Below are 251,345 nucleotides of genomic sequence, written 5' to 3'. Positions count from 1 at the left end.
TTCAATAGACTTAATTAATTTATGAACGTCACATCTCGAGGTGTGTTCCTCAAAGTTTCAGCTGAGATCCTCTCTCTTTTTTCAGCAGATTTCTAAAAACATCAGAGTGTTGTGTTAGAGATGATCTTCGACTAGCTTTATTGCAAATGGACCTTAATAAACAGTGATGGGCAAGCTACTTGGAAAATGTAGTAAGCTAAGCTACAACTTACTCTCGATTAAATGTAGCTAAGTTACAGGGGAAGCTATCACTGGAGAATTGTAGCTTCGAAGACTTCTATGGAAATACAACAACTGAGACTCAGTTTTCCCTCGCCCGGAGCCAGGCCCGGAGTTGGGGCACGATGGCGAGCGCCTGGTGGCCGGGCCTGTCCCCATGGGACTCGGCCGGGCACAGCCCGAAGAAGAAATGTGAGTCCCCCCTCCATTGGGCTCACCACTCATGGGAGGGGGCCATAGAGGTCGGGTGCAATGTGAGCTGGGCGGCAGGAGGAGTTTGAGGAAGCCATGGAAAACGACTTCTGGACTGCTTCGAAGCGATTCTGGACCACCATCCGCCGCCTCAGGAAGGGGAAGCAGTGCACTATCAACGCCGTGTATGGTGAGGATGGTGTTCTGCTGACCTCGACTGCGGATGTTGTGGGTCGGTGGAGGGAATACTTTGAATACCTCTTTAATCCCACCAACACGTCTTCCTATGAAGAAGCAGTTCCTGGGGAATCTGTGGTGGGCTTTCCTATTTCTGGGGCTGAGGTTGCAGAGGTAGTTAAAAAGCTCCTCAGTGGCAAGGCCCCGGGGGTGGATGAGATCCGGAGTTCCTTAAGGCTCTGGATGCTGTGGGGCTGTCTTGGTTGACAAGACTCTGCAACATCGCGTGGACATAGGGGTCGGTACCTCTGGATTGGCAGACCGGGGTGGTGGTTCCTCTCTTTAAGAAGGGGAACCGGAGGGTGTGTTCCAACTATCGTGGGATCACACTCCTCAGCCTTCCCGGTAAGGTCTATTCAGGTGTATTGGAGAGGAGGCTACTCCGGATAGTCGAATCTCGGATTCAGGAGGAACAGTGCGGTTTTTGTCCTGGTTGTGGAACTGTGCACCAGCTCTATACTCTCGGCAGGGTCCTTGAGGGTGCATGGGAGTTTGCCCAACCAGTCTACATGTGCTTTGTGGACTTGGAGAAAGCATTCGACCGTGTCCCTCTGGAAGTCCTCAGTGCTCAGAGAGTATGGGGTATCGGACTGTCTGATTGTGGCGGTCCGCTTCCTGTACGATCAGTGTCAGAGCTTGGTCCGCATTGCCGGCAGTAAGTCAGACGCGTTTCCAGTGAGGGTTGGATTCCGCCAAGGCTGCCCTTTGTCACCGATTCTGTTCATAACTTTTATGGACAGAATTTCTAGGCGCAGTCAGGGCGTTGAGGGGATCCGGTTTGGTGGCTGCAGGATTAGGTCTCTGCTTTTTGCAGATGATGTGGTCCTGATGGCTTCATCTGGCCAGGATCTTCAGCTCTCACTGGATCGGTTCGCAGCCGAGTGTGAAGCGACTAGGATGAGCACCTCCAAGTCTGAGTCCATGGTTCTCGCCCGGAAAAGGGTGGAGTGCCATCTCCAGGTTGGGGAGGAGACCCTACCCCAAGTGGAGGAGTTCAAGTACATCGGAGTCTTGTTCACGAGTGAGGGAAGAGTGGATCGTGAGATCGACAGGCGGCTCGGTGCGGCGTCTTCAGTAATGTGGACGCTGTATCGATCCGTTGTGGTGAAGAAGGAGCTGAGCCGGAAGGCAAAGCTCTCAATTTACCGGTCGTTCCCATCCTCACCTATGGTCATGAGCTTTGGGTTATGACCGAAAGGACAAGATCGCGGATACAAGCGGACGAAATTAGTTTCCACCGCCGGGTGGTGGGGCTCTCCCTTGGAAATAGGGTGAGAAGCTCTGCCATCCGGTAGGAGCTCAAAGTAAAGCCGTTGCTCCTCCACATCGAGAGGAGCCAGATGAGGTGTTTCGGGCATCTGGTCAGGATGCCAAGCCAACGCCTCCCTAGGGAGGTGTTTAAGGCACGTCCGACCGGTAGGAAGCCACGGGGAAGACACAGGACACCTTGGGAAGACTATGTTTCCCGGCTGGCCTGGGAACGCCTCGGGATCCCCCCGGGAAGAGCTGGACGAAGTAGCTGGGGAGAGGGAAGTCTGGGCTTCCCTGCTTAGGCTGCTTCCCCCTTGACCCGACCTCGGATAAGCGGAAGAAGATGGATGGATGGATGGATGGATACATCAAAGCTACATTTAACAGCATTTATATCTATGGGCCCCACATGTATAATGTCAATGTTAATGTAACTGACAGTGTACAAATGGACCCAATAAGGGTTCATTACTATTAACTATCAGTCATTTAGCAGGGGACACCCTACTACTACCTTTAGGGGTCCCCACACTCTATTGTATGTATCTAATTAGTTTGCCTTTTCTTTGGCCCACCCCTATAAGGTTATTCATTTTCTCTACCTACAGTAAAAAAAAACAGTTTTTTGGGAACCGTTGGTAATGGTTATGTGCTGTAAAACTGTTCATGAACTCTACTCAACTTAATGTGTGTTCCTAAAATTGTGTTGGGCATCTTAGATGAGAGAGCAGTTTAGTTTCATGTTGTGGTTTGGTTCAAACCATTACAAATTAAGGTTTTGGTCATTGTTTTTTCTGAACACATACATTTGTCTAAATATGACCGAAGACACGCAATATTGTGGGTTTTGTTCTTCTTCATTACTAAAGGAAAAATCTAATCTGCGGAACAGAATCCCTCTGCTATTTTCAAATATTATTTTTTAAATGGACCGCTGTCTCCGACTCCCTCGTCGTCATGTGACATGAGTGCGTGTCTGTTATGATTTTGCTTCCTGGTTTCGATGAGCCGTCTTAACTTGCCTCTAATTGGCCAGTCTGTAATGTTTCTCCCTAATTCCCGGGCGCTGCCACCGCTGCTGCTCACTGATCCCCTCACCCCTTGGGGGGTGAGGGGATCAGGGTCAAATGCAGAGAATAATTTCACCACACCTAGTGTGTGTGTGACAATAATTGGTACTTTAAAAAACATTTTTTTACCTTAGCCAATTGTGACTCATCGTACAAACACCAACCAATCGTCATGGATTTTCTCCGTATGTATTGATGTTCTTATTTATCCACGTCATTGTATTTTGTTCATATTTTTAGGGGGCCTGGATTCGCAGTCCGTTTTCTCTCTTTGTAGCTTTGATGTAAGCTTCTTAGCTACATGGGTCTAAAAATAGCTAAGTTAAAGGAAAAGCTACTTGTTCAAAAAGTAGCTAAGATACCGCAATGATACTGGAAAATGTAGTTAAAGGCCTACTGAAATGCGATTTTCTTATTTAAACGGGGATAGCAGGTCCATTCTATGTGTCATACTTGATCATTTCGCGATATTGCCATATTTTTGCTGAAAGGATTTAGTAGAGAACATCGACGATAAAGTTCGCAACGTGACGTCACAGGTTGTGGAGCTCCTCACATCCACACATTGTTTACAATCATGGCCACCAGCAGCGAGAGCGATTCGGACCGAGAAAGCGACGATTTCCCCATTAATTTGAGCGAGGATGAAAGATTTGTGGATGAGGAAAGTGAGAGTGAAGGACTAGAGGGCAGTGGGAGCGATTCAGATAGGGAAGATGCTGTGAGAGGCGGCTGGGACCTGATATTCAGCTGGGAATGACTAAAAAAGTAAATAAACACAAGACATATATATACTCTATTAGCCACAACACAAGCAGGCTTATATTTAACATGCCACAAATTAATCCCGCATAACAAACACCTCCCCCCTCCCGTCCATATAACCCGCCAATACAACTCAAACACCTGCACAACACACTCAATCCCACAGCCCAAAGTACCGTTCACCTCCCCAAAGTTCATACAGCACATATATTTCCTCAAAGTCCCCAAAGTTACGTACGTGACATGCACATAGCGGCACGCACGTACGGGCAAGCGACCAAATGTTTGGAAGCCGCAGCTGCATGCGTACTCACGGTACCGTGTCTGCGTATCCAACTCAAAGTCCTCCTGGTAAGAGTCTCTGTTGTCCCAGTTCTCCACAGGCCAATGGTAAAGCTTGACTGTCATCTTCCGGGAATGTAAACAATGAAACACCGGCTGTGTTTGTGTTTCTGCAGTCGGCCGCAATACACCGCTTCCCACCTACAGCTTTCTTCTTTGCTGTCTCCATTGTTCATTGAACAAATTGCAAAAGATTCACCAACACAGACGTCCAGAATACTGTGGAATTTTGCGATGAAAACAGACGACTTAATAGCTGGCCACCATGCTGGCCCAAAATGTCCTCTACAATCCGTGACGTCACGCGCTGACGTCATCATACCGAGATGTTTTCAGCAGGATATTTCGCGCAAAATTTAAAATTGCACTTTAGTAAGCTAACCCGGCCGTATTGGCATGTGTTGCAATGTTAAGATTTCATCATTGATATATAAACTATCAGACTGTGTGGTCGGTAGTAGTGGGTTTCAGTAGGCCTTTAAGCTACGTAGCTTAGCTACATGTAGCTTGTTACTGCCCATCACTGTTAAAAACACTGTCTCTTAAGTCTGTCACATATAATAAATATACAGTACATATACAAAAAATAATCTAGAATTAATATTTTTATAAAATTAAATGATTGAAAAATTAGATACTTTTATCTAATCTTTGTGAATCTTGCAACAATTCCCGATTCAATTCGGTTGAAATTATATTCTCAATTCAACATGTATTTATTAATTCAAACCAATTCTCACAATATGTTATTTACACCTGAATTTCAATCAATCAATCAAAGTTTATTTATATAACCCTTAATCACAAGTGTCTCAAAGGGCTGCACAAGCCATAACGACATCCTCTGCTCAAATCCCACATCAAGGCAAGACAAAACTCAACCTAATGGGATACAATGAGAAACCTTGGAGGGGACCGCAAACTTTCTTGTTCTTGTCAAAAGTCTTCTTCTATGGGGAATCCATAAAGTTTTTTCTCTCTAAAAATTATAGTAAAGCATTTTCAAAACAGGTTATAAACTGACTCGATTTATTTCTGACACGCCCACAAATATATTACAATTTAACGCTTTTACAGCATTTGTTAATGAAAGTACACACTTCACTATTTCTATATTACAAGTTTTGATTGTATATTATATGCGTAGGCCCCTGCGATTAGTTTTGCGAGAAGACGCGCATGTGCAATGTAAATTTATGAATGACTGTGCAATATATGGCATTTTTACCACTAATCTACACCCTGCTATATCAGCCCACTGGCATCTGTGGTGCACTGCATCAGTACTTGCCTTGAAAATCAGTGATAATGGGTTTAAATTCCGCTCAATGGAGTTGAGTTAGCCGGGTTAAACATTGGTTATACATTTTGAATATATTACATTTAATTAATTTGCTCTAAAAAGTTTATTTCCCATGAAATCGTTTTAGTACCAAACATGCATCAAATTAAATACAAGTTTAGTTATAATAGTAAAAATTTAAATAAATAATCGTTTCCCATGAATAAAACTAAAAAAAAAAATTGTTATAATTGTTTTCCATGAATAAAACTGAAGTTTTTTTTTATTATGGTAAAAATGAAAATAAATAATCGTTTCCCATGAATAAAACTGAAAAAAATGGTTATAATGGTAAAAATTTAAATAAATAATCGTTTCCCATGAATACAACTCAAAAAAAGGGTTATAATGGTAAAAATAAAAATTAATAATCGTTTCCCATGAATAAAACTGAAAAAATAAAAATAAAATAGTTGTAATGGTAAAAATGAAAATAAATAATTGTTTCCCATGAATAAAAATGAAAAAAAAGGTTATAATGGTAAAAAATTAAAATAAATAATCGTTTACCATGAATAAAACTGAAAAAAGATTATAATGGTAAAAATTAAAATAAATAGTCGTGTCCCATGAATACAACTGAAAGAAATGGCTATAATGGTAAAAATTAAAATAAATAATCGTTTCCCATGAATAAAACTCAAAAAAAGGGTTATAATGGTAAAAATGAAAATTAATAATCGTTTCCCATGAATAAAACTGAAAAAAAAGGTTATAATGGTAAAAAATTTAAATAAATAATCGTTTACCATGAATAAAACTGAAAAAAAGGTTACAATGGTAAAAATGAAAATAAATAATCGTTTCCCCTGAATAAAACTGAAAAAAAATGGTTATAATGGTAAAGATTTAAATAAATAATCGTTTCCCATGAATAAAACTCGAAAAAAAGGGTTATAATGGTAAAAAAATAAAATAAATAATTGTTTCCCATGAATAAAACTGAAAAAAATGGCTATAATGGTAAAAATGAAAATAAATAATCGTTTCCCATGAATAAAACTCGAAAAAAAGGGTTAAGGTAAAAATGAAAATAAATAATCGTTTCCCATGAATAAAACTGAAAAAAAGGTTATAATGGTAAAAATGAAAATAAATAGTCGTGTCCCATGAATACAACTGAAAAAAAGGTTATAATGGTAAAAAATTTAAATAAATAATCGTTTACCATGAATAAAACTGAAAAAAAGGTTATAATGGTAAAAATGAAAATAAATAATCGTTTCCCATGAATAAAACTGAAAAAAATGGTTAAAGTGGTAAAAATGTAAATAAATAATCGTTTCCCATGAATAAAACTCGAAAAAAAGGGTTATAATGGTAAAAATTAAAAATAAATAATTGTTTCCCATGAATAAAACTGAAAAAAATGGCTATAATGGTAAAAATGAAAATAAATAATCGTTTCCCATGAATAAAACTCGAAAAAAAGGGTTAAGGTAAAAATGAAAATAAATAATCGTTTCCCATGAATAAAACTGAAAAAAATGTCTATAATGGTAAAAATGAAAATAAATAATCGCTTCCCATGAATAAAAATGAAAAAAAAAAAGAAGCTTATAATGGTAAAATGAAAATAAATAATCGTTTCCCATGAATAAAACTGAAAAAAAAATGGTTATAATGGTAAAAATAAAAATAAATTATCGTTTCCCATGAATGAAAAAAAAAAAAAAAAAAAGGTTATAATGGTAGAAATGAAAATAAATAATCGTTTACCATGAATAAAACTGGAAAAAAAATCTATGTCGGGCCACAATTTAGCACGAGGCGGCGCTGTATATCCATGTATTCGTCATTTAAAAAAAAACTAATTGAAAATGGACTGATTTGTTTAAAAATAATCATGGAAATACAACTTTATTATAATGATTAATTCTATGTGTATGCATTAATTAGTGCATACAACTATTTTACAAATGCTTTAATAAAAACAAAATAAAATAAAATAGGTTGATTGGCAACACTAAAATTGGCCCTAGAGTGTGAACGTGAGTGTGGATGTTGTCTGTCTCTCTGTGTTGGCCCTGTGATGAGGTGGCGACTTGTCCAGGGTGTACCCCGCCTTCCGCCCGAATGCAGCTGAGATAGGCTCCAGCACCCCCCGCGACCCCAAAAGGGACAAGCGGTAGAAAATGGATGGATAGAATTTTTGTTTAATTGTATAGTTTTTTTTTCTGCAAGTGGCCTGCATGGTCATTAAAAATGGAACACTTTCCCAAATTTATCGACTAATACTGTTGTGTTCGAGACATAAGTACCAAGATAGGCATGAAGGGACTTTTTAATAAATATCTAACTAAGTCCTCAGAGTCGAAGGTGAGAAATGATGGTAAAGTTAGAAAGGTATTTTATTTGTGAAACATTATTCTGGATTTCCGCAAACCGGATATTGTGTTTTTGCTTCCTGCTTCAGGACCTCCCTTTTTATGGAAAAACATGAAAGTAGCAACAAGGACTAAAACCGCTGAAAAGACCAATTGTTCGCTAAAAACACAATCCCATCCCAAGTCTGGCGGTTGACGACTGATATTTTGATGTTTTGTTGAATTATGTTAAGTTTTTCATGTTTGGTTCAGCGTTGAGTTGAGTAGCGGGAACGAAGAAGATCTGAGGAACATGTTTCCACTGAAGGCGTGTTGAAGAAGCTGCAAGGTAAAAAAAAAAGAAGTTTTTTCTCTTTTTGTGTGCTGTTTTCTCACCCCTTTTTTTTAACTCCAATTTTCTCTAAAACACGGCGCTGATACTATAATGACAGTTAAAAAAGTTGTTTCGGAAGACCGAGTACTAATGCTTGGAAAGTGTCAAATTACAATAATTGTGTGAACATTAACTTCATCTTTGGCAGTGAAACTTAGCCAACATTTTTTCTGTCATCTTGGTAGATTTTATATTCCAAATTAAGTTTGTAATATTGGAGTACACTTTTCTCAAGCATCATCATCCTCTCCTTTTATTTCATTTAAAAACATTCTCCATCCAACACTTTCATTTGTGTTTTGTGGATAATTAATATAAATGTATTTTATCTATAAATGTTAATTTGAACCATCATTTTTGCAGGGCAGAATCGATACACAGTTAGCTCTTATAGGGGCCCTGTTATGCAGAACTAACTTTTTTTTTACCTCTTGGTTCAAGTTTTTGTGTATTTAGGATCTGCATAAGAGCCGAAAATTTGAAACCAAAACCATGGAGGCATGGCGGCGATATTTATAAAACAGTCTTGACTTTTTTCATACAATAATTTTGCCCAATCGTGACAGTATTCCCAGTTGCGACTCAGGCCCCGTTTACCGGTACACTAAGAACTAACTAAGGCAGTGGTTCTTAACCTGGGTTCGATGGAACCCTAGGGGTTCGGTGAGTCGGGGTCAGTGGTTCGGCGGAGGTCAAGACACGCCCGACTCATCGTGTAAATAAAAACTTTTTGCTATCGGCGTATTACGGATACGGCAACAGCAGAAGTCACACTGAATTGCAGGTGTGTAATTTGTTGTGAGTTATGCACTGTGTTGGTTTTGTTCTTTGAACAAGGTGATGTTCATGCACGGTTCATTTTGTGCACCAGTAAAAAAACATGGTAACACTTTAGTATGGGGAACATATTCACCATTAATTAGTTGCTTATTAACATGCAAATTAGTAACATATTGGCTCTTAACTAGTCATTATTAAGTACTTATTAATACCTTATTCGGCATGGCCTTATTATAACCCTAACCCTCTAACCCTAACCCTAACCAAATAACTCTAAATTAAGTATTTGTTACTTAGAATATGTTCCCCATACTAAAGTGTTACCAAAAACATCTAACTTTGTCTTGAATTTGAAAAAAATTTTTTTTTTTTTTTTCACTAAAGAAGGGTTCGGTGAATGCGCATATGAAACTGGTGGGGTTCGGTACCTCCAACAAGGTTAAGAACCACTGAACTAAGGTTATCCAGGGTAAATCCCACCTTGCCTTATCCTTTTCCACACACACACAATGATTGTTTAAGACCCCCTCTCCCCGTCCGTCCGCCGGCGCAACGTGACCTAGTACGCATGCGCGGAAAATGCGCACGTCATAGTCACCTCCAGTGTTGCTTTGTGTGCAAGTTCTTAAATTTAACTTATCTGAACAATATCTAGTGTTGTGGTATTTCAATTAACCGGAATCCAGTGTGCTGTTGGGCCCTATTGTAGTGAATCACACCTGAGCCATGATAAATTAATCAAATCTTTATTAGACACGTAAACAATGTGATAAAGAATCAATCTTGGGATCGAGATATCTGGTCAGGACACTCCTCACTCTTTTGCTTCCACCTTCATTGTCCATTCGTTTTTGGTGACTTTATATACTCTGGACCTAGACGTTGAGTCCGCGACATACATGGCGGACAATAACTGATACAGTCTGCTTTGCCAGTCCAAATGCATTCAATGTTTTCCGTAGTCTTCTCTCGACGGCCAGGTAATACAAAGCACACGCTACCTTTTTTATCACATCCACGGGAGCCCACATCTTCGTTGTCTCTCCTTCGACAAATGGACAAAGTTTTTCGGTAAGTAGAATCACAGCTGACCCAGACATTCGAAAGTTCTCTTTCCGTCTGAGATGTGTTGTATCCGAAATAGCTGCAATCGCGCGTTTTCTTCTCTTAAGGTATTCATGTGTGATTTCCACAAGTACATGTAGAAGAATGAGAAACAAGGGCATGTCTGGATGACTCGCCTCCATCTTTCCAGTGGTTAGCTGTGGTTGTTATGAAGCTGGCTGTGGCGCGTTTTTTCTGACGTCACTTCCTGTGTGGGGCGCGGTCTTTCTGACGTCACTTCCTCTCCCAACTCAGTTTGTAAACGATCAATGAGTCCATACAAAGCTAAGAGCCGGAGATTCAAGAAATACACGGCGCACTTACCCGTGTAAAAAATTATCCAAGGAGGGTTACCTTAAACGATGGTTTAGTGTGGCTGAAACGGGGCTTAGGCTAAATAGTTATTTGTTTAAGGGGTTATCCGGCTTAGTGTAGACATATCCTCAGTGGATTGTCCTTATATGGTAGAAATTTACCCAAAGTGTCTTGTGCGCGTAGGGCTGGGCGATATGGCCTTTTATTAATATCTCAATATTTTTAGGCCATGTCACGATACACGATATATATCTCGATATTTTGCCTTAGCCTTGAATGAACACTTGATGCAAATAATCACAGCAGTATGATGATTCTATGTGTCTACATTAAAACATTCTTGTTTGTACTGCATTAATATATGCTCATTTTAAACTTTCATGCAGAGAGGGAAATCACAAGTAAGTCAATTTACCAAAACTGTATTTATTAAACAGTTATTAAGCAGTGGCACAGACATTCATGTCATTTCCAAAACAGAAAGTGCAAGATTGTCAGAGACATTTTATAACAACCTATTAGTGCACTTTTGTGAATGATGTCACCAAGATGACATATCAAAACAACACTAAATTAAAGTGCACTTTTTGTACAGAAAGCCACTACAATAGTTAAAAACAAATAAAGTGCACTTTTGTGCATGATGTCACACAAGATATTTCAATAACTGTCAAATAAAAATGAGCTGCATAATAGGAAATCAAACAGTGTATGTCCTTCGCTAAGTGGTAGGTTCCTGCGGACGTTATCTCCTTCTGTTGTTGACTTTTTTTTTCATACGGTGTTGATCTGGAAATAGTTGCTTTGGCATTTTGTTGGTGTGGCACCGGCCGGAGATGTTGACATGTAGAGTTTCAAGCACTCCTCATTCTCTAGCGGGTGACTTTTCAAATGATGCTACATTAGCAGTGCTGCTACTTTTTGTAGCAACGCTTTTGCCGCATAAATGTTGAACATATTCCCGCTTGAAGCCAAACCACCGTCGGACGATGGACCCCGTGCTGTTTTTCTTAGTACCGTATTTTTCGGAGTATAAGTCGCACCTGCCGAAAATGCATAATAAAGAAGGAAAAAAACGTATATAAGTCGCAATGGAGCCCGGCCAAACTATGAAAAAAACTGCGACTTATAGTCCGAAAAATACGGTAATTAATTCTTCCTCCATTTGTTACCAGATTCGCACCTTCTCTCTCTCGTATTACCACCCGCACCTCACCGTTAGCATCACAGCTAACGTTAGCATGTCGCTACCTCTCCGCTCCGCGGGAGCGTGTGACGTTGCACACGTGTCGTGTGTAAGAAGGTGCGCTTGATTTACGTTTATGTGAGAAGGAGAGACAAGAAAGAGTGGGAAACACATGCAGTGTAATGCCCGCAGCTAAAAGCTACTGCGTGAGAATGTATACTCAAATATCACGATATACTCATTTTCTATATCGCACAGAGACAAACCCGCGGTATATCGAGTATATCGATATATCGAGTATATCGATATATCGCCCAGCCCTATGTGCGAGTCTGCCATTGTAGTCCGACGATGTAGTCGATAAGCGCCTTCTTTTTCCCCATCCTCTTGTTGTGGGGCAGAATGTCTCATACATGCACATGTATCCTCCAATGTTGCAATATTTATTGCAAAGTAGCGTATCGTTCAAACTTATATCTGTCAGTAGACTCCGTATGGAAGCGCTAAAAGCTACAACATTGCTGATGGGGAAAAGACACAGTCGAAGTGGAGGCACGTAAACAAGACCGCTCACAAAACGGTGCATCCTGAAGAGACGGTCAGAATGCAGAAGCGTATTAGAAAGTATTCAGGCACAAACGTGTAAACTCACTGTGTCGTGGCTTTAACTTATTGAGTTATTGTGACCACTAGGTGTTGCAAAAAAACAATTTCCACTCCACTACAACTTGAAGACAACATGAGTCCATTCCAGATGGTTATTAATAAATACGTTAGTATTTTTCATAATTGGCATTACTCTGTATTTGGCTAATTTAATTCGATTGAACCTTTTCTGACATACCACACTACAAAATATTACAAGTATAAATGATTCCTGCTGATATCGTATTGGATCAAAATCGGCCAATTCTCAAAGCTCCATTATCGGTATGGTTTAGAAAGTGAAAATCTTGTTTTTAGACAAACAATAACATCACTTAATAGTTACCGGTATCCTTCTTGAAGACTCTTGTTGGCCAAGACAGAGATGAGCAAAGAGGGTGAGGGGCGGCTTTGTACTTGGCTTCAAGTTCTTTCTTGAATTCAATCGTGTTTCTTATCTCTATCAATTCTCTATTCAAGTCTCAGACGCGTGGGATTCTCTGTTTAAGCACTCGATTCTGCTTAATGATAAGCGGGCAAAAAATACTACGGTAGTTTGTCAGTTTATAGTTAGTGCCATCAAGCCACTACAGTTAGTTAAATCTGCAAATATGTGGTGACGCAAATGCGGAACTGGGAATAGGCAGAGCTCTTGTTATAAGTGATACAATGATACAAGTTGTTGTTGTTATTTTATATTATGAGTGGTTATCTTCCATCCACACTGAGACTTTTCCTCATACCTCTGGTGACTTCTATGACCTCGTAGCTCTAAGCTTTACCTTGTACAAAAAGTAGCAAAATCAGTGTCCTTGTTTTTTTGTGTGTGTCTGCTATGTCCTTTTTTATGTCTGGGGCAGTCCAAGAGAACAACTACCGTATTTTCCGGACCATAGGGCGCACCGGATTATAAGCCGTACTGCCAATGAATGGTCTATTTTTGATCTTTTTTCATATATTAGGCGCATTATAGGGCACATTAAAGGAGTCATATTATTATACTTTTATTCTAAATGGAAAACACTTCCTTGTGGTGTACATAACATGTAATGGTGGTTCTTTGGTCAAAATGTTGCATAGATTATATTTTACAGATCATCTTCAAGCCGCTTTCTGACAGTCTCTTCCGGATGCGTCGTTTTGTGAGCGGTCTTATTTACGTGGTTCACCTTCGGCAGCGTCTTCTCCCCGTCATGTTTGTTGTAGCGGTGTAGCGTGCAAGGACGGGAGTGGAAGAAGTGTCAAAAGATGGAGCTAACTGTTTTAATGACATTCAGACTTTACTTAAATCAATAACAGAGCAGCATCTCCACAGGAAATGTGTCCCGGGAAAACCGTCCGACCGGAGCTCTAATAACTAAAGTTCCTTGGGTGAATAATGGTAACCCACTACACCGGTATGTTTTAGCACTTTCATGATGAGTTTACTGACAGATATAATAAAGAACTTTACACTACTTTATATTAGAAATGGCAACAACGGAGGATTAATGTCACATAACAAGAAGATAGAGGAAAAATAAGAAGCTTATAGACTTGCGCGCAATTTTTCAGGACTTCTACAGATCCTAAATACAGATCAGCAGGTACCAGAAGGTAAGAAAATTAGCTTTTCATAATATTGCGAAACAAAACGCCAGATAATATGTCTTACCTTATACACACACCATAATAATACTCGTATGTTTAATGCGCCGACAATCTTTCAAGCGGTGCGGCTTCATAGCTTACCAAAGTCGTAGTAAACATTTTGATACATTTTTGAGCGCCGTGTGTGTAATGTTATATATTTTCAATGGAACATTTAAAATGTTGGTGTTGTTTACTTGAGACATATTGCAATCATAGTGCTGTCTACACTTATTTCTTATGTTTGACTGCCATTTACTGGTCACACTTATCGTTACACCATGTACCAAATAAAATAGCTTCAAGGTGAGTAAGCTCAACCAAACGTATTCCTTACATTAGGCGCACTGGGTTATAAGGCGCACTGTCCAGTTTTGAGGAAAAAAAGGATTTTAAATGCGCCTTATAGTCCGGAAAATATGGTAACAATTTCCAGTCATGATAGAATATATGTTCAATGATGGCTAGCGTTAGCTATCCAAATCACTTTTCTTAGCTAACAACACACAAAGCCAATGTGCGTGCATGTGTTAAGTATGTTCGTAGTGTACATCATTATGCCAACTCCTCAATGCTGTCCAGTAGGCAGCATAGGATGGAGTCAGCTCTCATTATCAGTTTATTAAGTCTGTTCCTGTCTCTGACCGTGCTTCCTCCACCCCAGCAAACGACAGCATAGAACACTGCAGAAGCCACCACAGTGTTGTAGAAGGTGACCCGCACACCCCAAAGGACCTTACCTGCTTAGTGGCCTTGGGGTTAGAGTGTCCACCCTGAGATTGGTAGGTCGTGAGTTCAAACCCCGGCCGAGTCATACCAAAGACTATAAAAATGGGACCCATTACCTCCCTGCTTGGCATCAAGGGTTGGAATTGGGGGTTAAATCACCAAAATGATTCCCGGGCGCAGCTCACTGCTCCCCTCACCTCCCAGGGGGTGAACAAGGGGATGGGTCAAATGCAGATGTTAATTTCACCACACCTAGTGTGTGTGTGACAATCATTGGTACTTTAAGTACTTTACTTTTAGTCTCATCAAGAAGTGTAGGCGACTTTGTACTCTGTACTGTTGTACACAGCGTTTAAATTGTGAGTCCCGTCCAGTTTGTTGTTGAAGCGAACACCCAGGTATTTAAATGAGTCCACTATTTCTATATGCATATGTGCATAAAAGACATAACCAACAAAAATGCAGTTCAGGTATGTCTATATTAAGTTATTATAAATGTATGTGTTATTAATATTTTAAAAATAATCTAAAGGTTTGTATGATTACATTTGACCAATAAACAAAAAGCTGCGATAAGGGGGCGACTTGTCCAGGGTGTACCCCGCCTTTCGCCCGAATGCAGCTGAGACAGGCTCCAGCACCCCCGCGACCCCGAGAGGGACTAGCGGTAGAAATTGGATGCCATCCATCCATCCATCCATCTTCTTCCGCTTATCCGAGGTCGGGTCGCGGGGGCAGCAGCCTAAGCAGGGAAGCCCAGACTTCCCTCTCCCCAGCCACTTCGTCCAGCTCCTCCCGGGGATCCCGAGGCGCTCCCAGGCCAGCCGGGATATATAGTCTTCCCAACGTGTCCGGGTCTTCCCCGCGGCCTCCTACCGGTCGGACGTGCCCTAAACACCTCCCTAGGGAGGCGTTTGGGTGGCATCCTGACCAGATGCCCGAACCACCTCATCTGGCTCCTCTCGATGTGGAGAAATTGGATGGATAAACAAAAATACTTCATTGACAACTACAATTCAATTTACTCTAATATTTTCAATAGGGGCCCTGTGATGAGGTGGCGACTTTTCCAGGGTGTACCCCGCCTTCCGCCCGAATGCAGCTGAGATTGGCTCCAGCGACCCCGAGAGGGACAATGTCCAAAATGTATATGAAAAGGTAAAAAAATAGGTTGATATTCAAAATGGAACGACAAGTTTTTAAACCCCTACCGCAGAGAAGCACATTCAAAATTGCTATATGACATTTTGACATTAATTAAAAATTAAACGAAACACACTAAATGAGCAAAAACTACAAAAAAGGAAAATGCTCTTTAACCATATCTTTACAGTTAAGGTTCAGCTACAAAATAAACTTGAATAATAAAGTCGTTTTAGAAATAGTCGTAAATATATCACAAGGACGGTGTTCGAAGCGATGCTAAATTAGTAATCTGTATTGGCTTTTGTGAGGACGCGGCCACGATGCTGCTAGACCAAACTAAAACTATGACAAAGAACATTTTTACTCGCCGCTGAAAAAAATGTTTTTCAGAAACAAATTATAATTGTATCCATGAAGCGATTTAGCCTATCAAGATAGAACCAGCAAATATTTGCAGAGCATGACTACCACGTTGATGATCAGCTACTGAAGTGACTGGTCGCCATAATCATGTGGCCCCCTTAAATGTTGCGGCCCTAAACAACCACATAGTGTTTATGCCAGCGGCCGACCCTGATCACAGGGTTACTGTGGTTTAATTTTGAAAAAAGGCAATATATGTGCATTTAACGTGGTTATTAACCACACAAGAAACAATGTTAATGTGATTAAGCTAAGGACTTGGGTTTAGGGATGCAACGAATATAGATTTTGACTTGGAATATAGTCTGAGTAGGGCTGGGCGATATGGCTAAAAACTGTATCACAATATAAGGTTTTTGTATCGGTCAATATCGATAATCATTGATATTTTTTATGACCTATCAAAAATAAGGACCAGGAGAAAAATATATTACATGTATACATTTTTATTTTAAAGTTTGCATGTTCTCCCCGTGCCCTCCGGGTACTCCGGCTTCCTCCCACCTCCAAAAACATGCACCTGGGGATAGGTTGATTGCCAACACTAAATTTGCCCTAGTGTGTGAATGTGAGTGTGAATGTTGTCTGTCTATCTGTGTTGGGCTGCGATGAGGTGGCGACTTGTCCAGGGTGTACCCCGCCTTCCGCTCGAATGCAGCTGAGTTAGGCTCCAGCACCCCCCCAGCCAAAAAGGGACAAGCGGTAGAAAATGGATGGATGGATTTGACCTTCCTCTGATTATAATCCATTTAACTGTCAAGGCAGAAAGGAAAGAAAATGTCAACACAATTGTCAAGTGTCTGCAGGCTATGTAGCTTCCCACAAAAAAGAAAGACTTCAACTTGAGTGAATTCCACTCAATATTTTATTTGTTGCAACCCCGAAAGGGACAAGCGGTAGAAAATGGATGGATTGATGGATAATGGAGATTCAGATTCACCTTTATTGTCTTTGTACTTTGTACTTTGTACAATATTTAGGGGGGAGTTACTCCTTCAGCTACTGTGCACAGCACAAACAAAGACAAAATAAACACTAAAAACAGATACACAGTCCATAAAAAGTACTATGAACAAACGAATACAGAAAGTGTGATGAATATGAAAACTGGAAGGTAATGCAATAAATACAAAATGTAAATATTGAAGGTGCAATGGTCGAAGACCTTTTATGAAGAAGAAGAAACGAAGACTAAGATTTCCCTCGCCTGGACACAAGTCACCGGGGCCACTCTCTGGAGCCAGACCCGGAGGTGGGGCTCGATGGCGAGTGCCGGGTGGCACAGCCCGAAGAGGCAACATGGGTCCCCCCTCCAATGGGCTCACGACTCATTGGAGGGGGCATAGAGGTCGGGTGCAGTGTGAGCTGAAGGCAGGACCCTTGGCGTCCGATACTCTCATACATAAGCTAGCTCTTGGGACGTGGAATGTCACCTCGCTGAGGGGAAAGCAGCATGAACTGGTGCACGTGGAGAAGTTCTGACTAGATATAGTCAAAATCACTTTGACGCACAGCAAGGGCTCTGGAACCAATTCTCTCGATAGAGGCTCAATTGTCTCTTCCACTCTGTCGTTGCAAGCAGTGAGAGGAGACGGGCTGGGGTGGCAATTTTTGTTTCCCCCTGGGTCAAAGCCTGTACGTTGGAGTTCAACCCGTTAGACGAGAGGGGAGATTCCCTCCGCCTTCGGGTGGAGGGACGGGTCCTGACTGTTGTTTGTGCTTACGCACCAAACAGCAGCTCAGATTACTCACCCTTTTTGGATTCCCTAGAGGGAGTACTGGAGAGTGCTCCCTCAGGTGATTCCCTTGTTCTGCTGTGTGACTTTAACGCTCATATTGGCAATGACAGTGAAACCTGGAGAGGCGTGATTTGGAGGAACGGCCTCCCGGATCTGAACCCGAGTGGTGTTTTGTTATTGGACTTTAGTGCTCATCACAGATTGTCCATAACAAACACAATGTTCAAAAATAAGGGTGTCCATATGTGCACTTGGCACCAGGACACCCAAGGCCGCAGTGCCATGATGGACTTTGTAGTTGTGTCATCTGATTTGCGGTCTCATGTTTTGGACACTCGGGTGAAGAGAGAGGCAAAGCTTTCTACCGATTACCACCTGGTGGTGAGTTGGCTCCGATGGTGGAGGAGGATGCTGGACAGACCTGGCAGGCCCAAACGCATTGTGAGGGTCAATTCCCACCTCCGGAAAAACTTTGAACATGTCACAAGCTTGGAGATTGAGTCCGAGGTGAACTATATTCCGTACCTCTATTGAAGAGGCGGTCGATCGGAGCTGTGGCCGCAAGGTGGTTGGTGCCTGTCATGGCGGTTATCCCAGAACCCTTGAGGGATGCCGTCAAGCTGAAGAAAGAGTCCTATCGGGTCCTTTTGGCTCATGGGACTCCGGAGATAGCAGGCAGGTACCAACAGGCCAAGCGGTGTGCGGCTTTGGCGGTCAAAAAGGCAAAAACTCGGACATGGGAAGCGTTCAAGGAAGTCATGGAAAACGACTTCCAAACGGCTTTGAAGCGATTCTGGACAACCATCCGCCGCCTCAGGATGGAGAAGCAGTGCACTGTCAAAACCGTTTATGGTGAGGATGGTGTGCTGCTGACCTCGACTCAGGATGTTGTAGATCAGCGGAGGGAACACTTCGAAGACCTCCTCAATCCCACCTACACGTCTTCCTATGAGGAAGCAGTGCCTGGGGAATCTGTGGTGGGCTCTTCGATTTGTGGGGCTTAGTTTGCCGAGGTTGTTAAAATGCTCCTTGGTGGCAAGGCCCCAGGGGGTGATGAAATCCTCCTGGAGTTCCTTAAGGCTCTGGATGCTGTGAGGCTGTCTTGGTTGACAAGGCTCTGCAACATTACGTGGACATCGGGGACGGTACCTCTGGATTTGGCAGACCGGGGGTGGTGGTTCTTCTCTTTAAGAAGGGGAACCGGTCAGGAACTTGCATAGCACTAGAGAGTTGACCTGAAAAGAGAGGTTCTGGTGGAAATTAACATTCTTGCCTGGAGAACAGGATCTGGATGTTCACCCAAAGTTTGTTGTCTGTGCACAACCTATTTTTTTCAGAATGTTTGCACTTGCAAGATTTTTTGGCTTACAACGTGTTGTTACTGTATTAGAATTACACAGAAATACTGAATAAATCAAAATGGTTGAAAAGCAATATAGTTAGTTTCCTGTTATTACACTAAATTCAAGGCTCTCAGGCCACACCTGACCAGTAGGGATGGGTGATATGAACTATCACAATAACCTGCTATTTATGGTGAAAACGATAAAAGTGAAGATAAAATACACCCACAAAACTATCTTTTTGACTATGAGTCTGTTAGTGCATCCAGTCTTCAAGAGCCCCCAAAATACTACTCTAAAATAACACTAAGGCTGTTAAACAACATCAATTAAGTTTAAGTAGAACACCTATGCTGCAAAGCTGTACTAGTGTGCTTTGTTTATCATACGGTATGGAATTTATTTTTCTGTCAGAAATATTATATACATTATTTTTATGAGTGTTATATTACAATTCAATCAGAGAGTGTTATAATGCGACTCCATTGGGAACTCTCCCACACTCCGGTTGCATAATGGCGAATAATGATGACACTTATCATAAGCGTCATCATTATACACCAAAATAGACGGATACAAAATAAATAGTTGACAAATGATCAGAAACAGGTGAAAACAATGTTTTAGGAACTCACTTCAATCAATGTTCCACCACTGATCGCCAACACGCTCTTCAGAGCAGACATCGAGGCAAATGTCCCCAAAACTGCGGGAGACATCTTCTTTCATAATCTTCTCCGCGGTTCAGAAAATGTTGACTTTGATTGCACAGAATCCCTAAAATTGCTGCAAATGTGCCAGTAGTAAGACGACTACAATTGAAGCATGTTTACTTCCGTAAACACTGCAGGACGTGTGACCTTAGGTCTGTATTCGGTTCACTTTGCATTCATATTGGAGTCTGGACACATTTTTTTGTAATGTGAACAACTACATAAAAAGATCAGATTTGCAACTTTGGTAAGGCTGTGGCCTTGAACTTTATGGCTGCGACTTGAGCTGGGATTTTGGGCTGTGACAGGCCTTTGTTCAGTCAAACTTGTTCTGATGAGGGAGCCCTGATTAGCCACCAGTTAAGGAAGGCTGATCTGAAGTTCCTTTAGCAGATAATCACATTTTTTTTCAGCAGGCAGGGCACAGCGTTTCAAGTCTTGGTGTACTTTTTGGCTTTTTGTACCAACTTTTCCAAGTGGGTCAGCTTAAAATCATATGCCCCTTTTGGTGGGAAACACATTTCTGGAATCTGCTTCTGCCATTTGTAGAGCCAGGGACAGCTATTTTTCCCCATATAAGCCCAGAGTGTCTCTCGAACTGGGAGTTTCATTTCTTTCAACTCTGTTTTTATTATGCAGGCTTTCTGTTGTGCGCTCAGCTCTGGTGCGCTTTCTGCAACTGCTACCTCACACTCTTCCATGTAAGCGACCTCCAATTATTCATTTGCCTCCATAACTTTGGAGCATCCTACTGTGAGCTGTTTGTAGTTCTCTTGTAACTCCCTTGCAGACATCTTCATGTGGGTCCTCATAATGTTGTTAGTGAGACGTTAAAAAAGTATTTTAACTACCGTCCGCTCTTGCTTCACTTCTTCAAGAGGCTTGAGTTCATCCATCTTGGTGCAAGCTTCCTTAAATGACAGACTTTCTTCTACAGGCCTCCAGATGAAGTCTCCTTCAGTCTTTGCTAATAGGCAACGCTTCACTGGGTTTTTCCAAATCCGTATCCTTCTCGCCACGGTTTTTGATTGTCAAGTGTCTTCAGGCTGTGATTCCACTCAATATTTTATTTGTTGACAATAGGGGTAAGGATGGCAGGGTATGGGCATAGGGATGATAAGAGTATACAGTATATACAAAACCCAAAACCAGTGAAGTTGGCATGTTGTGTAAATAAAAACAGAATACAATTTTTTGCTAATCCTTTTCAACCTATATTCAATTGAATACACTGCAAAGACAAGATAATTAACGTTCGAACTGGTAAACTTTGTTATTTTTTTGCAAATATTAGCTCATTTGGAATTTGATGCCTGCAACATGTTTCAAAAAAGCTGGCACAAGTGGCAAGAAAGACTGAGAAAGTTGAGGAATGCTCATCAAATGCTTATTTGGAACATCCCACAGGTGAACAGGCTAATTGGGAACATGTGGGTGCAATGGTTAGGTATAAAAGCAGCTTCCGTTAAATGCTCAGTCATTCACAAACAAGGATGGCGCGAGGGTCACTACTTTGTAAACAAATGCGTGAGCAAATTGTCGAACAGTTTAAGAACAATTTCTCAACGAGCTATTGCAAGGAATTTAGGGATTCTACGGTCCGTAATATCATAAAAAATTTCAAAGAATCTGGAGAAATCACTGCACGTAAGCGGGAATGCCGTGACCTTTAATCCCTCAGGCGGTACTGCATCAAAAAAACGACATCAGTGTGTAGAGGATATCACCACATGGGCTCAGGAACACTTCAGAAAAACACTGTCAGTAACTACAGTTTGTCGCTACATCTGTAAGTGGAAGTTAAAAACTCTACTATGCAAAGCGAAAGCCATTTGTCAACAAAACCCAGAAACGCCGCCGGCTTTGCTGAGCCCGAGCTCATCTAAGATGGACTGATGTAAAGTGGAAAAGTGTTCTGTGGTCTGACGAGTCCACATTTCAAATTGTTTTTGGAAACTGTGGATCTTGTGTCCTCCGGACCGCTAAGGAAAAGAATCATCCGGACAGTTATAGGCGCAAAGTTCAAAAGCCAGCATCTGAGATGGTATGGGGGTGTATTAGTGCCCAAGGCATGGGTAACTTACACATCTGTGAAGGCGCCATTAATGCTGAAAGGTACATACAGGTTTTGGAGCAACATATGTTGCCATCCAAGCAACTTCTTTTTAATTTTTCATTTCAGCAAGACAATGCCAAGCCACATTCTGCACATGTTACAACAGCGTGACTTCGTAGTAAAAGAGTGCGGGTACTAGACTGGCCTGCCTGTAGTCCAGACCTGTTTCCCATTGAAATTGTGTGACGCATTAAGAAGCGTAAAATACGACAACGGAGACCCCGGACTGTTGAACAACTTAAGCTGTTCATCAAGCAAGAATGGGAAAGAATTCCACCTGAAAAGTTTCAAAAGTTGGTCTCCTTGGTTCCCAAACATTTACTGAGTGTTGTTAAAGGGAAAGGCAATGTAACACAGTGGTAAAAATGCCCCTGTGCCAACTTTTTTGCTATGTGTTGCTGCCATTAAATTCTAAGTTAATGATTATTTGCAAAAAAAAAATAAAGTTTCTCAGTTCAAACATTAAGTATATTGTCTTTGCAGTGTATTCAATTGAATATAAGTTGGAAATGATTTGCAAATCATAGTATTCTGTTTTTATTTACGATTTACACAACATGCCAACTTCACTGGTTTAGGGTTTTGTAGTATGCAGACCTAAAATGTTTTTTCAATGTTGGATACTCATGTTAAACAATGCCAAAACATTAAACGCAGCACACCTCTGTTCGTCGGGTTTTGCAGATGGCTACGTTGTGACGTCACTGTGAGGTGGAAGCACTTACTTAGACTCAATCTTTCTTAGATGTGGTCTGCACACAAAAAGGTTGGACAAAGTCCAATCATCTAATCGTGGCATGACCATAAAAACACCAACATGCAACATAAAAGAAGCTTTTTTTTTTAAATGCAAAGTCTGAATCGATCAGAGAGTAAGCCGGTGTACCTAATGTTGTGACCATGTGAATCTATATAATGTTTATGAAGTTTATTTTCGACCATTTCTGGAAAAAAAAGTGGTGACAACTTCAAGATATACATTCAAACAGTGCACATTTCCAATACATGGTTTAGTCGGTGTTTGATTTGTGTGTGTGTGTGTGTGTGTGTGTGTGTGTGTGTGTGTGTGTGTGTGTGTGTGTGTGTGTGTGCGTGTGTGTGTGTGTGTGTGTGTGTGTGTGTGTGTGTGTGTGTGTGTGTGTGTGTGTGTGTGTGTGTGTGTGTGTGTGTGTGTGAGTGTGTGAGAGAATTATATTTATATAGCGCTTTTTTCTAGTGACTCAACGTGCTTTACATTGTGAAACCCAATATCTATCTGGCAAAGCCTCCAGAAAACACCTCTCTGTCTTATCCCCCTCTTGTCCACGCAATTTACCACTCTTTCTTTTTTTCTTTTTTTCGATCCCCTCCTCCTCCGGTTCGGCTCCGCCAAACAATAAATAAATCCATTTAATAAAGTCAAATACAAATAAGGCAGCAAGTGAAGTGAAATATATTTATATAGCGCTTTTCCTATAGTGACTCAAAGTGCTTTACATAGTGAAACCCATTATCTAAGTTACATTTAAACCAGTGTGGGTGGCACTGAGAGTAGGTGGGTAAAATATCTTACCCAAGGACACAACAGCTGTGACTAGGATGGCGGAAGTGGGGATCGAACCTGGAACCCTCAAGTTGCTGGCACAGCCACTCTACAAGAGAAGTATTCCACACCTCTCTTTTGTAAAGTAAATTTGTACAGCAGATATGGGCATCTACATCAACAATATGATTTGCCTGAGTGGCTGGATAGGACAAAAAAAAGAGTTTACAGCAAAGCATGTCAAACACGTATTGTCTAGACCAGGGGTCGGGAACCCGCGGCTCTTTAGCGCCGCCCTAGTGGCTCTCTGGAGCTTTTTCAAAAATGTGTGAAAAATGGAAAAAGATGAGGGGAAAAAAATATATATATTTTTTTGTTTTAATATGGTTTCTGTAGGAGGACAAACATGACACAAACCTCCCTAATTGTTATAAAGCACACTGTTTATATTAAACATGCTTCACTGATTCGAGTATTTGGCGAGCACCGTTTTGTCCTACTAATTTTGGCGGTCCTTGAACTCACCGTAGTTTGTTTACATGTATAACTTTCTCCGACTTTCTAGGACGTGTTTTATGCCACTTCTTTTTCTGTCTCATTTTGTCCACCAGACTTTTAACGTTGTGCATGAATGCACAAAGGTGAGTTTTGTTGATGTTATTGACTTGTGTGGAGTGCTAATCAGGCATATTTGGTCACCGCATGACTGCAAGCTAATCGATGCTAACATGCTATTTAGGCTAGCTATATGTACATATTGCATCATTATGCCTCATTTGTAGCTATATTTGAGGTCATTTAGTTTCCTTTAAGTCATCTTAATTCAATTTATATCCCATGACACACTATCTGTATGTAATATGGCTTTTAATTTTTTGCAGCTCTAGACAGATTTGTTTTTGTATTTTTGGTCCAATATGGCTCTTTCAACATTTTGGGTTGCCGACCCCTGGTCTAGACCATGTGCTCTTAACCTTTTTGACCTCGGAACGCAACTTTTCCACTGCAGAGGGGCCGAGGGCCCACTTTGATTGATTGATTGAAACTTTTATTAGTAGATTGCACAGTACAGTACATATTCCGTACAATTGACCACTAAATGGTAACACCCGAATACGTTTTTCAACTTGTTTAACATACTCAAATAGTAACACTGAATTAGTGATCTTACCCTTGATTCTAATCGTATTCAATAATTAATACATATAATAACCTACTTATGGTTTAACAGGTTAACAACCTTGTCAAATGATATAAAACCATAGGTTAATCACAAATGTTATTATCAATTTACACAAACCTTAGGCTTAGGTCAGACTAATTAGGGGGGAAAAAAGTAATCACGAAATATACTGCATGGAAAAAGGGACTTATAAATAACTGATGAAAAATACATTTATATTGGCCCTAGTGTGTGAATGTGAGTGTGAATGTTGTCTGTCTATCTGTGTTGGCTCTGCGATGAGGTGGCTACTTGTCCAGGGTGTACCCTGCCTCCCGCCCGATTGTAGCTGAGATAGGCTCCAGCGCCCCCCGCAGCCCCGAAGGGAATAAGCGGTAGGAAATGGATGGATGGATGGAATTATGTAGTGCTAATATAAATACACTACATTATTAATGAATATTTTTCTTAATACAACTGTCATGAAATTTAAGTGCAAATTAAAATATAGCTTCATCACTTAAATCATAATTTTTGCGCTTAAGAAACTTCTCTATGACTTAAGCTGAAGACTTCTTCTATTTGTTTGAGATTGTCATTACTGCCATAAGTGGTGGAAAAGTGTATTATAACTGAGTATGGGGACCATGCGGACCACAGCAGAGAAACAGATATTTTTTGACGCCCTCGAGGGGCCTCTCACGGCCCAACAATGTGCCCTGGCCCTATAGTTATAAACACTGATTTAACCCACAAATAAGTGTTTTCGATGTGGATAAAAATCATCATAGGTCCCCTTTAATGTTATCTGCTCTGTACAATATTTACAGTGCACACCTGAAAATGACAGATGTCCTCCATACTTCACACTGTGTTCTTATGTTTCTCAATATTGTTCACCCTTTGTTTTTAGGAAGTAAAGGCACTGGGAGGAGCTTGGATTCCTTTTTAATCAGGTAGTCCGTGCAAAGGGTCGATGAGGACCGCAGCAGAAGAATCACCGAACAGCAGCAGCGCAGGAGGCGGCAATAGTACCGTCCTGCAACGTCTCCTGCAGGAGCAGATGAATCGGAGTTTTGTGATGCAGCAACAGCAGGTAGGAGCAGGACCTGGATGTGGAGGGCACGGGCAGGGTGGTCCATCCGAAGACCATTCCATGACCCCCCACATTGCCCGGCAGGAGCCCCAGGGACAAGAGCTACAGACAGACAGCTTGGAGAAGTTGGGGTCCAGAGTAGTAGGAGGTTGTGGAAGCAACGGAGGGGGAGTTGGTTCAATAACTGGTGCAGGTGGAAGCAGTGGATGTGGTTCAACTACCCAGGGTCTGTGCCTAAATTTGGAGGAACTGCCTACTTACGAGGAAGCAAAGGTTCAGTCACAATATTTCCGTGGTCATGGCCCACCTCCTCAGCTTCAGCAACAGAGCAACCAGTCCCAGCAGGCCTCACTCCCAACCTCAGGGGGAGCTGCCTTCTATGTCACTGGGGTAACGGATGCCAAAATGCGCACAGAAGGTCGGCCCACCGTGCAGCGTGTTAACGGGGCAGTTAAGGTTCTCCAAGATGATGGACTGAAGGACCTAAAACAAGGTCACGTTCGATCTCTAAGCGAACGACTAATGCAGCTTTCCTTGGCCACGAGTGGTGTTAAGGCACATGCTCCTGTCATCAGCTCTTCACTGTCCACCCAGCTGTCCCCTGCAGGGCAGCCAGGTGATTACTACAAGCCCCAGCATCGGGGCCCACCTCCAGACTACCCCTTTAAAGGAATGAACTTACCGACTATGCAGCAAGAGACTGGAGGTCCTTTTTATCAGGAACAGTCCAGGGAAGTGCCCCATGTCCGATATCAGCCCCCACCAGAGTATGGCTCATTTAGGTAAGAGAAATACTATAGATGAGATATATTAAGCAAAGAAACAAATGCTGTTTAGTCATTATGGATTTGAAAGATGCTCATTTGCAGTTGAAATCCTTTTTAAAATCACAGAAATGAATATCCTGTGTGTGTTTAACTTCTTAAATCAGGGATATTCAACTGAATTGTTTTGGAGGCCACATTTCCATGAAGCTGAGGCCCTGCACTATTCGTCTTATTTTGTATACTCGAAAAACTAGTGTCCTCTACAGGAGGCATTTGATTTTTGTCTATTTATTTTGTTAGAGTTACAGGGGCGCTCTGACCTTCTGCAAAAATGTTAGTCTCTCACAAGCTTTTTTTAACTGAACTCAAGGGCCACCAGTTGAATAGCCCAAATGATAATAAATAGAGGGCCCTAAAATGGGACCTTGAGGAACACCACTCGTTTGACTTAAATAGTTGCATATGAAGTAAACAAGGTACAACAACACCTTAGTTAGATAACTGCCAAAAAGGAGAGGACATAAAGGGGTGCTTTAAGGAACACCTGAGTGTAAATTACAAGTTAATAATCAGTCTAACCACTTCAGTATCAACCTGATACCTGACTTGATACTATACTTGGTATCTTTACTTCGCTATTTGTATAGATCTGCCCACCGCTGTTTACAATCAAGAGCTCCTGCTTAGCGTTTACCAGTTGGCATATCCTCCTAACATATTTAGCTGTTCATCGTACTGCAGTGATCATTCTTGTAAAACACATAGATTATTTTCTGCCATAGAGGCGAGGATTAGTATTTTAGGAGTATTTAGAACACTGCGTAGGGATGTTAGCGACGTTCGAGAGGACTCGACAGTGTATTAAGGACACGTTTGTTCGCTTGTTGCTGTCAAATTTGCAGGACACAGCAAGAAGGCTTAACCAACATACATTATGATATGATTATAGTATTAAAAACTATATCATTGGACAAATTCTTATCATTTATATCATATATTGTCTATATCGCCGAACCCTACTAGCAAGGTTAAAATGTAAACGCAAAAATCTGCCAATGTGTTTACAGTGGTCTAAGTACCCCCATTCAACACAAGCACTCTAGGGTTTTTTGGAATTTGCTGCAAAAATGTTTATCTCCTACGTTTTGAACTGAACTCAGCGCCCAGAATAGTGTCATTCCAGGGTAAGATTTGGTCCCCAGGCTGTCTGTTGAATAGCCCTGTGTTGAATCCTGGGCCGATTTGCCTTAGACAAGAACTCTTTAACAGTTGGTGAAAAGTTTTTTTTTTGTGAAGAGCAAGAAAATGAAAGACAGTGATACCACAGTTTTCGTACGATTCGGTTTTCAATTACCATTTTTGTAAACAAATTTAACAATTATATTAATAAGAGTGTAGGCGTGCCCAAAGTGGGCCAACATGGAATGTGACAATCTCCTCAACCTTATATATGGTGGTATCATTTCCTTTTTTGTTTTAGTTTTAGTAACTCATTATTAAATACAAATAATTTATACAGTATTGAAATAAATTGAGAAGGAAAAGGAGCAGAAATAGTTATAAATGCTATTGACCCAAATACAACATTAGCTATTAACCTCAGATGACTATTAAGGCCATATTTCTGCTCCAGCTGGACTTTCTATCCTTGAAAGAACGCCACTGTCCTCTTAATATTTGCACATTGCACATTTTGTAGACCGCTATCAACGACTTTATTTCTATTACAGTACGTCCACATCGCAGACATGCTTCGTCCGTTCTAGACTGTATGGCTTCTTGTATCCTCTTATGGTGTGAAGTGTAGCATGTTTAGCTAATCCTCATCCTCCAGTGATACTTGTAATAAACTTACCTTATTGGTTGCCATGGAGTGGAGGTTTAGTAAGCCGCTAGCTTGCTAGCGAGAATGCTACAATGTCGCTGTGAAATTTGCAGGAAACATCTAGACTGTGTCAACATGCATTATCACGTTATGACAATAGTAATACAATTTATCGTCGGCCAAATATATATCATTTGTATTGTATATATGAGAATATCCCCCTATGACTATCTGTTAGCTTCCCGATGGACTGGGCTCCCAGAATTATCTAATAATTTAACAATTAAATAATTATTCCATTGCAGCCAATCACCCTGGAAGGAGGGTCCCTACATCTGTGATCCCTTTTCAAAATGTATTATTTTTACCAAGCTGTGGTCTTTTGTGTTGTTTCTCACTTGGATGTGAGCTTAGATCAGGTGGTGTTATTGAGAGTATGTAAAGCCCATTGAGACACTTGCGATTAAGGGCTAATTGTTGCAGCTCTAGAATTAACCACAATGAGCCAACAACAGTGTGACTTGTAGTGCCGTAAAGTGTTGTGGTAAACAAAATTGTGTGACCACGTAGGCGTCCGTACATTTTTGGAGATAACGCGAGCGCCAGAACTTTTATTTGCAAGTGTTTTGAAGAAGAATTCTGAAGATTGACCAACTGTTTGGGAAAGCTGTGTTAATAAAACATTTGTGTTCTACTCTCCTCAGATCCAGTAAGGATGGTTCAGGCACGTTCCAGAAATCCCTTCACCAGCACAGCCCCACCTCTTCTGTCACTTCTGTTGGCTCTTTGTCCCGCGCCCAGTCTTCTACTTTCTGTAGCGTTCCCAGTGTTTCTCACTCCTCTCACCCTTCTTTCCTGCACCAACATCCACACAGTCAGGGTCAGACCTTGCCCCGAATGGGGCTTCGCAATCTACAGGGTTTTGTTTCCCATCAGGTAGGGGAGCCTTTCACCCCCCTGTCTATGAACCCAACACCACAAAGATGTCATGGTTTCCCCAACAGCCCCTACAGCTCCACACCACGGAGTTACAACAAACAGCAACAAAATCATCCATATCAACTGCAGCATTTCCAAGGGCCTCTCCCTCCCCAGGGTCAGCCCTTTGTTCCCCCTGGACATTTCCCCCATCTGCATTCTTACTCAAACCTGCAGGGAGAGTCATTTGCGATGATGACACAAGCTCAACAGAGGGTGGATGTGCTCACCGAAGAGAACAGAACTCTGAGGCAGGAAATGGAGGCCTGCCGTGAGAAAGTCATCAAGCTGCACAAGGTAACATTAAAACACTTTTTGTTGTGAAATATGGAGGGAATTTTTGGCTTCCAAACTCGATAGACACTTTTGGCCTCCAGTTCAATTTTGAGTTCAGTTCCGATACTTTGACAATAGATTCTAGAACTAAAAATGTTGTATAGCAAGTACACTTAGACTTAGACTTAGACAAACTTTATTGATCCACAAGGGAAATTGTTCCACACAGCAGCTCAGTTACAAAGCATGTAGAATGTTCTAGTATTGTTGTAAGTCAGATGATGTATGGTATTGAATGCCAATACATAATTTTTAAACAAAATAAACTAGCTCATGCACAATAACCAAACACAAGCAAAAACTACTATTGGTGTCATGATCCGTTGCCCGCATCATGTTTTGTTTAAGTTTAGTATTTCCTTAGTTGTTGATTTAGTTCTGTGTCTGCACCCGGGTTTGTTGTCATTGTTGCCATGGGTGCTGATTATTGTCAGCTGCCTCTGATTTGTGGTCGGGACGCTCACCTGCTCCCGGTCACTAATCAGAGAGCTATTTATTCCTGCCTGGCTGTTTTGTTTGCTACACACAATAGTTATGTTGGTTATCCTTACTTCTTTCTCCTGTTTTTTGCTAGTCTTTGGTTAAGCCTTTACCATAGCATCCTGTGCAATTGGCACTCTTTTCTGTTTTTGTATTCTTGCTTGGTTTTTGGAAATAGATAATCTCTCTCACCTGCACACTGCTTCCGGACGTCTATCCGCATCTTGGGGAAACGACCATCGCATAAATATGCGACCCAGACGTGACAATTGGCTCCATTTGAATAATTTGGGTTTTGCCCTCAAAGCCTTCCTGTATCCTACTTACTCATTGAACAATAACATACCTTACCAAAAAAGGAGTATTTTGTAAGAAGAAGAAAAATATAAATATTGATATAATCACTTTAGTATCGTTCATATATTTATACTACACTAGGTATCGATAGTATCAACATCTACTTTACATTGAAACAAGGGTTATGGAAAATTAATCGTGTCTCCCTGTGCGTCCATCCTTTTTGAAGGAATCTTTCATGTGAGTACAATCTTTAGCCTGTAAACCCAGGGACTGAGCTGCGATAAAGATCGATTGGGCCAATCATTTAAAATAGGCAAAAATAGTCCCTGATATCTCTAGAAAAATGATTACCAACTAGGAGTAAGGATGTGCCAATCGATCTACCACCGATCAGTATCAACAGATTTCCATGAAAAAGTATGTGATCGCCATTGCTGATTAATGCCTTTTAATGCTGTTCACAAACGCAGATGTCCTCTGTCTGAAACTTTATTTATTTTTAGGGCCCGGCTGATAACTGACTAGCAGCTAATGATGTGTCTCTATATACAGTGTGGAGATGCTCCCCTAAGTTAATAATAATCACCTCAACGGCGGCAAATAAACTGCCTTTCTTAGTATATTAAGTACTCTCATCACTGGAGGACGAGGCTAGACATTTTACACTTCGAGAGCAAGCCAGGAGCAGGCATGCTAATACCTAAGCGGAACTAGCTTGAAACAACACCAAGAATTGGTGTTGTTTGCAAATTGCAGCCACGCTTCCGTCAGTCTACCCCAGGGCAGCTGTGGCTATGAAAGTAGCTTACCACCACCAGGTGTGAACGAATGATGGGTTCTACATGTAAAGCGACTTTGGGTACTTAGAAAAGCGCTATATAAATCCAAGTTATTATTATTATTATTAAGAATCAAGTGCTTAGTAAAGTTTAAGAAGTGTTGATGGGAGCGTGTTACAGCAAAAAGTAAGCAATTGTTAACAGGAAATTAACAAGTAGATTAATTAGAGTTATAGAGAGAATGATATAATTTGAATTCAATTTATTTGGGGTATCCCCTTTAGATGTAGCACTTTAGTTTTTTTAAGGGTGTCTCCATAACAACAACTCTTGGTGTGTCAGCATTGTCAGAGTCAGTACACAACACGTAAGAGGAGGGCAGAACAATCCATAAATTGCTGGTGTCAATACCAAGTGTATTGTTGGTATATGATCGATTACATCGATATTTTTATTCTCTCAAAATATCTTTTTTGATAATGTTTACAAACTCTAGTAATAATTCCCTGGACACACAAGGACCTGACTGAAATTAGCAGTCGTTTGAAGATTTGATTTTGTTTAGTTATTGTGTAATATTGACTTTGTTTTGCCCAAACAACTGTATGTAAAACAATTAGAGTAACAAAGTAGTTTAAAAATGGTGTTGATATTGTTACACTGTCAATAGCATTCACCTTTGAATAAATGTAAGCATTTACAGGTAATACATGCTGATGTCGGGCAGTTACACACCTAATAATCTGACATTTAAACCTAAATAAATCTGAGCTAATCAGGTATCCGCGGGTCATTAAAAAACACTGAAAATTATTACATTGATTCTGCAAAAATAAGGCTTCAAATGGCGTTAAAAAGCATTAAATACAATGTCTGTGTTAGGTTCTGGTAGAAGTGCGTCTTTACAAAGTATTTTCATAGTCTCCAAGCAACAGTATGATAACAACTAAGGTAGCAAACGAACGAAGATAGATGGTACATAAAAACAAGTACCATAAAAACAAGACACAAAAAATACTTAATAAACCATGAGAGTCAAGGTAAAGAGGCACCTTACGCAGGGGACGTGCCGGAAGGATAACAGAAGTCCAAATGAGTGCCAGAAAAGTTGATCTCTAAAGATAGCAACGGGAACGCTGTGATGTCTGCGAGTGGCATGGAAGACACGAGTCAAAAAGCTGGTGTCTTCTATTAGCAAGCACTCTGCTTAAGCGGCTGATGAGGCAATCAGCCTCAGGTGCGTCCCGATGCCACGCCCACAGCCAGCTTGAGAACATCTAGAGCAGGGGTGTCCCAACTACAGCTTGCGGGCCAAGTGCGGGCTGTCGACATCTTCAATTTGGCCCGCGAAACGTCATGAGTTTATTAAGGCATCTTGCTTATATGACCCAGTGCAAACAACCTTCCTCAGTCTTGGTGCAAAAAAAAAATACAACCAACCCAAAATAGAGAGTGTGAGAGTGAATTGAGGTGATGATTAAAATTTTGAGAGAGTGCATACTATTTTTTTTTTGCATATCTTCCTATTAACATTGCTGTATGTATTTATACATTTAAAAATGTATCTATTTTGAGCCCAACATTCTCATAGTTACCACTTCAATGCATGTGATTAATCACAAAGAATATTGCATTAATCATGTATTAACACTTATTAATCACGCAATTTATTAAGTCTGCACATGCTCATTTACAGTGCATCCGGAAAGTATTTACAGCGTTTAATTCTTTCCACATTTTGTTATATTATAACCTTATTCCAAAATGCTATAATTTAATTTTTGTCACCTGAACCTCGACAGTCGAAACATGTCAGGTAAAAATTTTATTTAATACTGAAAATATTGTCTGATTACAAGAACATTTGAAAAGTATATGAATAAGAAGTCATAATGAACCTTTTTGATCAAATTATTTTTTTCCTCAAAAATCTAAGAATGTGAAAAGTTATTTTATTTTATTTTTTTTGCAAATTTATTAAAAACAAAAAAATCACACGCACACTGGTATTCACAGAATGTACTCAATACTTTGTTGATGCACCTTTGACAGCAATTACAGCCTCAGGTCTTTTTGAATACGATGCCACAAGCTTGGCACACCTATCTTTGGGCAGTTTCACCCATTCTTCTTTGCAGCACTTCTCAAGCTCCATCAAGTTGAAGGGAAAGTGTTGGTTTTCATCCAGGATGTCTGGCATTTACGCCAAAGAGTTCAATCTTTTGTGTCATCAGACCATAGAATTTTGTTTCTCATGGTCTGAGAGTCTTTTAGGGGAATTTTGGCAAACTTTTATGAAGGAATAGCTTTTGTCTGGCCACTCTACCATACAGGCCTGATTGGTAGATTGCTGCAGAGATGGATGTCCTTCTGGCTTGTGCAGCCCTTTGAGACGTTTGTGATTAAGGGCTATCTAAGTAAACTTTGATTGATTGATGGTCCTCTCTCCACAAAGGAATGCTGTACCTCTGACAGAGTGACCATAGGGTTCTTGGTCAACTCCCTGAATAGACTAAGATGTATGCAGAAAGGTACAGAGACATTCTGGAAGAAAACCAATTCATCCCATTCCAACCTGATGGAGCTTGAGAAGTGCTGCAAAGAAGAATTGGCGAAACTGCCCAAAGATAGGTGTGCCAAGCTAATGGCATCATATTAAAAAATACTTGAGGCTGTAATTGCTGCCAAAGGTGTAGCAACAAAAGCTGTGAATATTTATGTACACGTGAATTTTTTAGTTTGAATACATTTGCAAAATTTTAAAGACAAAAATTAATTATTCAATTTTGGAATAAGGTTGTAACATAACAAAATATGAAAAATGTGAAGCGCTGTGAACTCTTTCCGGATGCTCTGTACTTTAACCGCAGATGTTACCTTGGGTGTGTTGTTCAGGTCAAGCTGCGTGGGGAGGCTTCGACTGGTGTGCTCACTTGCAAATTAGGCTTCATCCGCACCATATTTGCAATATAATTGATCACCAGCTACAATATATAATCTGATTAAACAAAAATTGTTTGACTGCAGGGCCGCACGGTGGTACAGGGGTTAGTGCATGTGCCTCACAATACAAAGGTCCTGAGTAGTCCTGAGTTCAATCCCGGGCTTGGGATCTTTCTGTGTGGAGTTTGCATGTTCTCCCTGCGACTGCGTGGGTTCCCTCCGGGTACTCCGGCTTACTCCCACCTCCAAAAACATGCACCTGGGGATAGGTTGATTGACAACACTAAATTGGCCCTAGTGTGTGAATGTGAGTGTGAATGTTGTCTGTCTATGATTGATTGATTGAAACTTTTTAATAGTAGATTGCACAGTACAGTACATATTCCGTACAATTGACCACTAAATGGTAACACCCGAATAAGTTTTTCAACTTGTTTAAGTTGGCCCTGTGATGAGGTGGCGACTTGTCCAGGGTATACCCCGCCTTCCGCCCGAATGCAGCTGAGATAGGCTCCAGCACCCCCCGCGACCCCAAAAGGGACAAGCGGTAGAAAATGGATGGATGTTTGACTGAAAGCAAAGTAATTTGACATATTTTAGCTTTTTTATACATTAAAGTAACATAGTAGTTACTTAAGTTGATAATGACAACATTTTTGGAGCAGTAACTTTACTGGTACTATACGTTTTGTATTTGTTTCTTTGTTACTATTAGGAGTGTCCCGATCCAATGTTGATAACAAATTATATCAACTTGCATGTAAAAGCTCCGATACAAACAGTCCTGTAGCGTGTTTACTTACGCAAAAAAAAGCAATTTTTTTGTATTTTAGTCGTCATTTACAAAAGGTGAACATGGTAGACTTTAGGCTACTAGGAGCTAGCAGCTAAGCACACAAGCTAAACATACGTAACATGTGTCCTTAATGGAACAATATTTCAGTCTAAAACAAAACATCTGTCAATATAAGCAAGAATCAAATGAGTATAGTTGCTGATTACTTACACATACAAAGTCTCCAAGGCAGAAAGAAGCATATTAGAAAGTATCCAGGTACAAATGTGTCCCCATCATTCAACTTACCTCATCATGGTGAGCTTAATCTAATGGATTCTTGTGGCTACTAGGTGTTGCCCAAAACAAATTAAAGACAGCATACGTCCATTTCAGACGGTTAATAATAAATAGGTTAGTGTTGTTCATACCTACCACTGTTCTCTGAGTAATTTTACTGGAACAAACCTTTTCTAACATTCCACACTACAAAATCATAAAAACATGCAGTATGATTTCGCACTGATATGGTATCGGGTCAATATCTGTATTGACCTATATTGGTATTTTATTTGAATTGAAAAAGTTGTATTGGAGCACTCCATTAACTATTATTTCTATTTTCATATCATTTAATGATTGGTACCATTTCTGACTTGTCAGATTGTTGTCAGTTATGTATTTTTGTCTTAGATGATAAGTTTGAAATCTGTTGGCATTTGTGTTGTTTCACTTCATTCCACCCATTTCTTTTGGTAGTTGGAAACAGAAATACAGCTGGTGTCAGAGGCTTACGAAACCCTCGCAAAGTCTTCTTCCAAGAGGGAGGCCCTGGAGAAAACAATGAGGAACAAGCTAGAATTGGAGGTCCGGCGGCTGCACGACTTTAACAGGGATCTTCGAGGTAAGACAGCAGAACACACACAGTTGTGGTCAGAAGTTGACTTACACAGCATGAGCGTGAATCAATGAACTGTTCAACGTTTTTCTCAATCCTCATAAAACTTACATCTTCCTTTACTTTGGAAAACTATGGCTGTTCAAATTAAAGCGTTAATGAGGATAATCCATCATCAACATTATGATTGGAAATTTTAATGTAATGAATTCCTCGGCAGCGCGGAATGACTGAAATTCCTGAAATGTATCTGGTAACACGTTGTAGGCACTTTGTGTAAGCTGTGCACAAAGCAGATCAACTGCCCAAAGTTGATCCGTCAGTGACAGGCTGCAAAGGTAAGAATTTATTCAAGGTGTTTAATAAATACGTAAAGTGTATATAATTTATATTCCTTTCTTTTTTCAGTCTCATTGCTCATATAAAATTAAATACAAATAACATCCATCCATCCATTTTCTACCGCTTGTCCCTTTTGGGGTTGCGGGGGGTGCTGGAGCTTATCTCAGCTGCATTTGGGCGGAAGGCGGCGTACACCCTGGACAAGTCGCCACCTCATCGCAGGGCCAACACAGATAGACAGACAACATTCACACTCACATTCACACACTAGGGCCAATTTAGTGTTGCCAATCAACCTATCCCCAGGTGCATGTTTTTGGAGGTGGGATGAAGCCGGAATACCCGGAGAAATATTAATGATATTTAATAGTTAATTGAAGTTCCAACCCACATTAACAATTTGTTGGGGTGGCGTGATAGGGTGGCTTTTAAAACTATCATTACATCGTGACAATGCATGTTAAAGACACATTCTAACTGCGTCCTGAAAATTTGACAGCGACAAGCGAACAACCTCCTCCTCAACTCAACGCAATGTAGCGTCCTTACTGGCGGCTAATCTCTGTCTACAGTGCAAATGCAAAGCCACTTTAAAGTCAACAATTTTTGCCTCCATGGAGGCAAATAAACTGTGTCTTACAAGTGCCATCCTCATTGGAGGACAAGGTACAGTTAAACATGCTATACTATACACCGTATGAAGATATGCCAAAAAATATTTTGTTCTATTTGTTATTGAAATACGGTAAGTCCCCGGACACAGGGGGACTTGAAAGACAAAAACTAAAGGATTTATATCTTAGTTAAGAGTAGGACGTAATTTAAAAATATAATTATGGACCTGCTGCAATGCAAAGCACCCATGGGCGTTTGCAATCCATCCATCCATTTTCTACCGCTTATCCCTTTCGGGGTCGCGGGGGACGCTGGAGCCTATCTCAGCTGCATTCGGGCGGTAGGCGGGCTACACCCTGGACAAGTCGCCACCCCATTGCGCCCATAGTAATATTGCTTGGACTTAATCTTTATTATGGGCCTGTTGAAATGCAAAGCTGTGCAGCATGTGAAAGGGCGTTTACCTTAACGTGCATTAACGTTAACATAATGCATGTTACGTGTTTTGCTACTTCCCTTGTTTACACCAAAAAATACTGCATTTTGGTATTTCTTCTTACCCAATCATGTACTAGCATTATAATGTTAGCATGTTAGCATTATAATGTTAGCATGCTAACACTAGCAATCTAACATTTTCAGCAAAGTTATACTTTTTTCTGTAATTCCGCAGCCATACACCTTAAAGTCATATAACTTGGTATACAACACATGCTAACTGTTAGCATTTTAAACTTAGCATTCTAACGTTAGCATGCTAAATTTTCCAGCTAATTTTACACTTTTTTCTGTAATTCCACTGCCATGCACCTTACAGTCATATAACTTGGTATGTGACACATTCTAACTTTTCTAATTTCCCTGCCATACACCTTACAGTCATAAACCTTGGTGACACATGCTAACTGTTAGCATCCTAACATTAGCAAGCTAACGATTTCAGCTAATTTTACACTTTTTTCTTTAATTCAACTGCTACACACCTTAACGTCATAAAACTTGGTTTGTGACACATGTTAACTGTTAGCATGCTAGCATGCTAACGTTAACATGCTAACTTTTTCAGCTGATTTTGCCCTTATTTTTCTAACTGTTAGCATGCTAACGGTTGCATGTCTACTCTTTTCCCTAAATCTACAACTGTATACTTAAGAGTCACATAACGTGGTATGTTAAGTGTTAGCATGCTTATATTTGCATGCTAACTTTTTTTAGGCTAGTTCTTTAGATCATTTTGCACAGGTACACTTTAAAAATCACGGATTCGGACACTCTGCGCCATCTTAAAAGTAAGCCGGCTCCCACCGGCCCCCGGCCATAGGTTCAGGGCAGGCCCATCAAAATCTCAGCTGGAATTTTCTTGTTCTTCTTCATATATTATTCTGCCGTGATAAATGTAAGACGAACCGGCCAACGAACCTCTACATATCTTATACCATAGGAAAGGTCTCGCTCGCACCGACAGTGCTATTTATAGTTGGGAACATTTCGTGTTACGATGATGACGCTATATAGGAATAAAAAAATGGGACAATTTAATTGGCACATACCCTTTTAATGGATGATTTGTTTGAGACAAATGCAAAAAAGGACAAAATTACCTCCTCTTGTAGCTCAGCCATACTTTCACATAGCTCGGTGCTTAATATCCAGTTTTGTTCACACACTTGTCTACTTTAACCCTGGCTTAAAAAGTATTTACGTCCAATGTTTGGTTTTGGCTGGATGGCCATCGGAAGGAGGCGAGCGCCATCGGGGTTCCCCCATTAAAGCAGATGGCGTACACTCTTTATTTAATAGAGGGTGGAAGCCGGGAAAATACGCTCTTATTTGGAACAACCTGTCCTCAGGGCCACATCTTTCATTCCAATGTCATGTGTTTCGGTGAAAACGTACACACTAATGTCCTCTCTCTAAAAATGTCACTTTTATGGAAGTCATGTTTCCCATTTCCCTTCTGTTGGCCCTCATAGCCAAAAAGTCAGCAAAATCTCGCATTGATCCAATGTTAAATGTCGGCTCTAAAAAACCCCAAAACACCAAAATTAAAATGTTCTAAATCGCTAAAACTCTGCCATTTTTCCACTTATAGAAACTCTAATGTAACGTTCCCCAAAGCCTTTAGGCGCTCTCGGTGTGTTCGAAAAGTCGATATCTTGAAGCGTTTGGCCACAATCAGATTTCGTTCGGCAGGAAATTTTTCAGAAAATGCTGTGTCATAGTTAAAATGGTGGCAGGTTCATCCATTACATGAAGTCCTTTGAAGTCACATGACAGCCACTCCCTTCAGATAGTCTGATATCTGTACAGTGGCGTAACTAAACGTTCAATGGGCACACGACATTGACAACAGGGCCACACTCAGCAGAAAAATCTTATTTTTTTCCCAATATGGGGTGGTGTTGAGCGTGTTGTTAGCATGTTAATGATTTTTGATACTTGGCACTACGTTGGTGGTATTCTAACCTATCTTATATTAGCATAACGATTATAGCAGGCTAATGTTTTTGGCTATCTTTTTCACTAATTTTGTGTGTTTAAACTCAAAAATCATGATTTTCGATACTTGGTGCTGTCACGCCAAATTTATTCCCCCTACAAACCCCCCCATTTTCTTCCGGGGTCATTTCCTCTTATGTCATTTCCTCTTACTTACGTCATTTCCTTTTACGTCATTGACAGCGATCGATAACACTTCGGCTTTGACTGCCCGTTGCTGGAAGGATACTTGTTTTTTTTATTTATAATATAGCGTTAACAAAACGTCTGTATTAATCGGACAAATTAACTTGAGGATATTCCTGACTGCACATTTGACAGAGAATTAAACAATTTTTGATATGTTTTCCACGGGTCAACACTACTTCAGGGTTAATTTTTCTTTCAGACGGATGGGTTTTAGGTTGATATTGTTGGCAAACACGATTTACTGAGATTCACTCTAACTTCGAGTAAGAACATACCTTTACTGTATGCGGCTGGTCCGTGGTAGCGCAGAAGTTCCCAGCAGAGGCCCTAACACTCCGCCTGAAATTTTCCCTAACACTCCGCCTGGAAGTTTTCGAAGCCTGCTGGTGTTTGACATACTGTAAGTCCCCTGGGAAAGATAAAGACAAATGCCATTCAGTGACACCACCATTTTCAGGAGATTTGGATTCTATCGATCGCTGTCAATGACGTAAGAGGAAATGACGTAAGAGGAAATGACCCCGGAAGTAAATGGGGGGTGGGGGGGTTTTGTAGGGGGAAGAAATTTGGTGTGACAGTGCCATCTTAGAGGTATGCTAACGTCTCTTATATTAGTATGCTAACATTGTTGGTAGCTTTTTAGCTAATTTTGCATGTTTAAACCTAAAAATTTGAATTTTTGATACTTGGCGCCATCTTGGAAGTATGCCAACCATCCATATTAGCATGCTAACTTTTCAGGCTAGCTTTTTTTTGTACAGTTACACCTAAAACTCACGGATTCGGACACGTGGCGCCATCTTATAAATACGCCGGCTTCACCGACCCCAAGTCAGTGGTTCAGTGCATCAAAACTTCTGGGGGAATTGTATAGTTGATATTGTTACACCACCATTCAGTGTTTTTGTGTGGTTATAATGTTCACCAAATATTTAATCATTCAATCATTTTGAACATTTGAAGTATCAGTATCAGCTTTGTATGACCAATACTGCCCCTGTAACTCTGTAACTACTTACTACCCAAATTTGTATTATCACCTAAAAATAATGAAAAGTATCCAAATATTAAAAGAATAAGTGATTAATACATTTTAACAGAAGTGTTGATAGAACTGTGTTACCAAAGAAAATAACCAGATATTAACAGTAAATTAACAAGTTCTTTAATCATAGTTTTGAGAAAATAATACAACTTGAAATTACGTAATATGTTACCGCACATGTCAGCTGCCAAATTAAGAGCCTTTGTAAACTGTTTTGAAATAGTTGCATTATCATTTACATACCAATTAATATAATGTGCATATCGTTATCGCAAGTGACTACAATATATACAGTATCGCAATATAGATTTTAAGCCATATTGCCCATCCCTACCTGTGATCAGTTTAAATTAAACCTTTAAAACTGGAATGCAACAAAAACATCACGCTACTATCGATCTGATACTGATACTGTCCTTAGTATCATATGATATTACTTATTATTTTGGTAAGCACTTTTGAAATTAAATAAACTATGTCTTGTGATTGGTACAGAATTTGTACTTTCAAAGGTACTGACTGAATCAGGGCCACGCAACATGCACGATATAAATGATATAAATTTGGCCGACTATAGAGTTTTAAATACTATCATTATATCGTGATAATGTATGTTGATGACACATTTTAGCTGTGTCCCGCAAATTTGAGAGCGACAAGCAAACGACTGCGTCCACAATACAATGCTCTTCTCCGAATAAATTGTTTCCAACAAGTATTATTATCACTGAATTATTCATCATTATCATCATCACAAATGTCAAAGGGTACCATAGTTCAATACCTTTGTTGCACGTGACATCATGTCCGATTGCCAGGCTCAAGCACTTGGCTAGCAAACAGGTATTCGTAGCGGACTGCCTCTCTGTAATGTTGCAATTTGCCTGATAGAAAGCGCTCAAAATTAAGTTTCCGCTTATCAAAATGCGCTAGCTTGATGGTTATTTCCTTTGGATATGCCATATACATGTTAGTGATTAGCATTAGTAATTTTACATGGCAATATTAATGCATCCAACTTTGGAAAATCAAAAGTACAACTAAGCTACACATTACAATCAAACAGCTGTTGTGTAATCAGTACAATACTTACAGTATAAACACTTTGTAGGATTCAACAAAAGAAAAGACTGGCACATTCAACCTAATGGCAAATAATACTTCCTGACTAAGGCAACACATTGTAGTCTATACACCAGTGCCATCTAACGTCTTGCAATTGCAACGCCATGCAAACTCTACTATGTAATTGGCGCTGTCAAGTGATTACAACATTTAATTTAATATTTTACTTGGATCTGTAATCAATATAATTAATCTCTCATTTAATCTTACCTGACATGCTCAGAAAAATCCTCCACTTGAGGTATTTTCATTTGAATTCATTACATTATTATAAAGATAGAGGGTTACCTGACTGTCAGTCACATATGTCTTATACACATACATTATTATGCAACATTATCTGATTTTTAAACCTTATTTAACAACATAACATGAATTTATTTACTTAGGAGTGATGGTTTAATTTTATCCACTGGCAGTCATGCTATTGCGCTCCTTAGGACAAGCACAGTCAATTAAAAGATTCTCCTCCATGTAAGTGTACTCTGATTTTAAACATAATATGCACATCTCACCATATTGATGCACAGCTGTGTTATGAATAATAGTATCAAGTCAGTTTAATGGGTCAAAACCCACCCGGAAGACCGACATTTCTTTATAGCTCGTGTAATAGATAGATGAAAAAATGTGTTGTCTACGCTAAAAACATGACAACGTTCAAACATACACAAACAATAAACACACTTCTGAAACGTCTTTAAGTTAAATTTCAATATTTTACACATTTTGTTAGATAGAATTCATTATATCTCCAATTTAAAGCCGCTAGCAACAGTCTCGTAACTGTTGCTTGTCACGAGACTTATCTTTGTGCCGTATGGCAGTAGTGTTGTTGTTCTTAGTCAAGCACAAGAAGAGAGCGAGACAACTCGCAGACATACAAAAGCAATAATGTTAGAGATTGAAAATTAGATTAACATCATTAAAAAGTATAACATGCTAAATATGACTGTAATTATTCGCAATTAATGCGATCATTTGACACCCCTACATGTGATACTTATAAATGAGACTCAGAAGTTTACGAAAACAAGATATACCAACTGGACAGCAGTTATCATTATGAGCTCAGGGTTAAATCTTAAATAAAATCAAATCAATATTTCTTTACAAAACAATTACATTTATTACCACATTAACACAGACAAAAGTAAAAAAAAAATGGTACTGTTGAGTACTGATATCGATTCCCAGATACTGGGAATTGGTCTCGTATCGGTTCAAATGTGAAAGTTACAAATCCCTAACTATGACAGCTATTCTTTTTCTTATTTTCTTAACCGGTCATCTGGGATACAAACAGAACTATTCTGTTGTCTTATGTTTTATTTTTATCTGCAGGTCAGATGTTAATGATGTGTATTCTTTCTAAAAGAGCGCATGGAGACAGCCAATAAGCAGATGACTGCTAAAGAGTGTGATGACTCCGAAGAAAACCTGAAGACCATATCCCAGCTGCTTGCACAAAGTAAGAACAAACACAAACATTCTCACACACACACACATCATTATTTGACAGCAAATGTGTAAATGTGTATGTTGTCTTTCCCTGACAAAATAAACAAGTGGTATCATATGGGGTAACAGTCTCTAATTGCTTTGAAACTGGAGTGTATTGGTTTTATTCGGACAAAAAAATCAGTCAACTTTGGATTACAGTAGGTGCCTTTCCTTCATGCATGTGTGGTATACAACAAAACATTTTAAATATAGATATAGTGTGAAGTTATTATCCCTTTTATTTTGTGTCTGTACAAAATGTGACATATCCAATGTTTCATTCCCTCTCAGATTATATTTAAAACATTTTATTTGTCTATTTTATGAGGATAAAATTGTGCATGCGCCATACATCTATCTATTCTATCTCTCTTTAGTAGGGGTAATTACCACAATCACGGTTTGGTACGTACCTCAGTTTTAAGGTCACAGTTCTGTAAATTTTGGGCACAGTAAGGAAACAAAATGCGGAATAAAATGCCTAGCTTTTGTATAAACAATTACAATTAAACTTAAAAATGTAAAACTGCTAGCAGGTTTTTTTTCTCTAATACATACAGTTTTCAAATAAATATACATATAACATACAGTAGTAGAAGCGACGGAATGCGTGGGGAACATTTGATATATTTTTTATTGTAAATGTAGATCAATATACAGTATAACACAACATACACATCTTAAAGGTGAACTGCACTTTTTTGGGGGAATTTTGCCTATCGTTCACAATCATTATAAAAAGCATGACGACAGATGGATTTTTTGAATGCATTCTAAATATTAAATACATTTGATAAAAAGTCTGCTTACAATGAAGCCTATGGGAGCCGTTCAGTTCTGCCTATAGAGCCCCTAAAACAACATCCAAACACCTCCATTTGGGTTGTATATTCATGGTGTAAATATATATGTAATGTAGTAACAAGCACAATTATAATAACATTTAATATTTACGTATTTTGATAATTTTAGGCATAAATCAATCAATCAATCAATCAATGAATGTTTATTTATATAGCCCTAAATCACAAGTGTCTCAAAGGGCTGCACAAGCCACAACGACATCCTCGGTACAGAGCCCACATAAAGGCAAGGAAAAACTCCCCCTAGTGGGACGTCGATGTGAATGACTATGAGAAACCTTGGAGAGGACCGCATATGTGGGTAACCCCCCCCTCTAGGGGAGACCGAATGCAATGGATGTCGAGTGGGTCTGACATAATATTGTGAGAGTCCAGTCCATAGTGGATCCAACATTATAGTAAGATTAGCATACACGGCGCATTCACACACTTGCTTTTTTTCTTTTCTTCATCACTGTTTTCTGTTTACTGCAGACTTTATGAATGCCAACAAATATAATAAAACATCACTTACTGTAGAAGGTCTGCTATCATTAGGATGCTGACTGCTAGGATGTTCATATATTCCCATTTAGATGAAAAATGTCTCATAATCCTCGTGAAGAAACAGGGTGAGGGGGCGGGGGAGAACAAGCGCTTTTCATGTCGTCCTCGGCAGTTCCAGGTCCTAAATGGCTGTCAAAGTGTTTCAACTTGTCAGATTATATCCTTAACCATTTACTTTTCAGGTGAGAGGCATGAATTATGATCTAAAATAAACTTTCTCGGAGCAGGGAAATGAGGAAGCAGCAGACCACTCGATGATATATACATAGGGACACAAGAAGTGATCACGGAGCAGCTATAAATAGTTAATTCTGCATTCGCGCTAATAATAACAATATCACTAATACTTAGCAAATGTTAAAGTCACCAAATGTAAATGTAATATTATTGGCGCCTTTTAAATGGTTATTTATTGGATTTTATGGGCGGAATAGTGGAGGTCCCATTGGCGGATTTTATTTACGTTTATTTAATATTTAGAACGCATAAAAAAAAAATCCATCAGTCATCTTTCATAATGATTGTGAACGACAGGCAAAATTCCCAAAAAAGTGCAGTTTCCCTTTACGTTTGTGAAATGGATGACACAACAAATTAGACTGTAATATTTAGTAATAATATATGTCATTAATAATTAATTTTTAAAAACATTTTTATTAGGGATGACCCGATACAACTTTTTCCCTTCCACTGTGATACCGATATTGGAGCCTTGAGTATTTGCCAATACCAATAATAATCAGATACAATATCAAATCATAGAACATACTTTTTTAAATATTTTGTAGTGTGGAACGTTAGAAAAAGCTCGATCAAGTGAAATTACACAGAGAACAATGGCAGCAATGGAAAATACTGACCTAATGACAGACTTACGCTGTTGTTGAATTTGAAGTAGAGCGTTTTTTTGGCGACACCTCGTGGTCACAATAATTTATTAGGTTAAGCCTATAAGTCGTGACGCAGTAAATTGAACGATCCAGCCACGTTTGTTAGGGGATCCTACACTTTGGTAACCCTTGATTTTACCTGAAGGTTTCTGTTCGGTTAAGAACAACAGTAGGAATTTAAACACTGTAAATAATTATTTAGTTTTTAGTCAAGGAAAGTTTTTCATTTGGTTGAAGTGCAACATTAATAGTTCTTGCTACTAGTCCCGTTCCACATGTCTACTGACCAATGGCGGCAAAGTGCTTTCGTCTTAACCACTTGTCTTTATCCGTTTACATACCGTATTTTCCGGACCATAGGGCGCACTGGATTATAAGGCGCATTGCCGATGAGCGGGTCTATTCAGCTCTATTTTCATACAAAAGGCGCGCCTGACTATAAGGCGCATTAAATGGGTCATATTATGATTTTTTTTCTAAATTTAGAACACTTCCTTGTGGTCTACATAGCATGTAATGGTGGTTCTTTGGTCAAAATGTTGCATATATGATGTTTTACAGACTCTTCAAGTCGCTTCAGAATGCGTCGTTTTGTGGGCGTTCTTATTTACGTAACTCACCTTCGACAGCATCTTCCCCCATCATCTTTGTGTATTGGTGTAGCGTGCAAGGGCGGGATTGGAAGAAGTGTCAAAAGATGGAGCTAACTGTTTTCATGACATTCAGACTTTACTTAAATCAATAATGGAGCAGCATCTCCTCATCCGTGGCTCACTAGTGCAACAACAACGCCAGAAATGTGTCCCGTGAAAAAACATTCGACCAGAACTCTCTAATAACTAAAGTTGGTTTTGCATAATATTGCGAAACAAAAGGCGAGATTATATGTCTGGTAATGGGTGCCATTTTGCAGTCCTTATACACACACCATAATAATACTCGTATGTTGAAGCACAGCACGTCGGACTACGGTAGCCGTAATGTGGCAAAAATCCATCAAGCGGTGCAGCTTCATTACTTACCAAAGTCGTACTAAAACATTTTGACAGCTTTTTGAGCACCGTTTAAAGTTCTATATTCTCAATGGAACATTTAAAGTTTTGGTGTGGTTTACTGGCGTCATATTGCAGTCTACACGTATCTCTTATGTGCGACTGCCATCTACTGGTCACACTTATCATTACACTATGCACAAAAATAAAATAGCTTCAAGGTCGGTAAGCACAACCAAAATGATTCTTTACATTAGGCGCAACGTGTTGTAAGGCGCACTGTCGATTTTTGAGAAAAGTGAAAGGATTTTAAGTAGCAATTAATTTGCTTACAAACTTTACGTGTGACGCTGTGAACACATCCTTTCCCTCACTTATTGAGTATCATGTAGGAAATAATTATGCACCTGTACCAATCTGAATAAATCTGATTATGAACAGTATGTATTGTATGGTTGCGCCACTAACCTTTACACATGTAAAAATAGGTCATGAATAACATGAATGTGTGTGTTGCTTTGTTTGTGACAGATAAAGAGACGATATGTGAGAAGGAAAAAGTAGAAATGGAACTGAATGCACTGCGCTCCATCACAGAGGACCAGAGGAGGCACATTGAAATCAGGGACCAGGCTCTTAACAACGCCCAAGCCAAAGTGGTCAAGTTAGAGGAGGAGGTAAGAGTGGGCAGGGGTTGTCAAATGGCAGAAATACATTTTCCATCCAGCACCCAGAATAAAATAATTGAATAAATAAATAAATATATATATATATATATATATATATATATATATATATATATATATATATATATATATATATATATACAATATAATAAAAAAATAAATTAAAAAAACATTTTGTTGTATGGTCTTTCTGAACAGTACAATGACAATAAAGGCTGTCTTTTGTGAAATCAAAGGTCCTGGCACGGGTGATACGATGGCGATACAATGCGGGTGGGATTGATGATACCGTTGTTTACATTTCACAGTGTGCTAATGCTATTGCTAGCAAGGGGCTATGGGAGCTACATGACACCATTAGCTCTCTGCAAACCAAGGACTCGGAGGCATTTTATGAGGTTGCAGGTGAGTTTAACCACGTAAAATTGACGGGACCACCAGCATGAATATACGTATCTACATGGGAAAATAACTCCTTGGACTGTGTTTATACGAACGCACTCTGAGCATACAATACCCCTCTCTTGCCCACCACCAGAATTGCTCGGCTTCTCCGAGCCAATCTGCATTTTGTTGGCTCCCGCTAGGGATGTCACGGTATGAAAATTTCTTATCACGGTTATTGTGACAAAAATGATCACGGTTATCATTATTATCACGGCATATTAAAATGTGCTCAACATTTTCTAAAACTATTTATACTGAAATCTTTTAACCAAGTTTTATTTAAAAAAACACTACACATTCAAAATGTATCTATGTACCTCAAGTAGAAAATGTTATGTGCATTTGAAAGCAACACAAGCATTATAAACAAAGTAATAACATAAATAAATACATTCATTAAAAAATAAACGTGTAAATTGTGAAGATGGCACTTAATGGCCATAAGACATAACTGCACTTTTTGTTCATATAGATGAAAATAGTGTTCATGTATGATATCTTGTCTTACATATAGCTGCACGATTATGGACAAAATAATAAAGATTATTTTTATCAATATTGAAATCACAATTATTAATCAAGATTATCCTTAATGTTAGGTAAAACAGTGTTGGAGTGTGAATGCAATGCAATCATTTAATTTGTAATGTGTAATAAAAAGGCTTTAGATAAATGTTATCCATATATTTAAAGACAAATATTTGTGTTTTGGTTCATTAATAATATCAACGTGTCATCTTTTTCTCATTACATGATGCCTTTATCTCTATTTTTACATTTTGATAGAGAGAGGTATTCTTTAAGTTATGTACATTGACAAGTACTCGTAAAGTATGTACATTTACATGCTGTATCAGGAAAGATTTATTAAGAGTTTGATCAAAAATATTTTGTAAAGGAATTAACTATACACCATAAAATATTACTAAAATGCTACGTCACATAAATCGTTTTTAAAGTAATAACAATGTAAAATGAAAAAGAAAGCACAAGTAATGTAAAAAAAACTCCACAATGTTTACTTTTTGATATCAATATAAAACACAAAAGTCTAATAAACACAATCTGAGTTTCTCACTGACATCACAGCCTGCGTTCATCTCGATGAGATGACAAAACATTTTAGCTAGTATTGATGTTATGGGAACACTGACAAAGTAAGCAGTTGAATAAACGACGAGTGAGCATTCCATTAAACAAACAAAATCATTTATTAACAAGTTGTGGCAACTTTACCGACACTTCGCCTGCATGATGCATTCCATTTGTACTGGGAAGTCAGAATTTCCGAGTTCCTGTTTGACTTCATATTTGCAACTTTAAACATTTATTTTAGCAGTGCTAAATTGGACTTTCATTTGGTTTGGTTTGTTGTTATGAAGTACCTAGCTTGCAATGCGTTATATTTCCCTGTTTTTGTTTTATTTAAATTTGCACTATAGCATCACAATGTAATTCTATTCAATACTGTTTTACATTCAGTTTAATCTGTATAATTTATTGAAAATGTAAGCTCAATGGTATGTCTGGGGAAAAATTGTCACAGAGAATTGCAATCTTAATTCAAAGCAAGAAAACTGTGTGTGTATTGCACAGCTGAAGAAGAAGCAAGTCTATGTGGAGAAGGTGGAGAGAATGCAGCAGGCTCTTGCTCAGCTGCAGGCGGCCTGTGAGAAGAGAGAACAACTTGAACATCGACTTCGTACAAGACTCGAGCGAGAGCTGGAATCACTACGCATGCAGCAGGTAACCAAGCACATGTTTATTTTTAATACATTCAACCAATTAGATCAAACTCGTCGTTTTCCCCTTTGGCCACATTGTAGGTGGAGTTACCCTCTAAGGGCGTGTTATAACGGTGAAGCATTTTACAGTTACACTATTCAACCATCAAAACACTGGGCCTCACTGAGGCATAGTGGACTGACTGTCTTTCGCTATACAGTGGTACCTTGGTCAGAATCACACTTACATTCCTCGAGAAACTCACAACGCAACCTTTATTTTCAGTCATTTAAAGCCTTGGTCTTAATTTTTACATCCAGCCAGATGCAAACAAATGTACCGTTTGTTATTGTGTACTTACTTGTCATTGCGTAAAGCTCCTAAGACCCTTACCCTAAGTCACAAGTGTCAAATGATGCATTCCATTTGTACTGGGAAGTCAGAATTTCCGAGTTCCTGTTTGAAATTTCAACTGGAACACCCCCCGAGTTCAGATTTCCTACTTGGAAAGTGGAAGTGTCCTCACCACCCTGAGTTGGCTTTAAAGATGGCTGCTCTTAGTTTAAACAATAATATATGCTTCTGTAATAGCCGTTTTTAGCACTTCTATTTTTTGTCGCACTAAATCAGCCATATATGATGTATTGTTAGGCCAGTGCTTCTCAATCATTTTCTGTTATCGAGCTCATAGCAGAAAGAAAACATGTGGCACCCCCACCCTCTCTCCACTGCGACGATAAATTGTATCATAAGTACATCTGTGGTTAACATCGTATCTTTATTAACATTACAGAAAACAACACAGGTCTTTTTTTGGTCTCCCACCGTAGTCACAGTGAAGCCAAGCCCTGCATATGCTTCGTCATATACATACTAGTACCGGAAAAAAGCATGTTACCTGAGGTCACAAGCGCCATCCCTGTCTTCGCATCATCACCTCCCACCCCCCAGTATTTCAGAAGGACTATGTTAGATGTTACAATTTGGTAATGTTACTGTCGTGTAAATTAAATTTTTTCATGTGTTTTATACGTTCTACATTGCGAGCAATACTGTCTGCGTTTCCTCTTTCATACACTGTGTTTGAAGGTTGCAGAAGGACTGCATATTTTTCCGTAAATTGCTCTATATTAAGATAAGGAAAGCACAAAAATAGCCCTTTCCTTACCTGAATATATAACAACTTATGGAACATTTTCAAAATTTCCTTGGTAAGATTTCTTGAAACAAGACATATTTACCATGAACCTTTAAAGACTTAAATTGTATCTTGAAATGAGCAGTTAAAACGTATTATTAATTATACTCCCTATTATATCAAGCAAACTTGAAGGTTGACATTTGTTATATTGCAATGGTTTTGTTCAACTGAGTTGTTAAAGGGTGTAACCCGCTTTCCGCCCGAGTGCAGCTAGGGCTGGGCTCCAGCACCCCCCGCGACTCCGAAAGGGACAAGCTGTACAAAAGTTGATCGATGGAAGGACTGAAAATGACAATACTTCAACTATTCATATATGTATATATATATATAAATATATAAATATATATATATATATATATATATATATATATATATATATATATATATATATATATATATATACATATATATATGTATGTATGTATATAAATATATGTATGTGTATATATATATATGTATATATATATGTATATGGCAGCACGGTGGAAGAGGGGTTAGTACATCTGCCTCACAATATGAAGGTCCTGAGTAGTCTTGGGTTCAATCCCGGGCTCGGGATCTTTCTGTGTGGAGTTTGCATGTCCTCCCCGTGACTGCGTGGGTTCCCTCCGGGTACTCCAGCTTCCTCCCACTTCCAAAGACATGCACCTGGGGATAGGTTGATTTGCAACACTAAATTGGCCCTAGTGTGTGGATGTGAGTGTGAATGTTGTCTGTCTATCTGTGTTGGCCCTGCGATGAGGTGGCGACTTGTCCCCGCCTTCCGCCTGATTGTAGCTGAGATAGGCTCCACCGCCCCCCGCGACCCCAAAGGGATTAAGTGGTAGAAAATGGATGGATATATATATATATATATATACAGCTGTATGAACAATATACGACAAATTATCTCAAACCACAACAAGACAATTGCAAATGAGCCGTCGGCCCCCGAACAGAGCGACTCCAAAACCAACAAAGGCTGCAACTGCCGCAAGAAACCTGATTGCCCTCTCAACGGGGGGTGCTTACAAACATCAGTTGTTTACCAATCTAAGGTAACACGCAAGGACATTAACACATCCGACACATATGTAGGATTAACCGAGGGAGAGTTTAAAACCAGATGGAACAATCACAAGGCTTCTTTCAGGAACCAAAACCTGCGAAATACCACAGAACTCAGCAAACACATTTGGGACCTCAAAGACAATAATGTTGAATATTCAATAACATGGCAAATTCTTGCATCCAGCACACCTTACAATAGTGGTAATAAAATATGTAACCTATGCTTGAAAGAGAAACTGTTTATTATATACCGTCCAGACCTGTCATCCCTCAACAAGCGCAGCGAAATTGTATCAGCATGCCGCCACAGACGGAAACACCTCCTAGGTAACACATGAGCCAATCACCATGCCCCTACGCCAGCCTGTACCCACCCACTCTGTGCCTTATATAAACCATGGTATGTGAATGCTTCCATTAAAATCTCCTGATGATTGAGGGAACCCCTCATGAAACAGGCCTGTAGAGATGAAGTAGTCTTGTGATTTTTTTCCCACACATACATATATTGCGCTCTACCACGGTATCGAGCACTATTTTTTGGATAACCTTATTAAGACATATATATATATATATATATATGTATGTATGAATAGTTGAAGTATTGTCATTTTCAGTCCTTCTATCGATCAACTTTTGTACAGTTTGTCCCTTTCAGAGTCGTGGGGGGTGCTGGAGCCCAGATATACTGTATATATATATATATATATATATATATATATGTGTATATTTAAAGTGTGCTTTGAGTTTTGGCACCCTGTGCGGGTAAGTTTGACATCTCTGCAACAGTTTTTAACTGTCCCTTTTCCTTCCAGCGCCATGGAGGCACTCAAAACAATGGTGTGGTCCCGTCAGAGTACAGTGCCACTGCACTAATGGAGCGCTTAAGGGAGAAGGAAGAGCGCATCTTGGCTCTGGAGGCTGACATGACCAAGTGGGAGCAAAAGTACTTGGAGGAGAGCGTCATGAGGCAGTTCGCCCTGGAGGCGGCGGCTTCTGTCGCTACTCAAAGGTAGAAAGGCATATCTAGCATAGAAGAAATGCATTTGAAAAAAAACACTGAATAAAAATATGATCTGGGGCCTCATTTATAAATGTTTCTGCACACAAAAAAGTTGTGTCAAACAGGGTGAAATGTGCAGCAATAACTATCACCGCTAACGTTGATTTTATAGAAAAAATCATCCATCCATCCATACAAAATGTCTATGGGTGTTCTCATTCATCCAGGTCATTGTCATCTCAGGGCATTCAATCGATCGCAACTGGACTATTTGGTTTGTCTTCAAAGACGTGACGCCTCTCATCCAATTAAGCTTCATCGGTCAATGCCAAAATCCCAAATATTTAAACCCTAAAAACCAGGAGGGTGTCCCTGGGCAAGAATGGTTTGACCCTATCGTAGTGAGAAAAACAATTGTTTTGATGCAAACGAGCAATCCTACTGTCAAAGCCAGCAACAATTGTTGAAGTGTAATTTCCCCTCGTTAGCATTAACGTATCGTGTGGCAGAACAATTGCTGTGGATCGACTACTACCAGTCCAAAATAGTTGGAATCACCCACGTTAGAGTTCCATTCGGTTGTAAACAGATGGCACAAATGGCATTCTGGTTACATTCTGTGACCACAATGTTTCTCACTCCTGTTATTTGTTGAAGGCTAAATTACAGAGTCTTTGAGGAATGGTTGAAAGGACAGAAGGGCATTTGGTGCCATTTGTTTACAACTGAATAGAATGCTAACGTGGGGGTTTCCGAATATTTTGGACTGGTAGTAGTCGATCCACAGCGATCGTTCTGCCACACAATACCTCAATGCTAACGAGAGGAAATTACACTTCAGCAACTGTCTTTGGCTTTGACAGTAGGATTGCTTGTTTGCAATCTTTACTAAAACTTTTACTGAAATCATTAAAAAAATTAATTTCTTATGTGGAGACTTCAACATTGACATCTTGAACCCTAACAAACAAAAGTCCATACATGACTTTATTGACACAATGTATAGCCTGAGTTTATATCCTTAAATCACAAGGCCAAGCAGAGTCTCAGGACATAGCGCCACACCTATAGATATTATTTCTACTAATGATTTTGATAATAAAACCACAAGTGGTGTTCTAATATCCGACATCAGTGATCATCTGCCAGTTTTCGTAATTAATGACGAAAACTACAAGAAGAGGAACATTGATGACAAAATACATTTTGAAGAAAATGCACAGGACTAAGTATGACAGCTTTCAAGAATGATCGGAGAGATCAATGTTGGGACAATGTATACAGTGAAAATGATCTAGATGATTCATGTAGTATTTTTTTTATACCTTCGAGATGCTTTTTGACAAACACTGTCCATTGAAGCAACTTAGTAAGAAGCAAAATAAAAACAATCAACCGTGGATGACAAAAGAACCGAAAAATGCTTGTAACAAGAAGAATACATTATCCAGAACATTTATAAAACTAAGATCTACAGAGACAGAAAACAAGTACAAAACGTAATAGAACAAGCTAAGTGGCATACTACGAATACGGAGGAAAGAATATTACAGTCAATTATTGGACCGGAAAAAAAACAATACGGTACAGTATGAGAGCAACATGGGACATCCTAAATAGCATTATTTAAAATGGTGCTAAAAAGGACTATCCTAAATACTTCTCAGATGGAAATGTCAAAAATTACAATATAAAGAAGTAGTTGAAACCTTCAATAAGTACTTTGTGAACATTGGACCAAATCTGGAGGAAAAGATTCCAGATCCCGAGTCATATATATGTATATGTGTGCGTGTGTGCGTGTGAGCGCGTGTGTGTGTGTGTATATATATATATGTGTCTGTATAAGTGTGTGTGTGTGTATATACGTATATATGTGTATGTATAAGTATATATATATGTGTGTGTGTGTGTGTGTGTGTATATATTTGTATTTATGTATGTGTATTTATGTATCTACAGTATATAGACAGAAATATAAATGTATTTATTTATTTATACATGTATGTATGTGTATATATAGCAAAGAAAAGTTTAAGTTTTCTTTTTTTTTCCCTTACTGTACCCAAAATGAACCAAACGGAGTTCTTAAAACTAGACATCGACCGATATGGATTTTTTTTTCAGGGCCGATACCGATTATTAGTAGTCATGAAGGCCAATAATCGATATTTGGAGCCGGTATCCATTTGCAGTAAAAGTTATCTAACCATGAATAATAAATGTCAGTAAACAACTGGACAAGGTTTTAAGTTGGGTTCCTTTAACATTATTTTTGAGGAAACATCAGACCAGTAGCTACATTTTTAATGTGGCGCTAATTTAGCACAAAAAAACCTCAGGGGACACACTTTTATTTACGTGTGTCTAATGCTGCGTGTCAGAGGAGCATCAATATTTGCATTTGAAAATATGGGAAATCTCTTGGGAAAATTGGGAAAAATATGGGATTTCACAATAACTCACCATCTACTCAATTTTATAATATGGATTTAATAAGGTTTTTTTGTGAATATTGCAAACATTTAAATAAAAACAATTTGGAGCTCTTTCACGTAGCTTATAGGCGAGACAGTTTTCAAACTGGCTGACATCATTGCTGTTGGATGTTACAGAAAGTAACAGATTGCTGCCTATTCTTTTTTACTTATACAATAAGTCTCCTATTTGTCAATATATTTAAACAAAGTTTGGATTTTTGGCAGATATATCAACGCGTTGTTATTTGATTGAATCACGGAATATGAAACTTGCCACACTCCTTTAATGAGCCCACGCTCCGGAAGGAGGCAGATCTTGCAGTAGCAGAAAACAAACAAAACAGAACTGGTAAGATGACGGGAAATAAGGAAGAGAACTGGATTTCCTGGCAAATATCTAAGTTTTGAAAGCTAAGCAGAAGTGCTATATTGTGTACAAACGACCAACACTGCACAAGGAAGGGGGGCGGGGTATGTTGCTGCATTGAAAAAAAAAAAGGCAGCTTTTCTCTTGCAGGGCAAACGGGCTGGTGCTTTAGCAGGGTTTATGTCTATTTTCACTAATTATTTATTGTTTAATTATAAATACTGGTATAATATGTGCAAATATCCTATCTGCTGATGTAGTTCAGTTGTAGTAGAAAAAAAGGTTGATACTGATAAAAAGAGGCTGATACCGATATACGTCAAATGCCAAATATCGGTGCCATAATTTACCCGGCCGATAATCGGTCGATCCGTACTTAAAACTGATTAAAACTGATGCTTGATTCACGATACAATACAGTATTGCTGTATTTTGATATTGCAATATATTGCAATATTCTGCATAGTGCTTACAGTACTGGGAAAAAAATTAAATGCAGCTTAAATTTGGTGGTCAAACTATATATTTAAAAAAAAATTAATCATACTTGCTAATTTTAAATAAACACAATAAATTACATTAAATTACTTTTAATTAACTTTCAAAAAAGACACCCACATTTTGACCAAATATAATTTTATTGTCAGAATGTCATAAAGGAAATTAAAAAAAAAACTTGAATGCACTTGCTAACAGTATTGTCTAAAGTCATGTCAGGGTTTATTTTTAAGCCTAATAAGCCAGCAAGCACAACAGTCGGAGTCTCCTCACTCATCTTTGCACTGACGTATGGATTGACCTGATCACTGACCGTTTAACACCCTTTTAGGTAACCATAGGTAAAAGAGCAATTGTGGACAAAATTAATTATGTGATTAATCTGTATTTATGCGTGACTTCTGTGATAACTTTTGTGATTAATTGCATGAGTGTTAACAGTCCTACTTAAAATACAAGTTGTATGTACCTGTATGTACACTGAATGACTGTAATAATTCAAAACTGAGTCAAAAACAATGTTATTCTAATGATCAATTTCTAGTAATTACAACTGTAAAGAAGGTGGATCGAGTTTTTTGACATTTCAATGTCAAAATATTTCCTCTATTTATTACATTTTATCAGGAGTTTTTGTAATTTGATAAAAAACAATTGTTGGAAAAGGTATCGCTATATATTGCCGTATCAATATTTTTTCACAACTTTATACCAGACTGATGATGGCGTACCCATGTTTAATGCATGTAGTGTTATACACCTATCAGCAACGCTCACTGATGTGTTTAGCTGCTCCTAACATAGTCGTCACTGTAGCTTAAAGCAATATATTGTTTGTATTGCAGGGATACATCCGTAGCAATGTTGAGCCACTCTCCCAGCAGCAGCTACGACACGTCAGTGGAGGCTCGCATTCAAAAAGAAGAAGAAGAGATTCTAATGGCGAATCGGCGCTGTTTGGACATGGAAAGCAGGTAACATATCCTAAAATACTTGTATCTTAAAATAAATTAGCTCCTATGGTGCATAAGGCATTGACTCCAAGCATCAAGACCACACATTTGCTTTCATCACTCTACTATAAGGCAAAAGGGTTTCCTTCGTGCAATAATAAGATTTGTAAAAAAATATGTTAGTGTGTTGCCAATGCCAGCAAACATTCCATCACCCCATGGACTGGTTATGTGTGCATTAACCGCACAAATTATTCCTGTCCTTTTAAAAGGACCTTTCCAATGCTGACAACATTAGCAATTTATAGTTATGGACCTAAAAATTATGTCCACAGGTAAAATCTCCCCTAAATAGACAGTAGTGATTTTATGCTTTTTTTCTAATGAGTTTCAGCACATTTTGGAACACCCACTTTTAGCTCCAAAATGTGTGCGGGCCTGCATCAGCCTGCTGACGTCACCAGGCAATTTGATATTGCTTAGTATGTGTTTTGTTAGCATCTGCATCCCGAATCATGATATTTTTTAAAGCAGAATTTGAAGAAATGATGGCTGCCCGATGCATTGTGGCAGGTTGTAGCAATATTACTGAAGAAGGGGTCAGCCTCCATACCTTTGAAAATGATGGGAATATCTGGAAGGTATGAACCTCTCGAGTGACTCGTGCAATATCGAACGGACCAAGTGACAGTAGTGTAATTTGCAGCAATCATTTTAATGATTTTGACTTTGAAAAAGGGTTGTGGTCGGAGAAAATTTAAAACAATCAAACCAAATGCAATCATAAAAATCTGGAGCACCCTCAATGGAAGACAGACCTGCGGAAAAATTGAGGAAAAAAAGCAGAGTCGGCGCTCAAAAACAAGAGAAAAGGAAGGTAAGCTGCGAGTATTCTATTTTTTGTCCTTTTGTGCTGTTTTCCTCAAGCTGCTTGAGAAAACACCGGCTGTGTTGTTTATGGAAGAGCAGTGAAGTCCGGAAATGGCGATCCTTTTATATTTCTTTTTTGCCCATATCTGAGATGGACAATCGGTAGAAAATGGACGGATGGATGTTAACCATATCTGTTTTGAAGTAATCAAGGACCAGGCTGACAAAAACATGGAATTAAATGATCAAAATAATTATTTTACATACCTTTATCCACACTGTCCATACGGGGAAATGGGCTACAGTTCTGTAGATGGCGTCACAACAAGAGGGTCTAACATATTGAGTCTGGCAAATGAAAGGATGCATTTCAAGAACAGTTATCTACTCATTACTCAAACAATTGCTACAATGGGAAACAAGTACAGTGTCATTTTCAAAAGGAAAAACTACAAAAAGAGACTCGTTCGTGAAATTCCGATCATCTGGATGCTATGGGTCTTTTGCTATGGGACGGCATGGCGCAGTGGAAGAATGGCCGTGCTAGGTGGGTTCAATCCCCACCTAGTACCAACCTCGTCATGTCCGTTGTGTCCTGAGCAAGACACTTCACCCTTGCTCCTGATGGGTGCTGGTTAGCGCCTTGCATGGCAGCTCCCTCCATCAGTGTGTGAATGTGTGTGTGAATGGGTAAATGTGGAAGTAGTGTCAAAGCGCTTTGAGTACCTTGAAGGTAGAAAAGCGCTATACAAGTACAACCCATTTTAAGAAAGTATTCCTAATCTCAACTCATTGCGTAGATAAAATACACCTGTCACACAAACACTATTCCACAAACCTCGCAAACATTGTGGGCAAGGAACCTCAGAAACAAGAGTGTAGACCTACACAAGACTGGACTGGACTAGAAGAACATCAACAAGAAGCTTGATTAAAAAAAGACCGATATTGGTGTAGAAATGTATGAATTGAAGAAAGTCAGAGGTCTGAAATTCAACACATATGAAACCAAAACGAAGTCTTTGGCATCAAGTGGACTTTCACTTAATCACACTCAACTAATTAATAGTAATACAGTAGTACTTCAGTTTTTGCTAATAATCTGTTCCAAAAGGTCCAACAAAGACCAAATCATACGAAACCCAAACAATTTTTTCCAAAATAAATAATGTAAATCCAATTAATCTATTAGACACCCAAAAAACATTATGTAGAGAATCAGTTTCACATGCAGAAAGAAACGTGAAATACATTTAAATGACAAATGAAATGGATGAATCAACATTTAGAAGGGGGCCTATTATGCAAAAACAACTTTTTCTACTATTGATACCTGTTTTTGTGGATTTGGGATCTGCATAAGTCCCAAAACCTTGAAATCAAACCGTGGAGGTATTGTGGAGATATTTATAAAATAATCTTGCCTTCCTTCCTACTACCGATAAAGAGCAAGAGCTGTTTGGAATTTGCTCCTTTTGTGGCGTTAATGACGTCAGCAGATTATCCATATGTGGTAAAAATGTACCCAGAGTGCCTTGCACGCATCCGCCATTGTAGTCAATGGCTGAATCCAATAAGCTCCTTCTTTTTTGCTATTCTCTTTTTGTGAGCCAGAGTGGGTCGTGCATGGACATGTATCCTCTGCTGTTGCCTTTTCTAATATAAAGTAGGGTATAGTTAAAATGTATATCTGTCAGTAGAATCGCTATGGAAGCGCTAAAAACTACAACAAAGTGGGCGTGGTGAAGACACGGTTGAAGTAGAGGCAGGTAAATAGGACACGCCTACAAAACGGCGTATTCTGAAGAGACGGTCAGAAAGCAGCTTTAAAACCGTCTGTAAATCATAATCTATGCCAAATTCTGACCAAAGAACCATCAATACATATTATGTAGACCACAAGGAAGTGTTTTAAATGTAGAAAAAACGCCCTTTAAGGCACCTATTATTAAGGGCTATATAAATACATTGTGATTGATTGATTGAAAACGTTCATGGAAACACAAATCATACAAAAAGTGGGGTGTACAAAAACCAAAGTACCACTTCCTCACAGGCATGAACAGAAATCCCAAACTAAGCTTCTCCATTCTCTACTCTAACATCTAACCATCCTTTGTTTTGTCTTATTAAGGATAAAGAACCTCCATGCCCAGATAATAGAGAAGGATGCTATGATCAAGGTGCTGCACCAACGATCCAAGAAAGAACTAATCAAGTTGGATGTGCCTCCAACAATGAGGCCCTCTAAGTCTCTGATGTCCATTTCTAATACTGGATCCGGTAGCTCAGGACTGCTCTATCATAGCCTTGGACTTAGTAGCTCACCCATCACTGAAGAACGCAAAGATAGCAACTGGAAAGGCAGCTTGGGTAAGAGTGTGCACATTCTTCACTTTTGAGGCTTCATACTTTTGCAAACAGTGGGCCGATGTGTTATGGCCCTAACAGTACGAGGAGTACAGGTTTAATTTGTTCTTCTGACACAGGGGTTCTGCTGAGTCCTGAATTTCGCACAGACTCTCACAGAACCGAGTCGATATCATCATCTCCTTCCCCGGTGTTTTCTTCCACGCAAATGGCAGCAGTCCACTCAAAGACAGGCAGCAGAGATAGCTGCACGCAGACCGACAAGAATCCCAGCCAGGACACCAGCAAGCCCGGCACCCCAGCCCTTCAGAGCATGACGCTACCAAGCAGATTGTCCAGCCCGAGCCCCAACTACATTCCTGACCGTGGACTTGGTAAGATCACACACTGAGACACGTCCTTTGATATCATTAGTCAGTCCAACCAGAATTTTGCAGGCTTTTTTTTTTTGACATTGTTGCAGCCTTCGTAACCTTCACTTCAAAATGCACAAAATTTCAACAACAAAAAAATACTCTATTGATGTTATAATAGTTTTATGTCACACAGACTTAAAAGTAGACACATACTCAGAGCTCATTATCAAATTACTGTACTGTTATAATTAATTTAATTAATAATAGTTATTGTCCAGGGTGTACCCCGCCTTCCGCCTGTGCAGCTCGGATAGGCTCCAGCACCCCTGCAACCTCGAAAGGTACAAGCGGTAGTAAATGGATGGATGGATAGATAATTAATTTTAATTACAGAAAGAAACACTACCGAAGGCTTCCTTATTATTCACTCTCTGCTCTGTTGTCTATAAGTTGCAGACATAGGTTTTACGCTTGAAAAGTGTTTGTCCATCTTAAACATTCCTTTATGTTCCAACACATTTACCCCCACACCTTAAGAGCATTTAAGAGCGATCTATAGCGCACATTTTTGCCGGTAAATGAGAGAAGGTGAGAGATTATCATCACACTTCAACTACGGTACTCTGAATGCTTCTTCTTTGCTCGGTCAGCATTGCAAATGAAAACATGTTCTTAACTGTCTTACCCTGAAGAAGTTAATGTTAAATAAATGTATAAATATATGTAAACTAGGATGTAAATATTTATATTGTACATTACCCGGAAGGCTGAGCACTGTAGACAGGAACCGGTAGTAGCTCTGAGCGGACGCGGGTGATTGATAATTGTGCCGTTTGAGCAATAAAGCATTGTTATATTGTTACACGTTGTTGTTCCTGCTTCGTCTACACAAGAAACAAACGTAAGTTAGACAGTTGACCTGCACATTTGAGTGACTCTCCAAAAAAATTGATTGGTGAAAAGGCTGCTGATCCGCTGAAAGTATAGGGAAATTGAAAGCATTAGACAAAATTGCGAGGCTGTGCATAATCTGTGGGGATTAGTTGAATTTGCGTGAATCGGTGCGATTGCGCCATCACAAATTCCTGAGCGACTGAATAGTATACTGGTTTTGGTAAATTATGTGCTTATTACTTTTTAATTATCACAGTTCAGTAAATTGTAAAACATTAAACTTTTGTGTGAGCAGCTTTAATTATTATTTTTATTAATTAAAAAAAAACTACAAAAAGCTGGTTGTTAATAAACAACATTCAAATTGAAAATTTAAATAGAAATTGAAATATCGCACATTGCTTTCATCTTATCCACTAAATAGCAGTGTCTAAAATATTTGCACTAAGGGCCGCAGACTGAAAAATTGAAGAATGTGGGGGGCATTTAGATTTTGATTTTACTTTCAAAACCAGCAAATTATAGAGACTTTTTTTCAAAGAAAAAAAATGCCCACGTGTCAGCTTTGTGTTATTATTAAATACAGATATTAATTACAATTTAAATGATGCAACAACCATATCGGTGCCAGTGCCTAAAAGGGAACTCCACTTTTTTTTTTTTAATTATTGCTTATCTTTCACTTTCCCTATGTAAGACAAGAACACATATGCATTCTAATTTGTAATACACGACAAGTACGAGGTGGCTAACAATGGAGCTAATGTAAGTCATCTATAGCGCTCATAAAGCCATCTGAAAAACATCTAAAAATCTTTACTAATACTCCATTTACATGTTGTAACCTGAATATTAACCAAATATTAGAGATATTGTTATCATAAGCGTTAAGGCTAAGGAAATTATTTTAGCAGCACCATGATCCCTGGACAGTAACTAACTTGTAATTCACTCGGAAAGTAGTTACAGCGCTTCACTTTTTCTACATTTTGCTATGTTATAGCCTTATTCCAAAATGGAATAAATATATTGTTGTTGTCAAAATTACATTACAATTACAACAATGTGAAACTATTTTTTTTAGAAATGTTTGCAAATTTTTTTTAAAGTAAACACTAAGAAATTAAATGTACATAAGTATTCACAGCCTTTGCCATGAAGCTCCAAAGTGAGCTCAGGTGCATCTTGTTTCAATTCATCATCCTTGAGATGTTCCTACAGCTTAATTGGAGTCCCCCTGTGGTAAATTCATTTGGTTGGACATGATTTGGAAAAGCACAAACCAAGTATGAAATCGTAGGAACTGTCTGTAGACCTCAGAGACAGGATGGTTTTAAGGCACAAATCTGGGGAAGGGTACAGAAAAAATCTGCTGCCTTGAAGGTCCCAATTCCATCATCCGTAAATGGAAGAAGTTTGGAACCACTAGTACTCATTCTAGGGCTGGCCGACTGCCTAAACTGAGCGATTGGGGAAGAAGGGCCCTTGTCAGGGAGGTGACCAAAAACCCACTGGTCGCTCTGTCAGAACTACACCATCTCTGCAGCGATTCACCAATCAGTCCTGTATGGTAGAGTGGCCAGACGTAAACCATTCCTTTGTAAATGTTTGCCAAAATGCACCTGAAAGAATTTCTCCGACCATGAGAAACAAAACTCTAGTCTGATGAGGCAAAGATTGAACTGTTTGGCGTGAATGCCAGGCATCATGTTTAGAAGAAACTAGGCTGTTAGGATAGAGTTCAAGGGTGGACCCCGGGATGCGGAGAATGGAGGCAAGGGAAGCGATAACAAATGAAAATATTTAATAAGTCCAAAAATGGTAACTAAGGATGATGGGGCAAAAAGTGCACACCATGGAAAATCTAACAAAAGGAGTCTCTTTCAGAGGTTGGCGGAACCAAGGTCAGGAACGCACACAGCGTGGCAAAAAACTAGTCCTCTAAAACAAGGTGGCTAGAAAAACAAAAACACAACAAGGTCAATATAACAGAAATATGTGAAGGCAACATACCAGGGAAGCTGAGTCAAGGTAACACATGTCAGAGTAGAGTTCAGGAAGAATAACCGGCGGGGACCAGCTGGTGGAGACGCGCTTAAATACTACCCGGAGATGATTAGCAGCAGGTGTGCCTCGTTGGGGACAAAAGACTGTGGATGAAACTGACAAAACCAATAGAGAAGGCAGGGAGAAGACAACATACATAACAGTACTCCCCCCTTAAAGGACGCCACCTGGCGGCTTACCTGGCTTCTCGGGGAAACGTTCATAAAAAACAGTAAGGAGAGAAGGGTCAAGGATAAGCGATCGCGGAACCCAAGATCGGTCCTCGGGGCTGTAACCTTCCCAGTCGACCAGATACTGGAAACCCCTGCCCCTTCTTCTCACGTCAAGAATGGCCTTGACCGTGAACGCCTGGTGTCCATCGATCAGCCTGGGAGGAGGAGGAGGCACCTCTGGAGGACTCAAGGGACTGGAGGACACAGGCTTGAGTAGGGAGACGTGGAAGGACGGATGGATCTTGAGAGAGTCCGGAAGATGTAGGCGAACCGCTGAAGGGTTGATAACTCGCTCGATGGTGTAAGGTCCAATAAAACGTGGCTGCAGTTTCTTGGAGGAAACTTGGAGAGGTAAGTCACGAGATGACAGCCATACCTTCTGACCAGGCTTGTAATCCGGAGCTGTGCTGCGGTGGCGGTTGGCAAGACGCTGGTTGCGCTCCGAGGTGCGTGCCAGTACGGACCGTGTGTTCTGCCAGGCTAGACGTGCACGGCGTAGGTGGACAGCAACCGATGGAACGGCGACCTCAGATTCCAGGGAAGGAAAGGCAGGAGGTTGGTACCCGTAGGCAGAGTGGAAAGGAGACATACCTGTAGCCGAGCTGATGAGAGTATTGTGGGCGTACTCAATCCAAGATAGACTGAGCGCCCAGGAGGCCGGCTGCTGGTGGCAAACGCAGCGGATGGCAGCCTCCAGATCCTGATTGGTGCGCTCCGTCTGACCGTTAGTCTGTGGGTGGTATCCAGAAGAGAGGCTCGGTGATGCTCCCAACGAATTGCAGAAAGCCTTCCAAACTGCCGAAGAAAATTGTGGTCCCCTGTCCGAGACTACATCCACCGGGATACCATGCAGCCGGAAAACGTGGCGTGTAAGTAATTCTGCAGTCTCGAGTGCCGAGGGCAACTTGGGAAGGGGAATGAAATGTGCCATCTTGGAAAAGCGGTCCACCACTGTCAATATTACGGTGTTACCATTAGATGGGGGAAGTCCTGTGGTGAAGTCCAACGCCACGTGGGACCACGGGCGGGAGGGTATGGGAAGTGGCCGTAGAAGGCCAGCTGGTGCCCGATGAGAAGCCTTATTGCGGGCACAGGTGGAACAGGCAGCTACGTACTCCGTCACGTCAGTTCTGAGAGTAGGCCACCAGAAGCGTTGGGCTAGGAGGTAAGTCGTACGAGTAATGCCTGGGTGGCAGGCGATCTTGGAGTTGTGGGCCCAGTTCAAGACCTCCGGACGGAGTTCTGGAATGACAAATAAACGACCCTGAGGACAGTTCTGAGGAGAAGGAACCTTCTTGAGTGTCTCTGTCACGCGACTCTCGATGTCCCACTGTATAGCTCCCAGCACTTGTGATGGAGGGATGATGGTCTCGGTCTTGGCCTCCTCCTCGGGGCAGGCGTACATTCTGGATAAGGCGTCAGGCTTACCGTTCTGAGAGCCGGGTCGGAAGGTTATAGTAAAATTGAACCTGGTGAAGAATAATGTCCATCTGGCTTGCCTTGGGTTTAGCCGTTGAGCAGTGCGGATGTATGCCAGATTCTTGTGGTCCGTGAACACAACAAACGGAGTCTCTGAGCTCTCCAGCCAGTGCCTCCATTCCTGCAGTGCTAAGACAACAGCGAGTAGTTCTCTGTTACCTATGTCGTAGTTGCGTTCAGCAGGAGTCAGGCGACGTGAGAAGAAGGCACAGGGGTGCAGCCTCTGGTCGGAGGTAGAGCGCTGGGAAAGAACAGCTCCCACGCCGGAGTCGGAAGCATCAACCTCGACAAAAAATTGAGTGGACACGTTAGGGTGGATAAGAACAGGTGCTGAAGTAAATAACAACTTAAGTTTCTCAAAGGACCTCTGTGTCTCAGAGGTCCACAAAAAGGGGATCTTGGTAGATGTAAGCTTAGTAAGAGGTTCAGCTACCTGACTAAAATTGCGGATAAAACGGCGGTAAAAATTAGCAAAACCTAAAAATCTTTGGAGGTGCTTTCTAGTGGTGGGTGTGGGCCAATCGACCACAGACTTGATCTTAGCGGGATCTGCTCGGAGTTGACCCTTCTCTACAATAAACCCCAAGAACGGAACGGATTCAGTGTGAAACACGCATTTCTCAGCCTTGACAAAAAGTCTATTCTCTAGAAGACGTTGAAGAACTAAGCGAACATGCTGGACGTGAAGTTCGGAGTTAGGAGAAAAAATGAGGATATCGTCCAAGTAAACGACCACAAATCGATCGAGCATGTTGCGAAGAACATCATTAATGAGGTTTTGAAAAACACCCGGCGCATTGGTGAGGCCAAAAGGCATGACCAGATATTCAAAATGACCTAGTGGTGTGTTAAAGGCGGTCTTCCATTCGTCCCCTTGCTTTATTCTGACCAGGTGATAAGCATTGCGGAGGTCTAATTTGGTAAAATATCTGGCGTTGTGTAAGGGATTAAAAGCAGAGTTGAGAAGCGGAAGGGGGTACTTATTTTTAATCGTAATAACATTTAGGGTCCGATAATCAATACAAGGGCGGAGTGTCTTATCTTTCTTTTGCACAAAAAAAAAACCGGCGGCTAGAGGAGAGTTGGAGGGGCGGATGAGACCTGAAGCGAGTGACGTGGTGATATAGTCCTCTAGTGACTCTCGTTCTTGTTTAGAAATATTATAAAGACGGGACGAAGGAAGTGTAGCACCCGGGAGTAGATTAATAGAGCAGTCATAGGGACGGTGTGGTGGTAGTGACAATGCGCGGTCCTTACTGAAGACCTCCTTAAGATCATGGTAATTTGTGGGGACAACCGACAAATCTATGATCTCTGGGGTAACGACACGTGCGGGTCCGATGCGAGGGCATGCGGATTGGAGACAATGTGTGTGACAAAAATTTCCCCAATTAATGATCTTTGTCTTGACCCAGTCAATATGGGGATTATGCAGAGCTAGCCAGGTAAGACCAAGCACAACAGGAGCCGAGCGAGAGGGAATGACGAGAAAACAAATAGACTCAAAATGGTTACCAGATAATTTTAGCGTTAATGGTTCAGTCTGATGAGTAACGCTCGCTAGGTGGCCCCCGTCGAGGGATCGGACCACCCTAGGTCTGTGTAACTTGGAAATGGGAATGGCCAAACGCTTAACAAGTGCTTCATCAATAAAATTGTCATCAGAACCAGAGTCAATAAGAGCACAAATGTCAAAATGCTTATCCTTATCCCAGGTGAGTATGCCAGTGAGTTGAAGTCGTGATAGAGTCTGACCTGTAGAGGGCGGTAGAGGAGCAGGAGCGGTCGCTGGCGCATGTGTTGCTTGGGTGTGGCGAGTGGGTGGAGCTCGGGTGTGAGGAGTTGATGCTTGAGAACGATGGCGAGCTGGACGATGAGGGCAGCGGTTCAGGCGATGATCGGCCTCTCCACAATACAGACAAAGATGGAGGCGAAAGCGACGATCCCTCTCCGCTTGAGTCAGGCGAGATCCTCCTAATTGCATTGGTTCGTCCTCTCGTGATATCGATACTGCATCGATAATGGGTATCGGTGCGGCAGTAATTTGATGCCTTCCATGGCCACTCCCATTATATGCAGATGAGCGCCATCCTTGCTGTCGGAGTCTATCTGTCTCCCAGTCAACGAGGCGAGTCTCCACCTCCACTGCCGTAGCGACCAGCTCGTCGAGGCTATCGGGAGTTTTGAGCGGAATCATAAGTCTCCGGACCTTATCTGCAAGGCCTAGGGAGAAAACGTCCACCAATGCGGAAGTGGGCCATTCACTTTCCGCCGCCAGTCTACGAAATTCAATGGCGAAGTCCGTGACGCTGCGCTGCCCTTGTTGCAGACGCAACAACGATCGCGCCGCCTCACGCCCTGGCCTCCCGCGTTGGAAAATGCTCTTTAAAGCCTTGGAGAAGGCGGCGTATGAGGCGCACACGGGTGACTGACGCACCCACTCTGCGGTGGCCCAAGCAGACGCTCGGCCACTCATGTGGGTCAAGATAAACGCCACGCGCGCTCTTTCTGACGGAAAGGACGCGGGCAAAAGTTCGAAATAGATCTCACATTGGGTGAGAAAAGTTTGTACATCACCTGACTCGCCGGAGAAACGCTCAGGCTTCGAGAGTGGTGGACAGGCGGCAGGAGGAGTGTCTCTAGGGAAAGGAGTATCTTCAGGACGTGGCGGTAACTGCGGGGTTGCTGGAACGGCCGTGGGAGGAGACATGGCGTGCAGAGCGGTGAGTACGCTACTTAGCTGTCGCTCCAATGTGTCAAGGCGGGCATCTTGGCGTTCCGTCATGGCGTTGACGCACGCACCAAGTAAGCCAAATTGTTCCTCTTGTTTCCCCAGGCGAATAGCCTGTTGTTGCAGTTCCCGCTTTACTGGGTCCGTCTCTGCGAGGTCCATTTTGAAATGGCCGGTTATTATGTTAGGATAGAGTTCAAGGGGGGACCCCGGGATGCGGAGAATGGAGGCAAGGGAAGCGATAACAAATGAAAATATTTAATAAGTCCAAAAATGGTAACTAAGGATGATGGGGCAAAAAGTGCACACCATGGAAAATCTAACAAAAGGAGTCTCTTTCAGAGGTTGGCGGAACCAAGGTCAGGAACGCACACAGCGTGGCAAAAAACTAGTCCTCTAAAACAAGGTGGCTAGAAAAACAAAAACACAACAAGGTCAATATAACAGAAATATGTGAAGGCAACATACCAGGGAAGCTGAGTCAAGGTAACACATGTCAGAGTAGAGTTCAGGAAGAATAACCGGCGGGGACCAGCTGGTGGAGACGCGCTTAAATACTACCCGGAGATGATTAGCAGCAGGTGTGCCTCGTTGGGGACAAAAGACTGTGGATGAAACTGAAAAAACCAATAGAGAAGGCAGGGAGAAGACAACATACATAACTTAGGCATCGCTAATCACCAGGCCAATACCATCCTTACAGTGAAGCATGGTGGTGGCAGCATCATGCTGTGGGGATGTTTTTCAGCGGCAGGAACTGGGTGACTAGTCCGAATAGAGGGAAAGATGAATGCAGCAATGTACAGACATCCTGGGTGAAAACCTGCTAGTGAGGGCGCTTGAACTCAATGCTTAAAATACGCCGCCGTATTCTTAAAATGACCAAAACACATAAATGTTAGGACTGGATTCATTTGGACTTTTATTTATCCCACAAAGGGGAAATTACGTGGTTGCAGTACAGATACAAAAAGACCACAAACATAAGGTAAAAACACATGTTGTTATGAAATTAACCTGTTACTAAATTACATTTATACTTACAGCGTGTATACAGTATAAAACAGTATTGGAGGTTTTTTAGAGCGTTTTATAGGCAGATGAGAGCAAATCCCACTACTTCTATTGTTAGCTGACTTTTGATAGCGTTTATTTACCAAGAAGAATGCATAAAAAAATTAAAACAAATGTGGTTTTCCAAAAAAAGTGCAGATTGTCTTTAAAAAACGGAAAACACGACATTGTTGTGGAAAAAAACCCAAATGCCTTCTTATTTTTATGGTGTTTTTTGTTATTGAAGTTTAACATACTATTTAAATCCAGTAGTACCTAAACTTACAAGCTTAATTGGTTCTGTAACAGAGCTTTAAACTCAAAACACTCAACGTCGCGCATTGAAATTGATTAAAATAAATTTAATCTGTGTTTGGTCCCTCAAAAACAGCCACATTTTAAAAATACAACAACTTTCAGATAAGAAATATTGTATGAAAAACAATACAATATGTCGTAAAAAAAGAAACTACAGTAGTTTTATGAAGTAATGTAATAATAATGTACAGTATTTACGTACCTTGGAGAGTTGAATTCTTGGCTATATCCTTCAAACTGCTTCTCCGTCAAACACACCATCAGCAGCTTCTCCATATTTTCACAAATAATAATTTTAATGTCCTTGGTTGCTGTTAAGACTTATTCTGTTTTAGTATGGTGCTAGCAGTGCTACCCTGTAACTGCTTCACCAAGTTAGCTAGCTATACACTCGGGCATGTTTTTGATGATTTATTTCTTTAATTCAATAAATATCATCCACGGTTTCTTCCCACTAACATTTTTCCTTCCCATGCTTGGAAAAACAAAGCTTTGTCTATCTCTAGCTATGAGCTAATGCTAACGGGTAAAACCAGATGTTTTGGGCGGATCACATGGGGATCACACTGTGATATTTGCTATGCCAACTAATGGCGGGGGTTCTTGTACATCAATTTTTGTCTTGCAACCTAAAACATAACAATTAGTCGAGAGACTGCTCTTATCTCAAAACACTCTAAAGTTGAGGTCGTACTTTGGACACCCCTGCTAAAAAGTATAATAGTTAGCGGGCAAAGGCATGGCATAAAAATCAATACGTAAGTGTTTTGTATAGTAGCACAGCATATCAATAAGTAGTTGATGATATATTCCTTCTACAGACATTGGAACTTTAACAAGGGGTGTGGATACTGCTCTTGCTTTTTTGTTCATACATGCACACCCAGTGATGGGCAGTAACAATCAATCAATCAATCAATGTTTATTTATATAGCCCTAAATCACAAGTGTCTCAAAGGGCTGCACAAGCCACAACGACATCCTCGGTACAGAGCCCACATAAGGGCAAGGAAAAACTCACCCCAGTGGGACGTCGATGTGAATGACTATGAGAAACCTTGGAGAAGACCGCATATGTGGGTAACCCCCCCTCTAGGGGACAAGCTACATGTAGCTAAGCTACGTAGATTAACTACATTTTAGTAGCTTGGCGGTATTTTAGCTACTTTTTTAACGAGTACCGGTAGCTTTTCCGATAGCTTAGCTACTTTTACACCCATGTAGCTAGGTAGCTTACATCAAAGCTACAAAGAAAATAGACAGCAACTCAGCCCCCCAAAAATATGGAGAAAATACCTTTACTGTTCCTAATATACGTAAACGACATGTCATCAGCATGTGACTGTGAATTGTTCCTGTTTGCGGATGACTCGGCCCTGCTGGTATCCGGCAAGGACAAGTCACAGGTGGAAAAAATCCTCAGTGCCGAACTCTGTAGTATTTGCACCTGGCTCGCTGACAATAAGCTATCCATACACTTAGGTAAAACGGAATCCATCCTATTTGGGTCCCAAATCAACCTTAAGAAAGTCAGTGACTTCACTATTAAAGTGGGTGACATTGTTATCACCAGGAAAGATGAGGTCACCTACCTAGGTTGCATTCTAGAGGCTAATCTTTCCTGTGATAAAATGGCAACCAAGGTAATCAAAAAAGTCAACCAACGAACAAGATTTCTCTACAGAAACATCCCAGAACAAGCTAGTCAGGTTACTTCTAGACCTCCACCCCAGATCACACCTCACTCCTACCCACTTCTCCAAAGTCGGCTGGCTCAGGGTGAAGGACAGAGTAAAACAACTTGCACTGAGCCTAGTCTATAAAATTCGCTACACCTCCCTGATACCGAAGTACTTGTCAAACTACTTCCATAACGTAATTTACCGTCATAACCACAACACCAGATGGAGCTCCACAAACCACGTTAAACCCAGATTCCGATCTAACGAAGGTCTTAACTCATTCTCCTTCTATGCCACATCAATATGGAATGCACTCCCAACAGGTGTAAAAGAAAGTGCATCTCTACCCTCCTTCAAAACCACACTAAAAGAACACCTCCAGGCAACTACAACCCTAGACTATCACCCTCCCCCACCACATCCCACCTCCCCGGATTGTAAATAATCAAATGTATATACTGTTCTTATGCTTTCTGAGCTCACTATGTTCACTGCTTGCTGTACATATCCTATGAAGTCAGACCTACACTGTTACAATGTCCATTTCTAAGATGATACAATTGTTGATGACTGAAGTGCTGATATCAACCAAACCTAACCCCCTCGCCCCAACCCTCTCCACATCCCACCCCCCGGATTGTAAATAATTTAATGTATATAGTCTGATGATGATTAACTTGTGTGATGACTGTATTATGCTGATAGTATATATTTATACCATGAATTGATTAACGTGGACCCCGACTTAAACAAGTTGAAAAACGTATTCGGGTGTTACCATTTCGTGGTCAATTGTACGGCATATGTACTGTACTGTGCAATCTACTAATAAAAGTCTCAATCAATCAATCAAACCTGGATAAATGAGAAAATCAATACAAACGGAGAAAATCCATGATTGGTTGGTGTACGTATGATGAGTCACAATTGGCTAAGGATAGGGCGAAACATTGCAGACTGGCCAATCAGAGGCAGGATAAGGGCCATCAAAACCAGAAAGCTAAATCATAACAAACACACACTCATGTCACATGACGACGAGGGAGTCGGAGACAGAGGGAGGCTTAAAGCTCACCACTCAAAAGAGAAAATAAAACGTAATTGAAAATGGCAGAGGAATTCTTTCCCGCAGATTAAATTTTTCCTTTAGTAATGAAGATAAGATGTTGTCCAGGAAAGCCAAAATAGTGCATATCCTTGGCCATATTCAGACAAATGTATGTGTTTGGAGAAAACAATGCCCCAAACATTAGTTTTTAGTTGTTTACTCTGTAAATCAAAATCACAACTGCTCTCTTCATCTAAGACGTCCAACACAAATTTAGGAACACACATTAAGGTGAGTAGAGTTCATGAAAAGTTTTACTGCACATAACCATTACTAACTGTTCCCAACTAACACACAAGTCATTGGTAGTTGTAGGGTGTCCCCTGCTAAATGACAGATTGTTAATATTAAGGGACCCTTATTGGTCCATTTGTACACTCTCAGTTACAATAACATTGACATTATACATGTGGGCCCATAAATAAAAATAAAAATGTTAAATGTAGCTTTAATGTAGCAAACTAATTTTGCCGTGTAGCTTGTAGTGTTGCTTGCTACAATTCTCTGGGGATAGCTTCCCCTGTAACTTAGCTACATTTAATCAAGAATAACTTGTAGCTTATCTCACTACATTTTCCAAGTACCGGTAGCTTGCCCATCACTGTGCGCACCTTATAATATCAACAGTATTCCATGGATGCTTCATATTTGTAGATACTATTTATACTGTTTTTTTGTCATTCTCAGACGGTCCAGTATTTCACTGCAGCACTCTGGAGCGAAGGGTCCCTGCCCCGTCCCACTCACAGCAACACCTCCCAACCACGCCCCCCCAACAGGAAGTGGACAAAGAAATGATGGAAATTCTCATCTAAACCAATGAATTTTATCCAAATGAATGAATATGTGGCAGCTTGATATGAACACAATATATACAGTAAAGTTCATGCATATGCTGTCAGTTTGCACACGTTCCCTTCATTCTTCAGTTCGTTATTGTTGATAAGAGAATGCGTTTAAACGCAGCGTTGTGTCAATCAAAAACATAAAAAAAACAACTAAGAAAACATTTGAACTTAAATGTCCTCTTATTAGCAAGCACTGAGCTACAATCTTCTTTTCTCGCAAAGATTGAATGACTGCAATCAAACAAGCTCTTTAATAAGCGTCTTAAATCATTATCTGGTTAAACCATGAATAATAATTGTTTACATTTACATGATGTTATATAGTATTTACATATTCAGTGTTACAACCCAGTGTAACAGTGTTACAACAGTGTTATAAATGTAACAAAAGTTGAGAATACAATTGCTCCTTTTTGAAAGGATTAATTTTGAATTTCCATCCATAGTATATTTTGTGGGTGGTAGAAAATGCTTTCTTTGCTCTTTTAACACACGGCCAATGTACGCATCACGCATGCTGTGAACACATTGACCCACCGCAAGGTAATGTTTTTTCTTGGCGTTATTGTACATCACATATACGGGGTAACACCAAAATGTATAAAACACTTGTTTTAATGTTGGCCCAACACAATATACAGTATGTAACAATCAATACAACATCAACTCTACATAGACAAGAACGCTTGATCATGTTTATGCTGTTTTAACAGGAACATTTTCAAAAAAATATTTTATTTAACGAACTTGAATACCTTGTCACCAACCAGAAGAAATGTTGACCCCCACAAACTGTTTGTGTCCATGAAGCAAACAAAGTAGTCATGTTCCTTTAAGAAAGTACTCCAAAAACATTCCTATGAGGTCAATTAGAGCTATAACTCTTATAAATGGTAATCCTTTGCTAAAACTATACTTTATTGTCGCACTTGACCATCCTACATGTTAAACTGCATGAAAGTACATGTAACAACTACTGTATACAGGGCATAGAATACTTGTATAATGAATATGTACAGAGACTTAATATTTTGTATGCATTCATATTCAGTCTATGAAGAAATGTTGAAGTAAAAGATCAATCTTGCAACAACTTTGTCTTCTTTGGCTACGTTTTAATTTGTTTAAGTCTGCGATTTCTACACTGTTTTGAAGACTAACATATTGAAAAAAAAAAAAAAAATTCAGTCGAAGAGCAAATTGTGTTGCAAATTTTCCCCATAAGAAATAATGCAAATCCAATTAATCCATTCCAGACACCTATGAATATACACAACAAAACACATTTTAGAATAAATATAGCTTTACATTCAGAAAACAATGCAAATGACAGATGAAATTAAATTTTTTTTTTTAACATCAAAGACTTTCGTACTTTTGCTACAAGCACTTTCTTGAATTCAATATTGTTTCTCACCTTCTAACTGATACCACTCGAAACTTTTCTTAGCCGAATGGTGGCTTATTTTGTAGTTGCACTGGAAAAAAAGCAGAGACCAAGGCACTCAATTCCGTTGAATGATACGCAGGCAATTGGATTAGTTTGTTATGCACAATATTTGACTGTATGATAACAGTAATTGTATATGAAAACCGGGTCAAAATTTTGGTAGAAATTTTTGTCAAAAACTGAATGTTACGAAAACATTTTTTTGTAGAAAAAACAAACACCAAAGTCTTGTCATTTTTATGGAATTTTGTGACGTTCAGGTTGAACAGAATAGTATTATTAATAATAATATATAATGTTAATATACATATAATAAGGCCGTACGGTGGTGGTTCACAGCGAGAAGGTCCTGGCGTGTGTGGAGTTTGCATTTTCTCCCCGCTTCCTCCCACCTCCAAATACATGCACCTGGGGATAGGCTGATTAGCAACACCAAATGTGTGAATGTGACTGTGAATGTTGTCTGCCTATCTGTGTTGGCCCTGCGATGAGGTGGTAACTTGTCCAGGGTGTACCCCGCCTTCTGCCTAGTGCAGCTGGGATAGGCTCCAGCCTCCTTGCGATCCTGAAAGGGACAAGCGGTAGAAAATGGATAGACTGATAAATATAATACTTATATACATTAAACGATAACCAAGTAATACATTCAAAAATAAGAATTAAATCTACAACACATTGTCATAATTACTGCAGCAAAACAAAACATAGAAAATGTGCAAAAAACTACTTACTTCAGTTGTTATATTTGATGCTTATAATTCAGGGTGTTCCTGAATGTGAGCTTAAACGCCTGTCATTGGTGCATGGTGAAGAAGTTCCTTTGTTGTTGTGGTTACTGGCTAGCCTAGTGCTGCGACGCTACAGTGTGATTACGGATGCTGTTTCGGCATTAAATAAAAATAAAAAAAAGAATCATTACGGATTACATATATTATTAGATATTAGACCAGGGGTCCCCAAACTTTTTGACTCGGGGGGGCCGCATTGGGTTAAAAAAAATTGGCCGGGGGCAGGGATATATATATATATATATATATATATACACACACACACACACACACATTGCACGATGATGTCACGTTATCGATGGCAAAATGCATTTTTAGACAATATGATTTGCCTGATCGGCTAGAAGACACCAAGAGTAACAAGCGGTAGAAAATGGATTAGAAAGGACAGATTTAAAATAATAATAATAATAGCTGGATCCGGGGGCCGCATTGGGTTAAAAAAAATTTGGCCGGGGGCCGGGCTGTATATATATATTTTTTTAAATTATTATTATATTTTTTTAACTTGGGACTTCCCGCGGGCCGTAGTTTGGGGACCCCCATATTAGACCATTGTTTTGTCAGTTATACAGTGCCTCAAAATTAAGTGCACCCCTTATATTTTTGCAAATATCTTGTGATATATTTACATGGGACAACACTGAAGAAATTGAATTTGAATACAATGTAGAGTAGTCAGTGTACAGCTTGTTTAACTGTACTTGTTTAACTGTACTTGTTTTTCCGTCCCCGTCAACATACCTCAACACAAAGTCTCGTCTAAACCTCTGGCAACAAAAATGAGTACACCCCTGGGTTAAAATGTCCAAATTGGGCCCAATTATCATGTTGCTACTGTTACGATCCGCTGCCCGGATCAGAGTTTGTTTATGTTTGTGTCACGTGTTTTCAGCACCTTGAGTTTAGTTTGTTTCTGTTGCCATGACGGCAGATTGTGCGCACCTGCCTCTTGTTAGTGTTCGGGACGCGCACCTGTTGCCCGGGCGCTAATCAGAGGGCTATTTAGTCTTTGCTCTGGCCTCACTCTGTCTGGCTTCGTAGTTTGTTCTCACACAACTGATGACGACGATTATTTACTGTTTCTTAGCTACTAGTTCTCACGCTAGGCTCTTTTGGTTTGCTAGCTCCCATGCTAGCCCTTTTGTTTGTTCATCATATTATTTATATTTAAAATAAATCATTTTTCCTACCTGCAAGCTGTGTCCGAAGCCGTCTGCATCCTTGGGAGAACCACACCCGCATCACTATGCGACCACGTCGTCACAGCTACTATAGTCATAAATCATAAGTCCATCCATCCATCCAGTTTCTAAATCAAATTAAAACAGAAATGTTTACGGCTTTGCGCTAGTCAAAGATCCTGTATATGTCAGGAGCGCTTTGCATTTTTAAAGGATGTGCTGCAAAAATACTGGTCAAGATCCTTTATAGGCAAGCGTGCTGTGGGAGTTTTAGGAATACCAATTCAATACTGATTCTATATCAAGTAACTACAGGGCTGTCATTGCCAAAATTGATACTTACTACTTAAAATGTTTCAAAATAATTGAATGATTTTGTGGCTTTAGGTGGATTGATCATAATTTTACATTAGAATTAAACACAGGGAATATATTTTAGACCATTGCATTGTATTTTTAATATATATATTTAATTCTGAAATGATAACATTTTTATTTAACTATGTTCTTACTTAAATCCTCTGCTGTATTTTGGCCATAATTTTTGCTGTGTAACTCCATTATACATGTGTTTAAAAAAAAAAAAATTTAGGAAAACATTTCAATGGTCAATTCGTTCAAAGAGGTTTGATACGCTGGCAGTTATTCAACAATGCCCCAGAGCCAAACATGATATAAAAATCCTTTATTTTTCAAAGGGCATAAAAAACTTTTTTTTATCTCAAAGCAACATCAGCCCTAAACAAAAATACCAAACATGTAATGTTTATAATTGTTTTTGACCCTTCAAAGGCCTTTTGGTCAAATGATGTCACACGTTCTAATTAGTATGCTGTGACATTAACTGATCAAAATAAAATAAAAACAAAAAAACAAACAGTAAATGTTTTATATATTTGTTTAGGACTGAAAATGTAGGTTTTTCTGCAATAAAGTAATTAAAAAGAATACACCATTTTTTTTATGCCACTCAAAAACTGATGGACTTTTGTGCCCTTATTGTTTTTGAAGATACATACATAAGAATAGAATCTGGTTAAATGGGTTTATCAACATACATATCTGTGAACAATTTTTAAATACAGTACTTAAGAAAAATTTAACTACATCAAAACATTTATTTTATATACATTCTGTATATAAAGCAAAAACTACACTTGGCTCTCATTCAAATGCTTTAAAGCTCCTCACGGCTGTGTCCAACGACCTACTCCCTGACTTTGAAAGCAATATCAACAATGTAACGGTATTAACACAACAAAAGCGCACATATTTTGTGGTCAAAACACTTCAAAGCCAACCAGAAAATGTCGATCCCATCCCGCTCGCTATCGCAGCAGTATTGATATCACCCTTCGTATCGTTCATGTGTATGTCGGTATTGACCTCCTAGCTTGAAGGTGAAGTATCTTTAAACGTGACTTCACTCCTCTCGGCAGGTTCAAAATGTCACCCAGTAGACTTTTAACCAGCCGCGTACAAACATGCAAGCGCCTGGTAAGTATCGGAGTGTTCATTTGTCTAGCTTATGTGGTTTGTTTTGCTGCTATGTAGCATTAACTTGATGTCAACAATGGTGGTTAGCTAGCTAACTTAGCAACAGCGCCCTTGACTTGTGCTAAGCTTACACTAATGTCACATATTTATAAGAGACGAGAGTCACGACTTGCAGCCATGCCGTAATTTGTCATGACTTGATACAAATGTTTTCGCTACGGCCACGTCAACTTTTCTGCCCACTTCAATTTAGATAACGTTAGCTTTTCCAAATGCATTTATTGTAGCTAGTTTACGTGCATATGAAAGTGTCATCATGTATTATTTATCATGCATCACCTCTACCTCCCTTTCTCAGATCCAGAAGTACCTGCCAAGAACTTACACCTCTCGTCCTTCTCTCAATGTAAGTGCAGGACTTGTGGTGTCTCTGTGAACATGCATTGCAATTCTAGCCTTAACACTTGATGCATATAATCACACCAGTATGATGATTTTATGTGTCTACATTAAAACATTCTTCTTCATACTGCATTAATATATGCTACTTTTAAACTTGCCTTGCAGAGAGGGAAATCACAACTAAGTCAAAACTGTATTTATTAAACAGTTATTAAGCAGTGGCACAAACATTCATGTCATTTCAAAACATAAAGTGCAAGATTGTCGGAGACATTTTAAAACAAGCTATTAGTGCACTTTTGTGCGTGATGTCACTAAGATGACATCAAAACGACACTAAATTAAAGTGCACTTTTTGCACAGAATGCCACTACAATATTTTTAAACTAATAAAGTGCACTTTTGTGCATGATGTCACACAAGATATATCAAAAAGTGCATAATAGGAAATCAAATAGTGTATGCCCTTTGCTTTGTGGTAGGTTACTGCGGACGTTATCTCCTTCTGTTGTTGACTATTTTTTTCATACGGTGTTGATCTGGAAATGGAAGACGCCAGGCTCAATTGGGTTAGTGCTTGTTGCTTGGGCATTTTGTTGGGTGTGGCACCGGCCGAGATGTTGACATGCAGAGTTTCAAGCACTCTTTATTCTCTAGTGACATTTCAAATGATGCTACAAATTAGTAGTGCTGCTACTTTTTGTAGCTACGCTTTTTCCGCATACTTTACATATTACGGTTGTGTGTTCGACATCTTCCCGCTTGAAGCCAAACCACCGCCAGACGATGAACCCCGTGCTGTTTTTCTTGGGAATCAATTCTTCTTCCTCCATTTGTTACCAGATTTGCACCTTCTCTCTTTCGTATTACCACTCGCACCGCTCCGATAGCACCACCTGCCACAGCTCCGCGAGAACGTTGAACGCGCGACAGTATGTGACGTATGTAAGAAGGTGTGCTTGTTTTATCTCTCTCAGAAGGAGAGACAAGACAGAGTGAGAAACGCCTGCAGTCTAATGCCCGCAGCTAAAAGCAACTGTGTGAGAACGTTTACTCGAATACTCACGATTTAGTCATTTTCTATACCGCACAGAGACAAACCCTATAATATAGTATATTAACTTTTAATGTTACATTTATTTGCATTTCTAGCCCTGTGTGCTGTGGGAGATTATGTAATTTTACCTATTTGGGTTAAAAATATTTTATGCAAACCAGAAATTATAATCTGCAAATTGAGTGTCGGTGCTGTCTAGAGCTCTGCAGAGTAACCGTGTAATACTCTTCCATATCAGTAGGTGTCAGCAGGTAGCTAAATGCTTTGTAAACGTCGTATCTAATGCTTAAAGCAAAAATAAACAAAAAGCGAGTGCCCCTAAAAAAGGCATTGAAGCTTAGGGATGGCTACGGAAAACGAAACTAAAACTGAACTGGCTACAAAATAAACAAACACAGAATGCTGGACGACAGCAAAGACTTACAGCGTGTGGAGCAGAGACGGCGTCCACAAAGTACATCCGTACATGACATGACAATCAACAATTTCCACACAAAGAAAGATAGCGTCCGCACAACTGAAATAGCCTTGATTGCTAAAACAAAGTTGGTGCGGGGAATAGCGCTCAAAGGAAGACATGAGACTGCCACAGGGAAGTGCCAATAAAACACGAAAAGCCACCAAAATAGGAGCGCAAGACATTATTACACACAGGAAAACACCAACAAACTCCAAATAAGTCAAGGCGTGATGTGACAGGTCGTGACACTTACTTTGAGACAAGAGCTATAGTGATGCATGGTTGGTTATGGTTTGAATTCATGTCCAACAATTGCAACAATTACTTTTTACTGTCAATATCAACTACCGGTACTGAGTTTACATTTTTAACGTTTTTTGCTGGTGGTGTGCCTCCGCATTTTTCAATGAACAAAAATGTGCAATTCCGCTAAATTTGTTGTTTTTTTTGACACGGACTTGTTTCTTCAGCATTGTTTACACGTTTAAGTCAGAACATTGGGAAGGCCATTCTAAAACCTTCATTCTAGCCTGATTTAGCCATTCCTTTAACACTTTTGACGTGTGTTTGGGGTCATTGTCCTGTTGGAACACCCAACTGCGCCCAAGACCCAACCTCCGAGCTGATGATTTTAGGTTGTCCTGAAGAATTTGGAGGTAATCCTCCTTTTTCATTGTCCCATTTACTCTCTGTAAAGCACCAGTTCCATTGGCAGCAAAACAGGCCCAGAGAATAATACTACCACCACCAAATTTGATGGTAGGAGTGGTGTTCCTGGGATTAAAGGCCTCACCTTTTCTCCTCCAAACATATTGCTGGGTATTGTGGCCAAACAGTTCAATTTTTGTTTCATCTGACCACAGAACTTTCCTCCAGAAGGTCTTATCTGTGTCCATGTGATGTCAGATGAAACAAAAATTGAGCTGTATGGCCACAATACCCAGCAATATGTTAGAAGGAGAAAAGTTAGCTAGTTTGCCTTTTCTTTGGCTCACCCCTAGATATTAATTTTCTCTACCTACAATAAAGAACACAGCATTTGAAAAAAACAATGACTTGTGTGTTTCTTGGGAACAGTTAGTAATGGTTATGTGCAGTAAAACTTTAATGATCTCAACTCAACATATTGTGTGTTCCTAATGATCTCAACTCAATGTAATGTGTGTTCCTAAATTTGTGTTGGACATCTTAGATGAAGAGCGCAGTTATGATTTTGATTTACAGAGTAAATGACTAAAAACTAAGGTTTTGGGCACTGTTTGCGATAAACACATTTGTCTAAATATGGCCAAGGACACACACTATTGTGAGTCTACAGGACGTTGTCTTCATTACTCAAGGTAAAATGTAATCTGCGGCACAAAATTCCTCTGCTTTTTTAAAGTATGATTATTTATTTATATTTTTTGAGTCGTCAACTTGAAACGTCCCTCTGTCTCCTACTCCCTCGTTGTCATGTGACATGTCCTGTTACATGATCATAATGATTTCATGTGACATGTAATGATTTCATGTAGCATGTAACAATTACATGTGCTGTTGTATTAATATGATTTCCTGTTCCATGTAATGATTTCATGTAACATAGAATGTGATGATCTTATGTAACATAGAATACGATGATTTAATGTAATGTGACGATATCCCGTACTGTTGCATGAAATGATCATATTCCATGTAACATGTAACAATTTCATGTAACAGAACGAGAACGTAAAATGCAATGGTCTTATATAATCAACTATTTTATGTAACATATAGCAATTTCATGTAGCATGTGACGATTCCATATACTTTTACATGAATATGATGATTTCATGTAGCATATAATGATTTAGTGTAACGTGTTCATGTACTGCTCCATGGAATATGGTGAGTTGATGTTACATGTAATGAGCTCATGTAGCATGTAATGATCCATACAACATGTTGTAATAATTTAATGTACTGTGTTACGTTGAATATGATGATTTCAGGAAGTGGTCATTGGCAGCGCAGTGCGCACCCCAATGGGGTCCTTCAAGGGCACCCTGGCAGCTGTTCCGGCGACCAAACTGGGCTCAATTGCCATAAAAGGAGCGATCGATAAAGCAGGTACGGTACATCATTTTACAGTAGATCCCTTTTATTTGTTTGTTTAGTTTAGTTTATGTTCTGAAATAACAAGCAAATACTAAATAAAACAGCAATAATTGAGACACTTAAAAAATTAATTTTTTGACAGTCTAATCAGCCTGGATTATGTTGCTGCATTGAGGCATCACTTTACACTATGCTGACTTTTATGTCTATATCAAATTAATACATCATTTAGCAGTAAGGGTGTGAACGGTACGCCATAATCACGGTTTGGTACGTATCGCTTTTAAGGGCTTGGTTCATTTTAGTTACTGTAAGGGTGTCACGACTTGGTCCGGGGTGTTTGCTTTTCCAGGATGCAACGGAAAGTTGGCTCGTGCGAGACGGGAATGGAGGTACATGATTTATTTAATATATCAAAAAAGGAATAAATGAAAGCGCGCACAGTGGCGGAGAATAAACTATGAAAAAAACAAAAAGACTATAAACATGGAACCAAAACTTACTGTGACAAGGGACATGAAGCAGGATCATACAGGAATGGACAGAGCATAAATGTGATGCGGTATGGGGTGCGAGGTCGTCAGCAAAACAAACTGAAAAACACTGAACTTAAATACTACGGACATGATTAACGAAAACAGGTGCGTGACTCAAGACGTGAAACAGGTGCGTGACGTGACAGGTGAAAACTAATGGTTGCTATGGTGACCAGACAAGGGAGTGAAAAAGACAGAAACTAAACAAAACATGACTTAAAACAAAACATGATAATACAGACATGACAGAGCCCCTCCCTTAAGGACAGATACCAGATGTCCAAGAAAAAACTTAACAAAAGTCATGGGAGGGCGGGAGGGGGACATGGCGGTGGGTCGCCAGCCCAAGTGGCCCCGAATCCACCGAGGCAAAGTCAAGTGGCGGCGGCGAGTGGAACGCCGCTGCAGCAGGCGAGGCGGGCGCCCAGGGATTGGCCACATTCGTGGCCGACTGGGAGGTGGGCGCACTTGGCGTGGCGGGCGACCAGGTAGCGGCCATATCCGTAGCCGACGAGGAGGCAGGCGCGTCGTCAACTTGGCAGGCGTGGCAGCTCGGCGTGGCAAGTCAGGCGGTGAAGCTCGGCGTGACGCGTCCAGCGGCGAAGCTCGGCGTGACGCGTCCAGCGGCGAAGCTCGGCGTGGGTCTTGGTCTTGGTGTGGGTCTTGGCATGGCGGGTCTTGGTCTTGGTGTGGGTCTTGGTCTTGGTCTTGGTGTGGGTCTTGGTCTTGGTCTTGGCATGGCGGGTCTTGGTCTTGGCATGGCGAGTCTTGGTCTTGGCATGGCGAGTCTAGGTCTTGGCATGGCGAGTCTTGGTCTTGGCATGGCGAGTCTTGGTCTTGGCATGGCGAGTCTTGGTCTTGGCATGGCGAGTCTTGGTCTTGGCATGGCGAGTCTTGGTCTTGGCATGGCGAGTCTTGGTCTTGGCATGGCGAGTCTTGGTCTTGGCATGGCGAGTCTTGGTCTTGGCATGGCGTGTCTTGGTCTTGGCATGGCGGGTCTTGGTCTTGGCATGGCGGGTCTTGGTCTTGGCATGGCGGGTCTTGGTCTTGGTCTTGGCATGGCGGGTCTTGGTCTTGGTCTTGGTCTTGGTCTTGGCGTCGTGAAGCTGCGACTGGCGGCACTTGGCGTCGTGGAGCTGCGACTGGCGGCACTTGGCGTCGTGGAGCTGAGACTGGCGGCACTTGGCGTCGTGGAGCTGGTACCGGAGCTTGGCGTCGTGGAGCTGGTACCGGAGCTTGGCGTCGTGGAGCTGGTACCGGAGCTTGGCGTCGTGGAGCTGGTAGCGGAGCTTGGCGAGGAACTTGGCATGGTGGAGCTGGTGCGGCAACAGGTGCTAGCCTTGGTGCAGGTGGAGGTGGCCTAGCTGGGGGTTGCGGCTTGGCAGGTCGGAAGACTGGTGAGGGCGGTCGTGCTGGAGGCTGTGGCTTGACAGGTCGGTAGACTGGTGGTGGCGGCCGTGAGGGAGGCTGTGGCTTGGCATGGTGATGCCGAGCCACCCCACCAACACAGCTCCCGACCCCAGCCCCCCCTCAAGGGGCGGATACAAGACGCGCTCCCTGCGGTCTGGAACTCTCTGTAGGGGTGTGTGGGGGAGGGCAGAAATGTCCCCTTTATTTTGGCCAAATTGTTTTGTTTTTTTATCCCCCACCTGGGGTTGTGTGGGCTGTAAAAAAGAAAAAAATTGTGACGGGGGCGGGACTTGAGTCTTGGGGGGCGGGGCATGAGTCTTGGGGGGCGGGGCATGAAATTGGGATGGCTGTGACTGACTAGACCTGATTTCTAAAAACATGTTTTGATAATGCTTTATCAAAGACATGGCAGAGTTTTTAGCTGGAGGCGGGTGATTTAAAGAAAAAGTATTGAAACAAAAATCCTGGTCTGTGATGTCATCTTGGGGAAGCCGGGCAGACTGCTGCTTGCTTCCGCCCGGAGGGGGCGGGGCTTGTGGGAGCGGCGTGTCCTGCTGGCTCGCGGAAGTCTTTCCTGGCGTCCCTCGCCTTTGGCGGCGCTTCCGTGGCTGAGGTGACGTACCGATCGGCACCAACTTGCCTCCATTCCCCCACATCATCCCCCTGCGCTCCCTGGGGGAAAAGCGCAGCGTCTCTGCCTCCATGGCACGCAGCACCTCCCAAGAAGCCTCATCCAAATTGTCCAAATCGGCCAACTTACGTGCGGAAAAGCGGGTTTTCTGACGACCTACTGTCACGACTTGGTCCGGTGTGTGTGCTTTTCCGGGATGCAGCGGAAAGTTGGCTCGTGCGAGACGGGAATGGAGGTACATGATTTATTTAATATATCAAAAAAGGAATAAACAAAAAGCGCGCACAGTGGCGGAGAATAAAACTAGACTTTAAACACAAAACTTGTACATTGGCAGAAACTATGAACAATTAAACAAAACACTAACTGTGGCTTAACGAACAAAAACTTACTTGGCATGGAGCCGGCATGAAAAAAAGAGTAGCAAGGGTCATCAGGGTGTGGAGAGTGTGCAGGAGCATAAATGTGGTGCGGTATGGGGTGCGAGGTCGTCAGCCAAACAAACTGAAAAACACTGAACTTAAATACTACGGACATGATTAACGAAAACAGGTGCGTGACTCAAGACGTGAAACAGGTGCGTGACGTGACAGGTGAAAACTAATGGTTGCTATGGTGACCAGACAAGGGAGTGAAAAAGACAGAAACTAAACAAAACATGACTTAAAACAAAACATGATAATACAGACATGACAAAGGGAACACAATGCAACACCTAAAACTGCTTAGCTTTTCTGTAAAAAGCTTTAGTGATTTATGCAAATGGCTGACAATTAATTTACCAATAAATACAATTCTAAAAATATAAATATCTTTACAAAAAGATTGTCTTTTTCCACCAAGGGTAGATAAGGAAAAATTAAAAGATGCGGGGCCACATTAACACATTTTGTACATAAAGATCTCCGTGACTTTGTGGGTTCCCTCCGGGTACCTCGGCTTCCTCTCACCTCCAAAGACATGCACCTGCGGATAGGTTGATTGGCAACACTAAATTGGCCCTAGTGTGTGAATGTGAGTGTGAATATTGTCTGTCTATCTGTGTTGGCCCTGCGATGAGGTGGAGACTTGTCCAGGCCTACCGCCCGATTGCAGCTGAGATAGGCTCCAGCACCCCCCGCGACCCCATAAGGGACAAGCGGTAGAAAATGGATGGATGGATGGATGGATACTAACACCAATCCAAGCAAGTCAATAGGCTTAGCTAACTGAACAAAACTTCACTGTGTTTGTGTTAAAGCAGTGGTTCTTAACCTGGGTTCGATCCAACCCTAGGGGTTCGGTGAGTCGGCCTCACGGGTTCGGCAGAGCCTCCGCCACGGAGGTAAAGACACATCCGACTTATCGTGTAAATAAAAACTTCTCCCTATCAGCGTATTATGGATACCCCCAAACAATGTTCTCTCCAAATTTCCATCTGATTTGCAGGTTTTTTGATTGATGGATTGAAACTTTTACTATCAGATTGCAAAGGAAGAGAATACATTATATGAAACAGTACAGTTTACACAGTTTACACAGTACAGTACATATTCCGTACAATTGACCACTAAATGGTAACACCCGAATAAGTTTTTCAATTTGTTTAAGTCGGGGTCCACGTTAATCCATTCATGGTAATGTGTGTAAGGTGTAAAATTTGTTGCGAGTTCATGCACTGTTAGTTTTGTTCTTTGAACAAGGTGATGTTCATGCACGGTTCATTTTGTGCACCAATAAAAAAAATATGACTTTTTCTTGAATTTGAAAAAAAAAAACATTTTATTTTTCTTTAAAGAAGGGTTCGGTGAATGCGCATATGAAACTGGTGGGGTTCGGTGCCTCCAACAAGGTTAAGAACCACTGTGTTAAAGGCAACGATCAGGAAGTGCATTTGTATAAAAAGTGTAATATACAACATTACATCTCATTAACTATGAAATGTTTTTATTTTTATAATATGCCGAGGGCCAGATAAAAATAACCTGTGGCCCAAAAATGTGTGCTGTGGAGCCATTTTATACACGCCAGTTTGGAAGGTTTCTTTTTGGTGTAATACAATGATGCAAAGAAGTGCACCAGACTGTATGTTTTGTTTTGAATACATAATATGTGTATTAATGTAGGAATAAAGCCTGAAGATGTGAAGGAGGTCTACATGGGAAATGTGCTCCAAGCAGGAGAAGGACAGGCCCCCACTAGACAAGCATTGCTTGGAGCAGGTATGACTATACAGTATTTGCATGTTTATACACAATTCAAATACATAGAAAATAATAGGCCCCAGGACCCCCGCGACTCCAAAAGGGAGGAGCGGTAGAAAATGGATGGAATAGCTTTATTACAATTCACTTAAATGTGATTTTATTTATAACATGAAAAAGACAGATAAATAATTTAACAAAGGTACATAACAGTATGCAAATACATACACAATACAGAACATTTCTTTACCATCCGGTAATGCAGAAATGTGCTAAATGTGGCAATAATGTATCTGGCTTCATAAACACGTTTTGTGCAAATGGAATAACACAAAAAAAAAAACTTTTTTTTTATTATTACTACTGCGTTTTCTTTTTTTTTTTTTTTTCAAATATTTTTATTGAATTTTGCAGACAGTACAGTATAATGGATCATGGCAACAGCAAGTTGAGGCATCTGCACATTTTACAATATGTAACATAGTAAACCCCACCCCTTACAGTACCCACCCACTTTAATTCCCAAGGTAATTGTCACCTAGTGCCCACAACAAATATAGACACACATGAATATATGCAAACTTAGATTCAATCTAACAAATATATTAAAGATAAACAAAAAATAAATAAGGTAAATAAATAAATAAATACTACATAAGATGTGCAAAAAAAAAAATTAAAAAAAAATAAATAAAAATAAAACGTAAAAGTAAATAAACACAGGGAGTGAGGGTCGGGGGGGCTTCAGCGGTCAGCTCTGTTTAAGTTGTGTTACTCGAATCGCTTGGGGTGATGTCAAGCTTGTCTCCAATAAGGTCTAGGAGGGGCCCCCAAGTTTTATGGAAAGATGACACAGATCCTTTCTGGGAGAACCGAAGCTTCTCTAACTGGAGACACCGCAAGACATCTTGTATCCAACTGTTATGGCTCGGCGGAGACGCAAGCTTCCATTTAAAAATAATTGTACGCCTAGCCAGCAGAGTCGTTAATGCAATGACATGACGAGCGGTTGCAGGTAAACCGTCCACCTGGGGAACGCCAAAAAGGGCAGTCAGCGGGCTGGGTGTTATTGTCCTATCGAGGGCCTGCCCAACAGTGTCGAAAATAGCCGACCAAAAACTTGAGAGTTTTGGGCACGTCCAGAACATATGCAAATGGTCAGCTGGGGATTGTCTACAGCGGTTACAAGTGTCGCTATGGTTGGGGTATATTTTAGCCAGTCTAGCATTGGTGAAATGTGCTTTATGTAATACCTTACATTGTATTAGGCCATGCCTAGCGCATATGGACGATGAATGTACCAGCCTCAAAGCCTCCCTCCACCTCCCGTCAGGTATAGGTGCTCCAAGGTCATGCTCCCATGATTCTCTGACAGGTGAAGTATTAAGTGGATTCAGAAGGCCGATTTCATTATATATGACAGATATTAAACGTCGTTGGTCAGAGTCAAAGGAGAGAAACCGATCGATTTCTGCTTCTGGGGGGCGGTTGGGAAAATGAGGAAATTGTTTTTTAATAAAATGCCTTGTTTGGAGGTATCGAAAGAAATTAGTATTAGGCAGATTGTATCTTGTTGACAGAGAAGCGAAGGAAGAGAACACTCCATCGTGGTACAGGTCATTGAGAATTTTAAGTCCGTTAGTCGACCAAGTTCGAAACGCAGAATCAGAGCAGGCAGGGAAGAGGCGGGATTGTTCAAAATCGGAGCACCGCTGGAAGCCTTGTGCAAGCCGTGATGTTTCCTAAATTGAGTCCAAATTTTAATGGTATTTTTAACAACTGGGTTTAGGGAGGTCCCCAATGAACATAATGGTAGCTGTGAGCAAATCACCGCGTGCAGGGAACCATTAGACGATGCCACCTCTATGTGAGCCCAAAGTGGACAGGCGGCTGGGGAGTCGCAATGGGCCCAGTACAGAAGTTTATTAATATTGCAGGCCCAGAAATAGTTTCTAAAGTTTGGAAGTGCTAGACCACCCTCCGCCTTAGGGAGCTGTAGAGTGGCTTTCCCAAGGCGGGCTGGCCTGTTTTGCCAAATGAAACTGCGTTTTCTTTTAACCAAAATTATGTTTTATGAATTTATTATGAATGCATCATGTGGTATTTACTAAATGTATGTTTTAAAGTCCCATCACAAAATATTCAACCCCTATAAAACAATGTTGTATTTAAGGGGAACTGCCCTTTTTTTGAATTTTTCCTATAATTTCAATCAATCAATCAATCAATCTTTATTTATATAGCCCTAAATCACAAGTGTCTCAAAGGGCTGCACAAGCCTCGGTACAAAGCCCACATACGGGCAAGGAAAAACTCACCCCAGTGGGACGTCGATGTGAATGACTATGAGAAACCTTGGAGAGGACCGCATATGTGGGTAACCCCCCCCCTATAGGGGGGGGGGTTACCCACAAATTATAATTTCTATAATATGTATGACAAAAACACATATATCTTGCTTTTTTATGAACTCTAAATTGTAATATACAGGAAGTATAAGTTGGCTAACAATGTAGCTTATGGGAGTAATCTATTGCGCCCATCAAACCCTCAAAAAAACATCCAAAACCCGCCAACAATATTCCAGTTACATGTCGTTACATGAAAATAACCAAAGCGATATTATTTAACACAGAGGAATTACTTTTAGCAAAGCTGTTATCCCAGAGAGGTTACTAGCTTGTGTAGCTATTGACAGACTGAGCTGTTGAGCTGCTGCATTGCCTTTGAGCTGGTAAAAGTTAATTGTGTCATGATCCGTGGTCCGGATCATGTTTTGTTTAGTTATGCTGTTAGTTTTGGACTTCCTTAGTTCCTGGTTTCACTTCCTTGTTTGAGTTTGTTTTGTTTCCATGGTTACCCATTAGTTTCACCTGTTCCACGTTTGGACTCACACACACCTGTCACCAATCATGTCACTGTTATTTAAGCTTACCTTTGTTCATCACTCGTGCTGCCTGCATTGTCTTTGTGTCACACCGGTTCATGTCTCGTTCTGACCTAGTAAGTTTCCTAATCCATGCCATAGCTTCTGCTAATTAGCAGCTTCTTGTGTTTTAGGCACATTTGCCTTTTTTGGTTGTATTTTTGTGTTTTGTGGTAGTGAGTGATTTATGTCAATAAATCCAAGCCTTCCTTCACGCTGTCGTCCGGAGCCGTCTCTTTTGCGTTGGAAGAACAACCCCGCTGCGACCCCCACGTGACAAATTGTAGATTTTAAATAATGCTTCTCACTTTTAAAAGGTTGTTGCCATAAACTGAAAAGTTGGCCAACTCTGACATTCAACTTAGACCCGGAAATGGCGAGAAAGTCATGAAAATACGCTCTTTTTAGCCTTTAAAAAATCATTCTACCTGCCTGAGGATTATGATTAATTCTTCATCTGAACTGGAAGATATAAACATCCCAGTCATTGTTGGCTCTCATAAAGTCTGCCATGATCAGTAGTAGTTGTTGAAGGAAATTGCGAACGTTGTGATGGTTCTGTGAAAAAAATTTGCCGCCGTATGCTTAAAAAGATCAAAATACGTAAATATTATATATTATTATTATTAATGTGCCTGTTACTTAATTACATACTTGCAGTGTGCAGGGATCCGAGATGCCAGAAGGTATTTGGGCTTCAAAACTAACGATAAAGGTGACGCTTTAAACACAGAAATGCCGCGCTGCTACAAAACATGCCTCGCCAAATGTGTCAATACAGCATTACTACCGTTGCTTCAAATTTAGGTTTAAATAACACATTCAGACCTGCATAAGGAGTTTAATGCATGGCAGGTAATATAGTTAACAGCTTCCCCCATGCACATATACAGTAGATACAAGACACGCGTACAGCTTGTTGGCTTGTTGAAAATTATCAACATCCAAACCGCCCACCAAACATAAAATAATGCAAGTGAATTAACTGAATTGTGTAACAAATTCCCACTATTTAATTTGTTTTTTATCTTTAACAATGTCTTTTACCTGCTACATGTCTTATATGTTTACTTTTAGTTTTATTGTTTTCAGTATTTTCTAATGTGTTTGTGTTTAATGCACAGATCAAAATTGGCATCCATAAATCATGAAGCATTTAATACAATGTCAATAAATCTTTCTATTCTATTCTAACCTAATTCTAGATTATGGAAGGCTACATCTAATATGTAAAATATTTGTAAACTGTTATTTGAGTGCAATCAGAAAAGCCCATGTGTTTAATGCGCCTTTTAATTTTAATTCAATCTTTTTAAAATTGTTCTTTGGGTGAAATAAAAAACATATGTTTAATCGTAAGTTTTATCATAAATGTTCTGTTAAAATGAAGCCAATATTGACATTTGTTTGTGTTCCTTTTTATTTTGAAAAGTATCAAAAAGCAATGAAATACATAATGATGTACATTTTGGTACCAAAATATTGGTGTCGGGACAATTCGAGGTGGGACGTATGTACAAACATAACTGCATCGTCACTTACGTGCCCGAACGTAAGCTATGCAGTGACGTAGCAAGTGGTGTCCCAATTCCTAGGGAAGATTACAAAGCTCTACACCTTGTTGCTTCATTTTGAGGGTGTAGTAGTAGTGAATAAGGGCTAGTGGTAGTGAGTGATGGGGTGTATAGGGATTGGGCCTAAGTGTCTTTAACTTTTTGTGCAGTGACACGGTCACATGGGGCTGCTGGCCGGCAAGCATCACACAGTGCAACTAGTTAGCATGTAGCAGCTGACATGGATAAAATGAACACAAAACCAAATGCCATCGCTCCAATGTGGGAATATTTCAGTTTAAACCTTTGGAACGAGATGAACCTATCAAGACCAAAAGGCCAGTTTGCCGAATGTGTGCGACTACCACAACGGCCACTTGAAATACAACCACTCGACGGTCCACACTCACTTCGCGTTTGGTGAAAAAGCCAGGTGACATGTCAGCGTAAACGATACAGTGCAAAGTAGTGTGCGCTCACAGACATGCATCGCCAAAGACATGCTGCCATTTAATACTGTTATAAAATTAGCAGTTTTTAAAAGTGCTGTCATGTTGTGATGTCGGTGTTCCTCACTCGGAATCTGCCTAACTTAATTTTGTTTTGCATATGACCTGTTAATACATCGGTTTGAACTGTAGGTTTACTTTGTTACTTAGGACATTTTTAGATAAAAGTTCAAACTTGATTGTCAGTTAAGTAATTTACAACTCTATCTCTGCCTACATGTTCAATATTGAAGTACAACTTTGTTTGTCAGTACTTTATTTTTTATTTATTGTTATGATTGTGTATATTTGAGTCACCTATCCCTCCTTAAGATATTGTATTAATTAATTATTAATTAATGTATTATATAAGTGCATAATTTGGCTATCAGACAAAGTATATTGTATTATTATTTGTTTGTTTTATTTAACTTGGAGATTTAAATGTTTTCATTTCAACCACATTGTTGAAATACACGAGAAATACAAGATTAGGGCATTTGAAAGAATATACATACATTAATTATGTATTATCATTAAATCAATGGTTAATTTGGTCTCATAAAAATAATGGTGCTAAAGTTAAAGTACCAATGATTGTCACACACACACACACACTAGGTGTGGTGAAACGTGTCCTCTGCATTTTACCCATCCCCTTGTTCACCCCCTGGAAGGTGAGGGGAGCAGTGGGATTAAGTTAAAACTATATACTCATTTGTATTACAAATGGCAATAGCAGAGGATGAATGTCCCACACAGGATAGAGAAAGGAGCTTATTGACTATTTTTGGAACTTATGCAGATCTCAAACACACAACAGCAGGTACCAAAAATTAAGAAAAGTTGGTTTTGCGTAATTGGGCCAAAGAAAACCCCAGATAGTGTTTCCTAATAGGTGCCATTTGGGGTCCTTACACACACAACATGATAATACCAGTATGTTGAAACACAGTACGTCTGACTACGGTAGCCATAATGCTCCGTCAATTCATCAAGCAAAGCGGGTTCGTAGCAAAGTCGTAGTAAAAAATGTTAACAGATTTTTGAGCACCCTGTGTAATGTTCTATATTGTCAATAAAAAATCAAAGTTTTGTGCTTGCTTGCTAGCATCATTTATTGAACAACAGGTGTCAACTCGCAGTCCACACGTATCTCTTATGTGTGACTGACATCTACTAGTGACTTATCATTACACCATGTACCACATAAAATTAGTTTGAGGTCAATAACCGCAATAACAACCAGAATTATTTCATACATACCGTATTTTTCGGACGATAAGTCGCAGTTTTTTACATAGTTTGGCCGGGCTCCAGTGCGACTTATAAATGTTTTTTTCCTTCTTTATTATGCATTTTCGGCAGGTGCGACTTACTCCGGTGCGACTTAAACTCCGAAAAATAAAGTACATAAGCCGCACCGGGTTATAAGATGTACTGTCAAGTTTTGAGAAAATTAAAGGGTTTTAAGTGCGCATTATGGGCCGAAAAATATGGTATGTGTTCTTGTCTCACATAAGGATTGTTAATTATGGACAAAATTCCCAAAAAACTGCAGTTCCCCTTTAAAGTAGAGGTGCACGATAACTATCATAACATTAAATACATCTGATAACATAGAAAAATAGCGCCGCTAAAAATGGAAGAAAAAAACCCACCGCTGGTGGTTTCCCAGTATTTGTTAACAGGGACCTGCAGTGTCATCAAACATGTTTTTAGATCTGCAGCGGAAATTTGACGCTAATGATTGAAACGCGGCGTGGGACGGCGTGGGACGGCGTGGCGCAGTGGAAGAATGGCCGTGCGCGACCCAAGGGTCCCTGGTTCAATCCCCACCTAGTACCAACCTCGTCATGTCCGTTGTGTCCTGAGCAAGACACTTCACCCTTGCTCCTGATGGGTGCTGGTTAGCGCCTTGCATGGCAGCTCCCTCCATCAGTGTGTGAATGTGTGTGTGAATGGGTAAATGTGGAAGTAGTGTCAAAGCGCTTTGAGTACCTTGAAGGTAGAAAAGCGCTGATGACTACTTTACTACTACTACTACTACTACTACTACTTTACTTGTTCACGAGTGAGGGAAGAGTGGATCGTGAGATCGACAGGTGGATCGGTGCGGCGTCTTCAGTAATGCGGACGCTGTATCGATCCGTTGTGGTGAAGAAGGAGCTGAGCCGGAAGGCAAAGCTCTCAAGTTACCGGTCGATCTACGTTCCCATCCTCACCTATGGTCATGAGCTTTGGGTTATGACCGAAAGGACAAGATCACGGGTACAAGCGGCCGAAATGAGTTTCCTCCGCCGGGTGGCGGGGCTCTCCCTTAGAGATAGGGTGAGAAGCTCTGCCATCCGGGGGGAGCTCAAAGTAAAGCCGCTGCTCCTCCACATTGAGAGGAGCCAGATGAGGTGGTTCGGGCATCTGGTCAGGATGCCACCCAAACGCCTCCCTAGGGAGGTGTTTAGGGCACGTCCGACCGGTAGGAGGCCGCGGGGAAGACCCAGGACACGTTGGGAAGACTATGTCTCCCGGCTGGCCTGGGAACGCCTCGGGGTCCCACAGGAAGAGCTAGACGAAGTGGCTGGGGAGAGGGAAGTCTGGGCTTCCCTGCTTAGGCTGCTGCCCCCGCGACCCGACCTCGGATAAGCGGAAGAAGATGGATGGATGGATGGATGGACTACTTTACTAGATATGACATTCAATTTTCTACCCAGCTCTTCCTCAGTTCTTGTATCTTCCCTGCATTTCAGCTTTGATAAGAAAACAATATATCTGATATTGCAGCAAGACAGCTTCCAGTCCACTCTACAACCCACCCTATCCCCTTCAATAAAGTCATACCTTCAAAATAAAGCACACCAGTAGAAAAATAATTTGCACCACAGTAGGAAGTCTGGTCAATGCACCAGCACACCTCCCTTGTCGAGTTAAGTGCTCTCATTACGAGTTTTAAGCCATACTGTACTGTATTGTTACTATACTATTTGTTTGTTTGTATTGTTTTTTTGCACATACACTATGGTCCTATTGTGAAATGACTTCATGTGCAACGGTTTCTATTTTTTGACAAACACTGTACCTATGGAAATGATATGCTACTGACATGAAAATAAACACTGTTGAAGGAGTAAAACAATGTGTGATCCTTCTACAACATGTTTGATATTTAATTTGTGTTCATTCATACTTTCAGGCTTGACACTTGGCACTCCAGCAACAACCATCAACAAAGTGTGTGCCTCCGGGATGAAAGCTATCATGATGGCAGCACAGAGTTTAATGTGCGGACACCAGGTAGCTGTCCTCACATCCACTAGAGTTGGTCCATGGTCTATAATTCATGCTTTGTATAGAAGTTTCCATGAAAGTGCAGCGTTTCTTTACACAGATGATCAGATTTCAGAGTTTGCAATATATTTTATTGAAAGCCTCCTTTTTAATCAATGTCCAGGAACTTATTGATAATTGTTCCTGAGGTCTGTTGTGTTTTACATCTGCACAACAGCAGAGTCCCAGGAATGTGTCCGAAAATCTGTCTGATGACTACTTTACTAGATATGACATTCAATTGGACTTGCCTTATACAAATAAGAGTTGCGAATTAGTAATACTACACTGTGTATAGATTATTGGTAGGGATATTCCGATTCACATTTTATGCTTGCTTCCGGTTCCAATCATCTATAAGTGAGATTAGCTGATACGATTACCGGTACATCCATTAACTGTCATTTTTTAATTTATGTATGCTGAATGCTATTGACAGTGTAACAATATCAACACAATATTTTAACATTTTTTTTATTGTTTTACTATGTACAATTGTTTGAGATGAACAAAGTCAAAAGTACACAATAACTAAACATAGGCAAAAACTACAATATACTACTCATTGAAATACTTTTTTTGCCCTCAAACTACGGTACTCTTGTATTCAGGTATCATATTATTGTGGTCTTAAACTTAAACAATATTGCTCCTATACTGTAATCAACATCCCAGATTTATGGATCGATCTGCTCTCTCATTACTTGTACTCCTGGCACACGACAAACACAACAACAGAGCACGATTGTTGCTGTGATATTATCTTTTGGAGACTAATACATCTACTTGTTAATGTATTGTTAATAGCTGCTTTAATAGTTAAGTGTGAATGAGTGTATGGCATACTCACTAGCTGTTGTTTCCTAAAGGGCACCTGCCATCTACTGGATTAAAAAAAGTTGCTACATTTTACCGGCAAATGAAATCAATAGTTAGCTAATATAATTGCCAAAAAGGAATATGAAACAAGCTATTCTGCCAAGCCAAACAATATACAGGAAAAAAAAAAGTTTGTCAGTGCGCGTTCGTGCATATATGTGTGTATACCAGGGGTGTCCAAAGTGCGGTCATTTGCAGACCGCAGCTCCATCTGTATTGGCCTGCGACACATTCTAAACAGCTCCCAAATTAGAACAAAAAACTCAATAAATCCAATTAGAACAAAAAACTATGAAAAATTCAACTGGACCAAATCCCCCAAATATGGGACCTGGAAACCAAAATGGCCGACAACTTGAGGCTCTTCCTGCACAAGGTTTTTGATGATTTCCGTGTGTCCTGTCATGATGAAAAAATATGCAAATTTCTTGTGAGACATGATATGTTTCTGAGTGTACTAAAGCCCTCAAAAGTGTTTTAGTTGACGGTATAATAGCAATATTAGTAAATACCAGCTTACTTTAGAGCACAGTTAACATAAATACAAATAAAATCATTATTAAAATAATCATGAATGATTTTATTGCTTTATCTGTAACACAAAGCTAAGATGTAGATGTGTTTTTCAAATTTTAGCATATGTTCACCTACTTTGTTTTGGTTTGAGTATTTTTCATATACAAAATGTATAAATGTGGCCCTCGCATCCTTCAATTTTTCTCTATGTGGCCCTCGCTGGAAAATGTTTGGACACCTCTGGTGTATATGTACAGTTGTGGTCAAAAGTTTACATACACTTGTAAAGAACATAATGTCATGGCTGTCTTGAGTTTCCAATAATTTCTACAACTCTTTTCTTTTTGTGATACAGTGATTGGAGCACATACTTGTTGGTCACAAAAAACTTTCATGAAATTTGGTTCTTTTATTAATTTATTATGAGTCTACTGTAAATGTGACCAAATCTGCTGGGTCAAAATTATACAAAGAGCAATGTTAATATTAGGTTACATGTCCCTTGGCAAGTTTCACTGCAATAAGGCGCTTTTGGTAGCCATCCACAAGCTTCTGGCAAGCTTCTGGTTGAATTTGTGACGGCTCCTCTTGACAAAATTGGTGCAGTTCAGCTAAATGTGTTGGTTTTCTGACATGGACTTGTTTCTTCAGCATTGTCCACACGTTTAAGTCAGGACTTTGGGAAGGCCATTCTAAAACATTTATTTTGGTCTAATTTAGCCATTCCTTTACCACTTTTGACATGTGTTTGGGGTCATTGTCCTGTTGGAACACCCAACTGCGCCCAAGACCCAACCTCCGGGCTGATGATTTTAGGTTGTCCTGAAGACTTTGGAGGTAATCCTCCTTTTTCATTGTCCAATTTACTCTCTGTGAAGCACCAGTTCCATTGGCAGCAAAACAGGCCCAGAGCATAATACTACCCCACCACCAAACTTGACGGTAGGGATGGTGTTCCTGGGATTAAAGGCCTCACCTTTTCTCCTCCAAACATATTGCTGGATATTGTGGCGAAAGAGCTCAATTTTTGTTTCATTATATATATATATATATATATATATATATATATATATATATAAAATCTCTATTATATATAATTTTATCTTGACCGACAACAGTGTTCTTTATATCTGTCGAGCTCTCATTCAAAGAAGAGGGCGGTGGCGGGCTCAGCTTGCTATGTCTGAAGCGCATTACAAAAGCAAATATGTTTTTAATACAACACCGATAGTGTTTAGCAAACAGTTAACTTTGTTGCATGTTTGCTATCAAGCCAAATAGCTTCACACTTTAACAATAACGTTGTAGTGTTTAAGAAGTTGCCATAATAAGAACCAAACGTTATAGATATCTTTAAGGTAACGTCGCAGACTTCTGCTAATATTTTCTTCTGCATTCGACAAATACTCAGGCTACCCCTCAATGTCTGTTCATTTATGCGGTAAGATTTTTCTGTGAGTCAATTTCCTTGCACAAAGTAAACATTTTAAACAGTAGTAGAATGTACACACCAGCTGTATACTTCAAATATCATATGCAATGTTGTCATTAAATAAAATATGTTCAGCACTGCACACACTTCCCAAAGATATAAAGTGCCTGCTGTGTACAAGGGTCTTATGTGAGTTAATTTTTGTAAAGGATGTGATGGTGGCAGGAGGTATGGAGAGCATGTCCAATGTACCTTACGTGATGCCCAGAGAAACACCAGCTTATGGCGGAGTGAGGATAGAGGACCTCATAGTCAAGGACGGACTTACTGATGTCTACAATAAATTCCACATGGTAAATATTTCCACAATAAAAGTAGCTTTGTTAATGTACACATGTGCACACATCCACCGTTAGCTTGTAAATCATTTGGAATCGTCTCACGTTGTTTATCAAACAGGGCAATTGTGCAGAGAACACGGCGAAGAACAACAACATTTCCAGGGAGGAACAGGACAATTTTGCTATCAGCTCATACACTCGCAGCAAAGTCGCATATGAGTCCGGGGTATTGGCCAAGGAGATTGTTCCAGTTAGCATCCCTCAGAGAGGTTGGTGGTAAAACAAACTTTTTCCTTGAGTCTGTGACACTTTTTTGCCCCATGAGGCGATCACATTAATTTATACCTCACAGGAAAACCTGATGTGGTCGTGTCCGAGGATGAGGAGTGGAGGCGTGTGGATTTCAGCAAAGTCTCCAAACTTAAGGCAGTGTTTCAGAAAGAAAACGGTAATGATCTATTTTGTAATATTTAATACCTAAATTAGGTATTATTACCTATTTTGTTGACCTTTTTTAGGCACAGTGACTGCAGCCAATGCGAGCACTCTGAACGATGGGGCGGCTGCCCTTGTCTTAATGACAGCCGATGCTGCAAAAAGACTTGATGTCACTCCACTGGCCAGGATTGTATGTAAGTTTGCACTTCAAACTTGCCACATTTTTTTTTACAGTGGAATTACTGAACCCTAGCAAGATCCTTACATTATTGTTTATAGATTCTAAATGAATGCGAACATTTGGGTTAAATTAGTATTTAAGAGTGGTGTTCCGATCTAATGTTGATATCGGATATCGGTCTGATATCAGCAAAATAAAATAATTTTGCTTCTAAAATATCTGACAAAAGTTACGATACAAGCACTCCTGCAGTGTGTTTACTTACGTTTACTACAGCTAGATGGCCTCCATTAAGCACACAAGGTTGGTCTTTTTTTGTGATTTAGTCAAGTCATTTACAACTGGTAGACATGATGAGCTATAGGATACTAGGAGCTGGCAGCTTTGCAACAGCTAAGCACACAATAGCTCATAAGTTTGGCATACATAATAAGTGTCCTTAATTGAACAATATTGCAGTCTGAAACATCACATTTTTATCAATATAAACACATATCAAATAATTATAGTTGCATATTACTTACACATACAAAGTCTCCAAGACAGAAGTGTATTAGAAAGTATTCAATAACAAACATGTCTGAATTATTTAATTTACTATGCCATGACCTTAATTTAATGAATTATGGTGACCACTAGCTGTCACCAAAACACTAACTACTACTTCCATCCATCCATTTTCTACCGCTTGTCCCTTTCGGAGTTGTGGGGGGTGCTGGAGCCTACCTCAGCTGTCTTCAAGCAGTAGGCGGGGTACACCCTGGACAAGTCGCCACCTCATCACAGGGCCAACACAGATAGAAAGACAATATTCACACTCACATTCACACACTACTTCACTTGAAAAAAAATCTGTCATAAGTTGTTCATACTTTCTATTTTTTTATTTATTTAATTTTACTGGCTCAAACATATTCTAATAGTCCACACTTCAAAATAATGCAGGTATGCACAATGATTTGTGCTGATGCTGTATCAGATTAATATCTGTATCGGCCAAAACTCAAGACTCCAATATCGGTATCGTATTGAAAGTGGAAAAAGTTGTACCAGGACATCGTTAGTATTTAGTCATCAGCAGTTCTAAAACTGGTCATTTATATTGTAACAATTTTGATATGGAGGCACTCATCTGTCGTCAGTAATCTTCACAAAGCCTTGCCAGTGAATCACATAAACAAAGGTTAACCAAAGTGCGGCCTGAGGGGGCCATTTGTTTTCAGATTTTTTTAAATTAATGAGCATGTGGCACATTGTACAAATAAAAAATACAAAAAAAATAGCAACAATGGTAAAATAGAGCTGAAAGAATCATCTGAAATGTTGATACTAAGTATCAAAGTGGAAGCCTGCTTTCAGTATGTGGCCACTGGTCAAAAACTACAAGTAAATGAGACAAATTCAGTGAGCTCGCATTATTTATATTAGGCTGCACTTCAGGAATTTACATATCCTAAAAATAATAAAAAAATTACTAATCAATCATACACATCATACTGTTACTGTTCGAAACTTGCATTGCTTTACTTTCCTTAAAAGTGAAGCAGTACAGGAATTGTAATTATTGGCTAAGTTAGTTGTATGGTTTGCATTTTGTACCCATATTGTACCATAATAAACTGAACAGTAACCTAATACCGAGGTAAGTACAGGAGTGTTACACCCCAAGTAAATTATTATTGCTGCAGATTAATTATCCAGGGATCCACAGTCGTCGAACAATGTACTGAAGAAAAATAAATTGTCTTTCTGTCTGCCTCAGAACCGCTCCTTTTTCCTCCAAGTCACAGTTCAATAGTGAGAAATACATTTTAATCACACATGTATTCTTATGATAATACCTATAAATCAGGATATGGAAATGGTGCCTCAAAAGGATGACGTGAGTGTCAACAGGTTAATTACCAGGTTTGTAGGTGTGTGTAAAGGAGCAAGGTAACGGATGAATGTGCCATCTCTTTATAAAACGGCAATCTTAACAAGGTGGAATGGCTTTTTGTAACAGAATTTAAAAAAAATAATCTTCAATTATCTGTTTTTTACCCCATCTAGCTTTTGCTGATGCTGCTGTTGCACCCATTGATTTCCCCATTGCTCCTGTATATGCTGTTACAAAAGTAAGTATGCAGACTTTCTGTAGATATAGATAGATTTGTTGAGGACTAGAGATGGGTACCAAATTTGGTACTTATAAGTACCAACCAAACTCCAACAGTACTATCGGGTATTGAGTCACGTAAAATCGAAAGGTCACATATTTTTCGATACCTTTTTTTTGCACGTAACGTTATGTCCGGTTGCAGACTGAGCACCAGCTCAAGCACTTGGCTGGCAAACAGGCGTATTCACAGCGGACTGTCTATTAGCTATTGGTGTAATTTTCCATGCCAATAAAGAAAGCATGCCTGATAGAAAGAAGCGCTCAAAAGTAAGGCTCCACTTTTTAAAATGCGCTAACTCGATGCTATATGCCATATATATATTACTGATTAAGTGATTTTACATGGCGATTTTAACACCTCCAAATTTGTTAAGTATAACAAAAACTAAGATACACGTTACAATCAAACAGCTGGTGTGTACAGTTTAAAGACTTTTTAGGACTCAGTAAAAGACAAAACTAGCACATTGAACTTAATGGCAAATACAAATTCCTGAGTATGGCAACACACCATTGCCTGGACACTGCTGCCATCAAATGCCTTAGAATTGTAACTGCATGCAAAGTCTACTATACAAAAGGGCTGTAACTGTATTGTACATATTGCGGTTTCAAAGTATTCACAATAATGCCTTAATGTGTGACGGTATCAAACGAAAACTAGGTGAGTGTAGTTTTTTCTGGCGCTTACGCTTTGACTGGGTCTGAAAATAAACTACATCTCTCAGTATCCTCTGCGCAGCGGGGGACCGCAATGTGGGGGCGTGGAACGCCGTAAGCAGGAATTAAGTGAAGTGTGCTTGTAGTAGATAAGAGGAATTGTTTTTGTTTTTTTGGCCATTTTCTGAAAATATCCATACGTAACTATTTAAGTTATGCTGCTAACAAACAGACAAACCCTCAAACATAACCTTTTTGGCAGAGGTAAGAAAGTCTGCTCTCTGCAAAGCAAACCACACCACTTTCGTCTTGTTTCCAAGTCGATACAATGCCGGTCAAATCACCCCAAAAAAACTGTACACCATGAAAAATATGGCCAAACTGAAAAGCTACTTGATGAACACTCAATCCATCCATTCATTTTTACTACCGCTTTTTCTCTCGATGTAACGAGGGGCCAAAAAGTTAACGCCAAAAAGTTCAGCTGCACTCAGGTGAAAGACATAAACCGTCACCCAGAAAATATATTTGAAGCCAGCAAAACTAAACATCAATTTGTGAGGCACAGCATTTTCCAAGCTGATAAAAAAATGTCCAATGTGGAGGACACTGCTTCTCATAAAATAAAAGTTGAAAGACACTTAAGTGAACATTATTATTTTACACTTGTTACATTGTAGGTTAACATTGTCACTTTAAAGACACTTTACTGTAAGTTTTTTAATTAATTTTTTTTATTTGCTTGAAACTGTGGATGTTCCTGCACTATTCTGTGCACTTTAAAATACATGTTTGTTGTAATGAATATGATTAAAACATTTGAGCATTATGTTTGTGTTATTCTAAACGTTCTTGCCATTTCCTTTACACACTATGGCATTTTTAAGTATTTCTCTTTTTTGGACATATATCACAATATCGTACCGTGAGATTTTGATACCGTTACATCCTTACTATATAATACTTGCAAATCAGACTCATAAGTGTAAGAATACTAAATATAACAACTGGACACTCAGTACAGTTAACATTATCAGTTCACTGTTAAATGTTGAATACAGTACATTTAAAAAATATATATTATTAAACAAATTAACATTTACTAACACATCAACACACACAAAGTACTGAACATTTGTACTGTTGACTACCGGTATTGATTCCCAAGTACTGGGAATTAGTATTGTTTCCAATTTGAAAGGTACCTATCTCTATGGAGGACAATAAGGATAATTGCTGCAAAAGTCCACCTGCTCTCTCTACTCCTATCACACCTTACTACAAACACCATCACTGCATTGTCGTCAGATCACTAAAAGGGATCACTGTCCATTGTTGAATAGGAAAGGAAAGGAAACAAGATGGTTATTGTGGGATGATTGCAGCACCATCCACATGTACATGGGGCAAAGTCCAGAGCAGATTATTCCTGCGGGGTCAAAACCAGCTTGTCCATCATTTTAAAGGCATGTGATGTCAGTGAGGGGATGGGTTTTTCAAAGGATATGGTAACTTATTTGGTTAACTGTGCTGAAGAGAAGGGTTTCCATAGCCCTGGCACCTTTTCTTTAACCAGACTCAGGTTGAATATGTGATGGAGGATGTCAGACAGCTGGTGGGAATGTAACTTCAGGACCTTGGGACAGATGTGGTCAGGCACCACAGTCTTAGTCTCCACAGCTGTTTCCTTAATAGGTCAGCTGTCAGCAGGTAATGTGATGCTTCTCCGGAGGACGAAGGGTTTTGAGGGTCGTCATCAGGGCAGCTTGTAAAAGGAGAGAAGTGTGACTCTGTCAGGACTCGTCCTTTCAGACCTGCCTCGATTTTGTAGTTTCCTATGTTTGTTGTTTAGTTCTTGTCTAACGCTCTTGTTTTCATTCTACTTCATGTTTGCCTCTACCACTGAGCTGGTTTGAGTGTTATTTCCCTTACCTGCTCTTGATTAGCGATCAGTGGACTCAGCTGCCTCTAATCGCTAATCTAGAGGGTTATATTCCAGTACAACCTTCCTCTTGTTGCTGGATCATTGTTTTTCTGTGGTTTATCAATAGATGGTGTTTGCTTTGCTGGCATTCCTTGCTTTATTTGCTTTGTGATTTTGTCTACCAAGTATGGACTTTTGTGTGCACTCCTAACTGCACTAGTTTTTGTGTTTGTAGTTTAGTCTTGTCACAATACCATTATACCGGTACCTATATGTATTTTGATACTTTTGGATACTTACGATCACAAAACAAATGTTTGCAGTATTTTAACAGAAAATCTTATGATACATTTAACAGAGGTTTCTTATTGTACTCAAATAACAATTTTAGAATATTGAAATTAAAATGTAAAGATATTAAACATACTGGGCTTTTCTTATTGCACTCGAACAATTTACAATTTTACATACTACATATAGCCTGCCTTAATATTAGATTAGATTAGAATAGAATAGAAAGCTTTATTGATATTGTATTAAATGCTTAATGATTTATGGTTTCCACTTTTGGTCTGTGCTTTAAGATAAATACAATAATTAGTAAATCCTAAAACAATACTATGACTAAAACACTAAAACTACACAGATAAGATTTGCATCCACCCATTTTCTACCGCTTATCCCTTTCGGGGTAGTAGGGGGCTGGAGCCTATCCCAGCTGCACTTGGGCGGAAGGCAGGGTACATAAAGCCTGTACAAGTCTCGACCTCATCGCAGGTGCCATCACACTCACATTCACACACTAGGGCCAATTTAGTGTTGCCAATCAGCCTCTCTCCAGGTGCATGTCTTTTGGAGGTGGGAGGAGCCCGTAGTACCTGGTGAGAACCCACAAAGTCACAGGGAGAACATGCAAACTTCACACAGAAAGACCCGGAGCTCTGGGAATCGAACCCAGGACCTTCTTATTGTGAGGCACGAGCACTAACTACTGCGATACTGTGCTGCCCAGATAGGACTTGTAGCAGGTAAAACACACAGTGATAAAGATAAAACACAAATCGTAGGAATTTGTTACGAAATTCAATCATTTTATTTGCATTAGTTTATGTTACGTGGGGCAGTTTTGACTCCGCTGATAATTAGCAATGAGCCAACAACCAGCTCGATGCAGCGACTACCTATATTGTGCCCATACTTATATGGGCACAAAAGGGGCGCTAGTTAACTACATTTTTACTTGTCGGCCTTTAAGCTTCTTGTGCAGGTCTGGATGCTTGCCCTTTAAATGTTTACCTACGTTTTAAGTATTGCCGCCTTTCGATAGTTATGTTTCAAAGCACCACTTGTGTTAATAGTTTCACCTTCAACGTTAGTTTTGAAGCCAAAATACCTCCATATTGCATTTTGCGCGCCCTTTTTATTAACCATTAGAATTGCCATCTCTATCATTACTCCTCTCCACGCGCTTTCCGTTTGTATGTGCCCTCAGTGTGTGTTAACATTGCACCTCGCCTCATATTATCAGCAACGTCAATGCGGCATGCCACCATGCAGATTAAAAAAAAAAAGCACCAGTATTTTTCAAAGGCAGTATAGTACCTATTTTGTACTTTGTTAGTACTGGTAACATGCTTGAAAGATGTTGACAGAGTGTTATGTGTCAGAGGAAAAAGACGTGTGTGCACAAGAAAGAAAATGTATCGGAAATTAACTTGTTAGCACAAAATTGGCAATAAAAGTAAAAACGTGTTGTTTGTGTGACTTCTTTTGGACAAAACAACACAATAAGCTGAAAAACAACACATTAAGTAATTATTTTCAGTGTTGGTCATCTTACCTTAAAAGTAATTAGTTACAGTTACAAATGAGTTCTCTCTAAAAGTTTTTGAGTTTGTAACTCAGTTACCTCATTGTAACAGTATTTAGTTACTCAGCAAAGTAACTGACGTCACTTTTCATGTTTTATACGCTATTATGTTCTGTAACATCTTTAACGTCAACATTTTTTATATTAACTGAAGAATAAAAACGCTATTTACTGTATTTTAGAACATTTGGCATTTATCTGAACTCAATAAATTGCAGTGTGCCATATGACATGCATAGAAATAAAACTGTTTAAATAATAAATATTCCGTAAAATAACTATTAGATTTTGAAAGCACAAAACCCAATACGGTACCAAAAATGCAAACTTGTGTAAAACACACAAAGCAACATTTGGCCTTTAAGTAGTGCAATTCTCTGTACCTGTATACCATTGAACAGAGTTCTATCCAACTGTTAAAATAATGATTGACATGATTCTGTCAATAAAATTGCATTTGTGTACGCATTTTTTCTTAAGCTAATTTTATTTTTTGCAACCAAGTAATCACCTGTGATTATTCTAAATTCCAAAATATGATGTGAGTCTGATTTAAAAAAAATAATAATAATAATAATAATTTGACATCCCTGCTTACTTGTTTTAACAGAGTGGACCCTGGCTGGCTGCATTTGAGCTTGGTGTTGAGTTAGCATGTGTTGATGTGAGGTGCTTCATAAGATTGGAGTAAAGGATTGGATAAACTCTTTTTACATGGGCATAGCATGCATGTTACATAAACATTTCAATGAGCGAAAAGTAGCGCCGATGTTCTTCCAGTTTGAAAACGCTACCTTCGAATTTCACATAACTTAATTGTTTTCAAACAGTGCCCGTAACACGGCAGTAAAACGGGTGATCAAACAAACAGAAGTCATTGTCATGGACCCACTAGCTGAGCAAGCTAGCTCTCTATTCAGCTAAACATACCCTTATGTCCACGCTGAACTGAAACAATACAAAAGAATGCCATTTTAAGTTAATTTTAACACAGACACTTGTAAATGTGTTAGCATATTAGCTAACGCTAACGACGCTAGCTTCATTACATTACTGTAGCATGTCCAAATATGCCTGAAAACACTCCTGCAGACATCACACATGGGACGGTTTAGTAGGTAAGAATTGTTTTAGTTATATTGTAAAACTTACAAACGTTGCTATGCTAGGGACAACTAGAAGATGGAACAAACTTCCCGTTCAAAGCGCTAAACCAGGGGTGTCAAACTTATTTTAGCTCAGGGACCGCATGGAGGAAAATGTATTACCACGCGGGCTGGACTTGTAGAATCTTCACATTCAAACTTACAAATAAAGACAACTAACTTCAGATTGTTTTATTTGTCTTACTTTGACAAAAATAGAACAAGCACAAACATTCTGAAAATGTACGTATTACAAATAATCCTCTTGGCAAAACACTTGAAGTTAAATGACAAATTCTGAGGAAAAAAATGGTGCAGTTTCAAAAACACCATTGAGAACACAATGAATATATGATTGATATTAATTTACAAAACCATTAAACTTTAAACACTTCCTGTTTAGTACTTTCATGTTGGCAGTTCACCATTAAAAACATTTGAAACAGCAATAGAGTGTTTTCTCAAACGTCCGCATTGGTGAAACTGCGACCACACATTAAATTATAATATAAACAAAACAAATATAAAAAATTACACCATGGCCAAATTAAAGGTAACACAAGTACAAACTTAACCAATGTGAACATGCTAAATTTAAGCATAAAATAGAACAAACAACAAATGTAGAAACACACATTTTTACAATGGAATTCAGGGTGCGCATCATGCAACCAATTGCAAGCGGTGCATGAAACTTGAACTACAAAGGTGATGGCCATGTTGACTTAAGTCTTTGCATCTAACCGTTTTGTTATTTTATCCATTGAGTGGATCATTTACAATTAAATAAGGTATTGTGCGTCGATACTGCCACAATCTGCTGCCAGCCACAACAGGACCAGCTTTCACCCGCGCTGATTGGAGTAGCGGCAGCCAATCAGCTGACACGTCATCTTTAAACACTGTCATGTGTGACGTGGGTTACACAATGCAGCGCATGTTTGTATTTAGCAAACTGATCTTGCGAGCCAGATTAAACATGTTCGCAGGCTGTACGTTTGACACCCCTGCTCTAAACATAAGGGCATTGCAGCACTGAAGCACCCGCAGTGAGCGAACTCGTCCAAAAGATGGCTACTTTTTTTAGTGTCTTTGCTTGTTTTTTTTTTCGAAACTACAGTATTTGCATTTTGCCCGTCGGCAAAGAAAAATCCATAAATTAGCCGCACAATTTTTTTAAGGTGCAGGGATCAAAGTGTAGTGAAAAAAATGTAGCGGCTTATAGTCGGGAATTTACGGTACATAAAACATACTAAACATGGCTAAAATTTGAAAGTAGTAGGTTTAATCTTTCATGAAATTTAGTAAATTTTAGTGAAGTCCATTTGCTGTTAGCCTGACATTGTAGTTTACCTGTTACAGTTGCATTAGCTAGCTTGTATGACAAGCAATTACAAAATAAAAACATGCCAATATTTACGTTGGAGTAGCAAAGGGTGGAAAAAAGACGGGTGTCAGACTCATTACAATGAAAATCAATAGTGCTTTTAATTACTTCCATTGATTTATGTGCTTTCTGCTCATCTCATAACAGTTGGTTTTGTGTGGTCGGGACCACTCTTTGTTTAAAGGGCTACACACCTTTTGGCTCTTAGCTCTTCCATTAGCCTTACAGGTGAATTGGGACTCCACTTGCTTGATGTGAACTTTCAAAACTGAGGGCAAGGGGTCATGGGTAGAATTGGGATTCAGTCAAAGTTGCGAGTGCCAGTACTTTGATAAAGAAGGTAAGAAACCTTATTTAATTCAAGAAGGAAGAAAGATTTTGACAGAATGGGCTAAACCTTACACAAACCCTTCAAAAGTCCACTGTGTAGTTAATGACGTAGTGACTAAAGAAGCATAAACCAAGGTGCAGTCCTTGTCTCATCAGGTTACTTGTAATCCAAGGTTGTTTTTGATTAAACTGAGCAGTGCTAAAGTTACTGTATCTGGTGAAACAATCAATGAGGTCATCAATATTTTCCAAATGTGGATCTTGATATTTGTCGTTTTCTCAGGCTTAGTTTAGCGTAAACCCAGAATGCAAGGACGTGTGTGGGATCAATAAAGTATTTAATAATTAATCAGGTCATATTAAGCGGAACGGTACAAAAAAAGGCGCAGAGATCTGACTAAATAAGGCATTGAGTAAAAAGTAGCAGGAAGCAGACAAAATGTAGAAATGAGAGGCTTGGGAGTGATGTTAAATAGTAGATGTTCGACCAATATATTTTTTTCAGGGCCGATACCGATTATTAGTAGTGAAGGAGGCCAATAACCGATATTTGGAGCCCATATTAATTTACAGTAAAAGTGACATATGTGTAAAAATTTAGAATAATAGTCTTACCAACTCCAACATTTAACTTTTGGTAAATGCCTAAGGTGTGTTTATTTAAAAAACAAGTAGATAAAAACAAACCCCGAAAAATGCATGGAGTTTCTTGGCACAGTAACATATTTTATAGAGTTAAATAACAACTTTAATAGATAAATAGCTCCCTGAAGTTTTGTATCCCTGAACATTTTGTTGTCTCCTGCCACACATACAGGCTGAAATATCATGTATCTCTTCATAACGTCAACTGTGATTGATGAAATGATTCCAAATTCACAAGTGTTGATATTGACAGACCAATAGCAGGCTTATCACCTAGCAATATTGCACTTCATTAAAAAATGAAAAATGTATTAAGACGTTGTCATGCAGCGATATTAGGTACAAAACGTAATGTAGAGATTATTAAAAGCATTATGTACTTTGCATCATGAAAGTTTTCACAGCGCTTCACTTTTTCCACATTTTGTTGTTACACCCTTATTCCAAAATGGAATTTTTTTTTGTCCTCCAAATTCTACACACAATATCACATAATGACAATGTGAACAAGTTTATTTATAGAAATGTTTGCAAATGTATTAAAAAAAGTAAGACATCACATTTACATAAGTATTTACAGCATTTGCTAAATACTTTGTTGATGCAATTGACAGCAATTACAGCCTTTTTGAAAACGATGCTATAGGCATGGCACACCTATATTTGGGTAGTTTTACCAGCAATCCACATTTTTATTATGCAAATAAGGCAGCTGACACACACACAAACACACACACACACACACACACACACACACTCGCGCGCACGTATATGGCCTCGTATACATAATATTTCAGGGATAAAAATCTTGCACAACTGCTTTGCTCTTCTGATGTGGCACACACTATTCTCTGTCCTATTTGTGTGTCCCTGCAAAATAAATTTGACTAAATTTAAAAAATGTTTAATCGCTCTCTCAATCACACAAACATGGTTCTTGTCCAACGGACTGTTTACATATAGATTTCTTCAGAAGCTTTGCTTCAAGTGATTGACACACACCTCGTGAGTTACTATGAGCTAGCAGAGCTGCCGTCTGTGTTTATAAAGTTTTTACGATATTCTGCTCATAGTAATGTTACTAGTAGTTGAGACGATTTTGGGAGAGTTTTCTGTGTTTACGTGCCTTCAACACATCCGTACACCAATCGGAGTTTCCCTACATTTTTCTCTCTGCCGTGTGTTTAAGGACCCTGCAAAAGACATTGGCTCTGCCTTTTACTCGTGAGTGGTTTGTGTAACCAGTGAGATGGCGCCGTGGGCGGAACATTGCTGGAGACAGAGAGGCGCGGCTGCATCTGAGCCAAAATAGCCAGTTTTAAATGGGCCCGTCAGGTTAAAAAAGGCGGGGTTGCCATTTGAGAGCACAATAAGTCCATATGAACATGTCACGGCACACACAAAAAAACTCAAGACAGAGCTATCCAGAAATAGCATCGATCAAAGCATGACAAACAATAAACTGGCACCCAGCTGGTATCACCACTGTTTTTATGAACATCAAAAATGATATGTATATGTACAGTATATGTATATGTATGTATTTACAGTCGCGATCAAAAGTTTACATACACTTGTAAAGAACATAATGTTATGGCTGTATTGAGTTATCAATAATTTCTACAACTCTTGTTTTTTTGTAATAGAGTGATTGGAGCACATACTTGTTGGTCACAAAAAACATTCATGAAGTTTGGTTCTTTTATGAATTTATTATGGGTCTACTGAAAATGTGACCAAATCTGCTGGGTCAAAAGTATACATACAGCAATGTTAATATTAGGTTACATGTCCCTTGGCAAGTTTCACTGCAATAAAGGGCTTTTGGTAGCCATCCACAAGCTTCTGGCAAGCTTCTGGTTGAATTTTTGACCACTCCTCTTGACAAAATTGGTGCAGTTCAGCTAAATTTTTTGGTTTTCTGACATGGACTTGTTTGTTCAGCATTGTCCACACATTTTTAATTCAGGTCTTTGGGAAGGCCATTCTAAAACCTTCATTTTGGCCTGATTTAGCCATTCCTTTACCACTTTTGACGTGTGTTTGAGGTCATTGTCCTGTTGGAACACCGAACTGTGCCCAAGAACCAACCTCCGGGCTGATGATTTTAGGTTGTCCTGAAGAATTTGGAGGTAATTCTCCTTTTTCATTGTCCCATTTACTCCCTGTAAAGCACCAGTTCCATTGGCAGCAAAACATGCCCAGAGCATAATACTACCACCATCATGCTTGACGGTAGGAATGGTGTTCCTGGGATTAAAGGCCTGACCTTTTCTCTTCCAAACATATTGCTGGGTATTGTGGCCAAACAGCTCAATTTTTGTTTCATCTGACCTCAGAACTTTCCTCCAGAAAGGCTGATCTTTGTCTATGTGATGTCAGATGAAACAAAAATTGAGCTGTTTGGCCACAATACCCAGCAATATGTTGGGAGGAGAAACATATTTGGTCACATGTTCCATAATAAATTCAAGAAACTTCATGTTTTTTGTGACCAACAAGTATGTACTCCAATCACTCTATCACAAAAAAAAAAAGAGTTGTAGAAATTATTGGAAAATCAAGACAGCCATGATATGATGTCCTTCACAAGTGTATGTAAACTTTTTTATCGCGACTGTATATGTGCATGGGTGTGTGCGTATATGTAGAGTAATAATGGTAAGTGCAACAATAAACGGAACCAAAGTCCAAACAGTCATGCACAATATCACACAGCGTGGGGAAGTTTTTAAAACAAATGTCTCACATTGTGCTTATACGTAAAAAAATTCAAAGCAGCATTGGAATCACACATCTTTGGCATGTGCATGTCTGTTAGGTGCTGGATGCCGCCGGCCTGACCAAAGATGATATCACCATGTGGGAGATCAACGAGGCCTTCAGTGTCGTTGTTCTGGCCAACATCAAAATGCTGGGTATTGATCCTGAAAAAGTCAACGTCAATGGAGGAGCCGTGTCACTGGGACACCCCATTGGGTGAGATGCAGGATGTGTTACTGATGCCGAATGGCTCAATATAAAAGTGAAGAAGGAACACGGTGGAACCTGTTTGTGTGTCGACCCTTTTTCGTCGAGTAATTCAAGTTCTACTCCACCGTGTTCTCATTATTAAAAAGTGTTTGCTTCATTCTGACAGCAGTTTATTATTTAGTTTTTTGAGTAAAATATATTTTTGTTTTAGTCATAATGTAGTCGTCTAAATCGATATAATGTAAATTTTGTTTTAGTTGACTAAAATTCACAACATTTTAGACAGCTACAAAAAAAGCATAAAATATAAGGCATTTTTCAATTTTTTATTTATTTTTGGCAACATGCAAAGCATCTCAGTAATAAAATTCATAACAAAAAGTCAACCGACTTTTAATGAATTTAGCCATAATAATTTCACAAATACCGTTAGTATTATTATATTTTAATCTGAAAAAATTTTAAATATATATTTTTTTCCATATGTTGAATAGGTAATGATTTATTTATAAAATGACACCGAACAGCTGCTGTATCAAGTAATTCATCAATTCTGCATTACGCACTAGGCATTAGGGATGGGTACCAAACTTGATACTTTTATAGGCACTGAACAAATAGTCAGTATAATCGGGTATCGATTCACGTAAAATCAAGCGGTGTCCTCTTTCGATACCTTTGTTGCACTAACGTTACGTCCGGTTGTCGACTCGTCCCGTCTGGTTGCTGACTAAACACCAGCTCAAGGAAACAATCCCTCAAGCAGCACTCTGAACGGATTCAGCCAAACTCGCTATAAGTAATGTTGCAATTTTCAACACCAAAAAATCAAGTATGCTTGGTAGAAAATGGTCAAACGTAAAGTAAGGCTCCACTTTTTCAAAATGTGCTCGCTTGATGCTAAATGGATTTGCTATAGACATTAGCGATTTTACATCACAATTTCAACACTTTCAAATTGTTATAAAAACTCCAACTAAGATGAATGTTACAATCAAACAGCTGGTGTGTAATAAGCAAATTCAGCTTCCTGAAAAAGCCTATTTCTTATTTTGACAACAAAACCATAGATAGTTTATACAGTACTGCCATCTGAAGTCATTAAAGTGCAACTGCATTGCAAACAAGATATAACAACTGGACAGCAGAGTTATCATAACAAGTTAATTTTTAAATGTTATATTAAAAGTAACATTTAATGATCAAAACACTTATTTATTAACACATACCAAGTACTGAAAATTGGTACCGTTAAGTACTGGTATTGATTCACAGGTACCGGGAGTTGGTACCATGTTGAGTCAAACGTGAACGGTAACCATCCCTACTCGGCATCAATAATGTAACTGCACTTTCTCAACAATAAAAAAGCAGTAAACATAACAATACATAACAAGAAAAGCACTTGGACAGCCGAAACGTCCGCCAAGCCCTATCTCCCAATAGTAAAGAATCGTTTTTAAAAAGTGCGGACAAAAAAAAAAGTTTGGCAACACTGAACTGCAGGGAACACAAGCAATATGAGAAGCTACTAATAAAACATCACCCATAAGAAATATTTGATGCCAGCAAGGCCAAGCATCAATTTGTGAGGTATTTACATTACTAGTCGTTAAATGGTCAGCTAACTTCCCTGAGAATCAGCATTTTCCAAAGTGATATAAGATATTCACTACAGAGGACACATTTTCTCTGAAGTTAAAAGTCACTAATGTGAACATTAGTGTTTTACATTTGTTACACTGGTTGTTTATATTGTCAGTTTAAAAACTCCTATCTGAAAGTCTATTTAAAATGTTTTTATATACTTGGTTGTAGTAATAATATGATACGAATTATATCAGCATTATGTTTGTGTTCAATTTCAGTAAGTTTGTTTATCCTAAACATTCTTGGCACTTCATTTTACACATGATGACAGTTTACATTTTTGGGGGGTGTACATATACCACAATGATATCGTAACGTGGTCTTAATACCGTTATTATATCGTACCGAGAGATTTTGATACCGTTACAAAATAATACTGAGGCATCATTATGAAACACAAGTAAGTGATACTGTGCCCCTTGATACTTTAATATGTGTGTCACTTTCAGAAAAAAAACATGTGACATGTTACAGCTGTTTGGTCATTTGACTGTGAAGCACCAAACTGTTGATCAGGAAACCCTTCTGCCGACTCACAAGTGACCACTGCAAGAAGTCAGAGGAGTCGCGTGATGCGTTTAACAGCTGTATTTGTCGTCGACATTGATCTAAATGTACCGTATTTTTCGGACTATAAGTCGCTCCGGAGTATACGTCGCACCGGCCGAAAATGCACAATAAAGAAGGGAAAAAACATATATACGTTGCACTGGAGTATAAGTCGCATTTTTGGGGGAAATTTATTTGATAAAATCGAACACCAAGAATGCGCCGCTAGCGTCCTTTCTTTCTGCTGCTCGATCGCCGTTTCGTTTTCTGCTGCATATTTCACTACGTCCAGCTTGTAATCTGCAGTATATGATTTCCTTTTCGGTGCCATTTTTGTTCAGTTTTTATAAGTTACCGCCAATGTAGAAATTATCCATTTTAATAGCTACGGCAGTAGTATATAGCATATAGCAGTTAGCATCCCAGGACCCACAATGCACTTCTGCCATGACCCTCCCCCGCCGAATTCTTATTGGTTGACGTGTGAGTGAAGATGGCTGACATTTTGCTTCGTCTCTTCCGTGAATGAGATAAATAATATTATTTGATATTTTACGGTAATGCGTTAATAATTTCACACATAAATCGCTCCGGAGTATAAATTGCACCCACGGCCAAACTATGAAAAAAACTGCGACTTATAATCCGAAAAATACGGTAACTAAGAAAAAGGAAACATTTTGAATAATTTAAGAATCATTTAAAAAAAATTCTTCTGGGGTCAAAAAAAGATGATATTTGCTAACTATTAGTTAGTTAGTTAGTTAATTATATTTATATAGTGCTTTTCTCTAATGACTCAAAGTGCTTTACATAGTGAAACCCATTATCTAAGTTACATTTAAACCAGTGTGGGTGGCACTGGGAGCAGGTGGGTGAAGTGTCTTGTCCAAAGACACAACGGCAGTGACTAGGATGACAGAAGCGGGGATCGAACCCGGAACCCTCAAGTTATAGGCTCTACCAACCGAGCTATGCCGGCCATTAATTTTATTTGCCGGTCGAATGTAGTAACTTTTTAGATACAGCCGGTGAAAATTCCACACACTCACGAAGGCATCATTTACACACCACTAAACTGTAACAAAATGAACACTAAAGTCAACATAATAACATGGTCGACCGCTTTTGTCGTATAAAATTTTGAGACAAACAAAATATTACTTAGAAAAATTTAGTGTCTCTAAAAAACATCACTCGTAAACTAAAAAAGTTAACTAATGACTGTTATTGGTTCACCACTAGGCCACTGAGTAGGTTAGAGTGGTAGGTTGTGAGTCCAAACTCCGGCCGAGTCATATCAAAGACTATAAAAATGGGATACACAGCATCAAGGGTTGGAATTGGGGGTTAAATCACCATCATGATTCTCGGGCGCGGCCACCACTCCTGCCCACTGCTCCCCTCACCTCCCAGGGGGTGAACAAGGGGATGGGTCAAATGCAGAGGACAAATTTCACCACACCTAGTGTGCGTGTGACAATCATTGGTACTTTAACTTAACTTATGTCGACTAACACTTCCATTCTATCAATGATTTTTACCACATTAATACTATTTATCCATACATATTTGATGCTGGATGAGTAGTGTTACAGTCATGGATTGCATATTAAAGCATTTGTTGTTTTTCCGCTAACTTTTTTTCCCCTCACTTTTTAGGATGTCTGGAGCAAGAATTGTGGGTCACATGGTGCATAACCTAAAATCCGGTCAGTACGGTCTGGCGGGTATCTGCAACGGAGGAGGCGGGGCCTCGTCTATTATTATTCAGAAATTGTAGAAAAGTCAACGAAACACAACCTTCTTGTTCAATACACCGAAATGTGTGGCGAGGGCTTCTAAACTCCAAGTGGCTTGATAAGATCCATTTTATTTTAAATAATCTAATGCTGGCGGCCTTATTTACACAGCAACAAGGACTTCACTCCTAAGACGCCATGACTTAAGGGTCACACTCCTATGTTTAACATTCTTATTTAACTCTGAATTGAACAGCTAAATAAATAGTTCTTGTACAAACAGTGTTACATGTTGTACTTGTTCTTTGGGACAAATGCTGTGTGTCAAATGGAGTACTTGAGTCACGAAACCTGATTACGGTAAGTATACCGTGTACATGATGTACTTTGTTACTGAGTGCGTGTTCTCTTACAATACATAACTTTTAATACACACTGACTGGAAATAACAATTGCAATATTTACTCTTCTTCTTTCCCCCGTAACTGTATTTTGCCTTGATTCTCAGCAGTCACACACTCCAAAATACTAAGTATGTATGGAAGTGCACATTTTGACAGTTGATACAAAAGGTTTTATATATGTGTGTGTGAGAGTGCGTACCCCGCCTTTCGCCCGAGTGCAGCTGGGATAGGCTCCAGCACCCCCGCGATCTCGAGAGGGACAAGCGGTAGAAGATGGATGGATGTGTGTGTGTATATCTGTATATATTTATATGCATATACATGTGTGAATATATACATACATATATATATATATATATATATATATATATATATATATATATACATATATATTTTATATATATTTATGTATGTATGTATATATATTATATATGCAACAATGTTGTTTTTGCTGCCATTTTTTATGAATTGAACTCAAAGATCCAAAACTTTTACTATATACACAAAATACCTATTTCTGTGAAATATTGTCTAAATCTGTTAGTGAGCACTTCTTCTTTGCCAAGATAATCCATCCCACCTCACAGGTGTGACATATCAAAATGCCGATTAAACAGCATGATTATTGCACAGGTGTACCATAGGCTACCCACAATAAAAGGCCACTTCTGAAATGTGCAGTTTTTCTTTATGGTGGGGGGGGGGGCAGAAAAGCAGTCAGTTTCTGGTGTGACCACCTTTTGCCTCACGCAGTGCAACACATTACCTTTGCATACAGTTGATCTGGTTGTTCGTTGTGGTCTGTGGAATGTTGGTCCACTCATCTTCAATGGCTGTGCAAAGTTGCTGTATATTGGCAGGAACTGGAACATGCTGTCGTATACGCCGATCCACAGCATCCCAAACATGCTCAATAGGTGACATGTACGGTGAGTATACTGGCCATGCAAGAAATGGGATGCTTTCAGCCTTCAGGAATTGTGTACAGATCGTTGCAACATGGGGCCGTGCATTGTCATGCTGCAACATGAGGTGATGGTCTCGGGTGAATGACACAACAAAGGTCCTCAGGATCTCGTCACAGTATCTCTCTGCATTCAAAATGCCATCAATAAAATGCACTTGCGTTCGTTGTCCACAACGTAAGCCTGCCCATACCATAACCCCACGCCCACCATGGCCCACTCGATTCACAACATTGACATCAGCAAACCACTCTTCCACACGACACAACACATGCGGTCTGCCATCTGCCCTGAACAGTGAAAAACGAGATTCATCTGTAAAGAGAGCACTTCTCCAACGTGCCGGGCGCAATCGAATGTGAGCATCTGCCCACTCAAGTCGGTTACGACGACAAACTGCAGTCAGGCCGAGACACCGTTGAGAACAACGAGCATGCAGATGAGCTTCCCTGAGACAATGTATCACAGTTTGTGCAGAAATTATTTGTTTATGCAAACCAATTGTTGCAGCAGCTGTCCGGGTGGCTGGTTTCAGACGATCATGGAGGTGTACCTGCTGGATGTTGAGGTCCTGGGCAGGTGTGGTTACACGTGGTCTGCGGTTGTGAGGCCGATTGGATGTACTGCCAAATTCTCTGAAATGCCTGTAGAGACGACTTATGGTTGACAAATGACTATTCAATTTATGGGCAACAGCTCTGGTGGACATTCCTGCAGTCAGCATGCCAACTGTACGCTCCCTCAAAACTTGTGATATATGTAGCCTTATGCTGTGTGATAAAACTGCACACTTCAGCGTGGCCTTTTTAATTGTGGGCAGCTAAAGGCACACCTGTGCAATAATCATGCTGATGAATCAGCATCTTGATATGCCACACCTGTGAGGTGGGATGGATTATCTTGGCAAAGAAGCAGTGAAGTGAAATATTTGTGGGGGGAAAAAATGTGACAGGAATAGGTATTTTGTGTATATAGTAAAAGTTTAAAATCTTTGAGGTCCACTCATGAAAAACGACAGCAAAAACAAAAGTGATGTGTTTACATTTTTGTTTAGTGTGTATATATATATGTGTGTGTGTGTGTGTGTATAAAAATGTGTGTGTGTGTATATATATATATATATATATATATATATATATATATATATATATAATGTGTGTGTGTGTGTGTGTGTGTATATATATATATATATATATATATATATATAATGTGTGGTTATAGATATATAGTTATGTGTGTTTACATATAGATATGTATATAAGTGTATATTTTAGGGTTGTACGGTATACCGGTACTAGTATAGTATTGCGGTACTAATTAATCAAAAAACGGTACTAAACTCTGTTTGAAAAATACCGGTTCCCAATTGTTTTTATTTCATTTTTTTAACGGGCATGACATTATTGGTTTTACGAGCAGAGGAGCATGTTCGGCAACGCACAATCATGAGTACTTAGAAGCAGACACAGTGTGGAGACAGAAAAGGTAGAACGGACGCATTTTGGTCTAAAAACTAACGATAAAGGCATGGCTAGCTAGCGAGCAGCTAACATCCATCCGCAGTCGGCAGTGTTTTAGCTACTTCTAAATCACTAATCCTCGCCTCCATGGCGACAAATAAAGTACGTTTCTTACAAGTAGCATCCCTGCAGGACGAGGAATAGCTCAACATGCTTCACTACACACCGTAGGAGGATACAACAGCTCACCGGCGTCACCGCTAACAAAAGCTAGCGTGCCTGAATGTAAACAAATGCCATGGGTGGATCTACACCTGACATAGCGTACAATTGCGTATCTAGTCGATACTACGATGATTACATCTATATTTGTTATCGTCACAAAATCTTTTTTCCTTTTTTTTTAGTTAATCTGTTTATAAACTCAGAACTTTGAATATGACCAATGTATGATCCTGTAACTACTTGGTATCGGATCGATACCTAAATTTGTGGTATCATCCAAAACTAATGTAAAGTATCAAACAACAGAAGAATAAGTGATTATTACATTTTAACAGAAGTGTAGATAGAACATGTTAAAACAGAAAATAACCAGATGTTAACAGTAAATGAACACGTGGATTAATAATCATTTTTTACAGCTTGTCCTTCATAATTTTGACAAAATAATAGAATGAGAAATGACACAATATGTTACTGCATATGTCAGCAGACTATTTAGGAGCCTTTGTTTGCTTACTTACTACTAAAAAAAAGTTGTCTAGTATGTTCTTTATTTTATTTAAGGCCAAAATTGTTCTTGGATTGCAATAAGAAACATATGTTTAATGTACCCTAAGATTTTTTGTTAAAATAAAGCCATTAATGCCATTTTTGTGGTACCCTTTATTTAGAAAAGTATCAAAATGCATTTTGGTACCGGTATGTATATATGTGTGTCTATATGTACATATATATGATGTATATACAGGTAAAAGCCAGTAAATTAGAATATTTTGAAAAACTTGATTTATTTCAGTAATTGCATTCAAAAAGTGTAACTTGTACATTATATTTATTCATTGCACACAGACTGATGCATTCAAATGTTTATTTCATTTAATTTTGATGATTTGAAGTGGCAACAAATGAAAATCCAAAATTCCGTGTGTCACAAAATTAGAATATTACTTAAGGCTAATACAAAAAAGGGATTTTTAGAAATGTTGGCCAACTGAAAAGTATGAAAATGAAAAATATGAGCATTTACAATACTCAATACTTGGTTGGAGCTCCTTTTGCCTCAATTACTGCGTTAATGCGGCGTGGCATGGAGTCGATGAGTTTCTGGCAATGCTCAGGTGTTATGAGAGCCCAGGTTGCTCTGATAGTGGCCTTCAACTCTTCTGCGTTTTTGGGTCTGGCATTCTGCATCTTCCTTTTCACAATACCCCACAGATTTTCTATGGGGCTAAGGTCAGGGGAGTTGGCGGGCCAATTTAGAACAGAAATACCATGGTCCGTAAACCAGGCACGGGTAGATTTTGCGCTGTGTGCAGGCGCCAAGTCCTGTTGGAACTTGAAATCTCCATCTCCATAGAGCAGGTCAGCAGCAGGAAGCATGAAGTGCTCTAAAACTTGCTGGTAGATGGCTGCGTTGACCCTGGATCTCAGGAAACAGAGTGGACCGACACCAGCAGATGACATGGCACCCCAAACCATCACCCAACCATACAAATTTTGCATTTCCTTTGGAAATCGAGGTCCCAGAGTCTGGAGGAAGACAGGAGAGGCACAGGATCCACGTTGCCTGAAGTCTAGTGTAAAGTTTCCACCATCAGTGATGGTTTGGGGTGCCATGTCATCTGCTGGTGTCGGTCCACTCTGTTTCCTGAGATCCAGGGTCAACGCAGCCGTCTACCAGCAAGTTTTAGAGCACTTCATGCTTCCTGCTGCTGACCTGCTCTATGGAGATGGAGATTTCAAGTTCCAACAGGACTTGGCGCCTGCACACAGCGCAAAATCTACCCGTGCCTGGTTTATGGACCATGGTATTTCTGTTCTAAATTGGCCCGCCAACTCCCCTGACCTTAGCCCCATAGAAAATCTGTGGGGTATTGTGAAAAGGAAGATGCAGAATGCCAGACCCAAAAACGCAGAAGAGTTGAAGGCCACTATCAGAGCAACCTGGGCTCTCATAACACCTGAGCAGTGCCAGAAACTCATCGACTCCATGCCACGCCGCATTAACGCAGTAATTGAGGCAAAAGGAGCTCCAACCAAGTATTGAGTATTGTAAATGCTCATATTTTTCATTTTCATACTTTTCAGTTGGCCAACATTTCTAAAAAATCCCTTTTTTGTATTAGCCTTAAGTAATATTCTAATTTTGTGACACACGGAATTTTGGATTTTCATTTGTTGCCACTTCAAATCATCAAAATTAAATGAAATAAACATTTGAATGCATCAGTCTGTGTGCAATGAATAAATATAATGTACAAGTTACACCTTTTGAATGCAATTACTGAAATAAATCAAGTTTTTCAAAATATTCTAATTTACTGGCTTTTACCTGTATGTACATTAATATTATTAGCCTTGATTTAACCAGGTAAAATCCCATTGAGATCAAAGATCTCTTTTCCAAGGGAGACCTGGCCAAGAGGGCAGCAGCAAGGTTACATTTAAAACAGTAAACAAATACATAAAACATCACATTTACAACATTAAAACTTGCTCACATGACACATGTGCATACAGACAAGGTAGACTCCTGTCCTTTCACAGAAGCTTTAAACTCATTCAACGTAACTAGGGTTTGAAGTTTAATATTCGATTGTAGGTTAATCCAAGCCTTCGGTGCTGAAAACCTAAATGCTTTCTTGTCCAGTTCAGTTCTTACTTTGGGGACGACAAATTGCAGAACATTCATTGAATATATGAAGTATGTATGTACATACCGTATTTTTCGGACTATAAGTCGCTGTTTTTTTCATAGTTTGGCCGGGGGTGCGACTTATACTCAGGAGCGACTTATGTGTGAAATTATTAACACATTACCGTAAAATATCAAATAATATTATTTAGCTCATTCACGTAAGAGACTAGACGTATAAGATTTCATGGGATTTAGCGATTGGGAGTGACATATTGTTTGGTAAACGTATAGCATGTTCTATATGTTATAGTTATTTGAATGACTCTTACCATAATATGTTACGTTAACATACCAGGCACGTTCTCAGTTGGTTATTTATGCCTCATATAACGTACACTTATTCAGCCTGTTGTTCACTATTCTTTATTTATTTTAAATTGCCTTTTAAATGTCTATTCTTGGTGTTGGGTTTTATCAAATACATTTCCCCAAAAATGCGACTTATACTCCAGTGCGACTTATATATGTTTTTTTCCTTCTTTATTATGCATTTTCGGCCGGTGCGACTTATACTCCGGAGCGACTTATACTCCGAAAAATACGGTATATATATATATGTATATATTTATGTTTTGATGATTCTGACTATTTTGGGCTGATAGTAGTCGATCAACGGCAATCGTTCTGCTACACAATACCTCAATGCTAACGAGGGGAAATTACGCTTCAAAGACGGTCGTTGTAGGATTGCTTGTTTGCATTTCAATAGTTGTTTTGTTTCGCTACCATAGGGCGGAACCATCCTTGCCCAGGCACACTCTCCTGGTGTTGGGGTATACATATTTGGGGTTTTGGCACCAGCCGCTAGACTAGGTCTGACCAATCTAAGACGAGACGTGACCAATCTAAGTCTATGAGCATGAACTAATGAAGCCTACTTGGTTGAGAGGCGAAACGTCTTCTAAGACAAACCAAACAGTGCAGTTGCGATCGATTGAATGCCCTGAGATTACAATGACCTGGGTGAAAGAACATTCATAGACATGCCACTTATGGTTTCCACTAGGATAAAAAAAAAAGCATTGGTGTAAATGTACTAAATATTATTACACTTTACTCTTCACTCTCTATTTTAAAGCTTCAAAAGCATGTTAATGAGTGAATTATAGCAAAACCTGCTACTGAAGAGTGGATACAGAAATAGAATAGGTGGAGAGTATTGTTTAAATAAAACTATTGGCTTAGGAGGTTTGCATGTTTTCTGGCAATAAAACATTTTCTTGCTAAAATAGTGCTGCAAAAAGGACATAATGTTCCTTTGGCTTCAAGATTTTCATCACTGATTCTCTTTTTTCTGCCAGTCAAACAGTCCAACGTCAAGCTAAATATTAACAGGGTCGCATAGTCCTTTGGCCACAAGTATATTTTCCCTAGTCTTGCTTTCCCACAAACTTTGTTACTGATTAAGAACAACACATGACTCACTTCAAGACTTCTACTTGTAAAAGGTTACCTTTTTATATTCTAAGAAAACAGTGTTTTGATGCTCAATTTGATGAAAAAAATAAGCAACAAGTTGTTTTTTCTTTCGACAGGTTGTATTGTTGAGATTTTAACTGAACCGACTTAATAATGCATTGGATGAATTGAATCCCACCGCTGCTTTGGAATGTAATTTTAAGGATTAGGTTTGTCGATAACCGTTTGAATATATGTTTGCTCTTGCCTTGGTTGAAGAGCTGAATAAATGGAGAGGCTAACAAGAGGCTGGCTTGTGCACACAGTGAGAGAGAGAAAGGTGTGGTCGAAGCTGTTGATTGCCACAAAGTGACTATCGGACAAAGCAGGTGTGAGGGCACACATATTCAGATTGCTGAAGGAACAGACGGGAGATTCCAAGGTAGGCAATGTATTTATTGCTTTATTACAGAAATTTACAGCAGCTAAAAAGTCCATATATTCTCAAAACATCAGGTATTTTTTCTATATTTATTATATTTACGTTAACTTTTAAAACTGATATGTTGTCCAAATATCTTCAATTTACATTTAAATCAAGGATATTCAACTGGTTTGAACACATTCATTTACAGAAAGCTAAATATGACTATTATTCTTATTTTGGATATTCTGGAACCAGCGTCCTCTACAGTAGACATTTGATTTTGGTCTATTTATTTTGTCAAGAGTTACAAGGGCGATCTTCTGTTTTTACGGACCATCTGCAAAATAGCTACTGTGGTCAAAGTTCATCTCTATGACGGCACTCGAGTGTTTTAAAAAAAAAAGACTTGTAAGTCTCTCACAAGTTTTTTGAACTGAACTCACGGGCCATCAGTTCATTATCCCAAATGATGACAAAGAGAGAACCTAAAATGGAACTTTGAGAAACACTACTTGTACAACTAAAGTTGAGCAATTGACTTCTGACTACATCTGAAGTAAACAAGCTCCAGCAACACCATAGTTACTACATAAATCACATTACGATTAAAAAAAGTTATTGCCAAAAAGGAGAGGACTTAAAAAGGAACGCCTCAGTTATGTAAATCAAAAGTTTGTACCCCAGTGTCCTCTGTTTGCTAGCAAGGTTAAAATGTCAATGCAAGAATCTGCCAATATGTTTACAGTGGTCTAAATTCCTCTATACGACAGGAGCAAGGGTGTCAGACTCATTTTAGATTGGGGGCCCACATGGAGAGAAATCTCCTCCCAAATGGACCGGACTGGTAAAACCACGGCACGATAACTTAAAAATAAAGACAACTTCAGATTGTTTTCTTTGTTTTTAAATAGAACAAGCACATTCTGAAACTGTACAAATCATAATGTTGTTTAGTTTTGTTTTACAATTAGCTGTTACGGATAATATATATATATATATATATATGTATATATATATATATATATATATATATATATATATATATATATATATATATACATATATATATATATATATATATATATATATATATATATATATATATATATATATATATATATATATATATGCATGTATACTTTAGTTGTCGTTATTTATATTTTCTGAATAAATTATGTGATATATTCACCAGTCAACTCATTGGTGTTAATTTTCAATCTATCAAGATAAAAAAATTATATCAAAATCAAATTACAGTTTGTTATTTATGTAGTTTGATCATTTTCCTCGACTGATGTACTAACATCATGTGGTTTATTTTGTACATATGTAGTATAATCTACAACAGTGGTTCTTAACCTGGGTTCGATCGGCCTCAGGGGTTCGGCGGAGGTCAAGACACACCCGACTCATCGTGTAAATAAAAACTTCTCCCTATCGGCGTATTACGGATACGGCAACAGCAGAAGTCAGACTGATTTGCAGGTGTGTAATTTGTTGTGAGTTTACGCACTGTGTTGGTTTTGTTGTTTGAACAAGGTGATGTTCATGCACGGTTCATTTTGTGCACCAGTAAAAAAAAACAAGGTAACACTTTAGTATGGGGAACATATTCACCATTAATTAGTTGCTTATTAACATGCAAATTAGTCACATATTGGCTCTTAACTAGTCATTAATAAGTACTTATTAATGCCTTATTCGGCATGGACTTATTATAACCCTTACCCTCTAACCCTGGCCCTTACCCTGACCAAATAACTGTAAATGAAGTCTTTGTTACTTAGAATATGTTCCCCATACTAAAGTGTTACCAAAAACATATAACTTTGTCTTGAATTTGGAAAAAACAAAATATATATATATTTTTCACTAAAGAAGGGTTCGGTGAATGCGCATATGAAACTGGTGGGGTTCGGTACCTCAAACAAGGTTAAGAACCACTGCTCTACAAAAATGCAAATAATTGCTATTGCGACAGCCAGTGTACACATTTAGAACAGCAGTTTCTTTCATTTAAAAAATTTCAGGTTCATTTTTATACTTAGCAAACTCATCCCGCAGGCCGGATAAAACCTGTTCGCGGGTCTGATCCAACCCTCGGGCTGTACGTTTGACACCCCTGCTTTAGTGTTTTTAGGAATTTGCTGCAAAAATGTTTGTCTCCCACGTTTTGAATGAAAACGAGAGAATGAACTCAAGGGCTGGTCGTGTCATTAACTGGCCGGATTTGGCCTCCGGGCCGCCTGTTGAATAGCCCTTCTGTATACTGTAGCAATACTTGACTATAAGGATATAACGACGTTTTTAATGACGTTTTTAAAGAAAGTTCAGAACCTGTCTATGAGAACATACATGGAGATTTAAATGTAAACAAAAAGGTGTGCAAAATGTTTTGACTGTAGTGCTTGTGAATAAAAATGATAATTAAAGATGATTCCTTTTGTTCGTTTGTTTTTCATGTTGTATTTTGGACATTTGCCCTCCACCAGACACACTGAAAAAGCTGCGTGGCCAGATTCACCATGGATGTGGTTAAGGTAAGTTTAATTTGAAAAGTAGAGAGTGAGCGAAGGCAATACTAAAGACATTATACGATATATTATTATATTATTAGATTATTATTATTATTATTAATTATTATTATTATTATATTTATTACTATTATTATTATTATTATTATTATTATTATTATTATGATTATGATTATTATTATTATTATTATTATTATTATTATTATATTATTATTATTATTAGATTATACGATGTTAAAGTAGTCACAGTACAGCTTGCATAAGTGCACATTGTCCCGTCAAAAATAAGTCAACACATTGCTGGCAACAAAAGTGAGTACACTTTAAGTAATTACAGTAGATCTCGAGGCTTTATTTACACGATATGTTTGTGAGGGGGCATTACATTTTCAGTGTTTTACAAGTTGTACACAGACTACTTTATATTGTACCAATCATTTCTTAAGTGTTCCATGGAAATATAAACATTTGAATATGAGGGTGTCCTCACTTCAGTGTGGTACCATAACTATCAGTGATGGATAAATTACGTCATAGTGAGTATGTGGCACAGTCACTAACTCTATTGACACTGTACTGATACAGTGTTGCTGTTTCATTATAGTCATCTGCCATCTGCTGCTCTGCTTTGACATGCAAATGCAATTGATAGCTATCAAATATAATTGTTAATAGTTTTTGTTTTTTAACCTGCTCAGTGGCCTTGTGGTTAGAGTGTCCGCCCTGTGATTGGTAGGTCGTGAGTTCAAACCCCGGCCGAGTCATACCAAAGACTATAAAAAATGGGACCCATTACCTCCCTGCTTGGCACTCAGCATCAAGGGTTGAAATTGGGGGTTAAATCACCACAATGGTTCCCGAGCGTGGCCACTGCTGCTGCTCACTGCTCTCCTTACCCAGAGAGTGGAACAAGGGCATGGGTCAAATGCAGAGAGTAATTTCACCACACCTAGTGTGTGTGTGACTATCAGTGGTACTTTAACTTGAACTTTTTCTAACAAATAAGCTGCACATAATTGGAATATAAAATGAACAACTCAAATCAATTTGGCTCAAATCAATGAGCCAAATAGTGAAGAGGAAAAAATAATGTTTACGTTATTTGACGCTATAAGATAAAACATTTACCCACACAGGAATATTTATTTTTTCGCTTCCTGATTTGGTGCTTTGCAGTCAAGTGACAGCAGCTGTATCGGTCACATGTGTATTTTATTAAAATGACACTGAGGCTTCAAGCGACACCGAATCATTCTTGGTGTTTCATTATTTCTACAGTATCATTTCACCTAGGGATGTCCGATAATGGCTTTTTGCCGATATCCGATATTCCGATATTGTCCAACTCTTTAATTACCGATATCAACCGATACCGATATATACAGTTGTGGAATTAACACACTATTTTGCCTAATTTGGACAACCAGGTATGGTGAAGATAAGGTCCTTTTAAAAAATAAAATAAGATAAATAAATTAAAAACATTTTCTTGAATAAAAAAGAAAGTAAAACAATATAAAAACAGTTACATAGTGTCATGTCTGTGTGATCATGTTTTGTATTAGTCATGTTTTGTTTTGTTTAGTTATTGGACTCTTTAGTTTCTGGCTTTTCACTCCCTTGTCTTGTTTCCATGCTTACCCATTAGTTTCACCTGTTTCACGTTTGGACTCATTGTGCACTCTTGTTTGTCACCATAGCAACCCATTAGTTTTCACCTGTCACGTCACGCACCTGTTTCACGTTTTGAGTCACGCACCTGTTTTCGTTAATCATGTCTGTAGTATTTAAGTTCATTGTTTTCAGTTTGTCTTTCTGGCGACATCCCACATTTATGCTCTTCACATTCCTGCAACTTTAGTCCAAGGCAAGTAAGTTTTTGTTTATTAATGCTATAGTCTTTTGGTTTCATAGTTTATTCTCCGCCACTGTGCGCGCTTTTCGTTTGTACTTTTTTTTGCTATAGTCTTTTGGTTTCATAGTTTGTTCTCCATCACTGTGCGCGCTTTTTGTTTGTACTTTTTTTGATAGTAATAAACAATCATGTACTCACATTCCCGTCTCGCCCGAGCCAACTTTCCGTTGCCTTCCGGAAAAGCAAACACCCAGGACCAAGTCATGACACATAGAAACTAGTAATTAATGAAAATGAGTCAAATTAACTGTTAAAGGTTAGTACTATTAGTGGACCAGCAGCACGCACAATCATGTGTGCTTACGGACTGTATCCCTTGCAGACTGTATTGATATATATTGATATATAATGTAGGAACCAGAATATTAATAACAGAAAGAAACAACCCTTTTGTGTGAATGGGGTAGGGAGGTTCTTTGGGTTGGTGCACTAATTGTAAGTGCATCTTGTGTTTTTTATGTTGATTTAATAAAAAAAACAAAAAAAAAACAGATACCGATAATAAAAAAAACGATACCGATAATTAAAAAAACGATACCGATAATTTCCGATATTACATTTTAAAGCATTTATCGGCCGATATTATCGGCAGGCCGATATTATCGGACATCTCTAATTTCACCCATCACTAACTATTACCAGAGTCATTCCTGAGAATTGATTTACTTGCTATCAGCATCAATTGATCTGTTTTGTCGTCTTTTACACAGGAAAATGTTCCCGCTTATGATAACATCGGCTTTCAGCATGAGGATACAAGACCGCCGCCGTACGCCCCGCGGGCTGGGATATACCCCTCCCTCCCTCAAACCACGCCAAGTTATGTCGTCACTCACGCGCCCGAAAACACCTTCCAGTCTACACCGCAGGAAAGCGTCCAAAACAAAGGTACTCTCTAAGTATGTTTTTTATTCATCTATTCCTCACATATCTTTGTGAAGCAGACAAAGTCAACTTCATTGTCAGGCAAATATGTCATGTGTTTATTGATCATTAGAAAGCTATAAGTACTATACAGACGTATATAGAATAGAATAGAATATATCTTTATTGTCATTGTACATCGTACAACGAAATTGCAAGCAAAACTAATTTAGTGCAAATTCATAACACATTAAAACATAAGAACATAGATAAATACATAAAAATACATTAAAAATATGTTCTTATGATTGACGAACAAATTTCACCTGAAATTTGTCCTTGTTTTTGAATATCGTCTCAGTTATCATACGGCCAAACATTGCCCGTAACAAACTAGACCCTTTACCCCTGTATCAGTCCTCTAAATCGAGTGTCCAAACATATAATCAAACTTTGTTGGTGGCTCTCGCTCCTTTTTATTTTATTTTTTTTTAATGAAGCACAACTGCAAATTAATTAACCATGGGGGTCACAGAAAGTTGTGAGTGAAAGCACTTCAGTATGGTGCAGACTAGCAGTGCTACGCTCCAACTGGTCATTTATTTGGAACATGTATACAGATACAATATGATACCGCATATAAGCTACATATTTTCATTTCACTTTACAACATGTTCGAAAAGGAGCAGAAAGAAGCAAAGCTTGCGTTTTTGTTTTTTTAAAGATTTCTTTCTCTTATTTAATTATTTTTATTAATCAATCCAACAAAATAATACACAATAATACAATTCCAATTCCAAAGCCAAACCCGGCCCAGCAACATTCAGAATAGCAATCAACAGAGCAATTGAGAGGACACACAAACATGACACAAAACAATCCAAAGGTAGTCAAACAAAAATGAATAATAATAACAACAGTATCAATATTAATAAGAATTCCAACATAGCAGTGATTAGAAATCCCTCATTGACATTATCATCACAGCCATTTATAAAAAATAAAAACATTAAAAAAAATTAACAATAATGTCATAGTGGCTTACACTTGCATCGCATCTCATAAGCTTGGCAACACATTGTGTCTAATATTTTCAACAAAGATAAAATAAGTCATATTTTAGGTTCATTTAATAGTTAAAACAAATTTAGACAATGGAGCCCATATTCCAATATATGACTCATTATTATCTAAACAAAATGCAGTTTTTTCTACTAATATCAGATTTCTTTCTTTAATTCAATGAATATCATCCACTTCTTCTCAGCACTCACCTTCTTCCTTCATGTTTGAAAAAAACAAATCTATGTCCATCTCTATCTATAAATATTGGTGGCAAATAAGACCTGATGTTTTGGTCGGATCTCACGGGGTTCACTGACGTTCACGACGCCAACTAATGGCGGGGATATTTGTACCTCAAATATTTGCGTGCAACTTAAAGCATAAAAATTAGTCGAGAGACAGCTCTTATCCAGAATAGCTCGTATCCTGAGGCATTCACCCCCCCCTCCCTCATTTAGCCATTCATTTAGCCATTTTATTCCATAATTTCATGTATTTCATAAGGGGTGTTTAGAACAAATTAATTGGATATACATTATTTCTTATGTGGAAAATGTAGTTGTTTTTTTTAACAAATTACTGTACTAACAAAAATTGCGGTACACCTGCGATGTTGGTGAAATTCATTACACTCAAAAGTGGACATGCATTTTGCTTTGTTCACTGTCACAATAGAATAATCCACAAGGTTTTATGCTGCGAAACATACATTGAATCATTTAAAGATGATTGATTTTTAAAGGTGTGTCCTGACAATGGTGATCGTTTTGATTAGTTGCTCGGGAAGGGAGAAACCACTTGACTATTTTTGACGAACTTTACCCACTCTTACTGACGTCACTCTCCATGATAACATGGGGACATGGAAACCTTATCGCCTTTACATACTGTTTAGGAGTGTCACATATTGATATATCACATATTAAATAAAACAAGTACCTGAAGCTCCAATACAAGCAGTCCTGCAGTGTATTTACTTTTGTTCACTACATCTACATGTCCTCCAATAAGCCAAATTGGCCTTTTCTTGTATTTTAGTCATTTACAAAAGGTAAACATGGTAAGATATAAGCTAATGTCCTTAATTGAACAATATTGCAGTCCAAGCAAGTAATTATAGTTTCATATACACATACAAAGTCTCAGAGTATTAGAAAGTATCTAGTAACAAACGTGTCCGCATTATTCAATTTACTGCATCATGGCCTTATCTTCATTTTTGGGGCTACTCGGTTTTGCGAAAAACAAATTACCTCTCCAATTCAACTTAAAGACAGCACTAGTCTACATTAATGGATTGGTGTTTTTAATTGCTACCACTGATCATGGATATCTTCACTGGATCAAGCGTTTTCATACATTGAGCTAGGGTTGTACGGTATACCGGTATCAGTATTGTACCGCGATACTAATGAATCATATTCGGTACTATACCGCCTCTGAAAAGTACCACTAATCCTCGCCTCCATGGTGACAAATAAAGTAAGTTTCTACAAGTATCATCCCTGCAAGACGAGGAATAGATAAACATGCTTCACACCGTAGCTCACCGGCCTCAAAATGTAAACAAACGCCATTGGTGGATCTACACCTAACATCCACTGTAATAATACCAAGTACAGGAGCGTATATAGTCGATACTATTATGATTAAGTAGATTTTTTTTTGGCATCACAACATCATCTTTTGTTTAAAAGATGGAAATATGTCCCTGGACACATGAGGACTTTGAATATGACCAATGTATGATCCTGTAACGACTTGGTATCGGATCGATACCCAAATTTGTGGTATCATCCAAAACTAATGTAAAGCATCAAACAACAGAAGAATAAGTGATTATTACATTTTAACAGAAGTGTAGATAGAACATGTTAAAAGAGAAAGTAAGCAGATATTAACAGTAAATGAACAAGTGGATTAATCATTCATTTTCTACCACTTGTCCTTAATAATGTTGACAAAATAATAGAATGATAAATGACACAATATGTTACTGCATATGTCAGCAGACTAAATTAGGAGCCTTTGTTTGTTTACTTACTACTCAAAGACAAGTTGTCTTGTATGTTCACTAATAGTATTTAAGGACAAACTTACAATAAGAAACATATGTTTAATGTACTCTAAGATTTTTTTTGTTAAAATAAAGCCAATAATGCCATTTTTTGTGGTCCCCTTTTATTTAGAAAAGTACCTAATATCGAAATAATTTTGGTATCGGGACAACACTATAATCCACACCACAAAATAGTACAAGTATGTTGTGTGATTTAGCTGATATCATATTAATATCGGTTTTATTTACTCAAGGCTCCAACATCTGTATTGGTTTGAAAGTAAAAAGTGGTATCGGGATTTACCCCCTACGGTATAAAATTGATTTATTAAATTAGGACGCTGCAGAATCTTAATCCATTCAGCGACCCCCCGCGACCCCAAAAGAGACGAGCGGTAGAAAATGGATGGATTCAACAAACTATGTTGTTCTTTTTTTGGTTGCTGACTGTGCTCCTAATTCCCTGGATATAATTAACCACATCCTCCTTTGGAATTCTGCAGAGCAAGGACCGTTCTCTTGAATTTCTTGCATTCACAAATTATTAATCGTGCCTTTCGCTTCAAATGTTTTCTTTCGCTATAGGCAAGGCAAGGCAACTTTATTTGTGTAGCACTTATCATACACAAGGCAGACTCAAAGTGCTTTACAGCACAACATGAGGTACAACAAAGTGAAATGAAAGAAAATAAAAGCAAAATTAAAATGCAGACAATAAAAAATAAAAACAGTGCGGACGTTAAAAGTTAAAAGATTAAAAGATTTAGCTGAAAGCTAAGGTGAACATAACATTTTTCAGTCTAGTTTTAAAAGTAGTCAGAGTTGGGGAAAGTCTGACATCTTCAGGAAGTTTATTCCAGCTATTGTTGCATAGTGACTGAATGATGCTCTCCCTTGATTTGAGTTTACTCTGGGAACCGCTAACAGATTGGTCTCAGAAGATCTTAGTGATCTAGAGCAGTGGTTCTCAACCTTTTTTCAGTGATGTACCCCCTGTGAATTTTTTTTTAATTCAAGTACCCCTTAATCAGAGCAAAGCATTTTTGGTTGAAAAAAAGAGATAAAGAAGTAAAATACAGCACTATGTCATCAGTTTCTGATTCATTAAATTGTATAACAGTGCAAAATATTGCTCATTTGTAGTGGTCTTTCTTTAACTAGTCGGAAAAAAGATAGGTTTTTATTTATATTTATAAAGGATTTTTGAATTGTTGCTATTTTTAGAATATTTAAAAAAAATCTCACGTACCCCTTGGCATACCCTCAAGTACCCCCAGGGGTACGCGTACCCCCATTTGAGAACCACTGATCTAGAGGGCTTATATAGTGGGAGCATATCGGTGATATACTTCGGCCCTAGACCATGTAGTGATTTATATGTGAGCAGGGTGATTTTGAAATCAATTCTCTGATGTACAGGGAGCCAATGTAAGGATTTAAGAATTGGTGTAATGTGCTCACATTTTTTGGTCTTTGTTAGAACTCTAGCAGCAGCGTTCTGAACAAGCTGTAGCTGCCTGACAGTTTTTTTGGGAAGACCTGCATGGGGACCATTACAATAGTCTAGCCCAGTGGTTCTCAACCTTTTTTCAGTGATGTACCCTCTGTGAACATTTTTTTAATTCAAGTACCCCCTAATCAGAGCAAAGCATTTTTGGTTGAAAAAAAAGAGATAAAGAAGTAAAATACAGCACTATATCATCAGTTTGTGATTTAGTAAATTGTATAACAGTGCAAAATATTGCTCATTTTTTGTGGTCTTTCTTGAACTATTTGGAAAAAAAGATATAAAAATAACTAAAAACTTGTTGAAAAATAAACAAGTGATTCAATTATAAATAAAGATTTCTACACATAGAAGTAATCATCAACTTAAAGTGCCCTCTTTGGGGATTGTAATAGAGATCCATTTGGATTCATGAACTTAATTCTAAACATTTCTTCACAAAAAAAGAAATCTTTAACATCAACATTTATGGAACATGTCCACAAAAAATCTAGCTGTCAACACTGAATTTTGCATTGTTGCATTTCTTTTCACAGTTCTTTTTGACAGACATTTAAAAAAAATCTCACGTACCCCTTGGTATACCTTCAAGTACCCCCAGGGGTACGCATACCCCCATTTGAGAACCACTGGTCTAGCCTAATAGTAATAAAAGCATGTACAAGTTTTTCTAAGTCTTGAGCTGACATGAGCCCTCTAAGTCTTGTTACATTTTTGAGGTGATAGTAGGCCGATTTTGTTACTGATTTGACTGTCGAAATGTAAATCAGAATCTAAAATAACCCCAAGGAAGTAGTTACAAATTCCGCTTCATTTCCCCAGCAACATATTTCTGGTGCTTCCCCATCTTATCTGGAGCACAAGCAGCACAGTTTAAATTTGACTAAGTGTGAGTAATACTGCAGTATGTAAATCTGTCTTTTTTTTTTTTAATTTAACATACCGGTAACTGGTTTCACCTTGACTCCTCGCAGCACCTGTTGTGTGCACAGTGACTCAACTCAGCGTTTTTTTTTTTTTTTTGGTCTAACCCTCGCAGGAAGAAAGAAATGCAATTGGAGCCGCATCCTGTCTGTGTCCATATTTGTTCTCCTTGTCCTGGCGGTGCTCACTCTCCTGCTGTGGTACTTCTGTGAGTCACAAGAATGTAACGCAAGTTGTTTATTTCAGCCGATTTTTGTTCATGTACACCCTTCTTTCTATGTGCGTGTGTACGTGTAGTGTATTACCAATGTGCATTTGGGAGGGCTTGCAGGAACACTGGGAAGTGTCTGAGCTTTTCCCAGTGGTGTGATGGAGTCCCAGATTGTCCTGACGGAGAGGACGAGTTCAAATGCTGTAAAGTCTTGACATCTTTAACACATGCTCCATCTATGTTGTATGGTACACAAATACTGTGGTGTTATTTCCCATTTGCAGTTCGTCTTCATGGAAGTAACTTCCTGTTGGAGAGTTACTCGTCACAGGGCCAGTCGTGGATGCCAGTGTGTGCTGACAAGTGGGATGACGACTACGGGAAACTTGTGTGCGAGGAGATGGGTTACGAGAGGTGAACGAGTAAACTTCTCTTCATATTTATCCTCCTGTTCAGATCATCGATAGTATCGCAGTGTCTCCAACAAGGTCGGACTCAAAATGTCTCTCTGCTGTTAACACAGTGGTTCTCAAACTTTTTTTGTCATCCCCCACTTTGGACATGGGGGAGTTTTCAAGCCCCACCTGCCCCCATCGCCCCAACAGAGCGCTAATGCCAAGCTTTAACATTTTCAAATTTATTGAACATCAAGTTGTATACATTCGAACTCAATAACATAAAATAACATTAAGTTCAATAATAAATAAAATAACTGTGCAGCTGTGGTATAACTTGCATCAAGTTCAATAATAAATAAAATAACTTCCATCAAGTTCAATAATAAATAAAACGAAAGTGTTATAACTTGCATCAAGTTCAATAATAAATCAAAAAAAGTGTTATAACTTGCATCACGTTCAATAATAAATAAATAAAACTGTTATAACTTGCATCAAGTTCAATAATAAATCCAAAAAACTGTTATAACTTGCATCACGTTCAGTAATAAATCAAAAAAGTGTTATAACTTGCATCAAGTTCAATAATAAATCAAATAAAAGTGTTATAACTTGCATCAAGTTCAATAATAAATCAATAAAAGTGTTATAACTTGCATCAAGTTCAATAATAAATCAAAAAAAGTGTTATAACTTGCATCACGTTCAATAATAAATCAAAAAAAGTGTTATAACTTGCATCAAGTTCAATAATAAATCCAATAACTTGCATCAAGTTCAATAATAAATCAAAAAAAGTGTTATAACTTGCATCAAGTTCAATAATAAATCAAAAAAAGTGTTATAACTTGCATCAAGTTCAATAATAAGTAAAACAAAAGTGTTATAACTTGCATCAAGTTCAATAATAAATCAAAAAAAGTGTTATAACTTGCATCAAGTTCAATAATAAATCAAATAACTTGCATCAAGTTCAATAATAAATACAATAAAAGTGCCACTTTGCAATCTTTGCAAAAAAAAAAGGAGGAGCTATGCATTTGGCAAGACAGGGCAAGTGACAGCACTTTCCCCCAGGAGAGCCACCTTGCTTCACTGTGAAACAGCACGGCTGTTTGATCAGCTCCCATTTCCTCACACAGTGCAGAGAACAGTCGCGCTTTCAGTGGTCGTGTTTTGATCAAATTTACCACGCTCACAACATCTGTTAAAACCTCATTGAGTTCGGGGCTGAGCTGCCTTGACGCGAGTGCTTCCCGGTGAATGACACAATGCGTGCCCGTCAGATTTTTGTTTCTCTGCAGGCGCTGGCTCTGGCTCGACGACCTTTGAGGTGTGAGTCACAAATGTATATATTTGTGTAATTGTGATCCACACATTAGCCTGCCACCCATCCGCTCGAAAGTTTGTTCCGCTTAGCCCCGCCCCCATTAGTTACTGTTGCTATGTCTGTCAAACTTTCGCTCCTACCGAGAAATATAAAGCCTACAGTAAAAATAAGTACCGGTAATTTCCATTTATTTATATAGCGGATTTCCCAGACAGAATCACAAAGTGATTTACAGTGTGTATAGAAAATGAAAGCATAGTAAAAAAAATAATCTAAAAATATAATAATTAAAAAAAAAATTTAAAGTGAAATTTCCTCCCGTTCCTCGCGCCCCACCTGTCATGTCTCTATTCCCCACCAGTGGGGCGCGCCCCACACTTTGAGAAACGCTGTGTTAACATGTCTGATTTGCATAATTGGCCATGACAGAGAAAATGAGTGTTCGCCCGTGGACGTGTGACCATATAATGATTTAAGAGTGTGACATTGTCATAACTAGAGGTGTTCGATATTGATATCAGATACTGGTTTGAAATCAGCAAAAAAAAAAAAAAAAAAGTATCGTTTTGCATCTAAAACAAAAGCTCCGATAAAAGCAGTTACTAATTAAGGCTGGCAGTTAATATTAAAATGTCTTCCAAAAAGCACACACGATTGGTAATTTACAACAAGTAAACATGGTAGACTAAAGGCTTCTCGGAGCTAGCAGCTACACAACAGCTAAGCACACAATAGCACACAAGCTAAACATACGTGATTGAACAAATGTGTCAATTTAAACAGGTATCAAATAATTATAGTTGCATATTTGTTAAGCATATTAGAGTCATTCAACTTACTGCATAATGATCTTCACGTAATGAGTTATTTAGGAAACGAAGTGTCGCCATAAAACAATTACCATTACACTTCAACTTAAAGACAGCAAAAGTCCCTTCCAGATGGTTTATGATAAATAGGTTAGCGGGTTTCATACTTACCATTGTTCTGTTTGATTAATTTTACTTGATCAAAACTTTTCTAACATTCCACACATATATCAAGCCTATAAATATATATATACATACATATTATATTAATATATTATATACATATATACACACAATTTATATACAATATACTGTTTATATATTTATACAATCAAAATCACTGCAGGGCAGCACAGTGGAAGAGGGGTTAGTGCATCTGCCTCACAATACGAAGGTCCTGAGTAGTCGTGAGTTCAATCCCGGCCTCGGGATCTTTCTGTGTGGAGTTTGCATGTTCTCCCCGTGACTTTGTGGGTTCCCTCCGGGTACTCCGGCTTCCTCCCACCTCCAAAAACATGCACCTGGGGATAGGTTGATTGGCAACACTAAATTGGCACTAGTGTGGGAATGTGAGTGTGAATGTTGTCTGTCTATCTGTGTTGGCCCTGCGATGAGGTGGCGACTTGTCCAGGGTGTACCCCGCCTTCCGCCCGATTATAGTTGAGATAGGCTCCAGCGCCCCCCGCGACCCCGAAGGGAATAAGCGGTAGAAAATGGATGGATGGATGGATGGATGAATGGAAAATCACTACACTAATTTCAGTTCTTTTTTCATTATTATTTATACCAACTATGTGTGTTGTCTCTGAGTGGTCTGTGATCACGTTTACACGGCTGTCTTTACACGTAATCTGCGATCGGCGTGCTTTAAGTCTGCGTATTGATTTCACACCAATTTGAAGAGGCAAGTTTGCCAAACATGTAAGAATACAGTAAACACTGCCATAAAGTCATTTCTCGAGGATAATCACCAATATGTTGTTGCATGGCCACGCATACACAAATACACACATTATGACGTGTTTTTCACCAGACAGCAGAGCCTCGATTGTGGCGCAATAACAATCATTTGTACCAAAATAACACTTTAGTTTGCATTGATTAAAGCAAGCTGTAACAGACTGAAGAACAACACATAACTTCAATGACTTCAACTTTATCAACCTCCCCTCCCCCACATCACATCCTGATGACCATGCAATTTAAAATATAAACGATGAACCTTGAATTTTAAGAGTATGTAAAAGTTTGACTACTACCTTGTTTACTTCCCTGGCGACTTGCTTAAAGTTCTGTAATCAATCAGAAATATCAAGCCGCTAAAATGGGCCAAACATGGTAAAGTGTGGAGAGAGTGTTTTGCATATCACCCTTCTTGTACTGTGATTGATTTATATATGTGTAATTTCAAATTATATATAGCGCTTGAACGTGTTTTATAACGCCCAGGAGGTGTGTAATGTGCGACTTTATTTGTGGGTTTTAGTTCATTTATACCAGGGGTCGGCAACCCGCGGCTCTAGAGCCGCATGCGGCTCTTTAGCGCCGCCCTAGTGGCTCTCTGGAGCTTTTTCAAAAATGTATGAACAATATTGGCAAAAGATGAGGGGGAAAAAATATATTTCTTTGTTTTAATATGGTTTCTGTAGGAGGACAAACATGACACAAACCTCCCTAATTGTTATAAAGCACACTTTTTGTATTAAACATGCTTCACTGATTCGAGTATTTGGCGAGCACCGTTTTGTCCTACTAATTTTGGCGGTCCTTGAACTCACCGTAGTTTGTTTACATTTATAACTTTCTCCGACTTTCTAGGACGTGTTTTATGCCACTTCTTTTTCTGTCTCATTTTGTCCACCAGACTTTTAACGTTGTGCATGAATGCACAAAGGTGAGTTTTGTTGATGTTATTGACTTGTGTGGAGTGCTAATCAGACATATTTGGTCACTGCATGACTGCAAGCTAATCGATGCTAACATGCTATTTAGGCTAGCTATATGTACATATTGCATCATTATGCCTCATCTGTAGCTATATTTGAGGTCATTTAGTTTCCTTTAAGTCATTTTAATTCAATTTATATCTCATGACACACTATCTGTATATAATATAGCTTTTAATTTTTTGCGGCTCCAGACAGATTTGTTTTTGTATTTTTGGTCCAATATGGCTCCTTCAACATTTTGGGTTGCCAACCCCTGATTTATACCATGAGTGGGAAAGGTTGTTTGGATTGGGTCATGTACAGTAAATTGATACTGTGCTCCAGATCTTAAACTGTGTAAGGAAACAGGCTAATACACTGATTTTAAAGTGATAAAAAAAATGTACTAATTCAATATTTTAGGTCTTATAACAAAGTGAATGAAAATCTTATACGACCTTGTGTTCGACCCTCAGGAACGATTATGTGACCTACAGCAAAACCAATGCAGGTTCTTTGGCCTCCAAAGGCTTCATGAGGCTGGTGCCTGGAAGTGACAAAAAATCACATATTCTATCCCAGCTATCTCACAGGTTTGCCAATCAATATAAATGTATTTTGTACAGTGTAATGTTCAAATGTTGTTTAAAGTTTTCACTGAATTAAAAACAAGGACAATGTATGTGAAGTGTTTTTATCCCCATCCTTTGCAGTCCATTTTGCTTGGAGAATACTGTCGGGCTACGCTGTATAGGTGAGTTGCTACTTTCACATCCCTCCAAACTACAGCGGCTGACATTGAAGTGCATCTAATGAATACATCTTAAGTCTTTAAAGAACTCATGTCTATGAGCTCACGTTAACAAAAATCTGAAAACTTTCCGGAAACAAAAATCTAAATAGAATAGTGAAGAGAAAAACAAACAAAAAAAACACCCTGAAATATTGATAAAGTTACAACCGAAAAAGAAGCTCAATCCAAAGGGTCAGCGGGAGTGGAGCAACGAGGCTGGCATTAAAGACAAAGTATGCATTTAAAACCAGCAAATCAAAAATAGGAATACAAATGCCAAATAAATCATGATAATTAGTTTTTGGTTATTTATTTTGTCAGACTTTCACATTTGGGAAAGAAAAAAACACTGAAATGAAAAATTCAAATGTTGTTTTTTGAGTACAAACAATTGTTCATTATCAATAGCGCTATTTCTATTGGTATTGGTATTGATCCATTTGTAGTGTAATAATGCTCATTGTCATTTCTGTTTTATTTTTTATTTTCGCTAACTGCTTATTTGCTATCACTTTTACCATCATATTTGTACATGGCGTATTTGCTGATGTTGCTCTATTGTTGTTGTTATTGCTGTGTTTGCTGTTGTTGTTTTTGTCTCTCTGTCTAATCCCCCTCTTGTTCCCACAATTTCCCCCTCTGTCTTCTTTTTTTTCTCTTTCTATACCCTCCTGCTCCGGCCCGGCTGCACCAAATGATAATATAAATACATTTAATAAAGTCAAATACAAATAAGGCAACAAGAGAAGTATCCTACACTTCTCTTTTGTAAAGTAAATCCGAACAGCCGATATGGGCATCTACATCAACTATATGATTTGCCTGAGAAGCTGGACAGGATAAAAAATTAAATAAAAAAAATGTATGTCTATGAGCTCACGTTAACAAAAATCTGAAAACTTTCCGGAAACCAAAATCTAAATAGAACAGTGAAGAGAAAAACAACAAAAAAACACCCTGAAATATTGATAAAGTTACAACCGAAAAAGAAGCTCAATCCAAAGGGTCAGGCTGGCATTAAAGACAAAGTATGCATTTAAAACCAGCAAATCAAAAATAGGAATACAAATGCCAAATAAATCATGAGAATTCGTTTTTGGTTATTTATTTTGTCAGACTTTCACATTTGGGAAAGAAAAAAACACTGAAATGGAAAATTCAAATGTTGTTTTTTGAGTACAAACAACACAAATTATTTTTACCGGAAAAAGGAGGCACGTTAAACCATCAATTAACTAATTCTTATCAATTGTTGTTGTAGTTTTGATTCTTTCATTTTATTTTGTCTGAGTTTCCAAAAAAGGCAAATTTTGTTCGGTTTGTTAAAAATCCTGTATTTTCTTTAGGTCAGGGGTGACAAAAAACCCTGTAATGTAATGTTAATGAAAAAAAAAAGCCTTAAAGGGGAACTGCACTTTTTTTAAATAGAATTTTGCCAATGGTTCACAATCATTATGAAAGACATGACGACGGATGGATTTTTTTTAATGCAATATAACATGTTAATAAAAGTCCACTTACAGTGGAGCCAATGAGAGGTCCTCTATTTCGCCCATAAAATCCAATAAATAACCATTTACATTTCCTGATTTGAATATTAACCAAGTATTAGTGATGTTGTTATTATAAGCGCTAACAAAGACAAACTATTCATAGCGGCAAGCCTGTGTACTATTTCGACATGATCGACAGGCGAGGTGTTTCTTTGTTTCCTTGCTCCTTGAAAAGTGGAAATGCATTGTAGATCACAAATCATGCATCCCACCTGTACAGAATAAGTCTGAGGACGTATTCTGACAAGTTGGTACACTGTGACAGTCATTTAGGATCCGGGAATGGCGAGAACGAAACAAAAAGACGTTTAGCTCAGCTGCTTTGACTCGCTTCTCGTCTGCGTCTGCGTCTGCGTCGCCCTACTTTGTGTGTAACGTGTAGCCTCGTCTTCCAGTGATAATACTACTTGTAAGAAATGTTTATTTTAATTTTACACATTCAGCATGTGCACTTGTGTAACGCTAACCTTCTGCTTTGGATCTTTAGATTGTGGAAAGACCTTTGCGGCCCCCAGCAGTCGCATCGTAGGTGGTACAGAGGCTTCAGAAGGAGCCTGGCCCTGGCAGGTCAGTCTCCAGTCTTTGAATCGCAGGCACATTTGTGGAGGCTCCATCATCAGCCCACTCTGGATTGTCTCAGCTGCACACTGCTTTGAAGAGTGAGCCTTTTACTCCCCTCTTTTCTAAAAAATGTTCATCAGTACAGAATTATGTTTATTTCATTTGATCCTACTGGGAAAAAAAACACATTTAACTAACGCACTTTTTATTTGAGCAATTCATGATAATGATGACTATATAAAGCAAACTAATGCAGGGTCTGTAGAAGGTATGTGTTAATGATGAAGCGCTGAACTAAAATACTGCATGGGAATTATCAGAAAAGTTGGAATTTGTGCTAGGGATGTTTCAATGAGGGTTTTATGCATCATCATCTATCATTGGGATCGGCCAATAGCGATCAAATGTATCAACTGTAAATATCTCATTTTATTTATGGTGAATGCTATTGACAATTACTATTAACAACACAATATTTAAACTAGTTCTTTATTGTCTTTTATTTAGTATGTAGACTTGTTTGATCAAAACAAAGTCAATAAAATAGTACACAAGACCTAAGCAAAAGCGAAAACTACTTTCTACTACTCTTTTAAACCCTTTGGTTTTGCCCCTCACAGTTGTCGTGTGTCCAGGGAATTATTCACTGAATTTATAAACATTAACAAACTCTAGTATCGATCATATTCTGATACCGCTGGATGGATGGATCCGCTCTCCCCTTACGTGCAAGCCTGGAAGCTACAAAACAACAGTTGTTGTTTTGTTATCTAGACTCTTGTTAATATACTTGTTAATTTCCTGTTAATATACTTTCTGCTCTAACATGCTTCCATCTAGACTTCTCAAAGTAAGCACTTATTTATTTAAAGCTATAGCTTAGCAGCTAGTTAGCGATTAGCTTCTTCTCTGCTTCTGCTTGCTCCTACTTAGTCTATGACATGTTGAGCCTCGTCTTCCAGTGATAATAATATTTGTAAAAAATAGGGTTTATTTGGCACAATAGATGTGATGTTTATTAATTTATTGGAGTTCTTCACACTGTGTATGGACATTAGCCGCACAGATGGATTGTTTTTGCGTTGAAAGGCACGAATTAGCATTGGTTGATCACAAGCTTTTTAACAAAAATCTGCCGATACCTATTGGTGGCTGATCGGTTGGCGCGTCCCTAGATCATTGAGGATGATAAATTCCTGTATCCTTACCATCGTCCAGATCAAATCAAATGTAGTCGTTTTTGGCCACCAACCCCTCTCCGAATTATTCATAAACATTGTTTTAGTTTTTTTGAGTATATCTGCTAACCACAGTTTTCCGTCAATTGCAGTTTCTCAAACCCTTCAAAATGGATCGTGCGCTCAGGCGACGTCAGCTTGTCGGAAATGAAGTTTTATGAAGGCAACAAAGTTCGCCAAATCATCAGCCATGAAAAGTTTGACTCTGTAACCAACGACAACGACATTGCTCTTCTGAAGCTGGACACACCTTTGACATTTTCAAGTAAATAACATAGTGCCACTTTTCTTTGATTATGATTTATTTGACTTAACATGTTTTTGGACAGTGACGGTAAAGCCGGTGTGTTTGCCTAACAATGGTATTGAGGTCTTAGCTGGAACTCCAGCATGGGTTACAGGTTGGGGAACCTTGAGTTCATCTGGTGAGTCTGCACTGAGAGGTGTCATTAAAACCAACCAAGATGTCATTAAAACGTTCATTCTTCTCAGGGCCACTTCCAGACAAACTCAATCAGGCTGAGGTCACCATTTACAACAGAGAGGACTGTAACAAGGCCAACATTTTGGACGGCGCCATCACTGAAACCATGATTTGCGCTGGGGAACTGAAGGGAGGCGTGGATTCATGCCAAGTGAGTTTGACATTGACGCGGTTCCTAGGGCTGGTCATCATTTTGTCGTTGTTGCTGATGTTGTCCGACGTGGCGGGTGAACCACCGTCTCGCATAGCGGTTGGTCGTTCGCCTGGCTGGTGGCAAAACAACTCTTAAGGGTGACTCTTCTTGTGGAATGAGACAATATGTGAGATGTCAGGAAAGGATAGTGGGTAGATCTGCATCTCAAAATAAAGGGACACTCCTGTGAGGACATCAATGATCTGGATAAGGAGGATAAAGAAACTTCGGTTAAAGTCTGTAATCGTTCCAGAATTAAGGATGGCCTAAAATCGATATTACGATATACATTGCAGCCTCCTGCGATACGATATATATAACAAGGTATTATTTGGATTATTAATGATAATAGAAGTATTTTAAAATTAGTTTTCAAAATTAGCTACAGCGCCAGTATTCTGCCTATAAAGAGCTTTAAAAAACATCCAAACACCTCCATCAATGTTTTTATATACACACTGTAAGTATATATTTAATGTACAGGCACATTAAAAGTAACATGTAATATTTACGTTTTTTGCTTATTTTAAGCACACGACAACGCAATAATTTCAAAAACGCATCACGACGTTGGCTTTTTCTTTCCACAACATCACTGATTACTACTAACTGCAGACTTCACGAGAGACAACAAACATAATAAAACATCACTTACTCTACAATATCTGCTGTCACTGGGATGCCGACGGATAGGATGTTTAGATGTAGTCTAACACTGGTGGTTCAGCACCCGTGCCTTTTTACCGCATTCCGCACGGGGACTGGAACTGGTTGTTCGTATTGAGAAGGGGTGTGTTTTGACCCCTGGACTATAAACCTGAGCTGGCAGCCCAGCAGCCAGCACTACTCTTGAAGTTGTTGAGGAGTAAGGTTTACCAACGTACATCTGGCGCAGCCGCACTACCTGGCTCCTGTTACAGAAGAATGACTCATAATCCTCGCAAAGAAAAAGGGAGTGGTGGAACCAAGCGTCTTTTACTGTCTTTTTTGCTATTCCCAGGTCTAAATTGTCTGGCAAAGTTGACCAACTTGTCGGATTATGTCCTAATCCTTCTATAAATAATAATAATAAGCTTCCACGAGCTACGAGGCAAGAAAGCAGCTCACCAGCTCATGACGTCAATATAACAGCAACAAGCTATTTAGCTCTCTGTAACAATGCGCCGCTAAAAATACATTGTCTGTGTTAGCACTTATATTACTAATACTTGGTTGATATTCAGGACACAAATTGTAAATGGAGTTTTGTTGGCGCTCAGGCTGGGCGGTATACCAGTATTATAGTTCATAACTGTATATTTTAGAAAGAGATTTATATTTGAGACGATACCTCCATACCTGTATATTTTGATGCGCCTTTGTAACTGCCTTTTGTTCTTCTCTGTGCCTGACGTGCGAAGCACAGGGCATACCCTTTGGCTCACCCCCACCCTGTGCGTGTTTACGTAGGCTTCTCTGACGCACAATTACTTGACACAACCAATTTTTTAAAAGAATATGGAGGCTCTGTTGCCGACTTCTCGACTCCCGAATGATGCAATACTTTGGTCACCGACTACATTTGGCTAATGGTGAGCTTTATTTAAACATACACCAATTTGCATGAGAACATATCTCTCTCCTTGTAGCGACAATATCACTAATCTCATCTGTTTATGTATGTTGTTCACTTCTGTTAGCGATTTAGCACAGCAGCTAGTGATAGCTTCTCTCTGCTGCTTGCTCGGTGTGTCAAATGTTTAGCTACTCATCGACTTGAAAGTGACTCTCCCCGTTTCCTATGCAGACTAACCTAGGGCAGTGGCTGGGTGGCTGAAGAGTAGTTTCAAATTGAACAGCCAGCGGCCTTCATCGCAGTGAGCGAGTAGAAGCTCCATCTATCCCTGCTCACAAGTGTGAGGATATACACCTAACGTTAATGAACAAAATGAACGAAAACTGCTTTGACATACTAACGGCGAACTAATTACTTCATAACAAAAAGCAACACCTTATGTTACTACTTCCAACAAAAAGTAATCTGAGTATTCTCTCCACTGGTTGTCTAGTTATTAAACACTTAGACAACCTTAAACACTATTGCACGTTTTGTTTAACATACCGGTACATACCGAGTATCGCCATTCGGACTAAAAATACAGGGATATCAGTTTTGATCCATATCGCCCAGTCTGAGTTGGCGCTTTTTGGATGGTTATTTCGAGGGCTTTATGAGCCAAATAGAGAACTTTTTATTGACTTAGTTGTAAGCAGACATTTATTTACATTTTTTTACGAGTTAGAATACATTAAAAAAATACATCTATCTTCTTGTCTCTCATAATGATTGTGAACGATAGGCAAAATTCTGAAAAAGTCCAGTTCCCCAATAAAACCCTCCTGTTTTCAGAGACTTATACATTTACATGCAGAGAATAACAAAAAACGATTTTGTGATAATAAATATCGATCCAATCACTGTAGTATCGACAATATACTAATAGTATACTTATCAATCAGCCAACCACTGTTTATATTCATGAGCTTGGCTTATCTTAAAGGTTTGTATGACTTGTATCTTCCTAGTGCATTTGCCGCCACGGATGCGAGGATTACTGATTCAGAAGTGTCTTCACACTGTGAAGAGACTTTAGCCGCTAGCTTGCCAGATACATTGCATTGAGGATGTGGTTGTTCAGTTACAATGTGTCATTAAGATGCATTATCACAATATGACGACAGTATTAAAAGCTCTTTACGGCCAAAATATAATATTTATATTGTCTACATCGCCAAACCCTTTATGGAATACATTCCGAATGTTACCAAAGCATACGTTACCCGAAACCATTTTTTTTCTTCATCACTAATTATTGCTCACTCCAGACTTCATGAGAGCCAACACACATAATACATCACTTACTGTACATTGTCTGCTGTCATTAGGATGCAGACTGCTAGGATGTTCATATATTTCCATTTAAAACAAGAATGACTCAAAATCCTCGCAAATGGGGGTAAAACCAAGCGTCTTTTCGTGTCGTTCTTGCCATTTCTAGGTCTAATTTGGCTGTCAAAGTGTACCAACTTGTCAGAATATGTCCTCATCCTTCTCCTATTCAGGTGAGAGACATCATTTATGATCTAGAATAAACTTCCAGGCAGCAAGGAAGCGAGAAAGCACCAGACCACTCGATGATGTAAACATAGGGACACACGGTAGCGATCACGTTGCCGCTATAAGTAGTTGGTCTGCGTTAGCACGTATAATAACAATATCACTAATTGGTTGGTTAATATTCAAGTCACGAAATGTAAATGGAGCGTTGTTGGCGCTTTTTGGATGGTTATTTGTTGGGTTTTTGGGGCGGAATAGAGGACCTCCCATTGGCTCTGCTGTAAGCGGACTTTTATTTACATTTATTTACCAGTTAGAATCGGTCGATGAATGCGTAATTGTAATATCGGAAATTATCGGTATCGTTTTTTTTATTATCGGTATCGTTTTTTATTTTTATTTTATTTATTTTTTTATTAAATCAACATAAAAAACACAAGATACACTTACAATTAGTGCACCAACCCAAAAAACCTCCCTCCCCCATTTACACTCATTCGCACAAAAGGGTTGTTTCTTTCTGTTATTAATATTCTGGTTCCTACATTATATATCAATATATATCAATACAGTCTGCAAGGGATACAGTCCGTAAGCACACATGATTGTGCGTGCTGCTGGTCCACTAATAGTACTAACCTTTAACAGTTAATTTTACTAATTTTCATTAATTACTAGTTTCAATGTAACTGTTTTTATATTGTTTTACTTTCTTTTTTATTCAAGAAAATGTTTTTAATTTATTTATCTTATTTTATTTTGTGGGCTTCACGGTGGAAGAGGGGTTAGTGCATCTGCCTCACAATACGAAGGTTCTGAGTAGTCTTGGGTTCAATCCCGGGCTCGGGATCTTTCTGTGTGGAGTTTGCATGTTCTCCCCGTGACTGCGTGGGTTCCCTCCGGGTACTCCGGCTTCCTCCCACCTCCAAAGACATGCACCTGGGGATAAGTTGATTGGCAACACTAAATTGGCCCTAGTGTGTGAATGTGAGTGTGAATGTTGTCTGTCTATCTGTGTTGGCCCTGCGATGAGGTGGCGACTTGTCCAGGGTGTACCCCGCCTTCCGCCCGATTGTAACTGAGATAGGCTCCAGCGCCCCCCGCGACCCCAAAGGGAATAAGCGGTAGAAAATGGATGGATGGATGGATTATTTTATTTTATTAATTTTTTTTTAAAGTACCTTATCTTCACCATACCTGGTTGTCCAAATTAGGCATAATAATATGTTAATTCCACGACTGTATATATCGGTTGACATCGGTATTGGTTGATATCGGTATCGGTAATTAAAGAGTTGGACAATATCGGAATATCGGATATCGGCAAAAAGCCATTATCGGACATCCCTAGTTAGAATGCATATATATATATATAAAAAAAAAAAATCCATCCGTTGTCATGTCTTTCATAACGATTGTAAACAATAGGCAAAAAAAATAAATAATGTAGTTCCCTTTCAAGTAAATATACATGTGTATATATATATATATATATATATATATATATATATATATATATATGTGTATATATATATATATAAGGTGTAAAATAAACTTCTAAAAGGCTGAATTAAAGAATGTGTCAAAAAGAAAAGTCCTTAGACACTTTTTAAAGTACCGTATTTTTTGGACTATAAGTCGCAGTTTTTTTCATAGTTTGGCCGGGGGTGCGACTTATACTCAGGAGCGACTTATGTGTGAAATTATTAACACATTACCGTAAAATATCAAATAATATTATTTAGCTCATTCATGTAAGAGACTAGACGTATAAGATTTCATGGGATTTAGCGATTAGGAGTGACAGATTGTTTGGTAAACGTATAGCATGTTCTATATGTTATAGTTATTTGAATGACTCTTACTATAATATGTTACGTTAACATACCAGGCACGTTCTCAGTTGGTTATTTATGCCTCATATAACGTACACTTATTCAGCCTGTTGTTCACTATTCTTTATTTATTTTAAATTGCCTTTCGAATGTCTATTCTTGGTGTTGGCTTTTATCAAATAAATTTCCCCAAAAAATGCGACTTATACTCCAGTGCGACTTATATATGATTTTTTCCTTCTTTATTATGCATTTTCGGCAGGTGCGACTTATACTCCGATGCGACTTATACTCCGAAAAATACGGTAGTCTATTCAATTAAAAAAATGCATGCACAGTCTGTAGCAGCACCAGCAAGTACTGTAGCTTCTTTTGTTTTGGTCCGGTGGATCGATGCATTACACGCACGGGACTATTTATTAAAGTGTAACAAGATTTGCAGTTAGTTGTGTGATTCAAAATGGCTGAATAAACAAGCGATTATGTCAATACACAAAGGTAAAATGGACGCTAACTAAAAGAAATACACTTCAACTAAGTCAACATTTTGGCAAAAATTTTCATCTTTAATTGAATTAATTGAAAATATTAATTGAAAATGTTAGGATTGCATATACTTTATTTATTCCACAATAGGGAAATGATGTGGTTGCAGTGCCGATTCAATAAAAATAAGGTAACATTTTTTTTAAACACATGGAAACAAGAGGGAAACATTAAAATAACACAAAGGAGGATATGAGAGAGAACAGAGCTGCTGCAACCAGCTGCCACGTAAAATTAAAACACAATGAGAACACAAACATTTGCAATAAATAATAAATATTTCACAGATTCATTCCCACCATGCATACACAACCACAAAAAGACCACCTAAAAAGGACCTCTAAACAGAGGATGTTTGCATCGTCTGCTGACATTCTTGTCCAGACATCTCTCCCCCAAACATTGTCTCACTCGACGGGAAGTGGTCACTCACGAGTTGTTTCGCATTGCTATGCAAGATGGTTGTTTACCACCCACTTCCAACAACATCAACAATAACCACCCAACGGTGACGACTCCTAGGTGACACGCCCACCAGATACTTGAATAAGGAAACCTGACACCAAACTGAAGAAGTCTGTTGGACGAAAAAAGTCAAAGTGCTTCGATTCAACTGACTATGGTCGTGACTGCTGTGTGCTGCAGGGCGACAGTGGAGGACCCTTGGTGGTCAAGGAGGCAGACGTGTGGTGGCTGGTTGGAGACACCAGCTGGGGGATTGGATGTGCGTTAAAGAACAAGCCAGGGGTCTACGGCAACGTGACTCACTTTACTGACTGGATATATCGGCACATGCAGGTACAGTGACATATCACCCTTGAAGATGACAACAGATTATTAGTATTCCTAGGGATGTGAATCTTGCAAAAAAATCACGATTGAACTCGATTCCAATTCTTGGGGTGACGTTTCTGTTCAGATTCTCAATTCAAACCGAATCTCACCGAATATTTGGCATATGATTGATAATAACCCATTTTCAAAACAGGTCAGAGATTACAAAAGCTCATTTTTGCTGCTAATCTATGACGTACACACACAGCGAGTAAGCGCAGAGATGGCTTAAAAACTTTTAAAAAATGAATACGAAATCTGTTCAGAATCGTAATACCGCAAGGTGCAGACCTTAAGCGCACCTAAATAAAAGCAGCATACACTTCATTTTTAGCGCATTTTTATTGTGTTTACACATATAGTTTGTGTATGTCTAAAGGCCACATATAGGTAGGTCGTGACTTCAAACTCCGGCCAAGTCATACCAAAGACTATAAAAATGGGACCCATTACCTCCCTGCTTGGCACTCAGCATCAAGGGTTGGAATTGGGGGTTAAATCACCAAAATGATTCCAAAGCGCTGCTGCTCACTGCTCCCCTCACCTCTCAGGGGGTGGAACAAGGGGATGGGTCAAATGCAGAGGGTAATTTAGTCACACACCTAGTGTGTGTGTGACTATCAGTGGTACTTTTACTTTTTTTTCTTTTTTTTACACATGAAACATGAAATATTGACGCAGGCGCTTGTGACAGGTGGCTGCAACACAGCATGCCGTATCCTCCCGGAAATGTCATTGAGCGTTCTCTTCATCACTCCTGTGCACTGAAACCGCTGAAGTCATCTCCATCGGCGACATTTTCCCAGCCTTGTTTTCATTTTCGTCTCGAAGCAAATTTGCCTTTGAGCCTGCGCCAACTTCTTCAACACACCCGTTAATGACATTGATCTGATGTGGATGATGCTACATTTATTGGGCGGTCTGAACCTGGAGAAACCCATACATTAGCAGTATCCGTATATAAGACGCAGAGTTCAAAGCATTAGGGTAAACATTGCAGCTTATACAAACCCCGTTTCCATATGAGTTGGGAAATTGTGTTAGATGTAAATATAAACGGAATACAATGATTTTCAAATCATTTTCAACCCATATTCAGTTGAATATGCTACAAAGACAACATATTTGATGTTCACACTGATAAAACATTTTTTTTTTTTCAAATAATCATTAACTTTAGAATTTGATGCCAGCAATACGTGACAAAGAAGTTGGGAAAGGTGGCAATAAATACTGATAAAGTTGAGGAATGCTCATCAAACACTTATTTGGAACATCCCACAGGTGTGCAGGCTAATTGGGAACAGGTGGGTGCCATGATTGGGTATAAAAACAGCTTCCCAAAAAATGCTCAGTCTTTCACAAGGAAGGATGGGGCGAGGTACACCCCTTTGTCCACAACTGCGTGAGCAAATAGTCAAGCAGTTTAAGAACAACGTTTCTCAAAGTGCAATTGCAAGAAATTTAGGGATTTCAACATCTACGGTCCATAATATCATCAAAAGGTTCAGAGAATCTGGAGAAATCACTCCACGTAAGCGGCATGGCCGGAAACCAACATTGAATGACCGTGACCTTCGATCCATCAGACGGCACTGTATCAAAAACCGACATCAATGTCTAAAGGATATCACCACATGTGCTCAGGAACACTTCATAAAACCACTGTCACTAAATACAGTTGGTCGCTACATCTGTAAGTGCAAGTTAAAGCTCCACTATGCAAAGTGAAAGCCATTTATCAACAACATCCAGAAATGCCGCCGGCTTCTCTGGGCCCGAGATCATCTAAGATGGACTCAAGCAAAGTGGAAAAGTGTTCTGTGGTCTGACGAGTCCACATTTCAAATTGTTTTTGGAAATATTCGACATCGTGTCATCCGGACCAAAGGGGAAGCGAACCATCCAGACTATTATCGACGCAAAGTTCAAAAGCCAGCATCTGTGATGGTATGGGGGTGCATTAGTGCCCAAGGCATGGGTAACTTACACATCTGTGAAGGCACCATTAATGCTGAAAGGTACATACAGGTTTTGGAACAACATATGCTGCCATCTAAGCGCCGTCTTTTTCATGGACGCCCCTGCTTATTTCAGCTAGACAATGCCAAGCCACATTCAGTATGTATTACAACAGCGTGGCTTTGTAAAAAAAGAGTGCAGGTACTTTCCTGGCCTGCCTGCAGTCCAGACCTGTCTCCCATCAAAAATGTGTGGCGCATTATGAAGCGTAAAATACGACAGCGGAGACCCCGGACTGTTGAACGACTGAAGCTCTACATAAAACAAGAATGGGAAAGAATTCCACTTTCAAAGCTTCAACAATTAGTTTCCTCAGTTCCCAATCGTTTATTCAGTGTTGTTAAAAGAAAAGGTGATGTAACACAGTGGTGAACATGCCCTTTCCCAACTATTTTGGCATGTGTTGCAGCCATGAAATTCTAAGTTAATTATTATTTGCAAAAAAAAAAAAAAGTTTATGAGTTTGAACATCAAATATCTTGTCTTTGTAGTGCATTCAATTGAATATTGTCATGATACGTGGTCCGGATCATGTTTTGTTTAGTTATGCTGTTAGTTTTGGACTTCCTTAGTTCCTGGTTTCACTTCCTTGTTTGAGTTTGTTTTGTTTCCATGGTTACCCATTAGTTTCACCTGTTCCACATTTGGACTCACACACACCTGTCACCAATCATGTCACTGTTATTTAAGCTTACCTTTGTTCATCACTCGTTCTGCCTGCATTGTCGTTATGTCACACCGGTTCATGTCTCGTTCTGACCAAGTAAGTTTCCATGTCCATGTCCTAGTTTCTGTTAATTAGCAGTTTCTGGTGTTTTAGGCACACTTGCCTTTTTTGGTTGTATTTTTGTGTTTTGTGGTAGTGCGTGGTTTATGTTAATAAATCCTAGCCTACATTCACGCTGTCGTCCGGAGCCGTCTCTTTTGCGTTGGAAGAACAACCCCGCAGCTAGCTGCGACCCCCACGTGACAAATATGGGTTGAAAAGCATTTGCAAATCATTGTATTCCGTTTATATTTACATCCAACACAATTTCCCAACTCATATGGAAACAGGGTTTGTAGTTCGGAACTTATAGTAAATAAGAATCGCGATTCGGATGTAAACTGACATTTTTGATACTATTGTCGCACTTACTCGCTGCTCGTATACGCCACACGCTAACAGCTATGGGGAACTTTCGTAACCTGTTTTGAAAAGGTTTTCTGATATTTCATATACCAAACAATACTTTTGCGAGAATTGATTTGAATTTAAAATCGTGTTGAATTGAGTATCGATTCTAAATAAATTTTTCACCCCAAGAATCATAATCTAATTGAATCGGGAGTTCTTCAAGGGTTCACATCCCTATTGTCCATGCTAATTCCGTATTTTAGAACCGTGTATCGTCGTTAGTCATACGTTTGTCCATCAAATCAGAATCGTCCACGTCCAAATCGCGATGTTTGTCATAATCTACTGTGTATCTTCCCCCCTTCCTACATTCTACATGAACGTTATTTAACAATTTGTTTTCGCAATGTTCTCTCAACAGAGTGAGTGATGCTGGTGAACATGAACATGACTGTGTGCCTTTAATGGCCATACACACTATGCACTTTGGAGTTGAAATATTGGTAAACACTGAATGTTTCTGTTAGAACAAATGTATATAAATAAAGATTTTTTTTTCACAAAATAACAAATGTATAGTTTTTGTTTATTTTTTGTTTTATTATTTAAAATGAAAAAGGCCAATCTGGTTTGTAATAAATGGATGTGTAGCTACAAGCTAATGCAATAGCGACTAAGACCGAATGTTTTGGTCGGATCTTATGCGGTTCATTGTGACCAGAGGTGGGTAGAGTAGCCAGAAATTGTACTCAAGTAAGAGTACTGTTACTTTAGAGATTTATTACTCAAGTAAAAGTAAGGAGTAGTCACCCAAATATTTACTTGAGTAAAAGTAAAAAGTATGTTGTGAAAAAACTACTCAAGTACCGGTACTGAGTAACTGATGAGTAACCTGTTCGTTTAATGATGACGGCAACAAATAATGCACAAAAACATAAAAATAGCAATGAGCAAATTCAGAGCCCGGAATATCTGTTAAGCAACTAAAACAATAATATATATTAAATAATAATATACATTAACATAAAAAAAATTAAGGCAAATTGAGCCACAATAACTTAACAGCATCATAGGCTCAGTAGGCAGAGATTACAAAGGAAAATAACAAGTTAGCCTTTACGCAAACCATAAACTGATAGGTGTGGGCTGCATCTGGGAACACACTGTGCACTTCTGATAGGTATTTCTATGCGTGTGTGTGTGTGTGTGTGCGTGTGTGTGTGTGTGTGCGTGTGTGTGTGTGTGTGTGTGTGTGTGTGTGTGTGTGTGTGTGTGTCTTTGTCTGTCTCTCTATGAGGCTGCAGTGTGTTAATAAATGTCCCCACACGATGTACATTTGACAGTGATTCATAGCAGGGAAGCTAACATCAGCCTACGGTGACAGCCAAAATATCTACTAACGTTACTTACCGCGATGTGCTTCCTCAAATTTGACGTTGAGTTCATGTAAGCTTTAAGCTTGTTGCCGCTGAAACTTTATGTGCAGTTAATCACGTGACCGCCTGGCTCTGTTTGATTGGTGGAACGGAGTCAAACGTCACCAGTGACTGTATTTGATTGGTGAAACGCAGGCATGCGACATATCCTACTTTGAAGGTCTGTCTGACAAACCAAAACAAACAAAGCGTGCATTAACAGATCGATAAAAATCAGTAGCGAGTAGCGAGCTGAATGTAGATAAATGGAGCGGAGTAAAAGTAGCGTTTCTTCTCTATAAATATACTCAAGTAAAAGTAAAAGTATGTTGCATTAAAACTACTCTTAGAAGTACAATTTATCCTAAAAGTTGCTCAAGTAGATGTAACGGAGTAAATGTAGCGCGTTACTACCCACCTCTGATTGTGACATTTACTCCGTCAACTAGCGACCTCACAACCTAAAGCGTAACAATTAGCCGAGAGACAGCTCGTATCCTGACAAACTCGTAAGATGGGGGAACTCGTATCCCGAGATTCTACAGTGTAATCCAAAATGTAAAAAAAAAAATCTACAATCATTTTAGTGACAAAGAACATGAAAAAATAAATTGAGTCTCATTGTGTGACAGCAAACAACGGACTAACATAAAAAGCGGCATGAGGATTTTTCTGCACATTTTCTTTCCTTTGGTGTCCCTCGTCTCTCCCATATCCGAGAGCTTGGTTGTCTCCCCACTGCTCATTGAACACCACGCTCTAATTGGCTGACACTCAAACCCCAGAGTTTACATCTGCTACCTGTTTGTACAAATTAAAAAAACCGCGATGGTGCACTGACATCTCTTCAATGAGTTAAGGGATGCATCAATTAGCCTCTATTTCAATTGCTGCCTGCTTAGCGTGAGGACCCTTGTTGATCATCTCCGACTGTGTGAGACTTGTCACTTTGCCTTTTTTTCTCCTCATCGCTTTCACGGGTTTTTAACTTAATGAGACACCCAGAATGTACTGGAATAAAGGATATTGGATCCTCAAAATACAGTATAATTATTAATAGTATTCGAACGCCCCTCGATTACTTCCCAGGCGACCTCCTCAACATGTTTTGCAATCAAGCAAAACATGAACGCAAAGGGTAAAAAAAACACCCAAATAAAGATAACATTTAATTTCTCAGCAGAACGTTGTTGTAAAAAAATGTTGTGTCTCTCTGCATCACGTATGATAATGAAGTGAATTATTTAACTCATATTATGCTCTACATATGGTGAATGTTTATATTCAACTTGGAGAAAGCGAACCACCAGGTTTAAGTAAATAATGGTTGAGCCCATATTAAATTAAGGAGACTTAGTTGGAATTTGGCATGTGGACTGGGTTAACTCTCACAAGAAGAGGCAATAAATTTAGCCTTCGGAATGCAAAAGTGATAGCTCTATCCTGGAGGAAAGACTCTATGTAAGTCACAACATATAGAGGTTGTTTTCCGGTCACTTACACATGAATATCTCCTTACATGGTCAGGTTTTACTCTCCTGAAGTAACACACACACAGACAGAGAAAGAAGGAATATAAGACGGTGGTTTGGCTCCTCCAAGTTAGGAGTGCCTCATTTTGTTTAACTTGACCTCCTCCATGTACTGCAGTCCTGTATAATGACGCTCGCTTGTAATAACGCAACTTTTTGTTCAGCAAAGCGTCGCCGACGTCTCTTTTGATCTAGTCGCAATGCCCTGTCGCCCTTCTGCCCGGGAGAGGGTGACAAGACCAGAAATACATATCAATAGCCCTTGCTGGCTCTCTCTTTCACTCTCACTTCAGAAAACATTCCCAAGGATTTGAGTAGCCCTAAACAAGATTTTGTTTGTGGCTCCATTTTAGTCTTTAATATCATTGGTACTTATATATTGTTATTATTAAACTCTTGAAGGCCCCCACACCACCCTAAACCTAACATCACCCCCACATAAACACATTCAGTATGTTTACATACACTAAAAAAAACTAATTATTGACATACTTTGGTTGATATTAACTTTTTAAGGCACATGTAAAAACCTACATATACAGTATATATATATATATATATATATATATATATATATATATATATATATATATATATATATATATATATATGTATGTATGTATGTATGTATGTATGTATATATGTTTCGAGAGCGAGAGCATCTACACCACTCGACTGGGCTCTCAGCTTCAGTAGTCTGGCCACGTTCACTGCATGGGGGACAGTTGACTACCGGAGAGACTGCTCTATGGCGAGTTAGTCAGAGGAAAACGCTCAATTGGTCTGCCAAAGAAGAGATATAAGACACGCTGAAGGAGGCTCGCAAGTTCTGTGATATGTACCACTCCTGGGAAGTGACTGCAAGATAACTGTGCAGTCTGGCAGTCTTGTGTAAAATCTTGAGGCGTATTAGGGGAAAGGAATATAGACAGCTGCAGGAAGAAGAATTGCACGAACATGTGTGTATGTATATATATATATATATATATATATATATATATATATATATATATATATATATATATATATATATATATATATATATATATATATCCATCCATCCATCCATTTTCTACCGCGTGTCCCTATCGGGGTCGCGGGGGTGCTGGAGCCTATTTCAGCTGCATTCAGGCGGAAGGCGGGGTACACCCTGGACAAGTCGCCACCTCATCACAGGGCCAACACAGATAGACAGACAACATTCACACTCACAATCACACACTAGGGCCAATTTAGTGTTGCCAATCAACCTATCCCCAGGTGCATGTCTTTGGAGGTGGGAGGAAGCTGGAGTACCCGGAGGGAACCCACGCAGTCACGGGGAGAACATGCAAACTCCACACAGAAAGACACCGAGCCCGGGGATCGAACACAGGACCTTTGGTTTTGTGTGGCACATGCACCAACTCCTGTTCCACCGTACTGCCATATATATATATATATATATATATATATATATATATATATATATATATATATATATATATATATATATATGCATATGTATATATGAATAAACTATAAATGTATGTATGTATATATATTTATATATATATATATATATACATATAAGTGTATAAATACATATAGACAGAGAAGAAATGTGTGTATATATGAATATATTATATATGTGTATCTATATGTATAAATATATATATGTGTATGGATGGATGGATGTATATGTATATCCACGTGTGTGTATTATGTGTATATATATATATATATATATATATATATATATATATATATATATACCGTTCAGGCACGGACGTTGTGTTTTCAAACTGACATTTATACACTATGCACTAGAGATGCGCGTATAGGCAATTATTTCATCCGCAACCGCATCACAAAAGTCGTCAACCATCCGCATCCACCCGAACTAACAATTAATCAAAACCGCACCCGCCCGTTGTTATATATCTAATATAGACGATGCAAGGCATTAGTGAGGTTATAAAGCTTTTGCCTGTTAAAGAAAGGAAGGAGACTGGTCCAATGCAGCAGAGACATTCAATGCGTGCCACGCTGTCACGGCCCAGACGCACACCAGTGCGCAATCATCTGGGAGCCGCGCTGAGCGCACCTCCAAGCGCGCTCGCGCCACTCAAACTGCTGCAGGCAGCTGCGTTCTATCTTGTTTTAACATCCTGTGGCACTCTTCTGGGATCACGGCGGACGAAACTGCTCATGCTCAGGGTGTTTGTGGAGGTTCGGGGTTTTGCACAAATGTGATGCACCATGTTAGATGTCCCGGTTTTGTGACTGTCGTAGACATAAACAGCGTCGCAGCTCTTGCAAATCACGTAGCCAGCATTACTATCATCCTGATTTACAACCTCATAAAAACGAGTCCACACTGAACTTTTCTGGCCTTTTTTTCCCTGGTCTTTAGTATTCCCTTTTTTAGTTTGTCGCGTACCACGTTTGCTGCCGGCGTTGCCATCTCTTTTTTTCTTCTTCTTCTGTTGTGGCATATGCTGCAGGTGCCTGCTCGTTTTTCGTATGTGGGTAACAACATTTAACTATGTATATATATTTCCGAATTGGTTTAACTGCCACCCGCCTGAATCTATTTAAAATCTAATTTTTTTTTATTTCAACCGCCCGACCCGACCCGCGGATAAAATCTAATAATAACAGAATAACAATGTTATTAAAAAGAATAAGAGACTTATTATACTCTAAAAATGTTGGTCTTACTTAAAAATGCACAAATTTAGTTGTATTCAGTGTTAAAAAATATTATATGGCTCTCACGGAAATACATTTTAAAGTATTTGGCTTTTATGGCTCTCTCAGCCAAAAAGGTTCCTGACCCCTGAATTATACACTGGGGATAAAAATTAGAGAACAATTTATAAACAATTGAACACTTCTGAAATATTGTCATCTTCACTGCTGAATGAACCAAAATGAGGATCAAGGGTGATGGGTCAAATGCAGAGAATAATTTGGCCACACCTAGTGTATGTGTGACAATCATTGGCACTTTAACTTTTTAACATTTGAAGGACTTTTTGTGGTGTCTACACCATGCTACTAGAACACTTATTCAACAAAATACAATATTTTGCATGAAACACACAAACCTCCCAGTTATTGGTGTTAATCTGGCACCTGGTGCTAATTTCCTTGATTATGCCAACTATTTAACTTCCAGCTTCACTGGATCATTCTAAATTGACTGGAAGCCTGATGTGGCAGCTAGCAGGTTGTCCAGGTGACGACTAAAGGGATTACCCTACCAGTCATAGACCAGTTCATAGCAAGACAAGTTGGTCGTTGCAAATCTGTGATTTTAAGAGTATTGAACCTTTACAACATCACAAACTCATTCAAGTCCCCCAAGAAGGCTGGTCGTCCACGGAAGACAAATACAAGAGAGGACAGGAGACTGCGGAGGATCTCAATGGGCAATCGTTTCCAGCTGGAATAGCTCGCCAGTTCAGCGCTAAACAGGGTAAGCATCTGTCTCGTCATACAGTGTCTTGATGTTAAAGAGCATTTGGACTGACAGCACACTCTGCAGGGTGACCTAACCTCTAATTGGCAGAAATAATTATTTATGCCACATTTGGGAATGATTTAAAGATTGACACTGTCATGACTTGGTCCTGGGTGTTTGCTTTTCCGGAATGCAAAGGGCGAGACGGGAATGTGAGTACCTGATTTATTTAATATGTCAAAAAAAAGTACAAACGAAAAGCGCGCACAGTGGCGGAGAACAAACTATGAAACCAAAAGACTATAGCATTAATAAACAAAAACTTACTTGGCTTGGACAAAAGTAGCAGCATGAAGGATGGACATGAAAACAAGTGTCAGGAATGTGCAGAGCATAATGTGGGTTGTCGCCAGAAAGACAAACTGAAAACAATGAACTTAAATACTACAGACATGATTAACGAAAACAGGTGCGTGACTTAAAACGTGAAACAGGTGCGTGACGTGACAGGTGAAAACTAATGGGTTGCTATGGTGACAAACAAGAGTGCACAATGAGTCCAAACGTGGAACAGGTGAAACTAATGGGTAATCATGGAAACAAGACAAGGGAGTGAAAAGCCAGACACTAAAGAGTCCAATAACTAAACTAAACAAAACATGACTAAAACAAAACTTGATTACACAGACATGACAGACACGTCTTCGCGTTCAAAAGCAGTAGCACTGTTATTCCCACAGCTGGTATAAAATAACACTAAAAGCAGTGATATGCAGTAGAGCTGAAACGATTCCTCGAGTAACTCGAGTTATTCGATTACAAAATATATTCGAGGAATTTTCGCTGCCCCGAGGCGTCGTTATTTTTTTTTTTTACGGCATTTTGCCCCGTTTAGTAGTCAAAGCTCACGTTTTGCACGGACTGTTTAGGTGTTGCACAGCGTGTTTACGTCATAGATCATACGCCCTCTGCACTGCACAACACCGCTCCTTTAAATACGCTTGAGTTTAGTCAACTTTTTTGCCGGCATAACTGGTTATGGCAGACGCCGCAGAAAGCAGTGGACAAGAGACATAGCAAAACGAGGGAATTAAGAAGCGTCAAAAGTTGTCTAAGGTGTGGGAACACTTCACACTAAAATGGAAGGAAAACGCGGTCGTATGCAAAGATTGCTAAGTGGCGCTCGCATACCACAATAGCACAAGTTCGATGCTGCAGCACCTGTCAAGAAAGCATCCGATTGAGGGACGTCCAGAGGCGAGGTAAGTCATCTATTATCAAATGTAAACGCAAAAGTTGTGTTAGTAAAATAAATGTTATTCATTATGATAACCAGGATGTGTTCTTTCACTCCCGTGAAGTCATCAAACGCCTTGGTGGTGACTCACCACTGGTTGCACATTTCAAATGCAGTATTAAAGGCACTATCTAATCCACTTTTTATGTTTGGTATAATGAAAACTGTTCTTATTGTTTTAAGAATATAGTTTTATTTTTTTTTAAATTAATTTTAATAATATGTGTTTTCATCTCAAACATGTTATGATGGCAAAATGAACATTGATTACTATTTTGCATGCAAAGAATGCAATGAACTGTATTGCATTCTTAAAATGTAAAACTGTTGTCGTTATTATTAAGTGGTTTGTCTTTTTGTATTGTTTATGTATTGTTGACAGGTTGAAAATTTTGTGTGGAGAAACCACCATTTAAAAAGCACGTATAATAATCAACGAAAACGCCAAGAGACAAGAACTTCGTTAATGCAGTCACACCACACAGCACATAGGGCTGTGAGCGCACCTGTTTTTATTAGCACACACAAATTGGCACAATCAACCACGGCCGCATTTCAGCTGTGCGTGTCAGCCTTCAAAAATGGAAACAGGCGTTTAGGAAATAAAAGACAATTAGGCCAAACGCAATAATTGAAGGCACATCTTAACATGTATAATTAAACCTTATTTAAGCAAAAATATTGCTCCGGCCCGGCTGCACCAAATAATAATATACATCCATTTAATAAAGTCAAAATACAAATAAGGCAACAAGAGAAGTATCCCACACTTCTCTTTTGTAAAGTAAATTTGTACAGCCGATATGGGCATCTACATCAACAATATAATTTGCCTGAGAAGCTGGACAAGAATAAAAATAAATTATTTATTCGATTACTTGAATAATCAATCGGGATATTCGATACAATACTCGATTACTAAAATATTCGATAGCTGCAGCTGGATCGGTTCGCAGCCGAGTGTGAAGCGACTGGAATGAGAATCAGCACCTCCAAGTCCGAGTCCATGGTTCTCGCCCGGAAAAGGGTGGAATGCCATCTTCGGGTTGGGGAGGAGATCTTGCCACAAGTGGAGGAGTTCAAGTACCTCGGAGTCTTGTTCACGAGTGAGGGAAGAGTGGATCATGAGATCGACAGGCGGATCGGTGCGGCATCTTCAGTAATGCGGACGCTGTATCGATCCGTTGTGGTGAAGAAGGAGCTGAGCCGGAAGGCAAAGCTCTCAATTTACCGGTCGATCTACGTTCCCATCCTCACCTATGGTCATGAGCTTTGGGTTATGACCGAAAGGACAAGATCACGGGTACAAGCGGCCGAAATGAGTTTCCTCCGCCGGGTGGCGGGGCTCTCCCTTAGAGATAGGGTGAGAAGCTCTGTCATCCGGGGGGAGCTCAAAGTAAAGCCGCTGCTCCTCCACATCGAGAGGAGCCAGATGAGGTGGTTCGGGCATCTGGTCAGGATGCCACCCGATTGCCTCCCTCGGGAGGTGTTTAGGGCACGTCCGACCGGTAGGAGGCCACGGGGAAGACCCAGGACACGTTGGGAAGACTATGTCTCCCGGCTGGCCTGGGAACGCCTCGGGATCCCCCGGGAGGAGCTGGACGAAGTGGCTGGGGAGAGGGAAGTCTGGGCTTCCCTGCTTAGGCTGCTGCCCCCGCGACCCGACCTCGGATAAGCGGAAGAAGATGGATGGATGGATGGAGCTGCAGCTCTAATATGCAGTAATGAATAGTATAGTATGGGGTGTCCAAACTGAACACATTTATTACATAAGCTGAGCAATTGAGCAAATCTGATTAATAAATCTCTGAAATTAATTTTATAATAAAATTTGGACACCCTCCATAGTTAAAAAAAACCATGTAATTCATTATATATGATATTAATTTTAGTTTAATTATTGGTATATACTAATAATATATGCACTTGTAAATTTGAAGCATTTAATTTTAACTATGTATTTCAATAAACAAATGATATTCAATTTAATAAACTACTGTAAAGTACATGTTTGTTGTATACTTATAACTGTATACATTCATATATTTTTTTACAATTTAATTAGTTTATTATTTAAATTATGTAATGTATTATAATTTAAATACATTCAGCTCTGAGTACATGTTTATATTATTATATTTTGTATGTATTAATTTTTATTCCTAAAATTATTTAATAGGAAATATTATGCAAGTATTTAATGTAGTATTGATTATCTAACTAAATTAAACTCTGTATTTCACATGTTTGTTAATTTTTGGAGGTAGTAATTTATTCCTAAAATCATTTGATAGTAAATTTTATTCAAATATTTACGTATTGTAATATTACCTTAATTGAATTAGGTTATGTATATTGCATGTTTATGTATGATATTTTGTGAGTATGCATTTGTATTCCTAAATCATTGAATAGTAAATGCTATCTAAATATGTAATGTAATATTAATTTTTTAATCCAGTCAATATTAAATGTGTATGTTGTATTTTGTATGAATGTATTCATTTATTGTTATTGTAAATGTTATTTAAATATTCAGGTAATGCAATATGTAATAATAAATAGTTTATTATTATATTTTATTTCATTCCTTTCATTCTTTCAATGATTTAATAGTAAATATTATTACAAAATGTATGTAATGTACTATTTAAATACATTAAATCAATATATATCCAAACTTGTAAAATGTTGTTGGTTTCAAGTTTAATGTTGTAGTGAATATATATTTTTGTTTTATCATGTAAAACAAAAAATTAGCATAGCGATCATTTCCTTGTTTTTTTTTTTTTTTAAAGACTAATGACACAGTCGTTCTTAAATATCACATTTGGCCACAAGATGGCTGCACTCACTGCTGATTGCTCACTGGTGATAAGATATAATTTCCAATCATGTCGTTTACCTTCTTTTAAGAACAAAAACACATAAATAAAAAATATATACAAAACAAATTACCATCTTTTGAATACAAACTTCTTCAAATCAACCAATTAATTTAATCAACCAATACATAAAAGAAGCACCTTAAATGTATACATATTTGTTTTATTTATTTGGGGTCTTTTTGTGTCCCTCCATGTGGAAGTGAGTTTGTCCACTTAAAATATCTTATTTGCTTTTCTTTTCGCTATTTATGGCACTATTGACTGAATTTTGTTCAACAGTTACATGTAAAAATGTGAATAATTATATGACAAGCAAAATTATTGCAAATCCAGTTAATTTGATCCACACACACAAAACATATAAATACAAAACACGTTTTATAGATAAATAGTTTCACATGCAGAAAACAACAAATACATATAAATGAGGAATGAAATGCACAAATGAACACTTAACATACATTTTTCTTTTAGTAAGACAAGGGCGAACATGAATCATAGAAAAAGTGGGTCATATGAAAACTAAGGTACCACCACATTTTGTTGATATTGTTACTAGGGGTGTCCCAAGCCAATATTAATATCAGATATTGTTTGGATATCAGCAAAAAACAAACAAAAGTAGTATCAAATGATATCAGCTTGCATGTGACATCTCCGATACAAGCAGGACTGCAGCCTGTTTACTTCATCTAAATGTCCTCCAATAAACACACAACGTTGGTCTTTTCGTTTTTCTAGTTTAGTCAAGTCATTTACAAAAGGTAAACTTGGTAGGATATAGGCTACTAGGAGCTAGCAGATACACAACAGCTAAGCACACAATAGCACACAAGCTAGAGATACGTAATAAGTGTAAATAATTGAACGATATGGCAGTCTGAAACAGCACATTTGTTATTATGAACAAGTATCAAATAATTATAGTTGAATATTACTTACACATTCAAAGCAGAAACGCATTGGAAAGTATCCAGTAAGAAACGTGTCCGCATTATTCAACTTACTGCATCGTGAGCTTAACTTTGTTAATTATTGTGACCACGAGGTGTGGCCAAAAACAATTACCACCCCTTTTCCACTTAAAGACAGCGTGAGTCCATTTCAGGCAGTTAATAACAAATAGGTTAGTGTTGTCATACCTATTATTTTTCACTCACTCATGTTACTTGATCAAACCTTTCCTAACATGCCAGACTACAAACTTATAAAAGTATGTACGATCCCTGTCGGGTCAATATTGGTATCGGCCAATATTCAAGGCTCCAACATTGGTATGGTATTGGAAGGTAAACACTACTCGTCCTGTTACGATTACACAATGTGGACTATGCCACAAGTCACATGGTTAGTATGTTACTAGCATAAATGCTGTGTGTTTCAAATATATTCTAATTCAATGCTTAAAAACTCACTCCTGTTACTTTCAGTCAAAAAGTTGCATCGGTACACCCCAAATAATTCACAAAAATATGATTAAGGCAAAATGAATGATGAAAAATTGCAAATAAAACATGTCGCTGTTTGTGTCGTTATTAGCAATATGTATAAATATATTAATATAAATATATATATATATATATATTATTTTTTTCCCATAGCAGCTGTGTTGGCAGACGTAAATGTTTGCTGGTGTTGTCTTTTGATTGCTGACTGTAAAATATTTCTGTTGACAATTTAGTATTTAGGTCAGCGTGGACCCCTCAGGGTCTGACCAACCACTTTGTCTCACAGTCCTCATGATTGACACGTTTTCTTACAACAAATGAAGCTCTGCTCCTCTGCTGGGGACTTCTCCGTGAGTAATCCATCCATCCATTTTCTATACGTTCAGAAATACATAATAACTATTTAGCTTGATACATTTGTTTTCATCACTGATATCAACATGACAGAGGCTGTATTGCCTCTGTTGCACAAGAACATATCAAGTTCTTTAAAAGTGAGTATAATATCAACCTAAGTCACATCAATCTATTACTAGTTATTGTTGTTGTTTTTATTGCTATGTTTGTGAATTTGGGCATCAGTAGTTGCCACACGACAGCAAAGTGATAATCAGCAGGCCGGCAAAAGAAAAGGAAAAAAACCAAACAAAACAGAATTACCTCTAAGAACATAATTCCTGTCTTAGACAGTTGGCATCTGTTGGCCTTTCCTGGTGATATGTGGGATCCAAGGTTGGGTCAGAGTGACGTCAGGACCAGGAGGAGGGGAAGCAGCTTCAGGGGAGGATTATGGGGTAGCGATGGAGGCGGGTTTAAGATGACCTGGATGTTACATGCGTAAAGCGCTTTTCTTGTGTGCTGGACTTCTGCCTTGGACAGCAAGTTCAGGTCACACCGACTATTAGATTTTCACTCCTATAGCAAACTCTGCTCATTCGCTTAGCTGTAAATGTGTAAAACGAATGATCCAGGAAACCCAAATGAACAAAAAAACTAATTTAAATTTTTTTTTTATACCCGTGGCCCATTAGGACAGTTTTTTTCAACCTTTTCTGAGCCAAGGCACATTTTTTTCATTGAAAAAATCTCAAAGCACACCACCAGCAGAAAACAAAAAAATGAAACTCAGCAGCCAAAATTGACAATAAAAAGTTGTTTTCGCAATTGTTGGATATCAATTAAAACCATAACCAAGCATGCATCACTATAGCTCTTGTCTCAAAGTAAGTGTGCGGTCACGACCTGTCACATCACGGCCTGACTTATTGTGAAGTTTTTGGTGTTTTAGTTCTTGTCTTGCGCTCCTATTTTTGATAGCCTTTCCTGTTTTGTTGGTATTTTCCTGTAGCAATTTCATGTCTTCCTTGAACGCTATTCCCCGCACCTTTTAAGTTGTGCGGACGCTATCCTTCTTTGTGGGGACATTGTTGATTGTGATGTCATGTACGGATGTACTTTGTGGACGGCGTCTGCGCCACACGCTGTAAGTCTTTGCTGTCGTCCAGCATTCTGTTTTTGTTTACTTTGCAGACAGTTCAGTTTTAGTTTCATTTTGCATAGCCTTCCCTAAGCTTCAATGGCTTTTCTTCGCGGCACTCGCCTTTTGTTTATTTTTGGTTTAAGCATTAGATACCTTTTTACCTTCACACTGCCTCCCGCTGTAGTCTGCATATTGTGATCACGACAAACATCTACAAAGCAATTAGCTACCTGCTGCCACCTACTGATATGGACAAGTATTACACGGTTACTCTGCCGAGCTCTAGACAGTACAGACACTCAACAACGACACATTATTTGCGGATTATAATGACTGGTTTGCAAAAAACATTTTTAACCCAATTAGATGAAATTACATAATCTCCCACGGCACACCAGAATGTATTTCACGGCACAGTGGTTGAAAAACATTGCATTAGGATATTGATCCTTCCTCTGTTTTTCAATTTTGCACTGCTGTTCGTACTGGTATTTATGTTAGGGATGTCCGATAATGGCTTTTTGCCGATATCCGATATTCCGATATTGTCCAAATCTTTAATTACCGATACCGATATCAACCGATACCGATATCAACCGATATATGCAGTCGTGGAATTAACACATTATTATGCCTAATTTGGACAACCAGGTATGGTGAAGATAAGTTACTTTTTTTTTTAAATTAATAAGATAAATAAATTAAAAACATTTTCTTGAATAAAAAAGAAAGTAAAACAATATAAAAACAGTTACATAGAAACTAGTAATTAATGAAAATGAGTCAAATTAACTGTTAAAGGTTAGTACTATTAGTGGACCAGCAGCACGCACAATCATGTGTGCTTACGGACTGTATCCCTTGCAGACTGTATTGATATATATTGATATATAATGTAGGAACCAGAATATTAATAACAAAGAAGTGTGTATCTTGTGTTTTTTATGTTGATTTAATAATTAAAAAAAATAATAATAAAAAAAACAAAAAACGATACCGATAAAAAAAACAAACGATACCGATAATTTCCGATATTACATTTTAACGCATTTATCAGCCGATAATATCGGTCTGCCGATATTAACGGACATCTCTAATTTATGTATTTATTTTTACCATGTTATTTATTGTTTGTCTTATATTTTAACGGCATCTACCCACCTGTAATGTTGTCATGTGTTTGGGGGTCATTGTCCTGTTGGAACACCCAACTACACCCAAGACCCAACCTCCGGGCTGATGATTTTAGGTTGTCCTGAAGAATTTGGAGGTAATCCTCCTTTTTCATTGTCCCATTTACTCTCTGTAAAGCACCAGTTCCATTGGCAGCAAAACAGGCCCAGAGCATAATACTTTCACCACCATGCTTGACAGTAGGTATGGTGTTCCTGGGATTAAAGGTCTCACCTGTTCTCCTCCAAACATATTGCTGGGTATTGTGGCCAAACAGCTAAAGTTTTGTTTCATCTGACATCACATGGACAAAGATAAGACCTTCTGGAGGAATGTTGTGTGGTGTTCTGTATTTTTAATTTGTGAAGCAAATAAACAGTCTCTTCTTCATTACAATTGTTGCTACGTTTTTATTAAATGCTTTCTGCTTCCAGGTTATAATCTCCGTGCGTTGAGACGGGCGCATGCTCGATATGAAGGGTCCTTTACGGCAGCACACACATCCTCAGTGCTAAATATTATAAACTTATCACTTTCCTCTGGCACTGTTCCCCTAGCATTCAAGAAAGCGGTTATTCATCCTCTGCTCAAAAGACCTAACCTTGATCCTGACCTCATGGTAAACTACCGACCGGTGTCCCACCTTCCCTTTATTTAGAAAATCCTCGAAAAAATTGTTGCACAGCAGCTAAATGAACACTTAGTGTCTAACAATCTCTGTGAACCTTTTCAATCCGGTTTCAGGGCAAATCACTCTACGGAGACAGCCCTCGCAAAAATGACTAATGATCTACTGCTAACGATGGATTCTGATGCGTCATCTATGTTGCTGCTTCTTGATCTTAGTGCTGCTTTCGATACCGTCGATCATAATATTTTATTAGAGCGTATCAAAACACGTATTGGTGTGTCAGACTTAGCCTTGTCGTGGTTTAACTCTTATCTTACTGACAGGATGCAGTGCGTCTCCCATAATAATGTGACCTCGGACTATGTTAGGGTAACGTGCGGAGTCCCCCAGGGTTCGGTTCTTGGCCCTGCACTCTTTAGTATGTACATGCTGCCGCTAGGCGACATCATACGCAAATACGGTGTTAGCTTTCATTGTTATGCTGATGACACCCAACTCTACATGCCCCGAAAGCTGACCAACATGCCGGATTGTAGTCAGCTGGAGGCGTGTCTTAATGAAATTAAACAATGGATGTCCGCTAACTTTTTGCAACTCAACACTAAGAAAACGGAAATGCTGATTATCGGTCCTGCTAAACACAGACATTTATTTAATAATACCACCTTAACATTTGACAACCAAACAATTACACAAAGCGACTCGGCAAAGAATCTGGGTATTATCTTCGACCCAACTCTCTCGTTTGAGTCACACATTAAGAGTGTTACTAAAACGGCCTTCTTTCATCTCCGTAATATCGCTAAAATTCGTTCCATTTTGTCCACTAGCGACGCTGATATCATTATTCATGCGTTTGTTACGTCTCGTCTCGACTACTGTAACGTATTATTTTCGGGTCTCCCTATGTCTAGCATTAAAAGACTACAATTGGTACAAAATGCGGCTGCTAGACTTTTGACAAGAACAAGAAAGTTTGATCATATTACGCCTATACTGGCTCACCTGCACTGGCTTCCTGTGCACTGAAGATGTGACTTTAAGGTTTTACTACTTACGTATAAAATACTACACGGTCTAGCTCCATCCTATCTTGTCGATTGCATTGTAACATATGTCCCGGCAAGAAATCTGCGTTCAAAGAACTCCGGCTTATTAGTGATTCCCAGAGCCCAAAAAAAGTCTGCGGGCTATAGAGCGTTTTCTATTCGGGCTCCAGTACTATGGAATGCCCTCCCGGTAACAATTAGAGATGCTACCTCAGTAGAAGCATTTAAGTCCCATCTTAAAACTCATTTGTATACTCTAGTCTTTAAATAGCCCCCCTTTTAGACCAGTTCATCTGCCGTTTCTTTTCTTTTCTCCTCTGCTCCCCTCTTCCTTGTGGAGGGGGGGGGGGGGCACAGGTCCGGTGGCCATGGATGAAGTGCTGGCTGTCCAGAGTCGGGACCCGGTGTGGACCGCTCGCCTGTGCATCGGCTGGGAACATCTCTGCGCTGCTGACCCCTTCTCCGCTCGGGATGGTGTCCTGCTGGCCCCACTATGGACTGGACTCTTACTATTATGTTGGATCCACTATGGACTGGACTCTCACAATATTATGTCAGACCCACTCGACATCCATTGCTTTCGGTCTCCCCTAGAGCGGGGGGGGGGGGGGGGGGGGTTACCCACATATGCGGTCCTCTCCAAGGTTTCTCATAGTCATTCACATCGACGTCCCACTGGGGTGAGTTTTTCCTTGCCCTTATGTGGGCTTTGTACCGAGGATGTCGTTGTGGCTTGTGCAGCCCTTTGAGACACTTGTGATTTAGGGCTATATAAATAAACATTGATTGATTGATTGATCCTCGAGAGTTCTGGTTTACAATGGCATAATTCAGGTGTGTTGGACTATGTCTACACTAAGCCGGATAACCCCTTAAACAAATACATATTTAGCCTAAGCCCCGTTTCAGCCATACTAAACCATTGTTTAAAATTCCCCTCTTTGGATATTTTTTTACACGGGTAAGTGTGCCGTGTATTTCTCGAATCTCCGGCTCTTAGCTTTGTATGGACTCATTGATCGTTTACAAACTGAGTTTGGAGACGAAGTGATGTCAGAAAGGCTGCGCCACAGCCAGCTTCATAACAACCAGAGCTAACCACTGGAAATATGGAGGCGAGTCATCCAGACATGCCCGTGTTTCTCATTCTTGCTGAATTCATTCATTCAGACGCTTGCTGAAATCACACACGAATACATTAAGAGAAGAAAACACGCGATTGCAGCTATTTGGGATACAACACATCTCAGACGGCAAGATAACTTTTGAATGTCCAGGTCAGCTGTGATTCTACTTACCGAAAAACTTTGTCCATTTGTCGAAGGAGAGTCAACGAGAATGCGGGCTCCCGTGGATGTGATATAAAAGGTAGCGTGTGCTTTGTATTACCTGGCCGACGAGGGAAGACTACGGAAAACAGCGAATGCTTTTGGACTGGCAAAGCAGACTGCATCAGTTATTGTCCGCCATGTATGTCGCGGACTCAACGTCTAGGTCCAGAGTATATAAAGTCACCAAAAACGAATGGACAATGAAGGTGAAGGCCAAAGAGTGATGAGTGTCCTGACCAGATATAGATCCCTATATTGGTTATTGTAAAATGTTCTTTATCACATTGTTTTCGTGTCTAATAAAGATTTGATTCATGTATGATGGCTCAGGTGTGATTCACTACAATAGGGCCCCACAGAACACTGGATTCCAGTTAATTGAAATACCACAACACTGAATATTGTTCAGATAAGTTAAATTTAATTTAAGAACTTGCACACAAAGCAACACTGGAGGTGACTATGACGTGTGCATTTTCCGCGCATGTGTATTAGGTTGCGTTGCGCCGGTGGACGGAGCGGTCTTAAACGACCAGTGTGTGTGTGTGTGTGTGTGTGTGTGTGTGTGTGTGTGTGTGTGTGTGTGTGGACAAGGATAAGGTTAGGTGGGATTTACCCTGGATAACCTTAGTGTAGAAGGGGCCTAAGTCCGACTTTTCAAAAACCAAACACAATGGGATTAAAGTGTTTCCATGGGTTGTAGGAGGCTTATTTAGAGCCAAACTATTTGAGAAATGGGACTAATTTATTCCATGGACACGTATTGAGTGTGTTGACCTGGTAGTTACAGTCCATGTGTGGTGTTGGAGTTGTCCGACTGGTTTTGTGGCCATGAACGCATCACTGGCTGAGCCAAGTGTGTAGTCTTGAGGTGCAAATGAAAGAGATCTGCTGCTGTCAATACAACATACATGTATAGTTTGTTTGTGTTAATGTGATTCTGGCAGAAAGCGTATATTTCAATAGTTTTGTTGATGTGGTTAATCAGTTTTGCTCAATAAAATGATTGTTGATGCAAACGTCTCGGCAGACGTAATCATTGTTTTATCTGATGTGACCACTTGTTGTCACCTGTCACTCACAGAATAAATTTACGGGCAACAGCTCTGGTGGACATTCCTGCAGTCAGCATGCCAAAATTTGGATTTGGCTTTTGTGCGCTGCATAGATTTTCCATGCACGGAGGCTACGGTAGCAGGCGCACCTTAGCGGGAACCTTGACGCTGATTTTTTTTTTTTTTTTTTTTGTACAAACTACCTCTAAGGTAGCATAGTTTGCTGTCCTCTGTTTGTTGTCCATGTAGCATTCATGCTTGCGGCGCCATCCTGACGTTCATGTTTCGCTTTAAAGGCCTACTGAAATGCGATTTTCTTATTCAAACAGGGATAGCAGGTCCATTGTATGTGTCATACTTGATCATTTCGCGATATTGCCATATTTTTGCTGAAAGGATTTAGTAGAGAACATCGACGATAAAGTTCGCAACTTTTGGTCGCTGATAAAAAAGCCTTGCCTGTACCGGAAGTAGCAGACGATATGCGCGTGACGTCACAGGTTGTGGAGCTCCTCACATCTGCACATTGTTTACAATCATGGCCACCAGCAGCGAGAGCGATTCGGACCGAGGAAGCGACGATTTCCCCATTAATTTGAGCGAGGATGAAAGATTCGTGAATGAGGAAAGTGAGAGTGAAGGACTAGAGGGCAGTGGGAGCGATTCAGATAGGGAAGATGCTGTGAGAGGCGGGTGGGACCTGATATGCAGCTGGGAATGACTAAAACAGTAAACAAACACAAGACATATATATACTCTATTAGCCACAACACAACCAGGCTTATATTTAATATGCCACAAATTAATCCCGCATAACAAACACCTCCCCCCTCCCGTCCATATAACCCACCAATACAACTCAAACACCTGCACAACACACTCAATCCCGCAGCCCAAAGCACCGTTCACCTCCCTAATGTTCATACAGCACATATATTTCCCCAAAGTCCCCAAAGTTACGTACGTGACATGCACATAGCGGCACGCACGTACGGGCAAGCGATCAAATGTTTGGAAGCCGCAGCTGCATGCGTACTCACGGTACCGCATCTGCGTATCCAACTCAAAGTCCTCCTGGTAAGAGTCTCTGTTGTCCCAGTTCTCCACAGGCCAATGGGAAATCTTGACTGTCATCTTTCGGGAATGTAAACAATGAAACACCGGCCGGCTGTGTTATCCGGCACAACAGTCAGGGGGTGCATTCTACGGCGGGGGTGCATTATCCGGCACAACACCTGCCGCAATACACCGCTTCCCACCTACAGCTTTCTTCTTTGCTGTCTCCATTGTTCATTGAACAAATTGCAAAATATTCACCAACACAGATGTCCAGAATACTGTGGAATTTTGCGATGAAAACAGACAACTTAATAGCTGGCCACCATGCTGTCCCAAAATGTCCTCTACAATCCGTGACGTCACGCGCTGACGTCATCATACCGAGACGTTTTCAGCAGGATATTTTGCGCGAAATTTAAAAATTACACTTTAGTAAGCTAACCTGGCCGTATTGGCATGTGTTGCAATGTTAAGATTTTATCATTGATATATAAACTATCAGACTGCGTGGGCGGTAGTAGTGGGTTTCAGTAGGCCTTTAAGATGTTATTCTAAGGTTTGTCACTGCAATACAAACTAATTACCTCAGTTGTACCTAAAGTTCCGTCAGAGTTTGTTTTGAAGGGCGCAGAACACATCGCTCTACAATCACACAAGCGTGTGACGTCAAAACAACCACGGTCTTCTTTTATTTATAACGCAATTATTTTTTTAAACTAATCACATGCGTTAATGCGATAACGTTGACAGCCTTAGTAAAAACACATGAAAACAAGGGGGATGTGACGATCTGTCACTTCACTTCTGTTTGTGTTTCCTTGTCTTGTGTTTATTTCCTGTCAGCGCTCATATTTGATAACCATTTCCTGCATGTCTCCTCCGAGCGCTCGTTTCCCTCACCTGTCCCTGATTGGCAGCCCGGCACACCTGGTTGCAGTTGCCAATCAGGCAGCTATTTAAGCCTGCCTCGCCTGTTCCTCAGTGTTGAGGATTGTGATTATGTTGAGGACCTTTTGGATGCATGACTGCTCCTCCTTGTTTTGAGTACAATAAAGACTCTTACCTGCACGTCATTCTCCTGTTTCCTGCATCTTGGGGTCACAACCGCCGTAGCCATGCGGCTTCCCAACAGGGGAAACACTAAAGCAGTGTTCCCCAATCACTGGTCCGGGGCCCGGCACCGGTCCGTGACGCATTTGCTACCGGGCCGCACAGAGACATTAAATAATTCATAACCGACCGCATTTTCTCCTAATTACCTTTCGCCTGTCCCACCAGAAACACCAATAAGCTTGTTCGTGGATGTGTTATACAACTCCTGATAGGGAGTCGCCATTTGTTACATTTTTGTTACATGGGACAATGCACATTAATAAACATATAAAATGTTAAGATGCCAAATTGTAGTCAAAAGCTAGGTTCCATCTGCAGTCTGCGGCAGGGTGATGAAACTAAAACCAGGGAAGATTAGGAATAAAGTGACCATAGTAGTTAAAGTGCATAAAGCAGAAGGAGAAGTACTAAATTGTTGCTTATAATAATTGTGCTGAAGGAAGAAGATACACATCTCCTTTGGTCTAGTACAGTGGTTCTTAACCTGGGTTCGATCGAACCCTAGGGGTTCGGTATGTCGGCCTCAGGGGTTCGGTGGAGCCTCCGCCGCGGAGGTCAAGACACGTCCGACTCATCGTGTAAATAAAAACTTCTCCCCATCGGCGTATTATGGATATGGCAACAGCAGAAGTCACACTGATTTGCAGGTGTGTAATTTGTTGTGAGTTCATGCACTCTGTTGGTTTTGTTCTTTGAACAAGGTGATGTTCATGCACAGTTCATTTTGTGCACCTGTAAAAAAACATATCACTTTGTCTTGAATTTGAAAAAAAAAACATTTTATTTTTCACTAAGGAAGGGTTCAGTGAATGTGCATATGGAACTGGTGGGGTTCGGTACCTCCAACAAGGTTAAGAACCACTGGTCTAGTAAGTTAAAGTGCACATAGTCCTATTACATAAGTAGTTAGCAATAGAGATGTCCGATAATGGCTTTTTTGCCGATATTCCGATATTGTCCAACTCTTAATTACCGATACCGATATCAACCGATACCGATATATACAGTTGTGGAATTAACACATTATTATGCCTAATTTTGTTGTGATGCCCCGCTGGATGCATTAAACAATGTAACTAACCAATATAAATCAACTGAAGTTATGGAAAAAATGCCAACATGGCACTGCCATATTTATTATTGAAGTCACAAAGTGCATTCTTTTTTTTAACATGCCTCAAAACAGCAGTTTAGAATTTGGGCTAGCGGGGGGTGTATATTGTAGCGTCCCGGAAGAGTTAGTGCTGCAAGGGGTTCTGGGTATTTGTTATGTTGTGTTTATGTTGTGTTACGGTGCGGGTGTTCTCCCGAAATGCGTTTGTCATCCTTGTTTGGTGTGGGTTCACAGTGTGGCGCATATTCGTAACAGTGTTAAAGTTGTTTATACGGCCACCCTCAGTGTGACCTGTATGGCTGTTGACCAAGTATGCATGGCATTCAATTGTGAGTGTGTCAAAAGCTGTAGATATTATGTGACTGGGCCGGCAGGCAAAGGCAGTGCCTTTAAGGTTTATTGGCGCCCCCTACGTCCGTGTACACAGCGGCGTTTTAAAAAGTCATGAATTTAACTTTTTGAAACCGATGCCGATAATTTTGAAACCAATACCGATAATTTCCGATATTACATTTTAAAGCATTTATCGGCCGATAATATCGGCAGTCCGATATTATCGGACATCCCTAGTTAGCAATAACAGATTTACAAACCCCGTTTCCATATGAGTTGGGAAATTGTGTTAGATGTAAATATAAACAGAATACAATGATTTGCAAATCTTCAATATTCAATATTCAATTGAATGCACTACAAAGACAAGATATTTGATGTTCAAACTCATAATTATTTTTTTTTGCAAATAATAATTAACTTAGAATTTCATGGCTGCAACACGTGCCAAAGTAGTTGGGAAAGGGCATGTTCACCACTGTGTTACATGGCCTTTCCTTTTAACAACACTCTGTAAACGTTTGGGAACTGAGGAGGCACATTTTTTAAGCTTCTCAGGTGGAATTCTTTCCCATTCTTGCTTGATGTACAGCTTAAGTTGTTCAACAGTCCGGGGGTCTCCGTAGTGGTATTTTAGGCTTCATAATGCGCCACACATTTTCAATGGGAGACAGGTCTGGACTACAGGCAGGCCAGTCTAGTACCCACACTCTTTTAATATGAAGCCACGTTGATGTAACACATGGCTTGGCGTTGTCTTGCTGAAATAAGCAGGGGCGTCCATGGTAACGTTGCTTGGATGGCAACATATGTTGCTCCAAAACCTGTATGTACCTTTCAGCATTAATGGCGCCTTCACAGACGTGTAAGTTACCCATGTCTTGGGCACTAATACACCCCCATACCATCACAGATGCTGGCTTTTCAACTTTGCGCCTATAACAATCCGAATGGTTCTTTTCCTCTTTGATCCGGAGGACACGACGTCCACAGTTTCCAAAAACAATTTGAAATGTGGACTCGTCAGACCACAGAACACTTTTCCACTTTGTATCAGTCCATCTTAGATGAGCTCAGGCCCAGCGAAGCCGACGGCGTTTCTGGGTGTTGTTGATAAACGGTTTTCGCCTTGCATAGGAGAGTTTTAACTTGCACTTACAGATGTAGTGACCAACTGTAATTACAGACAGTGGGTTTCTGAAGTGTTCCTGAGCCCATGTGGTGATATCCTTTACACACTGATGTCGCTTGTTGATGCAGTACAGCCTGAGGGATCGAAGGTCACAGGCTTAGCTGCTTACGTGCAGTGATTTCTCCAGATTCTCTGAACCCTTTGATAATATTACGGACCGTAGATGGTGAAATCCCTAAATTCCTTGCAATAGCTGGTTGAGAAAGGTTTTTCTTAAACTGTTCAACAATTTGCTCACGCATTTGTTGACAAAGTGGTGACCCTCGCCCCATCCTTGTTTGTGGATGACTGAGCATTTCATGGAATCTACTTTTATACCCAATCATGGCACCCACCTGTTCCCAATGTGCCTGTTCACCTGTGGGATGTTCCAAATAAGTGTTTGATGAGCATTCCTCAACTTTATCAGTATTTATTGCCACCTTTCCCAACTTCTTTGTCACGTGTTGCTGGCATCAAATCCAAAAGTTAATGATTATTTGCAAAAAAAAAATGTTTCAGTTTGAACATGAAATATGTTGTCTTTGTAGCATATTCAACTGAATATGGGTTGAAAAGGATTCGCAAATCATTGTATTCCGTTTATATTTACATCTAACACAATTTCCCAACTCATATGGAAACGGGGTTTGTATTTACGCATGGATAATTGGACCAAAAAAAGGTAACAATAGTGTATGTATGTATGAAATACTGCACATGAACATGTTTTAGAATGGAAATAAAAAACAATAAAATAAAAACATATATATATATATATATAAAATTTTTATTTTTTTGTCATAAAAAAATACAATCATGCGTGCTTAGGACTGTAGACTGTATTGATCTATATTGATATTCCTATAACGTAGGAACCAGAATATTAATAACAGAAAGAAACAACCCTTTTGTGTGAATGAGTGTGAATGAGTGTAAATGGGGGAGGAAGGTTTTTTGGGTTGGTGCACTAATTGTAAGTGTATCTTGTGTTTTTTATGTTGATTTAATAAAAAAAATTATATATATATATATATATATATATATATATATATATATATATATATATATATATATATATATATATATATTTATTTATTTATTTATTTTTATTTTTTTATTTCTTGTGTACCGGTCCGCGGCCCGGTGGTTGGGGACCACTGCACTATAGGATAAATGTGACACTCACTGTTGACAATGAACTTTTCCACTTACCTCAATTCTTTTTCTTTGTTGTTGTTTTTATTCAGTGACACTTCTCGTATGTTTGTGATTTTTCTTTTTGTTGTTACCTTTTTTTTCTTTTTTATTCAGTTATTGTGATTCTCTATCTGCTTGTGGTGGAAGAGGAAAGCAGTACATTGCTACCTACTGTGACTGAAATGTAGGCCGGGGGGTGGGAGTTTGTGTTATTATTTTACTTTTATTATTTTTCTGTAACTTTTAATTTTTTTGTATTTTTTGTTTTTTTGGGGGGAAAAAAAAAAAAAAAAAAAAAAAGTCTGTTTTTCTCAGTACCTGTATTATGATTTGCCTATCAAGTGAATAAATAAATAATATATATACAAACATTTTTTTTTTTTTAAAGTAAAACACACTGAAAAACTAGAAATAAGTAATATATAATACACATTGCACACACGAACAAAAACAAGATGTAGATCTGACCTTACACAATACATGGGCCTCACTGGGCAGAGACTGGGTCAAGATACATGTCAATGGTTGGAGTCTAGGGAGAGTTCCTCAAAGAGCGAAATTAACCCTTATGATGATAATGATGATTGCACACAGACGCTTGTTTCATGCGTAGATAAAAAAAAAAAAAATCTAACAAAAACATCATCAACACACCCATATACACTGTGGTACACATACGATTTTAGCAGGAATCCCACATACTTTATTTATTTTGTAGTGTGGAATGTTAGAAAAGGTTTCATCAAGTGGAAATGAGTGGAACAAAGAACAATGGTAGGTATGAGCCACACTCTAGAAGTAGACTGCAGACGGTCGAAAACGTGTCAAGGTAAAAAATGACAACCACTCCAAAATGTTTCCTATTAGTCACTGAGCAGCACAAAGCTGAAAGGGACGCATTTTGTCACATTTAATGATTTTAAAAAGTAGCATCTAAAATTCCATGTTTTGTATTGATTGTGTTTGTTGTAGTGTTGTCCCGATACCAATATTTTGGTACCGGTACCAAAATGTATTTCGATACTTTTCGGTACTTTTCTAAATAAAGGGGACCACAAAAAATTGCATTATTGGCTTTATTTTAACAAAAAAATTTACGGTACATTAAACATATGTTTAATATTGCAAGTTTGTCCTTAAATAAAATAGAGAACATACAAGACAAACTTGTCTTTTAGTAGTAAGTAAACAAACAAAGGCTCCTAATTTAATCTGCTGACGTATGCAGTAACATATTGTGTCATTTATCATTCTATTATTTTGTCAAAATTATTAAGGACAAGTGGTAGAAAATGAATTATTAATCTACTTGTTCATTTACTGTTAATATCTGCTTATTTTCTCTTTTAACATGTTCTATCTACACTTCTGTTAAAATGTAATAATCACTTATTCTTCTGTTGTTTGGATGCTTTACATTAGTTTTGGATGATACCACAAATGTAGGTATCAATCCGATACCAAGTCGTTACAGGATCATATATTGGTCATATTCAAAGTCCTCATGTGTCCAGGGACATATTTCCTGAGTTTATAGACATAATATGAATAAAAAAAAAACCAAAGAAGATTTTGTGATGCTAAAAAATATCGATGTAATCATAGTAGTATCGACTAGATACGCTCCTGTACTTGGTATCATTACAGTGGATGTTAGGTGTAGATCCACCAATGGCGTTTGTTTACATTTTGAAGCCGGTGAGCTACGGTGTGTAGTGAACCATGTTTAGCTATTCCTCGTCCTGCAGGGATGATACTTGTAAGAAACTTACTTTATGTGTCGCCATGGAGGCGAGGATTAGTGATTTAGAAGTAGCTACAACACGGTCGAGTGGGGCTGGACTTTAGCCGCTAGCTCGGTAGCCATGTCTTATAGCACTTCTTCCAGAGGGTGTTTCAGTGTTATAACTTCACCTTTATCGTTAGTTTTTAAGCCAAAATGCGTCCATTCTCCCTTTTCTGTCTACACACTGTGTCTGTTTGTAAGTACTCCGTGATTTTGCGCTGCCGAACATGCTCCTCTGCTCGTAAACCAGCAATGACAAGACATGGGGACGACGGGGGGGCGGGGGGGTGTTGGACTGGTGCTTTTTAAAGGCGGTATAGTACTGAATATGATTCATTAGTATTGTGGTACTATACCAATACTGGTATACCGTACAACCCTTTTATTTATATATATATATATATATATATATATATATATATATATATATATATATATATATAAAAAATACCCCAAAGTCCCTTCATAAGGCAACAAAAGTAAGTTAAAGTTGAAGTAAAAGTATTACTGTATTACTACCTATCATTTGTTTCCTCTAACTCGGTGGCCGGCTCTATAGCGCCTGCCTCTGGGCTCTCTGGAGCTTTTTCAAAAATGTATGAAATTGGAAAAAGATGAGGACAAAATATATATTTTGTTTTAATATGGTTGCTGTAGGAGGACAAACATGACACTTTTTTGATTGATTGATTGAGACTTTTATTAGTAGGTTGCACAGTGAAGTACATATTCCGTACAATTGACCACTAAATGGTAACACCCGAATAAGTTTTTCAACTTGTTTAAGTCGGGGTCCACTTAAATTGATTCATGATACAGATATATACTATCATCATAATACAGTCATCACACAAGATAATCATCAGGGTATATACATTGAATTATTTACGTTATTTACAATTCGGGGTGTGGAGGGGGGCGGGGGGGGGGGGGGGGGGTAGGTTTGGTTGTTATCATCAGTCATCAACAATTGAGAACAGAGAAATGGATATTGAAACAGTGTAGGTCTGACTTGGTAGGATATGTACAGCAAGTAGTGGACATAGAGAGAGAGAGAGAGAGAGAGAGAGATCAGAAGGCATAAGAAAAATATCTGCATTTGATTGTTTACATTTGATTATTAACAACAATCCGGGGAGGGTGTTAGTTTAGGGTTGAAGTTGCCTGGAGGTGTACTTTTATTGCGGTTTTGAAGGAGGATAGAGATGCCCTTTCTTTTATACCTGTTGGGAGCGCATTCCACATTGATGTGGCATAGAAAGAGAATGAGTTAAGACCTTTGTTAGTTCTGAATCTGGGTTTAACGTGGTTAGTGGAGCTCCCCCTGGTGTTGTGGTTATGGCGGTCATTTACGTTAAGGAAGTAGTTTGACATGTACTTCGGTATCAGGGAGGTGTAGCGGATTTTATGGACTAGGCTCAGTGCAAGTTGTTTTACTCTGTCCGCCACTCTGAGCCAGCCACACAAACCTCCCTAACAGTTACAAATCACCCGGTTTATATTAAACAAGCTTCAGTGATTGGAAAAAATTTGGTGAGCTCCGTTTTGTCTTACTAATTTTGCCGGTCCTTGAACTCTCCGTAGTTTTTTTTACATTTACAACCTACTCCAACTTTCTACGACGTGTTTTATGCCACTCCTTTTTTGTTTCATTCTGTCCACCAAACTTTTAATGCTGTGCGCGAAGGCACAAATGTGAGCTTTGTTGATGTTATTGACTTGTTGGAGTGCTAATCAGGCATATTTGGTCACTGCATGACCGCAAGCTAATCGATGCTAACATGCTATTTAGGCTAGCTGTATGTACATATTGCATCATTATGCCTCATTTGTAGATGTATTTGAGCTCATTTAGTTTCCTTTAAGTCCTCTTAATTTGATTTATATGTACATGTCTCATGACACATTATCTGTATGTAATATTGACTGCATTTCTCATAATTGTTTGTGTGCAATGTTGTTCCAGACCACAGCAAACATTACCCAGCTTGCAAAGATTGTAATAAATCCATTAGAAGAAGACAGCCTGTCTTAAACTTGGACACACACATCGAGACCTTCAGCATTTCTCAGCCAGTAAGTTCCAGGAGTTATCTCACCTTCTGAGTAGCCTCTGATTTACTAATGTTTTTGAATGTTGTAAAAATGTGTAGAATAAATATTACATTTCAACATTTCTGTCAACAAATATCTGTATCAGCCTATGACACATAGTCATTTTGATATTAGGCTAATATAGCTGACATAGACACTTACATCATGTGTTGTGTTCATTATAACACTTATATAAGACTTTTAAAGTCATTTTGATAGTAGGCTAATATAGCTGATGTAGACACTTACATCATGTGTTGTCTTCATTATAACACTTTTATAAGACTTTTAGAGTAATTTTGATAGTAGGCTAATATAGCTAATATAGACACTTACATCATGTGTTGCCTTCATTATAACACTTATTTAAGACTTTTAAAGTCATTTTGATAGTAGGCTAATATAGACACTTACATCATGTGTTGCCTTCATTATAACTCTTATACAAGACTTTTAAAGTAATTTTGATAGTAGGCTAATATAGCTGATATAGACACTTACATCACGTGTTGCCTTCATTATAACACTTATTTAAGACTTTTAAAGTCATTTTGATAGTAGGCTAATATAGCTGATATAGACACTTACATCATGTGTTGCCTTCATTATAACACTTATATAAGACTTTTAAAGTCATCTTGATAGTAGGCTAATATAGCTGATATAGACACTTACATCACGTGTTGCCTTCATTTTAACTCTTATATAAGACTTTTAAAGTAATTTTGATAGTAGGCTAATATAGCTGATATAGACACTTACATCACGTGTTGCCTTCATTATAACACTTATATAAGACTTTTAAAGTCATTTTGATAGTAGGCTAATATAGCTGATATAGACACTTACATCATGTGTTGCCTTCATTATAACTCTTATATAATACTTTTAAAGTAATTTTGATAGTAGGCTAATATAGCTGATATAGACACTTACATCACGTGTTGCCTTCATTATAACACTTATATAAGACTTTTAAAGTCATTTTGATAGTAGGCTAATATAGCTGATATAGACACTTACATCATGTGTTGCCTTCATTATAACTCTTATATAAGACTTTTAAAGTAATTTTGATAGTAGGCTAATATAGCTGATATAGACACTTACATCATGTGTTGCCTTCATTATAACTCTTATATAAGACTTTTAAAGTAATTTTGATAGTATGCTAATATAGCTGATATAGACACTTACATCACGTGTTGCCTTCATTATAACACTTATTTAAGACTTTTAAAGTCATTTTGAAGGTAGGCTAATATAGCTGATACAGACACTTACATCACGTGTTGCCTTCATTATAACACTTATACAAGACTTTTAAAGTAATTTTGATATTAGACTAATATAGCTGATATAGACACTTACATCATGTGTTGCCTTCATTATAACACTTATATAAGACTTTTAAAGTAATTTTGAAGGTAGGCTAATATAGCTGATATAGACACTTACATCGCGTGTTGCCTTCATTATAACACTTATATAAGACTTTTAAAGTAATTTTGATATTAGACTAATATAGTTGATATAGACACTTACATCATGTGTTGCCTTCATTATAACACTTATACGATATAAGGCTTTTCATTTTTTGCGGCTCCAGACAGATTTTGTTTTTTGTATTTTCGGGCTAATATGGCTCTTTCAACATTTTGGGTTGCCGACCCCTGCACTAGCTGATGTGTTGGTGCTGTCTGCTCCCCCTTCCCCCAACCGCCTTATTGCAGCGTAACAGCTAATGTTTCTCACAAGGTGACTTCTAGCTCCTGACAGGCTTTGTGTCAAGCGCACGCTTAAGATGCCCCGGGGCCAGTCGTCAGCACCGAGGCCAGATGGGAGCACCGCTCTCTACCTGCCGGTCCCCTGACACCTACCAAACCCCCCACCGCCACCCGCTTTTCCTCGCCATCTGTGCCAACCTGCCCCAAACTGTCAACAGTTCAAGCGCGGGATGCGGCATTAGGGCCCGTTTGGTGACAACTGACAGCCCAGCTGTGCTAATGTCAATATGGTGAGATGGCGACGTCAACAACAGCGAGGCTATCGTCTGTTTCACGCTGCTATTGTGACACTGCTTAACCAGATGTGTGACGATACCCATTTACCACTGAGGGACTGTGAGTGTTTATTATTATCAATCTGTTAAAAGACATGCTAAGTACTTAAAGTGTGTATCAGCACGTCTACACCTATGATGAAGATGTGAGTAACAGTACTGAAAGTAACAGCAGTGAGTTTTTTTTTGGCACAGATTAGTAAATACATGAAACCCCTGACATTTATGCTAATAGTATGTTGACACTAACCACGTTTCATAGATGCAACTTCCTGTGGACCGTGTGACTTGTGAAACAGCCCACAATGTGTTAGGGTAACAGGACTACGGGGTGTACAGATACAACCTTTTCACTTCCAGTACCATACCAATAATGGAGCCTAGAGTGTTAGGCGGTATCTATATTGGTTATTCGATACCGTATCAGCACAAATCATACATACTGTTATTATTTTGTAGTGTGGAATGTTAGAAAAGGTTTGATTAAGTGAAATTAGTCAAACAGAACAATGGTAAATATTAAAAACACTAACCTAATTTTTATTGACTGTCTGTAATGGACTTATATTGTCTTTAAGTTGAAGTGGCGTGGTAAATGTTTTTTTAGCGATACCTTGTGGACACAATATTTAATTAACTTAAAGGCCTACTGAAACTCACTACTACCGACCACGCAGTCTGATAGTTTATATATTAATGATGAAATCTTAACATTGCAACACATGCCAACTAAAGAGCAATTTTAAATTTCCCGCGAAATATCCTGCTGAAAACGTCTCGGTATGATGACGTCTGCGCGTGACGTCACGGATTGTAGAGGACATTTTGGGACAGCATGGTGGCCAGCTATTAAGTCGTCTGTTTTCATCGCAAAATTCCACAGTATTCTGGACATCTGTGTTGGTGAATCGTTTGCAATTTGTTCAATGAACAATGGAGACAGCAAAGAAAAAAGCTGTAGGTGGGAAGCGGTGTATTGCGGCCGGCTGCAGCAACACAAACACAGCCGGTGTTTCATTGTTTACATTCCCGAAAGATGACAGTCAAGCTTTACCATTGGCCTGTGGAGAACTGGGACAACAGAGACACTTACCAGGAGGACTTTGAGTTGGATACGCAGACGCGGTACCGTGAGTACGCATGCAGCTGCGGCTTCCAAACATTTGATCGCTTGCCCGTACGTGCGTGCCGCTATGTGCGTGTGACGTACGTAACTTTGGGGACTTTGGGGAAATATATGTGCTGTATGAACTTTGGGGAGGTGAACGGTACTTTGGGCTGTGGGATTGAGTGTGTTGTGCAGGTGTTTGAGTTGTATTGGGGGGTTATATGGACGGGAGGGGGGAGGTGTTTGTTATGCGGGATTAATTTGTGGCATATTAAATATAAGCCTGGTTGTGTTGTGGCTAGTAGAGTATATTTATGTCTTGTGTTTATTTACTGTTTTAGTCATTCCCAGCTGAATATCAGGTCCCACCCGCCTCTCACAGCATCTTCCCTATCTGAATCGCTCCCACTGCCCTCTAGTCCTTCACTCTCACTTTCCTCATTCACGAATCTTTCATCCTCGCTCAAATTAATGGGGAAATCGTCGCTTCCTCGGTCCGAATCGCTCTCGCTGCTGGTGGCCATGATTGTAAACAATGTGCAGATGTGAGGAGCTCCACAACCTGTGACGTCACGCTACTCGTCTGCTACTTCCGGTACAGGCAAGGCTTTTTTATCCGCGACCAAAAGTTGCAAACTTTATCATCGATGTTCTCTACTAAATCCTTTCAGCAAAAATATGGCAATATCGCGAAATGATCAAGTATGACACATAGAATGGACCTGCTATCCCCGTTTAAATAAGAAAATCGCATTTCAGTAGGCCTTTAAGCTTATAACGCAGTAAGTTGTATGATGCGGACACGTTTTTTTACTAAATACTCTAATATGCTGAAGTAATATACAACTATAAATATATTTTAGACTACAATGTTGTTCAACTAAGGACAATTATGTATGTCTAGTTTGTGTGCTATTTTGTGCTTAGCTGTTGCGTAGCCTACAGTAGCCTACAGCCATTGACGTGCGGTGAGGTTCATGGCTGGTGAGGCACTGACTTCATCACAGTCAGATTTACAAACATATGAACCCTAAAGAGTATCTTATTCACATTTGATTGGCAGCAGTTAACGGGTTATGTTTAAAAGCTCATATCAGCATTCTTCCCTGCTTGGCACTCAGCATCAAGGGTTGGAATTGGGGGTTAAATCACCAAAAATGTTTCCCGGACGTGGCGCCGCTGCTGCTGACTGCTCCCCTCACCTCCCAGGGGGTGATCAAGGGGATGGGTCAAATGCAGAGGACACATTTCACCACACCTAGTGTGAGTGTGACAATCATTGGTACTTTAACTTAACTTTAACTTTACACATACAAACTGTAGCACACAAAAAAGCACATTTAATAAAAAAAAAACGTTACTATGGTCTTACCTTTACTTATAAATGAAGTTCATGCGCTGCTCCTTCTGAACAAAAACATCGATAACATTTATTGAAGTCTTCCTTATCTTTCTTCAGTTTTAAAAGTCTCTCTGTCTCGATGGAGATCTTCCTTTAATTATTACCTCCTGTTTTGATTGAAAGTCCAGTTTAGAAAACTGTTTTATTTTAGATATGTAATCCTCCATGTTAAAAGTCCAGGCGAGAGGAAAAAATAAACGATCGCTAACTGTTGCTCCTTGTTGTCACTTCTTCTGCAGCCGAGTAGTCGCAAAAATGTTCCCTGGGATCACTAGCGCCCTCTACCACCATGAGGCGGGATTACTGCGAGCCTCAGCCAGTGCGTCTTCGCAGCCATTTTATGATTGCTCAGCACAAGAAATACGTTACACACATACAGTTGTTGACAAAATACACTGTACATTATATACCTCAGCTAACTAAACTATGGAAATGTATAATATAATTCATATAGCAATACGGTCTCACTGCACAGCAGGCCAGCAGTTAGCCGAGTCATTGCGCAATCCATGGTGAGGCTCCACTGGCTGCTGATCACCGCAAGTCTCTTCTCAGTATTTGAACGGCAAATGTGAAAATTCAGCGATTTTGAATAAAAATAATCTAAAACTGGTGAAGTTAAATGGAAAATAACTTTATAGTATAATCACTGGATACATATAACAATTTAATTATTATTTTTTCTTTTTACATTTTTTTTCTTTCCATGATGGCACGTGAGGCCTCGCCTCACCTGCCTCCCCTGACTGCACGTCACTGCCTACAGCCTACCATGTTAACCTTTTGTAAATGGCTTTAGTGAAATACTGTCATGTCTGTGTTGATCATGTTTTTGTTTGGCCATGTGCTGTTTATTTTTTGGACACTTTCTTAGTTCCTGGTTGTTCACTCCCTTGTTTTGTTTCCATAGCAACCCATTAGTTTTCACCTGTCATGTCACGCACCTGTTTCACGTTTTGAGTCACGCACCTGTTGTTAATCATGTCTGTGTTATTTAAGCTTTTCATTTTCTGTTGGTCAGTCTGGCGACATCATACCCCTGACACTGTGCTTCACACACTTTATCATCACTCTGCTTCATGCCATGTTCATAGTCCATGCCAAGTAAGTTTTTTGTTTATTAATGCCACAGTTAGTGTTTTTGTTTCATTGTTCATAGTTTCTGCCTTTGTGCAAGTTTTGTGTTTATAGCCAAGTTTTCTACCTTCACTGTGAGCGCCTTTTTTTTGTTCCTTTTTATTGTCATTATATTAAATCGTGTACTCCCCTTCACGCCACGTATGGTCCAAATCATTTGCACCACAGAAGAACAAATCACGCCAAAGTCCGAGTCTTGACAAATACAAGAAAATACCAATTTTGTGTGCTTATTGGAGGACATAATTGGCTGTCCAACTTTGCAAAAGTAAACACGCTGCAGGACTGTTTATATCTGAGATTTTAAATTCAAGCCGATATCATCTGATTTTTGAAGATATCAAACCACTATTGGATATGACTATTGGATCGGGACACTCCGAAACAGCACTTAGTGAAAACGCAGGGACACGACTAAAGTGTGAGTTTGAACTAAATTGTTGTTTTTATCAAATTAATTTAATTAATTCAAGCCTAGTTGGTACCAGGAGTAACATTTACAATATAACATTTCTGAAGGACTTAAGTGATTATATTTGAAGGCAACAAATGTTCAAGTTAATTTGAATGAGTCTTTTAAATAAGCAATCAGATCAACATAAAGGAGACATTGCTTTACAAGAAAAGTTTTTTGCAGTTTATTTTATGATCCTTATTAACTCTGGGGACAAATGACGTAGAGTTGGTGGACTGGTCCGTAGACAAATACAGCGCAGCGTTCGTGGACAAATACAACGCAGGCTGGCGATAGTGCCTGAGGAGAAGCCAGATCTTGAAAACTCACTTCCATCGTTAAAGTCTCCTGTTTGGGACTATTTGGCTTTTCTAGTAAAATACATAAACGGGTGTATGAGAATCAAATACAACTATTAAAGCTGTTTAAACAAAAGCTAACCCGTTTTTATGCGTTGTATTTTGTTCCGTACCAAGCCGTGATTACGGTGTACTGTCACACTCTAATGCTCGACATACTCGTAAATAACATCATGCATGCCACAGATTACTTTCTCGATTCCATAAATATGTTTTGGAGATTAAGCTCAGATTTCAACACTGTAAACAAGACAGATTTGCGGATTTAAAGAGATCACAGGGTTGCCTTGTTCAAATACCACACATAATCCACGAATCTATTAAATCGAATCTAAATCTGTTGTTATTTGAAAGGTTACAGTGTATGAAACATCACACTTTATACCTGTTTGAGTGATGGGGCTGCTTCTGTCACATTTAAATTGTCTGCTGTTTGCTTCGATGATTGCCATTTTCTCGTCACATGACAGTCTCTTTCACCTAGGTGTCAAGTGTAGCCCCATATTACCACACACACACACACACACACACACACACACACACACGCACACACGCACACACGCACACACGCACACACATAGAAAGGAAAGAGGGTGTACGTAGAAATAGGGGAAGGAAATAAAAAGGACTTCATGCATTTTTGTGACTGCACAGCTAAGGTCAGTGGGGTGCTATGGTTACTAGGCAACACTGTTCCCCTTATTGGACAGTAACAGACCAGATGAATCAAACATGTTTACCATGGCGCCACCTGCTGGAGGGGGTTTGGAGGGCGGGGTGGGGGTACTGCTGCAAAACAACAAAAAGCTTTGAAAACAATAAAATAAAATGCAATTCTTCAATTCTCACTTACTTGATTTTTTTTCTACAGGAGCCAACCAAGTCTCCCCAGTTATCTTATATGAAGATCATCCGGATCATAAGGGGTCAAAGGTTAATCAGTGTAATGCAGTTGAGCACTACACTGCAAATTACCGCTACAGTCACGGCAAATTACTTTTAAAATGTCATTAGTTATAGTAACTAGTAGGGGTGTCCCGATTCGGGATGTTTACCGAGTACCGGTACTTTTTGGTGTTGGTTCCTAATGGGGTTGGTCCAGGCGGACTGTTAAGATTCTGGACAAATGATACTGCTTGTCCTATCTTTTTTATCCAGCTGATCTTTGTATTAATGACAGGCTGTCACATTCACTTTGGATGCCGTTGCTATGCATAACAAAAAAACACGAGTAGGATCTGATAATCAGCTTGGAATAATCACAAATAAGGAAACAACACCACACAAAAGTTTTTAACCACTACATGTCCTTATTTGAAAAATGTAAGTAATATAATAATCCATAAAGTTGCTCTGAAGAAGGTTGGCATCCGCTGACTGGTCTTTAGTCGCCGTCTGACGTCACTCCGTCACGCCTTGCTTAAATGCACACCCACCTAACATGCTAATGTACTGTATTGATTTATATGATGTATCATGTAAAAAGTCAAAACATAAATATTATCTATAGCTGAGTGTAATTGTAATGAATATAAACACTGATTGTATTATGTGGTCTTTAGAAGATGATGACATAACTGCATTTCATATTTCACTGCACACATAGGTGACTTGTTTAAAGGGGAACATTATCACAATTTCAGAAGGGTTAAAACTATTAAAAATCAGTTCCCAGTGGCTTATTTTATTTTTCGACGTTTTTTTCAAAATTTTACCCATCACGCAATATCCCTAAAAAATTTTAACCATCGTTATATACACCTGTCCATTTTCCTGTGACGTCACATAGTGATGCCAACTCAAACAAACATGGCGCATAGAACAGCAAGCTATAGCGACATTAGCTCGGATTCAGACTCGGATTTCAGCGGCTTAAGCGATTCAACAGATTACGCATGTATTGAAACGGATGGTTGTAGTGTGGAGGCAGGTAGCGAAAACGAAATTGAAGAAGAAACTGAAGCTATTGAGCCATATCGGTTTGAACCGTATGCAAGCGAAACCGACGAAAACGACACGACACAGGAGGCCGAGACCCATCGTGGCCAAATTCGAACACTTCAAGCAGAAGGAGCGGGTGAGGAACCAGGGCCGAGAGCTGAAAGGATCCAACTTCAGCATCAACGACCAGTTTCCAAAGGAAATTCTCGACAGGCGCCGCCATCTGTTCCCGCTTCGCAAGAAGTTTATCACCGAAGGATGCCGTGCAGTCATCGCGGTGGATAAACTTTTCATCAACGGCCAACTTTACCGTGATCCAGAAGCCACGCCGTGGCTGTATTATTAGCGTCTGAAACACGGTAAATGTTGTATTTTTTTTTTGTTTTGTTATTCCATTATGCTTCAATCCCTCTCTTTTTTTTTTTCCCCCTCTTGCTCACAATACACCTGTGCGTCATATAGCGCTCACGTAAACACCATACGCTCTCTCTCTTTCTTTCGGTAAACCAACATGTTTACTATTTTACTTTCTTGTTTTCCTTTTTATGTCACTTATTTCACTACCTGTTTAATCCACCACTTTCTTCTTTTCTTTTTATTTTATGCTTTTTGTTTTGTTTTTCTCTTTCTATTTCTCCACCTGTTGTGTGTCCCCTTGTTGTCATCAGCATTTACACTCACAGCTAATACATGCACAACTATACACACTCTGCACACCTACATATATGCATGATAGGTTTACATTTAGATACAGACATGCATTATTTACACATAAAGTACACACATACATCCACACACTTAGTTACAGTCTAGTTTAGTATGTCCACTATACACTTTGTCACTTGGAATGTGCGTGGTGTCGGGTCAAAGGAAAAAAATATAAAAATTCTTAATCATTTGAAGAGCATGCAAGCAGACATTGCTTTACTACAAGAGACTCACCTCTCCAAGTCCGATACCTCAAAACTGCATTCATCGCAATACCCACACACATACCTTGCTAGTTACAACTCCAAACAGAGAGGCGTAGCCATTCTCATAAGTAGAAAGGTCAACTTTACAGTCCACAACTCCTATACTGACATAGAGGGAAGATACATCATTCTTAATATTTCTGTTGACTGGAGAAACTTATGTATCGCCAACATTTATGGTCCAAATGTTGATGACCCCTCCTTTTTTCACACTTTCTCCTCACTCAAACCACTGCTTGATTCTAGGAGGGGACCTCAACTTAGTATTTAATCCAAATATAGATCGGTCCAGAGTGACTGGGAGTCACCGTGAGTCTCAGTCAGTGGTAATACTTAAGCAATATATGAAGGATTATGGTCTTTGCGATGCCTGGCGTTCTTATCACCGCACTCTTAGGGAATACACTTATTTTTCTCCAGTTCACCACTCATTCTCTCGCATTGATTACTTTTTAACTAGTAGCTCAATTTTATCTGACATCTCAAACATTCACATCCATCCTATCATCATCAGTGACCATGCACCTGTCTCACTTTCCCTCACCAACAAAACTATCACTGCACCTATCAAACAATGGAGACTTAATACATCATTACTAAAGGACCCAGACTTCCTAAACTATTTTGAGAAAGAATGGACAGATTTTTTAGATTTTAATGATCAACCAGAAATCACGGCGTGCGTTCTCTGGGAAACGGCAAAAGTAGTTATGCGAGGAAAAATTATTTCTTATTCATCATACAAGAAAAAAAAGGAACGTTTACTAGAGCAGTAACTTGAAAGTGAAATAAAAATATTAGAATTAGCTTATGCGAATTCACAACATGATCACACTCTGAACAAACTGAGAAAACTCAAATTAGATTTAAGAGAAATAATTGATAAGAAAAGTCAATTCCTGCTCCAGAGGTTACGCTTAGAAAAATTTGAACATGACAATAAACCAAGCAAATATTTGGCTAACCAACTAAAATTAAACAAAGAAAAAAAACTCTATACCATCCATCAAGGATTCAGCTGGGAACATTACGCACGTTCCTGAGGAAATTAACTCCATCTTTAGAGACTTTTACAGAAACTTGTATACACCCCAGATTGACCCATCTCTTTCAGACATTGAGACATTTCTCAATGGTATAGACTTACCTAAATTGAATACAAGGCAGGTATCAAATTTAGATCTTGCTATTTCGGTAGGCAAACTACACGATGCTCTTCAACAGATGCCAAACAATAAAGCACCAGGGCCTGATGGGTTCCCTGTGGAGTTCTACAAAACATTATGGTCACTGCTAGCTCCGATATTCACGAAAATGGCTTTAGAGATTAAAGAAAACTCATTCCTTCCTCCAAATATGAACTCTGCCACGATCAGTCTCTTGCTAAAACCTGATAAAGACCCAACACTTCCATCCAGTTACCGGCCAATCTCCTTGATTAATGCTGATCTTAAAATTATCTGCAAAGTATTAGCTCAAAGATTAGAAAAAGTCACTCCATATATAGTACATCCAGATCAAACAGGTTTCATCAAAGAGAGACAATCGTCCAACAATGTTCGCCGTCTACTCAATGTGATAGACTATTCTGTTATTCATAATCTAAAAACAGCTGTTGTTTCATTAGATGCTGAAAAAGCATTTGATAGAGTGAACTGGAATTTTCTTCTAGCTACTCGACAGAAATTTGGATTTGGAGACTCATTTATAGAATGGATTAAGGTCCTATATAGTTTTCCTACAGCTTCGGTTAGAACGAACAGCCAAATATCTCCAAGGTTTAATCTTATGAGGGGCACAAGGCAAGGATGTCCACTTTCTCCGTCACTGTTTGCTATATTTATTGAACCTCTTGCAACCGCTATTCGACAGCATGCAAATATTAAAGGCATCCATACCGCAACCGTTCATCATAAAATAAGCCTTTATGCTGATGATGTATTACTTTTCTTACAAAATCCACATTCTTCTCTTCAAGATACAATCTCACTTATCAATAAATTCAGTTCTATTTCAGATTACTCCATCAACTGGTCCAAATCTACTGTGTTACCAATTAATTTTGACTTTCAGAGCACCTCATCGATTCCACTGCATAAAGGGAACATTAAATACCTGGGAATCAATATTTCCTCCACATTGTCAGATCTGAATCGCTTGAATTACTTCCCAATCTTAAAATCGATTGAGGATGATCTGGCGCGTTGGAAAACACTGCCAATCTCACTTATGGGAAGGGTTTCTACCGTGAAAATGATGGTCTTGCCTAGGGTTAATTATCTATTTTCAATGATTCCAACCAAACCTTCTCAAATCTGGTTTAAGTCACTAGACTCACACATCAATCAGTTTCTTTGGAAGAGTAAACCAGCACGAATCAGCCTTAAAACTTTACAAAAACCCAAAGAACATGGGGGTCTAGAACTCCCAAACTTTTCCTATTATTTCCTTGCAAATAAACTACAATATATATTAAAATGGATCAATCCCACTTTGTTAGATAGTTTATGGTTAGAGATTGAACAATCACTTAGCCAGGAGATCCCAATTTCTAACTTGCCCTTTATTAGCCAAATTCTCCGAAAACACAACTGCTTTAAAAGTATTAATATACGCACTACCTTAACAGCTTGGTGGGAGTTTTTGAAAATAACTGGGTCCCCGCTCACTCCATGCCAATTTACGCCTATTTGGAATAATCCTGATTTTCTTTTAAACAAGAAGCCATTGAACTTTCCAACATGGTATAATAAGGGAGTCGGATGCCTTGGGGATATCATCAATGCAAACAGTTTTATCTCTTTTAAAGGTTTAATAACACAATATGCAATCAATCCTAATAAATTTCTAGAATATATACAAATCAAATCTGTAATCAGCGCAAGATTCAACAAAACAACATGGGAAAGTAATCCTACGACCGTTAAATTCTTCAAAACATCTGCCCCCAAAGCTTTATCCAAATTATATGCTCTCTTATCAAAAATAGATAACACAATAAGTATTCCAACTTCTAAATGGCACTCAGACGTATCAACAAGCTGTGACCCAGAATTCTGGAAACAAATATGCCTTAATACTACTCGTTTGATTAAGAATCCAAATGTACGACTGATTCAGCTCAAAATACTTTACAGAATACATTACACCGGTCTAAGAATGTATAAAATGGGTTTAGCTGACTCTAACATCTGTGTACACTGCTCAGATAATAAGATAGATAATTACTTGCATTCAATGTGGTCCTGTTCTCCCGTGAGTAACTTTTGGCTTGGACTGTGCGAGAACCTATCATTAGCGTTAGAGATTCCTATTCCCATCTCCCCCGCACTCTGCCTGTTGGGTGATCTCTCCGCAACTGATCTTGATATAAACAAAACATACCTCCTTATAAATGCGTTAGGCATCGCCAAGAAAACTATTCTCATAAATTGGAAATCAAAAAATAATTTATGTATAAACCTTTACAAAAACATTTTATTAGATTATGTAGTTATGGAAAGAATATCTGCTGAATCAAAACAACAACTGACAGAATTCCGATCTCTTTGGGGCGGTATAGCTCGGTTGGTAGAGCGGCCGTGCCAGCAACTTGAGGGTTGCAGGTTCGATCCCCGCTTCCGCCATCCTAGTCACTGCCGTTGTGTCCTTGGGCAAGACACTTTACCCACCTGCTCCCAGTGCCACCCACACTGGTTTAAATGTAACTTAGATATTGGGTTTCACAATGTAAAGCGCTTTGAGTCACTTGAGAAAAAGCGCTATATAAATGTAATTCACTTCACTTCACACTTCACTTTGGGCACCGCTAATTAATTTTCTGACCTGACTCCCTTGGGGGCCGAGGCTGGGGCTCTGTCCCGGGGGTCTTGCTCCGTGGGTGGGGGGTCCTGGGTGCCGGGGGGGCCGTGTGCCGCGGGGTCGGGTGGGCCTGGGGTGTGTTTCCTGGTTCCGGCCTGGCGGGCCGATCCGTGGGTGGTCTGGTGGCTGGGGGTGGGTGGGGGTGCCTGGGCGGGTGTTGGGGTGCGGGTAGGGCTGGGGGCGGCCGCCTTGGGTTGGTTGGGGGGGCTGTCCCTCCCGTGGGTGGTTGGGCGGGGGGTTGCGCCCGTGGGGCTGAGGTCTTGCCGCTGTCGGGCGGGGGTCGGCTCATGCCCCTCTGGCTCCGGGTGTCCGTGGGCTTCCTCCTTCCCCTGGGGCGCGGGGCGGGGTCTGCCCGGGGTCGCCCTGCGCTGCGGCTGTGCGGGCCTGCCTGGTGCCGGGTTGGGGGGACTGCTTGCCTCCCTTGTTGGGGCCCCGGCGGTGCTGCCCAACTGCCCTGCGGGAGTCCCCCTCCTGTGTTTTACTCCGCCCTTATTTTTTTTAATTAATTTTATTTATTTATTTTAATTTATTTTATATATATATATATATATATGTATGTATATGTATATGTATGTGTATATATGTATATGTATATATATATATGTGTATATGTATGTATGTATGTATGTGTATGTATGTGTATATATATATGTATATATGTATATATATATATATATATTATTTTTTTTATCTATTTAATATATTTAACAGAATAAGTTAAATATATTAAATAGATATATATGGGTACGCGTGTATGTGGGTGTGTGTACGTTTGTATATATGTATGGTGAAATCTGTGTGTATGTATGTAGGTACATATGTATGTGTCGCTGCCCCGGTGTGCATTGCTGATCGCGGCGAGGGTCTGCTGAGGTGCCGTGGCATGCCGGCTGTGGGCGCAGGGCTGGGTCCTTATGACTTTTTGCCGGATGGGATGCCTGGTGGGTGGTGGGCGGGGGGGGCCTGGACGTGCGGGAAGGGCTGCGGGGTTTGGTGGCGTTGGGCACTGTTGGCGACCAGGCCTCTTGTTTATTTTTATTTATTTTATTTTATTTAAAGGGTTTATTTTTATTTTATTAATTTTTTTTTTCTTTTCTTTCTATTTTTTTTTATTTTTTATTTTTTATATATTTTTTTTGTGTTGTGTATGTATGTGTTTGTGTATATGTGAGCTTATGTATATGTGTGTGGGTGTATTAATGTGTATATATGTGTGGATGTGTATGTGTATACGTATATGCATGCGTGTGTATATGTGTGTATGTGTATGTATATGTATATGCATATATGTATGTATATGTGTATATATGTGTGTATGTATGTGTATATGAATGTGTAGGTGTGTGCATGGGTGTGGATGTCCGGTGGCTCAATTGGCCTGGCTGTGGATGAGTTGGTGTAGGTGGTTTGGTGGCCTCGGTGGTAGCCGGGGGTGTGCGTTGTTGTGGTTTACGGGGTCGGTCGCTTTTTTGTTTTGGTTTCGGCGGCCGCGGGTGTTTGCACTGCGGACGGGCGGTGGTGGTGATGGTTGCTGCGGTGATACCAGCGGTTGGCATCGCTGTGTTGGGTTGGAGTGGTTGGGGGACTGTGGCTGGTGTCTGTGCGCTTGTGGGGTTGTGGGGATGGCTGGCGTTGGCTTGCCGGCTGGTTTGGGGGATGGCGTGCGGACGGGATGCATTGACTTCTGCCCCCGTTGGGGGGCTCCTTCCCCTGGCCGGGACTCGTATGGGCACGTTGCTGTGTGGATGGCCGGGATGCGGTGTTTGCATTGGGCGTGGGGTTGCGTTTGGTTGCTGGTATGGGCTCTGCAGGGTTGGGTTGGGGCGGGCGGGGGATGGCTTTGTTTGGCGGGGGGAGGGCTCGCGTGGCGTCACGTTAAAGTGGTCTGGTGTGGGTCACAGGCTGTGGCGGGGGGTGGCGGCCTCCTGGCCGTAGTTCCTGGTTGTCGGCCGCGTGGACTGGGGGGGATGTCCGGGCCCTCTACTCCTCCTACTTATAGCACACACAGTCACACATATATAGGACTTTGGGGATTGTCCTGCGGGGAGGCATGGCGGGGGGTTGAGGATGCCTCCAATGGGGCTCCAGTCCTCCTGTCTTGTCCCCTGATCGTCCATCCCTCAATCTTAGCTGCATATTAGACACTTAGGATTTGGGGGGCTTGGCTTGGTTGGGACCCACCATGACCTTGATGTCCCCCAATTTTAATCACATTATTAGTTCCCACAAGCATACATATCTCACTCACGCTACAGTACACACATCAATAGGGACTGGAGGTCGGCTGTAACGGCTGACCTCCTAATTTTAACTACACAGTAGACACTCTGGGGGCCTTGTACACATGCATGGGGGGATTGGGGTTCGGCGCACCCCTCATTGCCTCGTCGGCCGGCGGGGACTGCGGTCTGGTGGCCTGCCAGGCTTTTATTTATTTATTATTGTTATATATTTTTTTTATTTTTAATGTATTTATTATTTTTATCTTTATTATTTACTTATTTTTATTTTATTTTATTTAAAAAAAATTTTTTTTTTTTAAATCTTATTATTTATTTGTGCGTGGCGTCGCGCGGGTCTCACTTCCTGTTGGGTGGGGTCCGTGCCCGTGTGGCCCGACCTTGCGCTGTGGGGTCTCTGTTAGTGACTTGATGTGGTGGCGGCGCAGCCCCCGTGTCTGGTCTGGATGCTGTGTCTCGGTTGTTTGGGCGGTGGTGTGTTTGTGCGGGTTTGGGTTGGGGTGGGGGGCCTTTTGGTGGGGGGGGTGTTGGTGTCTCTTGTTTGCGTGTTGGCGTTCGGGCTGACTGGCGGGCTGGCGCCGGCTGGTCTCCGTGGTCCTGGTGGCGTGTGGTTGCTGGTCGCAGTTTTTTTTGATCGCTTTGATTCGATTGGCTGGTGCTGGCTGTCTGGGGTTATTGCGGCTGCTGTTTCTGCTGCCGTTTGTTTGTGGTGTGGGCGCCCGTGGCTGCTGGGTCTGGTGCAAGAGTGTGGCTGATGTTGTGACTGGTGGCAGCGCGCGCGCGTGATGGCTGTCGGGGCTGACGAACTGTGTATATGTGTGTGTATGTATGTATGTATGTATATATATGTGTATGTGTACATACGTGTATGTATATGTATATATGTGTATGTGTGGGTATGTATACATGTATGTGTGTATGTGTATGTATATATGTATGTATGTATGTATATATATTTCTGGGGGTACGCTCTGGGCCTGCCTGTCAGACGGGGGTCGACGCCTCAGGCTACTGCATCCGAACTGCGTGTCTGGAGCTCCTGGGTCCCGCTGTCCATCCCTTCCGGGTGCCCGTCTTGGTTGGGGCCTGTTGGGCCTAGTCCCTGCGTCTATTGTGGTAGCTTGGTGCTGCAAGGTATTCCGAGGTGCTGCGAGTCGGCCAGTTGCTGGGGTAGTGACCTTGTTTGTCAGCATGTCTGTGATCTTCTTTTAATTCTTTTAAAAAAAAATGTATTTATTTATTTATTTATTTTTTTAATATATTTTATTAATATTATTTTTTAATTTTCCCCCTCCCTCAGAGGGGGGGCTCGGCGGGGCGGTTGCTGGTTGTTCCATCTCCATCGTTGGGGTCCCTGCGGGTGGGGTGGGTGGTTCCCGTGGCCCTATGCCTGGGTGGTCCTGCGGCGGCCGATTTGGGTGGGGTGGCCGGGGGATGGCCTCGCCGGGCTCTCCGGGGGTGGGGGGTGGGCTCGTGGGGGCCCGGTTGCCGGTGGGGCGGGGGCGGTCTTCCCGTCCGGTTGCGGGGAGTCTCTGGGTCCCTCGGGCGGGGCGTCTCGCCTTTCTGCCCGTGTGGGGTGTGGTCTCTCGCTGGCTTGGGGTCTGGCTGTCCCCTGCTTTTCTCGTGCCCTGTCCTCTGCCGGGTGCGTCTGTCTGCGGCCTGCTGCTGGCCCTTGTGGGCGGTACGGTGGGCCGGGCTCTGGGGTTCCTGTCGCTGGCCGGCCTGGCTGCGTGGGGGCAGTGGTCCCTGGTTCCCTGGGCACCACGCCTACTGTTTGTGGGTTGGGCTCTCGGGGGTGATGGGGCCGTGCTCTGGCTCCCACGCACTCTGGGAGTCGAATGTATTGTACATGCAAATTCACATATGCTCACATACGTACATAGGTACCTACGCTCCCACATACATACACAAATACAGTACATATTTACCTACCTAATGTTCGTACATCCACACGCACATTCAATATACAAACATACACATACACATACTGTACATATACATTCACTGTACAAACACATATACACATTCTGTACATATACATTCATTGTACAAACACATATACACATTCTGTACATATACAAGTACATATGCATACTTACACTCATGCACATAATCACGTTTCATCAAACATATATTAACGTTGTTGCCCTAGGGTAAACTGGGTATAACACATGGCACACTGACAAAGCTTAACCTATTGTGACTATAACAATCTACAAGGTAAATGTAGGTTGCTTCTCTTTCTCCCCCTCCATTTTTCTGCATTCTTTCGTATCTCAAGTTATCATTACGTATATGTATTGTTGCATTTAAACAACTGTATTGTTGATAATAAAGGTAAATTATTGGTATTGTTCATTATCAATAGCGCTATTTCTATTGGTATTTGTATTGATCCATTTGTAGTGTAATAATGCTCATTGTCATTTCTGTATTATTTTTTATTTTTCGCTAACTGCTTATTTGCTATTACTTTTACCATCATATTTGTACATGTCATATTTGCTGATGTCGCTCTGTTGTTGTTGTTGTTGTTGTTTGCTGTTGTTGTTTTTGTCTCTCTGTCTGGTCCCCCTCTTGTCCCCACGGTTTCCCCCTCTGTCTTCTTTTTTTTTCTCTTTCTGTCCCCTCCTGCTCCGGCCCGGCTGCACTAAATGATAATGTAAATACATTTAATAAAGTCAAATACAAATAAGGCAACAAGAGAAGTATCCTACACTTCTCTTTTGTAAAGTAAATCTGAACAGCCGACATGGGCATCTACATCAACTATATGATTTGCCTGAGAAGCTGGACAGGACACACAAAAAAAAAAAAAAAAGAAATTCGGGAGTCTCCCGGAAAAATCGGGAGGGTGTGCAAGTATGACGCTGTCAAACGCCATTCATATAAAACTTGCAGGCCGCACTAACATTAAATTTTCATATTAAGGTGCGGGCCGAGTGGCTGAGACCCCAGGTTTATACATAGCACAAAGCAAAAAAAAAACTTTGTATGCAGTGTTATTTCATTTTAAATTTCAAAAGAGTTTTGTGGCTCCCATTGTTTTCTTTAATTTGTGAAACGCGTCAAAATGGCTTTTTGAGTGGTAAAGGTTGCCGACCCCTGGCCTAATTGGACACACCTGGTCCTAATTTGACACTGGGCTATTTAAGCAGGGCACTGACAAGCTTGGTGTATTTCTTCCTGTGCTGTCTACAACTCATACCTAGCTTCTACTGCAGGTCAGTTTTGTTCTTGTTTCAACTCTAACCTTCATATTTTTCTCCTCTGTAGAGGTTGAGAGTTCTTATCTTCTTTAAACTGAACATCCCCTGTGTGTCCTAGGCATTCCCTCGCCGATGGCTGCAGGCCTCATTTATGGTTTGCACTTTTGCACCATCTCCTTTTTGTTGGGATTATTATCAATATTAGAGTCCTGCACTTATTGCTACCTTGCCTCACGTCTCTGCATCCGGGGATCTACTAATGACTGAGTCTCCTGGCCATAGTTCTTGGTTGCCTCCTGCATGGACTGGGGGGGCTTTGAGGGGTGTGTCCGTGCCCCCTGCTCCTCATACTTATAGCACACACACACACACACACACACACACATATGCATACAGAACTTCAAGGGATTGTCCTGCGGGGGGATGAGGATGCCTCTATAAATGATAAATAGGTTATACTTGTATAGCGCTTTTCTACCTTCAAGGTACTCAAAGCGCTTTGACAGTATTTCCACATTCACCCATTCACACACACATTAACACACTGATGGCGGGAGCTGCCATGCAAGGCGCTAACCAGCAGCCATCAGGAGCAAGGGGTGAAGTGCCTTGCCCAAGGACACAACGGACGTGACTAGGATGGTTGAAGGTGGGGATTGAACCCCAGTAACCAGCAACCCTCCGATTGCTGGCACGGCCACTCTACCAACTTCGCCACACCCAGTCCGCCTGACTTGTCGCCTGGCTGTGAGGAGTCTCGAGGCCCCTCTGGGAAGGGCGTCCCGCCTTTCTGCCTGCGTGGAGTGTGGTCTCTCACTGGCTTGGGGGCTGGCTGTCCCCTGCTTCTCCCGTGCCTTGTCCTCTGCTGTCGCACGTCTGTCTATAGCCTGTCGCTGGCCAGCCTGGCTGTGTGGGGCCAGTGGTCCTTTGTTCCCTGGGCACTGCACCTGCTGTTTTGGGTTGGGTTCTCTGGGTGGCTGGGGCCGTACTTTGGCTTCCGCACACACTGGGGGAAAATATATATTGTACATACAAATTCACATACATACTCTCATACACACAATTATACATACCGCATTTTTCGGACTATAAGTCGCAGTTTTTTTCATAGTTTGGCCGGGCTCCAGTGCAACTTATATATGTATTTTTCCTTCTTTATTATGCATTTTCGGCAGGTGCGACTTATACTCCGGTGCGACTTATACTCCGAAAAATACGGTACATGTATACACACGTACGTATATTAATTCATTAATACATACATACATACGTGCACACATTTGTACTTACCCACATACATAGGTACCTACACTCCCACATACATACACGAATACAGTACATACCTACACACTCACGGTACATACACCCACATTCACTGTACAAACATACTGTACATATACACATATTGTACATATACAGTACAAGCACATACAAACACTCATGCATATAATCATGTTTCATCAAACATACATTAACGTTGTTCCCCTAGGGGAAACTGGGTAAAACGCGGCACACTGACAAAGCTTAAACTATTGTTACTATAACTATCTACAAGGTTAATACAGTTCGGTTCTCTTTCTTCCCCTCCATTTATCTTCTTTCATATTTATTGTTGTATTTAAAACAATTGTATTATTATTGTTAATATTCCTTATCAATAGTGCTATTTATATTGGTATATGTATTACTCCAATTGTAGTGCAATAATGTTCATTGTCATTTCTGTGTTATTAATATTTACTTCACTAACTGCTTCTTTGCTATAACCTTTCCTATCATATTTGTACATATCCTATTTGCTGTTGCTGATCTGTTGTTGTTGTTGTTGTCTCTCTGTCTTATCCCCCTCTTGTCCCTGCAATTTCCCCCTCTGTCTTCCTTTTTTCTCTTTCTATCCCCTCCTGCTCCGGTCCGGCTGCGCCAAACAATATAAATCCCTTTAATAAAGTCAAATACAAATAAGGCAACAAGAGAAGTATCCCACACTTCTCTTTTGTAAAGTAAATCTGTACAGCAAACATAGGCATCTACATCAATCACCAAAATGATTCCCGGGCGCGGCCACCGCTGCTGCTCACTGCTCCCCTCACCTCCCAGGGGGTAAACAAGGGGATGGGTCAAATGCAGAGGTTAATTTCACCACACCTAGTGTGTGTGTGACAATCATTGGTACTTTAACTTTAACAATATCATTTGCCTGAGTAACTGGACAGGACAAAAAAAAAAAAAAGAAACCGTGAAAAAAGAAGTGAAACCGAAAAAAAAAGTAACAACATCGTAAAAAAGAGAAGCGATCATAGAGTGTACAAAAATATCAATATTGTCATCTAAAACATCCACCAAAAATATTGTATTTTTTTCAATGTATTTATTTATTTATTGCAAAAACTTGTTTCGAGGTAAATTTTTTTCGATACCAAATCTCACTGGCAGTCTTTTGCTCCGTTGGGATCAGCCAGATAGCGGAAAAGATGATCAGACTTGACAATCTAGAGCTCAGGCGTCAAACAATTTTTTTTATCGAGGGCCACATTGCAGTTATTGCTACCATCAAAGGGACGATTGTAATTGCAAACCATATAGATGTATAATTGCCTCATGATATTACACAATTTCCCCTTAACTTGATTATTACAGTACTTAAAAAAAATTATGAAAAAAAAACCATTTTGAGAAAAACAAAATTATCTAACTAATCACACCAGTATCGATCATATACTGATACGATCCGCCAATGTATGGATCTACCTCTCCTCCTCTTACGTGTCGTGTACCAACTGTGACAATGCTGACACACCAAAAGTTGTTATATTATCTTCTCTCTAACTAACTAATTAATCTACTGTATTTTTCGGAGTATAAATCGCTCCGGAGTATAAGTCGCACCGGCCGAAAATGCATAATAAAGAAGGAAAAAAAACATATATAAGTCGCACTGGAGTATAAGTCGCATTTCTGGGGGAAATTTATTTGATAAAATAACCAACTGAGAACGTGCCTGGTATGTTAACGTAACATATTATGGTAAGAGTCATTCAAATAACTATAACATATAGAACATGCTATACGTTTACCAAACAATCTGTCACTCCTAATCGCTAAATCCCATGAAATCTTATACGTCTAGTCTCTTACGTGAATGAGCTAAATAATATTATTTGATATTTTACGGTAATGTGTTAATAATTTCACACATAAGTCGCCCCTGAGTATAAGTCGCACCCCCGGCCAAACTGAAAAAAAACTGCGACTTATAGTCCAAAAAATACGGTACTAACTTTTATTTTTATGTTAATAGTTGGTTCCACCTACACGTCGTAAAGTTTAGAAAACACTTATTGCTTGGTGTTGTTTAAAGGCAAACTGCACTTTTTGAAATATGTGCCTGTTGTTCACAATCCTTATGAGCGATAAGAGCAAATAGGGTTTTTTTTGGTTCTAATTTGTAATAATCGTCTCGTTTTAAGTGGTTAGGAAATAGGAACGCAGCTAATAGGATAAATAATAAATGGGTTGTACTTGTATAGCGCTTTTCTACCTTCAAGGTACTCAAAGCGCTTTGACACTACTTCCACATTTACCCATTCACACACACATTCACACACTGATGGAGGGAGCTGCCATGCAAGGCGCTAACCAGCACCCATCAGGAGCAAGGGTGAAGTGTCTTGCTCAGGACACAACGGACATGACGAGGTTGGTACTAGGTGGGGATTGAACCAGGGACCCTCGGGTCGCGCACGGCCATTCTTCCACTGCGCCACGCCGTCCCTTTTTCAATCCATTCTGCCGCTAAATCCCTCAAACAATGTATCCAAAAACTTCAAATATCTTTTTTACGTTCCATAACCTGCATAATAACCAAGCTGCAGCGACATCGTTATTGTAAGAGCGAACGCTGAGGAATTGTTCATCCAACATAGTAACACATCACCTTGTTACAACTTTAGCAAGAGGAAAACTAGCTTCCACATCAGCAGTTGAATGGCTTTTGAGTTTATAATGCACAACCCAATGCGCTAGAACACCAGTCTGTACTGACTGCAACACATGTACAATCATATTACAGTATCTGTAAAGTTTCACATTTTGTTTGTACACAGCTGGCTCCACAGTGTATATGTCTGTACTAACAAGCATGACGTGCTGCAGGTGTCATGATCAATATTATAGTGATTTACTCGATGCAGAGTTGTCAGTTTGGTCAATCGGACTCAGAATCAGAAAGTTTACTAATCCCTGGGAGGAAATTCAGGTTTTATTGCTGGTTTTTATCCAATACAGTAATAAATAAGCAAGAAAATAAACAAACTATAAACATCAGTACCAAGTAGGAGTACTATGATAGCATATGTACAAGATAAACAATATTTACATGATGAATTTAAGATATTGCACTGTTATTGAACAGTTTGTAAACAGATTGCACAGTTATGGATGGCTGGCTTTGTTTGTTTTCCAGTTGATTTTGGGTAGATGGAAAAACTGCAGGGTTTGTTAGCGCAAACAGTTCATCTTTTGTTATGATGCTTTTTTTTTTGGCAGTATCCCCCTTGCCAGATACAAGAAGCCCTTCTATCTGTCGGTAATAACATTGTTTGCAGCAGAAGTACTCCATTTCTGTTGATGTAGCTTGGCAGGCTCCACATTTACACCAGCAAGTCATGCCGGTCCTGACACTCTTGGGTCCCGTCTGTTACGTTTTTTGAAGAAGGTAGGAAATACGTTGCTATGAGCACTGATGTCAATACCCCAGGAAAGAAGTTGAGGTAATGCTTAATATGACCAAAATACAGTACATATTGTAAATATTACATATTGTTATAAATGTGTCTGTTACTACATTATACTTATAGCGTGTATATAAAGTGTTGATGGAGGGTTTTGAAGTTGTTTCAGAGGGCTTTAAAGGCAACATAGGTGACTCATATTAAATGCAATGTTAGCCACATCTTTTTAACTTTAGAATCCTAAAAAAAAGGACATGTGTTCCTGTGTCTCATATAATGATTATGAATGAAAAGCAAAATTCCAAAAAAAGTGCGGTTCCCCTTTAGCGATAGCTTAGCAGTTATCTTAGCTATTAGCATGCCTGCTCCTGGCTTACTATCAGTGTGTTTAGCCTTGTCCTTCAGTGATATTGTTACCTAAGATACGATATTTTTGTAGTATTTGTCGTAATATAGGTGATTGTTAGCTTAGGGGAGCAGCTCTACACTGTGTGTATGTTTATGAATGACATTGAAAACCCCCCCAAAAAAACAATGGCAATCACATACTTTTTTACAAAAAATGGCCAATACCGATCGGTGACCGATCGATCAGCAAATCCCTACCCAACAGCTATATGCAGGGGGGCCTTGGGTACTTTGATTGTGGGGGGTTCAATGTCCGACGACTTGAATGCGAAGTTGATAGTCAAATCAGATTCCTTTGAATCAAATTGTCAAATGATCGACACACCTAGGACACATCTAATATCAGCCAATGCCCTTTCACTCCTGTACTGGTCATAATGAGAATGGTCAAGTGTGCCATGCGTTAGACAACAGCACCACTGAATGGACACAAGATGTTTGTTATGTTGAGTGGAAAGACACTTTGATCTGCAGAGCGAAAACATTAGGTTACCTCTGGGTGATCTGCTGCCAGCTAAATCAGGAACGGACAGAAGTGCGTTGAGCAATCAATGTGTGGTCAATGTATTGATCCTTTGAGGTGAGCCATCAAGGCGCCCTGCTCAGTCCACTCAGTTAGTCGCTATCTTATCAAACAAGGTGATAATGGAAACTATTGAGTGCAAGGAAGATGTTTATCTGCCTAGATTCTAACAGTCAATTAGTCTTTTCCCTTATAAGAATTGGGTTATGTTTGAGTTGAATAATTAGGGAAGGTCTCGGCTGATTGGGTCATCAGTAAAATCAATCAGTCAATATTGCAACTCGTATGTTGATGAATAAACACTAAAGTTACATTACGTCACCATCCATCCATGTTTTCCTCTTATCCGAAGTCGGGTCGCGGGGGAAGCAGCCTAAGCAGAGAAGCCCAGACTTCCCTTGCCCCAGCGACTTCCTCCAGCTCCTCCCGGAGATTCCCAAGGCGTTCCCACGCCAGCCAGGAGACATAGTCTTCCCAACGTGTCCTGGGTTTTCCCTGTAGCCTCCTACCGGTCGAACGTGCCCTAAACACTTCCCCAAGCAGGCGTTTGAGTGGCATCCTGACCAGATGCCTGAACCACCTCATCTGGCTCCTCTCAATGTGGAGGAGCAGCGGCTTTACTCTGAGCTCCTCCCAAATGACAGAGCTTCTCACCCTATCTCTAAGGGAGAGCCCCACCGTGATCTTGTCTTTTCGGTCACAACCCAAAGCTCATGACCATAGGTTAGGATGGGAATCAACCGGTAAATTGAGAGCTTCGCCTTCCTGCTCAGTTTCTTCTTCACCACAACGGATCGATTCAGGGTCCGCATTACTGCAGACACCACACCAATCCGCTAGTCGATCTCATGGTTCACTCTTCCCTCACTCACGAACCATAATCCAAGGTACTTAAACTCCTCCACATGGGGAAAGATCTCCCCCCCAACCTGGAGGTAGCATTCCGTCCTTTTCTGGGCAAGAACCATGGCTGCAAACTGATCCTGAAGATCCTGGCCAGATTAAGCCAGGAGGACCACATCATCTGCAAAATGCAGAGACACATATTTCTCAATTTAAAAAGCGATTACGTTGTTATATTTGATTGAGTTTGCTGACTGTCCTGCCACTGAGGACTTGAACTGTCGTTGACTAAATATTTTCCAAGTTGAATCTGATTAGATCTAGAAAGAGGTTCCGCAGCCTCCGAAGCAGAACCTCCAGGTTCTGTAACAGCTTCTTCCCTCAGGCCGTAAAACTCTTGAACGCATCATAATTAACCCCTCAACTCCCCCCAAAATGGATTAACTCGCTGGAATAAAAAAGACAATATAACATACATCCATAAACGTGGACGCATGTGAAAAAGTGCAATATATTTATCTGTACAGTAATCTATTTATTTATTTATTTATATATGCACCTTATTGCTTTTTTATCCTGCACTACCATGAGCTTATGTAACAAAAAAATTTCTGTCAGTCTTATCTGTACTGTAAAGTTCATATTTGAATGACAATAAAAAGGAAGTCCATGTCTAAGTCTAAGTCTAATTACATTTTGACAATCAGTGGACTATGTGCAAAACATTTTTTGAATGCTACACGCAAGCCAGCATGAGTGCAGCTAATGTGGATCCCCACAAATAAACAGGTGGGCGCTTCAAAACAACAAAAACTTAATGAAAACAAATAATACCATTTTAAAAACTACTTTCTTACTTATGGATCTGATTTGTTGAACTTTTCCCACAGTCAACAAACACAATTTTTTATGCTAGCATGTTTTGTACAAGGGTTGCCAACTGTCCTGGAAGAACGGAATTGTTCCGTACTTAGACAAAAAAGCATACCTGTTGCGTATTGAGCAGTCAAGGGATGTACTTTGTCCCGTATTTTTATTACCGTTTGAATCACAAAATGTCTGTAAAAATTTATAGATTCCATCAAATGAGAACAGCTTCACAAAGTCTGCCATAGAAACTGGGGAAGTTCGAAGGTCATTTTTGTCTCGATTGTTTGTTTCTGTCTGGCTATCAGTTCCGCGAGGTACGTGTTAACTTATTTAACATCCTCGCGCTCTTGGTGTATTGTCCTAAAAACACTAGTTGTGGATCTCAGGTGTTGAACATAAACATAGTGTGACGTAACATAATCAGGTAATAAGAAGGGACCTTTATTTTGAAGGCGAGTTGCTCCCTCCTCTAGTTTCCGGTAGTGTCCGCACGACAGTCAGACGCCCACTCGTTTACATACAAGACAGGTGTACGTGTTTCAGCGCTCCAAGTTTGTTGTTTCTTCCCACAAAGTGCCTTGGAAACATTGTCTGTAAGTCCTGTGTCTGTTTTATGAGTGACATGAAGATGTTGTGTGTGCGTGTAAATGTAGAAATAGTACTGTGCAACGATAGCTTGTTCTACTGTTTAGCTTGTTGCTACTTAGCATGTAGCTTCTTTGCTCGCTAGCTCACTCCTCTAAGGGAGGGTGCAATGTTTGTAAATGTAAATCTTATTCATGTGTGGCTTTGAGTGTTACAGGGGCTATGTAGGGATATTTACATCACTTTATGAGCACTGTTTACATGCTATTGTATGGGCTGTGTGTGTATGTGTGAAAACATGTTATGCAGCAAACATTTATGGAAATGTAGTTATTTAGTTGTGTTTATTTGACATATAGTTTGTGTCTCTTTATACAGTTTTACAACAAAAAAGAGAAGATAACAAAAGCAAAAATACATTCAAGGAAAAGAGAAAACAAAGAAAGAAATGACCAATTAGACAAGAAAAAAGGAAAAGTGCATTCTCTGTGAAAACCACTAAAGCTTCTTAAAGATAAAGGCCTGGACTCTTTCTTCTCTTTCCTTGGGATCTTCATGTTAGCTATCTGTCAACTTGTTTACGTCACGGACACAGACACGTAGGACGGAATAGTAAAAAGACAAGCTTCACGGCGGGCACTTCAACAACAGAAGCAATAAAAAATGGACAACACTGAAACAAGTCAAGACATCGGCAACGGTGACGTGACCAGCACGGAACGAGACCGTGGACACGACGCTGCCTCCCTGCATTCCACCACGAATGCAGGATCCAGTCTTTCCTCAACTAGCAAAGCTGCTATCAAGGCCCGCGCTAAACTCGAAGCCGCGCGCGCACGCGCTTCCTACGGACGCCGAGAAGCAGAACTGAAGGCTAAAGAAGCCAGAATAGCAGCCGAGTTATCAACACTACAAGATGAGAAGGAGATAGCAGCAGCATTAGCTGAAACACAATTCCTCGAAGAAGCAGCTGAGCTTGAGAGCCGTGAAGGAAGTAGAATGAGCCACTTTGGATCGGCTAGCGATAGCAACCAACGCACACACGACTATGTTGAACAACACACAAAGCGACAATCTAGCTACGGAGAGCCCCCTACACTCGAAACATATACTCCCCAAGCTCCTCAACTGCCAGCTGCAGCTCAACTACCCAAAAAGTTGACAATTACTGCTCCTACACAACAAACTGGGAGGCCAACAGCAGCTGCTACACAGCAACCCACAACGTCGGTACCTGCAGTACATCCAGAATTCCCTGACACGGTCCCACCTCGTCAGTTCTCGCCTGTCCATTCATATTATCCTCCTCTCAGAAACCCACTGCAGTCAAATCCAAAAGACATGACTGCCATGAGCGACATTGCAAGATATTTTGTGCGCCGGGAGCTTGTGAGCTCCGGTCTCACCCAGTTCAACGACCACCCGGAAAACTACTGGGCATGGAAGTCCTCTTACATCAACGCAACTAGAGAACTCAACTTAAGTGCCAGTGAGGAACTCGACCTTTTAACAAAGTGGCTAGGAAGAGAGTCCTCGGAGCATGTCAGAAGGATTCGCTCCGTCCATGTCACCAACCCTGCTGTAGGTCTACAACTTGTCTGGGAACGCCTAGAAGAATGCTACGGCTCCCCAGAGGTGATAGAGAGATCCCTCTTCAAAAGACTAGAGGATTTTCCGAAGCTGTCCAACAAAGAACCTACAAAATTAAGGGAACTTGGAGACCTGCTCTCAGAGTTAAACGCTGCTAAGTCTGAAGGCTACCTGCAAGGGCTCTCATACCTGGACACAGCCAGGGGTGTGAACCCCATTGTTGAAAAGCTGTTCCAACATATGCCTTGTTAAGGTTTATCCCAAAACACACCCAGACAGAGCTACTAACGTGTACATCCTCCTAGATGACCAGAGCAACAGATCCCTGGCGAGATCTGAATTCTTTGACCTCTTCCAAATCAAAGGTTCAGACTCACCTTACACTCTCCGGACATGTGCAGGAGTCACCGAGACATCCGGAAGGAGAGCCACTGGGTTCATCGCAGAGTCTCTGGATGGGAAAACCAGTGTGGTGCTTCCAACACTCATAGAATGTAACCACATGCCAGACGACCGGTCCGAGATCCCGACTCCCGCAGTCGCACGACACCACGCCCACTTGAAGTCCATTGCTCACATGATCCCACGTCTGGACCCTGAAGCGCAGATACTAATACTTCTTGGACGCGACATCCTTCAGGTCCATAAAGTCAGAGAGCAGTGTAACGGCCCTCATAGTGCCCCCTTCGCCCAACGACTGGATCTTGGCTGGGTCGTTGTAGGGGATGTGTGTCTCGGGTCAGCCCACAAAGCGGCAGCTGTGACTTCTTACCGTACCAGTGTGCTTGAAAATGGAAGACCATCTCTCCTCACTCCATGTCCCAACCAGCTTCAGGTCAAGGAAAGGTTCAGCTCCAAAGTACACAATGCAACTTCTTCTCGCAGCCTTAAATTCAGCATCCCTGTCCTGGATGACAGCAACTTGGGCAACACGATCTTCCAGAGCACTAATGATGATGATCAAGTAGGACTTTCCATCGAGGACCGAATGTTCCTGGATTTCATGGACAGAGAGATGACAATGGATGACACCAACAGCTGGGTGGCACCGCTTCCATTCAGATCTCCCCGTCAACGACTCCCAAACAATAGAGAACAAGTACTCAGCAGACTTACCACTCTTCGTCGCACCTTTGAAAGAAAGCCAAAGATGAAGGATGACTTCTTTGCCTTCATGCAGAACATCTTTGATCGCAACCATGCTGAGTTGGCACCGCCACTAGAGGAAGGAGGTGAGTGCTGGTACTTACCTATTTTTGGTGTCTATCATCCCCAGAAGCCGGACAAGATCAGGGTCGTCTTCGACTCCAGTGCTCAACATCATGGCATATCCCTGAATGACGTACTACTTACTGGGCCGGATCTAAACAACAGTTTGCTAGGCGTGTTGCTGCGCTTCAGAAGAGAGACTGTTGCTGTAATAGCAGACATTGAACAAATGTTCCACAGCTTTGTCGTTCGCAAAGACAACAGAGACTTTTTGCGCTTCTTGTGGTTTAAAGAAAACGACCCCGGCCAAGAGATTGTGGAGTACCGCATGAAAGTCCATATCTTCGGTAACTCACCCTCCCCAGCAGTAGCCATCTACGGGCTTCACCGTGCAGCAGAACATGGAGCAGAGGAACATGGGATGGATGCCAAACACTTTGTGGAACGCGACTTCTACGTCGACGACGGACTAACGTCGCTACCCTCAGCCCCGGAAGCCATCGACCTGCTGACAAGGACACAGGAGATGTTGGCTGCTTCAAACCTGAGACTCCACAAGATAGCATCCAACTGCTCTAATGTGCTAAAAGCCTTCTCTCAGGAAGATCATGCAGGAGGATTGCAAAACTTAGATTTCGACGACAACTCCACTCTCGTCCAACGCAGTTTGGGACTCAGCTGGGAGCTAAAGCATGACATCTTCACCTACAAAACAATAGCCACAGAGAAACCCTACACCCGTAGAGGTGCTCTAGCAGTAGTGAACAGCTTGTTCGACCCTCTCGGTCTTGTAGCTCCAGTCGTCATTCAAGGGAAGTTTCTACTCCGAGAACTGGCCTGCGACAAAACCCTCGACTGGGACGCCCCTCTACCGAAGACAAAGGAAGCTGAATGGAAGATGTGGAAAGATTCATTACAAGATCTACAGGACATCAGGATACCTAGAGCGTACTCACCTACCACCTTGTCTACCGCACAGAAGAGAGAACTTCATTTTTTCTCTGACGCTTCAGTAAAGGCTATCGCTGCCGTAGGCTACCTCAAAGTAATTGACAGCGATGGAGGGTGCCACGTCGGTTTTGTCCTGGGAAAGGCGAAACTAGCACCTCCATCCGCCCACACTATTCCAAGACTGGAATTGGGAGCTGCTGTACTCGCAGTGGAAATGGCAGAATTGGTACAGAGAGAGCTGGACATTTGTATTGACACAATGCATTTCTACACAGACAGCAGAGTCGTCCTGGGATACATCTACAACCAGACCAGGCGATTCTACGTGTACGTCTGCAACAGGGTGCAGCGAATCAGAAGGTCAACCAAACCAGATCAGTGGCACTACGTCCACGCAGCTCAAAACCCAGCAGATCATGCTACACGATCAGTTCCTGCAATGGAGCTAACGAACACTACATGGCTGACAGGACCCACCTTTCTGTACCTGCCTGATGAAGTTCCCAGCTCTGAAATGGAACATCACAAGCTCGTCGACCCAGACACTGACAGCGAGGTACGTTCCCATGCTACAGCACTCTCCATTCCTCATTCTAAGCTGGGATCTCATCGGTTTGGGCGATTTTCCACATGGAAGTCACTAGTACGGGCTATCGCTTCCATAACCAACATGCTGGAACGTAAAAGAACACCAGTAACAACCGGCGATATCACTAAACCCTGTACAGCACAACAACTATCAAAAGCATAATTAGTTGTGTACAAAAGGAGACTTACAGAACTGAGCTCGACTGCTTGGCTGCTAGGAAAAATATTCCAAAAGACAGTCCCCTAAGAAAGCTGGACCCTTACATGGATGAAAAGGGACTTTTGAGGATAGGAGGAAGGCTAAAGCATGCCACACTGGACATTGGAGAGCAGTTTCCTATTATCATTCCAGCCCACAACCAAATTGGGAAGCTCCTTGTGAGACACTACCACCAAAAGGTCAAACATCAGGGTCGTGTCTTCACAGAAGATTCCATCCGTACAGCAGGATACTGGATCGTTGGTGTTAAACGGTGCATCAACAGCATTCTCCACAAATGTGTGGTTTGCAACAAACTTCGTGGAAGGACTGCTGAACGGAAAATGGCGGATCTTCCCCCTGACCGTCTGTGCACAGAGCCACCTTTTACCTATGTGGGACTTGATGTGTTCGGTCCCTGGTCTGTCACCACGAGACGAACCCGTGGAGGTCAAGCTGAAAGCAAGAGGTGGGCAGTGCTCTTTACATGCATGAGCATGCGTGCCGTGCACATTGAACTCATCGAATCAATGGAAACATCAAGTTTCATCAACGCTTTATGTCGATTATTTGCACTGAGAGGACCCGCAAAGCAGATTCGTTCCGACTGTGGGACAAACTTCGTTGGTGCCTGCAAGGAGTTGCACATGGTCCTTACAGATCCCAAAGAGCCCAATGTCAGGAAGTATTTGGGTGAGGAAGGGTGTACGTGGATTTTCAACCCGCCTCATTCCTCCCATATGGGGGGAGCCTGGGAACGCATGATTGGAGTCTCCAGAAGAATCCTTGACTCCATGCTTCAAGAATCCAGCCGATCTCATCTCACTCATGAAGTGTTGTCTACGCTAATGGCAGAAGTAACAGCGATCATTAACGCCAGACCACTCACACCGATCTCCTCAGACCCGGAATCTCCTTTCCTTCTGACCCCTGCTTCGCTATTGACGCAGAAGTTGTGCACTCTCCCTGCCCCTCCTGGAACGTTTGACAACAAGGATCTCTACCGCCAGCAGTGGAGGAAGGTGCAGCATCTCGCCAACACCTTTTGGCACAGATGGAGGCGTGAATACCTTCCCACACTTTAAAAGCAAAAATACATTCAAGGAAAAGAGAAAACAAAGAAAGAAATGACCAATTAGACAAGAAGAAAGGAAAAGTGCATTCTCTGTGAAAACCACTAAAGCTTCTTAAAGGTAAAGGCCTGGACTCTTTCTTCTCTTTCCTTGGGATCTTCATGTTAGCTATCTGTCAACTTGTTTACGTCACGGACACAGACACGTAGGACGGAATACATAGTGTGTCCACCTTTATGATAGTGACACTACACCTTATGATAGTGATGCTACATTTTATGATAGTGACCCTTCACTTCATGATAGAGACACTAAACTTTATGATACTGTATACAAGTACATATGCATACATACACTCATATGTGGGCTTTGTACCGAGGATGTCGTTGTGGCTTGTGCAGCCCTTTGAGACACTTGTGATTTAGGGCTATATAAATAAAGATTGATTGATTGATTGATGCACATAATCACGTTTCATCAAACATATATTAACGTTGTTGCCCTAGGGCAGGGGTGCTCACACTTTTTCTGCAGGAGAGATACTTTTCAATTGATAAACTCGTGGGGATCTACCTCATTCATATATATAATTTATATTTACTTATTTATGAAATATATGTTTTTGTTAACAAGTTAAAGGTGTTTAATGATAATGCAAGCATGTTTAACACATATAGTTAATACTGTTAATAAATTAAAGGTGTTTAATGATAATACAAGAATCAGGGGTGCTCACACTTTTTCAGCATGCAAGCTACTTATAAAATGATCAAGTCAAAATGATGTACCTACTACAAAAATGCAAAACATATATTTATTTCTAAATATATTCTTTATATCGAAGATAATATTTCTGTCTTATTTTTAAAGTCTCGGAACAATGAGTCAGCTGCTTCAACGAATGCCTCCTTTACCATCTCTCCATCTTGGAAGGACTTCTTGTTATTAACGATGATGTGACGGTGGCGACTTTCGCTTTTGAAGTTTGTTGTAATGAGTCAGCTGCTTCAACGAATGCCTCCTTTACCATCTCTCCATCTTGGAAGGACTTCTTGTTATTAACGATGATGTGACGGTGGCGACTTTCGCTTTTGAAGTTTGTTGTGTGAAAAATGACTGCTGTCCGAACAACTGGGATTTAAGTTCCTTCACCTTTGTCTTTCTCAGCTCGCTTTTCAGCGGGAAGTCGGTGTCGTATTTTCTATGAATAGACCAAAAATGCCGCTCCACATTTCCCTTCTTTGGTATTGCGATGGCAGATTGGCAGATGAGGCAAACGCACTTCGAAAATGTCATCGTGAAAAAAAAGTCTTCCTGCCATTCCGTATGAAAGTGATACGTTTTTGTCTTCTTACTTGGTCCAGCTCCCCCACTCATTTGTACACCCTTAAGAGAAAAAACCGAGGGCTGAAAATTGGTCGTAACTCGCTGACAAGCTTGTTGTTTTCTGCACTGAGCGCCGTTGTTTGCGCATGCGCAGTGATCTAAGTGTCAGAAAAACGAAGATGTCATCTGACTGGCTGCCCTGTTTATGAATCAAAAGACGGGATGGATGATAGGCTGGCGTCAATTTAAAAAAAAATTTTTTTAATGTCATGCGATCGACTGGTAGATCGCGATCGACGTATTGAGCACCCCTGCCCTAGGGTAAACTGGGTATAACACATGGCACACTGACAAAGCTTAACCTATTGTTACTATAACAATCTACAAGGTTAATGTAGGTTGCTTCTCTTTCTTCCCCTCCATTTTTCTGCATTCTTTCGTTTCTCTAGTTATCATTACATATATGTATTGTTGCATTTGAACAACTGTATTGTTGATAATAAAGGTAAAGTGTTGGTATTGTTCATTATCAATAGCGCTATTTCTATTGGTATTTGTATTGCTCCATTTGTAGTGTAATAATGCTCATTGTCATTTCTTTATTTTTTATTTTCGCTAACTGCTTATTTGCTATCACTTTTACCATCATATTTGTACATGTCGTATTTGCTGATGTTGCTCTATTGTTGTTGTTGTTGTTGCTGTTGTGTTTGCTTTTGTTGTTTTTGTTTGTCTGTATAATTCCCCTCTTGTCCCCACTATTTTCCCCTCTGTCTTCTTTTTTTTCTCTTTCTATCCCCTCCTGCTCCGGCCCGGCCGCACCAAATGATAATATAAATACATTTAATAAAGTCAAATACAAATAAGGCAACAAGAGAAGTATTCTACACTTCTCTTTTGTAAAGTAAATCTTAACAGCCGATATGGGCATCAACATCAACTATATGATTTGCCTGAGAAGCTGTACAGGACAAAAAAAAATACATAAAATAAAAAAATAAAAAAAAATAAAATAAAAAAAAACTTTATAATACTGACACATTATGATAATGACTACCTCACTTTTTAGAATTAGTATTTAACAAATGTGTCCAGCTTTATGATAGGGACATTACACTTCATGATAGTCAATCAATCAAACTTTATTTGTATAGCACTTTTCATACATATAAAATGTAGCACAAATTGCTTTATATTTAAAAACGTTTAAAAAACAATGTGTTCCATTCTCATTGCATAACTGCAGGTTCAAACAGTCAAAGCCCCACTAATAAAAGTCATGTAAAAACATATGTGGCTGAGCACGGAAGAACCGGGTGATACAGCACTATCTTAGGGAGCCGAGTGCACCAGGAGCTGCATGATGAGGGTCCATGACCGCAATGACCCTGAGCCAGGGCATAAAGCGAGGGACCAGGGAGTCCTCTCACCAAGAAACCCATGAGCCAAAGCCACAACAGCCGCAGCACATCAGAGCCCCCAGTAAAGAGTGCTCCCGCTGAGTAAACACTGCAAATAACTCTATAAATCAAAAATATATTAATAGGATAAAATAAATGAATAAAATATATTAATAAGATACCATTTAAAAATGCATAAATATGCAGTTAAAAGCTGAATAAGATTCATTTTATTTGTATGTGGTAAATAAAAGCTAAACAATACTAGATAAACACAGTTAAAAAGATATTAAAGTATTAATTAATTGCTAAGTTTTTAAACATCGTAACATCCTCTGCAGCCCTGAGGGCCTGCGGCAGGTTATTCCACAAATGGTGGGCGTAATAATGGAATGACACCTCCCCGTGGGTGTGGGTCCGGACTTTTGGAATATTTAGGAGGCCCGAACCGCAAGACCTCTGGGACCACGGGGGTTATAAGATAAAAGCAACTCGGAAAGATAAGAAGGCCCAAGACCATTGAGGCATTCAAAAACCATTAAAAGACTCTTAAATTCAATTTTGGAACACACAGGGAGCCAATGCACTGATTTTAAAACTAGTGCGTGGAGAGGGGGGCAGAGCAGAAAAGAAACGGCAGATTAACTGGCCTAAAAGGGGGGTCTATTTAAAGGCTAGAGTATACAAATGAGTTTTAAGATGGCACTTAAATGCTTCTGCTTAGAAGCATTTAAGAATTTTAAGAAGTGGGGATAGAACATGTTAAAACAAAAAATAACCACATATTAACAGTAAATTAAGATTAATAATCCTTCCATTTTCTACCGCTGGTCCCTCACACTTTTGAAACAATGATACAATGAGAATTGTCATAATGTGTTACTGCAGAAGTCAGCAGCCAAAATAGGAACCTTTGGAACCCGTCGGTTTACTCACTAGTAAAAGTGAAGTTTTCTAGTATATTCACTATGCTACTTAAAGGGGAACATTATCACCAGACCTATGTAAGCGTCAATATATACCTTGATGTTGCAGAAAAAAGACCATATATTTTTTTAACCGATTTCCGAACTCTAAATGGGTGAATTTTGGCGAATTAAACGCCTTTCTATTATTTGCTCTCGGAGCGATGGCGTCACAATGTGACGCCACATCGGGAAGCAATCCGCCATTTTCTCAAACACATTACAAACACCGAATCAAATCAGCTCTGTTATTTTCCGTTTTTTCGACTGTTTTCCGTACCTTGGAGACATCATGCCTCGTCGGTGTGTTGTCGGAGGGTGTAACAACACGAACAGGGATGGATTCAAGTTGCACCAGTGGCCAACAGATGCGAAAGTGGCAAGAAATTGGACGGAATTTGTTCAAAATACGAGGGTGTGGGGAAAGCCGACGAAAATGGTCAGTCGTTTGTTCCGCACACTTTACCGACGAAAGCTATGCTACGACAGAGATGGCAAGAATGTGTGGATATCCTGCGACACTCAAAGCAGATGCATTTCCAACGATAAAGTCAAAGAAATCTGCCGCCAGACCCCCATTGAATCTGCCGGAGTGTGTGAGCAATTCAGGGACAAAGAACCTCGGTAGCACGGCAAGCAATGACGACAGTTTGTTACCGCAGACGAGCGAGCTAAACCCCCTGGATGTCTTGGCTCACACCGTTCCTTATGCCACCGAAGATGATCAAGAGAAGAATATCGACCCTAGCTTCCCTGGCCTGCTGACATCAACTCCAAAACTGGAAAGATCAGCTTTCAGGAAAAGAGAGCGGATGAGGGTATGTCTACAGAATATATTAATTGATGAAAACTTTATTCATTACTCGCGGTTTTACGTAAATTATTATACATAAACTGTGTTTACCAATAATTTAGCTTAAAAATATTACAACACTTAAAAACAAACACTTACCAATCGTTGGTTAGAAGGCGATCGCCGAATTCATCCTCGCTTTCTCCCGCGTCGCTGGCTGTCGTGTCGTTTTCGTCGGTTTCACTTGCATACGGTTCAAACCGATATGGCTCAATAGCTTCAGTTTCTTCTTCAATTTCGCTTAAGCCGCTGAAATCCGAGTCTGAATCCGAGCTAATGTCGCTATACCTTGCTGTTCTATCCGCCATGTTTGTTTGTATTGGCATCACTATGTGACGTCACAGGAAAATGGACGGGTGTATATAACGATGGTTAAACTCAGGCACTTTGAAGCTTTTTTTAGGGATATTGCGTGATGGGTAAAATTTTGAAAAAAACTTTGAAAAATAAAATAAGCCACTGGGAACTGATTTTTATTGGTTTTAACCCTTCTGAAATTGTGATAATGTTCCCCTTTAATGCCAAAATTCTTCTTTGTTTGCAATAAAAAACATATGTTTAATAAATTTAACATTTTTCTGTTAAAGTAAAGCCAATAATGCAATTTTTTGCGATCCCCTTTATTTAGAAAAGTATCGAAATACATTTTGGTACCGGTACCAAAATACTGGTATCGGGACAACCCTAGTATATAGTATATCATATAATGCAGTTGTACCTTTTAAATAAAAAGGTACAAATCTGACACTGACAGAAGAGTGGCTGTTCGGAGGCACACGATATAATGCACAAAATCCACACAGTACAAGATGTATCCAGTTTATTTTTTCTATTATTATTGAAGGGGTTGGCTTATCTAACTTTGTGACTTATGGGGAATTCTTGATCGTACATTGTACAGAGGGGGAAATTATCGCACAAATACGCCTGGCTACACTCTATGGCACGATAAATCCAAAAGGAGAACAAAAAATGGACACATTTGTCAATGTATTCCCACAATCAAGTTATTTGAGCATATACAAAGTATTTTGTTAATACATTTATGATTGTTAAAAAACAAACAAACCGGGTCAAGAAACAAAAAAAAAACATTTTCTCTCTTTCTTCGTACTCTGCAGATAATTCCACCTCGTTAAACTTAAATTAAATCATAGTCTTACTTTCTCTTCAGAATATATGGTCAGACGCGTTCAAAGTGCGTCTAATAAAATGGGAAATGTACGTTAGACTCACGTTCCTCCTACCTCGTAACGTCCTTTGAATTATTCAGCAGTCTGACTCGTATGCCAGAATGCTCTTATATCTTCTGCTTTGTGTACTGAAAAGTCAACATAATTGGTCATCTTTAAAGCACTCTCCGATGTATAACCATCGGGTTGTTTAATAAAATCTATTTACTTGCGTTAATGTGTTACTAAAAGCCATAAAAGCTACCCTTGGGGATTGAGGGATATTTTCATTTCCTAATGTCTTCTTGTTAAGCTCAAACAAATACGACAGTACATTACACACTAAATGATGCACTAGAAACCTTTACCACTCGGAAACAGTTCTAGTCACTCTGACCACAGGACATGCCTTAAAAGTGTGTTTGTGCAAATTTACACTACATATTCTTTAATGACAGAGCTTATTAGGATTTTGAAAATGTTTGAACAATTATTTTTTTGGTAATAACTAAAATCATCAGAATGATTCACATTGAGATGTTTGTAAATTTGAACCCGCTTATGTTGACAACCCGTCCATATCAAAGTCCTGGTGCACTTCTGTATTATTATTAGTAGGGCTGTCCTAAACCAGGGGTTCTTAACATTTTTGACCTTGGGGCCCAAAATTCTCCCTACAGAGGGACCTGGGGCTCACTCAAATATTAACATCCATCCATCCATCCATTTTCTACCGCTTATTCCCTTTGGGGTCGCGGGGGGCGCTGGAGCCTATCTCAGCTACAATCAGGCGGAAGGCGGGGTACACCCTGGACAAGTCGCCACTTCATCGCAGGGCTCAAATATTAACACTATTTGTAATCTTACTTTTGATTTTAATCGTATTTAAATGATTCTATCTAACCTACTTAGGCTTGTCAAATGATATGAAACCATGTTTTAGTCACATAGATGATTGTTTATTTAACACAGACCTGGGCATTGAACGGCCCCCGGGCCACATACATTTATTTTGAAGGTGTATTTTTATTCACGTACAAAATGACACAATACGTACATCAAGTCATGTACGTGATTGAATCGTCGTCACAAGCAGGTTGCAAGACGTCTTTAGCCCTCAAAATGTCCCCCTGTCCAGGCGAACCGTGACGAGAAGAATCAAGGACATAGCTGGGAATCTGGAGCTTCAGCTGCAACGTGAAGTGGCAAGTTTGGACTTTTTCTCCATGGCTTTGGACGAGAGCTGTGACAGCCCGGTTACTCGTATTTGTCCGTGGGATAACGGAGGAGCTGGCTGCAATGCGGTCAATGAAAGGGACGACGACAGGGAGCGATCTGTTCACGGAGGTAAATGCACACATGGACACTGGGACTGAAATGGGACAGACTGGCAGGTGTGACAACGGACGGTTGTCCGAATCTTCTGGGGAAAAATGTCGGACTTTTGAAACATATGCAAGATATAGTGACTGAAATTGACGCACATCAGAAATTGGTATATACACCAACATGCGATGTGCAAGTCAGTGCTAAAAATGAACCATGTTATTGATGTTGTAACTAAATTAGTGAACTGCATCAGGGCATGAGCATTGAATCACAGGCAGTTTGTTACACTTTTGGAGGAGCATGAGCATAGTGACATCGGCTACCACACAGCTGTCAGATGGGGCAAAATACTAAAAAGAGTATGGGACCTGAGAGCAGAGATTCGAGAGTTTTGTGGGAAGAAAGGCAAAGACATCCCAGAGCTCTCAGATGAGGATTGGATGGCATATTTCGCATTTGCTGTTGATGTGACTGCACTGATGAAGGGACTGTTTGTTCATGAACTGCACAGCCTGGTGAGGGCTTTCATGAGAAAGAAGCAGTTTCTTTGAAGCCGACTGGAGAGCAACATTCTCACTCACATGCAAACCCTGAAAGAAGTCACACCATCAGCTGATCACCTCTGCAGATGCTCATCCATTGTTGGGAGCACTGCATGGTGAGTTTTCAAGGCGATTTGAAGATCTCAGAACAATTGAGGATGAAATGCACATGATTTCTTCTCCCTTTACCTGCAGTGTGGATAATACACCCAGTGATGTTCAGCTGGAACTCATTGACCTGCAGTCTGATGCGGTCCTGGCAGAGCACTTTAAAGATCCCTGCTGGATTTTTACTCTTCTCTCAAGCAGGAGAACTTTCCAAACATGAGGAGACATGCTCAGAAGATGTGTGTTCTCTTTAGCTCTACCTACAAATGTGAACAAACATTTCCAGTAATTAAGTTTACCAAATCCAGGTATAGATCCTCTCTCACTGATGACCATCTGTCAGCTTTGCTTCATATCTGCAGCTCAGAAATTCAACCTGACTTTGATGCACTTGTTAAAGCCCAACAGAGACTAGATTTCTCTCACTGAACAAAAACACCCTCCTAAAAAACACCAAATGAGGTGGTTATACTACAAATGTAGGCATGTAAAGGCACCAACTCACAGTGAACTGCAACACTTTCTTTGCAGGCCTTTTCCTCAAAATCACAGTTCGGTGATTCAGTTCATTATTATATGTTGTATCTTGCTTAATATTTGGAGTACAAAGACAATATCGTGATGTTTTTTAGAAAACTGACAACCTCTTTCCAACAATATATGAAACTCAGAATGTGTTTTGGGGTGAATGTGACTGAATATGATTACTATATAATGAGTCACAAATGTTAAAAAACATTCACATTTTGTTTACCACTGTTTTGGGAAATTTGATTGAATAAATTACATTTGTGTAAAGCAACTTCACTTTTTCAGTGCTTAGCCATAACATATACTCTTACCTGCTTGTCAAAACAATACAATGTACTGCTTTTTATTTAAAAAAAATACAATTAATATTATTCAGAATTGAGTTAAGCCTTTTGGCTCGGCCCTCCACAAAATGTTCTGTTTCTCATGTGGCCCCATGGAAAAAATAATTGCCCACCCCTGATTTCAATCAATCAATCAATCAATCAATCAATCAATCAATCAAAGTTTATTTATAGAGCCCTTAATCACAAGTGTCTCAAAGGGCTGCAGAAGTCACAAGGACATCCTCAGGTCAGATCCCACATCAGGGCAAGAAAAAACGCAACCCAATGGGCACAATGAGATACTTCGGAGGGGACCACAGATGTACGTTCTAATAAAATGCTACGATCGACGGTATCGAGTTCAAGTAGCAGCAACACAGATGACTCATCAGCATCCATAGTTAACAATAGATCATTAGTCACTTTTGCAAGGACTTTCTCAGCAGAGTGATTTGCCCTGAAACCGGACTGAAAGAGTTCAAAGAGATTGTTAAACGCTAAGTGTTCATTTAGCTACTGTGCAACAATTTTTTCGAGGATTTTCGAGATAAAGGGAAGGTGGGACACCGGCCGCTAGTTTACCATGAGGTCAGGATCGAGGTTAGGTCTTTTGAGCAGATGATGAAAAACCGCTTTTTTGAATGCCAGGGGAACAGTGCCAGTGGAAAGTGATAAGTTTATAATATTTAGCACTGATGGTCCTAATATTACAAACAGCTTCTTGATAAGTTCCCTAGGAGGTGGGTTAAGTAAAAATATTGTTTGTTTTGTCCCATTTACACGTCGCAGGAGTTCCTCTAATGTTATTTCATCAAAAAGAGAGAAACTATTTTGGAGGGCAATATCTATTGTATATACATTCATATCCGTGTTAATAGAACCCAGTTGTAGCTGGGACGCGTTATCTTTAATCTCCTTTCTTGTTGGGTTAGCGATGCTACGGTACTGAACAAATATTTAGGACCGTTTTTATTGAGGCGGATGAGATTTGAGTAGTAATTAGCTTTAGCTAAGGTAAGCATGCGTTTATAAGTAATTAAACTATCACTCCATGCTTGATGGAAAACCTCAAGTTTAGTCACACGCCAGCTTTCTACATGATTGTTTAAGAGCTCTAGTTTCAATCAATCAATCAATCAATCAATTCCTTTATTGTCATTGTCATAATAACACTTAAGTCATACATCTCAACGAGATTTTGTTTGAGCTTTGTCCAGCGGCATAGAAACTGCATTGAAGTGCAGGTTGACCATAGTTTACAGTTTAGCATTGTTAGAAAGATGGCGAATAGAAGGACATGGGGGTGGGAACTGTCGAATGTCTGATGGGTGTTACGTTGATGTTGCAGCAATGCAATGTCCAGAGCACAATTATTGAGGTGGTGAAGAGTGAGGTAATAAGATGGTCCAGGGCAGCAAAGGGGCAGACTGTTCATTTAGCAGTCTCACAGCCTGGGTATACAGACTGTGAGACATTCTGGTGGTCCTGGCGCGAATCGATCTATACCTCCTTCCAGAGGGTTGCAGGTTGAAGAGGCCATGTGCTGGGTGGTATCTGTCCTTCAGGATGTTGTGTACTCGCTTTAGGCAGCGAGTTGTGTACATGGCACTCATCTCTGGGAGTATCGTCCTTGTAATTTTCCCCGCCGCTTTAACCACTCGCTGGAGGGCCTGTTGGTTCGCTTTAGTGCAGCTAGCAAACCAAGGGGTACGCCTTTTAGGGGCCTTTTTTTAGCTTTAGTGGTGCTATACTATCAATGGTGTCGCGCAGGGCATCGTTAAAGTTGTTAATGAGGTTATCGATCGAGCCCACATAATTTGAAAATGGCGTCATTACCAAAGGCAGTAGGCCAGCAAGAGTCATAGTTGTGACAGCATTAATGTTGCAGCTGTTAAAGCAGTAGTTATTAGTAGCGTATTTGAGATTGTTTATAGGGTTAGGTATAAGTGCTCAACTTCAGCCTAAACCCTTTCGGTCTGTAAAATTGTCAATATATGAATGTAAAACTGTTTGCTTATTTTGCTGACCACTGACCGAATAAACTAAGTAACTAATTAACTAACAATGAGTCTGAACTTCAAATTTTATAAGGTCATGATTGGACATTACTTTAGTATACGGGAGTATCATAACTTTGGAGGTGGTTTGATTGATTGATTGAAACTTTTATTAGTAGATTGCACAGTGAAGTACATATTCCGTAAAATTGACCACTAAATGGTAACACCCGAATAAGTTTTTCAACTTGTTTAAGTCGGGGTCATTGATTCATGATACAGATATATACTATCATCATAATACAGTCATCACACAAGATAATCATCAGAGTATATACATTGAATTATTTACATTATTTACAATCCGGCGTGTGGGATATGGAGGGGGGGGGGGGGGGGGGGGTAGGTTTGGTTGGTATCAACACTTCAGTCATCAACAATTGCATCATCAGAGAAATTGACATTGGAACAGTGTAGGACTGACTTGGTAGGATATGTACAGCAAGTATTGGACACAGCGAGAGAGATCAGAAAGTATAAGAAAAAGTGTCGACATTTGATTATTCACATTTGATTATTTACAATCCGAAGAGGTATGATGTGGAAGGGAGGGTGTTAGTTTAGGGTTGAAGTTGCCTGGAGGTGTTCTTTTAGTGCGGTTTTGAAGGAGGATAGAGATGCCCTTTCTTTTACATCTGTTGGGAGCGCATTCCATATTGATGTGGCATAGAAAGAGAATGAGTTAAGACCTTTGTTAGATCGGAATCTGGGTTAAACGTGGTTAGTGGAGCTCCCCCTGGTGCAAGTTGTTTTAGTTGGTGACACCCAGGACAAGGACTCGATCTATCGTATTACCGCTGCGATGCGTGGGTTCAATTATTATTTGTGTAAGACCACAGCTATCAATTATAGTCTAATATTATACAAATAATATTAATATTAATATAAATTTAGCGTTGCAAAATTGGCTTTACCAAATTTTTCTGCCATGCCTTCTCTTTGCTTTGTAGTGTCAGTGAACACCACACTACGATGTACATCACTGCCCATTATTTTTTGTTTATGACAGAGGGCACACATAGAAGCCCAAAATTCACATTTGTGGGTTTATTTGTGAAATGGGAAACACTGCCGTGTGTGTGGGAAGCGTGCACCCCACTGTACAGCAATGTAATATACTGTAACGGTGACTTCCTGTATATTTTCTAATGAAGACTGCTGAAAATTATGAACAGTTACACTGTATATAGCAACTGACGCTGTGGTTGAAGTTCGAATTGACGCAAAACACATTATGAACTATTTAACACTCTACTGCCATCCAGTACTTCATGTTTCTTGTATCAAGAAGACAGCCATGAATGGGGCGATTTGAATCCCCTCCCTCCTGTATTGGATTATGTCAACTTGCATCTAAAATCTTAGAAATACGCTCTGATACAAAGAGTCCAGTGGTGTGTTTACTTGTGCAATGCTGCACAGCCAATGAATCTAAACGTCCTCCAATAAGTACACAACGTGGGTCTTTTCTTCTATTTTTGTCAAGTAATTTACAAAGGGTAAAAATGGTTGACTACAGGCTAATATGAGCTATCGGCTACATAACAGTTAAGCACAAAATAGCCCACATGCTAGACATATGTGAAAAGTCTCCTGGTTGTATCAGACATCTTTCATTTAAAAACAATTGTGCAACCCTTTGAGGTATTTTGTCATTAAGTGCTATATAAATAAACTTTGTTTGATTGATTGAATAATTATAGAAGCTTCCATGGATTTGTTAAAATAAAGAGCGGCAGAATTTTTCCTTGGCTTTATCCAAATCGGTCTTGTCATTATCCTTTATCAGAGCTTTGCAGGCTGTTTGTTCACTTCACGGTTTGGCCTTTGCTCTGATTTATTTTCTTCATTTATGACTTTCCAAAGTAATTGTATTCAACACACGATGAGGGCCCCAATGAAGCGATGCAAATATTTGAATGGGTAAGGATTTAGTTTATTTGGAATGTGCTGGACAACAAGTGAAGAGCATTGCATAATTACATTTGTCAATATGTCCCGAAAATAAGTTGAAGGCAGAGTTTGTTTAATCCGACCTCTTCTCTAAGCCTGAGCAATTTACTTCTTGTGTTTTTCAACGTTCAGAAGTAAAGCCTTACATCTTTTAATTTACTTTTTTAGTAACTGTGCTCAGTAATCAAGGAGGACTTGGACAACAACAGAGCAAAATAAATGGCACAAAACACGTATATACCAGTTTGGATGATCATTTAAAAACAAAGTACTTTTATAACCTATATAAATTAATAAACTCATGTGCTGAAACTGCCTTCATTGCAAATAATTATATGATAATAATATTATGCTTTCTCAATATTTACTGTTAGTGGTGATAATGCAAGCAATTTGACACGATTAGAAAAGTACATCAGTTGTGAATCACTTATACGTTTGTAAATAAAGTAAGTGCTAAAAAAGATTGTGGGGTGTTGCTGTATGGATAGACCGTGAGGACTCCTTCTGGAACATCTTCTGGATCGTCTGTCTTTTTAAAGGCACATGTTGATTGGCAACACTAAATTGGCCCTAGTGTGTGGATGTGAGTGTGAATGTTGTCTGTCTATCTGTGTTGGCCCTGCGATGAGGTGGCGACTTGTCCAGGGTGTACCCCGCCTTCCGCCCGATTGTAGCTGAGATAGGCTCCAGCGCCCCCCGTGACCCCAAAGGGAATAAGCGGTAGAAAATGGATGGATGGATGGATGTTCCACTACAACAAGCATTCACAAGCATAAAAATAAATCCATCATTAACTAATAATTAAGAATAACAGCTTGAAAATTCTTGTCAACACATCTCCATGACAACGTCTCTTATGATCGGTTGGCTCTAACCGCAGGGTGCCGGTAGATCTTAGTCGCTAAAATAAAGAGAAGGACCACAAAAAAACGATTCGATATTCTTATCGTAAGTTTGTCATTATTCAGCCTCGCGTGACTGAGCAGCAGATACGTGACGTAAATGCAACGGCGCCGCTAGGGATTTTGGGCCCCATGAAAATAATCTTTACAGGGCCCCCAACACAGCGGTAACATTTTTTGATGCTATTTTACATCCAATTATGGGCCCCCCTCCATCGTGGGCCCCTAGAATCCGTCTCCTTTACCCCCCCTTTTCGGCGCCCCTGCGTAAATGTACTGTAAGGGCGAGGACAACAGACGTAAGCATTGTCCCAATAGACCTGTTCAAGGATTCAGTGGTCTCTTCATTTGACCTGTCAAAGGTCGTGAGGGATAAACAAACCGAGAAAATGGCTTCGCCATTATCGAGTGGTGTTGATTAAGAAGTAAATGCTGGCTTTGAATATTTTATGCGATGGAGCGTTGACTCCTTGAAAACCCATTTGCGTTGTTGTGGACTCAAGGCATCTATAAAGAAGAAAGATCTTGCTGCCAGGGATTTTGCTGCGTGGGAAATGAGAGTCCAAGCCAAGAAAACCGAAGGCCTCACCTTTTCTCCTCTGAACATATTGCTGGGTATTGTGGCCAAACAGCTCAATTTTTGTTTCATCTGACCACAGAACTTTCCACCAGAAGGTCTTATCTTTGTCCATATGATGTCAGATGATACAAAAATTGCGCTGTTTGCTCACAATATCCAGCAATATGTTTGGAGGAGAAAAGGTGAGGCCTTTAATCCCAGGAACACCAGGCCTATGGTCAAGCATGGTGCTGGCAGTATTATGCGCTGGGGCGGTTTTACTGCCAATGGAACTGGTGCTTTACAGAGAGTAAATGGGACGATGAAAAAGGAGGATTACCTCCAAATACTTCAGGACAATCTAAAATCATCAGCCTGGAGGTTGGGTCTTGGGCGCAGTTGGGTGTTCCAACAGGACATTGACCCCAAACACACGTCAAAAGTGGTAAAGGAATGGCTAAATCAGGCTAGAATGAAGGTTTTAGAATGGCCTTCCTAAAGTCCTGACTTAAACATGTGGATAATGCTGAAGAAACAAGTCCATGTCAGAAAACCAACAAATTTAGCTGAACTGTACCAATTTTGTCAAGAGGAGTGGTCAAAAATTCAACCAGAAGATTGTGGATGGCTACTAAAAGAGCCTTATTGCATGTAACCAAATATTAACATTGCTGTATGTATACTTTTGACCCAGCAGATTTGGTCACATTTTCAGGAGACCCATAATAAATTCATAAAAGAACCAAACTTCATGAATGTATTTTGTGACAAACAAGTATGTGCTCCAATCACGCAATCACAAAAAAATAAGAGTTGTAGAAATTATTGGAAACTCAAGATAGCCATGACATTATGTTATTTACAAGTGTATGTAAACTTTTGATCGCGACTGTACCCAGTAATTTTATTTAGCAATATTTAGTCTTATATGTTTCCGACACAATTTTGCATGTATTTAAATACTTGGTACATCATTTATTTTGATGCGATAGCTAAACATAATTATAATTGCAATAGTTTTGTTTTATTTTCAACAGACTGCTTAAAGAATAATTATTGGTAAATGCAATATATGAAATATTTAATTCATTAATTTGAAAAATTCTTCACTTTAAACAGAATTACATTTACCACTACTTATGACGTTGAACACATTACACGCCATTATACTAAATGTATGACTATTCCTTGCAGGTTGGATGAGGGAATTGTTCTACAATCCTATCAGAAATGAAAGCCAGTTTTGTTTCCTTAAAGCCTTCCATGAATGTTCACTGTGCTCCCTATAAACTGTGGGTTGCTATTGAGAAGAAGTCTGGGAAAAATCAATAGTGCATATTGTACCTGTTTTGCTGGGTGTGTAATTACATAGGATAATAGAAAACCGAATCTGAATAATAAAAATCATATTAAATGTTCAACTTGTGTAGTGCTTAAGTTTTAACCCAAAAGGCAATACATGTAGTATTCATTCTGTTTTTGTAATAGTTCAACATTTGTGATTATTTAAAAGTTTTTAAACCTCTTGCCATATTGCATAAATTACAATGATTTTTGTGACTCTAGAAAAAAAAAAAAAAAAATTGTACACGTTAAGACAACCCTGTAACCATGTGCCAGCCCTTTTGTTTAAAGTTGATGAGGCTTGGCAACTCGGGTACACTAGACCGTCATCAACGTCAACGCCATGCTCATGGAAAAAGGATTCCACTTACCAGCTGATAGAACTTTGTCTAGTTGAGGACTTTTCATTTGATAAGTCACGTCCTGGCCAACTGAGTAAGTTTCTGTTTAAATATAATGTGGAAAATGCTTTTTACTAGTCGGATACTAGTATATTTTATAGCCGCAAGATGGTAGCAGCTGCAATGGCTGTATCTTACAACTAGTTCTAATAATCATCTTTTGCGAAATACTAACAACTGACCTACAAAAGACTTAATTTGACCTTTCCTTGATGTATTAGGGAAAAATAATTGGGAGCAACGTTCCCTCTAAGGTGCGCGCCTGTGCAATTGCGCACTGCTCAAGCGTCCTCTGCGCACGGCAAATCTATGCCACGCACAAAATCAAATAAAAAAATAAGCGCATAACAATTGTCGACACACGGACATGACAGAGAAAACAGTTTTCGTCATCATTGTTCAAATATTGTAACATCTGTCGAGACGCTTTGAGGACATGAATTCCATCCATCACTTTACTGAGTAAAACTCTTTATTGTCGGCCATAAACACATCACCAAAACATTAGTAAAAAAAATGATATCTAGCAAAAGTGGTCATTTTCTGCAGTACAAACCAGACCAAAAGCAACTTTGTTATATCAACAGCAGCCACTCGCTCTTTCTCACTTGCGCCAACACATGCACATATGGCACTTAGCCAGTGATGCGTTTACAGCCACACAAAAAGTCGGACAACTCCAACACCACACAAAATGTCATTCCAGGTCGTTACACTATGATTTACCAATCAAATGTGTGCTTATTCTAGTGTCATTTATTAAGAATCTTAATTTATAAATATTAATCATGAAATGCTGTTAGTATATTAAATAAATACTAATAAAAATATATTTTTTACAAACAGGAAGTTGCAGGAATGTACACATGATCCCCTGCTTACATCTCATTGTGCAACATGTGAATGTTTTAATGGGAACTAAATGCAATGTCTGAAAGGGGTACAAACTATTTCTAAAGCAGGACCTCCACCCAGACAAACAATACAAGTACACAGTTCATGAAAAACAATATTTTTTGTTATTGTCATTGTAAGTGGGCCTAAACACTTAATATTAGAAAATAATCTCATGGAAATGACTGCTGTCATTTGATTATAATAACAAGAGAATGTTGTCTGTCTATCTGTGTTGGCCCTGCGATGAGGTGGGGACTTGTCCAGGGTGTACCCCGCCTTCTGCCCGAATGCAGCTGAGATAGGCTCCGGCGACCCCGAAAGCGACAAGCGGTAGAAAATGGATGGATGGATGGATGGAGATTAAACTTGTTATTTAGTCAGGTTTGGTACAGGTGTGCTGCTGGTGTAGCCACAGTGTGCACGTCTGATGTTGCTCACATGGGCTCCACTGAATGCTCAGGGAGTTTTTGTGTTTGCTCACACACATGACAAATTAGAGGGAACATTGATTGGGAGGTTTACAGAATACATTAGAATAAGATATTAAGATGTTTTTCACTTTTCAGAAACTTTTCATTGAATAATTATGGATGAATTCATTCAGGACAAATTTTAAACAGTGGTTGTCATTAAATGATAATAAATTATTGATTATTGAGGTACGTATATTAAATAGGGCAGCACAGTGGACCAGTAGTTAGAAGGTCTAGGTTTCAATTCCCGGGCTCCTTCTGTGTAGAGTTTGCATGTTCTCCTCATGACTGCGTGGGTACGCTGGCTTCCTTCCACCTCCAAAGACATGGATAGGCTCCAGTCACCCTCCACCCTCCCCTCACGACTTTGAGAGGGACAAGTGGTAGAAAATTGATAAATGGATGGATTTTGAATGGATGGATTAATGGATGGGAGCAAATTGAGAATGATTTGAATAGGTGTTACAAAATGAGAGGGTCTTAATATTTTCTGAAAATGTTCTGGAAAAAAACCACTCCAACTCGTAATTTTTCGATCTAAAAATGGTTTTATAATATATTTTCTGGAAAGTCAAGGAGCTTTGTCTGCATGGAGTTAGTGAAGACTTTGGTCCGAGCTTAACAAAAACTCACATAAAATACTACATTTTCGTAGTATCGTAGTCAAATTGAAATGGGATTACATAAGTCTTTAACTCTGTACCTCTAAAATTGCTATTTTGAAGGCACATGTTCCCTAAAAATCAGCCTCTTAGCTTTCCAAAGAGCCCAAAGCCATGTTTTTCCTTCAAATGGTTCAAACAAAAGTTTACACGTACTTTGGGTATGACATGTAAAGTCATTTAAGTCTAGTAATTTTGGTGTTTTTGCCAAAAGAAAAAAAACAGGGAGTTCCAAAAGTATGTTATTGTAAAAACATAATTTTCAGAAGTCATTGATAGGTGGTACACGTTTTCTTTTTATTCAGCTAAACATGTAATAATTTGAGTTATCAATGAACAATATAGTTTTGGACAACCAAAATTGTTTTGAAAATATATAGTATATAGGGCTGACAATTTTTTTAAATTCTAAACAAAACTTGGTGCCAGTGGAATACTTTTCTCATAACATTGCGACCATGCTAAGTTTGGTCACAATGATCGTGATTTTCATACCTTTCATTGCTAATGTGAAACGTTAAATAACAGAAAGGCTTCAGCAGGATAATAGCTGTGGTTTGGCCATAATCTCACAGCATGTCATGCTGTTACGTTAAAGCAAAGATTAGAGAAGTAAAGCTTGAGCTGTTTATGATGGTACAGTCAATGATTTTAATCCAATCTTTGGACCCAAACAGTGTGCAAGGATGAGCACACATCTGATTTACCATATGGTCAGACTTGGACACAAGACAACAAAAGACAAAGTATTAACAGCACTGGAAAAGAAATGAGACTCTGTAAAGTTTGTGTTTCAACGGACATGTATCTTTGCAAACATCTGGAAGGGTTAATACTTTGATTTATTTAAAAAAATATACCTGATTTATGTTGGTTTTGGGGTTCTTGCGTTTGATTTAGACAGTTGACCACTTATGTGCTTGTAGTTTATCTTGCCTTTTGTTTTTTTTACATTTGCTTTGATTGAGCTTTCAGTGGACCTTGTTCCGGTGATGGGAATGTAAAGCATGTGTATATTGTACAGTCGTCCCTTAACGGTTACCATAGCAACTCAAGCTTCACCTGTTCTCGGGTTAGGATTACGAGATCAGGATGAAAACCTACCATGATGTTCACATTGAGTTGCACCTATTTATTTTCCTGAGGATTTTCTTTATTGGATGCAGAGAACTGAAGAAAATCTTAAAGGAGTATGAAAATGTGCCCGCAATATAAAAAGGATACGAAATGCAAAAAGCATTGAAACAAATACTTGGACAGAGACCATAAAAACCGATGTGGGTGATACAACCAATTTTGCCAATTTAAATTACATTCAGTACAGCATTGTTGATACTGACTATGATACTTTTTACTTAAAATGTTCAAGATCATTAATGATTAAGAGATTTGTTACGATTTACCTTTAAGAAGATCCAGTGGTGTGCCGTCAGGGCCAGCAAGGCCTTCTCTGCTGGCCTAACATAACCAGAAATCATGATCATAATTAAAGATAAAAGTAATTTTTAATATACTTTACCTAAATATCTAAAAGTATTCATATCATCTTCATGTCATATTATGCTCCTTCCAGCGCTGTTGTTTTTAGTTTATAGAGTTTTTATCCAATCAGAATTCAGCTAGTTTATGTTGCCATGCTGTACCAAATCTGCCAGAAGCCTTCGGATTCAGCAATGCGGGCGTCCGTGCACTGTAAGTGAACATACAGTTGATAGACAGTTGCAATAGTCAATCAGATCACGCGTTGTTGTCAGTAAAGCCTTCCAGATGGCCTAAGGCAGATATATATTGTGATGTTATGAGCCAGGTAACATAAGAACTCCATTACCCAGCATGCCACAGTAGTGAAGAGCATGCGCATTAGCCCCGTTTAGTGTGTTTAATGTAGAGATGCCCCCAGCGGGATGTTTTTGATGAGCACGCTATGGAGTAAACTCTAAGAACTCAGCAAACACGCCTCGTCTGCATCTTTTATGATTAGACAAGACAACACATATATTTTCAAGGCCATTTTCAAGAAGGATATTTAAAGAGAAACTACATCTTGTGAGACCATCTCGGCCAACCCTGGAAGCTAGCTCAGCTGTCAATGAAATGTGAGTTCAGATATTTTATTTCTTTATTTTTTCACGTTTAAGATGTTTTTTGCAATTTAAATGTTGACAGTACCACATAAGATATGTTTTAATTGCTTATTGTTTATTGATTTTTAAATGCGCCAGAAAATAACCTGTTTTTGTACAATGCCCAGTAGTGTTTAAATGTGTTTCTGTATAGTATTTCTCCAGCAATGGTCATGTGGTGACATAAATTATGGTATTTTGAGAGGTCATCATTGAAGTCGGACATCACTGAAGGCCTAGGTGGGAAACGCACGTCAGGCCACTGGGAAGATCCCAAAAAACACCAAAGAGGCATAGAGCAACAAAGTGTCTTTTACTCACAACCATGTGATACAAAAAAAAGGGAGCAAAAAAAAGATATTGAAACGAACAAAACAATTGCTAGAACAAACAATGCGGACAACAAAACACAATCTCACTAGCGAGGAGTAGTTAGTGACAGGAAAAACGTATAACCAACTAAGAGAAAATAACAAAAGGTGATCTTCAGTGTAAGACAGAGCACAAAGTACAAACATAAACTCACAACAAGGGCTAAACCGGAGAAAACTTAGCGGGATGACTCAAACAGGAGCTCGGAGTAGGCAAGGCATTGGCAAAGACACAATGTGGTGAAAGTACTGTGGCAAAATTCACACACCAACAGGTGAGAGCAGTCAGACTAAATAGAGTGCCTTGATTACAAACAGCTGTGCTAAGGTGCGCAAGCCTTCCCCTGGGAACCATTTAGACTGAGACTTAGACTTCATTTTTATTGTCATTCAAATTTGAACTTTACAGTACAGATAAGAACAAAATTTTGTTTCATTAGCTCATGGTAGTGCAGGATAAAAAAGCAATAAGGTGCATATATAAATAAATAAATAGATTACTGTACAGATAAATATATTGCACTTTTTCATATGCATCCATGTTTATAGATGTATGTTATATTGTCTTTTTTATTCCAGCGAGTTAATCCATTTTGGGGGGAGTTGAGGGGATAATTATGATGCGTTCAAGAGTCTTATGGCCTGAGGGAAGAAGCTGTTACAGAACCTGGAGGTTCTGCTTCGGAGGCTGCGGAACCTCTTTCTAGAGTCCAGCAGTGAAAACAGTCCTTGGTGGGGGTGGGAGGAGTCTTTGCAGATTTTCTGAGCCCTGGTCAGACAGCGGCTTTTTGCGATCTCCTGGATAGGAGGAAGAGGAGTCCTGATGATCTTTTCCGCCGTCCTCACCACTCTATGGAGAGACTTCCAGTCTGAGGCATTGCAGGCTCCAGTCCAGACAGAGATGCTGTTGGTCAGTAGGCTCTCTATAGTGCCTCTGTAGAATGTGGTGAGAATGGGGGGAGGGAGCTGTGCTCTTTTCATCCGACGCAAAAAGTGCATGCGCTGCTGAGCTCTTTTTACAAGAGCTACGGTGTGTAGGGACCAGGTCATATCGTCAGTTATCTGCACCCCCAGGAACTTGGTGCTGCTTACCATCTCCACCGCTGTGCCGGTAACAACATCGCCAGTAGGAGGCACACAAAAACAGACGCGTAACAAAATTCCCTTTAATCAGTTGTTTTTAATCGGAACAAAACAACTAGTGCTGTGAAATTTAATGCATTATCTAATGTGATTAGCAAAAAATAATGACGACGGATTAGGCGTTTACAGCACTTTTTTACAGTGACTGAAGACCCATCATTCATTCAGTCCACATTCACACTGGGTTGGTGGTAAGCTACATTTGAAGCCACAGCTGCCCTGGGGTAGAATGATGGAAATGTGGCTGCCAATTTGTCCCTACAGCCTCTCCGACCACCACCAAACATTCTTACACAATTATGCACCAGTGTGATTGGCACTGGGAGCAAGTGTCTTGCCCGACACAACCGTGACTAGGATGGAATAAACTGGATTTGAACCAGGAACCTTCAAGTTGCTGAGAGGCCACTCGATCACCTGAGCCATTAACCATCATCTTTTACCTTAAGAGCGGACGTTTGCATTCATGACACATTTATTGTGCTGATATCGGAACGGGACACGCCAAAATAATGGGTTTTTTTAAACTTAACAACCACTGAAATATTTTCCTGGGTTTAAAAAGGTGACTTTCCAATGACTTTCAGTGTTTTAGAAAGTCCAGTAATCGAGTAATCTATTGATTAGTTGGTTTGAATAATCGGACAAAATACACTTTCTGCTTCATTGAGTATTTTAAGAGGAAATAGTTTAAATAAACGATTTTTCATTAGCCATAACCTTCTTTTTTTCCCTAATAAATGCACATCATCAACAGTGAATTTGCACTTTTCACATGTGTGCATTGTTAAAGATTAAAATAGAAAATGTGTTGCAGCAGCCATGCAGAAACTGTCTGCGTATTTAAATTTCTGGGCTCTCCATGTGGACCGGATGTTTTCAGTTTTTATCAAAAACGATTAAAAATAATTATATTGACGATTAATCAAAGCAACAGAAAATAAATCAAAGTTTGTTTTCTACTCAAATCACTTGAATAATCGTTGCAGCCCTGAATTCCGTTTCCCTGAATCTGTTTTGTTATTGATATCGTACCAATATCCAATATCCATATCAGATCAGGACACCCCTAGTTCTGCTGCTGTTGTTGTTTCACTGTGCTCAGCGATAATTATGAAGTTAACAACACATATTGTCATGAATGGAACAGTTATGGCCATGTTTTTATTTTGCTGATATCGGGACATTCCTAAAAATCATGCTTTTTTTTTCAACAATCACTAAAATATTGTTTTGGGCTTACAAAGTTGACTTTCCAAATACTTCCAGGGTTATAGAAAGTCTCTGTTTTAGTCATTGTTGAAGCTATTTTGCTTGCAGCTATCGATTATTTTAGTAATCGAGTAATCTATCAAGTAGTTTATTCAATTAAACGAGTAACCAGATAAAACTCACTTTGTAGCTTTAATGCATATTTTAGGGGAAATTGTTCAAATAACATTCATTGACCTTCATTCTTCAACAACTTTTAATAGTTATATTCATCAATGCTTAACGGAAGCAGCAGAATATACATGGAAGCTTTTTTACTAATTGCATTAATCGATTAAACGTTGCAGCCCTTAATCTTTTCTTTATTCTGGATTGATATCTGATATAAATATCAGATCGGCACATCCTTAGTTATGTTTCTGTTGTTGTGTAACAAGTGTGGACATAAATGGAACAATTATGCAACATTTTTAAGCCAATTTTGGATCAGGACAACTAAAATAATTGCCTGGGATCAAATAGTTGACTTGTCTAGTACTTCCAGGATTTTAGGAAGTCTATGTTCAGTAAAAATGCTTTAGAAACCATTGTTTCCTATACCAAGCCCAAGTTTTGGCCATGCAGACCACCATTTGCCCCCTGGTGCTAAAGTGTGTGTTGTCGCAATGTCAAGGTTCATTAATAAACACTATAGTGATGTTTTGGCAATAAATGTCTCTGGGCTCTTAGAAATCCAATGTCACCCCTATATGCACATCATGCGCTGCGCGCAGGACCTTCGCAATCCGTGAGGGAACCCATTTTGTGTGAATAAACGCTTGTAAAATGTCAATGAAGGCCCTTCATATGAAACATATTCCTTGCCTCTTCCTGCTCCGTCACTGATAAGACTATGATGGCAAATTTCTTTGGACATTTTCACTGCACCCCGTGGCCCTAGGCTGAAAAACAAGTGTCATACAATTCAATATAAAGTGGCCATATTAACAATTTTAATAATCATACAATCTATCATTATTCACTTAAATATGACTATAAATATGTCAAGTTTTCCTTTAGTTCAAAGTGTAAAGTAGAGATTAGCTGATTCACATAGTATTATCATCAGTGGGTTATACGAATCATAATACTACATCAGTATTATTAGTACATCTCCAGTGGGTTAAACCTCCCTGTTTTTAAAACCCAGTGATGCTTCTGTTTTTAACTATAATCGAGTCCTTGAACGCAACACAGTTATGGGCAATGAGATGCAAAAATGAAACTTGTATGACTTTGTCCTTCAATGTCACAGATAGACTTTGTATTTATTTACATGTCTTTTATCACCTCATGCTTGTTCGAAAATGTTGGTGCTGTGTGTGAATGCTTAAAAGTGAGCTTTGATGACGTTATGACGTCCGTGTTGAGTGAAGTTTTTGATGCTAGTTCGCTCCTATCCAGGTTTGAACAAAGCATTTAGCGTTTGTGATTGGGGGGTGAAGTGAGTCTTCACCGTTCTTCATTTGATAGCTTAATTGTTGCACATCATTCCTTTAAGTTAAAGTTAAAGTACCACTGATAGTCACACACACACACGGTGTGGTGAATTACCCTCTGCATTTGACCCATTCCCTTGTTCTTTCTACCCCCCTGGGAGGTGAGGGGAGCAGTGAGCAGCAGCGGTGGCCGCGCTCGGGAATCATTTTGGTGATTTAACCCCCAATTTCAACTTTTGATGCTGAGTGCCAAGCAGGGAGGTAATGGGTCCCATTTTTATATTGTTTGGTATGACTCGGTCGGAGTTTGAACTCACGACCTACCGATCTCAGAGCGGACACTCTAACCACAAGGCCACTGAGCAGGCATCAATCATTAATCAAGTGTTCTTGAACACACCACAGTAAAGGTCAATGAGATACAAAAGTAAATTGTGTACATAAATTTCTCCTAAGTTCCCTTATTAGGTCTGCATTAAGCTTTGTGTCAGTTGGCTTCTATCCAGGTGGACCAAACCATTTTGCATTTTTGATAGGGGGTGTAGGTAGTCTCAGACCAGTGGTTCTTAACCTTGTTGGAGGTACCGATCCCCACCAGTTTCATATAAAGTTAAAGTTAAAGTTAAAGTACCAATGATTGTCACACACACACTTGGTGTGGCGAGATTATTCTCTGCATTTGACCCATCACCCTTGATCACCCCCTGGGAGGTGAGGGGAGCAGTGGGCAGCAGCGGTGGCCGCGCCCGGGAATCATTTTGGTGATTTAACCCCCAATTCATGCACATTCACCGAACCCTTTTTTAGTGAAAAATAAAATGTTTTATTTTTTATTTTTTCAAATTCAAGACAAAGTTACATGTTTTTTTTACTAGTGCACAAAATGAACCGTGCATCAACATCACCTTGTTCAAAGAACAAAACCAACACAGTGCATGAACTCACAACAAATTACACACTTGCAAATCAGATGGAAAATTAGAGGGAACATTGTTTGGGGGTATCCATAATACTTAGACTTAGACATCCTTTTTATTGTCATACAAATGTTAGCTTTACAGTACAGATACGCCGATAGGGAGACGTTTTTATTTACATGATTGATTGATTGGTTGAATGAAACTTATTAGTAGATTGCACAGTACAGTACACATTCCGTACAATTGACCACTAAATGGTAACACCCGAATAACTTTTTCAACTTGTTTAATTAAGTCGGGGTCCACGTTAATCAATTCATGAGTCTGGTGTGTCTTGACCGCTGCGGCGGAGGCTCCGCCGAACCCCTGAGGTCGACTCACCGAACCCCTAGGGTTCGATCGAACCCAGGTTAAGAACCACTGTCTTAGACATTCTTCATTTGATTCAAGCAACCTTATTTTTGAATTTTCACGACTAGGGGTGCTGAAAAAAACCCAATTCTCATCCAAATCGTGATTCTTTTTTATTCAGATTTTAAAGCAATTCATAATTTTCAAAAATCGATTACATAACTAAATTATTGTTATTCTTTCTTTTAAGAGTCAAAGAATATATTTCTGAAAATACGTTTTTTTTAAAGCCATATTTTGTAACCAGCAACATCATGTTTTGAAAATATTTTTATCATCATTATTATACTAAATAATATATTACAAGAAACATATTGAATTTGATTCTGAATCTAATCGTCACTCCAGGAAACGTAATGAATCGAATAGTTTATCATAACTGGCCCACGCTTACATGGCCTGTGTTAATTCTGGGCTTGTAATCAAATGTCTTGGGTTCAAGTCCTGGCTGGTAGTTTGTCAGGAGGGTATGCATGTTCCTCCCACCGCCAAAAACATGCACCTGGGGATAGGTTGATTGGCAACACTAAATTGGCCCTAGTGTGTGAATGTGAGTTTGAATGTTGTCTGTCTATCTGTGTTGGCCCTGTGATGAGGTGGCGACTTGTCCAGGGTGTACCCCGCCTTCCGCCCGAAAGGAGCTGAGATAGGCTCCAGCACCCCCTGCGACCCCAAAAGGGACAAGCGGTAGAAAATGGATGGCATTTACATTCCCCAGGAGATTTTACAATCACACATTTTGTAATAATATTTTATAACTCTGCATCATGAACTTATTCATTAATATTTATTTATGAAACATATTTAAAGCATGCAAACGCTCTCAGCAACAGTTACATAAAGCCAATAATGCAATTTTTTTGTGGTTCCCTTTATTTAGAAAAGTACCAAAAAGTACCGAAAAGTATCGTAATACTTTTGGTACCGGTACCAAAATATTGGTATCGGGACAACACTAACTGAAACAGAACATAACTCAAACCACAAGTGAATCAAAACCTAAATAAACTATGATCCGGGCAACGGATCATAACAAAAAAATATTTTCATAATTGGGGGGTCTTAGGGGGCCTCTAAATAAAATTCTTCTCAGGACCCCAATTTAGCCAGGGGCGGCCCTGCGTGAATCCTTCAGAAATCCCCTTAAAAGTCAGTAGATTTGATCTCTTCCATTTAAGGCAGGGGTGTCCAAAGTGCGGCCCGGGGGCCAATTTTGGCCCGCCGCTCGTTTTTTATTGGCCCTTTCAGCAGATAGTAACACTTAAATGAATTCATTATTGATTATTGATTGGTTATTAGTGAATTATTTCAACTTCAATGTTTATTTATATAGCCCTAAATCACAAGTGTCTCAAAGGGCTGCACAAGCCACAACGACATCCTCGGTTCAGATCCCACGACAGGGCAAGGAAAACTCAACCCAATGGGATGACAATGAGAAACCTTGGAGAGGACCGCAGATGTGGGGACCTCCCCCTAGGGCAACCGGTGCAATGGACGTCGAGTGGATCTAGCATAATATTGTGAGAGTCCAGTCCATAGTGGATCTAACATAATAGTGAGAGTCCAGTCCATAGTGGGTTCAGCAGGAGACCATCCCGAGCGGAGACGGGTCAGCAGCGCAGAGATGTCCCTAACTGATGCACATGCGAGCGGTCCACCCCGGGTCCCGACTTTGGACAGCCAGAACTTCATCCGTGGCCACCGAACCTGTGCCCCACGAGGGAGAGGGGGGCAGAGCAGAAAAGAAGAGAAACGGCAGATCAACTGGTCTAAAAGGGGGTCTATTTAAAGGCTAGAGTATACAAATGAGTTTTAAGATGGGACTTAAATGCTTCTACTGAGAATTATATTTATACAGCACTTTTCTCAAGTGACTCAAAGCGCTTTACATAGTGAAACCCAAAATCTAAATTACATTTTTAAACCAGTGTGGGTGGCACTGGGAGCAGGTGGGTAAAGTGTCTTGCCCAAGAACCCAACGGCAGTGACGAGGATGGCGGAAGCGGGGATCGAACCTGCAACCGAGCTATAGCGCCCCAATATTCGTAATACTGTCAAACGATACATTTAAAAAAAATCTGATTAATCACACTTTTGAAATGGGATTAATCACAAATATTTGTAGTAGCATAAACTCGCTTGCATGATTTCAATTAACTTAACAATTTCAAATAAATTAAAAGAGACCTTTGATACTTGGTCACAAATGCATTTTTATTGTTACAATCCATTGAGGTTGAAAGAGCCAAATAAGTTGTGTGATTCATCGGCGAATATATGTGATTAATTCAATATTTTTTGTGATTAATCACACAAGTTAAGTTGTTATTTTTGACAGCCCTAATTATTAAATTACACTCATTTTCTTAGTCACCTATAACACGAAACTAACACGGATGTCTTGTTCAGCTAGCTTGGATACATATATTGACGTACATCGGGGCGGTACATCGGTCTCTTTAGACGCATCCTCGCTCATCCATGCGGACTGGACACTGGCCGAGTTAGTGGGCGGCCGAGAGTGGTTGCTTGGTTGCTTTGTTGGGTATGCTCCTGTCTCTGGCCATGCTCCCTCCACCCCAACACCGCAGAGGCCATCACAGTGTATATGTATATTTTACTTTTTATTCATAGCTGTATGTAGAAGTGTCTGGGTGCATCAGCTCTGCTCTTTTAATGTCTTTAATGTCATTTGTGTTCTTTGATGTTTGATGTGTGCTATGGCTATGAGTTGTTTTTTCCCTTGCCCTCAGTCTGGACCCCCTTTCCAGGGGCCCAGGCTTAGACCGAACAATAGTTTAGGAGAGCACGTGGAAAAAGCCACTTTAATAATAAAAATTCCTATTTTCAATCTTAAAAAAACTGTACCTTGGTTTTCATTGGAAATCATGTAAATTCAATCATTTTGATTACACCCAAAAATATAAACGCAAGAGAGAATAATGATATGTTTACATGAAGAAAACAATATGAACAAAATAAGTGGATAAATGAACATTTAACATCACTTTACCTTTTATTAAAGACTCTTGTTGGCGAAGACGGGGATGAGAGGAGAGGGGGAAGGGAGAGGAGAGACGCCACCGTCATAATTTCCTGTCTCTCACCTTTTTTTAAAGTACTATCACTTGCAACTTTGTTTGGCCACATAGTGGATTATTTTACAGTCATACTCAAAAAAAAAAAAACACAGACTAAGCCACCAACACGTGGGACTCCTATGGATTTCATACATTTTTTTTTTTTAATTATTTTTATTTATTGAAGAATTTCCTGCTCAGAATCTGCTCACCCCTAAACCCCGCCATTGTTTACCTGTATCTCACATTTTTTGTAAGGTGCGCCGCGCCGGAAGTCGGCAGACCCCTCAGTGATCATGTTCTGTCTCCCTGTAATGTTTGTCTGATCTTGAATGGGATTGTGCTGAAAATTTGTATTTCCCCTCGTGGATTTATAAAGTATTTCTGATTCTGATTCTGTATAGCTCGGATGGTAGAGTGGCCGTGCCAGCAACTTGAGGGTTGCTGCCATCCTAGTCACTGCTGTTGTGTCCTTGGGTTAAGACACTTTACCCACCTGCGCCCAGTGCCACCATACTTGCCAACCCTCCCGAATTTTCCGGGAGACTCCCGAAATTCAACGCCTCTCCCGAAAACCTCCCGGGACAAATATTCTACCGAATATCTCCCGATTTTCAGCCGGAGCTGGAGGCCACCTGAGTGAGGACAGCCTTTTTTCACGTCCGCTTTCCTACGATATAAACAGCGTGCCTGCCTAATCACGTTATTCCATACGAGGCGTCCGGCATACCGCCGATGAGCATGGTGCAGATGGAGAAGATCTTCTCGGCGTCCGTGTTGGCGCGCACGTTGCCAAAGCCGACGCTGGTCAGGCTGCTGAGGGTGAAGTAGAGGGCGGCGATGCACACCGACGGGCCGCCGACCGTGTTGTTGACGTAGGGCATCTGCAGGCATTTTCCCAGCTCATGGAGCCATCCTCGGGGAAGAAACGGGAGGACAACAGGGTGACAAGAACTAAATCATCCAGACTAGAGATGAATTGTATTGTAGCCGAGTGTCCTGGGTTCGCCTACAGTGTACTTATATAAGAAAATAATAAACGGGAGACATTAGAGCAGGTTCGGTAGCCTCCGCTTCTTTAATGTAAACTTCACACACCTTCTTCCACAACCACACACACCCTACGTCACAGCCCTACGGCAACTCTGGAGGGACAAAAGTCCTCCTCCTTACCTAACACACTCCGGTAACTTGGGACACCCTGAACTGTTTGTTAAAGTATTATTATGTTTATCTTACCTAAAAATAAATATATTTATTAATTTGAAAAAAAAACAACTAAATACATTTTTACTATATTTTGCTAAAAACATCAAAATTAATTGTATTCTTATTTGTATATTTTCTGACTTCTTATTACATCCAGCCATAGAATTATACATTAAAATAAACATATTTGAAATAAATAATTTTAAATGATCATAATAATTCATTTAAAATGACCATACTTAATTATTAAAATAATTGCTTGTTTATCAACAACTTTAGCATTTTATTCATTACATTTTGAAGCTCTCAGAAGCCAAGTTATGTTATATTCCTTAAGATTTATTTATGCAAGTTTGAAGTATCAATTATCTAAACAGTTTTGTTTGCATATTTTCAGGATGTAGATATATATATATATATATATATATATATATATATATATATGAAATACTTGACTTGATGAATTTTAGCTGTAAATATACTCCTCCCCTCTTAACCACATCCCCAACCACGCCCCCGCCCCACCCCCGACCACACCTCCCGAAATCGGAGGTCTCAAGGTTGGCAAATATGAGTGCCACCCACACTGGATTAAATGTAACTTAGATATTGCGTTTTCACTATGTAAAGCGCTTTGAGTCACTCGAGAAAAGCGCTATATAAATATAATTCACTTCATCGGTTTGCTTTTAGCATTTTTAATGTACAAAATGGCTAAAGACACATCTGATTTATCGTGTAAATAAAAACTTCTCCCTATCGGCGTATTATGGATACCCCCAAACAATGTTCCCTCTAATTTTACATCTGATTTGCAGGTTGTTTGATTGATCGATTGAAACTTTTACTAGTAGATTGCAAAGGAAGAAAATACATTAGGGATGTCCGATAATGGCTTTTTGCCGATATCCGATATTCCGATATTGTCCAACTCTTTAATTACCGATACCAATACCAACCGATACCGGTATCAACCGATATATACAGTCGTGGAATTAACACATTATTATGCCTAATTTGGACAACCAGGTATGGTGAAGATAAGGTACTTTTAAAAAATAATAATAAAATAAAATAAGATAAATAAATTAAAAACATTTTCTTGAATAAAAAAGAAAGTAAAACAATATAAAAACAGTTACATAGAAACTAGTAATTAATCAAAATGAGTAAAATTAACTGTTAAAGGTTAGTACTATTAGTGGACCAGCAGCACGCACAATCATGTGTGCTTACGGACTGTATCCCTTGCAGACTGTATTGATATATATTGATATATAATGTAGGAACCAGAATATTAATAACAGAAAGAAACAACCCTTTTCTGTGAATGAGTGTAAATGGGGGAGTGAGGTTTTTTGGTTTGGTGCACTAATTGTAAGTGTATCTTGTGTTTTTTATGTTGATTTAATTTTATTAAAAAAACTAAACAAAAAAACAACCCGATACTGATAATAAAAAAACGATACCGATAATTTCCGATATTACATTTTAACGCATTTATCGGACATCTTTAGAATACATTATATGAAACAGTACATTTTACACAGTACAGTACATATTCCGCGTCAATTGACCACTAAATGGTAACACCCGAATACGTTTTTTAACGTGGTCCACGTCAATCAATTCATGGTAATGTGTGTAAGGTGTGTAATTTGTTGTGAGTTCATGCACTGTGTTGGTTTTGTTCTTTGAAGAAGGTGATGTGCATGCACGGTTCATTTTGTGCACCAGTAAAAAAAAACATATGACTTTTTTTTAATGATTTTTTTTTTTTCACTAAAGAAGGGTTCGGTGAATGCGCATATGAAACTGGTGGGGTTCGGTACCTCCAACAAGGTTAAGAACCACTGATTTAAGGCAATTCATCATTTTCGCTCATGTAACCGGCAGGTGAAGCTTGTCTCCTCCTCTTAACCCCACCCACCCTGCTAGCAGCACACGTGTACTAATGTCCAGCGCGCGCATTTACGCAGGACACCGTTGATGATCAAAAAAAAAAAAAAAAAAAACCTAAAAAAAAAAAAGGGTCTTCTCCACCCACACCTCCCCGCCCCTTCGTGCACCTTTAAGGCGATGGGAGGAAGACGCCGCAGAGAGGAAGGCGCCGCTTCATCCCGCACTTGCGTGAGGAGGAGCAGGTCTTAGTGCGCAGTGTGTGTGTGTGTGAGGGGGGGAGATGCGTGTGCTTGTTGCTCGCCGGACGGAGAGAGGTGCACCAGCCAGGATGACTTCCCAGCTCTGCTAACAATCACCCGCACTTTTACGCACATTTCGCTCCTTTGCTCCTCTTTATTTTTTTAAACATTTTTTTTGGAAGCCTTTTTTACCCCCCTCCCCACCTCAGCCACTTTCCTCACCTTTTTATGCGCCAGCGGAACCTTCTCACCTGGACCGGGGCTGCCTCATGTTCAAGGCCGGGCAGAGGTCCGACACGGGCGGACGCGCGCGCGGGTCCATGTTCGAACGGCGATACTTGTGGATCTTCTACAGATAAAACAAACAAACAAACAACGCACATACACACACACACGTATACACACTTACACACACACACACTCGCCTTTGCCCGCCGCAGCACAACACACACACACACACACACACACACGCAAAGCTGCGGGAAGAAGCAGAAGAAGAGCCGAACCTCCTCCTCTTCTTCATCTTCTCCTGCGGGGATTTAGGAGAGAGACGCGCGCACGTTCTTCGTGTCGGCTCGCAAATGACTTGTTGAAGAAATACACGCGATTGGAAGAAGACAGGGTGGAGAAAAGCAGGAAAAAAACGAGCCTAAGCGTGGATATAGAAAGGAGCGGGGCATGTGGATATTGGCTCTTATCTTTTCCCAGTGCATCTTGAATGGTAAGGAATTGACATTTCTTCCATTCTTTTTAATGCAATTATTTACTGTTCACTGTCATTAAAAAGGGGTCATTCTACATTAACCTTCAGGTGTTTACACCATTATCATCAGATCCAGGTATAAAATAAAAATAGGTATCAAGTAAAAAAAAAAAGAAAAGAAGCTTTTATTAGGTGCAGCATGAATTGCAACACATGAGCTACATTTGAATGTGTTTATATTGATCACCCAGCCCCCCTCCCCTCAAAATCCCCTGCAATGACATTTTAGTAAATTCCAGGCCTTAAAGGAAATGCAATCAACTGGGCCTCACTCTGCTTATTTTTTTTTTAATGCAAAATACAGCAATTATTATTGTTAGCATCAGTTTACCCGAGCATCCGTTCTTTTAATCTGCCATTTCATTGCTAACGACAGAAATCCCAACTAATTTGACTTATATTTCATGCCTTTTTTTGTTTGTTTGGACATCTTCTAGAAAAAGGATTATGGGTTGGCTAGGTTTTTTTCCCCCCCTCTTGCATTGCACCCGCCATGTTAGAAGCACAGACATTTTGGATTGAGAAAAAAAACACTACAGACCCATATCTCCCCTAAAAGGTGAAACTGAATCGTGGACAAAAGTGAGTCCCGTCAAGGATTGATAGTATTATGCTTTTTTGTTGTTGTTGTTGTTGGTTTTTTTTTAACGGCGAATCCATGAAGGGTGTGTGAGGATGGGGGCCAATGGGGGGTTTTGGGGTAGGGGTGCAGTGGGACTTTCAAATAAAACCAAATGTGCTTTGGATATAGTGAGAATGACCAATGTGGAGTTGAAGGCTGAAAGGCGATGGTGTTGCATGCAGGAACGCATTTTAAGAGCATGCTGGGAATTGAATTGTTATTCTTGGGGGTGAAGGCTCAGTTTTATTTTACTGGCGGCAAACACAAATAGGGAAAGAACACTGAAAATCTGATGCCGTCTCAAGTCTGTTTGCTGACCGTCATGGATTTGTTTCAGTCTTCTGGTCCACGCGTGAACGTTGCAAAATGGCTGCTGCTACAGGCGTCGACATGGAAACTTTGAATGGCAGCAACAGCAGCGCTCCAATCACGTTGGACGCTGCGGCATTTGCGTCGATAAACTCGTTCTGAAACAATCCTCCCGCCTGATTGGTCGGTGCGCGTCGTGTTTTTCTGCCGTAGGAAGTAGAATTGTCCTGTTTGATTCTTTGTCGAGCTCAAAGCAGGCCCAATCAAGAGTGGCCACCATTGTTGATACATAGCAGACATTGTTATTATTGTGTGAATTAGTAACTTGCACTAAAATCATCTTAACCTGGTTTGTGGGCGAGGAGAGTGAATGCGTTTCAAGGCTACGAGCTTGTCTCTAAGGAGAGCTGCTTTATTTAATAAGTGCTGCTGCAGTGTGGCTTTTGGACAACATTGTGTTGTGTTCAGGTGATCACGGAAATGCTTCCTTCAAGCCCCTCCGAGAATCAGTGTCCTTTACCATAACAGGGCTACATTTTAAAGGGGTCATATGATTTTTTTCTGCATTTATAGGACTTCCTTGTGGTCTACATCAGTGTTTTTCAACCACTGTGTGAGATACAGTCTGGTGTGCCGTGGGAGAATATGTAATTTCGCCTATTTGGGTTATATATATTTTTTGCAAAGCTAGGCAGAGTACCCATGTTATACTCTTCCATATCAATAGGTGGCAGCAGGTAGCTAATTGCTTTGTAGATGTCAGGAACATGGTTTGTTGTCATGATCACAATATGCAGACAACAGCATGCAGGTAAAAAGGTATCTAATGCTTAAACCAAAAATAAACAAAAGGCAAGTGCCGCTAAGAAAAGGCATTGAAGCTTAGGGAAGGCTATGCAAAACGAAACTGAAACTGGACTGGTTGTAAAGTAAACAAAAAAAGAATGCTGGACGACAGCAAAGACTTACTGCGTGTGGAGCAGACAGCGTCCACAAAGTACATCTGTACATGACAATCAACAATGTCCCCGCAAAGAAGGATAGCAACAACTTAAATAGCCTTTATTGCTAAAACAAAACAGGTGTGGGGAATAGCGCTCAAGGAAGACATAAAACTTCGACATGAAAATACCAACAAAACAGGAAAAGCCACCAAAATAGGAGCGCAAGACAAGAACTAAAACACTACACACAGGAAGACACCAAAAAACTCAAAATAAGTCACGGCGTGATGTGACAGTACTTTGAGACAAGAGCTATAGTGATGCATGGTTGGTTATGGTTTGAATTCTTATCCAACACTTGCGAGAACAACTTTTTATTGTCAATATCAGCTGCTGAGTTTCATTTTTTAATGTTTTCTGCTGGTGGTGTGCCTCCACATTTTTTCAATGAAGAAAATGTGCCTTGGCTCAAAAAAGGTTGAAAAACACTGGTCTACATAATCAGAATTGTGCACAGATTTAGTTGTACAAACCTTTATTAAGCCTTCAGAATGCACTGTTTTATGGGCGGTTTTATTTACGTGTCGAAGCCCTCCTCCAGGCCAAGCCCTTTCGACTGAGTCTCCTGGCAGATATAAGTTAGAACTATATGCTACTTTCTATTAGAAATGGCAAAAAATTAGGCTGCATGTCCATGTACGAGCCAGTCTGCCTCACAACAAAAGAATACAGAAAAATAAGGAACTTATTAACTACAACTTTAGGCTACAACTGTAAAAAATGGCTCTTCTGGTAAACCTCCACTATAAGTGGAGATATCTGCTAACGTAAGGTAAGATATGTCACTCCAGTCTCAAATTCAAACAGTTTGTTTGGAGCAAGTTTGGTAGAAGGAGAGATTGTTTTATAAATATTTCCACCATGCATGGTTTGATTTCACATTTTCGGGACTTAAAGGGATCCCAAATACACATAAACAGATGCCAACAGGTAAGAAAATGTATTTTAAGAAGTCACCGACATTTGCCTTTCCTTTTAGTGGGACAGACATTTGAAATAACAGTTTCAACAAGGGATGCACCGATCAACATTTTTGGCCTCGAATCCTGATTCGCTTTTTTGGGCCTCAGATCCGATCACATTTTGAGTCCCGATCCAATACTTTGACAACACATTATAGAACTAATAATGTTTTATAGCAAGTATATAAATTAAATTCCAAACCTATTTTTATAAAGCTTTTCTGTTTAAAATTTGCGAGTATTGTTGTAAATCAGACGTTTGTGGTACTAAATGCTACGTAAATTTTTTTTTACTGAATAAAGTGGCTAATGCACAATAACAAAACTACTACTGTTTGGGTTTTGCCCTCAAAGCCTTTCGATTACGAGTCATTCTTCGCTTAAATTGTAATATATGAACATCCTAGCAGTCGGTATCCTAATGACAGCAGACATTGTACAGTAAGTGATGTTTTATTGTGTTTGTTTGCTCTCATAAAGTCTGCAGTGAGCAGAAATCAGTGAAGAAAACAAAAAGCAAATGTGAGGCGTTTTTTAAATTAATGCACCGCGTATGCTTAAAATGATCAATATACGTAAATATTAAATGCTATTATAAATGTACTCGTTACTACATTACATCTGTCTATCTGTGTTGGCCCTGCGATGAGGTGGCGACTTGTCCAGGGTGTACCCCGCCTTCCGCCCGATTGTAGCTGAGATAGGCTCCAGCGCCCCCCGCGACCCCAAAGGGAATAAGCGGTAGAAAATGGATGGATGGATGGATGTTTATAAAACCCTAACCGAGGTATTTGGATGTATTTTTTAGGGGCTCTATAGGCAAAATTGAACGGCTACCGTAGGCTTCGTTGTAAGCCGACTTTTGATCAAATGTATTTCATATTTAGAAGGCATTAAAAAAAAAAAAAAGCCTTTCATAATGATTGTGAACGAGAGGCACAATTCCCCAAAAAGTGCAGTTCCCCTTTCAATGAAGTAGGTTGGACGCTTTTTAGTGATGAGGAATGAAATTGGGGAAATAGCATATTGTTGTTTTTGCGCAGCAGGCCCTCAGGGTGAGATGTGGTACACGCTCAATTGGACAATAATAAGCTGTGCGTATCTACCGGGATGCTCCTCAACCGGCTCCTTTTAGCTTCAATAGCGAAGGACTGTTGCGGAGAAGCCACTCGCCTTTGTCATAAAACAAATGCACATATTCAGACATACAAGATTAAGTTTTACGGCATTCATTTTACTTACTTCTCGGCATGAGAGGCAGCGTGATTTTTAGTAGGAGCATCTTTATTCATGCTTGAATAGTAGACGAGCCGCCAGCTAGGTGCAGTGCTGCTCAAACTAGTCAACAGTGTGCAGTAAAGATGCAATGGTTAATGATTGACCGATTATTGGTGCCGATACTTGGTATTTTGACGTATATCTGTATTTTTTTTTACAACTACAACATAACTACATCAGCAGATATAATATACACACATATGATACCAGTATTTAGTATTTTAAAAATAAATAATTTGTCAAGTAAATAGTAATAACCACCAACCTGCATGTGAAGAGTTGTCTTTTTTTGTTCACTGGTACATCCAAAAAAAAATTATAAATAATGTCAGCCAGCTTGAATGATGTCTCATCAATAAGCTACATGAAGGAGCTCAGAACTTATTTCTTTAAAATGTTCACAATATTCCAGGGTTCCTCAGGAGGAAACCTTACAATTAATTAAGTCCATAAACTGCTAAAAAAAAAAGCAATACAAATGAGTAGATGGTGTGTTATTGTGATGTAGAAATCCCATATTTTTACCAATTTTCCCAGG

The 251,345-nt window shown here is 39.7% G+C and overlaps 4 protein-coding genes and 1 long non-coding RNA gene across 14 annotated transcripts in view; all 5 read left to right on the top strand.

Annotated features, from left to right (window-relative positions):
- Positions 1-7,818: 7,818 nt before the first annotated feature.
- amot (angiomotin) lies at positions 7,819-74,732 on the top strand. Of its 2 annotated transcripts, XM_061961827.2 has the most exons (13): positions 7,819-8,073; positions 15,549-15,664; positions 25,584-26,548; positions 29,063-29,633; positions 35,709-35,853; positions 43,041-43,133; positions 46,988-47,133; positions 49,186-49,335; positions 52,381-52,577; positions 56,759-56,887; positions 59,871-60,109; positions 60,226-60,480; positions 72,694-74,732. In XM_061961827.2, exons 3-13 carry the CDS (start codon positions 25,647-25,649, stop codon positions 72,819-72,821), a joined length of 2,955 nt encoding a protein of 984 aa, XP_061817811.1. In that variant the 5' UTR covers positions 7,819-8,073; positions 15,549-15,664; positions 25,584-25,646; the 3' UTR covers positions 72,822-74,732. The 2 variants fall into 2 exon arrangements, with proteins under 2 accessions (XP_061817811.1, XP_061817810.1); XM_061961826.2 differs by lacking the exon at positions 15,549-15,664 and having other exon boundaries at positions 7,820-8,073.
- A 2,880-nt stretch (positions 74,733-77,612) lies between these two features.
- On the top strand, positions 77,613-115,936 carry acat1 (acetyl-CoA acetyltransferase 1). Its single transcript, XM_061963197.2, has 12 exons — positions 77,613-77,773; positions 78,132-78,179; positions 81,669-81,786; positions 86,457-86,552; positions 94,692-94,792; positions 97,862-98,005; positions 98,112-98,262; positions 98,346-98,441; positions 98,512-98,625; positions 100,665-100,729; positions 111,556-111,713; positions 115,569-115,936. The coding sequence occupies exons 1-12, from the start codon at positions 77,723-77,725 to the stop codon at positions 115,687-115,689; spliced, it is 1,263 nt and encodes a 420-aa protein (XP_061819181.1). The 5' UTR covers positions 77,613-77,722; the 3' UTR covers positions 115,690-115,936.
- A 6,835-nt stretch (positions 115,937-122,771) lies between these two features.
- Positions 122,772-153,614, top strand: tmprss2 (transmembrane serine protease 2). Of its 5 annotated transcripts, XM_061963202.2 has the most exons (16): positions 122,939-123,028; positions 123,125-123,240; positions 124,559-124,710; positions 125,718-125,765; positions 128,385-128,562; positions 134,209-134,301; positions 134,391-134,507; positions 134,589-134,718; positions 139,246-139,362; positions 139,483-139,523; positions 141,603-141,774; positions 143,007-143,179; positions 143,244-143,339; positions 143,407-143,549; positions 149,715-149,867; positions 153,464-153,614. In XM_061963202.2, exons 4-16 carry the CDS (start codon positions 125,751-125,753, stop codon positions 153,470-153,472), a joined length of 1,437 nt encoding a protein of 478 aa, XP_061819186.1. In that variant the 5' UTR covers positions 122,939-123,028; positions 123,125-123,240; positions 124,559-124,710; positions 125,718-125,750; the 3' UTR covers positions 153,473-153,614. The 5 variants fall into 5 exon arrangements, with proteins under 5 accessions (XP_061819185.1, XP_061819187.1, XP_061819183.1 ...); XM_061963201.2 differs by lacking the exons at positions 122,939-123,028; positions 124,559-124,710 and adding an exon at positions 122,772-122,848; XM_061963200.2 differs by lacking the exon at positions 124,559-124,710 and having other exon boundaries at positions 122,941-123,028.
- A 24,797-nt stretch (positions 153,615-178,411) lies between these two features.
- LOC133607083 (uncharacterized) lies at positions 178,412-184,679 on the top strand. The gene is made up of 3 exons (XR_009815371.2): positions 178,412-178,553; positions 181,532-181,641; positions 183,439-184,679. It is a non-coding gene; the product is annotated as an uncharacterized lncRNA (long non-coding RNA).
- Positions 184,680-245,716: 61,037 nt separating this feature from the next.
- Positions 245,717-251,345, top strand: part of dscama (Down syndrome cell adhesion molecule a) — a 286,288-nt gene continuing 280,659 nt past the window's right edge. For 3 of the 5 annotated variants that reach the window (XM_061963207.2, XM_061963206.2, XM_061963205.2), the window contains exon 1: positions 245,721-246,590. In XM_061963207.2, coding sequence (XP_061819191.1) covers positions 246,548-246,590 — 43 coding nt within the window. In that variant the 5' untranslated portion in view covers positions 245,721-246,547. Of the gene's footprint in view, positions 246,591-251,345 lie in introns of all 5 variants that reach the window. The other 2 variants (XM_061963208.2, XM_061963204.2) reach the window with 2 other exon arrangements.

Source organism: Nerophis lumbriciformis, linkage group LG09 (genome assembly GCF_033978685.3).
Source record: "Nerophis lumbriciformis linkage group LG09, RoL_Nlum_v2.1, whole genome shotgun sequence".
Lineage (NCBI taxonomy): Eukaryota > Metazoa > Chordata > Actinopteri > Syngnathiformes > Syngnathidae > Nerophis > Nerophis lumbriciformis.
The sequence above is the reverse complement of the archived record's forward strand: the minus strand, read 5'-3'. Positions and strand labels throughout refer to the sequence as shown.

Bases quoted from the DNA above. Each gene is read 5' to 3' on its own strand.
- tmprss2 (XM_061963201.2), top strand. The intron at 139,363-139,482 runs GTTTGCCAATCA...CATCCTTTGCAG, and splicing joins CTATCCCAGCTATCTCACAG to TCCATTTTGCTTGGAGAATA. The intron at 141,775-143,006 runs GTGAGCCTTTTA...CGTCAATTGCAG, and splicing joins GCTGCACACTGCTTTGAAGA to TTTCTCAAACCCTTCAAAAT.
- acat1 (XM_061963197.2), top strand. From the start codon at position 77,723: ATGTCACCCAGTAGACTTTTAACCAGCCGCGTACAAACATGCAAGCGC. The intron at 77,774-78,131 runs GTAAGTATCGGA...TCCCTTTCTCAG, and splicing joins TACAAACATGCAAGCGCCTG to ATCCAGAAGTACCTGCCAAG. The intron at 98,006-98,111 runs GTAAATATTTCC...TTTATCAAACAG, and splicing joins TCTACAATAAATTCCACATG to GGCAATTGTGCAGAGAACAC.
- amot (XM_061961827.2), top strand. From the start codon at position 25,647: ATGAGGACCGCAGCAGAAGAATCACCGAACAGCAGCAGCGCAGGAGGC. The intron at 29,634-35,708 runs GTAACATTAAAA...TTCTTTTGGTAG, and splicing joins AAGTCATCAAGCTGCACAAG to TTGGAAACAGAAATACAGCT. The intron at 47,134-49,185 runs GTAAGAGTGGGC...TGTATTGCACAG, and splicing joins TGGTCAAGTTAGAGGAGGAG to CTGAAGAAGAAGCAAGTCTA.